Source organism: Mesoplodon densirostris, chromosome 4 (assembly GCF_025265405.1).
Source record: "Mesoplodon densirostris isolate mMesDen1 chromosome 4, mMesDen1 primary haplotype, whole genome shotgun sequence".
In the NCBI taxonomy this organism is placed as follows: domain Eukaryota; kingdom Metazoa; phylum Chordata; class Mammalia; order Artiodactyla; family Ziphiidae; genus Mesoplodon; species Mesoplodon densirostris.
The window spans coordinates 3,836,101-4,121,435 of NC_082664.1; the positions used below are offsets into that span (position 1 = coordinate 3,836,101).

General features: G+C 48.8%; 6 protein-coding genes, 4 non-coding genes and 1 pseudogene across 32 annotated transcripts; 4 read left to right on the plus strand and 7 right to left on the minus strand.

The window, feature by feature from the left end:
- The first annotated feature begins 12,704 nt into the window (after positions 1–12,704).
- ANKRD9 (ankyrin repeat domain 9) lies at positions 12,705–15,597 on the plus strand. Of its 2 annotated transcripts, none has more exons than XM_060095597.1 (3): positions 12,705–12,891; positions 13,864–13,938; positions 14,509–15,597. In XM_060095597.1, the coding sequence occupies exon 3, from the start codon at positions 14,556–14,558 to the stop codon at positions 15,498–15,500; it is 945 nt and encodes a 314-aa protein (XP_059951580.1). In that variant the 5' UTR covers positions 12,705–12,891; positions 13,864–13,938; positions 14,509–14,555; the 3' UTR covers positions 15,501–15,597. The 2 variants fall into 2 exon arrangements, with proteins under 2 accessions (XP_059951580.1, XP_059951581.1); XM_060095598.1 differs by having other exon boundaries at positions 13,864–13,916.
- Positions 15,598–19,261: 3,664 nt separating this feature from the next.
- Positions 19,262–117,552, minus strand: TECPR2 (tectonin beta-propeller repeat containing 2). Of its 6 annotated transcripts, XM_060095600.1 has the most exons (22): positions 117,370–117,552; positions 109,580–109,699; positions 103,103–103,392; positions 93,797–93,925; positions 93,284–93,415; positions 89,040–89,197; positions 80,087–80,399; positions 79,936–80,007; positions 78,246–78,378; positions 75,031–75,336; positions 73,149–74,122; positions 70,950–71,133; positions 68,685–68,858; positions 65,123–65,303; positions 63,795–63,936; positions 60,153–60,393; positions 59,392–59,481; positions 57,627–57,860; positions 47,129–47,277; positions 23,798–23,939; positions 23,287–23,436; positions 19,262–22,966 (listed from the first exon to the last, which is right to left on the minus strand). In XM_060095600.1, the coding sequence occupies exons 3-22, from the start codon at positions 103,319–103,321 to the stop codon at positions 22,815–22,817; spliced, it is 4,275 nt and encodes a 1,424-aa protein (XP_059951583.1). In that variant the 5' UTR covers positions 103,322–103,392; positions 109,580–109,699; positions 117,370–117,552; the 3' UTR covers positions 19,262–22,814. The 6 variants fall into 6 exon arrangements, with proteins under 6 accessions (XP_059951583.1, XP_059951582.1, XP_059951585.1 ...); XM_060095599.1 differs by lacking the exon at positions 109,580–109,699; XM_060095602.1 differs by lacking the exons at positions 109,580–109,699; positions 117,370–117,552 and adding an exon at positions 116,871–116,990.
- Positions 62,715–62,849, minus strand: LOC132489586 (small nucleolar RNA SNORA70). The gene has a single exon (XR_009531987.1). It is a non-coding gene; the product is annotated as a small nucleolar RNA SNORA70 (small nucleolar RNA).
- Positions 81,270–85,663, minus strand: LOC132489109 (mitochondrial import inner membrane translocase subunit TIM14-like; annotated as a pseudogene).
- CINP (cyclin dependent kinase 2 interacting protein) lies at positions 117,325–132,680 on the plus strand. Its single transcript, XM_060095605.1, has 5 exons — positions 117,325–117,630; positions 120,916–121,084; positions 124,808–124,937; positions 130,623–130,752; positions 131,677–132,680. Exons 1-5 carry the CDS (start codon positions 117,624–117,626, stop codon positions 131,877–131,879), a joined length of 639 nt encoding a protein of 212 aa, XP_059951588.1. The 5' UTR covers positions 117,325–117,623; the 3' UTR covers positions 131,880–132,680.
- On the minus strand, positions 123,712–123,827 carry LOC132489847 (U5 spliceosomal RNA). Its single transcript, XR_009532215.1, has one exon. It is a non-coding gene; the product is annotated as a U5 spliceosomal RNA (small nuclear RNA).
- Positions 132,681–137,065: 4,385 nt separating the features above from the next.
- On the minus strand, positions 137,066–153,128 carry ZNF839 (zinc finger protein 839). Of its 3 annotated transcripts, none has more exons than XM_060095608.1 (9): positions 152,827–152,863; positions 150,555–150,745; positions 147,304–148,188; positions 144,654–144,827; positions 142,432–142,524; positions 141,588–141,728; positions 139,479–139,619; positions 139,132–139,261; positions 137,066–138,096 (listed from the first exon to the last, which is right to left on the minus strand). In XM_060095608.1, the coding sequence occupies exons 2-9, from the start codon at positions 150,621–150,623 to the stop codon at positions 137,213–137,215; spliced, it is 2,517 nt and encodes an 838-aa protein (XP_059951591.1). In that variant the 5' UTR covers positions 150,624–150,745; positions 152,827–152,863; the 3' UTR covers positions 137,066–137,212. The 3 variants fall into 3 exon arrangements, with proteins under 3 accessions (XP_059951591.1, XP_059951590.1, XP_059951589.1); XM_060095607.1 differs by having other exon boundaries at positions 144,594–144,827; XM_060095606.1 differs by lacking the exon at positions 150,555–150,745 and having other exon boundaries at positions 144,594–144,827; positions 152,827–153,128.
- A 4,790-nt stretch (positions 153,129–157,918) lies between these two features.
- On the plus strand, positions 157,919–158,025 carry LOC132489600 (U6 spliceosomal RNA). The gene has a single exon (XR_009532001.1). It is a non-coding gene; the product is annotated as a U6 spliceosomal RNA (small nuclear RNA).
- A 404-nt stretch (positions 158,026–158,429) lies between these two features.
- TRNAI-AAU (transfer RNA isoleucine (anticodon AAU)) lies at positions 158,430–158,503 on the minus strand. Its single transcript has one exon. It is a non-coding gene; the product is annotated as a tRNA-Ile (tRNA).
- A 7,765-nt stretch (positions 158,504–166,268) lies between these two features.
- On the plus strand, positions 166,269–197,534 carry MOK (MOK protein kinase). Of its 3 annotated transcripts, none has more exons than XM_060097877.1 (12): positions 166,269–166,350; positions 175,372–175,486; positions 183,290–183,379; positions 184,785–184,855; positions 189,424–189,502; positions 189,632–189,680; positions 191,639–191,817; positions 193,510–193,611; positions 194,394–194,567; positions 195,142–195,265; positions 196,747–196,947; positions 197,029–197,534. In XM_060097877.1, exons 1-12 carry the CDS (start codon positions 166,344–166,346, stop codon positions 197,107–197,109), a joined length of 1,272 nt encoding a protein of 423 aa, XP_059953860.1. In that variant the 5' UTR covers positions 166,269–166,343; the 3' UTR covers positions 197,110–197,534. The 3 variants fall into 3 exon arrangements, with proteins under 3 accessions (XP_059953860.1, XP_059953861.1, XP_059953862.1); XM_060097878.1 differs by having other exon boundaries at positions 191,642–191,817; XM_060097879.1 differs by lacking the exons at positions 166,269–166,350; positions 175,372–175,486; positions 184,785–184,855 and having other exon boundaries at positions 183,299–183,379.
- Positions 197,535–209,995: 12,461 nt separating this feature from the next.
- Positions 209,996–267,604, minus strand: WDR20 (WD repeat domain 20). 13 transcript variants are annotated; one of them, XM_060095622.1, is made up of 4 exons: positions 267,335–267,604; positions 225,622–225,804; positions 222,116–222,208; positions 209,996–212,605 (listed from the first exon to the last, which is right to left on the minus strand). In XM_060095622.1, the coding sequence occupies exons 1-4, from the start codon at positions 267,581–267,583 to the stop codon at positions 211,328–211,330; spliced, it is 1,803 nt and encodes a 600-aa protein (XP_059951605.1). In that variant the 5' UTR covers positions 267,584–267,604; the 3' UTR covers positions 209,996–211,327. The 13 variants fall into 13 exon arrangements, with proteins under 13 accessions (XP_059951605.1, XP_059951597.1, XP_059951593.1 ...); XM_060095614.1 differs by lacking the exons at positions 222,116–222,208; positions 267,335–267,604 and adding an exon at positions 233,714–233,731; XM_060095609.1 differs by lacking the exon at positions 222,116–222,208 and having other exon boundaries at positions 209,997–212,605.
- Between the last annotated feature and the right edge of the window lie 17,731 nt (positions 267,605–285,335).

The window sequence follows — 285,335 nt, forward strand, 5'->3', positions numbered from 1 at the left end:
GTTTGTTTGTTTTATAGGGAAAAAAATCTAAGACCCCTTTGTCTAACCCAAGGTCATGAAGATGATCTCCCAAGCTCATTCTTAAATTTATCTTTTTATCCCTCACCCCCCCACTTCCTAGGCCTGACAGTTCCACCTCCTCCGTTTTTTCTCTTTGCACTCAGCCACCTCCTTTTGTTCCCTTTCAGCAGCGATTTTTTAAAAAATCCCCAAATCAGATCACACTCCACAAGGGTAGGGATGTTCCTCTGTTTTGTTCACCAATGAGTCCCAAGTGCGTAGAACAATGCCTGGCATACAGTAGGTGCTCAGTAGATGCACTTTGGGTTGAGTCATATTGTTCCTCGGGAGGCACTGCACTGCACTTGGAGAAAAGGCCAGCCTCACTGTCCGGGCCTACAAGATCCAACACAATCCAACTGTACCCACCCTGCCCCCTTGCCCTCTCCCCTCCTACCACCCCGATCTTCCCTCTAATCCTCAAAGGTGTCTAGCTCATTCCCATCTCAGGGCCTTTGCTTCAGCTGTTCCCTCTGCCTGCAATTCACTTCCCTCTGCGTTCCCCAGGCCTGGCTCCTTTTGTCAGTATGAACTCAGCCTAAACATCACCTCCTCTGAGAAGCCTTCCCTGACCACCTCATCTAAAACAGCTGTCCCACCTGCCCATCATGCTATCACAACCCTATTTTCATTGTCCACAGAGCACTTATCTCCAGATATTTTCCCAGTTTATATATATTTACTTAGTGGATGGTTATCCTCCATCCTCCATGGGTCCCAAGATGGGAGCAGGGAGGAGAACAGAGCTCCCAGGCCCTCTTTAGCCAAGCCCTTCCTCCTTCAGGAGGCTTCCTTGGTTGTTCCGGCCACTAAAGCTTTCCTGTCTCCTGTCTGTCTTCCTTCCTTTCCCACTGCAGTAAGCTGTAAAGTTGGTGCCCCACAATGGACCATGCTTCCTGGTATTCATGTCCTGGGGAGGTCTCATTCCACATTGTTGCTGAGCTCGGCCATGTCACTTGTTCTGGCCAATGAAATATTAGCAAATATGACAGAAGTAGAAGTTTGATGCTCTCTTGCATATTGAGGATTGTTCTCAGTGGAACGTAGTGCCATGCTGTGAAGAAGCCCAAGTTAGCCCTGTGTAGAGGCCAAGTAGAGGAGAACCAAAGTGCAGTCATCCCTTGGTATCCACGGGGGATTGGTTCCAAGACCCCCGCAAATACCAATATCCAAGGATGCTCAAATACCTTATATAAAATGGCATAGTATTTGCAGATAACCTAGGCACACCCTCCTCTGTATTTTTAATCATCTCCAGATTGCATATAATACCTAAGACAATGTAAATGCTGTGTAAATCCTTGCTGGCACCAGGCAAATTCAGGTTTTGCTTTTTGGATTATTTTTCCCAAATATTTTCGATCCTTGATTGGTTAAATCCAGGAATGTGGAATCTGTGGATATAGAGGGCCACTGTACCTGAGACGACAGCCCACGCTGGCAGCCAGCTGAGTTCCCAAGCTGACAGTTAACATCAACTGCAGCCATGTGTGTGAAGCCACCTTGGACGTTTCACCCCAGTTGAGCCCTCAGCTACTTGCAGCTGTATAAATGATCCCAGAGGACAAAATATGAAGCAGAAGAACTGTCCAGTCAATCCAGAGGATGGTGAGAAATAAAAAATCATTGTTGTTTCAAGCCACAGTTGTGGGGTTGTTTGTTACACAGCAGTAGGTAACTGATACACCTGTGGAAGTCTCCTTTGTCTCTCAGGGCTCATTGGCATAATAACTGCAGCCCACCTACCCATCCAACCCTCCTTCCCACTTTCCTGTACATTGCTCTTGGAGTTTGGCAGTTTGCCTAATCCTCCCCCTCCTTGGAGCTGGGAAGCCCCTCCCAGGCCTTACTGACCTGTCTCCTCACCTGCCCAGTTCTGTGCTCCCTCCACAGTAGTCATCAGGAAAGCTTAGGACCTTAGCGACACCTGGTAAGGCCCTCCCTGCCCCTCTAGGACCTCAGCGCCCCATTGGACAAGGGGTGGCAGAGTGAGGGGCCACACCGCGAGGATCCCTGACCCTCCCAACCAGACTGCACTGGACCCTCAGTGGGCTCCGCTAGGCATGTCCCGTCCATTGCTCCCTGGAGTGGGAGCAGAGGACAGGCTTGGGACGCAGAGACATGGGGGTGGGTGGCCCAGGAGTGGGTCACAACCAACAGCTAGGTTCCCTCTGAACCACCTCCCAGCTGGGCACCTTGTGGCCGGTTTCTCTGAACACTCTGGTCTCAGTGTCAGCCTTCTGTAAAATGGGCCAGGGTACGATGAACCCTCCCCTGGAGAGGAGCAGTTAGGCCGCTTGCAGAAGCAGCAGGCTCAGCTGGGTGGACGGCATTCCAAGCGAAGGAACAGCTAGCAGGAAGTTCTGTTCCCTGGGGGAAAGGTAGGGCTGGGCGAAGCGCTCGGGCAGAGCGGGTCACCGGGGGCCACTGTGGCCCGTAGGCCGCTGCAAGCGCTGGAGGGCAGAGGCGGGGTTGGGGGCCTTGTGGCTGTCTACCTACGGGCACCAGGGGGGCAGCGATCGTCCTCACTTCGAAGACGGGAAACAGAAGCACCCCTCGGCCTCTTCCACTCCCGGAGAGCTGCCCTCCGCACCCTGCGCCCTGCCGGGGTTCAAGAACTCCCTGGAAGGGGGCGCCCCAGGAACAGATGCGAGGGGAGGGGGAAACGCAGAGCGGGCTCCACGCCCCCCCCGGCTTTTCGCGCCCTCCCCATCGGACAACCCCGTCACGCCCCCGGACTTCGGATTGGCCTATCGGGGCAGTGATCCCGCCCACGAGGAAAGGGAGGGGCCGCTAACCCCGGGGGACCCGGCGTGGGTGAGGAAAGCGAGGCTCGAGGAGCCCGAGGGAGCGGCCGAGTGACCACAGGCGTGGCCTGGGCACGATTGTCGCTCTTTCACGGCGGAGACTGAGACCCAGTATGGAAAGGGGCCTGCGGCGGCCACGTGGCGAGTGGAGAGCGGGGTGGGCTGTTCGTGGGTGGAGACCCAAACCCGCGAATCCCGCCGCTGGGGCAAGGCACTCCGTTGTCCCCTGTCCGCTAGTGACGTGGGGCGCCCCGGCCCCGCTCCCTCGCTGAGCCCCGTGCCGGGCTGAGGGCCGCGACGACGCGCACGGCCGCCAGGGGGCGGTGTCGGCCCGCGCCGGGCGGTGGGACAGGACACCGCTTCCAGTTCTGAGCGGATGGAGAAACTGAGGCCCGGCCCACAGTGGCTCCAGCCAGGGCCTCGCCCCCTCCTCCGTGGGGCCGCACGGCGGGATCCGATAAGGGGACCTCCCTCCCCAAGCCCCGGACCCGATGAGTCCCATAAGCCTAGCTGACGTCCCCCTCCCCCCACGCCCGCTCCAACCCCTTGCTGAGGGGCTCTGCCTCCCCGGACCTCAGTTTCCCCTCGTGTCACCTGAGAGAAAGTGATAGTGAGACGCGGGGATCCAGGCCCGACTGCTCGGGGGGTCTCGGGAAGCGGGAGGTTCCTGTGCGCGGCTGGCAGGCGGGGCTGCTGTTATCCTTAGGACTCATCCGAGCTGTGTGACCAGGGCCAGGCCTTAGTTTCCCCTGCTGACTCTCCTCACTGCAAACCACAACTATTTACCGAAGGGGACAGTGGAAAAGAAAGCGGGAGGTGCAACGAACTGGGGGGCTGCCCTTGGCCCGGCCCACCTCGGCTGTGCTCCTTCAGCACCCAGGGACGGGGTGCTGCCCGCTCTCCCCAGGGCAGCCCCAGGTCTGGGCGTGGAGCCCCGAGGGGGCAGCGATGCGCTCAAGGTGACACAGCCAGGCCGGCATCCAGCCCCTGCGTGCTGGGAGGCTCAGGGAGAGGGCCAGCCGGCCTGCCCCGCCAGCGTCCTGCCCCTGCCAGAGCTAGCCTCCCCCAGGAGAAGCCAAGTCTGAGCTCTGCGGGCTCCTGCCTGGGTGTGCCGGAACCTGGGCTGGGCCACGGCCGAGTCCCCCTTGTGCTCAGGGCTCCTGGTGTCTGGGACTCTGGTGCAAAAGAGATGAATCATGTACTTCCTGCTCCCCGCCCTCCAGGGACCGGCCTGCACTCCCGAGAGAGTGACCCCCAGCCTGATCGACTCCTGCTCTTAGTCCCAGCATTTATGGGGCACCTACCACCCTCCCGCAGGGACAGGCTGGGGGCAGAGGAGAAACCCCCGGGAGTGCAGGACACTGTGGTGGAGTCCCGAGAGGCTGGACGAGCTCCTTTAGCCAGCTGGCACCTGAGGCGAGTCCGTGTGGACTTCTGGGGATGGGCAGTCCAGGCGGGGGGATGGCTTGAGCAAGGGCCCGAGGCCCTGAGGCCTGAAGGCCGAGGTTCTCGTGGAATGTGAAGGGGTCTCGTCGGGAGGCAGAACAGGCGTTTTCCACTCGGGTGGGCGGCACCTTTGAGCAGGGAGGGCTCCCAGCAGAAGCGCTGAGTGGACTTGGATTTGACGGGATCCCCTCAGGCTTCAAGAGGCTGGGGCTGAAGCTGGAGCCTGGAGAGTCCAGGGCAGCCTGGCCCTGGGAGGTGGGATGGAGTAGCGAGGGGGGCGGGGCGGGGGGTTTGGACACAGAGTCCAGGGGATGGTGGGAGGGGTGCAGGTGACTCCTCTTCATCTCAGGCAGCCTCCTCCTCCAGGAAGCCTCTCCTGCCCACTCACCTGTGGTCCTCAGGGCAGGCTGCAGGGGCTTGTTAGTTGAATTACTGAGTTAAGCTGCTCCAAAGGGCTGGCTGACCATCTGAGTCCCCTGGCGAGGGATGGAGGGGCCCCAGCCCACCATCCCAACCTGCGTCTGAGGCCCCTCCATCCTGTGAGTGGGGGACATTTCTAGCAGAACTTTCCTCAGCTTTCACAAGGGGTTGGGAACTCACGAAACCAAAACCTTCCCTTCCTAGGCCCGGACGAGGCTTATATGCTCCAGCCCTGTGGGCAAAGCCCTGTCCCTTCTCTGAGCTCGTTTCCCTACCTGTAAAGTGGGCTGACAATCCAGCCTACCTCCCCTGCGAGCCCGTGAGGTGACGGCTGAGAGAACATTTTGCCCGCGGGACCTGCCTTTTTAAAAACTTACCTTAGGGCCTCCCTGGTGGCGCAGTGGTTGAGAGTCCGCCTGCCGATGCAGGGGATATGGGTTCGTGCCCCGGTCTGGGAGGATCCCATATGCGGAGCGGCTGGGCCCGTGAGCCATGGCCGCTGGGCCTGCGCGTCCGGAGCCTGTGCTCCGCAACGGGAGAGGCCACAACAGTGAGAGGCCCGCATACCGCAAAAAGAAAAAAAAAAAAAAAAAAAAAAACTTACCTTAATTATGCAAATAATATTTGAATATGTGCCCCTTGTGAATGACTCAAACCATAAAGAAGGTACAGAGAATAAAAACTAAGAGCTCCTTCCTCCTCCTCCCCCTCCCCCTCCCCCCTTCCTGCCCTCCTCCCCGCCACCACGCTCTCCCCAGGAGGCCCTGCCATCCACAGATCAGTGTGTGGCTTCCAGTATTTTTCAAACAATGTGGGGACTTCCCTGGAGGTCCAGTGGTTAAGACACTGTGCTCCCAACACAAGGGGCACGGGTCTTTTAACATTTTTATGTTGAAATATTGAAAATTCATCCTAGGAGCTCTGTTACTGCCGTGTCCTGCAAGAACTCAGTGACCTCTCAGGAAGACTATCTTATCTCCTCTTGACAGAGGAGGAAACTCAGGCTCTTTATTGTCGCCTGTGGCTGCATGATACCTGGGCTGTGCGTTAGTTAGTCACGTGGCAGCTGTAGGTTTTACCTCCTAAACCAGGACCTGTGGAGAGTGAGGGGGACACTATTATAATTATGCTGGGATGACAAGAACTGTCCTGAGCAAATACTCTAAGGAGTCAGGAAATTTTCAAGTGATAAACCCCTGTCCCCAATTGGCGTAATCCAAAAATTGGATTATTTAAATATTAAATAAAATTATTAAAGACTAAATATACTTTAATATAAATATTAAATAAAACATTTGTTTAATTAATTAAATATTAAATTAAAAAATAAAAAACTCAACTGGCTCATTTAATGAGGAAGCCTGAGTCCTCAGGCACGGCTCTTTCCAGGGATCCTACATGGACCCAGAGACACCAGCGAGAGTCTCACATTGGGTTGGTGGTGGGGGCGGATTTGAGGGAGATGCTCCCTAGGCTCCAGGCCGACACAAGTTCCTCCCCAAGAGCCAGGAGAGGAGCAGTGCCCAGCTGGGAAGGATGCAAAAATCCTAGCTGGGACAGATGCATCATGATTATTTTTGGTGTTCCCCTTTGGATGGTCACCTAGGAGGTTTCCTTTTTTTTTTTAAAGATTTTATTATATTATTTATTTATTTATTTTATTATTTATTTTTGGCTGCATCGGGTCTTAGTTGTGGCACGCAGGATCTTTCCTTACAGCGCACGGGCTCTTCGTTGCGGTGTGTGGGCTTCTCTCTTGTTGTGGCGTGCGGGTTTTCTCTTCTCTAGTTGTGGCGCGCAGGCTCCAGAGTGCGTGGGCCCTGTAGTTTGCGGCACACAGGCTCTCTAGTTGAGGCACGCGAGCTCAGTAATTGTGGCGTACGGGCTTAGTTGCTCCGTGGCATGTGGGATCTTAGTTCCCTAACCAGGGATCGAACGCATGTCCCCTGCATTGGCAGGTGGATTCTTTACCACTGGACCACCAGGGCAGTCCCAGATTTCCAGTTTTTTATTATTGAAAACACAGCAGGGACTGTACCTCCTTAACAGTTGGTAGTTAACCTGTATTCTCTTCAAAGGTTTTACTCTGAAAGTTAGAAATAAGGTATGCAGGCAGACCTCACTTTACTGCACTTTACTGTGCTCCACAGATATTATGTTTTTCTCAAATTGAAGGTTTCTGGCAACCCTACGTCGAGCAAGTCTGTTACCGCCATATTTCCAACTGCATTTGCTCACTTCCTGTCTCTGTGTCACGTTCTGGTAATTCTTACAATATTTCGAATCTTTTCATTGTTATTATATTTGTTATGATGATGTATGATCAGTGATCTTTGATGTTACCACGACAACTCACTGAAGGCCCAGATAATACTTAGTATTTTTACCAATAAAGTTTTTTTTTTAATTAAGTTATGTGCCTTGTTTTTTAGACATAGTGCTATTGCACACTTAGTAGACTACAGTATAGAATGAATATACTTTTATATGCCCAGGGAAACCACAAAATTTGTGTGACTCGCTTTATTACAATATTTGCTTTATTGTGGTGGTCTGGAACAGAACCTGCAATACCTCTGAGGTCTGCCTGTAAAATTAAGGTTGAATTCTTTCATAAAACTGTAAAGAATTAAACAAGTGAACAAAACCATAGCCATGAGCATCGTACATGGAATTTGGCACTTGGGCCAGTATTTATCTGGGATAAGATACCTACAAAAGAAATTGGTGGACCCAAGAGCACGAGCATTTTCCCTGCTGGTGGCGCCTTCCAAGGTGCCCTCCCCTCCTCTGCATGAGAGTGAGGGCTTGATTCCTGACCTTGTCAGTACAGGCTGTTTTCAGTATCCTCAGTTTTTGCCAATAGGCAAAACAAGAGCTTGTACGTTTGCCCATTTCTTACAGAGCTGAACATCTTCTTGGGTTTATTGGCCAACCTGTGAATTGCCTATTCATACCCCTTGCCCATTTTCCTGGGTTAATCTTTCTAACAGGTTGCAGGAGCTCCTTATACATTCTGAATGCAGACCCTTGGAGGCCAGGTGGGCTTTGGCCCAGCCCAGACAGGTAGCGGTAGTGCAGGACCCAGGAGAGGTGGGGGTGGGTGAGGGATACCCCTCCCTCCTCCCCTGGTCTTGGCCACTTCCCATACTGGCCTTGGCCAATCCTGTCTCCTGGAACAACTTCCTTTTGAGATCTGAAAATCTACTTGACTCAAGTCACAGATAGAGACTGGCACTCAGACAGGTGCAGTTACGCAGCCCAAGTCCCACAGCTGGTGAGTAGCGATTAGAACCCAGCTTGTCTGGCACCAGCTTCCTCCCCCAGGAAGCTGCCCTCCCTCCTCTCTACCTGCAGCACAAACCCCAAGCTATGCTCCCAGTCCTGGGCCACCTGCCAGATCCCCCCTGCTCTGATGACAGGCTCTGCTGGGCTTGCTGGGGGCAGCTGGGGCTCAGGTCAGGGAGGATCTCCCTGTGGTCAGTGAACCCCTCTCCTCAAGCACTGCCCTCCACCCCTTGTCACTCTAAGCGAATGACCTTGAAAATAGAAGCCATCTGAGCAGACTTCTCCGACTCACCTTCACCTGTGCTCTCACTGGCATCCATGCCCAGCCCTCTGCCCCGCAGGAAGAACTGTCCATGCCCGTGGCAGGGGCCTTCCTTCCACTCGTGGCAGCCCAGTCCCTGCTGGCCTCCAGGTCATGGCTCCATAGGTCCTTCCTGCATCAGTGTTTTGGCGCATCAGTGTGCTGCACACGTGAGCACACATGCACACATGTGCAAGATGCAGCACACTGCACACGGACACGTGTACACACATGCATGCACAGCATGCCAGGCATGTGCACAGATGCACACGTGCCTGCATGCACACACACACGTGGCTCGTTTTTTAAAAAAAAAATTTATTTATTTAGGTTGCACCAGGTCTTAGTTGCAGCATGGGGGATCTTAGTTCCCTGACCAAGGATCGAACCTGTGCCCCCTGCATTGGGAGCGCAGAGTCTTAGCCACTGGACCACCAGGGGCATCTCTCTGCTCTTTTACTCTTTGACCCACTTACCTCCAGCCCCCCTTTCCTCCCTACACACCTTTCCCAGTCCCTCCCCCAACGCTCCTCTCCACGTACGCTTCTCCTGCAGTCCCATGACCTTCTGCAAAGGGCGCCATGACCTCCATGTAGCCAAATCCTCCTGACCCACTGGTGGCACTTGTCCCAGGTGGCCTCTCCCTCCTCCTCCGGACACCTGGGCCCTTCTGACTTCCAAGGGCCTCTCCCCATCCCTACATGCTGGATGTTCCAGCCTGGCCTCCAAGCCTTCACTCCATTTTTTTTCTGAATGTTTTATTTAATTAATTAATTTATTTGGCTGCGCTGGGTCTTAGTTGTGGCATGGGGGATCTTAGTTCCCTGACCAAGGATCGAACCTGAGCCCCTGCATTGGGAGCGCAGAGTCTTAGCCACCGGACCACCAGGGAAGTCCCCGAGCCTTCGCTCCGGGTGTCATGCTTTCAGTGCCTTCTCTCTCCTGTGACCCCCAGCTGTATGTCCCCAGCGGGGCTTCTCCCTCCACCTCCCATTACCATGGACACGCCAAGGTGGCTGACAGGCATCTTCAGGGACACCCGACCCCCTGCTCCTCCCCGACCCAGGCGGCATTCTAGACTGTTCTCTCCCTCTCACGCCCACCCCAGTTGGTCAGAGTCCACACCGAATTCGCTGCTTGTCCCAGCGCCCTCCATGCCGCTCGCCGTGCCACCCCTACCTTCCCAGGCCAGTCGGCTACTGGGGCTTCCACCCTCTCCTCCTGGGGTCTGCTCCCCGCGGCGAGAGGGAACCTGAGAAAACCCGAGGCAGCCCCTGCTCAGAGCCCTGGCTCCCCCGAAGTCCTCCCACTGACCTCGGGGTCTGTCTGTGTTTGCAGCCTCGCCCACTACCCCTCTGACCTGGCCGCACACAGACGCCACCAGCCTGCGGGGGGCGGGACAAGCTGTTCCAGGAGAGGGGCAGCATGACAGGGTCAAAGGTCAAAGCCACACTCAGAAGGCTGTGCTGGTGAGCCGGGCCTGAGCCGGGCAGTCCCCCCACCCCCAGGCCCCCTGAGTCTCTCTGGGAACTGAGCCCTCCGCCCCGCCTCCGCCCCCTCTCCCCCCCCAACCCCGTTCGCAGCCTCAGGGGGCACAGGACGCTGCTTCCTTAGGGGGAGCACTTCCCCCCATCGCCGCCCCAGACTCGGCCACAGCCCCATGGAGGCGCGGGCAGGGTGTTCACAGCAGCACAGCAGTGCTGGGCACAGGGGACAGCTTTCACCAGCAGAAGACTCAACAGAGATGACGTGTGACCCAGAGCGGCGCGTACCCCAGAGGGTGAGTCTAAAAGTGACCGTGGGAGAAAAAGGCAAGCTGCTGAGCGGGAGCGCTGACAGCGTGATGGAGAGGGTTACAGTGTCAGCTGCCACCGTGGGAAAGCGCCGGCGCTGGGACTGGGCGGCAGGACAGGCACGCAGGCCTTCAGATCTCCCCACGTGTTAGTTCTTAAACTGGCTCATGGGCTCCCAGGCATTTCAAAGTTATATTATCATTTTGTATGCCTGAAATAATCCACTAACTTCCAAACCTCCAGGTCCTTGGACAAACCCAAGCTCCTTGTCTAGCCATTCAAGGCGCTATGCTTCCCGGCCCCTCCCAACTGACCTCTGGAGCCTTCCTCTGCCACTTCCAGACCTTTGCCCCGTCTGTGTCCGGGCCAGGAATGCCTTTCCTCTGCCCCACTTGGTCTTTCTGGCTAAGTCCATGTCCATGGGAAGCTTTCTAAGTAGTGGAGAAATGGGGTTGAAACCGTGCAACTTAGATTGGGACTTGCACCCACAGGCTGGGACTTGAACCCATGGTCTTTTAACTGAGATCACACATCTGGTTTCAGGACTTAATGAAGCTCAGGTTCTTGATGTCTCATCACAGAAAGAATTCAGTGAGAGACAAAGTGATAGGTAAGAAGTGGATTTATTTAGAGAGAAACACACTCCACAGAGTGTGGGCCATCTCAGAAGGAGAGAGTGGCCCCAGGGTACAGGGTTGTCAGTTCTTATAGGGGTGGGTAGTTTCACAGGCTAATGAGTGGGAGGAGTATTCCAGCTATTTTAGGGAAGGGGCAAGATTTCCAGGAATTGAGCCACCACCCACTTTTAGACCTTTATGGTTGGCCTTGGAACTGTCATGTGGGTGTGCTATTTAGCATATGCTAATATATTACAAGGAGCGTATACTGAGGCTCAAGGTCTAGTGGAAGTTGACTCGTTCACCATCTCGACCTCTTTGGTCCTAATCAGTTTGTGTCGTGTCCTCGGGCTGTGCCATTCTTTTAAAGGTTGTGCCCTGCCCCCTTCCCTCCTGTTTCAGGGTCGGACTTGATTTTGAGAGAGGCCTTTGGGAAACCCAGCGAAGAGTGAGGAGGGCACGTCAAAGGGGGTGGCAAGGAGGGTTCGAGGGGTGGAGAGAGACCTGCCCCGAGGCCAGCTGCACACCAGGCACCTACACCTACACCTACACCCCGAGGCCAGCTGCACCTTGTCACCCTCATTCCACCGGTAGCCATGGAGACGGTGTGAGGTCTCACCTCCAGCCCTTGAAGAATAGAATGGGGACATGGGAGCAGGGCAGCTAGCGTCTTGAGCCACAGGTAGTTAACCTGGGACACCACCTCCCTATGTTGTCTCCCAGGGTCTGGGGGCTCCAGAAGGCCAATGTCAACCGTGCAACCCCAGGATTTCCATTCACTTTGCCCCACCCATCAGAGAGGTCTGGAACAGGACAGCTGGGAGAAATTGTAGGGAGACTGAGGACTAAAGCAGGGAGGAGAAGACAGGTGAGGTGGGGCAGAGGTAGAGCCTGGACTCCCAGCCCAGTATTCCCTGTACCCCCCACCCCTGGCCCATGATCGTTTTCTGTAAATCTGGTGGCGATCATGGACCCCCTGAGAGGTATGGTAGGGCCTGCAGGGCCATGTTGCACTGAGGTGGGTGGCATTTTGGGTGGGGGTATCGGGTGGGTCTCCGGCACGTGTGCGCTCCACACTTTGGCCCGCTTGTGGAGAGGCCGGGGTGGTCAGGGCCCCATCCGCCACAGATGTCTGAAGGAAAGAAGCGGAAGCGCCCAGCTTCCCTTTTGGCTGCTCCTCACTTGGAGGTCACCTCCCAGTGAGCCCCGATTTCCTGGCCGGTGAATTAGGGGTCATAATTCCCACGGCTACCAGTTGCGAAAATGAACTGAAATCAAGTATGTTTAGCACAGAGATTGGTACACACTAGGCCCTCATAAATGGCTGTCTCCATCCGTTCATCCATTCGTTCCCTGGGAAAGTCAGCTTGGAGCAGGGGCTCGAGACGCCCCGACCCTCCCGGGCAGAAAGCGGCCAGGGCCCTTAGGGGTCACAGTTCCTAGGCCCCGACACCTCCACGTACAGTCCCGGAAAACAGTCTCGGAGGAGGTCATCCCCAAGGTCACAGAGGGTCAGCGTAAAGGGGACGTGGAGTACGACTCGTGGGGTGCCGAAGAAAGGCACGCTCGGCGGAGCCGGAGCGCCTAAGTGCGCGCCCAGTCTCTCACTGAGCCGGGTCACAGCAGGAGGGGCCCAGGGGCCCTTCCCGGCGCGGGTCGCCCGCCGCCGGGAGCTCCAAGCCCGGAGCCTTTCCTCGCCGGCCACTCGGGTTTCCGGGAGCCCCGCCCCGCTCACTCCCCATCCCGGCCCCGCCCCCCGCGCGCCCTCAAGTTTCTCCCAACTTTTCCGCGGGTCCCCCTGGGCGCCCCGCCCGCCGACCGGTGACGTAACAATGGTGCAGCGCGGCGGCCAATGGGTGGCGGCGGGAGCCGGCAGCGCGGGCCAATGGCGGCGGCGGGCGGCCCCGCGGTACTGCCCGGCCGGGGCCGCACTGCGCCGCCCGCCGCCCGCCCGCCCGCCGCCGGCGCCGGCACCGCCGCCCAGCGATCTGGCCGCGGCGGCTCAGAGCGCGGCTGCGGCGGGCGCGGGCGGCGGCGGCAACCTCCCGTCCGTCTGTCCTGGGAGCTTCGCCTGCGCGCCGACCCGCGGGGGGACAGCAAGCTTTCCGGCCCGCAGCGGGGGCGGGGACGCCAGGCCAGCGGCCCCTCCGACCCCCAAGGTGAGTCCCCCTTCCTCGGTCGGCTCGGCGTGTAGCCGCCGCCCCCCTCATCCCCCCCAGACACACGCGCACGCAGGTGCAGCCCTCGCTGCGCCGGCCATCGGCCCGCAGACACTCTGGCCTCGACCCGCGACCCGCGGCCACCCGGGGTCCGGCCGTGCCGCCAGTAGGGGACGGGGAGGAACTGGCGGGCGGCCCTGGGCGCGCGGCCTTGCCCTCGGTGGCCCAACCCCCCATTCACTGAGCCGCGACCGTGACTCGCTGCCCGGTGACGTGGGGCGGCTCAACTTTACGTAACCTGCCCCGCTCCCAGTGTCCACACAGGGTACACCCGGGGCGCGGAGACCCAGGCGTGGGGGGTTGCTCCAGTCACGGTGTCCCCCAAAAGGGTGCTGTGGCTCCATCCCCCAACCCCTGTGCCCGTCTCTGTAACTTAGTTACCCAGTGTGTGTGGATGCAGCTTATCCGCTGACCTAGGTCCCTTGTGACCAAGGGCTTACCCTTGAGAAAACGCAGTGGGGAGCTTGGGCCAGGGCCAGGGGTTGGAGGTCAGGGCTCAGGTTGGCGCAGGGGGCTCAGAGGGCAAGGTTAGGGCTCAAGCTGGGTTCCCTGTGGGTTGGGGGTCCTCCCACTTCTGGAGTGAGCCCGAAATAGGAGTTAGGAGATCTGGGTTCCAGGCCTGTCTCTACCATGACTTGCCGACTGACCTTGGACAAGTTTGTCCCTTACTGGAAAATGGGATGACAGTACCTGCTTCTTCTAGTCGTTGGGAAGACTCAGGGCGCTAGCAGACCTGGAGGGGATTTACAGGCTGTGAAGAGTGTACACGCCAGTTTCTAGGCTGATTTCATCCTCTTGCCTCCTCCCAGGAGCTAGGGGCGGTGACATCCAGTAAACACCATGTTTGGGTGGAAGGCTAGAGGCCCCCACTTCCTGCTGTGGCTCACAGACTGCCTTCCCTCTTTCTTACAGATGAAGAAGCTGAGGCTCAGGGAACAGTAATACACCCACCTACACAGAACTAGGTAATCGCGGTGCGCTAGCCAGGTAGGTCTGAGCCTAGAGCTCTGACCCTGCCTGGCCTGGGGTAGGGACCCCGACCGCAGTCGGGGGTCAGACGACAGGGTCAAGGTTAGATGGGGTTGGGGATAGGGAGCTTGGGCTACAGAAAAGATTTGGCTCAGCTTGAGATGTGGGATGCAGCTTTCCTAGTCCCCTACCTGGCTTTTCCCTTGACTGGAGTTGGATGCAGCTGCCACAGGTGGGAGCAAGAACTCTTCCAGTGGGTCCCTGGGCTGGACGGGGTGTGGGGTTTCTGTGTGGCCTTGACGGTAGCTGGGGCTGTGAGGGCAGGGACAGGGAAGGGCATCTTTAGCAGAGGTACCGGAGAACAAGACAGTTTTGGGGAGGGCGAGCAGGCGCAGCTAGATCAAGGATGTGGGAGGTGGTTCAGGGCCTAGGAGAGAAGGGAAGCTGTGAGGAGTGACTGGGAGGGCCGGTCGGAGGCTGGGGGCAGGTACGAGAGAGGCCCGGACAAGTGGGGCTGTGTGAGGATTGGACGGGAGACCCCTCTCCGCCCGGATCCTCAACCCTCGCTGCGCTTCCCTCTGCCCGCAGGTGGTCGGCCCCAGGCCCATGCCGTGAGACCGGGAGGCGCCGCCAGCATGCCGTGGGACGCGCGGCGGCCGGGGGGCGGCGCGGACGGCGGTCCCGAGGGCGCGGGCGCAGCGCGCTCTCGGGCGCAGAAGCAGTGCCGCAAGTCGTCGTTCGCTTTCTACCAGGCCGTGCGCGACCTGCTGCCCGTGTGGCTGCTGGAGGACATGCGCGCCAGCGAGGCCTTCCACTGGGACGAGCGCGGGCGCGCCGCCGCCTACTCGCCGTCGGAGGCGCTGCTCTACGCACTCGTGCACGACCACCAGGCGTACGCGCACTACCTGCTGGCCACGTTCCCGCGGTGCGCGCTCGCGCCGCCCAGCGCCGGCTTCCGCTGCTGCGCGGCGCCCGGGCCGCACGTGGCGCTGGCCGTGCGCTACAACCGCGTGGGCATCCTGCGCCGCATCCTGCGCACTGTGCGCGACTTCCCGGCCGAGGAGCGCGCGCGCCTGCTCGACCGGCGAGGCTGTAGCCGCGTGGAGGGCGGTGGCACGTCGCTGCACGTGGCCTGCGAGCTGGCGCGCCCCGAGTGCCTCTTCCTGCTGCTCGGCCACGGCGCCTCGCCTGGCCTGCGCGATGGCGGCGGCCTCACGCCGCTCGAGCTGCTGCTACGTCAGCTGGGCCGTGACGCCGGGGCCGCCCCCGCCGTCGGGGCGCCTGCGCCCGGGGAGCCGCGCCAGCGCCGCCTGCTGCTGCTCGACTTACTGGCACTGTACACACCTGCGGACGCCACCGGCCCGGCCCGCCGTGAGCTGCTGGGCGACCGGCCGCGCTGGCAGCGGCTACTGGGCGAGGACAAGTTCCAGTGGCTGGCGGGCCTGGCGCCACCCTCGCTCTTCGCGCGCGCCATGCAGGTGCTGGTCACCGCCATCTCGCCCGGCCGCTTCCCCGAGGCCCTGGACGAGCTGCCGCTGCCGCCCTTCCTGCAGCCGTTGGACCTCACGGGCAAGGGCTAGACCGCGGGGGCACCCCGGGTGCTGGATTTTTGGAGAATACTATTTTTCAGAGCGTTGTACCCGGCACTTTACATATATTGTTCTCTGGACAGCAGAATCTCTGCTTTGTGTGTAGCGTGCTTTGGGGGCTTGGCCAGGACGGGCAGGCGGACCCGGAGCTGCAGGTCTTCTGGATCCGGCCGTGCTCAGCTCCCCACCTCCCTGCGTGGAGCGGGGCTGCAGGGTCAGGCGACGCCTGAGATCCGGGCCCTGCCCTCAGCTCTAACTACCCAGACCCTGAGGAGCGGCCTCCCATCTTGATTTAGAGCCTCTGGGAAGGTGTCCCAGAGGGAGAGACAGCTGAGCTGGGCGGGTGCAGGGGGGCGGACTGACGTGTCCAGGCAGGGGGATGGCGTGTGCAAAGGCTTGGAGGCCAAGGGAACCGCCCGTGGGTGCTGGGTGGAGGTTCTCTGCCCCGTCAGCAGGTGGGGCCTCGACCACTCCCCTGTGGGGCTGGGCCTCAGGTCCCGAGCTGTGGAGGGCAGGACCCAGGCTGTGCCTCCTGTTTGCCCCCGTCCCGTACTGGCCACCTGCCTCCTCCTTGGCTGTCACTGGGACCGCCCCCTCCCCAAGGAAGCCCAGGCCTGGACTTGTCACGGTCGCCCCTTTGGCTCTCTCCTCTGGAGACTAGCAGGTACCTAATCCTGGGGCTCCTGATGGGGGTGGCTGCGTAACCCCGTGGGCGGGCCCTCCAGCCTCAGCCAGTAGAGCTGGTTTCCGCAGGAAGGGTTTGACGATGGAGACTGGTTGACCCTTCAGGACAAAGGGACCCTGGCTGAGAAGCTGGGTCCGTGCCCCAAGGAGCCTTGGGATCAGGGATGGCCAGGCCGTCCTGCCTGGGAATTCTGCTGGGCCGTGAAATTCAACCCGCGCCGGCATGGGCTGGAGGGCCACGATGTTCTGCCAGGAGCAGAGGGCTAACGATCTGCCCGATGGACAGTGACCGCCTGGCTGGGGGCACCCACTGCCCACCCTGCCCCCAGTGTCCCCGAGCGGGGGGCATGCCTGGGCGCCGAAGGGGCTTTGGGTGGTGGTGGCAGAGTCCAGGGTGGTGGGCCGTCAGAGGGGGGCTGTGGAAGGGGCCTGGGCAGCGGGAAGCTCTGTCAGGGGGCCTGGTTCTGGTCTGCACCTGCCACCCACTCTGAGGGTGACCTTGGATAAACCCCTGCCTTGGGCTTCAGTGTCCCCAACTGTTTACAAAGGGGTTTTGGAGCATCTCCAAGCTCCCTACCTGTCCTGGAAAGGATGTGACCCCCGTTCCTGGGAAGCGAAGCGTAGGGTGGGTGGGCACACAGCCCTGGTGGGGAGGGGTGGGGGGTGGAGGGGTGTACGGCCCAGTGCTGATCCTAGATTCTGGGTGGGAGCGAGGGCTTCTCCCCTCCTGCTGTGTGTCCTGGCCCAGTTAAATAGCTTTTCTGAACCTTGACACTTGGGGGCAGTGGATACTAGCATCTCTTCTAGCTTAAACCTTGGGACATCAGGAGTCCCCTGGTTCTTACCGGGGATGCGCTGCTGGGGGAGGGTGCGTTCCTCTGGAGGAGGCGGAAAGCGCAGACCAGAGCAGCAGGTCGCCGTGGCTTCTGGGCTTTGGGAACTCTTGACGCCCTCGTGCCCAAGCAGCTTCTGCCTGGAAAGAGCCTGGGCACCTGACGGAGGACCTGGGTGTGCGGACTTCCCCTCATGTCTCCCCGGTCCCAGCTCTGTCCTCTGTGGAGTCAGCCCTCCTGGCCCAAGGCACAGGGCTAGGCCCCCATCCGCTTCCCTGCTAGACCTACAGCTGCCCCTTTGGTGACGAACTCCTTTGAGCCCCATGGGCTGGGGATGGGGTGATGCAAGGTTGGGGGCCTCCCTGCCGGGGACCCCACAGAACCCATTGTCCGGGGAGCAGGAGGCAGTCCCTGAGCTGATCCTGGCATGCAGGGCAGGATACGGGCAGGAGTTGTTCTGGGCACCACAGCAGGGGGCCCAGCCGGAGCACAGCTTCATAGCTTGGAGGGGTGCAGGGCAAGAGGGCAGAGGGGGCGTCAGCGCCGGGTGTCCTGGCCGTGGCTGGGTGGGACAGGGAGCCACAGGGAAGGCTGACGAAGCCCTGTGGCAGCAGAGCGGGGCCTGATTCCTGGCACAGCTCCCACTGAGTCCCACTGGGGACGCCTGGCTCAGGGCACCCCAGGCGTCCATGGGAGCAGAGAACCCAGAGCAACAGTGCAGGGCGGAGAAGCCTCGGGGTTATCTGGCCGCTGCTGCCGGCCGAGTGAGGGCGGGTGGGCGGGCCTCAGCACTGGCCTTATCGCTCCCCTGGGCCCTCCAGCACCCCCCGTCACCACTGTCCCCCTGGCGATGAGCAGGGAGGCCTGGGGAGGGCCAGAGTCAGCCAGGAGACTCAGCTCTTGGCTGTTGGCAGGTGGCCTTGATGGCTTCTCCAAGGCAATGGCTCCGCCTGGGACAAGGCCCACGTGTCTGGGGCAAAGCGCCTTGGTCCGTTTGTTCACTTCCTTCACTCCATGAACCTTGTCGAAGGAAAGCCCCACTCCTCCCAGTACTGCCCCCGCCACGCCCACCCAGGGGCCCAGGGAACTTCCAACTCCGGAGAGCTCAGGGGCCAGAATCTCTGCAGCCCAGACACCTGTCGGGGAGGAGGAAGGAGGATGGGCTGCTCCTCCCCAAGGCACTGTGACCCTGTGCCTGGAGCCCGAGAGGGACACACAGCCCTGTGATGGCCTGTGGCCACAAGGCCCCTGCTCTGCCCCCACTTTGGCCGTGGTGGCATGACTGTGCCTCCTTTGTGTGCTAACTTACCCCATTACTACCTCGATATTCCCACTGATTTCCTTTCCTGTCAATTTCTTCAACTTTAAAATACTGTATTGAGAGCAGTTTCCTAAGTTACCTGGACTCCTGTTCAGAACAAGGGTGCTTCCTGAAGTCGGGACGGAGGGGAAACAGGCACGGTTGGGGAAGGCTTCTGCTTCAGAAGTGAGTGGATGTGAAGCACCCCTGCTCCACGGTGACTGGTTTTGTCCTGCTACAGTTTAAAATTGAGGCATACTTGACATAATAAATGCCCAGACTTTAAGTGTGTGGTTTGAGGGGTCATGACCGATGTCAACACACGTGTAACCATCCCAACCAAGGCAGAGGTTGAAGAGAAGAGATTTCTATCCTCAGTGTGTTTTTTTTTTTTTTAGCCACACTGTGTGGCTTGCGAGATCTTAGTTCCCCGACCGGGGACGGAACCCGGGGCCCAGGCAGTGAAAGCGAGGAGTCCTAACCGCTGGACCGCCAGGGAATTCCCACATCTCCAGTGACTTTTATAAAGAATTTCTGCTGATAGAATGCATGCTCATGGTACAACACTCGGATTGTGCAGAGAAATCCAGGGCAGGATGCGGCAGGGCCCCTCCATGCAGCTCCCAGATAAAGAGGCTGCCCGCCTGCCTGGCAGCATCCCACCACCCAGACAACCACTGCTACTAGCATTTTGGTGTATTTTCTGATGTTTTTCCTCTATGCACATATATACATACGTTCAAATTTTTTTCTATGCATACTTTTTCACGTGACATGAGATCAAATCTAGTATTTAAAAACTTACTGTAGAGTAAGCATTTCCATATACTGTAAAACACTGTGTAAGTACGATTTTTGAGAAGCCTTTGGTGTTTACTTTGTGATACTTGATTCAGCTAGCGCTGATATGATAAAGAGTTGATGTTAGAACTGAGTCTTTAAAATGTGAATTTTATTTATTTTTGGAATAAATAACACATTTACATGGCTCAAATTCAAAAGATACAAAAAGGTACACACTACAGGTGACCACCGTGACCAGCTGCTTGTGTAGTGTCTTTCTGCCCCTCCTCTGCACCTTGGAATTATGAAAAAGATTTCAAACCCACCAAAAGTTAGAAGAGTGTCCATTGGCATTATCTACCTCTCCCTGTATGTATGATCTCCTGCAAACCCACATGATCATTACCACGCCCAAGAGATTTAACGCTGCTATGATAAAACTGCATGACAGACTGCTCAGAACACATATCCCCCAGGAACACACATGCTTTGTAACAGCCGCATATACCGTTTCATGAGAGGAATGCTCCCGAAAGTCAGGTGTTTTTAGTGTTTCACAATTACAAACGATGCCGCGCTGTATGTTTAACCCTGACTTCGGATTTGTTCTTGAGGACAGGTTTCCAGAAGTAGGAGTTCCGGGGCTTGAGGGTTTTGAGGCTGCTGCTGGACTGTCGGTGGCTTTCCCAGAAGGGCTGTGCCCACGGGGGGCCCCTGCTTGCTCCATGTGCACCGCCCCCCTGAGCGCTCACTAAGCAGGGCCCTTTCATCTTTGTCCACACGTGTGTCTTCGGCATTCCTCCGACTTGTTGCGATTATTTCCCCTTCTAATTTTATGCAGGGTTTTTAATTCACAGCATTATATATATTTTGAAGAGATCAAATCTATATAGTATTTTCCTCTTTCCCCACTACTTTTGAGTTTAGAAAGTGCTTGCCATCCAGAAGTCAGATACTGTTTTTTGCCCCCTAGTTTTAAGATTCTTTAATCCACGTAATGTTTATTTTGTCTGAATGGTTCAGTAGCGGGCCGCACCAGTTAACGGTGAAGTCACCGTCCCGTCCTCTCACCCGCGTGCCGCCCTCACCCCGTCAGCTCCCCGTGGGCCTCGCTGGGCTGCCCGACGTCATTGGCCCTTCCGTCCACGTCCTACTTCGTTGGCTGGCCCCCGTCATCACTCCTGGCAATCCTCATCTGTTTCTTCTCAAGACGAGGTGGCGTCACACAGCACAGGTCTGGAGTCCCAGCGCTCCTTGTGTTGACTTAAGCAAGTTACTTCGCCTCTCTGAGTCTCACTGGGGCTAATGGTAGTGACCTCTCAGGGCCCTACTGAGGACGTGAAGCTGCACGCATGAGAGCCTCGCCGCATATCTGGCACCGTCAAGGGGTGTGTCTGTGGCTATGAACATTGTTTTATGGATTCTTCTCTGCCTCCCCCAACAAAGAAAATCCCAGTGGGGATTTTGACAAATTGAGTGAAAGCCATAAATGCCTTTGGAAAGGACTGGTGTCTTTCTTTGCACGACGGCTGTGGTCTTCCATCAGGAATGCCGACTGCCATCCCAGTCCAGGCTCTCTTGAAGTCTTCAGTAAAGCTTGGCCAGCTCTCGACAGAGTCTGGCATTTCTTGTTCAGGGTGTTTCCTGGCACATGACTCATCCCGCTGCTGTCATGAACGTGACCTTTTTCCACGTGCTGGTTTCCACTAGGGCACTTCTGGTATCTGGTTTTGTGTCCTGGATGGAGACTCAGGCCCAGGGTCTTGAGCCCCCAGAGCCTGCCCACAGCGGCACTGCACTCTGCCCCTCGGTACGGTGTCCTCCCCAGGGCCACCTCTGCAGTGGCACTCCCCCAGGACAGCCCCCGGGCAAACTGGTCATGAAATGACATCTGCCCACACCCTGCTGGCCGTGGGGCTGGGCTAGCGACGCCAGCAGCAGATTCTTCACGGCACCAGTGGGAACAGCCTTCCTGAGTGCCTGCTCAGGGCACCTTCTCACCACTCAGACATCAGACTCGACTAGGCTCGGAAAAGTCTAGTTTATTGCACTGTCTCAAAGCACAACTAAAGAAAAAAAAAAAAAAGAAAACTGTACAAAGCACTGAGGCTACAAGTAGTTTAAAAGTATCAAACTAACTAGCCTGGGGTTTAATTGCACTGAAGTCCCGCGGGTTCAGGAGAGCTCTGCCATCTGAGGAGCCGGGCAAGGCACAACATACGCAGAAGAGGAGCCTCAGCCAGCCTGGGCTCCCTCTGCTGTCACCAGACTTCTGAAAAAAAAAGGGTTCTATAAAAGTGAAGTAGTAAGGTCTGGGATTTCAGCATCTTGTCCTCATTTAGACCTGGAAAACCTCCATCCTCATGGCTGGCTGCGTCCTGTCAGAGAACAAATCTTATCGCTCTTCACCTGTGGCCTGGGGGCTCCCGGACACACTTGCTTAGTAGAAAACAGGCATTGAGTAACTGGGCCCTGGGCCAAGGGCAGGCTAAAAAAAGCAGCCAGGCTGGAGTCCTTCTGTGGGGCTGCCTCCAAGAGGGAGGGGTGGCGGGCTCAGGGCGGATGCCTGGCTGGGCTGCCGAGTCCTACAGCTCCGATGCCAGCGACGAGGGTGGGCACTGCAGGCCGAGCCCATGGACTGAAGTCTGACGTGGCCACAGCAGGCCCCAGTTTCAACCTTGTTGGGCACCCACCCAGATGCCCGCTGACAGTGTCTGGTTGCCACTCGCAGCCAGCAGGCAGGTCCCGTGGCTGCCCCACACACCGAGGACGTGCGGGGCGGTGTCCATCCTCTGAAGCTGCAGCCGAGAACAGTGCGGGCTCGGGATAAACCAGGGGAAGGAATCAAAAGCCTTCCCCTGGTTTCAGAAAATACATTTCTCTTCTAAATTTGTAAGATCTGATTTCAAGTGAGGTATCTTATGTAGGTTTGTAATACAACAAACAAAAAAGGCAAGAATTAGTAGATTCATCCTCTGAAGGTGCTTCTGGTTTTCACGACGTCACCAGCAGCAGGGCTGAGTGTCACCCTAAGACATTCCTGTGTCACTAACATGGCTAAGGTTCCCACGTCCCACCACACCTGCCTCGGATACACACGCACACTTCCGTATTCCAGGTCACCCACTGGCCTTTACTGTTCTGCTGGAGGCGAGCCCAGCCTCCTGGGAGCGGGCAGGGAGGGCGTGCGTGGCGTGTGCATGTTGCTATGCGTGTGTCCCCATCCTGGCACAGCTGGCTTCCCATCTGGTGTGGCCAGCAGGAAATGGGCGCTGGGACCTGTGTCTCAGAGAGGACGTGGGGGGACCCTGTGGTGGAGACGAAGCCATCCCAGGAACACATTCGGCAGGTGGACGGCACTGACCTTGGGCTCCACGGGCCTGGGAGCGGTCAGTGACGGGAAGGTGACCGCAGCAGACAGCGGTAACCGTAGTGCATGCAACTGGAGCAGCCACCGTCCCACTTGGGGACGGCCTCAGTGGGAGTTCAGAGGCACTGCTGCTACAGCAACGGCTCCGGACCTCTCGGCCGAGGCTGTGGGTTCTGGAACGAGACGGAAACAAACACGGAGGAAAGCAAGAGCGGGGCGTCCGACCTGGCTAGACGTGTCTGACGAGAGCGGGCGAGGTGTGTCCAAGGGCGAGTGACTCTAAACCGCCCGTGTCCGCCACACGAGTCTCGGCGGCCTCCCCGCCGAGAGCTCCTTCAGATGACCTCCCACTCGTCGTCCAGGTCCTCGGGGTGGGGGGTGGTGGCCTGGCTGCTCGGGGCGCCGCGGGAGTGGCTGAAAGTCCTAGTCAGCCGCTGCAGGAGGGAGCCGGGGGGGCCCACTGCCCACAGCTCATCTGACAAGGTCACTGCGGGGACAAGAGCCAGCCGCACGCCCGTTACTCCCCAGCCTGGCTCCACAACTGCACGCGCGCTGCCTAGTGGCGGGGCCCCGGGCACCCCCCAACCGGCGCCTAGGCTTCCTCAGCCTTCAAGGGGGTGGCCCGGCGCCCCGTCCTCTTCCCGGGAGACCCTGGCAGAGTCTGGGCGCTGCGTGGCCCGCGGCAGGTGTGACCCTGGGATGGGCTCCTGTTTGGGTGAACCAGCCCCGTGGGAGCAGCACCGCCCCAGCCCCCCACCAGAGCCCCACTGACGTCATCCACGGGAGCCCCGGCGCCCTGGCACCTGCCTGTGAAACACGTCACGTGCCCGGGAATCTTCTTCCAGTAGTCTCCGGCAGGGTTTCTGTCGGTGACGCCGTACCGTCGGGCGAGATCCCCGTTGGGGCAGCGGGCCCACACGGTCCTGGCGCTCAGGGCCAGCTGGCAGGCCTGCAACCCTGCAGGCAAACGGAGCGTCTGTCTGCCCTCGGCCCCGGCCGCGGAAGGGACGGACCGACCCTCCCCGCAAGCCTGCTCTCCTCCTGGCTGGGCACTGAGCGGAAGCCCAGGGAAAGGACGCCCTGTCTGCAGGGCCGGCAAGGCCGCAAGAGCCCAAGACCCGAGGACCAGAGCCCAGGCGGTCCGGAAACGGTCATCCGACAAGGAACCCCAAGGACACGGGCTGGCACTCTGCTTGTGGGGTGCCCATGCTGGGGAACACTGAGGTAGACGCTTGCTGTCACCTGCCTCAGCAGAGCCTCGGAAACAAACCAGGACCCAGTGTGGCCGCAGTGGCCACCGCCCACCCAGCACCCCTACCTGGCACGTGCTCCCAGTCGGTCCCCACCGGCATCTCCTCGGTGATCCCAACTCGGACGTGCACGTTCCACCTGCTGTCCAGGGCCCACAGCATCTGGTCACTGGGGCTGGAGTGGACGCTGACCAGGGCGACACCGGCGGGCTGGAAGCAGGAAGGGCCTTTCCTCAGGGAAGGAGGTGGGTGCACATGATTGGGGAGGGCAGGTCCCGCACCGCCCAGGGCAGCCCAGCACGGCAGGAGCAGCGGGCAAGGGCGTGGGGGGACCAGGCCTGTCCCCAGAGCGCAGCCTCACAGGGACGGAAACGCCCCGAAGACCCAGGCCGAGGGACCTCCCACCAAGCAGGGAGCCCCAACTCTTCAGTGCTGCATGTCCTGGGGAACAAAGATGGGCCAGGTGACAGGAGAAGGAAAGGACACGGGGGGAAGACCTGCGGGACGCCGGGCCAGGAGGGCCAGGCTGCGTTAACGGGCAGCGACAGACGGCAGGTGCCGCAGGGGAAAGGGAGGAGGCCGGGGCCTGGCCTCTGAGGGTCCTCACAAGCCCCTGTTCACAGCTTCATGCTCGGAGAGAAAGCAAACGTGGCCCAGTGTTGGCAGTGGGGGACTCTGGGTGGACCTGGGGCTATGGGAGTTACTGAAATCTGCAAGTTTTCCGTTGGTCTAAAGGTTTTCAAAATGAAAAGTTAAATTTTATAAATTATAAAGGTAAAAGACACCAAAAACTGCAGTTGCCATTGACAGCGTTGGGACAGAGGGTCCGCGGTGGGGACGCGTGTGGACCAGCCCGGGGGCTCGATCAGGGGCGGCTGGGCAGCCTGCGGAGGGCCGAGGCGGGTGTCTGTGGACATGGGTCTCCCCACTCATGCCCCCGAGCCCCCCTCTTCTGCTCTGCTTGTCACACAGACAGGGCCAGGCCGGCTGTGCACAGCTGCTACAAGCTCCGCAGGAAACAGGCACCGGCAGGCGAGGAGGCCAGTGGGCCTGCTCAGCCTTGCTTTCAGGGAGGGGCGCCCTAGGCCCAGCATCCCCCCCGCTCCCCACACCGCTCCAGAGAGGACGAGGGGCTGCGGGGAGCGGATGGAGGCCCTGCGATCGATCGGCACACCATGCTGGGCACAGACGCGGCTGACAGCGCCCTGTGTGCCTGTGGGAGATGCAATCAGAGCTCATGGGCTCTCTCAGCTGAGGAGCATCCATCCTAAATGCTTTTCAGGCAAGAACATAAATACTGAAAGCGCTCTTTGCTTTCCCATGACTGGTGTGGCTGTGACTTCTTCGGCTCTACGGAGACGGGGGTCTGTGCCTCTCCCCTGGAATCCGGCCTCTCACTTCTTTGACCAAAACAACATGGCAGAAGCATCCCGCTGGCAGGGCCGAGCCTGGTCTCGAGGAGCAGGCAGCGTCAGCTTCTCCTCTCAGAGCTCAGCCGGCGTGGAGAAGTCTGCGGTGCGGAGGCCCCGCGGAGGGGAGAGAGGTGTGCGCGGCCCAGAGGCCCCGCCGCGGTGAAGCAGAGAGGAGCCGTCCATGCTGGACTCCGCCCGCATCCCAGCCCCAGTCCTGAGAGGTACAAGGAGTAAAGCGCTCCTCGAAGCCACAAACTTTCCAGGCAGTGGAGCAGTGGGAAGACAGAGAAGACGCTGTGATGTGGAGGCAGGGAAGAGCCGGCAGGTGGGGAGAAGCCCTCGGAGGAGGAGGGCCGGAGGAGAACAGCCACTGGGCGGCCAGGGCGGGCCGGCGCCCCTTCTCTCTCCTCTCCCTCCTCGGGTTCCTGTCATCTCCTGGACAGCTCTGAACCTGGACACCCTCGGCCCCCCGGCCCCACTGCCCGGTTTGGGCACGGTCCTGCCTGCCACCCGCCAGTCACCAGGCTGCCCAGACACTGTGGGACCCCTCCTGCCTGCCTGCCTGCCTCGCTGCCACGTCTCCCGACTGCCCAGAGTACAGCGGGAACTCCTCGGCGTGACGCCCCTGCCTTCTCGGGGCCGCGGCCGGCCTGCCCTTCCCCCACACGCCCTCGTGTACAGGGCAGGCTGCAACCCACCCTGCACAACCCCACACAGCTCCTGGCCGGGGGAGCTACACCTGCCCGGGCTGAGCTCCCTGGATCCCAGAAGTGCTGGGGGCATGGACGCGAGGCTCCCTGCTTCCCTCTGAGAGGGTGCCTGAGCCCAGCCCTTAACTTGTTCTCATCCAATAAAAGGATAGCTTTTTACTGAAGGGTCACATACCTTTAAAAAACAACAGAAATCCTAAGTGTACAGCTTGGTGGGCTTTCAGGGCATGAGCAGCAGCCGCTCCCCCCCACCCCCGCCCCCAAACTCGATGATGTCACGACGGGACTTGAACCTCACTCCCATGGGAGGCGGTGGGAGGGGCAAGGACGTAAGCCAGTTCTCAAAGGACAGGAGAGCAGAAGCAGCTGGAATAAAAGCAGGGACGTTGCTGACTGCACATTACGAGGATGAGCAAGGCACCCGTACGGACACATCCTACGAGGGGTGTCAACCTGCAGCATTTCCCAGGCCGGGTTCCGCGGAACACCATGCCACCCCCGCAGCTCTCAGATCGGCTGCTTCCTGTACACACACCTTCCTGTGAAGCCACGTGGTCATTTGCTCAGCAAACGCTGAGCACCTCAGATGCTGGGCGCCGGGGAAACCTCCCCTGCAGACAAACCACGCGCCTGTCCTCACAGAGCCTCCATTCCACTGGGGTGGGCCAGGCAAACACACCAGGGCTGCGTCGTGTGATGGGGAGAGAGGGGCCAGGGGAACACCAGGGCAATGGGGTGCGGGGGGTGGTCCTTGACCCTGCCGCCCCGGCGGGGGCACGCCAGCCTGGAGGCTGGTGAGGAGGGAGAGGCGAGAAGGCAGCAGATTCCGTGCTAAGGGAGGTGTGGAGAGAGGAGTGACGTGAGTGGACACCGCTGCTGCGAGGACCGCCCTCAGGGAAGCTGGAAGGAGCCGAGTCCCGTGCTGGAAGCTGGTGGAATAATCCTGGTGAGAGACAGCTCGGCTGGAGGCGCTGGGCAGGACCCCAAGAGCCGCTGTCCCCGCTCTGATTCTCAGCACGGGCTGCTCATGCCAACCACCCTGAGGTCCCAGGCCTCAGCATCTGAAATGCCCCTGGTCGCTCTGATGTCCAGTGGGGGTGGGCAGGCGGGGGCGGGGCTCTTTGAAAACACTTCAACTAACAGGATAATAAAGAAGCGGGGGGACGGGCTGGGCAGTGGTAGCAAGTGTTACTCAGAGGTCAGGAGGAACACAAAATGAGCCCATTAGCAGCCCCTGGAGGCCTGCGGAGGGGTGGTGGAGGGCACAGCCGGGGCCGTTGAGCCAGACTGCAAAGAGTTAAGAGGAGAAGAGGCCACAGGGCAGGACAAGGCTGCTGGGGCGCTACCTGGACAAGTCAGCTCACGGGGCGGGGGGGGGACGCAGGGAGGCCGGCCGTTAAGGTCCCAGGAGGGGAGGAGGGGCCGCTGGGGGGTGGGGGGCGGGGAGAGGAGAAGAGGGCTTCTTCCTCAGAGACAGGTCTTGTCCCGGGAGGGCGGGAGGTGGCACAGAAGAGCTGGCAGGCGCCCCCGCCAGCCCCACACGCTGCCACCATCCTCTGGGACACTGGGTCACGGCCCTGGCAATGTTCTGCATCTTTTCCAGGTGTCTCAGTCACCTGTGTGTCCTGAAGGACAGTCAAACAGCAGGTCCCAAGGAGTGTTTGTCTGATAAAGTGGAGAGGAAGGAGGTTCTGGAAACTCACTGACTGGTGCTTCCCCGCCCGCCAGCCAGCCAGCCAGCTAGCCACTCAGCCATCATCGACCGGTCACTGCTCACCCCGCCCACCCATCACCGCACCAGCCCACTCATGCCTCCACCGACCTCCCACCAACCCCAACCATCCAGCAGGTGTTTGGCTGACCACCTGCCCCGTGCCAGGCACTGTGCTGGGAGCTGGGGATCAATCTTCTTGACTCCTGGATCTTCAAGTCTGGTGAGAGACACGTCATTAATCAAAGTCACACGAGGACATGTAAGGCTGCCACAGGTAAGGGGAGCTACAGAGGTGAAGAACGTGGCGCTCTGAGAGCCCGTACCTGGGGTCAGACAGGCAGGCAGGCAGGGCTGCCCTGGGAGCTGCCGGCGAGGTGAGCCTGAAGGATGACCAGGAAAGAACCAGGAGAAAAGGGCAGGGAGGCGTGTGCCGGGGAGCAAGGGCGTATGCACAGGAGAGAGCGCGGCCTGAAGGGCCGGGGCTGGAGTGGGAGTGGCAGGGCCAGCCACCGCCTGCAAGGTCTGCTGGGCCCCAGGGCCCTGGGATCAGAGGTGTTCAGACAGAGAGAGGTTTGGAAATGTATCCGAGGTCTGATGGCAAGAAACAAGATGCAATGAACAAGAGGACCTCCCAGCCGAATCGAGGACTCAGTGCAGGTCAGACAGGCACACACCCTGACCTCTGGGAGAAAAGGGGTTAAGGCGGAGGCAGTATGGAAAAGACAGGGAGATTCCATAAACGTCACCCATCCTCTGCCACCCCGAGAGCTCCTGAACTCGGCCCAAGAAATGCTGCTTCACAAAAGTCACCTGGAACAAATTCCAATGACCTTACTCCCAGAGGTCAAGCAGGGCCAAAATGCCAAGAGGGGCCGAACAGGAAGTAGCTGTGAAGACCACTCCTGCCCACAAACTGGCCATTTTCAAACTAGGAAACTCGCTCCTGCTGAACCTCAGACCCCTCCCTAGGGAAGATGGGTGGGTAAGGCCAAGGGTGGTTCTCAAACCTTGGAGTCCCTGGGACTCGTGGGGGACCTTGTTAAACTGGCACATTCCTGGGCTTGGGGCCAGACCTTCCACATCAGACTTCGGGGCTGGAGCCCAGAAGTGACTAAACAAGCCCTCCTTCTGTGTGCTACCTTCTGTAAGACAGTGCTCCACACTGTGAAGTAGACAAGGCAGTACTACCCAACGTGGTCTACAGATCTCAGTGAAATCCCTACCAAAATCCCACCTGGTATTCTTACAGAAATGGAAGACCTGATCCTAAAATTCGTATGGAATTACAAGGGGCCCTGAACAGCCAAAACAATCTTGAAATAAAAAACACAGTTGGGGGCTTCCCTGGTGGCGCAGTGGTTGAGAGTCCGCCTGCCGATGCAGGGGACACGGGTTCGTGCCCCGGTCTGGGAAGATCCCACATGCCGCGGAGCAGCTGGGCCCGTGAGCCATGGCCGCTGAGCCTGCGCGTCCGGAGCCTGTGCTCCGCAACGGGAGAGGCCACAACAGTGAGAGGCCCACATACCGCAAAAAAAAAACCAAAAACAAAAAAACACCACAGTTGGAAGACTCACACTGCCTGATTTCAAAACTATTATAAAGCTACAGTAATCAAACAGTGTGATACTGACATAAGGATAGACATGTAAATCAGTGGAATAGAATTGAGAGTTCAGAAATACATCTATACAGCCAAGTAATTTTTGACAAGGTTGCCAAGATCATTCAATGAGAAAAGAGTAGTCTTCAACAAATGGTGCTAGGAAAACTGGACAGCACACACATAAGGGAATGAGGCTGGACCCTTAACTCACATGGTATATAAAATTAACTTGATATGGATCAAAAATAAACGTAAGGGCTTCCTTGATGGCACAGTGGTTAAGAATCCACCTGCCAATGCAGGGGACACGGGTTCGAGCCCTGGTCCGGGAAGATCCCACATGCCGCGGAGCAACTAAGCCTGTGCGCCACAACTACTGAGCCTGCACTCTAGAGGCCACGAGCCACAACTACTGAGCCCACGTGCCACAACTACTGAAGCCCAAGTGCCTAGAGTCCGTGCTCTGCAACAAGAGAAGCCACCACAATGAGAAGCCTGCACACCGCAACGAAGAGTAGCTCCCGCTCGCCACAACTAGAGAAAGCTCATGCGCAGCAACGAAAACCAAAATTGCAGCCAATAAATAAATTAATAAGTTAATTAATATAAGAGCTAAATCTGGCAATGGTTTCTTAGATATGGCACCAGTAACAAAAGAGATAAATTGGACCTCATCAAAATTAAAAAGTTTTGTACATCAAAGGACACCATAAAGAAAGTGAAAAAACCCATAGAATAGGAGAAAATATCTCCAAATCATACATCTGATAAAGGTCTAGTATCTAGAATTAAAAACTCTTTAGGGGCTTCCCTGATGGCGCAGTGGTTGAGAGTCTGCCTGCCGATGCAGGGGACGCGGGTTCGTGCCCCGGTCCGGGAAGATCCCACATGCCGCGGAGTGGCTGGGCCCGTGAGCCATGGCCGCTGAGCCTGCGTCCGGAGCCTGTGCTCCACAACGGGAGAGGCCACAACAGTGAGAGGCCCACGTACAGGAAAAAAAAAAAAAAAAAGGAATGAAGTACTGATACTGATACAACATGGATGAACCTCAAAAACATGATGCTCGGGGCTTTCCTGGTGGCCTAGTGATTAAGAATGTCTTGCAATACAGGGGACGCCGTTACAATCCCTGGTTGGGGAACTAAGATCCCACATGCCGTAAGGCAACTAAGTCCATGCCTCTCAACTAGAGAGCCAACGAAAGATCCCATGTGCCACAATTAAGACCCGACACAGCCAATAAATAAATAAATATTTTTTTAAAAAATGATGCTCAGTGAACGAAGCCAATCACAAGAGGCCACATATTGTGTGACTCCATTTATATGAAACATCCAGGAGAGAAAAATCCATACAGAGAGAAGGCAGATTAGTGGTTGCCAGGGGTTGGGGGGGCGGGAGGAACAGAGAGGGACTACTACCGGGTGCAGGGCTTCCTTCTGGGATGATGAAACTGCTCTGCAATCACACAGTGATAAAAGTTACACAACGTTGTGAATGCCCTGAATGCCACTGATGGTAAATTTTATGTATGTGTATTTTATCACATTTTTTTTCTTTTAAATAAATTTATTTACTTATTTATTTTTGGCTGTGTTGGGTCTTCGTTGCTGTGCTGGACTTTCTCTAATTGCTGCGAGTGGGGACTACTCTTTGTTGCGGTGCGCGGGCTTCTCACTGCGGTGGCTTCTCTTATTGCGGAGCACGGGCTCTAGGCGCGTGGGCTCAGTAGTTGTGGCGCGTGGGCTCAGTAGTTGTGGCATGCAGGCTCAGTAGTTGTGGCTCACGGGCTCTAGAGTGCAGGCTCAGTAGTTGTGGAGCACAGGCTTAGCTGCTCCACGGCATGTGGGATCTTCCCGGACCAGGGCTTGAACCCGTGTCCCCAGCATCGGCAGGTGGATTCTTAACCACTGCACCACCAGGGAAGCCCCTACCACAATTTTTTAAAAAACAAAAAGTAGACAGGCCTTGGTTGTGACAATGTACTATCGTTTTGCAAGATGTCATCACTGGGGGAGACTGGTACACAGGGTCTCTATTATTTCCTACAAATGCATGTGAATCTGCAGTTTTCACAATAAAAATCTCAATGAGAAAAAGAACCAGGCAGCCTAGAATTTTGGTTTATTCATATTCAAAACTTCATAAAAATGAAAAAAAGAAAGAAGAAGGATGCAATTTGTAAAATGGAATAAATAAGGAATTTAAGATTTAAAATCATTTGGAAATGCTAAAAAATTATGTATAATCTTGGTGTGCTTCCAAAATCTGTGAGACAGTATGTGTGTGTGTACGTGTGCAAGTGTGTGAGTGTGTGTGGGTGTGTGCCTGTTTCTGCTTATTTTTAAGTGTCCTTTAAAGATGAGCTGCAGTGCGGGTGATGGGGAGGGAGCCACACCCCCTTTCTGGAAGCACCCAGATCACAGCCACCAACCTGCTTTGATATTTACAAATCAAAGGGGCTGCTCGACTGTAAACACCCCATGTTCTCAAAAGATAAGCACTTGTTACTCATTATTATGAACAAGTAACACCAGTGTTACAGGACACACCATTACTCTCTCCCATTAACTGAGAGACTCTCCACAATTAACAAACTGAGATGTTGAAGTTAAGGGGTGAAGCTTCCACGGGATGGACTGCTCCCAAACCGGGACTCCAAAGGCTCTGCTGCTGTGCGCACCGGCCTGGGGGCCCAGAGTGACCGTTCTCAGGTTAAGGGATTCATCTTAGCTGCCAGATGCAGCGAAAATACAGCTGAGTTTAGATAACATGAACTGGAAATGTGACAGGTTCTGTGTTTCCTGGAATCAAGACAAGCTTGTTTTCGAGTTACATGCAGTACTTGTTAACTCTGACTCCAAGCTTCTCGTCTCATATATTCCCCCCAAGAATTCGGACTACAGTCACTAAGTTAGCTGTGGTAAGACCACACGCTCTGAAGACCACACATACAGATGGCCAAAAAGCACATGAAAAGATGCTAAAAATCACTAATTATTAGAGAAATGCAAATCAACACGACCATGAGGTATCACCTCACACCAGTCAGAATGGCCATCATCAAAAAGTATACAAACAATAAATGCTGGAGAGGGTGTGGAGAAAAGGGAACCCTCCTACACTGTTGGTGGGAATGTAAATTGATACAGCCACTATGGAGAACCGTATGGAGGTTCCTCAGAAAACTAAAAGCAGAACTACCATATGACCCAGCAATCCCACTCCTAGGCATATCTGGAGAAAACCATAATTTGAAAGGATGCATGCACCCCAGTGTTCACTGCAGCACTATTTATAATAGTCAGGACATGGAAGCAACCTAAATTTCTCTGTCCATTGACAGAGAAATGGATAAAGAAGATGTGGTACATATATACAATGGAATGTTACTCAGCCATAAAAAAAGAACAAAATAATGTCATTTGCAGCAACATGGATGGACCTAGAGATTGTCATACTGAGTGAAGTATGTCAGACACAGAAAGACAAATATCATATGATATCACTTATATGTGGAATCTAAAAAAAGGATGCACATGAACTTAATTACAAAATAGAAATAGAGTCACAGATGTAGAAAACAAACTTGTGGTTACCAGGGGATGGGGGGAGGGATAAATTGGGAGATTGGGATGGACACATACACACGACCATATATAACATAGGTAACTAACAAGGACCGACCGCATAGCACAGGGAGCTCTACTCAGTGCTCTGTAATGGCCTCTATGGGAAAAGAATCTAAAAAAGAGTGGACATATGTGTCTGTATAACTGATTCACTTTGCTGTACAGCAGAAACTAACACAGCATTGTAAATCAACTATACTCCAATAAAAAAAAAAAAGACCACACACTCATAGGATAAATGACTCTGGTAATCACAGACAATGGAGAGATACAGCTGATGGCTCTGGTCACCGGTCACCCGCCCCTCCATTGGTGGCAGCTGAGGCAGGCAGAAGTGTGCAACCCAGAGGTCGTCCACCCCTCCCTCAGCTATTTTCACTACCATTGGTTTTCTACCCAATTTCGTGAGACTGCAAGCTTGGCCCCTGTGGTGTGTGGCCTCAATTGCTTCAGGGGCCTCTGAACTGGTCTCCATCCTACCTGGGGCTGCAGGATAATCTGCATTGGGCATGTAACTGTCTTGCACTGTTGGCCATAGTCCCTGCTACCTGCAGGGTAACCCCCGCCCCCCATAGCCCTGCACCCTCTCCCAGCAGCACCCCCTTTCTGGCCTCACGGTTGGCCAGGCCCAACAGCGCTGGGCTTTGGTTCTAAGCAAACAGGACTTTGCACCCCACCTCTGGATTCCTCTTTGCAAGGCTGCTGCTAAAACCCTCCCTGCTCACAAACTGCCTGCTTCACTGGCCTCCTGAAGGACCCCTTGCCCCATCTCCCAGCCCGAAAGGGCCCCATCCAGGCTCATCCCACCAGGCCTTCCCCAGTGTGCCTCCCATACCCCACTCCCCCAGGGGCTGGGCAGACTCGGAATCCGTCACGCTTTTCCATTTTCACAGCCCACAAAGCTCCAAGCGTGGCTAGTCTCACAGAGCCTCTGCTCAAGAAACCCTCATGCAACTAGCATATCGGGGGGCAGCAAGGCTCAGGAACCCCACGTGAGGAGAGGGAGGGCAGCACAACCAACTCCAGCTCAAGAGAAAACACAGCCTCTTACTAAAAAGCTCTGGCTTTTCTGAATCAAGGGCTCACCAAAACCGATTTGGGGCTGGAAGGGATGCAGGAGACCGGCTAAGCCCAACCCCCTCGTATCCTGGGTGAGAAAACTGACAAAACTCAGGCTGAGAAGTGAGGGTCCTGCCCATGGCTCTGGGGCTCAGACCAGAGTTCTCCAGACTTGTAGCAGACTAAGCCTTTGTCCCAAGGAACACACACACACACACACTTACTTCCCTCAGCCAGAATGTGAATAAATCCAGGAGAAAAGAAAAAAAATTGAAAATTTTGCAGCCAAAGGTAATGTATATCTAGACAGATCCTTCTGGTATGGACTTTATGTGACCTTGGATAAAATTCAGCAGGAATGTTTCAGGAACACCAAGGTGGATGAATCGGAGAGCCTGCAGAGCAGCACAGACCCCACCGCGAAGACGCCTCCTGGAGAGAAGCCCTAACCCCGCATGGTGGCCAGCCTCGCTTTCTTGATCCCCTCCCTCCCTCTCCAGGCTGTGCCCTCCCTCTGTCCTAATGAACCCTGAATCCACCTAACACTTGTGACACGCGGTGAACTCTGCCTTTCCTTGAGGATCTGGGGTCTGGACCGAGCACCCCGAGGCTGCTGTAGGGAAGCCCTCAGGCCGTCCCTGGGCACGTGGCCCCAGAGCTGTTGCCCTTGCTGAGGTCCGTCTGGTCGTTTTAGTTCTTCCGCGCTTCCTCCTGTAGGGGGTCCTCGAGCTGCCTCTGGTCTATTCCTTCTCATTTCACATAAGCTTCAAACCTGGACACCAGTGTTAACAGCCTGTATTTAAAGTACCAGCAGGCTCTCAGACACTTTGGCCTTCAACTCAGCGTGTGACCCGGGGCAGATCCCCTCCTCCTTGGGCTCTGGAGGACGAGCAGGTGATCTGCGAGGCTCCCCTACCAGGTTTTCACGCTCTGAGTCTGGGACACGGCAGTTCTTGCTGCCCTGGGCCTGCCGTGCCGCCCAGTGGTCTCCCCTGAGGCCTGCGAGCCCCGCTCTGCGCGCTGCCTTGGAGCCCTGTGGCAGGCACCCAGGGCAGGTGCACGGGAGCAGCTCTGCTAGTACCGGTGGAACACGTTTGGCTGAAGTATAGGATTTTATCTGGAGAATGAGTTGCACTGCGAAAACTGCTGACCCAGCTGAGTGAGGCCACCAGATGCCGGGCTCTGGATGGGAGCAAAGTTCCTCTGCTGCTTTCTTCCTCTAGTTGGCCGCCTGCAAAGCCAGAGGACCTCCCCCCTGGGGATTCCTGCGCCGGCTCCTGCAATCTCCTCGGCCCCCGCATCTGGTCTGAATCCAGCAAGACACAGCATCTGCTAATTGCAGGGGGATGTGCTAAAGAAAAACACTCAGAAACAGGTTTCCTGGGCAGCTGTTCCGTTCCGTTCTTCCTGAGCAGGGGCCGGTGAGGTCAGCCGTGATCGCTCTTTCTGTTCACCACCGGGGAGTGGACCCCAGCCCGGACGACTGTGCCCGCGGTCAGCGGCAGGGCTCCAGCGTTGCTGTGATACGAGGTCTGCAGAAACTCTATCCTAGGGCGCAGGTGCCTCCAAGAGCTTCTCACATTCAGCTGCTCAACTGAATGCCTGGTGCTGAGGCCCTGCTCACCGGCTGCTGCCCAGGCAGCTTGGGGCTGGCCATCCAGAGCAGCAAAGCCCAGAAGGGAAAGGTCCCTGGAGGTGACCCTGTGGTTTGCTCCCCTGGGACCGCATGCAGACCCTTCCTGGTACTCGCACACACCTGTCAGCTGGGACAGATCCCTGGGTGTTTGTTTTAACCTCTGGGTCATCAGGTGTTAGAGACTGGTGAGAGGACTGCTGCAGGGCTGGGGAGGCCCATCCGTACCCTGGCGGCCCTGGACTGGGGGTCACAGCCTTCCGGAATGAGAAGAAAGGTTTAGGATCAAATACCCCAGGGAAGGCTAATGTTTCTTAGGAACAGGGCTTGAGGGGATGAAAGCTCAAAACAACAGGTGTTCAAATGGAGCCATGGGAAAAAAGGTGACGTGGGGAAAAAAGTAAAGAAGTGGCAGAAAACCAATTGCCCTCAAAGTGGGGCCGCTCCGTCCAACAGCGTTAGACTCCATTTTTGGAGGTCTTCTCCCTCACCTGCAGGCAGCACCACTGTGTTCGTCAACGACTCAGCGTGTAACAGAGAGCTCCACCGATACGTCGACACCACTCAGAGACGCACAGAGGATCAAAGGGAAATGGACAGGAGGGAGGGGGCATCCTCTGAGGAGCCCTACCACGAGTGTGGAGTTGGAAGGGAGGACCTGCACCATGGCTCTCAGCACTGGGTGTATGTTCGAATCACCTGCAGAGCTTTGAAAAGCCCACAGCCTCCTGGGCAATGATAACAGAAGGAACACACGCATCTATCCTTGCAGTCCCTTCTGAAAGAAACAACACTACAGCGAGAGTGGAAGAGGTTTTTTTTTGTTTGTTTAAGTTCAAATCTCACAAGACAAGAGGAGAAAACTGCCACACAACTTTGGAGGCTGGAAAGTGGAGAATGAGCAGGAAAGGACTCAGCAGCTGAGAGCAGAGACCCCCCAGCAAACCACGCAGCCCGATCACCACGCAGAGACCACAGCCAGCAAGTCTCATGCATGCTCAGGGGCCCCAGCCATGCTTGTGGGCCCCCTGCTTACACCAAGGTCACCAACGTCTATGGAAAGCCTCTGCGTGGAGAAGACAGCGGAGAGACAGAAAGCAGGCAACTCAAGGGACACGGAGACCACGCATGGGAAGAAACTTCAAAAACATCCTTGAGGGCAAGAGAAGACTCGACCACTGTGAAACAGCAAAAGGAGCGTCCAGAAATTTAAAATATAATCACAGAGGAATTCCCTGGCGGTCCAGTGATGAGGACTCCATGCTCTCACTCCCGAGGGCCTGGGTTCAACCCCTGGTCAGGGAACTAAGATCCCACAAGCCTCACAGTGTGGCCAAAAAAAAAAAAAAAAAAAAAGTGTATGTTTGTGTGTGTGTGTGTGTGTGTGTATGTATGTGTGTGTGTATATTTTTATAGAAATAACCCAATAGAGGGACTGCAGGATAAAGAAGATAAAAACATAAAGAGAAAGAAAATAGGAGAGAAAAGGTAAGAAAAGTAGAGGCCACTTTAGGAAGTCCACAGTACGAAAGCAGGACGCCCAGAAAGAGCACACAGAGATGGGAGGGGCAGGGGCCAGAAGGTGACTGCCAGCATGGGAACAGGACACATCCCAAAACAAACGCCGTGAGCTCCAGGCTGAAAGGGCTCCTGGCACGAGGATAAAACAGGCTCCCCCAGGCACACATCACTCTCTGCTCTCAGAACGCTGGGAACAAACAGATCTTAGAAACTTCCAGAGAGAAAAAGCAGGTCAAATATCAAGGATCAGGTATCAGAATGGCTTCAAACTTCTCAACAGCAATACTGGACACCAGGAGATGACAGAAGAAGACCTTAAAATTCTAAAGGAAGTCTATTTCCAACCTAGGCTGCTATACTCATACAAGGTCAAGGATGAATGTGGGCAAAGACTTTCAGACACACAATGCGTCCAAAAGTTACCTCTACAAACCCTTCTCAGGAACCGACCGGAGCATAAACTCCACCAAAAAAAGAGAAAGAGGAAGACACAGGATCCAGGAGAGAAGGGATCCAAAGCACAAGCAAGGCAAAGGGGGCCCAGGAAGACAGAGTGATCAGGCCAGAGGGCCGGCCAAAGCATCCAGGACAGATGACTCCAAGAAGAATGGGATGCAGCCCACATGTCCCAGTGTACGGAAGGGAAACGGACACAGCTGGCAGGGAGAGTCTGGGGTTGAATATGTAAAACACAGAAAACCAGATGGGAAAAAAGACAACGATCGAGCCCAGGGAAAACAGAGAGTCGTGCGGACAAGCAAACGGAGTGCAGTTTACTGCCCGGCTCAGCTCTGAAGGGCGTGCTCCCCATCACAGCACCGCAGCTCCCGAGGATGGAGGCAGGGAGACGGGTGCACGGCTGGGGGGACAGGCACCCTTCCCTTCCAGCAGGAGTCAACCGAAAACCCCTAGAGCTAGAAGGATAGAGACACAGCTCCCTAGGAAGTTACTCAGGGAGATGACGCCAAAAGAAAGGAGTTCTCTAGACGGGGGACGAGGGGCGGGGAGACGCGTTTCCTGTAGCACACCTGTAGAACCAGCTGACGTGCAAGCTGTGTAGTTACGTGTGTGACTCTGATTAAAATAAGAACCAACCAACCAAGATGCCTGAGCCCCATCCCGCTGAGCTCATCTCCAGGGGAGGGACCCAGGCCTGGACATTCTCAGCAAGTACCCCAGCCGGTCCCCAGGTGGATGTGGATTCTTCACTTAACTGGTCAGGAGATGAAGGGCCAGTGAGTTTGGACAACTTGCCCAAGGTCATTTGGTCTCATATGGAAAAAAATAACTTTTAGTTCAGGTTCTTTTGACTTCAAATAGCAGACTCTGACACTGGAGAGGACCCTGGCTGGCAGAGCCCCAGGGACCGCTGTGGCCCCGAGCACTGTCCCCTGCTGCTGAGGGGGAAATGCCGCCACACCTTCCCGCCATGTCAGCGAGACCTGACGGGTCAGCAACAGAGCTGGCAGGCACAACGGGGGCAGCCGGTCTCGTCACCGAGAGAAGGCCTGGACCCCAACACACACTGGCTTCCTGCGCCCCAAACATTTGGCGTCGGGGTCCCCACTCACCTGCCACCCCAGCCCTGCGTCTCACAGACGTGCACTCTGGATCCAGGGAGCCAGGCCGAAGAGTTTCACGGCTCACTGCAGGCCTTCCTTACCTAGAGCCTGTCGCGCCCCAGCCGTCGGGGACACCCACTGCCCCTGGAGTCAACGGCAAACTCTCCAGGCCAAGGGCCAACCCCCCCAGAACCTGAGCCCAAGGACCTCTTGAGTGTCCCCTGTCACATGATGCCCGTCCTGCATCCTACCCTCCCAGAGGGTCTTGCCGGGTTCGACTAGGATTTAGAGCCGAGAGGCACAAGAAACTGATGTCTCACCAGGCTCGGGATGGTCCCCAAGAATGGACTGTCCCCAACAACGAACTGTCCTGCCCAAAGCACCACGGAGCAGCACTTTTCCCTACTCAGAAACACTGGGCCAAATGAATTATTTGCTGGCCAGTGGAAGTGCCCACTGGGTCTGCCAGGCCCAGTTCAAGGACTACATCGTCCACAGGAGCCAGAGCTGGCAACCCTTGGTGACCTGGGTTTCCTTCCTGGCTGCTACCCTGACCTACTGACCCCTCTGCCTTTGGTCACTTAGCCTTCATCTCCCTCCAGGGACGGCCTCCCTCACCCCTGCTCCCCTGCAGCGCCCAGCACAGCCCCGTGCACTCTCGCATTCCTTTAAACTTTTTTACTGTCTGATACATTTTAAATAGCTCTACAGGGCTATGACTCACATATGATAAAACGCACACATTTAAAGCGTACGATTTGTGGGAACTCCCTGGCGGTCCAGTGGTTAGAACTCGGCATTTTCACTGCTGGGACCTGGGTTCAATCCCTGGCTGTGGAACTAAGATCCTACAAACCGTGTGGCGCAGCCAAAAAAAAAAGGGGGGGGGCTACAATTTGATCCTCGCTGCCATATGCCTGCACTGCTGACACCACCCCGCACCCTCCTTCGTGACCCCTTCCAATCCTGCTGCCCTCACAGGTCCCTGAGCAACCACTGCTCTCTGGAACTACAGATGAGTCAGCGTTCTCTAAATCTCATGTAAATTAATCATTATAATATGTATTATTTTTCCACCTGACTTCTTCACTCAACACAATTATTTCATCAAGTTCGGGATATTTTCAGCCATATTTCCTCAAGTATTTTTCCTGTCACCTCCCCCTCTCTCTCCTTTGGAACTCTGACTACATTTATATTAGGCCACGGGAAGTTGTCCTGTGCTCACTCATGCCCTGCATGTTTTTTCCAGTCTCTTTTCTCCCTGTTTCAGTTTGGAAGCTTTTTATCACTGTGTCTTCGAGCTCACCACTCTTTTCTCCTGCAATGTCTACACTGCCGCTGATCTCATCCAGGGTATTTGCATCTCAGGGATTACAACTTTTATCCCTGAAAGTTTGATTTGGGTCTTTTTTATGGCTCCCATTTTTCTACCTAACGTGTGCCATCTTGCCCCAGCTTCTAGAACATAAAGGATAAAGCCATAACAACTGTTGTAATGCCCTGCCTATGCATTTCATTTATTTATTTATTTTTTGGCCGCGCCACGTGGCTTGCAGGATCTTAGCTCCCCAACCAGGGATTGAATCCAGGCCCTCGGCAATGAAAGCACCAAGTCTTAACCCCTGGACCGCCAGGGAAGTCCCCAGCCGTGATTATTACAATAACCGTCATTGTGATAATCTGCTAAGCAGACTCTTCATAAGGGCGGGTGCCACCCCTGCTTCACTCCCCTATGCAGCCTCACTGTCTGAACTGGACACAGTCAAGCTTCCACTGTCATAAACAGCATAAAAACAAAGAGCTTTGGGAACATTTCTGATTATTTCCCAAGACTGATTCTTATTAGATCATTCAGTTATGAACTTACTCCATAAGTAATATAAGTTCACTGCAAGATATTCACAAAATAGAAGTGAATTAAAGGAAGAAAAACAATCAGCCACAACAGCACCACACAGCTATAACCACTGCTATCATTTTGCTGTATATCTTTATAGATTTTTTTCAATGTACACACAATTTTAAAAAAATATTTACTTATTTTTGGCTGTGTCGGGTCTTACTTGCGGCACATGGGATCTTCTGTTGTGGCGCGTGGGCTCTTTGTTGCGGCACCCAGGATCCAGAGCACGTGGGCTCTGTAGTTGCAGCACACAGGCTCTCTAGCTGTGGCCCGCAGGCTCCATAGTTGTGGCCCGCAGGCCCACTTGCCCCATGGCATGTGGGATCTTAGTTCCCTGACCAGGGATCAAACCCACGTCCCCTGCACTGGAAGGCGGATTCTTAACCACTGGACCACCACGGAAGTCCCGAACATAATTTTGTTTTTTTTTAAACATAAACAGAATCATCAGACATACTTGGTAACTGACATTTTTATTCTCCATGGGAAGAAAAACTCCTCTGGGAAGCATCGTGGAGGGGATGTCGCTGCCTGTGCTGCACGCATCCTGCAGAACTCAACTTGGGCCTCAGCATGAACCCCTGGCAACATCCTCAGGAGCAGGGACCTCCTAGACACTAAGCATGTAACTGGCAACGCTGTTCTCTTTCTCTTATTAAAGAACCGGGACTGTCAGACGCGACTGTGTCTCACGTGTGGCACACGGAGCTCTGAGCTCCCTGTCCCGGGTGCTGTGTCGCGTCTCCGTGTGGTCTCGCTCACCAAGACGTGGGAAGGGATGTGGTGCCCCGAATGCAGGGAGAGGAAGCTGGTTTAACTGCCCCCGAGGTCTGGTACTTTTATGTCAGGAGGGAGCACGGTCTTCAGAACACCACAAAATTCTTAGAAGCAGGCGGCTGGTTGGACCTGCGGAGCTGGGCTTTGGGGTGTGGGTGCCCCGCTCCTTCTGCCATCTCCATCCCCTGTGTCTGTGACCTATGCCAGCCGCGGAGGAAGTATGAGCAGCATCCAGGGTCACCCAGAGCCGCCCTGGACGGGAGCAGAGAGTGAGAGCAGCTCTTCCCTGCGCCCTGCGCACTGCCAGTGTCCCGAGACGAGTCAATGGAAGGCCCAGCAGGGGTGGGGGACTTCTCTAACCCTAACGCCTCTCCAGCGCAAGCCTTCCTGACGCTAGCTGTGAACTTCTCTAAAGATCTGGATGCGTAAAGCGGCATCAAGTTCTGTGCCCGCTGGCAGCATCTGCGAGCATGGCATTCTCATGGGATTACCTGTTACCATGTTTGCATATTTATTTTGGTTTTTTTTTTTTTTTTTTGCGGTACGCGGGCCTCTCACTGTTGTGGCCTCTCCCGTTGCGGAGCACAGGCTCCGGACGCACAGTCTCAGCGGCCATGGCTCATGGGCCCAGCCGCTCCGTGGCATGTGGGATCCTCCCAGACCGGGGCACGAACCCGTGTCCCCTGCATCGGCAGGCGGACTCTCAACCACTGCGCCACCAGGGAAGCCCTATTTTGTTTTTTTTCTGTTCATATAGCTAAAAATACCCAAAGCAGCTGAGTTTAAAGTAAGTTTTTAAGTGTTCGTTTGGCCATTTACCAGTCATATTAGTGTTAGTTTTCCTAGTTTCTCTCTTTTCCAGGAAAAGCTATAATCCAGGCAGAGTAAACGACCCTGGAGACCAGATGGGCCAGTCCACACAGGAAGAGGTAGCTGGAGGCTCCCCTATGGGAGGCCAGGACACTGGGCGGGCTAGGGAAGAGCAGGGGCTGCTCTGGAGGCAGAGGGGGCAAAGGGAGGGCAGAGAGGGTCCTCTGAAGGAAGAGGCGGGGCCGGGGCGGGTGGGGCTAGCTGGACGAGCCTCGTCCCCTCGGGCACAGTGCCCCCGGTGCAGCGAAATCGCAGCATCAACTGTGCTCGTTTTATACACACCTCTACCATGGACAGAAAATTCTCCCACTGAAGCAGCAAACTCCAAAGAAAAGATGCTAAACACAACTATAAATATTTTCTCCAATCCTTCCAAACGTTAGCAAGTCTGAAAACTGAGTCATTCGTTTTCAGTACTTTGTTAAAACTTCACCCCAAAACTCCTACAGGAGGGATGTTTTACCAGAGAAGAGAAAGGGACACAGAAATAGAGAAACCGCTGCTAATTTCAGAAGATCCCTGTGGCTTCACCTCTCTGTGCCCTTTAGCATCTGTTACCGCTTCCGTTTGCTTCAGCTGCACACATCCTACTTGTAGACCAGGATGTGCATGTCCAAGAAGAAATGAAACAAACTAGAAAGAGGTCGAGGACTTCCCTGGTGGTGCAGTGGTGAAGAATCCACCTGCCAATGCAGCAGACACGGGTTCGAGCCCTGGTCCGGGAAGATCTCACATGCCACGGAGAACTAAACCCATGCGCCACAACTACTGAGCCCACGCGCCACAACTACTAAAGCCTGTGCTCCGCAACAAGAGAAGCCACCGCAATGAGAAACCTGCACACCACAACGAAGAGTTACCCCCCCTCACCGCAACTAGAGAAAGCCCGTGCATAGCAACGAAGACCTGAAGCAGCCAAAAATAATTAATTAATAAATAAATGTAAAAAAAAGAGGTCGATTATGATCAAAACATGGAAACCCCATTTACATTCTGATACTTGAATTCAACCAAACTGTCCTGATTTTCTAAATCTTTTTTTAAAATAAATTTATTTACTTTTGGCTGCGTTGGGTCTTCGTTGCTGCGCGTGGGCTTTCTCTAGTTGCGGCTAGCAGGGGCTACTCTTTGTTGTGGTGCGTGGGCTTCCCATTGCGGTGGCTTCCCTTGTTGCAGAGCATGGGCTCTAGGCGCGCAGGCTTCAGTAGTTGTGGCGCACGGGCTCAGTAGTTGTGGCTCACAGGCTCTAGAGCCCAGGCTCAGTAGTTGTGGCACATGGGCTTAGCTGCTCCGTGGCATGTGGGATCTTCCCGGACCAGGGCTCGAACCCATGTCCCCTGCATTGGCAGGCGGATTCTTAATCACTGCGCCACCAGGGAAGCCCCTTTCTAAATCTTTTAACAAGGCCTCATCCCACCCCACCCCCACCCCGCCACTGGACTAGTCTTCTCAGGACCCTCTGCAACTTTAAGGTTAATTTGAAATTCAATTTAAAGGTAGGCTTTGTCCTAAAACACTGAGTGTGAGGCCCCCGAGCATGTGACACGCTGCCTGGACACAGCGTTCCATCGCAGCTCCGGCAGACAGTGGCTGGCCCAGGCCCTGGTCCTCAGCAGGTCTTGGAAAAGCACAGCAAAGGGCCTGTGCACATGTAAGGCCTGTTTTTTGTCCCCACAGGAACCAACTCTCTATCTACAAATTCCACGGCCAAGTGCATTTCTTCTACAGCACACTGAAGCTACTGAATAAGGAAATGTGGTCTCATTTGGCAGAACTACTTGAACTAGTTAATGTTTAACAGCCTATTTAGCAATCACTACTTTATTCAAAGCACAGCTTTGAGGCCCTTTCATGTGAATTTGTTCCATTTTGGCCATTTTCCTGGGCAAAGCTGTAGATCACCACAGTCAATAGAGCACTGCAAGTAAAGCTTTCTTCCCCCAGTTTTAGCTTTGCTTCCTAGAGGTTATTCTAGAATCTAAATGTTGAAAGGAAGACGAATTCGCGGTTTCATGCAGTCCTTGATGTGACACCAAAAGCACAAGCAACTAAAGGAAAACGTAGATAAACTGGACTTTGTGCATCGAAGGACACCATAAGGACAGTGAACAGACCATCCAGAGAACGGGAGAAAACGTGTGTAAATCGTCATTCTTAAAAGGGTCTAGTATCCAGAACATATAAAGAAGTCTTACAACTCAATAATACAAAGACAACCCAATTACAAAATGAGCCAAGTATCTGAATAGTTTAGTTCTCCAAATAAGACAAACAAATGACCAATAAGCACATGAAAAGATGCTCATTCGTCGTTAGGGAAATGCAAATCAAAATCACAAGGACACGGGGATGTAATGTACAGTATGGTGACTATAGTTAATACTGTATTGCATATCTGAAAGCTGCTAAGAGAGTAGATCGTCAAAGTTCTCATCACAAGAAAAAAAAATTTGTGACTACGTATCATGACAGATGTTTACTAGACTTATTGTGGTGATTATTTTGCAAGATAGACAAATACGGAATCATTATGTTGTACATGTGAAACTAACACAATGCCATACGTCAATTATATCTAAATTTTTAAAAACCCTATTGAGGGACTTCCCTGGCGGTCCAATGGTTAAGAATCCTCCTTCCAATGCAGGGGACTTGGGTTCGAGCCCTGGTCAGGGACCTAAGATCCCACATCCCTTGTGGCCAAAAAACCAAAACAAAACAGAAGCAGTATTGTAACAAATTCAATAAAGACTTCAAAAATGGTCCACATCAAAAAAATCTTAAAAAAACAAACAAACAAGAAAAACCAAATGAATTATAACAAAATGTGCCAAGTTGGATCAGATCAGCTTTCCTTTCTCTACAGGTCTGTTTTAATATAAATCAGAACATTCAGTAACCCACACAATACAAAAATTAATTTTTCCTGTTTCAATAAACTTTTTTACCCTGTTTTTTAAAAGACACCCACAATGAGATACCATTTTACAACTATTAAGTTGGCCAGAGAAATTTCGCAGTGAGGATGTACAGGAACTGGACTCCTCATACATTGCTGGTAGAGGGTAGAATGGTGCAGCCACTGTGGCAAACAGGCAGTTCCTTAAGAAGGTAAACAGACAATCACCATATGACCCCACAATTCCACTTAAAGTGGTACACCCAGAAGAACTGAAAACGCATGTCCACATAGTCTTGTACACAGCAGCATTATTCATAGTAGCCAAAAGGTAGGAACAACCCAAATGTCAATCAGCTGATGAAAGGATAAGCAAAATGTGGTCTACGCATACAATGGAGTATTATTCAGTCATAAAAAGGAATAAAGTACTGACACACGTTACAACATGGATGAACTTTGAAAACATGAAGCCAAGTGGAAGAAGGCAGATGAAAAGGCCACATATTATACGATTCCATTTATATGAAAAAGGAAAATCCAGAATAGGCAAGTGCATAGAAACCCAAAGCAGATTAGCGGCTGCCAGGGGCTGAGGAGACACGGGTTCCGGAAGAAAAGGGAGTGTCTACCAATGGGCAGGGGACTTCTTTTCGGGGTGGTGAAAAAGTTCTAGGATTGGACAGCAGTGATGGTTGCACAACTTTTCGAATACACTAAAAAACACTCAGTTGTATGCTGTAAAACTGCGAATTATAACTCTTTAAGAAATAACATAAAGCTGTCAGAGGCTGACAACGACATACCACAGGAGCAGGCAACAAGAGGGTGCCTCGTCTAAGGGGGCTCCAGATCAGCAATGAAACCAGCTAGAGGTCGGCTTGCCTTCACCCTGGCTGCGCACCAGCAGAGCCCACAGCGCCGGCGACAACACCTTCCCCTGCCGCCTGACCGTGGCTGTCAGCGCACTGCCGTGTGCAGACGAATGCGGACCGGGCGTCTGCACAGCGCTTTCTAATTCACAGACGCGATTCTACTCGCTCTTAGCAGGACCCTGTGAGGAGGAAGATCCACGCGGAGCCAGCCTCCCCGTGGCCATGAGCGCTGACCAATGGCCTGAAAGAACTCAGGACCTGACTCCTGTCCAACTATAGGGTCTCCCAGCACAGGCCCCGTGTCCCATGGGCAGGACTGGTGGTCCTCATAACCAGCCCTGCACCTTGACCTCAGCTGCCCCACCCCTGAGGGTTCACGATGCCCAAAACGTAGACAGTCATGAACACAGGCATTCACCCAAACACCTGATTTCCTTCTTGTCCCCGTTTAAGCACTTTTTGTTCAAGGACTAACCACTCCTGCCACACTGCCACCTCTGCATATGGCAACTTCATTCTTTTCCCCAACAAAGTCACGAAGTGGGGACTAGCAACAGTTAGAGTAAATAACTCTCATTAAATCACAGCCCCCCATTTATAAATTTTAGCAGAAATATATTTAACATAGCAACCAGGCCCATCAGGTATTTAAGGGTAACTAAATAGTACACTAAAATCAGACTCCCGCTTCTGATTCGAGTGGTGGAACAGTCAAAAGAAAAGGAAAAACATTTAGGATACATGGTAAACTGAAATATGGCTGGGGTCAGGGGAGGGGACGGGGCACACGAGGAGAAGAACTTCTTCAACAAACCAGGAAAAGCATTCACAAAATAATGATAATACATTATCTCCATGACAAGATTTTAAAATGACTTTTACTTTCTTCTCTATACTTTTGGATATTGTTTGATGTTTTCAAAAATAATGTTCATTCTGTAAAAAGTTAGAAGCGAAACACTTTTGAGAAAGAAAAAAAGCAGCATTGGCTCAGATAATCGTTAATCTGTTCGGCCCTAAACTTCACAAATATCAGATCCCAGGTGTGGGATGCCAGTGAATGAGCGTGCATTGACCTGGGGCACACCTTAGTCCCCAGGCTCCCTGACACGCCCCTCCTCCCCCAGTTGCTGGGAGGCCACACCAGCGGGCGTGGTCCTCTCCCCAACACCAGCACCCGAGCAGCGTACTGACGAGCAAGTCGGTATCAGTTAACTTTTGCTTACCTGGACAGGCGGTTCAATCATTATCCAGGCTGGAAGCATCAGACTGGGATTCAGAGGCTGGGTACCCACGCGGAAGTAAACTCCACCCCTGGAATCACAGGCCCAGACGTGCTGATTTCCACATGCCAGGCTCATCAGTTTTACAGCTCCTATAGACAAATAGAGAAAAAGTACACACATTAATTACTCTTGTAAGATGACTCATGTTTCATTTAATCTATGAACTTTGATTTAAACTTCAAAGAAAGAGATGATGCTGCCTTTGCAGGTGAACTCTGTTGCTTGAGAACATTACAGTGCACGGGAGTCACCAACGCCTCTGGCTGCCCCGGCACCTGCCCCGTGCCACAGAGCAGCCCTTGCACACCACGGGCAAAATAATCAAGATGCCATCCGGACAGTGCCCTGAGCCACCAAGGCTGGGAATTAATATCTCAGTGTGGGCCCCGTCATTAGCTTCATCAGATACGTGACTGTTACCAGCAAATTCTGGATTTGGGGCAAGGGAATTCATCTTTTAGGTAATCTTTTTTTTTTTTTTTGGCTGCGTAGGGTCTTAGTGGCAACACGCGGGATCTTCATTGTGGTGCGCGGGCTTCTCTCTAGTTGCAGCGTGTGGGTTTTCTCTCTTTGGCTGTGGCGTGCAGGCTCCAGGGCACGCGGGCTCTCTCGCTGAGGCGCGAGAGATCAATAGTTGTGGCGCACGGGCTTAGTTGCCCCGTGGCATGTGGGATCTTAGTTCCCCAACCAGGTATAGAACCCGTGTCCCCTGCAGTGGCAGGCGGATTCTTTACCCCTGGACCACCAGGGACGTCCCTCTTTCAGGTAATCTTGATCCTAATTAGAATTAAAATTAACTAACTAAGCCTCCCAGGATCTTCATTTTTCTTTTTACATTTCTCCTTGTTTATTAAACCAATTTTAAGAGGAAAGGAAATGGGAGGAGTCTTCAAAGAGAAATCTGATTAACAGTTTATCTGGCAGAAAGAGCAGCAGCCCAGTTACCAGCCTGGGCGACAGTGACGCACGGCTCTTGCCGCCCCAGCTCATGCGTGAGGCCGTCAGGACACAGACCCCGGAAGAGAACGTGGAGAAGCCGGGAGGCAAACGGCAGGCCGCGGCTTGAACCCAGGCCTACCTGACCCTCCCCGCCAGCCACCTCTGACCTCCGGGGCCCCACATCCCGTGAACACACAGATCTTACACGGTCAGTTCCCTCGCTTTTGACAGATGCACATGCCTGGGTAACCCACGGCTTATCGAGTTATGGAATGTTTTCACTGCCCCAGAAGGTTCCCTCAAGCCCCTTCCTCAAGGAAGTTCTGCCCCTCTGCCCCGAGGCAGCCACTCTTCTGATTTCCATCGTCGTGTATCTGTTCAGTCTGGTCTAGATGACTGTCAAAACAGAATCACAGGTATGCACTCCCTGGGCCTGGCTTTTTTCACTCAGCGTGATGTTCTGTTCATGACATTCATCCAGTCACTCCTTTTTACTGCTGAGTATGAGTCCACGGCATGTAAACGCCAGAGTTAGTGGCGTATCCTACTGATGGGCATTTGGGCCATTTCCACTTTTTGCTTTTAAGAGTAAAGCTGCTATCATCATTTCTGCAGAAGACTTTTTTTTGTGAACATGTGTTGTTTTTCTTGAATAACACCTAGGAGTGGAGCTCCGGGCTATAGGGTAGATATCTGTTTAACGTGGAAAGAGACCACCAGTCTTCCCACTTTACACGCCCACCAGCGGTGTGTGCTGGTGACCCACACCCTCACCAGCATCCACTTCTGGCACCTCTGTCAGCCATTCTAGCAGGTGTAAAGTGGCATCTTGTCATGGTTTTATTTGCATTTCCCTGGTAACTAGTGATGCTGAGAATCTTTTAATGTGCTTACGGGGGGCATCTGTATATGTTCTTTTGTGAAGCATCTGTCAAGTCTTTTGCCTGTTTTTTCAAGTTGAATGGTTTGTCTTCTGATGACTAAGTTAGAGGATGACTCATTTTGACTGTAAAGCAGGGGAAAAAGGTGGTACAGCTACATTCACTGGCAGTGCTGCTCTTGGCCACCTCACACAGTTGTCACCGGTATCAGATGACAGCCCGTGTGTCCACACCAAAACGTACAGGCACGGATCCTGCTATGGGGAAATCTCGTCACATGTGTTTAGCTTAAAAGTATCAACCCACTACTACTGAAAAAATTCTTAGTACCCCTTTGTACATTCCTGAAGATGATGATTTCTCTTATACTGAAATTAGCTGTATTTTAAAAATCTTTTATAGAATGTCTTACCGGGGAGTTAAAATAGACATCCTAGAGCTCTAACATTACCCATGAAAAGATTTGTAGCGATCCAAATAAAGTACTTTCAGCAGTAAATTCCAGAAATGGCCGAGAAACAAATTCTAATTTTAAAATGTTAATTAAAAAATAATTTTATGTTGGAGTCATCAACCTGCCCTAACAGGAATTACAGGTGGTAGCTGCTCATGCGAAGAGAGTTACATGGTTTCAAAAACACACTGGGTCAGCATCTCAGAATTAGCAGCGAATAACACCACCACCAGTGAAACACAGAGTTCATATTACAAGGCAAGCGTTCTTCTAAAACAAACATAAAAGGTTGCTAGAATATACACTTCAGTGTATAAATCAGCTTATTCTGAATTGAAGAGACAGGTCAAAGAAGAAAACGTTTAATCGAGGGCTTTTCCGTAGTCTCCTACTTCACAGAGGGTCTCCCAGGCTGCCTGGGTGCAGGTGTATGAGGTCAGGGCGGGTGGCAGAGAACACTGGCCTCCCCAGCACTCCCTGGCTCGTCAGTGTCCCTTGGAGTTAAGCGGGGCCCCATCACTGGTTCTGGACAATGGGCTGTGAGCAGAAGGGATCTGTCACTTCTGAACTGAACCATAAAAGAGCTGGCAAGAGGGCCTTGCCCTTCAGCTGTCCCCTGCCGCAGTGACCAGAGGGGCAGAGCCACAGAGCACCGCAGGGGGTCAGTAAGCCACCACCTGGGAACCACTACCACAACCATCGAAAGACGGACAGGTCGAGAGCCAACTTGGCGGGAGCAGAAAGCAACCTTCCCTGTGTTACATCGCTGGCATTTGGGACTCGTTACTGTAACAATATCGGTCCGACCAACACAGACATGCTGCGATTTTCCTGTCTTCCCCCTATTTTCTTTTTCCCTCCCATTTAAAAAAAAAAAAGTTTTAATTACTTTATTCAACAGATGAGACATTTTCCCTTTAGGATTACTTTTTAAACATATATTTTAGAAGAAAAAGTGGCATTTATTTGGTGTTTTACTATTTATAAGACACTTTTCTGCATAAATTACTATATAATATAATCCTATTTGTTCCCTAAAGGCACGAACTGACACTGAATATTTCTTCATTAAATGCTGTGACCAGATGTATTCACTTACAAATTGCATTAGTTTGCTAAACATTCCAGTGCCTGACATATGCATATTTATGTGTACTGGGAAATCAAATGTTATGAGCATCTTAAATATCTGCTAAATGACGCAAATTTTCTTCCAAAAACTAGGATTGTCATAAATCATAAAATTCCACATTCAGTCTCCATAACTGGGTTCAGTAGCTAGACATTTAATTGAAGAATTCTCTTAATCTAAGAAATGGAAATAAAAACTACAATGAGGTACCACCTCACACCAGTCAGAATGGCCATGATTTAAAAAAATCTACAAAAAAAAAATCCACAAATAACAAATGCTGGAAAGGATGTGGAGAAAAGGGAACCCTCCTACACTGCCGGTGGGAATGTAAGTTGGTGCAGCCGCTATGGAGAACAGTATGGAGGTTCCTCAGAAAACTAAAAATAGAGCTACCATATGATCCAGCAATCCCACTCCTGGGCATATATCCAGACAAAATCGTAATTCAAAAAGATACATGCAGAATAAAACAACAACAACAAAATAACAACAAAAAGATACATGCACCTCTATGTTCACAGCAGCACTATTCACAATAGCCAAGACATGGAAACAACCTAAATGTCCATCGACAGATGAATGGATAAAGAAGATGTGGTATATATATATAATGGACTACTATCCAGCCATAAAAAGACGAAATAATGCCATTTGCAGCAACACGGATGCAACTAGAGATTATCATACTAAGTGAAGTCAGAAAAAGACAAATACCATATGATATCACTTATACGTGGAATCTAAAATATGACACAAATGAACCTATCTATGAAACAAAAACAGAATCATGGACGTAGAGAACAGACGGATGGAGTGGGAGGTTGGGCTAGCAGATGTAAACTATTATATATAGACTGGATGGACAACAAGATCCTACTGTAGAGCACAGAGAACTATATTCAATATCCTGTGATAAAGTAATGGAAAAGAATATTTAAAAATGAATGTAGGGCTTCCCTGGTGGTGCAGTGCTTAAGAATCCGCGTGCCAATGCAGGGGACACGGGTTCGAGCCTTGGTCCGGGAAGATCCCACATGCCGTGGAGCAACTAGCCCGTGCGCCACAACTACTGAGCCTGTGTTCTAGAGCCCGCGAGCCACAACTACTGAGCCCATGTGCCACAGCTACTGAAGCCCACATGCCTAGAGCCTGTGCTCCGCAACAATGAGAAGCCACCGCACCGCAATGACGAGTAGCCCCCGCTCGCCGCAACTAGAGAAGCCCACGTGCGACAACAAAGACCCAACGCAGCCAAAAGTAGATAAATAAATAAAATAAATAAATTTAAAAAAATTAAAATGCTAAAAAAGAGAATGTATATATAACTGAATCACTTTGCTGTACAGCAGTAATTAACACAACACTGTAAATCAACTACACTTCAATTAAAAAAAAAAAAAGAGAGAAAAAGAATTCTCCTAATCTAATCCCAGAGTAGCAACTGACTTGGTAATTTGTATAGGAGCAGAAAAAAGAGATGCTACATCTTAAAAAAAGAAATTAAAGGCAGAAATCATGTTCATGGCTTGATACTTTGCTAAAGTCATGCTTGAAATTGCAATGTCTGCTTGCAATGTAGAGACTGGTGACATTCCAGACTTTACAATGACCTGGAGCTGCCCGAGGTCAGTGCCAGCATGAGGTAGTCTGGATCACGTTTTCGGCACTGGGAAGATGGGCTTTTGTTTCTTGTTTTCAGTGTCAGAATGCTTGCAGAGGCCAGGACTGAAAGGGAACCAGGTAAAGCACATCTCTGAACAGCTCTGACAAAGCCAGCATCTCCTACCTCATGCCCTGGGCAGGCAGATGGCAACCTGGAGCTGGACTGATGAAGTACAGGTGAAGACATCTTGTACTTGCTGTTAAGACAGTTTTATCTGTGATTATCAGTAACAAGGAATCAAAACTCGTATCCCAGAATCAGCTAGAAATGGAGTTACAAACAACGACGGATTGCCCTGACAGTCCAATTTCCTGCTGTGCGTGGATGTGGCCACGCACAAGGCCCCTGCCAGCAGAGCCCCTCCACCTCCACGTGGAAACTCCTCGCAGGTCAGACCGAAATGACCGTTGGGACAGAGCAGGAGCAGGATGCTCAGGGAAAAGCCCCAGGATGGGGATGCTGACTGAAGTAGGCCAGAGCAGGGAGGACATTCTAGGCCATGGGAAGAGAGGCGACCCCGGGGGCCTAGACGGGCCTGGCGCACAGGGAAGAGTGATGGCGGGTGGCTGGAGCCCCGCTGCATGAGGCCCTCGGAAGGCAGGCTGGGGCAGGCTGCCAGGGCGCCAGGTGCTACCCCGAAGACTGGAACTTGACTGCAGGGTGTCGAGGGCACAGCCCAGGAGCCGTGTTTTAGGAGGAGAGCTCGGGCAACCATGGCAGGAGGTGGGCACACCTGGAGCCATGAGGCGGCTACAGCAGTGCAGGTGTGGAGGGGGAGCTCTGACCCGGGCAGTGGCGGGAGGGGAGCGGAGGGTACGACAGCCCAGATCTTCTGGGGTACGTGGAAGAGACACTGCCAACCACGATGGCTGGCAGAGAAGCAAAAACAGCCAGAGAGAACTCTGCCCTTTCCAGCAGAATTTAATGGAACAGAGGAGTGAAGTCAGGAAACAGAGTACATTTTGGACCATCAACAAAATGGAGAGGCAGCTACTGGACGGGAAAAAGTGTCTGCAAATAGTATGTCTGATAAAGGGTTAACAGCCAAACTCTGTAAAGAACTCAGACAAATCAATATCAAGTAAACAAACAATCCAATTAAAAAATGGGCAAAGGGCCTGAATAGGCATTTTTCCAAAGAACACATACAGATGGTCAACAGGCACGTGGAAAGACGCTCAACATCACTACGGATCAGGGAAACGCAAATCAAAACCACCTGAGATAGCACCTCACACCTATCCGGATGGCTGTCATCAAAAGACAACAAGGGACTTGCCTGGTGGTCCAGTGGCTAAGGCTCCGAGCTCCCAGTGCTGGGGGCCCAGGTTCGATCCTGGTCAGGGAACTAGATCCCACATGCATTGCACCAACTAAAGATCCTGCATGCCACGATGAAGGTCCCGCACGTGGCAACAAAGATCCTGCGTGCTGCAGCTAAGACCTGGTGCAGCCAAAAAAAAAAAAAAAGATTTAAAAAGACAACAAGTAACAAGTGTTGACAAGAATGTGGATGAAGGGGACCCTGTTGGTGGGAATGTAAACTGGTACAGCCACTATGGAAAACACTATGGAGGCTCCTCAAAAAATCAAAAATAGGACCATCATATGATCCAGCAATTCCACTCCTGGGTATTCATCTGAAAAAAACGAAAACACTAATTTGGAAAGATATATGCACCCCAGCATGCTGTTCACTGCAGCATTATTTACAATAGGCAAGATATGCAAGCAACGTAAGTGTCCATCAACAAATGAATGAATAAAGAAGATGTGGGGTGTATGTGTGTGTGTGTCTGTGTGTGTGTACACACAGACACGCACACACAAACACACAATGGAATATTACTCAGCCTTAAAAAAGAAAGAAACCCTGCCATCTGCAACAATGTGGATTGATCTGGAGAGTGTTATACCTAGTGAAATGTCAGACAGAGAAAGACAAATACTGTATGTTTCACTTATATGTGGAATCTAAAAAAACAAAATAAATGAACAAATAAATACAACAAAACAGAAATAGACTCAGATTCAGAAAACAAACTAGTGGCTGCCAGAGGGGAGTAGGAAGGGGGGAAGGGCAAAACAGATGAAGGGGATTAAGGGATACAAACTACCATTTAAAAAGCAAATTAAGGACTTCCCCGGTGGTGCAGTGGTTAAGAATCCACCTGCCAATGCAGGGGACATGGATTCGAGTCCCAGTCCAGGAAGATCCCGCATGCTGCGGAGCAACTAAGCCCGTGTGCCACAACTACTGAGCCTGTGCTCTAGAGTCCACGAGCCACAACAACTGAGCCCACGCGCCACGACTACTGAAGCCTGTGCGCCTAGAGCCCATGCTTCGCAACAAGAGAAGCCACCGCAATGAGAAGCCCGCACACCGCAACGAAGAGTAACCCCTGCTCGCCGCAACTAGAGAGCCCGCGCACAGCAACGAAGACCCAATGCAGCCAAAAATGAAATAGATTTATAAAAAAATTTTTTTTAATTTTAATTAAAAAAAGCAAATTAATTACAAAGATGTAACATACAGCACAGGGAATATAAACAATAATAATAACTTTGTATAGTGTGTAATCTATAAAAATATCGAATCACTATATTGTACACCTGAAGCTAATATTGTATGTCAACTATACTTCCAAAAAAAAAAAAGTGCATCTGGGAAAGAGAAGTTTGCTACTGAACAGAATCCTCACAGGTAGAACCACAGTCTTGAAAAAGGCTGTGCTCCTTTCACTGCTTTGAGCACCACCATGGCCAACTTTTAAAAGAACAATGAAGCACCCCAGGTAACCGCAGGCAAGTAAGCAAGGCAGCATGAACGTTACCTGCGTTACTACACTCCGTTCACTACTCTCCAATGAGTGTTGCTGGATCTGGATGATGGCCTGCCACGGACACTGGCAGGGAGCACACACCTGAACTCAAAATCTGCATCCCCTAATATAAATAATACTTTTTTTTAGAAACCTTGATTCACCGGTTTGTCCCACAGGCTACACAGACCATCCCTGGAAAGAGCCAAACAACAGAGTAGCTGGTGGCCCTGACCTGCTTTTCACTGCCCCCCAACCCAGGCACGCGGAAGGCCAGCACCCCTCCTGCTGTTCCCTGCACGCCTCCCCTGCCTACCAACTCTGGACTTGCTTCGTTCTCCCAGGATGTTCAGAAAACGGTAAAAGAAGTCTTTATCCATCCTCTCAGCATCGGCCAGTAACCCAGATAAACAAAATCCAGAGCTCAGGGCAGGAAAAAGACTAAGCAAGGCAGAGAGCTTCCTGGACTCGGCCCCCGTCATGCACAGCGCCAGACCTGAGCGAGCACCACCCCTCCCCCAGCAGCTTGAGGAGCTGGGCGGCTTTTAGGCCGTCACACCTGCCTGAGACAGGTTGCGTTTGCACATGATGCTTACTTGCACCCTCTCTCTGGGGCGGGGATTGCCGTTACCATCAGAAAGGTGAGGACTGAGGTCTCAAGGTAACCCGGCAGCCAGCCCGGGCCCGGCTCTGCACTCGGCTAGCACCGCTCCCGCTGCCGCCCTGCCTCTGCCGGGAGCCCCGCTCCTGGGCCCAACCACCTCACCTGCGGTCTGTGTGACCCACTCCAGGCCTGGCCGGACTGCGGACGATTCTGCGGGCAAGAGGCAGGGCGGCTCTGTGAAAGCCTGACGTTCTCAGCTCCTGCACCCCTGCCCCCAGCACGCAGGGAAAGCCAAAGCACAACCTGGACTCAGGGTGGCCCTGTCTGGCCCCTCCTAGTCTGAAAGTGAGACTCAATCCCACCAAAGCTGAGTCACTCCCCTTGAAAGAACGGCCACCGACCCCAGGGAAACCCAGCCAGCCGCCTCAGAGGCCTGTAACACTCTGGCCAGCGCGCCAGCGCGGGAGGACTGGACTGAATGGGAAGGGAGGCGTGAGCTGTGGGCCGGAGCCCGGAAGCCAAGCCGCGCTCGAGGCCGTTCTCTCGGCACGTGCTGTGGCACAGCGGCCTCCTCTGAGCGGTGGTGCCGGGCAGAGCTCTGCTTCTGCCCCGGTGGGGCAAGGGCAGGGCCCCCAGTGCTCCCAGGATCCTGTAGCAAGGAGGACACCAACCTCGCTCTGGCCTTTTTACCTCCAGAAACTCCCAAACTGCTCTGCTTGGGGGCCAGAGGAGGATGGCTCAGGCCCACAGGATCTCTGAACCAAGGAAAGGCTCCCCGGGGCAGGCGGGAAGGCGGCCCTGCACTGGCAGGCAGAGCCACGGCCAGCTGCAGCCTCTCTGGTCCATCACCATTGACGATGGCGGCTGGCAGGCGCTCTCAGAAGCTGGACTGTGACCGGCCTTGGGTCTGGGATTAGGTTCAAAACACAGGGTGCGAGTGAGGCCAAAAGCATAACCAAAATGACCCTGGAAAATTCCTAGCTTTGGAACAAAGCTTACTTCTTTAGTGGAGAACCAACCTGCTTCTTTAGCTAAGCTGGGTTGTATTTGGGGGCCTCGTGGGACAAAAGAATGACGATACCTCTGCACATCATGGGACGGTGAGAGGCCCGTCAGCTGGAGACGCAGCCAGGGGCTGCCAGGGCGGGAGGTGGACAAGGCGTCCTCCCTTCCCTTCTTGGCTTCTTTGTCCTTTTTTTGTTTTTCAAACGAGTACATGTGGTTGAATTCTCAAATGTTAAATGCTTGTAAAATTCAATTCTACCACCTAACAAACAAAATACTGGTTATCAGTTCACCAAACCGGGAAGCCGCTGGGCAGGGAAGTATCCCTAAGGCTCGCATGGACTCCGGAGCTGCCGGGCGCAGCCTGCACCTTCTGACAGCCACAGCTGCCCGTCTGCCCAGAGGACAACCTAAGGGTGTGGGCTCATTCTATCATCGTATTCCTTGGAACAGGAATGAATGATTTATAAATAGCCTCACGCTGCTCGGCTGCCCTGCAGCCCTGTAGGGGAGACTCGGAGAAGGGAGGCGGCACACACCCCTCCAGCAGAGGGAGGGCTGGGCGCTCTCCTGGCTGCGGGCGGCGGACCCTGGGTCGGAAAGGGCACAAAGCAACTGCCACACCCAGGCAGACCAGCAGAGGCAGCTGCATCCACAGTATCATCGCGCGCGTCGTACGGCAGCTCCTCTGAGTTCACGCTCCTCCTGGGTGCTGAAAACCCCGCGACGTGTGAAGCGTGGCAAAGAAAAGCTCCTCACAAAATTCTTAAGAGGCCCGTTACTCTGCAAGAACGGCTAATCGACCTCCTGACCCAGCAACCGACCACGCGGCCTGCAAGGACTCACGAGAGCTGAACACAGGGCCCCGGGAAGCGGGTGGGACACCCCTCCTGAGGAGGCTGGAAGGCAGGGCCTGGCGGCGGGGGCGGGCATACCTAGCTGCGAGAGGTCCAGCCTCGTCCAGTGCATGCCCGTGGGGCAGCTCGCAGACAGCGTCCGGATGAACACCTGGCCGAGGCTGTCCAGGGCCCACAGGGCATCTTGGCAGGCGGCGTAGGCCTTCATCTCGGCGTCGGGGGGCAGCTGCACGGTGGATGGGCGTGACTGGGCGTGCTGGGCGCTGACGCGGCACAGGTCCTTGCTGCTCTGGCAGAGCCACAGGGAGCTTCCTGCGGAGAGGTCATGGCGTCACCGGCGAGCATCTCGGGGCAGCCTTTGCCTTCAGAGGCTGGCCGACCAGCTCCCACCCTCACTCCCCACCTCGGGGAAGGAGCAGCCAGGACTCAGGGGGACGCACCGGGACCAGCCAGTTCACAGGAAACAAGTCCGACACATTTAAAGAAATGAAAGGAAGCTGGGCTAACGAGACCTTAGGAGGCCCATGACGTTGCCTCAGAGACCCGGACCTTGGACGTTGTATGATGGACCGGGAAGCATTCAAGTTGGTGTGTCAACCAGCGTCCTAGAGGGAGCAAGGCCGGCAATGCCCCGGAAGGACGGCACCGAGGAACCTCCCCTGTCCTGGTGGCAGGGCGAGGGGAGGTCTGGCGGGGCGGAGGCTGCTGGAAAAGGCCCGGAAAGCTGGAAAGCCTTTTCCTCCCATCCTCACCTCAAAATTACATGCTTTCATTCTCTCCTCCCTTTTTAGAGTCCTTCAGGTTTAATTCACTTTAAAATGCAAACCACACTTGGGGAAATTAAAACCTCAGTCAGAATATATTATCTAAAGTATATCAAAAACTTGGGACCAGTTATGGTCTGGAATTCAAAATTACTTTGGACCTTGAAAACGTAAGGTAATGGGTATGCCGATGTTTACGGAACAGCCCGGGAGCCAGGCAGTCCCCCCCCCACCGCAACAAAGTGCAGCAACGTTCCTGCAACAAAATGCGTCACAGTCACAGTCAGCAGGACAGACGGACGCTGTAAGGAGCCTCCCATCAGCTCAGGTCAGGTTTTGCTGCCGAATGATTTATGCCAAGCTTGGGAGAGAACCTATGGTTTGCAGAGCTTACTTATTGCACAACTGCGGTCAGAACAATCTGGGGAGGAAGCATTTTATTGTACTGACCAAGTTCTGCACATCCTAGTGGGACTACGGGCTCGAACTCACCAACTGCAGAGACCCCCGACATCTTCTCATCTGACCCTCAGCGTGATCCTGGGCCACCTGACTGCCCCAGCTCCCAGCTCCTGGGGTAGCTGCACTGCCTCTCCTGGCTCCAAAGCCCGAGCTGTGGTCAGGGCTTTGGGAGGTCTGCCCTACCAGGGGCATGACAGTGGGACTTAGGCCAGCCAGAGGCTGTAAACCAGCCTGTGAGGAGGTGACAGAATTCACAGGGGAAATGGCCAGGCACCCAGAGAAGCCTGGTGCCTACTGGCCCTGTGCTACGGCCCTGAGACATGTCGCTGAAGTCAGCAGCTGCCGGCCTCAGCGGTCACACTGTACACTCCCCTCCTTCAGAAGGACAGCTCGCCTCCAGACCCACTCAGACCACCACACCAGATCCTTCTCTCCTGGGCAGGCCTATATCCAGCTTTGGGAGCCCTCGGCTCAGCCAACGAGGGCGGCTGGCCTGTGACACCACCGCATCCAGTCCCTGAGGGCCCCACGGCCATGCTCCCGCCCCAACTAGGCCACGTCAGACCATGGTTTTAACTGTTCAGCTGCCAACCTGTGCACTGCACTCCCCAACCAACCTTCCTTTGTGGGAGCAGTGGAAGCCAACACGAAGGCCCACTTTGTGGCCGAAGCTGTCCCCCGGGGAACGACATTGTTCCAGTAAGTGCCTAGAAATAATGGGAAGAGTACGTTAAAGAAAGAAGAAAGAAAGACCACACATACTTCAGAGCTTCAGTTCTAGACCAACTGGCCTTCAAAACCCCTTACAGCTGGTTCTAGAGTGTCCTCAAAGTAGGAGGCCCAAGCCAGCACTGCAAGAGCCGGCCCGACAAGCAGAGCACCGTCTAGCCCAGGGTCGGGGGAGGCCACGCAGGGGGAGAAGAGCTGGAGAAAATTCACAAAGCAGGGTTCACTCACAGAAATGAAGCCCCAGTGGGTAAATGTGGATTTACACCTACGTTTACGGATCTGGCCAGAGCCTTGCATTTTCAACAGTGAGATAATTTTTTCTACTAGGCTCTTTAGGAATGGGAGGATATTTCATTTAGCTGGAAACTATTAACATAAAAATGAGCTCCATGTGCTCTTCTTACAGCCTAATAGGTTCCTAATGGAAACTGATCGCACACCATGCAGACACTGGTATCCAAGTCGCAGGAATGACAGACTAAAAGGAGGGAACTGATAGAAAGCAGAGGGGAGGCCTCCCTTCCAGACACCTCATACCACTGGCACTAAATTATCTTTTCCACTTGAGATCATATAGCTTTTCCTTAAATGCTGGCTCTAAAGAGGAGCTGCCTATCAAGCCGGCGTGGCAATGAAGTGATTCACCCACCGATGAGACTTCCTCTAGAGACGTGGATTTCATTCTTGCCCGAGGAGATCCAGACGCCGCTGCTGTTGACCCCTAGAAGGCTCGGCTGGCACTGGAGCTGCTGAGACCACAACGCCATGCGCAGTTTATCCGCCACCTTCTCAACAGGCACCTGGGCCGCTGTGGCCACCGAGTGTGTGGCATGGATTATGGTCTGGAACAAGCTGCACTGGTCAAACACCACGTAGTCTGTGATGCTCGCCTGGAGGGGAGACGGGCAGACACCCTGCTCTCAGCGCAGCTACAAACGCCTTCTGCACACTCGCTGCCTGTCAAACACCCAGATACCCACGTGCACGTGCACGTTTGTGTGAGGACTGGAGAGGAGTGTGGCAGGACACCCCCCACTGCTGACTGTGATTACTTCCGAGGGGTGGATTCAGAGGGACGGAAGAAAACGTTCACCTTTTATTTTATACACTTTTCTATTACATGGACCTGTTACAAAGAGCATGTATTACTTTTAGGATTATCACCCCCTCGCACCCTATAAGTCTTTTATTCTAATCAGTGAGAAAGGATTATTTTGTTTTTAAAATTTAGGAATTTCTAATGGACAAGTGTACGATACTTAGGATCATAATACGGGTTTAAAAAGGTAGAGTAAGCAGGGTGATGAAGCAATTCATGACCCAACTGGGACTGTTAACAATCAGGCCAGAGCAGCAGCACAGACAGGGCCTGTCCTGGACGTGCAGAACGCACCCGGGCTCAGATTCGAGACACGCTTCTTTCACGTTCCTGCAAGAGACCTTTCTCCAGGGTGCTGCCCTCTAAGGAACCCTCTCCCTTGCCGGCCAGCTCTGGCTGTCAGAAAGGCCTCTGACTCTGCGAGACTTTCCACGTGCTTCTGCCCTGCCGGGTCGGGTTACAGAGAACGTCGCCGCCCTATGCCTAGGACAGCCTTGTGCAGGCCACACTCCCAGGTCACGCACGGCGAAGTGCGCAGTGAAAGTGACATCACTTAGGATAGGGAACTTAACATATAATAAAACACACAGAAAGGAAACTATCATAAAACCCAGCACTGTAGTACATGTGCGACGCGGCCCTTCTTTTCTGTGAAAGGGCTCGCACTGACTGTGAGCTCCTGCCTGCACTGAGGCTTCAGCAAACGGTGTCGGCACGTCAGCCCCAAGGCCCTGCTTCCCTTGAAGAGCAGAGCACGTGCCAGCCTGGCGAGGCGGACCCCATCAGAGCCCACAGGACGCTGGGCAGGTACCTGGGGACCAGTGCCATGCTGCCGTGTGATGGCCTGGGAGCTCTGCCCTTCCTCGGGGTGTATGACGCCAGGCCACACAGAAAGTCTGTGACAGGCTCAGTCCCAGCACCCAGGATTGGCAGATAAGCAGGATGCAAATTAACAAAAAAAAAGAGAAAGGTTTAACAGCCAAACATAATGCTGGCTCTAGCACTACAGAGAAATCAATCTTACAGTAAATAAAATAACTCTGTTTCCAAACACCTCAGAGATGATTCTGTCAAATTTCTCTGAAGACAATGGTCTGAATATTATGATAAAATGCTAACTAGTTTTCTTTAGGCTACTTAAGACAGAATTTAGTACATGTACTACACTTTGTGTGTGTGTGTGTGTGTGTGTGTATAAAACCATATAATATGGTGACAAATACAGGGAGGATAGTTTTGAATCAACTGTATAACTTTTCAAATAGTCCCTGGCATACTAAATTCGAGACTGTGTAAGAGCAAACACAACTTGCTTTTCCACATCCTCATCTGAAAGACCTGAGAGCGGCCACTGGAAGACCTGCCCTCGATGAGGCAAGTCTAAGGCGACAATAACACCTGAACCCATCAATGGAGACAGAACACTGAAGAGCTGCTGTGCACCCCACAGCCGCCGATGCCAGCACAGCCTTACCTGCTACGCTGGGGGACCACGGGCGCTGCGTTTATTTACACTGAATGGTGCCAAAAGGGCAAAAGTTAGCTTGATTATACCTTACTACTTCTTTCTTTTTTTTTTTTTTAATTTCTTTTTGTTTATTTTATTTACTTATTTTCGGCTGCGTTGGGTCTTCGTTGCTGTGCGTGGGCTTTCTCTAGTTGCGGCGAGCAGGGTTACTCTTTTTTTTCTTTTTGACAAGAAAGTAGGGTTTATGGGTGGGCGTGGATAGGGAGGGGGCCGCGCCAAGCCTCTCAGGAGTGCAGGGCCCGCCATGTGTCCAGGGGGCCACGATTAGGGATGTACTTGACCTCACAGCCATATGGGATGAGCCACTTTTCTGCCACCATGTTTTCAAATTCATCTGCATTAAACTTAGTAAATCCCCACTTCTTGGAGATGTGGATCTTCTGGCGGCCAGGGAACTTGAACTTGGCCCTGCGGAGGGCCTCAATCACATGCTCCTTGTTCTGCAGCTTGGTGTGGATGGACACTAAGAGCTGGCCAATGTGGACCCTGGCCACTGTGCCCTGGGGCTTTCCAAAGGCACCATGCATACCTGTCTGGAGCCTAGATTGGGGACAGCATGCCAGTCATTAATGTCCACTGGGAAGGGCTGTCTCCAAGGTCCCTTAGGGTAACCCATACAGGCAACAGGCTGCATACACTACCGAGGAGGCTGCTGTTTGCAGCCATTGCGCACCGGGCCCCCATGCGGAAAAGAGCACAGTCGGCTTAACTGGCTGCAAAGGGCTACTCTTGGTTGCGGTGCGTGGGCTTCTCACTGCAGTGGCTTCTCTTGTTGTGGAACATGGGCTCTAGGCGTGCGGGCTTCAGTAGTTGTGGGTCGCAGGCTCTAGAGTGCAGGCTCAGTAGTTGTGGTGCATGGGCTTAGTTGTTCCGCGGCATGTGGGATCTTCCTGGACCAGGGCTCGAACCCATGTCCCCTGCATTGGCAGGTGGATTCTTAACCACTGTGCCACCAGGGAAGCCCCTACCTTACTATTTCTCAAAGTGTTTACTTTTCTGGGGGCATGTGGGAAAATTCCCCTTTCTTCATTGAAATACCATTTACTTACGAGGCCTTTCGTACAAGCAGAGATAGTGAATTTTAATTGTGGGTTGGGTTTTTCACATCTATTGTCTAATCTCTTTTCTTCTTAGTACATTCCTCCAGAATTAATCATTATTATTATCTAGGTCTTCAAATGGCTATCACTGGATTTATTTGGCATATAATGACAAATTTCTAAATAACACCAAAATTAAAAAATAAATAAACAAAGCCTACATATTTAAGCAGAGAGAGCTTCACAAGTTACCTCCTGTGATGAAATCCCTGATAATTCTTTTTTTTTAAATTGAAGTATAGCTAATTTACAATGTTGTGTTAGTTACTGCTGTACAGCAAAGTGATTCAGGTATACATATGTATACATTCTTTTTCTTTTAATATTCTTTTCCATTACGGTTTATCATAGGATATGGAATACAGTAGAGCCTTGTTGTGCCCTGATATTTCTCGTGTGCTCAAATACAGCAAAGTCTAACTCATCCAATAGTAAAAGCGAACACTGTTTATTTACTCCAAGCCCCCGATCTCTTTAGGGAAAAGAGAGGGGCTGTAAGAGGGAGAGCAGAGCCCCCAACTCAGGGAGGCGCCCAGGCACGTGGCCCGGGAGCTCAACACCTACTTGCCACCAGTGGTCGTCATCCCCTTGGGGCTTCTTGGAAACGACGCCAGTTCTGAACCACAGGTGTCCTCGGATGTCCAGGGCCCACAGGGTCTGTTGGTCGCCGAGAGTGATACAGACAGGTTCCAAAGCCTGCCTTTCACTGGAAACGAGGAAGAGAGCGTGGAGTCAGCACCTGCATTCATGGCCCCCAGTGTGTCTAGGATGCCGGCATCAAGCATCCTGGGGGGCTCAGTGGGGGACAAGAGACAAGATCCGAGGAAGGAAGCTCGAGTTTCGAGTTAAACGACTGTGCGACACATACTGTTCCGAAGCGAGGGGGTGTCCGAAAGAGTCCCTGAAGGCCCAGGACAGTAGGGGGAGCTCTTAAGGGAAACTAACCCAGGGAAGAAGAGAGCAGGCGCGTGAGGGATTCCAGGCCCCGAGCGGCCCAACCCCTGCCTTCACCAATTAAGTGAACAGAAACTCCGCAGCGTGCCAGGCTGTGTTGGGCAGCTGCAGCCTGGCAGACGCTGCTCACTCTGCGGGCAATGCCCTCCTCCCACCCAGCCGGTGACGTCCCTGCCAGCTTCGAGGCTGAGCTAAGGGTCCACTCCGCGCGGTGCCTGCCTGACCTCTGCAGGGGGAGCCGAGGCGTCCTCGGAGCTGTGCGTCCGTCTCCGGCTCAGGACCAGCTACACTAACTGGCGTTGGTTGCCCCAGATGGGGAGCTTGTCGAGGGCAGGGCAGGGTCACATTCACTCAGCGCTCACAACCGGTGTTCCCTCAAGTTTACTGGGTTGCTCAATTCAAACCGAGAATATCCTAATCTAATTTTTCTAAAGACTACTGATAATTTCACACCAGCAAAATGATCTGACAGTAATTCTTTAATTAAAATTCTGACTGGTAGAAAGTAACCAAATAAACTGCAATTCAGATTAATTTCAACTGACTAGGAGGATAATAAAGAAAAATATTTGGCCCTAAGTCATCTGAGACTCTAAACAGAAACTGTCTGACACTGGGCAGTTCTCTAGAAAGACCATCATGAGAGACTCGTGACCGTGTGGGGCTTGAGATTACACACGAGGGCAGTAACATTTTAAAAACTGAGCTCTGACCCAACGTCCAGTCTGCCAGTCAGAAGGAGGCACAGAGTGTCTTCAAGGTCAGGCTGCTGAAATTGGCTCTGGCAATCCCAGGGAACACCACGACCTTGAAAACCTTCAGGGAACCAGTTCTGCCCAGGAGAGGCTCACATGGGTCGCTTAAGAAGAGTCAAGTTGACAAAGAACAGACAGTGGGACAAACAGGACGCTGCAAATGGGTGTGCTCCTCCCCGATACCTGACGATGTCACACTTCCAGTGCTCCCCCTCGGGACAGAAGCTGCTTACACCCTCCCGGTACAGGAGGACCCTCTGCTCCGTCAGCGCCCACACCACGCTGTTTCGGGCTGCGACCTGGGACAGTGGGTATGGACAGTCAACCTTTACGGCTCTGGCACAGGGGCGATCCACGCTGAGACCTGCCGGGGAGAAGGACAGGAAGCCCCCAAAGACACACAATCAGGACTTCACACCTCATTTTCATTCCGTTTGCTTATTTTTCTTTTTTGGTATTTTGCTATACCCTTAATATATCCATAATAAGTACTTTCTCTTTTTAAGGTCTAGTCAACATAAAATACTTAGATTGTGCTTAAATATAATATCCACCTGAACTGTTCTCAGACGCTCTTTGAAAACTGGAGGAATAACAATTTCGAATCCTCTGGTGTCCCAGAGTAGCTAAAAATGTTCCAAAAGAACGTGAAAGCCCAGTGCGGGAGAGCAGCCAGCTCCGGAGCCAGGAGGGCCCAGGCCGAGAGGAGCCAGTACCAAGGGACGTCTTCTGTGGCCACGCCCCTCAGAGCCTCAGCTGCCACTGGACCCACAGGGATCTGAGGGCTCCAGGCATCCTCTGCAGGGCACCTCCAACAGGGTGGTTCCCCTCCCCCTGCTTTGTATGTGGTACGTGGGGTTTCCACTACTAAAATGAAAACCCCGAATTTCCTAGATGGAAGGTGAGGGCCAGAGCTCAGGGTCCCCGACTCCCCATCCAGGGCTCTTCCCCCGCCTCTTTGCAACCTCTGTCTAACGAGCTTCAAGGCCACTCCCAAGGGAGCTGGCACAACAGCTGTTACCTAAAGCCCCGTATTATTCCGCAGCCTCAGCCTGCAGTCAGGTCTCGGAACTCAGCATGCTTCCTGCCTGATCACAACAGCACCCTACGGTATCACAGTCATTGGGCTGCATTTCCTCAAACTCAGCTAGGTAGGAATCACCTCCTGGACTTCTTACACTGCAAACCCTCAGGACAACCCTGGAGACTCTAACCCAGGAGCTCTGGGTGGTCTGAGCTTGTCTGCAACCACTGCCCAGGTGACTCCTAAGGCCCTCCTCACCCCCAGGCCAGAAGCACCCTGTTTCCCCAGCAGGAACGAAACTCAGATGCCACTGGAAGTTGGACATGCGTATGCTTTTCCAGCTATTTTTCACTTTCAAGGGAGACATAGGAACAAGGCTGGAGAGACCAGGGCCAGCATGTGGCCCAGAGCCGGCCAGGCTGCCCTCTGGGCTCAAGCAGGAGCTGCTAGGATGCCGGCTCTCCCACATCTGAGAGCGAGCCAGATGTTCAAGGGCTTTCAATCTCAGAGAATCGAATATTTGCAAACGAAGCAACTGACAAAGGATTAATCTCCAAAATCTACAAGCAGCCCATGCAGCTCAATACCAAAAAAACAAACAACCCAATCCAAAAATGGGCAGAAGACCTAAATAGACATTTCTCCAAAGAAGATATACAGATGGCCAACAAACACATGAAAGGATGCTCAACATCATTAATCATTAGAGAAATGCAAATCAAAACTACAATGAGGTATCACCTCACACCAGTCAGAACGGCCATCATCAAAAAATCTACAAACAGTAAATGCTGGAGAGGGTGTGGAGAAAAGGGAACACTCTTGCACTGTTGGTGGGAATGTAAATTGGTACAGCCACTATGGAGAACAGTGTGGAGGTTCCTTCAAAAACTACAAATAGAACTACCATACGACCCACCAATCCCACTACTGGGCATATACCCTGAGAAAACCATAATTGAAAAAGAGTCATGTACCAAAATGTTCACTGCAGCTCTATTTACAATAGCCAGGACATGGAAGCAACCTAAGTGTCCATCAACAGATGAATGGATAAAGAAGATGTGGCACATATATACAATGGAATATTATTCAGCCATAAACTGAAACAAAATTGAGTTATTTGTAGTGAGGTGGATGGACCTAGAGTCTGTCATACAGAGTGAAGTCAGAAGGAGAAAAACAAATACCGTATGCTAACACATATATATGGAATCTAAAAAAAAAAAAAAAGGTTCTGAAGAACCTAGGGGCAAGACAGGAATAAAGACGCAGACGTAGAGAATGGACCTGAGGACACGGGGAGGGGGAAGCATAAGCTGGGACGAAGTGAGAGAGTGGCATGGACATATATACACTACCAAATGTAAAACAGGTAGCTAGTGGGAAGCAGCCGCATAGCACAGGGAGATCAGCTCAGTGCTTGGTGACCACCTATAGGAGTGGGATAGGGAGGGTGGGAGGGAGACGCAAGAGGGAGGAGATATGGGGACGTATGTATATGTGTAGTTGATTCACTTTGTTATAAAGCAGAAATTAACACACCATTGTAAAGCAATTATACTCTAATAAAAGATGTTAAAAAAAAATCTCAGAGAATCATCCCTGGCTGACAGTTCATAACAGAGATTAAAACCTTCTCTTGGGGGGCTTCCCTGGTGGTGCAGTGGTTAAGAATCCACCTGCCAACACAGGGGACACGGGTTTGAGCCCTGGTAGGGGAAGATCCCACATGCCATGGAACTAAGCCCGTGCGCCGCAACTACTGAGCCTGCGTCCTAGAGCCCATGAGCCACAACTACTGAAGCCCATATGCCACAACTACTGAAGCCTCACGCCTAGAGCCTGTGCTCTGCAACAATGAGAAGCCCTCACATCCCAACCAAGAGTAGACCCCACTCACCACAACCAGAGAAAACCTGCGCACAGCAATGAAGACCCAATGCAGCCAATAAATAAATAAATAAATAAATAAATAAAATCTATTAAAAAAAGAAAAAACCTTTTCTTGGAATCAGCAATATTAAATGGTTAAAAGATTGATATTTACATAAATCTAATACGGCCTCTTGACATCCAAAAAAGAGCTCCTGCCCCGTAATCGTTTCCAGGTACTGGTGAATCACATTGCTTTTGGAAACCCATATCTCATTCTGCTGACAGTACGTAAACACTGACTCTCATTACAGTTTATTTTTAAAAAACAAGTCCCACTGTGTCTCTTCCAGCTGCTAAAGGTCCCCCCGCTCAGGGCAGTTTCCTAGGATGAGATAAACTGCTATTTAGAGCAAATTATTTCTCATTGTTTTTTCCTGACCCACGTGTAAATAAGCGTATAGCAGCAGGGCTTTGACCTGGCTGAAAAATCCAGCCATAAGTTAAAGGGAACAATGATTTTAAGGCCATTTCTCCGTTATCCTTTCCTCTTCAGATCTGATATTGCAGGATAAGGGATACGCAATGGCGAGCCGTAAGGAGAATAAGATTCTGTTTCTGTGCCTCGCTAAATAATTCTATTAATTCCTGCCCTAAATTTGTCCTGGGTTGAATGTGAGTCAGTAGCAGAAAACTGCTAATAGATTCCAACGGCAAATACTCTCTTTCCAGAAGTGTTTTCATTTAAATTGACTTCTAGCTTCTTGGTCACTGTCTCTAAGCACGTCGCTACCAAAGCGCAATCACACCAGATCCCACGGGTGCTGGGGCGCCGCCTGCAGCTACCTGTCTGTAGGTACAGGTCCCCATTTGTCCTGATGATCCAGGCCGTGTCATCGCTCAAGGCCACAAACACCGCCTGGGGCAGAGCTTCGTACCAGTGACGCTTCCCCTTGATGGTCACTTTTCCACAAGCAAAGGCTCGGTTAGATTTCTGTTCAATCTTCCAGAGAAGGGCTCCTGTGGAAGTAAAAATTATATTCACTGTCCAATAAATACTGAGAATGTTCACCCCCAAAAGTCCATTCTGGGTGCTGTGGGGAAGAGAAATTTCTACAACACCTCCCGCTTTTGCTTCTACCCCGAATGGGGACAGAGCCTGCGGCGCCGAGGTCTGAACCCCTGCCACCGCCCCACCCCCACCGTGTGGCTTGGGCGTCACGTCACTCAGTGTCTCCAAGCCTCATTTCCTCATCTGTGAAATGGGATCGTCTGCCCCATACAGGCTGCTAGGAAGGCAGCAGGTGAGACTGTATCCAGGACACAGCACACAGAGCTGGCGCATCAGAGGCACCCATCGCACAGAAGACAGGTGTGCCAGGTGAGGACCCAGAACGACCTTCAGGAGGCACAGGTAGTGTCCTGAGAAAGTCTGAAAGTCCTACAGGGGTTCAAAGGGAGTGCGTCAATTCTGGACCAGCCAAACGGAGAAGGTGCCGACGGAAAGGAAGCACTTGAGCTGGGCTGTCCCTGTTTTCACTCAGAAAGGGGCTGCGATACACAGAAGAAGGGGAGGGAAGGGGACGGGCAGACAGCAGGGCCGTCTATGGAGAGGCAGGTGGCGGCTAAGAAACCCCCAGTCACCAAGAGCACGGAGGGCTGGACTAGAGGCTCGGGCGCGAGGTGCCGAGGGAGGCGTGGGAAGCGAGGCGGCGGCCAAGCCCGCGGCCCCCGGGGTGCCCACGCTGGACGGGGCCCTGCAGGACCGCTCAGCCAGAGCACCAACCCTGGTGGAGACAGAGCTCCTGCTAGAGCAGCGCGAGACTGAACGGTTTGGAAACACACAGTTAATTCATATAATCAGGAAAAAAACAAAGTTGATAAATGGCTGGGGAGATGTACCCAAAGGTAAATGAGAGGAAAAGAATTAAAACCCATAATTATATAAAGCCAGCTAATGGGACAGGCTATTACCTTAGTCTCTAAGGAAAAATATTTTTCAAAGAGGTAAAGAGAACAAAACAACCCTGAACAAACTGGTATTTTACATAGTGACAAAGACCAAGAGAGTTAGAGGAAATCCATCTCAAAGCACAGAGGGCGAGGAGAGGTCACAGGCTCAGTGTTGTCTGCCTTGCATTCCAACGTCCTAACAGTAAACCAGCTACGATACACATACACACTGCTGTTCCACTCGCCATCCCCCAAATAGGTAAAGCGGCCAACATTGTGACAAACAAGCAAATTATTCTGTACAGATGAGGGGGTGGAACCTCATCCAGGAAGCGTCTGCTCCAGCTCACTGAAAATGGCCTGATCATGGCATGAAGGAAGGAAGGCATTTTCTTTTCACAGTCAGGGAGTAGATTATTCACCCAAAGCATATATATAGCTCATTACAGAATAATTTCTAAGAAAGAAACCAAACAATCCAAACTTATCCAACACAACCACGGGCCCATCTTCATTAGTTCAGTTGCTTTAAAGCAACACTAAGGGACTTCCCTGGTGGTGCAGTGGTTCAGAATCCACCTGCCAGTGCAGGGGACATGGGTTCGAGCCCTGGCCCGGGAAGATCCCACATGCCGCGGAGCAACTAAGCCTGTGCGCCACAACTACTAAGCCTGTGCTCTAGGGCGCAGGAGCCACAACTACTGAGCCCACGTGCCACAACTACTGAGGCCCGTGCACCTAGAGCCTGTGCTCCCCAACAAGAGAAGCCACCGCAAGAAGCCCACACACCACAACGAAGACCCAATGTAGCCAAAAATAAATAAACAAATAAGTTTTAAAACAACAACACTAAGAAACAGAAACAGATTTATTTTTATCAGGCATTTGTATGTTAATATTTCTAAAAAACAACCTCAAAAATGCAAGCTATTTGTATAACTTACAACACATGTTCATGCGTTACCACTGCAATTAATAAAAAACCAAAAACTGAACTGCAATTACGCTATTTTCAGTTGATGTCAAATGCAGCAATCCGCGTTCTTTGGAGAAAACCCCTCAAACCTGCAGGGAAAAGGCAAGTCCGCTGAATGGACTGGTCCCTGTGTGCTCGGGCGTCTACACCTGGGGCAAGAAGTAGGGAGCTGGGAGGCGAACCTGAGGGCGAGACTGCCACCTGCTGGACGGCATCTTCAAACTTCTGCCAGCGCAGCCCAGCGCCCGGCAACGCGCTGCAGAACAGGCCGCCTTTGTAGTCCAGGCACCAAATGTACTTCTCGGAGACCGCCAAGCTGAGAATGCCGTAGCCCGGCCCGGAGTAACCCATCCAGCTTTCTGCAAACTAACAAGGACAGAGCCTGCTGAGTTCTGCGGCAGAGGACACAGCTGCATGTGTCGTACTGTCGTCAATAAGAAAAGTGTGCAATCACTCAAGTCGGCCCTCTATCTCTGGACCAGCTCTAAGAGAAACACAGTGAAGTGGGAGCAGCTGTCCCCCACAAAGACCCCATAACGTTCCTGGATAACACCCTGTCACAGATACTACAGCCTCTTCCCTCACCTAATGCTTACATTCAAAGGATCTGGTTTTATTCTACAGGGATACCTCACTTCCCACTTGTATGCAAATTGATTTTTTGCACAGCTAATCATTACAGATGTGTTAGGAGAAATGGCATTACCACTATCTTTGTTTTTTTCACCATATTTTTTTAAGCGCTGATCCGATCATCGGACACGTGGCACATCATGTGGCTGATGGAAATCTAGCCAAGACACTGCCTGACTGAATCTTGTAGACTAAGGTTTAGATGTTAGGGTTCTTTTAAAAACCAAAGCTAAATAAAGTGTGTACTTTAACAGCTTTCCAAAACTGCAAAAGAAACCCATGTATTTGCACAATCACCCACACATGGACGTTCACTGCTTCGCAGAGTATGGCACCCAACCCCTCTCGATCTGGCCCTGGCTCACCAGGACACGCCTTACCCACCCCCAACGCAACAAAAGGTGGCTTTCCAGCTCTCTGGAGGGGGACAAGCGGGGGAGTGGTGAAGGCTGGGGGAGGTCCTCAAAGTACCAGGTGCCCTCTCACCTAGGACTTTTCTAAAGTTCTGGTCTAGAATGCCAACTGCCCACGCCCTCGGCCTCAGCTGCTTGGCCCCTGCCATGGTTTGTGGGCGCCGCGCCCCGCCTGCACTTTGCTCATCACCATTGCCCAGTTCCACTCAACTGGGAGGATCTGCACACACGTCCAGGACTCTTGAGGTCCACGACTGCCTGTCACGGGCACTGCAGTTTCCCCAGCGCCCGACACAGTCTGGCAGCCGAAGGCACTCACGCAAGGGTGAATGCGCGGAAGACTGAGTGAAAGGGCATTCTGTCTTAAAACAAATAAGCAGGACGTTTCACTTTCGAGGTAGGACAGACAGCACAGAGGTTTGGGAGAGACGGTCCTGGCCCCACCTGCCATGCGACCTGGTGAGAAGCCACTTAACTGTCTGAGTCTCCACGTCCTCCTGTGAAACGGGAGCACCTAGTTCGTGGGTTTTGTTTTTAGAGAAGTATATGAGTTAAACTTGTAAAGTGCTTAGCGTGGCACCTGGCACATGGTGAGAGCTGCCCCAATGCCACACATCATTAGGATGGAGAGAATCCAGAGGCACATCTGGGGAAAGCACACGTGGCTGTAAGTTCACAAGCATAATCCACACCTCACATCCACTTAGCAGGAAGGGTTACAATACACAGTTAGTTTTGAAACCAAATACATCTAAATAATAATTACTTGCTAAGGAAAACAAGCACTTTTTAAAAGCCACTTTTTTATATAAAATGACCAAGAATAGCTAATAATCGTCTCTTAATTGCATAGGCTAGGTAGAACCCAACCCAGGAAACTGGACACTCGAAACCTGGTTTCTGCACAGCCTGCAGGGGAGCCCTGGCGCCGCTGTCTGGAGATCAGGGAGACACGGCTCCTCGAGACGCGCGTCTGAGGGGCAGCGCCTTCCCCTCCACAAGTGGACGGGCCTCTCGCCACTGGTTTCTGGGAGCGGCCCCCAGGCCAATCCAGCCGTCCTCTGGGATGACTAGCACTAGCTGCCCGTGCTGGGCCGGCCCCGCCGGAATCAACAAGGAGAGGCTGCTTTTGTTGGTAAAGTGGGTAACTGAGCAGGGGTGACAGGTCAGCAGGAGTCCAAGCCATTCTAGGTCCCTGCGCTGGAAATCCCCCAAAGCCAGACTTGCAAACACCTCTGGCATATGGGTTTTACAGTAGGAATATAATTTCTTTGCATAAACAGAAAAATATAATCAGTTTGCCAATGATTTCCCTTAAGAAAGGAGCGCATATACCTCCTCTGACTTCAGCAGCCCAGGCTCGTCTGTGCCCGGCGGGCGCAGGTCCTGCAGGGAGCGGCTCCCTGCCAGCTCTGTCACGCTCGTCTCCGAGGACGAAGAGGGCAGCCCATGGGCATAGATGTCCTCCTCGTCACTGGACGTCAACGCCTGGTCCCGAGAGGGCTGCTCACGGGCGCTGGCCACCGAGGCAGAGACCCTGCGAGGCCGTCGTCCTCCTGCACTCCCCAAGTCACATTCGGAAGCAGCCACTGCTTTCTGGCCTGTGTCATCGTCAGCAGCAGCGTGCCGCGGACTCGAGCCGAGGTGGCCTGGGGCCCCCAGGTGCCTCCGGAAACCCTGCTCTTCACTGGGCTCCTCAGCTCTGGTCCCTGGAAGCCACTGCTCAGCACTGGGCGCCCAGTTGAGGCTGGAAGGCACCGGGGGGGAGCCCGGGAGGGGGGCTTCCGGAAAAGTGCTCTGGGGCTCAGCAGGCTCCGTGCCCCCCGCCTCCCGGACCTCCGCTGAGCTGCCCTGCTCTCGGCAGGGTGACTGTGTGCTCCCTGGCCCACCGCCCACGGGGCAGGGCTCCTCTTCGAGCTCCGTGACGTCATCACTTCCTTCCGCGTCCTCCCTTGGATGCCAGGGTGAACTCAACACCCCGCCAGGCGGCTGCGTCTCGCCTGCGCCATCACATAGCGGGATTTCGGTTCTTCTGTCACCTTCTTCATTCAGTGAGTCAGGGGCGGGGAGGGGCGCCTCCAAGACACTAAACGTTTCGGGGTCGCTATATTCTGGCAGGACACTGTTGGCCTCACCACTGAGACTGCACTCCTGGTCAGGAGACCCTGTGCTGGACTGATCCACGATGCTACCCAAACTCGAGGTCGTGGACAGCAGGTCCGTGTTCGAGGACTGGGGGCTATCACCAGGACACTCCCAGCAGGGAGTCGATTCAAGGGAACTGGGGCAAGTAGTCCCGCTTCCACCTTCTGTTTAAAAGAAGAACGTTTAAGATTAGGTACGAATCTAGTTAAGACACTAACTAAAAAACAAAATTTGGGCTTAAGATAAAAGCATTTTAAAAGAAGGATATCTAATTGGTGAAGAATAAATCTCGTAAGTACAAATTATCCCAATGCAGGGATGTTTTAAATGGATGCAAATATTGTACACACTGATGGGCTCTGAGGCCTCTTTCAAGAAATGTTAACTAAGAAAAACAAAGGAACAAATGGATCACAGACCAATTTCTTTTAATTATTAAAATGCTAAGGGATCTGGTAACATTTTCCTTCAATATCGCAGTGATCTTTAGCTAGAGAGGCTCAACAGGCACCAAGGAGTAAAAAATTTTTTAAAACTCAGTGTTAAATCCCCTATCTGGGAATTCCCTGGCAGTCCAGTGGTTAGAACTCCATGCTTCCACTGCCAAGGGCCCAGGTTCAATTCCTGGTTGGGGAACTACGATCCTGCAAGCCATGCAGTGCGGCCTAAAAAAAAAAAGAGAAAAAAAAGCCCATATCTGATGACATACCCTACACTGAACATAAATTGATCCATCTAAAGATTTCCATGACCTTCCTTCCAGGTTTATAGAATCTCTGGTCTAATAAATGATATATATGAATAAACTGAAATTTTTACTTAATTATTGAAAAGTATAACACCCAGACATGTTAAGCAGGGTGGTATGTTACATTATAGTTTAATGCTTTATGTGTGCGTATAACGTATAAATATTTCACAGTAAAACTCCTTCGAGGAGGAAAGACATTCGCTTGCTGTGCTTTCCAGATAACGGGCAGTGCTCACTCAGCAAGCAGCAGCCTTCCCAGAGTTTGGTAAAAGGCCCCACGGGCGCGAAAGGAGGTCGTGTGTGCTCTGCCGTGGATGGTACCTGTCTTCTTCTTCCTCTTCTTCTTTTTCACTTTGAGGGGCTTCACAATGAGCTCTTGGTCGAAGTCCTCTGAGCTGATCACACTGAACCTCTTCGAGGTGAGCTGGCCACTCCTGCCCAGCTCGGGAGCCGCCTGCGTCCCGGAGCCGCTGTCGGTGGAGTTGAGCGAGCTGCTCCTGCTTCTGGGCTCGCTGGCCACGGAAGAGCCTCTGAGCCTCGTCTCGGAAGGCGTGGCCCCCGGCGGCTTCTCCGCACGCTGCCCATGGACTTGCTCTGGGCATCCTGACGTTTCCAGACCGTCCCGCGCTGAGAAAGAAGAGTCAGTTTTACCATGGTTACTGGAGGGAAAGATGGAGTACTCTTATTAAGGTTTGCCAGCCCTAAATACCAGCCTGCTAAATTCAGAGAAACCAGCGAAACTAAAAGGATTGTACAACAGGTTCCAACACATGGTTTTTGTTCTCCAGGAAGTTCATGTATCAAAATCAGTAAAATAACTCACAGCAGCTGTCTTTTGTAAATAACTCAAAGTAAGGAACTATCATAAGGTAGAGCATTTCTCACTTCAACTCACAAATATATAAAGGTGAGATGCCTATTAAAAAAGGGCTTAGAAAAAAAATAATAATAAGGAAGAGAAAAGGGCTTAGAGGGAATTCCCTGGTGGTGCGGTGGTTAGGACTTGGTGCTTTCACTGCCGGGGCCCGTGGTGCAGCCAAAAAACAACTACTCCAGGGGCCTTTGAAAAACACACATGTACTTATAATAAAAATTCTCAAAGTTGAAGGAGGAAAAGGTAATTTTTCACTAGCGCAGACTCAAAACAGAGGAGTTCATTAAAGGAGTCATGTGTGAAGAGGAGAGAGCGCAGAGCAGGACTGGCCGTGGGGTGGTGGGTCCTGGCGCTCTGCCCCCACCTCCATGGACACGTCCTCCTCTCAACACGATGCCAGGAGGTTCCAGCCACAGGACCCTCAGCACAGGACTGGGGCCCATTTTGATCCATCCAGCCATCCTTTTGTTACCGAGTACCTACTGCGTGCCAGACGCGTTCTAGGCATGGAGACACGGTCCTTACCCAGACGGGCGGGCATTCCTGCCTCGACCGGGGGCCACAAGGGCAGCCTGCAGGCTCCGGAGCGCACAGTGGGGATGAGCAGGGCAGGGAAGTGACTTGCAGAAGGTCACACAAGATTACACAGGCAGATCTTGGTCTGGAGCTGCACCGTCCAGTACAGTAGCCACCAGCCATGTAGCTACTTAAATTCAGATTCATTGACATGAAACAAAACTTAAAATCCAGTTCCTCAGTTGCACTCAGCACATTTCAAGTACTCGGCAGCCACGTGTGGGCAGTGCAGTTACAGAGCATCTTCATGCCTGCAGGAAGTCTACTGGCCTCGTGGCTCCTGGTCACTTCTCCCCTGTAAGTGGCACTGCCCCTTGGTGACACTGTTAAGGCCCCCAGCTCACAGGCTCAAGAGTAGAGCTCAGTCCCTTTCTATGAAAGTTACGGCCCTGGAATGATGTTTGCCCCAACTTGCGCTCTGTGACTTAAGAGGTAATTCACTCTCTTCCTGCCATCTCTTGGCAGATTATAAATTCAGGACAGAGACAGCTAGTACTTCATTTTCGTCTTTTTGAGGCTAAATATCTGGCTAAAGTGAGGCTGTTTTTTATATTCTCCCAGCAGCCAAACCTCGTATTCTAACGTTTAAAAGACAAACGCTATAGCTGTGTCCCAGGCAGGCCGCTCCCTCCCGTGCTGGAGGGAGGGAGCCCCACTTCCTGCCCAGGATCCCCGCTGCCTCTCTTGCGGTCACTCAGACATTAGCTGACGCTGGTCAGAGGAGAAACACCGAGGATGGCCCTGTGGCCAAGAGACCCAAGGGAAGCGGTGGCGTGCCCACAGCCATGGCACAGGGCGGGCCCTCTAACCTGGCGAGGCAGGGGAGACAGCGGCTGAAGCGGAAATCTGGACGGTGACTTGGGGCTTGTCACGCACTACCCCAATCCTCAGTTTTCTAATCTGTGAAAGGAGGACACCACTGACTAACGTGCTAGGGCCTTCTTCAAACCATGTGCTGCGTTAGGGCCACAAGGTGAGTCACGAGAGCCTTGCAATCAAAAATCTATTCTTTCGTAAGGTAAGTGGTAAGTCAATGACTCTGCAGTCAAGGAGCAGCAGGAAAAGGGCCCCAGGAACACGGTGAGGAGAGACTGACTCAACTAAGGCGACTGGAAGAAGTTATCAAAAGCGCGGCGATACCGGCCGAGCCTTGAATGATGACGGGGAGGGGTGCAGAGGGCAGCACCCGAGGAGGGCAGGCCTCGTCGGACAGGGGCACAGTGAGCGAGGAAGGGCCAGGCCGCTCCAGCCCCAGGGAGGAAGGCGGCCTGGTTAGGGAAAGGCGGGGGCAGGATGCCTGTGCAACTGCCCGGTGAACTTCAGAGGCCCCACGAGGCGCTGGCATCTGTGGGCACCGCCCTCACCTCGGGCATCGGGCCCTCCCGCACGGGGCTGTTCGGAGGACTGGACGAGATCGTGAATGTTAAGTGCTGAGCAGAGTCTCTGGAAGACGGTGAGCACAACTCAGTGATGACAAGGCGGGGAGGGGCGGTGGGGCAGGGGCCACACAGCTGTTGCTGCGACCACCAGGAACAAATACGTGAAGTGCCATGGCCGTGTGCGTGCACGACAGCACAGAGCAAGGTTCTGTGCGCATTAGAATTTGGGCTTAAATATGAATTACCAAAAAAAGTCAGAAGCACAGAGAATAATCAATACTACGAGGAAGAACTATGTTAAAGGTAAAAAAACCTGTCCCAGGTGACAGACTGAAATGTTCTAAAATCTTATGCATCAATCCCACAGGCTGTCTCAGAGTGTCGGACGGAGATCAGTCAGGTGGGCGCCGAGTTCTCCTGCCTACTCACCCAACCTCCCTGACCTCCAGACCCACAGAAGCAACGCCACCAAATGTGAGACCCTGGCTGATGTAAGCCTGAAAGCAGGTAACCTTCAAGAAAAGTAATACAAACCGTCTTTTCAGAATCAAAGGAAACCCTCTGAACACCTCCTTGTTTTGAAAAAGCTACAATCATTTAACAAGCAAAAAATGGTACGTTTTATACATCACAAACTGTAATTACACACATTGTATAACAAATTTTGTAACAAATACATTTTATAACATTTTACAACACATACAAACCTATTGATGCTAGTCCTTCAGGCCTGCTTGAAATTCTTATAATGTTCCTGTCTCCCTTTAAGAAAAATATTTCATCTTCTGTGCAGGAAACAGACACGATATCACCTGATCCTTCCAAACCAGCAATTGTGGCCTGTCCAAAAAAAAAAAAAAAAAAATCACAAAACCAGGCAATAGTAACAGTTCAAATCGTACAAGCATGTGTAGGAATCCAAGTAAGTCCAACAAGTGCTCTTCGTTATCATGACTTCTGAAACTTAGGGTAATTCAATCCAAAGTTAGGTAATATCTGACGGATGTGTGACTGAGTCGTACACCCTGCCAGGAAATTTATGAGACTGAGCGAGCCGTCTCTCCCCACCTCTCAGCCACCCTCTGAACCGGTCCCTGCCTGGCTCCCCGCTCCCTAATCGCCCTCGTCTGGCTTCAGGTGCATCAACTGGCCTGTCCAAACCCCAGCCCTGTTCCTCCATAACGTCACACGCTCTGCTTGAATTCTTTTCCTGACCCTTGCTCACTGGGAGAGTTCCAACTTGATTCAGAGGCCACCTCCTTAGGAAGCGTCCCTGACAAGCTCACCCTCCTCAGCAATGCCCAGGACTCTTCAGAGCTCACAGCACTTCACACAAACCCCCACCTGGCACGTCTCTCCTGGGCTGGAATGTGTGCTCCCAGGAAGAAGAAAAAGGTCAGTTTTTCTTTCTACTAAACCAGTAGTACCAGGCATGGCTGATAACAATCATTAAGAAGTCTTGCAGGGGCCTCCCTGGTGGAGCAGTGGTTGAGAGTCCGCCTGCCGATGCAGGGGATACGGGTTCGTGCCCCGGTCTGGGAGGATCCCATATGCCGCGGGCGGCTGGGCCCGTGAGCCATGGCCGCTGAGCCTGCGCGTCCGGAGCCTGTGCTCCGCAACGGGAGAGGCCACAACAGTGAGAGGCCCACGTACCGCAGAAAAAAAAAAAAAAAAAAAAAAAAAAAAAGAAGTCTTGCAGACGAATTTCATTTTCTGTTCACACAACTAAGAAAACCCTTTGATTTCTACAGTGAAGTTCTGCTTATAAAGAAAAGGGCGTCTGTTAGAGGCCTGCTGACTTCAAGAAGGAAGAACGTGAGTAGGATGGGGGTGGGGTGTGGGGTGAGGAGGTGACGTACAGAACAGCAAAAGCTCTGCTCTTAAGAAAAAACTGAAACTACACAGTTTTTTTTTTTAATTCCTAATTCCACCTCTGTTGGCAATAACCTCTTACCATCCTGATTTAAACAGAAATTGTTTTCTACCATGATTTAATAATGCTGGGAAAAAAAATAACACTGGAAAGTTGTCCAAATACATCATTAAGTAAAGTGGGGAAAAAAATGGCAAAACAATGTGGCTCCATTTGGGTAGGAGAAATAAGGGTAAAAGAACAGGGTGGAAAGAAAGCTAGAGAAAGAGCCCCCTGCCCAACTCAGCGTTGCCCTGCGGAGGCCTTGGGGAATGAGTCCCTATCTTACTGTTTCCGTCATGTTTGAGTTTTCATTTAATACGCTCACAGTTATTTGGTAGGCAGAAAATACGTGATCCAAAGAAATTATAAAGAACAAGTTTAGTTTTGTGCTTAAATAAAAAACACACACACTTTCTTAGCAGGGGACAGGACTATGAATATTTAAACCAAATATTTTTTCAAATCTATAAAAACAACCAAACCTTCACTTGGACTCCTTGACTGGCCCAATGGAAAAAGCAAAGCATCAGAATCAACACCGCTCCTTCTATCATCTGAGAAATGAAGCAGAATAGTCCATAAACATTCTCTTGCCTCTAGACACCAAAGATGTGGTACAATCACTTTACTTACCTGGTTGATGGTGTCTAGAAGGTAAATACTATATTCATTCCAACTCAACACCCAGCCTTCTTGAAAGAAACATGAAACAAGCCCCAGGTGTTTCTCGGGTGAGCTGCAACTTCCCCTGTCAGAGGATTCCAGGCGCGGGTAAAGCTCGAAAGGCTTGACTCCTCCAGCAAAGACATCTTTTAAGATAAACGTGGCCTGAACGGTCCCATGGATGTCAGCCTTCCACAGCCGGAGCCCAGGCCGTGATGCGTACAAGGTTAGATCACTTTGCTTACAAAGTCCTGGTATAAAACAAGCACCAAATTTCCCAGTGCTGAAATTACAAGAAAAAAAAGGAGGAAAGAAAGAAAGAGAATGGACTGATTTAAAGTGCTAGCTGTCAACCCCCGATATTAACTCTAACAAGAATTTCTGGACTAAGCCAAAACAAGATCGATTCTTTTTCGAACCCTTTTCTACAGTGTATTTTTTAGTTAACTGAACTGCCTGGCCAACCCTGAGGCCACAGAGGACCTGGTCTCTGTCTTGCACTCCCTACAGCATCCTCAGAAGTGTGCACCCCGCTGAGCACACGTTCCAGTTACTGCACACAGTGCTTTTTTCTTTTTTTTAAAAAAATCCTGCTGTTATAGTTTTTAATGTATGAAATCTGAAACAATTTAGATTTATCACTGACACAGTGATAAATACATACCTAGATCAGTTTCTGAGGTTAAGTTGTGGCTAAATTCACTTTTAAGTTCAAGGTTCTAAGTGACTGGGGGAGTCCTCTGTGCCTTGAACAGCCTCCTGCCCCGATGAGATGAGCCCCTACGATAACAACCTGTGCTAATTCTATCATATTTATCACACTGTACTTTAATTATCACTTTATCAGTCTCCCATCAGATTGGGGATTCCTTCAGGGAGAGACTACCTTGTTCACTTTGTCTTGAAATAGGTACCAAATTATTTGACAAATGGGTAATGAACAACACTTCAAATGGCATGCATTTATCCATAATTGCTGAGTATTAACCTACAAATATTCTATAATCCGATTTTAAATCCTCAAATTTATACCAAGGCTTTCATTTAGCTTATGGTAATTTTTAAAATGTGTAGCTTTGAGGCGTTTTGTTATAAAAAGCTGGTACTCATATACATAAATGAGTAAGAACTTAACATTTATCACATATTTACTTCATTTTTTAGCTTGGCCTTCTAGTAAATCTTCATTGATTTTGGCTGCTATATAAGGAGATCCTCCCGTGTCTGGGTGATTTAAAAGCATAATTCGTCAATGAGCACCTCTTATGTTTCCCTTATTGGCAGTAGGGCTTACACCTAGTATTAATGATGCTTCCCGTTTTGTCATTTTGGGTTCAAACCCACCTCTGTAATAGCCACCACTGAAGGCAGATTTCGGTAAACTTTGAACAACTTGTTTTACTTGAGGTTCCATATGCTTCATGGCTTGCAAAGCGTAACCCCATGCAAAGCCTGCGGCAGCAATGGTCAGTCCAACCGCTACCACTGTACTGGCCGTGGTTCCCGCTCGGCTCCCCGGCTCCACCTGGAGCGTGGCTCATCCCAACCCACCAACTCTATGCCTCTACCCTGCACACAGTGCTTTATCTCCACTCCCCTTTAATCCTCAACACAGCCCTGTGAGGGAAGTATCACGACTCCCATTTCAGAGAAGAGGAAATGGAGGCAGAAGTGACAGACCCAGGCCTGACCATCCTCTCCCTGCTCTGAAATTCTGTTCCTTCTAACATCTGACTGCTGTGCTCATCCCAACATCCCAGTGAATGAGCTTTATGTCCAGAATTGGGGCAGCACTTTCAGAATTTCTCTTAACCCGTCAGAGGGACCAGTCTCCAGTCTGATCCAGTCTGATCCTCCGGCTTGGGTTATTTTTTTTCTTCTATTTTTAAAATCATGAAATATCTAACACAAACAAAAGAATATATGTGCTTTGAAGCCTAATAATGAAATATACACCCAGGAACCCATCCCTCAACTTTGGAAATAAATTGGTAGTCACATCGCTGATGCTCTCTGGCTCCAAGAGTCCCTGCCCACTCCGTTCCCCATGTGTGAGCCCTACATTTTTTTTTTTTTTTTTTGCAGTACGCGGGCCTCTCACTGCTGTGGCGTCTCCCGTTGCGGAGCACAGGCTCCGGACGCGCAGGCTCAGCGGCCATGGCTCACGGGCCCAGCCGCTCCGCGGCATGTGGGATCTTCCCGGATCGGGGCACGAACCCGTGTCCCCTGCCTCGGCAGGCGGACTCTCAACCACTGTGCCACCAGGGAAGCCCTGCGAGCCTGAATTTTGTGTTCATTATTCCCTCGCATTTATCCATAGTTTAACCACATACCTACGTACTCCTAAACACTACATAATTTAGTACTGTTTGCCTTCCATTTGTATAAAAATAATAGTACGATGCTATTTGCATCCTTTTGCAACTGCTTTTAACTTAACATAATATTTCTAAGATTTATCCTTGTTGATTAAAAAAAAAGCTGTAGCTTATTCATTTCCACTGCTATAAAGCGTTCCACAATTTATTCCCCCTCTTGTTGAAGGGTATTTGAATTATTTCCACTTCTTAGCTTTGAATAGTGCTCATTATGAGCATTTCTGCAAATAACCTCCGAGGACACAGGCTAAGAGTTTGTCAAGGATACTTCAGAAGTGGAACTGCTGGATTGTTGGGTAACTGCTGGGCTGTTGAGTAAAAGCAGATTCAAGTTTGGAAGACAACTTCAAACTTCTTCCAATGTGTTTACACCAGCCTGTACTCTCATCAGCAATCTATGAGTTCTCACTGCTCCACATCTTTGCCAAATCTCAGACGTCCACCAGAATTCAAATATTAAGAGTTTCAGTTTGGGGGCTTCCCTGGCGGCGCAATGGTTAAGAATCCGCCTGCCAATGCAGGGGACATGGGTTCGAGCCCTGGCCCAGGAAGATCCCACACGCGGTGGAGCAACTAAGCCCATGTGCCACAACTACTGAGCCTGCACTCTAGAGCCCATGAGACACAACTACTGAGCCCGTGTGCCACAACTACTGATCCTGTGTGCCACAACTACTGAGCCTGTGCTCTAGAGCCGGTGCTCTGCAACAAGAGAAGCCACAACAATGAGAAACCCACGCACCGCAACAAAGAGTAGCCCCCGCTCACTTCAACTAGAGAAAGCCCACACAGCAACGAAGACCCAATGCAGCCAAAAATAAATAAATAAATAAATAAACTTGATTGATTTAAAGAAGAGTTTCAGTTTAACCCTAAGTCCTGCTGATTCTCTCTCCAAAGTATTTCTCTGATTTTGAACAGTAGAAAGAGGACTGGCTTTAGGTCGACACCTGGGCTCAATTTCCAGCCCTGACATTTAATAGCTACGTGGTATGGATCTCAGTTTCCTAGTCTGTAAACCAGGGATAATAATTCCCATCTCAAAGGTTGATGTGAGGATTGAATGACAATCTATGAAGACACAAGAAAGCAATGCTTGTGACACTGTAAGTCCCCACAAACGCTCAACTGCCTCTAATTCCCCCGTTACCATTGTGTCTCCTGTGGGTGCTGAGCCCTCTCCTCACCCTCACTGCACACACAGCACGCCCGACCCCCAGGGAGGCATCCACAGGGCCCATCTCACAAAGGCACGCAGATAAAGTTATCTGGGTGTTTCCCTGCACTTCAGCGTCTCACTACACCCCTTTGGCACCTCAGTAACTAAATCCTTCCAGACAGGGTCCAAGGAGGACACTGAATATCAAATTCAGCTTTGGATTGAAAATTGTTAGACTAAACAAGAATGGAGATCGTTAGACTAACTGAACACTGTAGAGCGTTCATGGACAGCTCCGTAATCAGCATCCTGTTCTGATTCTTTTCTTTAGTGATCTGTTCTGCAAAGCTTCTCTAAATAGAGACACCCAAAGGAGCTCTGGCACAGTAGCCTATAACCTCTTCCTCCTGCCTTTCCTGTCAAATCAATTTCTATTTGGTGATCCAATTTTCAAATCTATTTTCCTTCTACTAATAAGTCCTCTTAAATATCTCTTGTCGGACTTCCCTGGTGGCGCAGTGGTAAAGAATCCACCTGCCAATGCAGGGGACACAGGTTCGAGCTCCGGTCTGGAAAGATCCCACATGCCGCGGAGCAACTAAGCCCGTGCGCCACAGCTACTGAGCCTGCGCCCTAGAGCCCGCACTCTGCAACAAGAGAAGCCACTGCAATGAGAAGCCCGTGCACCGCAACGAAGAGTAGCCCCCGCTTGCCGCAACTAGAGAATGCACGCGTGCAGAAGCCAACACAGCCATAAATAAATAAATATTTATTTATTTATTTATTAAAAAAAAAATCTCCTGTCACACTTCACCTTAGGTGACTAAAGCGTTCATTTTAACAAACATTTAGTGAGCTCCTGAACCATGCAAGAGACTATGCGCTGCAGGCAACGTGAAGGATGCAGAAAAGGAAGGTCTCAGCCCTGTCTTAGAATGCCCTGCAGCAGATGTACATCTGCGAGGTGCCATCTCTGAGGCTCAGAGGGCTGCTCGAGGACTACAGACAAAGGGGACACGTTTTGACCTGGGCATCAAAGGCTACACCTCGGTCACTGAGTGGACAATGACCAGATTGAGAAAGGGGAGCAGGCACTCCAGGGAAGGACAGGCTGAGCAGGGGCCTGGCATGGGGCTGCCTCTGAGGAGCTGCTGAAATGTGTCGGGAGCTGGTTCAGAGAAGGCAGTTAAGTTGGGGATAACTAGCTACAGTCGGGTGCAAACTGTCCTCCACCCCAGACTCGGCCACCACCTGCCTGCAGGGTGATTCTGCAGCACTTGCTGTTGTCATTCTGAATCAGACACAAAAACTCCAACTTTTTTTTTTTTTTTTTGCGGTACACGGGCCTCTCACTGCTGTGGCCTCTCCCGTTGCAGAGCACGGGCTCCGGATGCGCAGGCTCAGCGGCCATGGCTCACGGGCCCAGCCGCTCCGCAACATGTGGGATCCTCCCAGACCAGGGCACGAACCCGCGTCCCCTGCATCGGCAGGCGGACTCTCAACCACTGCGTTACCAGGGAAGCCCAAAAAACTCCAACTTTTAAGCTCTAAGCACTGCAGGATTCTAAAATCATAAATCCATTAACTTAGTTTCTTAATTTTGGTGGAGATGATTTCTAGAAAAACCACTGATGACTTTAAAAGACACCTTAATTCCCTTTATGAGCCACATTAATATGAAAGAAGTGCTGCCAGTGATCAAATTCTAACCAGCAAATGGTGTTTTCTAACTTATGTATAATAATGCTGAGCACAGACAGACAGCCTGAAATGGCAGAACGAGCCACAGGCGGGACAATCGTCTCCACAGCCAAATACCCAAAGGCCACCAGACGGGCACGATGTGGCTCTGGCGGGGGCGCAGGCTCCACACCCCACACCCGGCCCCGACTGCAACAAGCAGGCGCTGTCGACCCAGGACGGTCCTCCCGACTGGACCGCAGGACACAGCGACAGGCACGGGGAGGGCGCCAACATACACACAGAGGAGAACCGAGACGGAATACACATTGGGGGATGGCTGGGGACTTTGAGATTTTCTGGGAGAAACATACACGCTGTTCTGTCCAGCCTGAGGAGGTTCGCAGACTGGGTCAGGAGAGGACGACCTTGTCTCCCGGCACTCCCTGCGCCTGTCCCTGAGCCCGGCTTCCCCACTCGCCCACAGCAGCCACCCAACATGCCGCCACACGCTCCATCCAACCTCTCGCCAGCCCGCGCGGTCCCTTCCAGGCACCCCCTAGTTCTGCGCTCCCATCTACACAGAAAGAGTCCTGCCTACACTCACTGCCCACTCGCCCTCCCTCAGCCCCTCCAATGCCACGGCCTGTGCCCCACGAGGGCGGGCACGCGCGACCGCCACGTTGCCAGAGCCAAAGGTCCGGCTCAGTCCACCTCTCGGGGCTGATCAGCGGCTCCGACACGGCTCTCCCTGACATGTAAGCAATGGAGTGCCCCGGAATGCGAGGCCTCCCCGTTCCCTAGTGACACTCACTCCCCAGGTGAGCTCCTCCGTCCCAGAGCTTTGAACACCGTCTACCGGCTAACGGCCCCCGCCTGCAGAGCTGCGGCCCCACCTGCTTCCCGAGATCGCCGCAGCTCCTCTGCCAGCCTTCTCGACACCAGTAGCCGGCAGCCCGGCCTGGCCAAGTGCTCAGGCCACCGTCTCCGAGGGATCCTCTCTCTCACACCCCGGAGCCAACACACCTGTTGGCTCTGCCTTCAAAGTGCCCCCACCACCCCGGCCTGGTGTGAGGCCCTGCTCTCACCTGAATCGCCCGGGAGCCCCCGCCGGCCTCCCTGCGCAGCTGCCCTCGCCCCCCTCACGCAGCAGCAGGACTGACTCCCCCGGGTCACGGCCGCTCGTGACTCTTGATGGCACTGGCATAAAGCAGCCCCTGAGCAGGGCCCACAGGATGGGCCGCCCCCAGCGCCCCTGCCCCCCAGCACCTGGCCTGTGCTCCTCGACCCTTCGTACAGGCAGTGCTTCTGCCGCCCCTCCCATCCTCCCTCAGGCTCCACCCACTTACCTGCCCTAAACACACACCCGCTAAGGCAGGCATCCTCGCTAGCTCCATACCCATTTATCCCCAGACTAAGAAGGGCGCCTGGCACACAGCAGATACTAAGTAAGGATTTTCCAATGTTGAATGAATAAACACTCTCCCTGGGTGACCTCATCCAAGGCCAGAGGTCTCCATGTCACCTGCATCTGATGACCTCATTTTCATTTCTGGCCGAAACCCCTTCCCTGAGTTTCCAACCTGTATATGTTACACTGGACTGTGATTCCTGCTTAGTTACCTAACAGGCATCTCAGATGCAACAGCCCCAAGACAGAATTCCTGAAGCCTAGACCTGAACCCTGGTCTTCCCATCTCAGTTAAATGGCTTCACCATCTGTCTAGTTGCTTTAGCCAAGGGCACGGAAACCCTTTCTTATTGTTCCTTTCTCCCCGTCGGCCCCTACGTCCGATTCACCCCATTACCCTCCATCCCCCTCCCCTCTCCCCTCCAGGCCGGGTACCCAGGCGAGGCCTTCGTGCCACTCCTGGGCTCCTGCAGCAGCCTCCTCACTGTGCCCTGCCTGCCCGTCTCCAGCTAAGTCTCCAGGCAGATCCAGGGTAGCCCAGACAGTCCTTCTCCTGCCTGAAGCCCCCCCACATTGGCTTTCCGTCTCGCCTAGAATAACGCGGTTGGCAGCATCCCTCGCCCTGCGCTGGCTCAGGCCCTCCTTTCCAGCACCCGGCCCGCTGCTCCGGAGCCACCCCAGACCCCTTCTGGCTCCTCGAACGTTCCAGGCCCTGGCCCGATCCAGGGCCTTGGCATCTGCTGTCCCCTGAGACCAGAACGCTCTTCCCACGCTTTAGGCTTCAGCCCACAGACCTCTTCCCCAGAGGCCTTTCCTGACCATTCTGTCTAAGAGAGGCCCTGCCCCCAGCCGACACCTCACCCTGACGTTGCCTCTATAGCACTGACCGCAGCCTAGACCTTTATCTTACTTGAGGGCAGAGGCCCGTCCCCTGGCTCACCGCTGTCCCACCGTGTGCCACCCAGAGGGACACGGCTGCATGGAGCACCACTTCCAGGAGGCAGACACGGCCGACGTCCTTTTCTAACCACAACCTAACCCGGCACACGACAGACACAAGCCTTCAGGACACAGAAGTTAAAAACGTTTCCGTTCATTCTGTCACCCCTCACTTCTCTAATACAGCTCCCTAGGAGAAACGGGACCCATTTATCTGTTTCTGCATCCTGAAACGGTGCCTGGCCCAAGAGTAGGCTTCTAATGGAAGCTGCCGAAAGACTTGGCTACACAAACGCACCAGGAGAGGTTCACGCAAAGTTGCTCAGGTTTCACACAGGAGGTTAGAAGGCCAGGTTTGAAGAGAAAGACTGTTGGGTATACGATCTACGTGGAGGCAATTGGTTTTTAAATCTCTCTTTTTACACTCCACCTTCCTTCCAAAAAGACACAAGGCAGTAAGACACCGACAGACAAGCCAGGACGAGACGTCAAGCAGAAGAGTGGGGCCCTGGCAGAGGGAAAGTCACGACCAAGTGCTGCACAGCCACTAAGCCCAAGCTACAAATTCTGCTGGGTGTCCCAGGGGCCGATAGGGAGATTACTGTTATAAAAACAGCAAATTGTTGGTGGAATTAAGGGGGTATTCAGCCTGGAAAGTAGACACCGAAGGGGAAGCGCAAGTGTCTATTAATAGCCATGGACCGCCATGCAGAAAAAGAATAAACTTGCATTGTGCTGCTGCAAAGCCCGGGACACAGCACAACGGACACCAAGAGGACCGGAGGCTGGCACCCCCAGCACCCCCAGCCGGCCCTCACTGACGCCCGCCCGCCTCCTAGCCGCCTGTTCCCCACTCTCCACCACCACGCCACCCAGCCCCCGCGTGCCCCCGGCCCACGTGCCGTCCTGCCCCTCCGCCTCTCCCCCGGGCGGGCTGGCACTGGACTGACCCTGCTCGCCGCTGTTCGTCCAGGGAGCAGGTCAAGGGAGGGGCCCTCTCCCAGCCAGGAGCCCTGACCCCTTCCAGACCCATCCCCTCCCTCAGGACGCCTCCCGGCCCCAGGCCGGGCTACAGCCCGTGTGAACTCTTCCCGCGCCCCCCACGCGGCTCCACAGCAAGTGACACAACCAGTAGCACCTCCCCTGCCGAGGTCACTCCGTTTTCACGATGGCGCGGCGCGCGGAAGGAGTGAGGGGCAAGCTCCCACCCGACCCTGAGCCTGACCCCTGACCTCCTACCCGGGCTGCAGAGGAGGGGGCCCGCAGGGAGCGGACTGGAGCAGCCACATGTGGCGGGCAGGCTGGGGACGTGCCTGGAACCCCGTCACCACGAGCCTCGACACCAGTGATGCCCACCTTTTCCTTGGCTGTGTTCCGATTTGCTTGACAGCCTTCTCCTCAGTGTGGAAGAGCAGACTTCTCTGTGAGGTCGAGACGAGCAGCACCTTCTGGCTGTAGTCCAGCTGCGCGACGGAAGCCGGCTCCTGCAGCGCCAGGAGGGAGTGACACACGCCCTGTGGAGGGACGCTGGGTGAGGCCCACAGCGGAGGCACGCAGCACAGCAGGCTACAGCGACCCCGCGTCCCTCCTGGGCCTGCATTTTGGTCTATGTCTACCTTAAAACGAATGCTTTAATTCTCACCAGAGTCAATGTCAACCCACGGCAACGAAACTATCTGCAAAAGTCCTCGCTAATGAGAAAATAGCCAGGGTTACCATCTATGTCAGGCTACATCAAGTTGGCCAAGAAACACTTAAAAATTCTGTATAATTTTTTTAAATGTTCTCAGTACACGATTCAAAGAAGAATCCATAAAGATTAAGCAGAAATATGTTGTGCCATGTGTATTATTAATTCCAACAGAACACAATGGGACTTTCTATAATATTATTGTGACAACGGTCCAAGTCCATATCGCACTCCTCCTCCACAAAGAGTTCAAAGCAATGGTGGGGACATGATACCCTCGTCTACTGAAAGGGTCAGAGGAAACAGGTTAGAAAGAAATTAAAATGGTATTAAGTATACTGAAGAACAAAGTAAAGTTCTAGAAGGCATTTTACTGCTAACACAAACTATACTTCTTGGTGTCAGATATCTGCTCCTATAAGCCACCCTTCTCCTGAACCCGTTTCTTTAACTGTTTAGAAATACTGATGCAATGTCATAGACCTTTGCAGGGAAAGAGGGAGCAGCAATCAGATCCATTGGTAAGATTTACACACAGTAAAATTCACCCTTTTTAGATATACAATTCTATGCATTTTGACCAATGCATTCAGTTATGTAACCACCAGCACAATCAAGCCAGGGAAATCCCCACTACCCCGCAAACATCAAGGACATCAAGCCAGATTTCCCTCCCACCTTTGCAGTTATGCAGACTGTAGCTTTTCAATTTTTGACTTAGCTTGTAATGGAATTAAATTTATTGTACTGTATTGTGCAAAAACACACGTCTTTTTTGCAAATCTCATGAAATACCTGTGTCTCCAAAAAAAAAAAATGATCAGAACCTCAATAAAGCTGGGGAAAAAATGATCAGTATGCTAAGGACAGTGGTTTCTGCATGTGATTTTTCTCCCCATTTCCTGACATCACGCATGAGCAGTGTCCCCTCGGTGCAACTCAGGCTGGGGGAGTGACAGGAGGAAAGTACAAATATGGGGACCCTTAAAACCTTAACAAAATGTTTTCCTGGAGAGTAGCAGTTCCCAAAGTGTGGTCCACGGTCCCTGAGGGTCCCTAGGACCTCTCGAGGTCAAAACCATTTTCATTATAATACTAGGTTTTATCTGCCTTTTCCACCAAGCTGTGGTTTGTACTGATGGTTGGTAGAGCTACTGAAAGCTCAAATGGGCCCAAGATGAGCAGGGCACCAAAATCCGGTGGCTGCCACGGTGCCCTTAGCCACTGTGCACTTGCAGCAAAAACATGAATTTCACTTCAGAAGGTCTTTGATGCAGGAACATGATAATTCCATCTTATCTTGACCCTTGTGTACGCCTATCTCTGTATTCTGTGTGACAAAACAGGGCGTGCACGCAGCCCTCCTGCTGATGCTGAGGTACTTGATTCTCTCAAGGAGGAAGCACTTGTGCGATTGTATGAGCTGTGAGCTCAACCGGCTGCTTTTTTTCACAAAATACATTTTTACTTGAAATACTATAATTATTCAAACTTGGGTATTTGGCAGGCATTTTCTCAGAAAGAACAAAGTAAGCCTGTCAATTCAGGGAAAATAAGTGATAGTGTTTGTTGCTGATAATAAAATGCAAGTTTACAAGTGAAGATTAGAATTTGAAAACTTGTATCCACCCTTGTGAACCTGACAGATTCCCAACAGCTAAAGACTTTTCTCATCAGAATGATGGCGATAGTAACAAAGGTGTTTTCTTTGATATTATATAATTAAATGTTTCAACATCTGGAAGATGTTCATCACTCAGTAGATCAATATTTTCCAAGTGATCAATGCAAGATGTTACAAAATCACACGTGGGTCAAGGAGCCATTCTAAGTGCAAGACAGACCAATGGATTTCACTGTAACCGAGTGAGAAAAACTCATCTATGTGCTTTCAGATTCCACATTGTAACCAACCTTTAAAGAAACTACCATTAGTCAATTTGGGGGTGTGATTAAAGAATACCCACAATCCTCTGCAAGGGCTATTAACATACTCCTCCTGTTTCCCACTGCATGTCTGTGTGAGGCCAGATTTTCTTTACATACTCTAACCAAAACAGTGTATTGTGACAGACTAAATGCAGAATCCAGCTGTCTTCTATTAAGGCAGACATTAAAGAGATTTGCTAAAATGTAAACCCATGCTACTCTTGCAAACAGCAGTAGAAGTTTCGTTTTGCTTTGTTTTGTTTTTTTCAGCCGCGCTGTACGGCTTGTGGGATCTTAGTTCCCCGACCAGGGACTGAACCCAGGCCCTCAGTAGTAAGAGTGCGGAGTCCTAACCACTGGACCACCAGGGAATTCTCAGCAGTAGTTTTGAAAATAGTTATTTTCACAAAAGTATGTTATTTATGTTAACATATAATGAGTTCATCATTTCAAAATAAAATTAATGAAAATTTTTTAATTTCTCAGTTTTAATTTCTAACATAGTACACTCAGTAGATATAAAACCCATACAAACAAAACCTCTTTAGAATCCTCTTTTTAAGAGTGTAAAGTGTAAAGGGGTCTTGGGACCAAAATGTCTGAGAACTACTGCTAGAGAATATTCGTAGAAGACAGGTCAGTCTTGGATCAGAGGGACTAGAAGTCATCCAGCCAGTAATTGCTGAATTCCTAGATGCACTAGGCATGAAGGCTACAAATAAGAAAACGAAAGGACTGCGCCGCCAAGGGGTTCATTCTAACTGAGCAGAGGTACGACAGAACAAAGCACAGGCAGGCATAAAGCCACATGCGCAGTAGGAGCACACCTAGGTTTGAAGTTGAGCTCGGCCAGGCATCAGCTCACGACTGGATCCCTTGGAGCCTGGGTTTCTTATCTACCGACTGAAGATCAGCACACACAGCTTAGGGCTCTGTCGTGAGGCTTAAATAAAATGACAAATACGAGGTGGGGGCTAGGTTCCCTGCTGCCCCCAACCCTCCTCCTTTTCCACCACTCTCTCCCACACAACCAGAGCTTGGCTGGGGCGAGCTCACCACCCACGGGAAGCACTGACCTCTGTCCACAGTGTGGACAAAGAATGCTGCCCGCCATACAGATGAACAAAGGATGATGCAGCTACCAGCCACTGCAGCCTCCCCCAACAGTGCAGCTGGAGGGGTTCAAGACGGAAAAGAACAGGATACTGACTGGCCCTAGACAGTTAAGGTGTGTATCAAAGGAATGATTTCAATGAGCCCAGACTCTGGTACCTTCCCATACACAGAAAAGCGCTAAAGTCATTAACTTGAGATGTTTTTCTTTAATTAGCAGAAATCTTGATGTTCAACTACCTGGTTTGTTTTTGCAAAACTCCTATATATCCCGGCTCTTCCCTTATCTCTTTGGAGCAGTCCCTCAGAGTCATGTGAGAGACTGTCTATCGGGCTTAAGTCCTCAGTAAGTCCAAGGGATAAAAATCCTCGACTTTTAGGTTGTGCCTTCTTTTTTTTTTTTCAGTCGACAATAGTCATGACTGTGAAATGCTTCACATCCTCCTACAAACTCTCCAAGGAAACAGGTTTGATAGTGGCTACTTTTCTAATTGGTAGCAATAGAAAACAGGAGAATGAAAAAAGTTTATGTTCCAGAAGAAACAAAGGCCAATTCTTTAGATACAGAAGTAGGAGCTTATAAAGCATTAGAAAAGCCCTTGAAAGAAAATGTTACAAACAACAGTTGAGATTAGAAAGGGACAACGGGGAGTTCCTGGTGCCCTAGAGGTTAGGATTCCACACTTTCACTGCTGTGGCCTGGGTTCAATCCTTGGTTGGGGAACTGAGATCCCACAGGCCAACCGGCATGGCAGACAAAAAAAAAAAAAAAAAAAAAAAATAGGGACAATAATCAAGAATTCAAGTTGACCAACTACTATAATTTCTCCAAATATAAGACAACCAGTATTTCTGCAAATAATTTTACCTGATCTAGATCCAGAGAAGAATAGACAATTTTCCCTTTGTCATCTCCAGAGAACAATTTCATTCCATTGGGGCTCCAAGCCAGAGCTGTTATGCTATTCTTGTGAATACCAGTGACGTCAAATCTCCGAAGCTATGAATAAACGATGAAAATACACACAAGAAAAAGACAAGGATAAACGCTGTGAGATGTGAACAAGGTGGTACGCAACCCCTCCTGTTTATGGAAAAGCTGGTGTTCCCAAGTTGTTTCCATGCAAAAACCTGCACAAGGGTCCACCTGTCTATTTACCTTTAAAACTGACAGAGAAGAACCAGAGAATATTAAGCAAAATTACCCATATATGCTTTTTGCCAAGTGTCCTACCAGGAACAAAAATGTCATCTGATTATAAAGAGCACAGAGTGAGGCTTTTCTGAGCAAGTATTTTCTTGGCAGATGACGACTCCTCATTTTAAAAGACATGAGGAATTTGCCAAGAAGTTAAGAAATGCTAAAATGATTAGTACTTACCTGTCTATTTCTCCCTGGCAACGAGGATACGAGTTGAAAGACTGCAACCCTCCCAGAGGCTGTGCCTGCAGCCACCAGGTCATCGAAGCAGCTCAGCAGTTTCACCACCGTGATGGATTCCGTTTTCCCCTGAAAGAGGAAACGTTCAAAAACAAATGGGCCATAATTCAAAGAGTCATGTACCACAATGTTCATTGCAGCTCTATTTACAATAGCCAGGACATGGAAGCAACCTAAATGTCCATCAACAGATGAATGGATAAAGAAGATGTGGCACGGGCTTCCCTGGTGGCGCAGTGGTTAAGAATCCGCCTGCCAGTGCAGGGGACACGCGTTCAAGCTCTGGTCCGGGAAGATCCCACATGCCGCAGAGCAACTAAGCCCACGTGCCACAACTACTGAGCCTGTGCTCTAGAGCCTGCGAGCCACAACTACTGAGCTCATATGCCACAACTACTGAAGCCCATGTGCCTAGAGCCCGTGTTCCACAACAAGAGAAGCCACTACAATGAGAAGCCCACGCACTGCAATGAAAAGCAACCCCCGCTCGCCACAACTAGAGAAAGCCAGAGCACAGCAAAGACCCAATGCAGCCAAAAATAAATAAATAAATATTTTAGAAAAAGAAGATGTAAACAAGATGTGGCACGTATATACCATGGAATATTACTCAGCCATAAAAATAAACGAAATTGAGTTATCTGTAGTGAGGTAGGTGAACCTAGAGTCTGTCATGCAGAGTGAAGTAAGTTAGAAAGAGAAAAACATACCGTATGCTAACACATATGTATGGAATCTAAAAAAAAAAAAAGGTTCTGAAGAACCTAGGGGCAGGACAGGAATAAAGATGCAGACGTAGAGAATGGACTTGAGGACACAGGGAAGGGGAAGGGTAAGCTGGGATGAAGTGAGAGAGTGGCATGGACATATATACACTACCAAATGTAAAATAGATAGCTAGTGGGAAGCAGCCGCATAGCACAGGGAGATCAGCTCGGTGCCTTGTGCTCCCCTGGAGGGGTGGGATAGGGAGGGTGGGAGGGAGATGCAAGAGGGAGGGGATATGGGGATATATGTGTACGCATAGCTGATTCACTTTGTTATACAGCAGAAACTAACACAACATTGTAAAGCAATTCTACTCCAATAAAGATGTTAAAAAAAACAAACAAAAAAACAAAACAAATGGGCCTGTCACCAGGCCAGCTTTCAGACTATGAAACGTTACCTACCAATGGAATGGAAAACCTCACTGGACTGCAGCCTATATATATTCCTGATTGAAAATGTATACAGTTCAGAAAGATAATTAATCTCTTTTTCTTTCCAGGTTTTTTATCTTGGAAATGACAATTTTTTTTTTTTCTGGCTGTGCCACACAGCATGTGGGATCTTAGTTCCCCGACCAGGATTTGAACCTGTATCCCCTGCACTGGAAGTGCAGAGTCTTAACCACTGGGACCACCAAGGAAGTCCCTGAAATGACAAAATTTTAAAACTGCATTTCTGAGAAAGGAAATACTGATCAATCAAGTATGAATACACTGAGCTCTTATCAAGAGAGTCCTAAGGAACTTGGATAAGAGAGGTAGCTCCCCTCAAAACTGGAGTCTGCAGTCAGAAGAGCCACATCCCAGACGCAAGCTCTCCTTTCTTCTCTCTCAACCTGGACAAGTCATCCAATGACTGCAGTCCACGGTGTGTACCTGCCACACAGGCTTGCTTGAGGATCAATGAGACAATACATTTGAGAGTGCTTTATAAACTGATTCCTGGCGTGGTATGGTTCTCAGATCAATAATCACATTAAATAACACTAACTCAAGCTTAATACACTGGTTTATTACAAAGCACAAGTCAAGCACTGAATACAGATATTCGGGCTTCCAGAGCATCTGAATGATCATTTTTCATTTTGAAACCACTCATTCAGAAAAATTACACAACCATTTCGACCTCGCTAAGACACATGGCAAGATCTTCAATAAGCCATCTTGATCCCTGCTGCAGTAACTTAGATGGTAATCAATCTGTCAAATACGCAAGCATCCCCTCTTCATTCAGGATACTGAGTCAGCTGCTATGGTAATACACAGTAGGGCGCAGGCCCGCCCTCTCACAGCTGAGCTGTAGCAATGAGACGTGCACATGAAGAGCTGCCCCCCGCGAGTGGGGGTGGCAGTGACTGAGCTCACTTTCATCTGTCACTTTACAGCTTGCAGTGTATGTTCATGGGCTATAAATACACTTGGTGCCACGTCGTGATATAGGGTAAGGGACCTGGATCTTAAGCTACAGGAAGGAAAAGGGGGACCCTTGAAGATGCCTGCTTTTGCAGGTGTATCAGTCAGAGGTGTTTCTGGTAACCTCATGAGGAACAGGATTGAAGGAGGAAGGCGTGGGACCAGGCAGGAGGACCAGCTGGGAGCCTCCTGCGATAGTTCAGGTGGAGGTAGTATGCGCCCGGTCAAGGGAAGTGGCACACTGAACAGGTGCAAGGGCAGTAAACCCTGACGAGGAAAGAAGAGTATGAAGACCCGGTCAGGAGGGCAGCAGTGATGAACAGAGCACATCGACTCTCTCTGTAAGGGACGCTCTCTCAGTCGCGCGTGTCCTGTGCTGGGCACCCTGTTCAGCGCTTCACAGGCATTATCTCCTGGGGTCCTCAAACTACCAAGAGGGCAGGTGCCGGGGGTATCCTCATTTTACAAAGGTGAAGTGACTTGTCTCAGGTCACAAAGCTAGAGACAATCAATAGTCAGGACTCACGCCCATGCGTGACCCTGCAGAGGCCCTGCTCCGCCTCGCTGTCCTATGCCTTCTGAGCAGATCCACGGGTGGAGATGGAGGGTGTGGTCGGCTGTGGAAAAGAAGGAGAGTGAAAGGAGTGCGGGAATGTGAGTGATGGTTCCATCTCTGCTCTGAGGGAAGAAGTGACATAACATGCTTTAGATGTGTATCGTCTGACAGGGCAACAGAATGTTAAAGAGAGAATATTTTTCCTGGGAATTTGTAATTATAAAAACTGCTACTACATCAGGAATCAAAATCACTTATTGGAGATCTTGCCACATCATAGCACAAAATCAAAACGGTTGTGTAATTTTTCTGAATGAATGGTTTCAAAATAAAAATCATTGTTCAGCTGGGCTGGAAGCCTGAATATCTATATGCAATGCTTGTACATGTGCTTTTAATAAACCAATGTACTAAACTTGACTTAACGTTATTTAATATGATTATTAAATAGATTTGGTTCTTGACTTAAGAACCAAAACATCCGAAGAATCAGATTATCAATATCTAACTATACTTCAGACAGAAACAAAACATGAAGTTCCAACTTCTCACAGTATAACACTCTAGCTATTCTGAAAAACATTCCTCTCCAAACACCTAGAAATGTTGAATAAGATGCATAAAACATTCTTTTAAATGCATAGCTGATCTCTAGAAAGTAAAGAAAATCTACAAGAGCCAAAAAAACAAAAAGAATACTGTCAAACTAGAACAGAAGCCAGCCCTGAAGCTACAGGCGACACAGGGCAATCTGGCCAACACCTAGACCCTTGACTTTCCGAGGTGAGTGTGGTTAATGAGGACAAAGCTTCAGGCCAGGTGAGGTGGGGAGCTGGAACTGATATCCCCTGCTAAAGCCAGAATCCCTGAAGACCTAACTCTCAGTGAAAGTGTAAACTAGGGAAAAATCAATTTGCTAGGAAATGAAGCTGACAAGGATCTTTGTCTGATCTCAGGCGTTGACTGGAGTGAATAAAAAAGAATGGTTCCTAAGACTCTGTAATCACAAAGCTGCCGGATCCAGCACCAGAGTTTGAATTTATTCTCCCTTCCCACTGAAAAGAACCTTCATGGCAGGCACTTCACCTGACATGCTTCCGTGTTTGTAGCACTCCAAGGTGGCTGGCAGAGTGACCATCAACCCCATCTGTGGAACACAGTCTCAACCCAGGCCCCTCAGCACTCTCACATATTAGGATCAGCCACATACCTCACAATTAGACATGACCACAGGGAAACAGGTCCCCTCAAGAAGAATCAACTAAAGAAAGCAAAAACAGAATTGGACAACTCCTCATCCCGACTCAAGCATTTCACTTAGAGTGAGGAGACCCAGAACCTAAAAGAAATACGCTTAAGGGGAGGGAAAGATTGGGAACTGGGGATTAACAGATACACACGACTATATATAAAATAAACAACCAAGACCTACTGTATAGCACAGGGAACTCTATTCAATATTGTAATAACCCATGATGGAAAAGAATCTGAAAAAGAATATATAACTGAATCACTTTGCTATACACCTGAAACACTATAAATCAACTATGCTTCAGTAATAAAAAAGAAATATGCTTAAAAATGTTAAAGAAATGTAAAAAGAAATTGAAACATAAGACCAAACTATTATCAGAAATAATAGAAATGAAAAAGAATCAAAAGAATGTAAAATCTCAGGGGTAGACTAAATAGCAGCCTAGTCACAGATGAAAGAAAATTACTGAACTAGATGACAGATCTGTGCGGCAAAGGAAAGATAAAAAATATGACAGATAAGTTAAGAGTCATAGAGAATAGAATATGAAGGTCCAACCTACATGTAATTGGGATTCCAGAAGGAAAGAAAACAGAGGATAAGAGAAGGAAACATCTTCAGAGATAAGGGTTAAAAATTATCCAAAACTGATGAAAGACCTATATCCTCAGGAGCACAAGCCTTGATCAAGACTCATGAAAAGAAATACACACATACACATCTTGTAGTGAAACAGTAAAACCTCAAAGGCAATGAGAAGATATTAATATGTCAGAGAAAGAAGGGAAATAACTAAATATGAACAATTATTAACAAAAGACATCTCAACAATGGATGTTGAGATGTATCATCCTCAAAGTGCTAAGAGGAAAAAACTGTTAGCCTTGAATAGTATACCTCTAAACAATTCAAAGACAGAGAGACATTCAGACAAACAAAAAATCAAGAGTACTTACCACCAAAAGACTTCAACACAAGAACTACTAAAGGATGTACTCCAGGGCTTCCCTGGTGGCGCAGTGGTTAAGAATCCGCCTGCCAATGCAGGGGACACGGGTTCAAGCCCTGGTCAGGGAAGATCCCACATGCCGTGGAGCAGCTAATCCCATGCGCCACAACTACTGAGCCTGCGCTCTAGAGCCCATGAGCCACAACTACTGAAGCCCGCGGACCTAGAGCCCGCACTCCGTGACAAAAGAAGCCACCGCGATGAGAAGCCTGCACACCACAATGAAGAGTAGCCCCCGCTTGCCGCAACTAGAGAAAGCCCACGCGCAGCAACAAAGACCCAACGCAGCCAAAAATTAAAAAAAAAAAAAAGGATGTACTCCAGCAAGAAGGAAAATGGCTGCAAAGGGAAGAACTGATATGTAACAAGGGATGGTGAGTAAAGACGTTGGCAAAACTGTGAGGGAATCTAAACAGTGACCATAAAATATAATAATAATAATGTCTAACTTGAGTAAATATAGAATGAAAACACTAGATAGTTATGTGTATAATAAGAAAGGCCAGACAGAAACATCATAAGAAAGCTACAGACCAATATTCCTCCATGAATACAGACACAAAAAATGTGAACAAAATATTACTAAAAGGAATACAGCAAGATTAAAAAAAAAAAAAGGATAATATGGAATTCCCTGGTGGTCCAGTGGTTAGGACTTGGTGCTTTCACTGCCAGGGCCTGGGTTCAATCCCTGTTCAGGGAACTAAGATCCCACAAGCCGTGCCACAAGGCCAAAAAAAAAAAAAAGAATAATATATCATGACAAAATGGGGTTTAAAAGATTAATGCACGGTTGGAATAATAACCAAAACTCAATTCATGTAACATAACATATAAGTAAAGACGGAAATCATATCATCACAACAGATTCAAGTAAATATCTGACAAACTTCAAAACTCATTCATGATAAAAACTCTCAGAAAACTAGGACAGAAATAAACAGAAATAAAAAGCATCCGTGAGGAATCTATAGCTAATGTAATGGTGAAGACCAAGGCTAAGGCAAAGATATCTACTCTCACTGCAGACACCATATTGAGGTCTTGGCCAGCACAGTAAGTCAAGTAAAAAATTAAAGGCATACAGACTGGAAAAGATGAGGTAAAACTCTTTCTTCAGAGGCAAGCAGGTTCATCTACGTAGAAAACCCAGGCTTCCCTGGTGGCCCAGGGGTTAAGAATCCGCCTGCCAACACAGGGGGGCATGGGTTCATGCCCTGATCCGGGAAGATCCCACATGCCACGGAGCAACTAAGCCCGTGCGCCACAACTACTGAGTCTGCGCTCTAGAGCCCACAAGCCACAACTACTGAGCCCACGTGCCACAACTACTGAAGCCTACGCACCTAGAGCCCATGCTCCGCAACAAGAGAAGCCATGGCGATGAGAAGCCCACGCACCGCAACGAAGAGTAGCCCCCGCTCACTGCAACTAGAGAAAGCCCACGCACAGCAATGAAGACCCAACACAGCCATAAATAAATAAATAAATAAAATTATACATATTAAAAAAAAAGAATGTAGAAACCTTACTACCATATAGGTCCCCTACTCTCCCCTCTTACATTATAGTTATCTTATATATTACTGCATGTATACACACTGAAAACTCGATCAGTGTTATAATTTTTGCTGTCAAGTATATCTTAAAGAACTCAAGAGGAGAGAAACAGTCTACTGTATTTACTATTATTCTTCCTTCCTTCCTGATGTTCCAAGTTTCCTTCTGGTATCGTTTCTCATTTGCCTAAAGAACTTCCTGAAGCAATTATTTAGAGCAGGTCTGCTGGCAATGAATCCCCCTAGTTTCCCTTCATCTGAGAATACTTTTATTTCACCTTCTTTCCTAATAGATATGTTTCTTGGGTAAAAATTCTGAGCTGACCATTCTTTTCTTTCAACACTTTATAAATGCTGTACCACTGTCTTCTAGCCTCCATAGTTCCTGATGAGAAACTTGCGGTCATTCAAATTATTGTCCCTTACAGGTAACGTGTCATTCTCTGGCTACTTTTAAGATTTCTCTTTGTCTTTAGTTTTTAGAAGTCTGATTAGGATATGTCTGGGCATGGGTTTCTTTGGTCTATCCTGTTAGGGGTTCACTGCTGGATTCATAAGTCTTTTTTGTTAAGTGCTGAAGTATTTGAGAGATCTCAGATATATTAATCCATAACCATAGTTTTAAAGATTAACTATGTAATGGTTTTAAATGTGTGGGGAATTTGAGCAGTCAAATCCATGAGCTGTTAAATAAAGAAAAGAAATAGCAATAGTTTTCATTTTCATACAAAAAATACAAATGTAAACTCTAGAGCCAACCTGCCCAAGTTCAGACAATGGTGCCACCACTTCCTAACCACCTCACAAGTCACTCAACCTCTCTGTACCTCAGTTGTCTCCCTGGTAAAACGGGGATGAGAAAACATCATCTACCTCACAGAGTCTTGTGACGATGAAATGCGTTAATATATGCAAAGGTTTACAATAATGCCTGGCACACAGTAAGTGCTATATGCGTGTTAACCATTTGTGTGTGTGTGGTTTTTTTTTAAGATGTTGGGGGTAGGAGTTTATTAATCAATTTATTTATTTTTGCTGTGTTGGGTCTTCGTTTCTGTGCGAGGGCTTTCTCTAGTTGTGGCAAGCGGGGGCCACTCTTCATTGCGGTGCGCGGGCCTCTTACTATCATGGCCTCTCTTGTTGCGGAGCACAGGTTCCAGACACACAGGCTCAGTAGTTGTGGCTCACGGGCTCAGTTGCTCCGTGGCATGTGGGATCCTCCCAGACCAGGGCTCAAACCCGTGTCCCCTGCGTTAGCAGGCAGATTCTCAACCACTGCGCCACCAGGGAAGCCCCATTTGTGTTATTTTAAATTGAGTACAGAGGCTTAACAAAAACGAACTTTTTAAGTTAAACTTTAATGTAAGTTGAATATTGATTAAAATATAGATACTTGTAAATACTTCTCTTAAACACAAAAGCCTTGTCTTAGGCGGTCAAAGTCCACTAACCACAGGCGGAGTAGAACCCCATGAGGCTGTGACGCAGGAGCCACAAGTCAGTCACCCTTGAGTCTCTCACAAGACCCGAGCGCTCATAAATCACAGATATCAACTCAGCGGGTGAATTCAGTCCACCTCCCCAATAACTACGATACGCAGAGATGCCTGATTCAACCAACACAGAACAGAGGTCGGTCAGGACCCCACTGGCAGTGTTGTACAGAAGTGACCTCACTTAAGACGTACGTGTTCTGGCAGCTAGCCAACATTGATCCTGATCCTTTTTTCACAATAATTTCACTAGAATAGCTAGTGATTATTTGAGTGAGTCAGGTAAGGTATTTTGAGAAACAAAACACTTAGAAAACACTTAGAGGGACTTCCCTGGTGGTCCAGTGGCTAAGAGTCCACGCTCCCACTGCAGGGGGACCAGGTTCGATCCCTGGTCGATGAACTAAGATCCTGCATATCGCATGGTGCAGCCAACAAAAAAAAACAAAAAACAAAAAAGAAAACACTTAGAAAAACATGCCTACTTTCAAAGTTTTCTATTAAGTGTTAAACACTATAATGTTCTCTTTTAAAGTAACTCTGGATTTTTGGAGGCAGGAAAAAAAGTTAAAACATCAACATTTTGGGACTTCCCTGGTGGCGCAGTGGTTGAGAGTCCACCTGCCAATGTAGGGGACACGGGTTCGTGCCCCGGTCCGGGAAGATCCCACATGCCACGGAGCGGCTAGGCCCGTGAGCCATGGCCACTGAGCCTGCGCATCCGGAGCCTGGGCTCCGCAAGAGGAGAGGCCACAACAGTGAAAGGCCCGCGTACCGCAAAAAAAAAACAAAAAAACCCAACACTTTAGCTGTACTCCACCTCAATTAAAAATGGTCAGGGCTTCCCTGTTGGCGCAGTGGTTGAGAGTCCACCTGCCGATGCAGGGAACACGGGTTCGTGCCCCGGTCCGGGAAGATCCCACATGCCGCGGAGCGGCTAGGCCCGTGAGCCATGGCTGCTGAGCCTGCGCATCCGGAGCCTGTGCTCCGCAACGGGAGAGGCCACAACAGTGAGAGGCCCGCGTACCGCAAAAAAAAAAAAAAAAAAAAAGTCGTAAAGTATTGTTTGGGAAGGGCACTCAGGCCATATTCTAGCAAATCAGAAGTAAATTACCCCATCCTGGAACTCACAAGCATGTTAAACATTAGCCAGGGCTCACACATGCTTAGGTGAGGACAAGCAAGACTCACCTCTAAGTTGTACTTCTTCATCTGGTTCAAGTGCCGGCAGTACAGGTAGAGCATGCCAATGCTACTGCCCACGGCAATGTAGTCCCCGTTGGCGTCCAGGGCCGTGAGGTAGACCACTATGGAGCGGAAACCCTTCTGGATCTTTGTGGGAATGGCATTGAGGAGATAGTACAAAGGGCAGAACTCTCTGAATGTAATAGACTCTGATACGGATGCCATGGCCAACGTTTCCACAGATGATCTTCAAGCAGGACAAGGAATTTTAACTGGCATCTAGGGAAACCTGGGGGCTAAAGAACAAGGCATTATAATGCTTTCAACATCTAGTCATGCAAAGAGAAGTCAGGTATAATAGTGGGAACGAGGAACTTTCAGATGGGTATGGATTATAGTCAGAGCTGAATTAAACAGAGAAAGTAACCAAGTGTCATTAAGATCACTTTTGGGCATTTTAATTCAAAACTCACTTCAATACATGCTGGCCCCTGTAATTTAGATTGTGATAAATGCTATGGAGGGGAAGGGGTAGAAAGAATATTAAAAACAGTTCTTAATCTCAAGTAGCTTATGATCTAGTGAGGGAGGCAAAAGAAACTGTGAAGAGACATAAAACCAGATGCGATTAGGTGCTAATCTGTGGGTCTCAATGAGAAGAGGGAGAGAGCAGTGTGGACTAGAGAGTGGAGAAAGCTTCACCAGAAACATCCAGAATTCTGAAGCCCACCAGGAAGGACAGAATGTGGAAAAGAGGAATTCCCCGGCAGTCCGCACTTCCACTGCAGGGGGCACGGATTCGATCCCTGGTCGGGGAACTAAGATCCCGCAAGCTGCACGGCCGGAAAAAAAAAAAAAAGCGTGTGGAAAAGAAACAGTAAAGACACTGTACTAGGAGAACAGTGGACCAATCCAGACGTAGGAATAAGCTCACTGTGCCGAGGTGGTGGAGAAACATGTCCCCCGGCTGGATAGCCACAGCCTCCACAGCACTCAGAACCTCAGGCTACACAACACCTCCTATCTGTTCTGCACTGACACTCACACCTCTTGAAAATTTGGATTTAAAGCTTCCCTCAATAAAGGGAAGCGTGTTATATATCATCACACAGCGTGTTATACTTTATGAAGTGTTCATTCACCCATTTAATCCTTACCCTACAAACTTTTACATAGGTTTGGAAGTCCCAGCCACGGCAATCAGAGAAGAAAAAGAAATAAAAGGAATACAAACTGGAAAAGAAGTAAAACTGTCACCGTCTGCAGATGACATGAGACTATACATAGAAAATCCTAAAGATGACACCAGAAAACTACTAGAACTAATCAATGAATCTGGTAAGGTTGCAGGATACAAAATTAATGCTCAGAAATCTCTTTCATTCCTATGCACTAACAATGAAAGATCAGAAAGAGAAATTGAGGGAAGAATCCCATTTACCATCACAACAAAAAGAATAATATACCTGGGAATAAACCTACCTAAGGAGACAAAAGACCTGTACTCAGAAAACTATAAAACACTGATGAAAGAAATCAAAGATGATGTAAACAGATGGAGAAATACACCATGTTCTTGGATTGGAAGAATCAATATTGTGATAATGATTATACTACCCAAAGCAATCTACAGATTCAATGCAATCCCTATCAAACTACCAATGGCATTCTTCACAGAATTAGAACAAAAAATTTTACAATTTGTATGGAGACACAGAAGACCCTGAATAGCCAAAGCAATCTTGAGAAAGAAAAACGGAGCTAGAGGAATCAGGCTCCCAGACTTCAGACTATACTACAAAGCTACAGGACAGTATGGTCCTGGCACAAAAACAGAAATATAGATCAATGGTACAGGATAGAAAGCCCAGAGATAAACCCACACACATATGGTCACCTAATTTAGGACAAAGGAGGCAAGAACATACAGTGGAGAAAAGACAGCCTCTTCAATAAGTGGTGCTGGGAAAACTGCACAGCTACATGTAAAAGAATGAAATTAGAACACTACCTAACACCATACACAAAAATAAACTCCAAATGGATTAAAGACCTAAATGTAAGACCAAACAGTATAAAACTCTTAGAGGAAAACATAGGAAAAACACACTTTGACATAAACCACAGCAAGATCTTTTTTGACCCACCTCCTAAAGGAAATAAAAACAAAAATAAACAAATGGGACTTAATTAAATTTAAAAGCTTTTGCCCAGCAAAGGAAACCATAAACAAGACGAAAAGAAAACCCTCAGAATGGGAGAAAATATTTGCAAACAAAGGAACAAAGGATTAATCTCCAAAATACACAAACAGCTCATGGAGCTCAATATCAAAAAAACAAACAACCCAGTTGAAAAACGGGCAGAACTAAACAGACATCTCTCCAAGGAGGACATACAGATGGCCAAGGGGCACATGAAAGGATGCTCAACGTCACTAATTATTAGTGAAATGCAAATCAAAACTACAATGAGGATCTTCCCTGGTGGCACAGTGGCTAAGAATCTACCTGCCAATGCAGGGGACACAGGCTCGATCCCTGGTTCTGGAAGATCCCACATGCCACGGAGCAACTAAGCCCATGTGCTTAGTTGGGCACTGCACTCTAGAGCCCACGTGCCACAACTACTGAAGCCTGCACGCCCTAGAGCCCACGAACTGAACTACTGAGCCGGTGTGCCTAGAGCCCATGCTCCACAGCAAGAGAAACCACCGCAATGAGAAGCCCGCACACCACAACAAAGAGCAGTCCCCACTCGGCAACTAGAGAAAGCCCGTTAGCAGCAACAAAGACCCAACTCAGCCAACAAACAAACAAAAAACAACTACAATGAGGTATCACCTCACACCGGTCAGAATGCCCATCATCAAAAAATCTACAGGGCTTCTCTGGCGGCGCAGTGGTTAAGAGTCCGCCTGCCAATGCAGGCGACACAGGTTCGATCCTTGGTCCAGGAAGATCTCACATGCTGCAGAGCAACTAAGCTCATGCGCCACAACTACTGAGCCTGCACTCTAGAGCCTGCAAGCCACAACTACTGAAGCCCACGCACCTATAGCCCGTGCTCCACAAGAAAAGCCACCACAATGAGAAGCCCGCACACAGCAACAAAGAGCAGCCCTGCTCGCTGCAACCGGAGAAAGCCCGTGGGCAGCAGCAAAGACCCAACTCGGCCCAAAATAAATAAATAAAATAAATAAATTTATTTTTAAAAAGTCTACAAACAATAAATGCTGGAGAGGGTGTGGAGCAAAGGGAACCCTCTTGCACTGTTGGCGAGAATGTAAATTGATACAGCCACTGTGGAGAACAGTATGGAGATTCCCTATAAAACTAGAAATAGAACTACCATATGACCCAGCAATCCCATTACTGAGCATATACCCTGAGAAAACCATAACTCAAAAGGACACATGTACCCCAACCGGTTCATTGCAGCACTGTTTATAATAGCCAGGATATGGAAACAACCTAAATGTCCAAAGACAGATGAATGAATAAAGATGATGTGGTACATATATACAATGGAATGTCACTCAGCCATAAAAAGGAATGAAGTTGGGTCATTTGTAGAGATGTAGATGGACCTAGAGTCTGTTATACAGAGTGAAGTAAGCCAGAAAGAGAAAAACAAATATTGTTTATTAACGCATATATGTGGAATCTAGAAAAATGGTACAGATGAACCTATTTGCAGGGCAGGAATAGAGACGCAGACGTACAGAATGGACATGTGGACACAGGAGGGGAAGGGGTGGGTGGGATGAACTGGGAGATTAGAATTGACATAAATACACTAACATGCGTAAAACAGATAGCCTAGTGGGAACTTGCTATAAAGCACAGGAAGCTCAGCTCGGTGCTCTGTGATGACCTAGGTGGGTGGGTTGGGAGGGAGTGGGAGGGAGGTCCAAGAGGGAGGGGATATATGTATACATATAGCTGATTCACTTCATTGTACAGCAGAAACTAACACAACGTTGTAAAGCAATTATATTCTAATTAAAATAAAAAAAAACTTTTACATAAGCTACTGAGGGCCAGAGGGTCACAAGACCTGCTCAAGACCACACGGGCAAGACCTGAATCTAGACCGTTGCCCTTCAAGTCCTCAGCCCTTTCCAAAGGACTCTCTATCACATCCCCACCCCCTGCTTCTCTTTCTCCACACATCCTCTTCCTCTCCTGTTGATGGCCATCTCTGCCTGGTACCCTCCACCACTGGTCTGTAAGCCCAAGAGCAGAGGCCACATCCACCTCATTACCCCTCTAGCCCCTGGAACCTAGAAAAGGGTCAGGCACATCAGAGGCACTAAGTATTAATTAATTTTTAATAAATTTATTTATTTTAGTTATTTATGTACTTTCGGCTACATTGGGACTTCATTGCTGTGCGCGGGCTGTCTCTAACTGCGGCGAGCAGGGGCTACTCTTCGTTGCGGTGCGCGGGCTTCTCACTGCGGTGGCTTCTTTTTTTGTGGAGCACGGGCTCTAGGTGTGCGGGCTTCAGTAGTTGCAATGTGCGGGCTCAGTAGTTGTGGCTCGCGGGTTCTAGAGCACAGGCTCAGCAGTTGTGGTGCATGGGCCTAGTTGCTCCGCAGCATGTGGGATCCTCCTGGACCAGGGCTCGAACCCGTGTCCCCTACCTTGGCAGGCGGACTCTCAACCACTGTGCCACCAGGGAAGTCCCACACTAAGTATACATTGAATAAATGAATGAGTTATAAAAGAGGAAAATCTGCAAGGAAGGAGTGAGTTGAAGAATGGAAAAGAAACAAAATTTCAGCTTTTCTCCAATATGGCCCCAGTTCAATGCTGGAATAAAAATCCTCTAGATCATTTTCAGACTCCTATTTCATTTGACAGTCACAATAGACAATACAAACAGTGGAGCAGGCAGGGTAACTCACAAACAGCTTTCCTAAAGGAAGTAAACAGTAATAAGTCCCTCTGTGATGGTTAAGAACATTAATATACCCTCTTTTAGCAGAAGTTGAAGCTCTGGGAGGTTCAGAAATTTGCCCGGGGTCATATAGTTTTAAGTGAAATTTTGACGGTAAATGTTGATCCTGTCCATACAGCGGCATACTTCATAAATTTACAACTCTGTAAGGTCAAGACTGTCTTGGCTAAAAGATACCCATGCTCCCCAATCTTTGGTTTGTACAAGTACTCCAGAGAGGTGGGCAAAACCCACATGACCCCGAAATCAAATGAAAATGAAACGGCTATCAGGCAAACACAAGCGAGAACAGCCACAGTCAGACACCTTGGGAAAGCACATAGACCATTTTAAGGAGGACACTAAAGCCAAAATAACAATGAAAATAGCAACAATGGTAATAGTGAACACTATTACTTAACGGAAACTGTTCTAGCGCACGAACTCATTAAATCCTCACAAAAAACCTCAGGAGGTTGGCACCACTGTTATCTCCACTTTACAGGTGAGAAATGTTCTCACTTCAACAGTTTCTCTCCACCTTCAAGCAGAAGGGCATCACAGGAGCAGGAAACGATGTATTTCCTTGATGGGTGTGTGCACACACACACGGATGTGCCATAATTTACGTGATGTTTTTAAAATAAAATTTTATTTTTATAAATGTTCGCTAAATGTTGCACTATAGAAACGTACCAAGAATGAAATAAATGGCACTCATAATCCCATCAAAGACACATGTTACATATATATGTGTGTAAACACACAAAGGTTTTCACTTAATAAATCATGAGCATTTGCCATGTCATTAAATACTTCCCTAGAATAAGATTTTTAGTGACCATATAAAAAAACTGCCGAGAACACGTTATAGTCATAAACCAAGAGAACATGCTATATTCATAAACCAAGATTTTCTCAAAGTGTTTTAACTTCCACTTTAGCTGATGAGATCTCCTAGGAAGCAAGCAGAGGTACTAAGCACTTCACAAATGTCAGCTAATATTAATTCCCCCTTTAAAAGTCTTTTTCCTCAAAGTAGCCCTGTCAAATTATGACATTCAGATTTCAAACACTCATCCCCTTGAACTGGTACTATTCACGGAGAGTTCCATAATCTCTACACAGAAGGGGCTTTGAGTCTGCAGCCTGGTTAGAAGGGGGCAGTGGACTTGCCTCAAAACTGCACTTGTAAAGCAGGCACACTAGCCTCACTTAGAAAATATGTTTATTTGAGGTGGCTTAGGCAGTATTAGAGGATAATATGGAAGGTCAGAGTCTCTGGAACCGTCTCCTTGGCACAATCAGTGATCATACAACCAAAAGCAACTTCGAATGTGTCAGAAGGGAGTGCAGGACTCGCTGGCCAAACTCCATTAAAAACGATCACAATTCTGTAGCAGGTAACAGACAGCGTAATCAAATTTGGGATCAAAATTATTTAAGCTGAAACACTAGCATTCATCCATGATTTCTCCCTCTCCCTCACCCCCACAGTAACCCCTCAGCTTGTTCCATCAGCTCTATGTACTAACCTACCTCACAGCTGGCCCCTCCTCACCAACTCTGTGGCCATGTCTGAGATAAATCCAGTACACCTCTCACTTGGACCACTGCATTGTTCTTGTAACAACTGCTTTCCTGCTTCCACACCTGTCCCTGGAATTCAGATTCATACAGAGCAGTCAGAATAAGCTCTCTGACTTCAACAAAATTAAAAACTTTTGTGCTCCGAAGGACATCATCAAGAAAAGTAAAAAGACAACCCACAGAATGAGAGAAAATACTTGTTAATCATACATCTGACAAAGGACTTGTATCCAGAATATATGAGAAATGCTTAAAACTTAATAATTAAAAGGTAATTTTTAAGTGGGCAACAGATCTGAATAGACATTTCTCCCCAGAAGACATACAAATGGCCAATAAGCACATGAAAAGATGCTCAATATCGTTAATCATCAGGGAAAATGCAAAACAAAACCACGAGATATCACTTCACACTCACTAGGATGGCTATAACCAAAAAGAAAGATAAGTGTTAACAAGGATGTGGAGAAACTGGAACCCTCATACATTGTTGGCAGAAAATAAACTGCGGCAGTCACTGGCAGTTCCTCAAAAGGTTAAGCATACAGCTACCATATGACCCAGCAATTCTACTCCTAGTTATATACCTAAGAGAAATGAAAACATATGTCTACACAAAAACTTGTATACAGAATTTCATATTACTATTCATAAAAGCCAAAAAGTAAAACAACCCAACTGTCCATCGACTGATGAATGGATAAACAAAACATGGTATATCCATGCAACTGACGATTATTCAGCAATAAAAAGGAATGAAGTACTGATATATGCCACAATATGATGAACCTTGAAAACATTATGCTAAGTGAAAGAAGCCAGACACGAAAGATCACACATTTGCATGACTCCATTTATATGAAATAGCAAATGGCCAGAATAAGCAAATCTATAGACAGAAAGCACAGCAATGATTGCCTGAAGCCGAGAGAAGAGAGTGGGGGTGGGGATGACTGCTAAAGGGTATGGTGTTTCTTTTTAGGGTGGTATGTCCTAAAACTGATTGTTGCATAACTCTGTGAATATACTAAAAAACACTGAATTGCACACCTTGAATGGTTAATATATATGGTATGTGAAATCTCAATGAAGCTATTACCCCAAAAAAACACACCAACCCGCCCCCCCCCACAAAAGAAGAATCAGCTCTCCAACATGCATTCATGACAAAAACTTCAGTAAACCAGAAACAGGGGAACTTCCTCAACCTGATAAGGAATACCTACAAAAAAAACTTAACAACTAACATCATACTTAATGTTGAGAAACCCAGAGCTTCCCCAACTGGGCTTCCCTGGTGGTGCAGTGGTTAAGAATCCACCTGCCAATGCAGGGACACGGGTTCGAGCCCTGGTCCAGGAAGATCCCACATGCTGCGGAGCAACTAAGCCCGTGCGCCAAAACTGCTGAGCCTGCACTCTAGAGCCCATGTATCAATCACAACTACTGAAGCCCATGCGCCTAGAACCCGTGCTCCGCAACGAGAAGGCACCGCAATGAGAAGCCCACGCACCGAAATGAAGAGTAGCCCCCGCTCAACGCAACTAGAGAAAGCCCGCGCATAGCAACGAAGACCCAATGCAGCCAAAAATAAAAAATAAATAAGTAAATAAATTAAAAAAAAAAAAAGCTTCCCCAACTAAGATCAGGTACAAAGCAAGGATGTCCCCCTCTCACCACTCCTTTTCAACATTTACTGGAAGTTCCAGCTAATGCAATAAGACAAGGAAATAAAAGGTATACAGATTGGGAAGGAAGAAATAAAACTATGTTTGTGGATGACATGTTCATCTATGTAGAAAATCTGAAAGAATCAATAAAAAAAACTCCTGAAACTAATAGGCAATTATAGCAAGGTTTCAGGATACAAGATTAATATACAAAAGTCAATCACTTCCCTATATACCAGCTATGAACAAGAGGAATTTTAAATTAAAAACACAGTATCATTTACATTTGCATGCCCCCAAACAAAACACTTAGGTATAAATCTAACAAAATATGTAAAGAGCTATACAAGGAAAAGTATAAAACTCACATGAACAAAATCAAAGAGCAACTAAATAAATAGAGAGATGTTCCATGTTCACAGATAAGAAAATTCAATATTGTTAAGATGTCAATTCTTCCCAACTGAATATACAGATTCAGTGTAATCCTAAGAAGTTATTTTGTGGATACCAACAAACTAACTCTAAAGTTTGTATAGAGAGACAGAAGACCCAAAATAGCCAACACAATGTTGAAGGAGAAAAACAAAGTTAGAGGACTGATACTACCCAACTGCAAAACTTATTATAAAGCATCAGTTATCAAGACAGTGTGGTACTGGCAAAAGAACAAATGGATCAACAGAACAGAAGAGAAAGCCCAGATATAGACCCACATAAATACAGCCAGCTGATCTCTGACAATGGAGCAAAGGCAATACAATGGAGCAAAGACAGCCTTTTCAACAAATGGTGCTGGAACAACTGGACATACACATGTAAAAAAGTGAATATAGGCATAGACTTTTCCCAAAAATTAAAAATGGATCACAGGGACTTTCCTGGTGGCGCAGTGGTTAAGAATCCACCAGCCAATGCAGGGGACACGGGCTCCATCCCTGGTCTGGGAAGATCCCACATGCCACGGAGTAACTAAGCCCGTGAGCCACAACTACTGAAGCCCACGCGCCTAGAGCCCGTCCTCCACAACAAGAGAAGCCACCGCAATGAGAAGCCCAAGCACCGCAATGAAGAGTAGGCCCCGCTCGGCAACTAGAGAAAGCCCGTGCGCAGCAACGAAAACCAAACGCAGCCAAAAAAAAAGGATCACAGACCTAAATGTACAGCACAAAAGCTATAAAACTTCTAGAAGGCAATATAGGAGAAAACCTAGATGACCTTGGGTATGGTGATGACATTTTAAATAATATCACCAAAGGCATGATCCACGAAAGAAGTAACTGATAAGCTAGACTTTATTAAAATTTAAAACTGCTCTACAAAAGACAATGTCAAATGAAGGAGAAGACAAGCCACAGATTAGGAGAAAAACTGCAAAACGTACCTATCTGATAAAGGGCTGTTATCCAAAATATACAAAGAACTTTTAAAACTCAACAACCCAATTAAAATACAGGCCAGGGGGTGGTGCAGTGGTTGAGAGTCCGCCTGCCGATGCAGGGGACACGGGTTCGTGCCCCGGTCCGGGAAGATCCCACATGCCGCGGAGCGGCTGAGCCCGTGAGCCATGGCCGCTGAGCCTGCGCGTCCGGGGCCTGTGCTCCGCAACGGGAGAGGCCACAACAGTGAGAGGCCCGCGTACCGCAAAAACAAAAAACAAAAAACAAATAAACAGGCCAAAGATCTTAATAAACACCTCACCAAAGAAGACATACAGATGTCAAATAAGTCTATGAAAAGATGCTCCACATCACCTATCAGGAGAATGCAAATTAAAACGAGATACCACCACACACCTAGTAGAATGGCCAAAATCTAGAACACTGACAACACCAAATGCTGGTAAGAATGTGGAGCAACAGGAACTCTCATTCATTGCTGGTGGGGATGCAAAATGGTACAGCCGCTTAGGAAGACAATTTGAAGGTTTCTTACAAAAGTAAACATAATCTTATCATAGTATCCAGCAGTTGCAGCTCTTGGTACTTATGTAAAGGAGTTCGAAACTTATGCCCAGACAAAACCTTCACCAGAATGTTTACAACATCTTTATTCATAATTGTAAAAATCTGGAAGCAACTAGCACTTTAGTAAGTGAATGAATAAATAAACTTTGGTACATCCAGGCACTAGAATATTATTCAGCACTACAAAGAAATGGGCTATCAAACCATGAAAAGACATGGAGGAACTTGAAGTGCACATTACTAAGTGAAAGAAGGCAATCTGAAAAGGCTGCATATGCTGTATAATTCCAACTCTGTAACCTTCTGGAAAAGGCAAAGCTATGGAGACAGTAAAAAGATCAGTGGTTGCCAGGGTTTGTGTGGGGGAGGGGAAGGGATAAGTAGGCAGAGCACAGAGGATTTTTAGGGAGATAAAAATACTGACACCATAAAGATGGATACATGTCACTATACATTTGGCCAGTCCTACAGAACACACAACACCAACCCTAACGTGAACGACGGACTCTGGGTGATTATGCTGTATCAGTGCAGGTTCATCAGTTGTAACAAATGCCCCACTCTGGTGGCAGATGCTGATAAAGGGGGAGGCTATGCATGCGGGTGGGGCAGGGACTATACGGGAAATCTCTGTAGCATCCCCTCAGTTTTGCTGTGAACCTAAAACTGCTCTGAAAATAAGTGTTTAAAAAAAAAAAAGTTCTTTGAAAGAGAAGTGGGTGGATCTCATACCACTCACCCTATTCAACATTCTACAGTGGTTCCCCAGTGCTCCGAGAATAACCAAATACCTTTCTGTGGCCTACAGGCTGTGTGGTCTGACCCCTTCCTGGCTGCCCCATAACGCCTCCACCTCTCTCCACTCATCCCCCAAGCTCTAGCTCCACTGGCCCCCTCTCTCCTCCTCAGGCTTCAGAACTGACTACTCCCCCTCCGATCGTTCATCTCTCTCCACACACCAGGCTGCAGAAAGGCCTTCCCTGATCAGATCACTTACACTATCCATCAGTCCCCTCTTCCTTCTAACATATCATCTTGCTTATGTCCTTCATAATTCTCATCACAACCTTTAATTACTTTATTTGATAAACAGTTTAATGATCATCTCTCTCATGAGAATGTAAGCAACATAAACCCTCTCTTGTTTACCAATGAAAAGCCTCATAGGTAACAATATCTTTGGCACGGAGGAGATGTTCAGTAAAGATTTGTTGAATGAATAAATAAAATGTTAACTTCAGGTCTTACTGCAAAAGAATATTCTCAATCCAATCTTTAAAATCAAGAATGCTTCCCTGGTCCTGAATATTTCCATTAAAAATATAAAACATCAAAACATTCTTCTTTGAGGCAGGATAATTCTCTCCCCATTAACACCACAATCCCATACACCGGGAAGGTGGGAGCTGACCTTCACGCCGACTGATAGCACCCGAATGCCTGATGGGCAGTTTTTAAAAACTGGAGCTAGGACTAATAACACATAGTCTAAATCATCCACATCCTCTTGCGCCTTCCTCCCATACAGTCTATTTTTAAAGTCTGGCTACAACATCCACTGTTCTTTCAAATGTTAAAATCTTATGGCTGAACATAATGAGATGGAGGCAGTCATTTATCTTCCAGATGAAGTTTTGTCAACTTTTCTGATCCCAAGCCCGCTGGCTAGCCAGTGCTGAGTCTAAAGCCTGATGACAGCATGAAGTTGAGCAGTTCAGCAAACCAGTCTGCATCCAGCTTCATCCCAGGCCACTCTTCCATCCACATACTCCACACTGCAGCCACAGTGAGCTTCCCACCACAGTCCCCGAACACACCATGACCTGTGTGTCTTTGCAAAGTCCCTTTCGTTCCTTCCCCATTCCCCATACACATCTTGTAAGAACAAGTTCTCCACAGGAAGCCTTCAGCCTCCCTCTTTCACAGACCGCTATGAGGGCAGTTATCACACGGCACCATCATGATTTGTTCTCTATCTTCCTCAATGGCTTCTTTCTAGTCTTCATCTATATCCTGTTCATCCACAAATTTGCAGCGCTTCAAAAGACCAATAGGGAGTGTGGTACAATCAACGCTCAACACATATTTGTTGAATTAATCTCCCTCAAAACACTGTGCCAGAATTCCTCAAGTATGACAGAACAAAATATAAAGCCACCCTACCTCAGTTACGTCCATCATTATGCAAAAATTCACTGGTCTCTTATGTCTGGATCCAAAGAATACGTTCATTTAAAATTGACACACACTTTGAACAACAGCTCACTTCCACCTCAGCAGTTCACAGAGCCATCAACTACTCCCTCAGGATTCTACCAAGCTCCTTGAGCTGCACTATATCTAGAAATCTCTCCATGCTTGACTCTGAAGCTTGTCTTCATTATGTGTGTAGCTGTTTCCTCATCTGTTCTTCACTTATTCTAAGTTTAATGAACTGCTCTGCCTGACGCCTGTTTCCTTCCATTTTTCCTCGTTAAGTTCCAGGAGTCATTTTGTTCAAACTACATAGAAGCTAATGTGAAATGAGACCTTCCTCAAACTTGAAGTGTAATTTCTCTAAGAGAAAACTGAAAAAAAATCCAGTAGGAGCCAATCTTCTATTGAAAAAGACAATGTGACAACAAAATCACTTAAACCTAACAAAAGCTACTTACTAGTCACTCCTTCAGAAGAGGACTTTCCTTATCCCACCACCAGTCTCCAAGCCAGTCCTGAAAACTCAAATAGAGCATCCCCTGTATTTATGCCTGCCGCTTCTCAAGTTTGAAAGTTCCCCGAGGGCAGGGACTGGGTCTGTCTGGTCCACCACAGCATCCCTAGAAGCTGGTACTGTGGCTGGCATACAACAGGCCCCAAATAACTATCTGCTGAATGAACCAACAAGAGATGTTGGGGGGGAAAAAAAGCAAGGTCAGAGCTTTATCAAGGTACGTTGTAGCTGGGAGAGAGAAAGTATAACATGCCTTGCAGCTCCTTGCAGGAGTCACTGGTGACCACAAGGGCTACAGTGGCTTTATTCCCAGATTCTGCCCATGCTGGGATCTGGGTTTGGGGATTTCCAGAACTCCTTTCCTTAAAGTTCTCAAGACCTTGGCTACAAGGAGGAAGTCAACCCCAAGGGCAACTGATCACTCCAGCAGATAAGGCAAAGGTGCATCCATGCTGGTACCCCACGCTCTGCGTACAAATGTTAACAGAAGCAACAGAACAGAATAAAATTCCTGAATCTCAGCGAGAAAGTGAGGAAGAACAAAGAGCAGGGAAGAGAAAAGGAAGCAGGGTACGCGGGTAAGGAGAGCGGGGGCTAGCCTTTATTGAAACGGACCGCGTGCCAGGCACCGTGCTGAGCAATTTCATCCTTCCACCAAGCCAGAGCTAGAAACTACTACCATCCCTACTTTACTGATGATGAACCTGAAGTTTAGTGAGACATCACTTGCCCTGAGCACACAGCTAGGAAGGCGCCGCGCTGTGAGCCGGGTCTGACTCGAGGGTACCCCACTCTTCAACCTGCACTCACTACTCTGTCTCTGAGGCCTTAAGGCAGGACTGGGAGACGAGTCGTTCATTTATCCATTTAACGAACACTTACTGAGCACCTACTGGGTACATGCCAAGGCGTGGTGCCAGACGCTGGTGGGCGGATGAAGGGACGGGGACTGAGAGGGTCGGGGGATAGGACGCAGCGTCAATCGTAAGACCACGGAGCTCGGCGCCTCGGGCCGGCGGCGCAAAGGGGATGCAAGGGTGCGGCACAGGGGAGGGAAGGCGCGGAAGGGGAGGGGCGAGCGAGCCGGGTCGCGTGGGGCGGAGGGCCCGCGGGAGGCGTCGGCCGACCCGCGGCGCCCAGGCGGGGTGGGCGACGACTACTCCCTCGGTGGACTGACAGCTTCTGCCGGGCAAGCAGCCCGGCGCTTCGTGTGCCATGGCATTCGGCCTCGGCCGTCCGGCACGGGCGAGACGGAGTCCGGAAAGGGAGCGAAACGGGCAGTGAGACCCTGAGGCGAGGGAGGGTGGCCCAGGGGCTGCGTGAGCGGCGGCGGGAAGGCCGAGGGAGGGGCGCGGGGCCGGGCAGCATCGTGGGCGGCGTCGCGGGACTCACCTCCCGCTGCAGCTCCTCCGGACTCTTCGGCCCGGCCGGGCCGGAGGAGGCAGGGATGAACTCCGAGCCGCGGGGACTGCCGGGAGCCCATTCCCTGGGAAACGGGGCCGGCACCGACGAGCGGCAGCGGCTCCGCCGGCGGCTAGAGCGGCATAGCCTCAGGAGGCCGTGGGCGGGACGGAAGTGACGTAGACGGACTTCCGGTGTGCGTGGGCGGGGCTCCGGGTCTCTTTCCTGGGATCTCTGCGGCCGGCATGGAAGGTGCGTGAGAAGGGCAACTAGCCGCAGGCAGGGAGGGTACCACTGTTATAGTTTGATCTTCGGGCTGAATGGCGGTCCGTCCCTTGCCCCAGCCCAGCCCGCTGGCCCCGATCAGGCTCTGCGGTCGGCCCGGGAGTCAGTTTTGCCGAGCCTCGATTTTTTCATGTGCAGAACGAGATGATGCAAAGGAGTGTCCCCAGATCCTGACACTCAAATTGTAATTGTCGTTATAAATTAGCACCAGCGGAGCACTTTCCCTGAACTCCCCTCAGAATTCCCGGCCACAGATCTTTCTGCTTGTAATAAAAGCTATCATTCAACGAGTGCTCGCTGTGCGCCAAGTCGTGTTCTAAGTACTTTCAGTGGATCAGCTCGTTTGAGGCGCACAGCGATCCCATGAAGTAACGTCAACAGGTGGGGAGTCGAGGCTCGGAAGGGATAAGTAACGTAGCCACTATGCTACTGCCCTGCCCTGTGATTGATAGCTGATCTCTTTCTCAGCTAGACTGTGAGTTTCTTGAAGTCAGAATATTGTTTTTGGTTCCTAAATATGTGCTGGGTATGGGTCAGACACGATGAATCACATGTGGTCCTCGCCCGCAAGGAGCCCCTAGTGGGGGAGGGAAACCCTTAGACGATTATAATACAGGTGGTAAGAGCTTTTTCTCCATTTAACACATTCTAGTCAGCACCTACTACGTGCTGAGATTATGAGAGGGACCAAGACAGTCTTAGTCCCTACTCTGGTGGAACTTAAGAGTCTATCAAGGAATGTACTAGACATTAAACAAGCAAATGCACTACACTGGTGAGTGTCATGAATGAAGCTGAATGAAGTACAGGGTGTTCTAGATATACAGTGCAGTGAGTCCTTACCCAACCTGCGGATCCAGGAGGACTTCTTTGTGGAAGTGACTTTCTAAAAACCTACATCAGATCATGTCACTTCCCAGCTCAAAGCTTACTGCTTGCTTTCCATTGACTTGGAATAAACCCAAACTTATTATCTTGGCCTATAAGTTTATAGCTGTCTGACTGTCTCCTCTCTCCATTTCATTCTAGCCACACTGTTCTTGTTCTTTTTTCACACTCACCAAGCTCATTCTCACCTTAGGGCCCCTGCTGTTGACTTCTCATCATTCACGTTTCAGCCTAAATGACAACGTCTCAGGGGTTCACGCTAACACAAGACCCTGTTTTATTTTGTGGCACTTACGATCTAAACTGATGATCATCTAATTGTCTGTTATCCACCTCATCTTTGGAAAGTAAGTTCCATGAAAATGGTCCTGGTCTATCTAATTTAGTCACTTCAGCCCCCACAGCTGGCATAATGTAGGCACTTGGTGAATATTGGTTAGTTGTATAAGTAAAGAGTGAATGAAAAATCAATATGATATTTAAAAGTGGAGCTCCTAGGTAGCCTAAGGATGGGGGCTGGTTGTCAGGGGAACCAACCATGTGATTAGAGAGCTGGAACTTTCAGTCCCACCCCCCCAAACCCCCATCTCCAGCAAGGCAAGAGAGGCTGGAGGTTAAATCAGTCACCAATTGTCAACCATTTAATCAATCCTGCCCATGTAATGAAGCCTCCATAAAAAAACAAAAGCAAAGGGTTGTGAGAGCTTCCATGTTGGTGAACAGGTGGAGACGCAGGGAGAGCGGCACTTGGAGAGAGCTTGTCAGCTCTGTACCCCTGCCCACGTACGTACCCTATGCATCTCTTCCATCTGGCTCTTCCTAGTAATCTAGGAAGTAAAATGTTTTCCTGAGTTTTCTGTGAGCCACTCTAGCAAATTAATCAAACCCCAGGGAGGGGGCGGTCTTTGGAACCTCCGACCTATAGCTGGTAGGTCAGGAGCACAGGTGACAACCTGGATTTGAGACAGGTGTCTAAAGTGGAGGCGTGGGAGGAGTCTTACAGGACTGAGTCATTAACTTGTGGAATCTGATGCCGTCTCCAGATAGATAGTGTCAGAATTGAATTTATTGCTTGGTGGTAGTGGGAAAAACACGTTGGAGAGGCCCTTGTGGTGATACACCCTATGCTGGATACTTGCCATGTGCCAGGCCCTCACACCCTCACAGCTTTACATATATGTATATGTTTTATTTGGGGGTTTTTTTGGCCATGCTGCGTGGCTTGTGGGATCTTAGTTTCCCTACCAAGGATCAAACCCACGCCCCCTACAGTGGAAGCGTGTGGAGTCCTAACCACTGGACTGCCAAGGAATTCCCAGCTTCATATATATTACCTGATCTTCACATCAACTCTTCGTAGTAGATATATTTTATCGCCGTTTTACAGATAGTCACATCGAGGCTCTGAGAGGTTAACTAACTTAACCCAAGATTGTACAAATGGCAGTGACAGAGCTGGGATTCAAACCCAGTCATTCTGGTCTTCAGAGTCTAGACTCCAAACTATACCGCCATTGTGTGTCCTGGATTCCTTAAGGGGCCTCTCTCAGAATTTGGACCTTATCCTGTGGGCCATGAGAAGCCTTTGAAGGATTCTAAGTAGAGAAGAAGAGAGGGCACAGGAGGGCTGGGAGGGCCCAAACAGCCTGAGTGGTCTGGGTGTTGCTTCCCACAGGAGCTGGGATCTGGGTGAGTCCTGGGGTATGGGCAGCATTAGCCCGAGGAAGGAAAGAGCTTTCTAGCAGAGAGAACTGCACATGCAAAGGACTTTTCAAGAGCTGCCAGTAGTTGACTTTAGCTAGAGATCGAGGGGCTTCAAGTTCGGGGTTGAGGTGAGTGTTGAGGCAGAGAAGGAGCCAGGTCCTGAAGGACTTTGGACCTCCTCCTGCATTCCTAGCGTGGAGGTCATCACTGCATCTCTGGGGTTCAGCCTTGTCAGTGTGTTGGAGTGATGAGCTCTGGTGACCCACAAAGCTCTGAGCAAACGTCCGGTATCAAATTTCCAGAGAATGGAGAATGGGCACGGTAAGGCAGGGGCATCGGAGCCTCACGGGGGAAAGACAGCTCCACCTCCTTCCCAACCTTTGAAAGTGGTCAGAGTGCTCGGGGTAAAACTTTGTGGAGCCGTTAAGCTTCGAGAGGATTCGTATATCTGGTGAGACCTAAAAACGTAAAAACAATTCTGTTTTGTCTTGTTGCAGGGACTTTCACATTCATCCACACGTCTTCATTTCCACGATGTGTTTTGTCCAGTGGATGTAGTGTCGCTGATAGTTTTACTGTTGCAAATTAGAACAGTTTGGGTTTTCCCCCCAACCGTGATCATGAATTTCATAATATTATTTTTCTTTTGCTCCCTATCAGCAAAGACTCTTGGAAGTGCAACGCCCAGAAAACCTGTCTTGTCTGTCAGTGCAAGGAAAATTAAGGACAATGCAGCCGATTGGCATAATTTAATCCTGAAATGGGAAGCCCTCAATGATGGAGGTTTTGCTACTGCAAATAATATTGCCAACCTGAAAATCAGTTTATTGTAAGTACCTACAAAGTGTGCTCTGTGTGCTTCACCCTTAAGGACTGGGCAGAAATTTCATGGCAGTCTTTTAGAATGGGAAGGGTAGTCTTCCCTTCATGGAACATGGATAAATTATATAAAGCGAAAAAGCAAGGGATAAAATGATGCATGCAAGTATGAACTGTGTGTGTACATTTTAAATGCAAAATTATACTACGAATTGTTCATGGTTACATCTGTATATATAATTATTAAAATGGATTGGAAGGATACAGACTCAGTTCATGACACTGGTATCTGCTAGGAAGAAGTTATCACTTCATAATGCTGCATTTTATTTCTGTGGTATCGTGATTTACAGTAAAAAAAATATATGTTTGGTCTTTGTCCCTGTTCCTGACACACGGCTCTTAACACCCTTACAATTTCCTTAGGGATATGAGCAATGGGAGAATCTTCAGTTATGCTGAGATTCGTTCTTTTGTTCTCCAGTTCCTGGAATAGCTCCAGAGTGATAAAGGGGAAAGGGGTCTCCTGTTATCATAACAAGCCCCTTTCTACCACACCTGAGATCGTGTTGATGAGGGGGCTTCTGGAAAACCCTAAGGAGGGAGGCAGCAACCAGGGGACTGGAGTTGGCGCTATCAGCCCCCCGCTTACCTCACCTCTGGGGGGTGAGAAAGGCTGGAAGTTGAATTAATCACCGATGGCCAATCACGTAATCAATCCTGCCTTCATAATGAAGCCTCCGTAAAAACCCAAAAGGACGGGGGTTTGGAGAGCTTCTGGCTTGGGGAACCAGAACGCTTCCATGTGCCTGAAGGGAAACGTACCCCAGACTCCTCAGGGTCGGAAGCTCCTCTGCCCGACCTTCCAGACCTTGCCTTGAGTACCTTTTGTCTACAGGTATATGAATAAAGGATATGAATAAAGGGTATTGGTATCCTTTAATATTCTTTGTAATAAACCAGTAGTCTAGAAAGTAAACTGTTTTCCTGAGTCCTGTGAGCTGGTCTAGCGAATTAATTGAATCCAAGGAGGGGGTCATGGGAACTTCCAATTGACAGCTGGCCCATCCTAAGCACAGGTAACAACCTGAGCGTGTGACTGGTGTCTGAAGTGGAGACGGGGACAGTCTTGCGGGACAGAGCCCCTAACCTGTGGCATCTGATACTGTCTCTGGTAGATAGTATCAGGATCGAGTTACATTGTAAGACACCCAGCTGGTGTCCGGAGAACCTGAGAATTGCTTGGTGTGGAGAACCTCCCCCCTCCCTTTGATGACCAGCTGTCAGAAGTAGAGAGGGGTACTCAGAGCAGAGGAGACACACAGGAGCATGTTTTCCCTTAGCAAGTTCTTCTAAAAAGACAAAGGAGTACAGACTGCCAACAAACACATGAAAGAATGCTCAACATCACTAATCATTAGAGAAATGCAAATCAAAACTACAATGAGGTATCATCTCACACCAGTCAGAATGGCCATCATCAAAAAATCTAGAAACAATAAATGCTGGAGAGGGTGTGGAGAAAAGGGAACACTCTTGCACTGTTGGTGGAAATGTGAATTGGTACAGCCACTATGGAGAACAGTATGGAGGTTCCTTAAAAAACTACAAATAGAACTACCATACAACCCAGCAATCCCACTACTGGGCATACACCCTGAGAAAACCATAATTCAAAAAGAGTCATGTACCACAATGTTCACTGCAGCTCTATTTACAATAGCCAGGACATGGAAGCAACCTAGGTGTCCATCATCAGATGAATGGATAAAGAAGATGTGACACATATGTACAATGGAATATTACTCAGCCATAAAAAGAAACGAAATTGAGTTATTTGTAGTGAGGTGGATGGACCTGGAGTCTGTTATACAGAGTGAAGTAAGTCAGAAAGAGAAAGACAAATACCGTATGCTAACACATATATATGGAATCTAAGAAAAAAAAATGTCATGAAGAACCTAGGGGTAGGACAGGAATAAAGACACAGACCTACTAGAGAATGGACTTGAGGATATGGGGAAGGGGAAGGGTAAGCTGTGACAAAGTGAGAGTGGCATGGACATATGTACACTACCAAATGTAAAATAGATAGCTAGTGGGAAGCAGCCACATGGCACAGGGAGATCAGCTCGGTGGTAGTTTGTGACCACCTACAGGGGTGGGATAGGGACGGTGGGAGGGAGGGAGACGCAAGAGGGAAGAGAGGGCTTCCATGGTGGCACAGTGGTTGAGAGTCCGCCTGCCGATGCAGGGAACACGGGTTCGTGCCCTGGTCCGGGAAGATCCCACATGCCGCTGAGCGGCTAGGCCCATGAGCCATGGCCGCTGAGCCTGCGTGTCCGGAGCCTGTGCTCTGCAACGGGAGAGGCCACAACAGTGAGAGGCCCGCGTACCACAAAAAAAAAAAAAAAAAAAGAGGGAAGAGAGATGGGAACATATGTATATGTATAACTGATTCACTGTTGTAAAGCAAAAACTAACACACCATTGTAAAGCAATTATACTCCAATAAAGATGTTTAAAAAAAAAGACAAAAGTTATAAAAAAAAACTGTTGGCAGTTGCCAATTCCAATTGGAAGATTTGCTTTACTGTTCTTGCACTTTCCTATATATATGTTTTTGTTTTTTTAATCAGCTTTGTTTATGCAAGGCCTCAAAAAATTTAAGCAAGACTCAAGCTTGTTCCTACTCACGAGAATCTTTAGTAAAATGTGAAAGATTTATATGATCTGAAGAGAAACGTAAGTATGGATCTATATATGTGTAGTTCTTTTTGTATTTTTGTTTTTTTCTTTTGCAGTACGTGGGCCTCTCACTGTTGTGGCCTCTCACGCTGCGGAGCACAGGCTCCGGACGCGCAGGCCCAGCGGCCACGGCTCACGGGCCCAGCCACTCCGTGGCATGTGGGATCTTCCCAGACCGGGGCACGAACCCGTGTCCCCTGCATCAGCAGGCGGACTCTCAACCACTGTGCCACCAGAGAAGCCCCTATATATGTGTAGTTTTAATTTCTCAAAGTTGTAATTATATATTTGTTTATCTTTGTCTACTGGCCAGAGTCTGGAGTCTTAACTTTCTGGGCCCCTGGCTCTTTCCAGTTCTTTCAAACACATCACACACGTCGGCCCTCTGCCGCCTTTTCCTGCTCAGCAAGTTCCATGAAACAGTTCTTACCTTACTGCATAAGATGCTCTCTGATATTTTCTATCCTAATGTTTAATTTTTTTCCTTAAATTTCTTTTTTTTTTTTTTTGGCCGTGCCGCACATCATGTGGGATCTTAGTTCCCCGACCAGGGATCCAACCCATGTCCCCTGCAGTGGAAGCACAGAGTTTCAACCACTGAACCACCAGGGAAGTCCCTAATTTTGTTCCTTAATTGTTGATTGTGGCCCCACTAGATTAATTTCAGGCGCTGTGGGTCACAGCCTTCCGTTTACAAAACGCATTCCTAGCTGGTGGATTCTGAGGAAATGATCTGTGTCTTACCCGCTGAGGATGCCACAGGGCTGGATTGAATTGACTTGTTCTAGGGCAGAACTGAGTAGCGGATGGACATATTTGTTGTATATATAAATAACATGTAAACGTGATGACGTGAAACGACGCCAATGAAAAAAGTCGATGATGACATAAGTACATGGATATTGAGTTCTCAAGCGTTCATCACAAGGAAATGCGGCGAGCCTGTGGAGTGTATTTTGTTTCCACTCTTTTCCATCTTGTCCAGGAGCAAAGACACGGTAGGATTAGAGAGCAGCAGCCTGGCTTCTGATGAAAATGCAGAAAAGGAGCACCCAGAGTACAGCAGGGAGCTCGAGATGCTGTGCGAGGGGCTGCAGACCACCCTGGATGCTTTGGTAAGGTGCAGGGATCCTCGGGTGTCGCGGTTGCACAAGCGCCTTGCAGCGTTCCACGTGGTTGGTCGTGCCTTCCTTCACGAAGCTTTCGTTTTTCCTTCCTCAACCTCCTCCATTGGTCTCTCTCGCTCTACGTGTCCCATAAATCTTGTTTCCCAAGAAGCTGTCCTAGACCTTGGTTCTTTTGGTCCTGCGTGTTGCCAGGGCAATTTCACGCACCCCCAGGCTCCACAGGATGTGTGTCAGGCTTTGGGGACCCTGCAGGCACTCTCACCTCTACTCAGCAATGGTACGGAGGCTAGTGGGTGCGGCTGTGTCCCCATAAAACTCTATTTATGGATGCTGAACTTTGCATTTCAGATAATTTTCACGTGTCACAAAATATTCTGCTTTTGATTTTTTTTTTCAACCACTTAAAAATGTAAAACCCATTCTTAGCTCAAGGGACACACAGAAATAGGCTTTGAGCTGGATTGGGCCTGTGAGCCTTGATCTCGCACATAAGAGATGCTCTTATATGTTTGTTTAACTAAAGTCTGGGTGTCAGTACCCACCATGCTGGCCACCACATGTGCACAAAACACCTCATCTCAACCAGACACAGGAATAAGGTTTTGCACATCTTTGAACTAACTAACTAAAGCTTCCCACAAACATAGAAACTCTGTATCGTTTAACCTTTCTTTTTTTGGGGGGAGTACGCGGGCCTCTCACTGTTGTGGCCTCTCCCGTTGCGGAGCACAGGCTCCGGACGCACAGGCTCAGCGGCCATGGCTCAGGGCCCCAGGCGCTCCGCAGCATGTGGGATCTTCCCGGACCGGTGCATGAACCCGTGTCCCCTGCATCGGCAGGCGGACTCTCAACCACTGAGCCACCAGGGAAGCCCCCGTTTAACCTTTCTTGATGGAAATGTTTCACATGTTTTACATGCTTCCTTGCCTTTTTAAACAGAATATGTCAAATATAATTGTATTTCTTCAAGGTACCACTTATTCAAAGTTAGGGTTCCACATATTATGAGACAGACTATAGGTTTAAGAATTTTTCAGGAAGAAGCTCTGCCCTTTTAAACCTCACATCCATTGTAAGATGTAATGGTTTCTGAAACATTAAAATGAGAAAAATAAATAGTGCATTGAGAACATTTTGGTGATTTAGCCTTTTCTTTGATTGAGATGCAATACTGTCTTCAGGATATTTTGCTGTGTATGGGGCTATTTGTCTCCTCTAAATAAATGATTAGGTTTTTGTAGTTGTCCCGTCTGTTTTGTGATGCTGCCTTCGGGTTGTACTGTGATAAGAAACACTTGCCCCCCTGCCCAGGCTCTCCACCTGGTGCTCAAGCAGGAACAAGACAGGCCTGGGTCATCAGTCACTTTGTTTTAAGCCCCACTCACAGGAAGGCTGGAGGATAAGGTGTGTGGCTTGGTGTTCTCTTTGTTTTATCTCCAGGTTCACAGCTGTGTCTCCAGTAGTTGAGTTCTAGACCTAGACTTCTGGACCAGTAGAGAATTAACACAGGCAGAGTAATCAATCGAAATTTCCAGAACGACCCAATTGAAAACTGACCACATGTATGTTTTTTCCCCAAATTAACCCATTTGATTATGGCAAGTGGTTTTGTTTGGACCAAGCATGGGCACACATATTGCTTGAAAGAAAAGAAACTGAATGGCTAAGTTCCTATATTGAAATATTTTATTTATTTACTTCCTGGCCACACTTAGCTTTTTTTTAATTAATTAATTAATCTATTTATTTATTTATTTATTTTTGGCTGCTTTGGGTCTTCGTTGCTGCGCATGGGCTCTCTCTAGTTGCGACGAGTGGGGGCTACTCTTCCTTGTGGTGCGTGGGCCTCTCATTGCGGTCGCTTCTCTTGCTGCAGAGCACGGGCTCTAGGTGCGTGGGCTTCAGTAGTTGTAGTACGTGGGCTCAGTAGTTGTGGCTCGCGGGCTCTAGAGTGCAGGCTCAGTAGTTGTGGCACACGGGCTTAGTTGCTCCGTGGCATGTGGGATCTTTCTAGACCAGGGCTCAAACCCGTGTCCCCTGCATTGGCAGGTGGATTCTTAACAACTGCACCACCAGGGAAGTCCCACACTTAGCTTTTAATTGTCAATTTTTGTTGTTGTTGTTTTACTGAAGTATAGTTGATTTCCAGTGTTGTGTTAGTTTCTGGTGTACAGCAAAGTGATTCAGTTAGACATATAAATACATATTCTTTCTCATATCCTTTTCCATTATGGTTTATTACGGGATATTGAATATAGTTCCCTGTGTGTACTGGAATACTTTAAACAGCCAACAGAGTTAAGCACACGATGCTGGGCTCGGTCGTTTGTCGTTAGATGTGGCAACACTCCCACCAGAACCTCTTCATCCGTCACCTTCCGTCTTCCTTTCTGGCATAAAACATTTCACAGAATCCCCAAACTGGGTTAAAATGAGAAACACTTTTGCCATATACTAATGTGACTTTTATAAAATGTGAAAACCCTGGGAAGGGTTTTGTTTCTAAATGCCATTTGGCTTTCTTTAGCTCACAAGTCCTCATTTATAACTCTATACATATGCACACCTCATTAGGGAAGAGCGTCTGCGCGGGACGAGGAGGAAGACGCATTTTGCCTTCCGTTTCAGGCATGTCAGGAAGGACTGGCTGGTTTTACTTGTCCATCCTTGGTTCTCCCCATTCTTAAGTGGCTTGTCGGGTACCACGGGACCCCTTCCTCCGTCCCACTGACCCGCACGGAGGAGGGACGGCCTGGGAGGGTGTTAGGAGGTAGAGTCAAGGTCCAGAACATCCAGCCAGCGGCTTGATGGACTGAACAGTAACAGGTGACACGTCCTGTCCCTGGTCCCTCTACCCACAGCACGGGTCCAGGGTTAGGGGGCGTGGCCTGGCAGGGCAGCTGAAAGTGGCTGCAAGGTTTTAGGTGACCGCGTGCCCATAGTGACCTGAGTTCCCGAGGTCTTCAGACAAAGCCTGAGCTGACCACGGGTGCTAGTTGTCAGGCCCCAAAGTTCTGCTCCAGTGAATTTATTCTATTTTAAAGTGGTTTCAGGGACTTCCCTGGCAGTCCAGTGGTTAAGACTCTGCACTTTCACTGCCAGGGGTCTGGGTTCGATCTCTGGTCGGGGAACTAAGATCCCGCAAGCCATACAGCGTGGCCAAAATATAAAGTAAAATAAAGTGATTTGAGACTTACGTCTCATTCTTAGGTTCAAAACCAATGTTGATGTTATAAGGATATTGATATTATTTTTCCTATTTTCCTCCATCCTTTAGAGAGAATGTTTTCCCAGACTTGACTTTGTCTTGAATCTGACATTGGTAGAGGGTGGAGGCACCCTTGTCCCTAAGCTGGACGAACATCTCGAGGTGTGGGCTGTTGGCTTTGGGAGGGGACGTGGAGCTGAGAGCGTGTCCAGCTGCTGTCACTTTAGGGCTGCACGTGCGTGAGACTTTGGTACCGTCATTGATGGATGAGCCCCAGCATGGGGCTGGCACCTCTCGCCCGGCGGTGTCAAGCCTCCAGGATTTTCTTGCCTCTCCTGACCTTCATCAGCTTTTCTTAGCATTAGGTAGAGCTGCTGCAGGACACAGAGGAGAGAGCTTAGGATTGGGTGTCAAGAGACTTGGGCTCGGAAAGCATGATATCAAGTCCTGGCCTTGTCCTTCCCTAGCTCAGCAACCTTGAGAGTTTTCCCACCTGTGGTACGGAAATGAGGAGTCCTGCCTCTCGGGGTTGGGTCAAGTGAAATATCGAACCTGGAAAGATTTGGGAAAGGAGTCTAGTCCTTTAAAAATGAATGTTTGCTAAATTTAGTGCATGCCTCTTCAGATGTAATTGGAGGGTGGTTAAAGGACTAAGTGCAAGGAATTAAGATTTTGGCGATTTATTTATCTTTGCTTATACCCCCTGTGTACATAAAGCTAACTCCATACTTAGGACCTAGACTTGTGGTCTTAGTAAACCCATGCTACTGATATCTGGAACCTCTGTTACGTCACCCATTTGTTTTACTTAACAAACCCTTACGTAGCTCTGACCAGGTGCTCCACAAGTACTAACTTAGTCTCCCGACCCCCTGTGGAAGCAGGCACTTTGTGCCGCAGCACGGAGCCTGGCGTACACTGAGGCACCGACCATGTCACGTCCTCACCATCTCCTTCCTGTGTGAAGTGTGTAGGGCTGCCTTTCGTTATTACCATTTATAAACAAGGAAACAAGCCTCAAAGAGGTTTCAGTAAACTGGAAAAAGAGCAGGACCCTGTGGGGCTCCTGGGCACGGAAGCCTTTCCATCCCCCGTTTCTTGTTTGTAGACAGGACTCCAGCCTCCATGACCTTTCCTGAGTTCCAAAGGGCAGGTTCAAACAGTTGCTGAGCAAAAGAAGAGCAGCCAAGAAACCACCTGAGGCAAGATTAAAGGGACCAGAGAAGCTCATTAAGATTAGAAGAGGGGAGCTTCCCTGGTGGCGCAGTGGTTGGGAGTCTGCCTGCCGATGCAGGGGACGCGGGTTCGTGCCCCGGTCCGGGAAGATCCCACATGCCGCGGAGCGGCTGGGCCCGTGAGCCATGGCCGCTGAGCCTGTGCATCCGGAGCCTGTGCTCCGCGACGGGAGAGGCCACAACAGTGAGAGGCCCGCATACCGCAAAAAAAAAAAAAAAAAAAAAAAAGATTAGGAGAGGACCACCTGAGACCAGATTAAAGGAGTGCAGGCCCCACACACACTCTAGTTTTATCAGCACCTCCACCCTTGAACTGTTGCTATAAAACCCCTCATCCAATCCTCCTGGGTTGGGGACACATAGGTTTTCAGGGCAGGAGCCTGCTGTGTCCCCCTTTGCCTGGCAAAGCAATAAAGCTATTCTTTCCTACTTCACCCAAAACTCTGTCTCCGAGGTTTGACTCGACACTGGTGCACAGAGGCCAAGCTTTTGGCATTAAACTCAAAGGCAGTTCATAAGAGTCAGAAATGAGGGACTTCCCTGGTTGGTACCAGTGGTTAAGAATCCGCCTGCCAAGGCAGGGGACGCGGGTTTGATCCCTGGTGTCCAGGAAGATCCCACATGCCGCGGAGCAACTAAGCCCGTGTGCCACAACTACTGAGCCTGCGCTCTAGAGCCCATGAGCCACAACTACAGAGCCGGTGCGCCTAGATCCTGTGCTCCACAATGAGAGAAGCCACTGCAATGAGAAGTCCGCGCACGGCAATGAAGAGTAGCCCCCGCACGCAGCAACGAAGACCCAACACAGCCAAAGATTAATTAATTAATTAATTAATTAGAGAAAAAAGAGTCAGAAATGAGCTCATTTAATGCCTCTTCTCCTCTCATTCCATAAAAGCGAGAGCCTGCCTTGCCACCCCTCCAGGTCTTTGGTGCTAAAAAATTAGTGATGTTCGGAAATCTTAATGAAGCAGGACCCAGCATGCTTCCTCTTCTCCAGCACTGGAGATGTGGGCTTATATTACTGAAGTAATCCAAATTAGTGAACTCGTAGCAAGTGTCAGTCTCCTTCTCCCTGGAAATTTGATGCACATGGAGTTAACGGTGTTGGATCATTGGACTTACGATCTCAACAGACTTACATTTCTTAGCTTTGAAATCTTAAGAGTTATTGAATCTAAGACAGGATTTCAAATAATAATCTCATATTCTAAATTAATATCTTTTCAGACCAAAATACAGTTGAAAATGGAAAAGCTGTCTTCCACTACCAAGGGGATTTGTGAACTAGAAGATTTCCATTACAGGGAGGAGAGAAGACGCCCCCCCCTGTTCCACACGTGGCCCACAGCCTATTTTTGTAAGTATTTCTTTCTGCATTGATTTTCAAGGGTAGGTTACGAGAGCATTTGGTGTCATTTAGATCTGGCCCTCTAAGAAGTCGACAGGCTTTGAAATTCAACTGAAGAGGATCCATTGGGAAGGAAGGAGATGAGGACGTCTTAGAGGAGTGTTTCTTCTTGCCTTTAATTACCTACTAATCAGCAAAGAATATTAAATGTAATTAGAGACCCATGAAGCAAGTTGCCATTATTAGCCCTTTAAGGCCAACGGGGAGAATGCACTTTGCCTCCTCTGTAGAGGCAGAAATCTCGTTTTTGTTTTTCAAGAAGGATGGGTTTTTGCTTTTTGTTTTGTTTTATTTAAAAAGTACATGGGGGGGGGTCCCTTCAGCCCGCCCCATGGAAGAAGACTGCTGGGAAAACAAGCTCCATTACTGAAATAAGCTGTGAGGTAAGGGCCGTTTTTTTGCTTTATTAGTTTAAAAGAAGGACTAAGCTATTTGATGTTGCTCTGAGACTTAAATAAGGGGGAAAATCACCTAATGTAACGTGTTTATGGAACACCGTCAGTTTGAGGTCAGTCTGCTATGTATAATGATTGCCAGTTCCTAAGAGTCGAGTGGAAAGGTAACAGGTACTTTTTAATTTCATGACACTTATTTACCATGTTATGTGATTCTAATCTGCACTGGCTGGAGCCCTTCTTCCTCTTGTGTTGTCGCTGACTCTAGCTTTTAAGGAGGAGCTTTGCAAAGTCCCTGGCTGTCCAGTGGTTAAGACTCAGTGCTTTCACTTCGGAGGGTGCGGGTTCCACCCCTGGTCTGGGAATTAAGGTCCCGCAAGCTGCGCAGCATGGCCCCCCCAAAAAAGTGGCGGGTCTTCCCTAGTCAGGGGTACCCCCTTGAATGCCACTGTTCAAGGATGGCTCGCGTTCCTTTCAGACGAGGTCTCCCGCAAGCTCTCCGACATGTACGGCCGGGAGCTCCGCCTGAAGCGCACCGTCGTGGAGCAGCTGGCGCACACGGCCGACCGTGACCTGGCCCTGAGCTACCTGTCCATGTGGCTGCACCAGCCGTACCTGGAGGGCGACAGCAGGCTGCTTCTGGAAAGCCTGCTGCTTGAAACCGGGCACCGAGCGCTGTGACCTCCCAACGCGGCTCCTCCAGGCTGCTCCCACGGCGGACGGTCTTTCGGGTGGGCCCTGTGTCGCACCCCGGGGTCACACCCTGTGCTCTGGCACAGCCACCCACTGACCTTAGGATCTTCCAGACCTGATCATTTCACCAGCTCTGCGGTTATCACTGCTGCCTGCCATCCACCACTCAGCGTCATCGGCACCTATTGTGAATGTGTCACTATGAAGACTTCTGCCCGAAATAAATGAGTTCCTCAACGGAATGACTAAGTGATCTTGTTCTTGTAAATTAGGTGTATTTTACATAGATGACATTTATTTAGAAAATCCCTGGTTTAATATGTGTGCGTACTGTTTAAACTGTGGGACCGTATTAGTTTTATAATCACAACTAATCTTTCAAGTACCGTAGAGTCACTGAGCAAAGACCAGCGTCATGGAAATGAAAGCTGCCTACCAAACAAGGACCCCTGTTTTTGTACGGAGGCTGTGACAGGCCAAGTGAAGTGTCTTCCCTGTCATTCTCTGGGCATAAGTCCTGTAGTTTGGCAATATTTGCAACCAGATATCCGGAGTCAGTCCTGCCCTTGCTCCCCAGAAACAGAAATCTAAGAAACTTCATGCTGTGTGATACAGGATGTAGCCTCATGACAATGAGCTTCTAGCGTCCTAGGCAAAGAAAGAAAATATTCCCAAAAGAAAAGACTTTATATATCATGGGAATGTATTTTGAGCGAAAGGATATCTCACTGTGTAAGTTGGCATAGCCAAAGCATTTAAAGGCAACGTGTCTTAGAATTTCTCTTTCCTTTGCAGTATTTATTAAAATCTAACCATCAGAAAAGCAGCCTGTCAGATGTCCTGCAGTCTGGAAACCGCCTGGTCAGCATTCGGCAAGACTGGCACCCTGCCCCCTGCTTCCTGCAGCTTAGACAGCAGGCTGCAGTCCTGAGCCAGACAGGCGGGACAGGGCCCTCCGAGGCACGAGGTCAGTTTTATGTTTGGGGTGGGGGGTGGTACTTAAAGAAGAAATGCTCTTCAGAGGAGACCCTGAAGAATTTCTAGCCCTTTCTAGGACATTTCCTGTGTTCGTGATGCCTCGTCCTCAGACACCCAGGTTGCCCAGAAGAACTAATGGAAACGATCAATGCTGCTGATGCCAAAACCCCACCTCTGTGCACTAGCGCTGAATTGAATCTCGGAGACAGAGTTTAGGGTGAAGTAGAAAAGAATAGCTTTATTGCTTTGCCAGGCAAAGGGGGCCACAGCGGGCTAATGCCCTCAAAACTGTGTGTCCCAACCTGGGGTGGGGTTGCTGATAAGGATGAGAGTGTGTGCAGGGCTCTCGTTCCTTCAGTCCAAATATCATCTGGCATCAGGTGGTATCATCAAACTGTGGCCTCTCTGGAATAAAGAGTGCTTCATCAAGTAGTTAAAGTCTTCTATTTGTTGGGGGTTTTAGATCTGCAGAAGAGCTCGAAGGTATTGTTATCTGTATCCCTTGAGGAGGAACCAGGACCCTGCCCTAAGGCTGCACTATTGTTTCTTTTTCTTTCTTTTTTTTAGATGTTGGGGGTAGGAGGGTTTTTTAAAATTAATTAGTTTATTTATTTTGCTGCGTTGGGTCTTCGTTTCTGCACGAGGGCTTTCTCTAGTTGCAGCGAGCGGGGGCTACTCTTTGTTGCAGCGCGCGGGCTTCTCATTGAGGTGGCTTCTCTTGTTGCAGAGCATGGGCTCTAGAGTGCAGGCTCAGTAGTTGTGGTGCACGGGCTTAGTTGCTCCGCGGCATGTGGAATCTTCCTGGACCAGGGCTCGAACCCATGTCCCCTGCATTGGCAGCCAGATTCTTAACCACTGAGCCACCAGGACCACTGAGCCACCAGGGAAGTCCCTAATGCCACTTTTTTTTAAAGCAGATATTCATTTTTAATTAATTAATTAATTAATTAATTAATTGTTTGTTTTTGGCTGTGTTGGGTCTTCGTTTCTGTGCAAGGGCTTTCTCCAGTTACCACAAGCGAGGGCCACTCTTCATCGCAGTGCGCGGGCCTCTCACTATCGCGGCCTCTCTTGTTGCGGAGCACAGGCTCCAGACGTGCAGGCTGAGTAGTTGTGCTCATGGTCCTAGTTGCTCCATGGCATGTGGGATCTTCCCAGATCAGGGCTCGAACCCGTGTCCCCTGCATTAGCAGGCAGACTCTCAACCACTGCGCCACCAGGGAAGCCCAGCACTGTTGTTTCCTGACTGCTCCTCCCTTGTCTCTGCATCCCCTCCGTTCCCTGATTAGCGACTGTTTGAACCTGCCCTTTGGAACTCGGGGAAGGCCATGGAGGCTGAACGAAACCAATTTCCTACAAACAAGAAATGGGTGACATGGAAGGACTTGTGCCCAGGAGTCCCACAGGGTCCTGCTCCGTTTCACTGAAAAGGACAAGTGAATGAGCCAAGTGTCCAGTGGCATTAGCCCAGGGGTCCCTCACACAACGGAAGAGGCATCAGATTGATGGAAGAGCTCTCGGCTGTTGAGTTTGCTGAGTTCCAAAGTCATTACACAACCAAAGGACAATTTCTATCTGAAAGGAGCAATGAAGCCATTGGAGAACCCATATTGGACTTCTAAGCATAGTGGATTGATCACCAAATATCTCCTCTGCCTCTGGAAATCTTGTGAAATAGACAGTAAAGAAATACTAACAGGTAGAATCCACAAAACAGAACTGGGTTGGGGAAGCGGTTCAAGATGAATTCACGACAAGTACATTTAATGAAAACTAAAAAAAAAATTCCCTCTCTCCCTCTTTCCAGGAAACACAAAAGCTTACACAAACCATGAAAGTAATCACAAGGTACCGAATACAGGGCTTCCCTCGTGGCACAGCGGTTGAGAGTCCGCCTGCCGATGCAGGGGACACGGGTTCGTGCCCCGGTCCGGGAAGATCCCACATGCCGCGGAACGGCTGGGCCCGTGAGCCACGGCCGCTGAGCCTGCGCGTCCGGAGCCTGTGCTCCGCAACGGGAAAGGCCACAACAGTGAGAGGCTCGCGTACTGCAAAAACAACAACAACAACAACAAAAAAGGTACCGAACACAGCACAGCTGTGAACAACAGTGCATGTCATCAGTGATAACGTGACCTCTGTTGACCAACCACTCATGCTATTCACCAAATATTCCCAGACTCCTGCCTTCCCGGCCTGTGGACAGCCTGCACTTCAGTGCCCTCGGGGTTGGGTGGGACCGTGTGGCCACTGAGGTGCCTCTCGTGGTGGGTCTAACCTCTCCTGGAGCTCCCTCCCTCTGGTGGCGCCACCAGCAGTGCCTGAGATGTGGCTGCCCCTGCCGCGTCCCCCACGACCTCCGAGTGACATGACTTGTGAGCAGGAGACACACCCCTTCGTTGTTTCAAGCTGCTGAGGCTTTCCAGAGCCGTCACTACCGCCTCTCCAGACTGACCCGAAGCAATTTTGACCACTCTAGGGGGAGGCGTTTGGCTGGTCCTCCTTTAGTATTGATTCTCCGCTTCATTTAAGGGTTACCTGGCTATGGCTACCAGTTGAGGAGGAGGTTTCAGAGCCTTTTTTGGCAGCAAGGTGTGGCCAAGGACCAGTGAGATGTGAGCAGAGGCCTTGTGTGCATCTCCCAGGTCACAGCCCTCACAGGCTGAGCGCGCTCCTTGGCTCCTTCTCTCTGCAGGGGATGGAGCAGACATACAGGGCAGTGAACCTTGAGACCTCTGGGAAGAGGGCCACCCTTGGTGCGTTAGTGACCTGGGTCTGGACCACCTCTGGAGCACAGCCACTCAACTCCCTGAATGCCCACCGGCTCACGTTTTTACTTGAGAGGTGCCATGCTCTGGATATGTCCCCCCAAGTGCGTGTGTTGAAGTCCTAACCCCCACGCTCCAGGCCCCCAGGACTGGACCCCCAGTGGTTTCGCACGGCCCTGGGTTCCCCAGAAGTGCCCCTGAGTCCACAGGATGTGCTGAAACCGAGCGGGGCCCTGTGGGGCTCCCGGGCATGGAGGCTTCTTGTCCCCTGTTTCTTGTAGGCAAGACTCCAGCCTCCATGACTGCCCCCGAGTTCCAAAGGGCAGGTTCAAACAGCTGCTAATCAAGGGAGGAGTGGCCAAGAAACCACCGGAGGCGAGATCACAGGGACCCGGGAAGCTCATCAAGGCTAGGAGGCCCTGCGCCTGAGACCCAGCACCCCCTCATCTTGTCAGCAACCGCGCCCTTGGGAGGCATTGTTATAAAACTCCTTATCAAATCCTCCCGGGCTGGACACATAGTTTTCCAAGGCAGGAGCCCACTGTGTCCCCCTTTGTCTGGCAGAGCAATAAAGCTGTCCTTTTCTACTCCACCCAAAACTCCGTCTCTGAGGTTCGATTGGGCACCAGTGTACAGAGGAGCTGAGCTCCCGGCATCAGTACCACGGCCCGGCTCTCCCGAGCAGCTGTGGTTTGCTCGTTCCGTCCTGCAGGGACGCCCGCCCTTCTGTTCCTGTTGGAGCCGCTTTGATATCAAGTTAGAGGACAGGAAGACACCCCCAGTCGCTTGAGAGGGCTGTAGGCAATGTGGCCCCCCAAGAATAAAGCCCTCCCCTCCACAGCGGGCCTGGCGGGAGCACAGCACCAGGGGGTGCAGCCCACGACCCGCAGCTCCGCCTGCCCGGGGTCTCTGCTGACAGTCTCTGCCAGCGGGGGCAGAGGACAGCTGTGCCCTCTTGATGCTCTCGTCTGAGTGCGGTCAAATGGCCCTCCCTTTCTCTCCCTGTAATAGAGCCAAGGAAAACATTCCAAAAACAGAGAGATCTTGATAAGTGGCTTTACACGTGGGACATCCAAGGACTGGGGGTCCCATCCCGGTGCCTCACTTTCCTCATCCATAAAGTGTCAGTAGAAACAACTTTCTTTCCTATTTCCCAATACAATGCTGCCCAGATGGTAAGCTTACATATTTATTTTTTTATTGAGCCCAAAAGAAGCTTCTAGTATGGACCAAGTCTGGTGAAAGAGCAGCATATCACCGAAGAGAAAGGGGGCATAGTTTTTTGGAACTGGGGAGCAGGGGAGATTCAAGAAATAGTGTAGTGGTATTAACTGCAATAGTGGTCAAAAGCTCCTAGGAGTTAGATGTATCGGGAATTTGTTATCAGGTAACGTATCTGCCGTTATTACAATGAGCAAGATGTAGAAAAAGGTAGACAGTGGGGTAGAAAGACATTATTCTTTATAAATAAAATGTTCACTTGTGTCAGTATTCACATTAGAAAAATAAACATTCCTTGACGTAGACCTCCAGGTAAAATACATACAAATCTAGGACTGCGGTTCTGGCTCCATTTCACTGAGAGGGCTCCATCTCCACGGTTTCCAGAGGAACCCCTTCCGGGGGGCCCGTCTGCAGGGCAGGCCCCACTGTGTCGGTCACTATGACAATGTCCCCCTCCCCAGACACTACAGAGCCTGGATGGGACAAGATACGCCCATCAGTAGTCTGGATAAATATCTGCTCCTGTCGCTGGGACGGCAACGTGGTGCCCCCACTGGCATTTTCGAAAGCCATGGCTTCCCTGACGGCAGTGATGCCCTCCAGCTCCCTCCGGTCAGTGTGTGTCTCGGTCCCGCAGGGCGACTGGTCCAAGTCCCCCGCGTGGCCTGTGAGGCCCCCTTCAGGACCCAGCAATCCGCCCCGGCTGGGTTGAGGCCCCGGCTCGGACGTGGTGCCGTAGGCATAGCCGGCTGGCATGACGTCCACGGACCATGCTTTCTCCTGCGGCGGGGCCAAGGCCTCTGGAAGCAGGACCTCGCCGGGGCCGGACTGCGGGCTGCTCAGGTGGGAGCCGCGCACCTCGTGGAGGCTTCCCGCCTCTGCATTTCCAGGCCGGCCAGGCGGCAGGGCCATCGAGGTGCCGCAGAGAGCCCGGCTTCTCAGGCCGTCCCCAGCATCCTGTTCTGACGAGTGTTCCTGGGCCTTCTCCCCAGAGGACGCTGCCACCTGGTCCTGGGCCAGAGGCCCTGGTTCTCCTAACTGAGTATAAACCCCCAGCCCACAGGCTTCTCGAAACAAGAGAGCAGGGTCTGCAGACCCACTCCTGGCAGCTGAGTCAGCAAACGCTTTCAGCTGCTGGCCCCCCTGTGCTGTGCTGCTGTCGAGCTCAGAAACCGGCATCGTGGGACTTTCTTCAGGTGGGTGAGACGTGCCCCCATTTACTCCAGGGGCAAAACCTAAACAGTTGGGAAAAACAGACAATCATTTGTGTACTGCTATGGCCAGTCACTGTACTCACTATCCAAAACAAGCTAGTCCCAAGTAATTTTCTTGCCCCCAAAATGAAAACATAAACCCTCCTTGTTACTTGGTAGCTTCCAAGAATGGATGAAATTAAAAGAGGAAACTCAGACTAGTTAGGGGAGAGGGGCTGTGTTCCAAGCAGGTGCCAGAGGGCTTTCATTGTTCTCAATGAATAAATCTGCCCTCCCCTCCGGAAGAATTAAGTAATAAGTTCTAGAATGGAGAATGCCTCTTTAAGTTAGAGACTTGAGGATCAGGCAAGGTATCAGGCAGCCCTGATAAGATTTTAGAAAGTTACATAATCATTCTCAGTATGCCTGCCATACATTTGAACTGTCTCATTGATCAGTTCTGGCTAGGCGAAATAAAAGCTAGAACATGTCTCATTTTCTTTTTTCTTTTTTTTTTTTTTGCGGTACGCGGGCCTCTCACTGCTGTGGCCTCTCCCGTTGCGGAGCACAGGCTCCGGACGTGCAGGCTCAGCGGCCATGGCTCACGGGCCCAGCCGCTCCACGGCATGTGGGATCTTCCCGGACCGGGGCACGAACCCGTGTCCCCTGCATTGGCAGGCGGACCCTCAACCACTGCGCCACCAGGGAAGCCCCATGTCTCATTTTTGAACTTTAACTCTCAGCTGGCACTTAGAGCCAAGTCTCACGAAAGCCAAGCCATGGACTTGGTGTGTCCTTGGGACCTGTCCCTGGTCTCAGGTCTGCCTAACTTCTTGGGACCCCCGCCAGGTACAACCGACTCAGTACCACGAGGCAGCTCTTCGTTGCAAGAAAGGACCCAAGAAAACCCCAAAGACCCCAAGACTCATGGGGAATAAACATGGAACCACAGAACACTGAGAGGTTGGGGTAAAACTCTTGAGAAACCAGAGGGTTCTCTGAGATGTGGCCACAGGGGCACCCACCCGAGCAGCAGGCCTCTGAGCCCCAGGGTGCACCCCGCAAAGAGTGTTTTACCTGCACTGGCAGCTGGAGCACACGAGGCCAGGCTCTGCAGGCCTCCACCGTCGGCAGAATACTCTGTGGTGTCCTGGGGCACAGTTTCTCTTCTGGTCCTTTTCACTGAGGCCAGCCTGTCCTCTGCGGTCTAGGAAGAAAAGAGGCAACCAGCTAAGACTCAGGCATCCTGAGAATGATTATATAACTTTCTAAGAGAAGAGAAGGTGCAACCAGCTAAGACTAGGGAGAAACAGGCCACCTTGCACCTTTTCTTCCTGGAAAACAGTGTGTGAGTTGAAGAGATCCAACCCCAATAGTGCCATGTTGAGCAGCCAGTAGCCGGGGCCCCTCACGGCCACGCCCACCTCATTCTCCCTCTTCGGCGGGCCGGCACTCTCCAGGTCCTCCCGGTCGTCCTCTCGGCTGCTGCGCTTGGGGGGAGTGCAGTCCGTGCGTATTTCTTTTTTCCTCAGGAATTCTTCCGTGATTCCTAAGGACTCAGCAACCTGAGCAGAAAGGGGCCCATAGAGATGCTCCACTCAAAACACAAGATTCGGAATCATGTCAGCACTTACGAACAAAGGGCTGAGTTTAAATCTATGAAGTCCCTTGGTACAGCAAGGTGCCACCTAAACAGTGGGAAAAATGAAGATAAATTGTCGTCACAAGCTTCATAATGTTAGTCTGACACCATGGTACCTTTCTTGCCCATTATTCCTCCTTTTCTGAATTCTCACTGGTATCTTCAGAAAGACAATCCTGCCTATTCTGGGACCAGATCTCCTTTCCCAGTTGGTGGAAAGGATGTGGGTTTGAGAGCCACAGCTGAACCCCAGCACCTCTGCTCAGAACCTGGGTGACCTTGGCAGCCACCTACCTGCTAAGTCTCCTTATGAGGAAGACCACAGTTGCCCTGCAGGGACTTTGTAAAGATTAGATTAGACTCCCTATGCAAAACCTATGTAAAGCACTGGATGTTAAGGTAATAACCAACAGCCACCATCACTGATACCTGGACAGCACAGAGACCACCACGGAGCAGGCGAGGGGTGGGGAAGGAAGGGCGGGCAGCAGGTCAAGGTCAAGCTGGAGAACAGGGGTCGGCAAGCTTAGTGCCCAACAACCTGACGGTGTCCCCTGCCAACAGAGCCACCGTCTTCGCTCCAAAGAGGCTGCGTCACATCCCCAACTGCCCACAAAGGGTCCCAGTGAGCATGCACAGCATTCGTGCACGTCCTGTCTGCTCCGTAACAGGATGGTACCCACACCGGCTTAACCGACAGTTTATAAACAGGTAGGTGACCACTGCCAACCGGGGCATCTATGGGAGGCCTAGCAAATAATCCATTGCATTTTAAAAATATATGATTTAAGAAAATAAAACACAAGAGTTTATTAGGTTATATTAAATATTGAATTTGTATAAAACTAATGATCATGACCAAAAAAAACCCCAAAAAACAAAACCCAAAAAACCCATGTGTTATATTACAGTGTAGATAAGACTTCTTGCTACAGAGTAATTGCTCTGTACTGAGAAAACACTCACCTTTTCAATCACAGACAGGCAGCTCCATCGTCAGTGCAATCACATGTTAGGGGCAGTCAGAGTCGACGTGGCCTAAGCAGTCTTCATTGTTGTGTGGGTCATTTTTTAGTAAAGCCGACACCACTGATTACCTTCTGACCTACCTACTTACGTACCTGTATTCACTAGCTGGTCGTATCGCTTAGATCCCGCGTGTAACTGATGTTCTACCGCATTTGGCTTCCTCTGACTTACCTCCCTCAGCATAATGCCCTCCAAGCCCATCCGTGTTGTTCAATAGTCTGGCGAAACCAGAGTATCACAGCCCCGGCACGTGAGAGCCGGAAAAGCCCGTGAACTCAGCGCTGCCCTTTGGCAGAGGGGTGGAGGGTGCAGGGACTTGCCGGGTGTCAGTGAGCTGCTCGGTGGAGGCGCAGACCTGAGTCTCCGTGCAGGACACAGTGAGAGGCCCCTGGGTGACCTGACCACGGGCCACACTCTGCCCAGCAAAAGGTTTGATCCGAGACAAGTAAATCCTCATCAGTTCATGACATATTTTTGTCAAGGACCCAATATAGCTAAAGGCAATGACACTGAAATGAGAATTCTGTCGACACAACCGCAAAAAATAACTACTGGTCCCTGTGTAACTCAGCCCTTTGCAAACACCTACACACTGAAGAAAGACACAGTCTATTAACTGTGACCATCGGTGAGTGGGAGGATTACGGGTGTTTGCAATTTTCTTTTAGCTTATCTGCATTTCCGAGTTTTCTGAAAAAAGCATGTATCGCTTTTATATTAAGAAAAAAACCCTGCACTTGACGGTAGAAAAAGCTAGAAGAAGTTGACTGGGAAGATGTCACTACTAAAATAAACATCCTCCTTTTTTAATGGACAGCCTTCTTTTGGCTATAAGAGCGAGTCTCTCTTGTGAGCTTGTTACCTTACTGTTGTTTATTTCCAGAGAACAGGGACCAGAGCTATGGAGGTAATCTTGACACATTTTCTTAACCATTTTATGCAACTCTTCAAATTCCTTGTACACAGCTGGGAAGAAAGGTTTTGCTAGATGACATTTTTCAACCTTAGTGAAGATAAAGATGACAAAAAAAAAAAAATGTTTAAACCCAAGGCAATGAAATGGAAAATACAGAGAGAAATCTGAAAGAGGGAAGGACTCAAGTTCCTCAGCCCTCAGCAGCCATGAACACAGGCACTGCCTTCGCTCCCCAGCGAGAGCCTATGTGTGCCCAGCATTGTGCTCGGCGGGGCACCAGAATGGGCCTGGGAGAAGCAGCCCAGGAAACAAACCAGCCCAGATGAGGGCCACCAGAGGATGGTGGCCAGGGGAGCGGTACGGGAAGGCAGAAAGGCCCTGAGGACGAAAACGGGCACATTCCAGGGCCTGCAGGCCAGGGAGGGCCAGGCCTCCGCTCCTCGGGGCGCCTCCAGGGAGCGTGGGTGCCGGCGGTGAGGCCGCATCTCAGAGCGGGCTCATCGCGGGCAGAGCTGCAGTGGAGGAGGCTGGCAGGGTGGGTGGGTGCCAGGAGAAAGGTGACTGTCACTCCTCCCACACAAAGTGAAAACAGTCACGGAGTCCACGAGCGGCCTGCCTGAGAGCCGTGTGCTGGGCATCCGGGCAGGACCGGCAGGCTCACTTTAGCTCTGTCCTGGGGGAGGGAGAGGATTCCCACGGGCCTGGCTCCTTCTAAGTAAATATGAAGGACGCCTTTCTAAATAACTTCAAATCATCCCCTCAATCACTTAGAAACACTAAGGAGACTCACCTTCATCAGAAGAAATTCAGACACGGTCACGACCTGAGCCAGCAGAGGCAGAGCCCACTCCACTAGATCCTCCCGGTCACACTGGTGGAGAAACTACCAGAAGAAAGCGTTTGACATCTTTGAAAGCACGGAAAGAATTTCCCAGCAGCCAACGAGTTGTTGTAGCAAAGAACACAGAAGGCAGAAAGTTCCCTAACTTCTCAGTGATGACGGGCCTCTCGACTGTAAACGTCCTGCCTTGTTAAGTATCACAGTTGCTCACCCACTGACAAAGCCCCGCGGTCAACGCTGGGTTCAGAGTCTGGCTCCCGCGCGACAGCACTGAGTGCGTGGTGGGCGCTAGGCCCTGGAGGAGGACACAGCGGTGGGGAAAACGTGCTTCCTGCTCTCCAGGGCTCACCAACTAGTGCCCGAGACGAAAATGCAAGCAAATCCCGGCCAGGGGACCACCACCAAAGCACACGTACAGGCAGGACAGACAGGGAGACTAGGACCCAAGGTGGGGGGGGAGGGGGGGAAAAGAGGAGTCATGGGTGCCTCTGGGCGCCCAGCTGAGCACCCGGGCAGCTCCCTGATAATAGGGGGTGGGGCAGGAAGCCAGCCTGTGGGCTCTGGCAGGATGTGGAGGGCTCTACAGGACAGCAGGTGGGGATGCCTGAAATCAGCTCTGAAGCTCGGGAGCAGTCGGGACAGGAGTACAGGCGTGAGAGTCAGCAGACGGAAGGTGGTTTGAGAAACCAGGAGGATGGGTAAGATCCCCCAGGGAGGCACGAACGTCGGGGCGGAACCGACAAGTCCTAGAAACAGTCCTACAAGGCTCAGGGAGGTCCCGGGCTCAGGGCTTAGGAAGGGCCATCAACTGGGGGCTGCAAACCGGCAGAGGTTCCGAGGAAGCCACAGATGGTCATAAAACAGTCAAAAAGCAAAAGGAAAACCTTTTCGTTTGCAAGATAAAAATGTCTAGTTGTGCCTTTCAAGAGCCCTTAGAGCAAAACGACCAGCTGGTTTCCAGCACTCAGGAGGCGTGAGAAGGTGGGCGTGTGGGGCATGGCCCCTCTGCAGCCTGGCCCACATCCGGACGTTCAGGACGCGCATCACAGCAGCAGAGAGGGCACCTCCTCCGTTCCCCGCTTCCAGCCCCGCTTCGCTGACCGCGCTGCCGCTGCCTGCTCTGGCCGCCCCCTCTCCCCTCGCACAGCGTCCCTGCTCAGCCAGGACAGGGCCCGATACTGGATGGACCCCCAGTTCCTGTGTAAATGAATGCCCGTTTCTGGGGAGACTCCCATTTGTAAGGTCAAGAGTGGTGCCGTTCGGAGCAGTCCTCGACTCTCCGTATGACAGGTGCGGCGCGGTGAGTCAGGGGGGCGTGTTAGGGTCGCCTCACTGGTCTCAGATCCAAATTCTGGATCCGCCACCGACCTGCAGGGTGACCTGGGACAAGTTCACAGCCCCTGTGAGGTTCAGATTTCCCACCTAAGTGGAGCTACCACGGTCAGGGACTCAGTGAAACGAGGCACAGCAGCCACGCCGCTGCGGTGCCATCGGGAAGCCCGTGTGTCGGAGCCGGGAGGCGGGGCTGCTGACAGGAAGCCACTCTCTCTGGGGCCAGTTGTCTCACTAACTCATCTCGTGCTCTCTCTCTTGCTGTTTTTCACTTCTGTTCTTTAAGATACTCATCCAGCCATTAGCAGGCAAATAAATACAGCCTAGCCAAAGACAATTTGGGTAAATTTGGGTCTCCGCTTTTCTAAGCCAATCCAACTAAATTCGATAATCTTACTTTCAAGAGGGTGGAATGGAGATTCTAGAGTTCAAAACCTGAAATATGCTTTTATACCTTGAAACTTTTTACAAAAAAATAGAAAACCATTTCTGTTGTTTTCTAAACTGCTTCCACGAAAACACAGCTTATAATTATTCTAAAGCTGAAAAAGGCAAGCAGCTCTATATTTAAGGTCATTTCAAACAGGTACACCTAGGAGTTATTTCAGATAATGCTGTCTTTGAATTGATTACACACTGCATCTAATTACACATCAGGTGAACTGCCTCGTTGACCTAAACTGGGTATTTTACTTCTAAATTCAGAAACCTAATGGTGAACTGCCACGTACCATGCCAGAGACACAGGTTGCAAGAACAGGGTTCTAAGAGCGACGCACCTCCAGGAGCCTGGCCCTGCTCCTTGCCGGGCCCCGTGCACACGCTGCCCCAATGCCCACCTGCGGGCCAACCGCTCCACTGTGCTCCAGGACGGCCGCGCTTGGCTCTGGGAGGGCCACGGAGTAGCCGCTTCTTCTAGGTCCAGGGTGTCTCTCTGATCCCAAAAGGGCTGAAAAACTTCCATTTTTTGGTTCAGACACCAGCGCCTCTTCAACGTCTACAGACTGACCATTCTAGAGAGGGTTGCACACCCAAACAAAAATAAAATAATCATGCTTTATACACCATGATGAAAACCTTAAAGCAGAAAAACGTCAAGTCAAAAGCAAGGAACTTGCTAAATTCTTCTTCTTTGCATAATTAAGACACATTAACTATAATCAATGCATCTTACACGTAAACCAAGTATCCCTTTAAGACACCAGAGGAATACTACCCTGCAGGTCAGGGCTGACAAACCCTAACCCTGGGGTGTTGCCCAAAATGAAACAAAAGACTTTTCTGATGTCATTACCATCTTAAAAATTGACCTGAATTTTGTTAATTCATAATTTACCCATGACTTTTAGATTTTTAAAATTATTTTTTATTGGATATATTTCAAATACCATAAAATTCATCCTTTGGAAATATACAATTAGGTGGATTTTAGGATATTCACAAGGTTGTGTAACCATCACCACTATCTAATCCCAGAACAGCTGCATCATCCCCCAAAGAAACCCTACACATTATCACACATTCCTCCCTCCCCCAGACCCAGCAGCCACTCATGTACTTTGTCTCCATGGATTTGCACAGCTTTGTGAAGAGAATGGGGATCGAACACTATCTAGCTATTTCCTCATTCTGTGCCAATTCCCTCCTCCTCTGAAAATAGGCATAATACACCTATATCTCCCAGGACTGGTGGAAGGTTAAATACAAGGAAAGCTAGCACAAAGTGTGTCCTCTTAAAGAATTTTCCCTCCAAATCTTCATTGAAATGGAGCCTCAGGAGGAACGCCAGGTCTGCCTGTGGCTTTAAGCACCACGTGGCCATCCACGGCCGACTCAGGAGAGGAGACAAAGTTCTGGTTGGAGGGAGCCGCTCTGGGACCCCACGGCCTCAAAGCCGTCTGGAGCAAGGCTAGGTGCCTAAATTCCAGAAGTCAGATAACCAGAAGCTGCTTTTGCTGTGGTGTAAGATTTCATTATTGCAGGAAATGGAAGGTGCCAGCCGGCCTGGTCATCCAGTTTGTCTGAAGCAGTCCTGGCTGTGCCTGCTGTCCCTTGGAATGATTAACAGTGCCCCTTTCATTCTCAGAATGTCCGGGTTTGGGTGACAGACTACATGGTCGTCCTGGTCCTACTACAACTTAAGAAAAGTCAGAGGTCTCTCGAAAGTCGGGCCCTTGCCAGCTGTGAAAGGCACAGAACCTCCTAGCAGAGGCAGCCGCGCCTAGAGTGCAGGCTTTGAGGTCAAAAGACCTGGGTCTAACCCCAGCCTGGGCAGAGTCCTAGGCGTGCCTCGACGGGGAGCCCGTCATCCCCTCTGAGCCCCATGCGCCTCGTCTCCTGTAGGGACTCCTGCACCTGCCTTTAGGGCTCCCGCAGGATTGAGAAAATGTATGTGATGCTCCTGCCCAAAGCAGGTGCGCAATAAATGTATTACTGTTATTACTATTCTTACTGAAGCTGCAAGGCGAGACAATACTTTTGATCCTAACACAGGGCTGTCCCACGGTTCTACGACTAGGTCTCACTCAGTACAGATCTCCTGGGCCCAGGAGGTGTCTGTTCAGGTCCCAAGGAGCGGATGTGAAAGCGCAAGCAGCCGCCGGCCTCGGCCCTCCTGCAGGAACCCCGTCCGCTGCTGGGAATGAGGTCGCCACGAGCAGGCAAACATGCATTTTCAACAGCTTCCAGGTCCCTAAAGTCACAGACTCCCATCAAGTGGTCACATCAATTCCAACGCCGATTTCTCTACTTACCTCTGAAAACTACGAATAACGAACAACAGCTGACACAAGTCAAAGGAGAAGGAAGGAAGCTTAAGACAACGTGGGATGAGGGCAGCCACAGAGGCTGCCGTTTGTTAAAGTGATCCAGCTGCTGTCTTTTAAATAACTGACCTACTGTACATGGCACACAAATGCTCACCACACATGCTGGGTAAGTTAACATTTCAGTAAATAAACGTTGACGTGGTGAGGCAAACTCACAGTGACTCGCATCTGCTTTGTCTGCTTGAGTTTCTGAAGGGGCAAAGCAAGGAGACAACACGGCAAGCAGACGTCTTACTGCGGACGCCCCAGGAAGCAGCCCTGTGGACTGGCGCCCCCCACTCGGACCTTCCCCAGGACCACAGTCATGTCAGCATCAGCCAAGAGTGCTTGCGATTAGTTTTACTGACCGAATCTACAGGACTGGTGCCTGCGTTCCCATCAGTAAACCGTCTGCACTGGACGGAAGACACACTTCTCCTCGATTATCTGGCAGCAGTGCAGACAACATAAAGTTAATTTAAGGATGATGGGCAGGGGACTTCCCTGGCGGTCCAGTGGTTAAGGCTCCATGCTGCCAATGCAGGGGTGCGTGGGTTCGATCCCTGGTCGGGGAACTAAGATCCCACATGCCGCGCGACGTGGCCAAAAAAAGATTAAAAAAAAAAAAAAAAAAAAAAGGATGGGCAGGAATCAGGACGCTATCACCAGACAGAAACGTTACCTGCAGGCCACCCCGTGCTGAGCGGGCCCCTTCCTCACTTAGAAGAGCTGGCATGGACAGCTCCTGGGATGCCAGGCTGGTGGCCCTGCCCTCCATAGGGCCCAGGATCATGCTCCCATTGGCTTTCTTAGACAGCAGCGTCTCAGGCTCCAGGTGGCCATGGCCTGGATTCAGTTTAAAGTGCCGGGCGAGCCCCCCCTTTCCTATATATGACTTTTCACAGGTCTGACACTTAAAAGTTTTGGGCCTCAGAGAACAGCTCGATAAATCAAAGAGCGCCTGCCTTCCCTTGTGCTCTTCATCTTCCTCCACGCTCAGTTCTGAATAGTCGTCAGAGTCTGAGGGGTGACCATCGGCCAAATCCTCTGTTTTTATGAACTTATAATCTTTAGCTTTATACTTGGGAGGTCGAGATATCCGTCCAGAACGTGTTTTCACTTTTAAAGATTTTTTTAGTTTCTTGGTGCATTTTGTTTGCGAGTTGGAAATAAATAAATTTGCTGGACTGGATGAAACAGATGTTTCTGCTGGCGGGTCAGAGGCTGACAGAGGGGACAACGTGATGCCTTGTCCACTCAGGGCCTCAGAGGCCAAGACTCTCTTCGCAGGGACTGGTCGGAGGGCGAGCAGTGGCCTCTGGATGAACACCTGAATGGGAGGCTGAGGTGAGTGACTCAGGACACGTGGCTGCGGCCCGGTGCTCAGGAGGGGCTGCGCCCCGAGCAACTGAGAGCTGGCGACGCTGAGCCCCAGCGCGCTGCAGTGTCTCCCGAGCGGCTGGCTCGGCCTGGCTGTCTTGGGCTGGATGGTGGCCAGTGCAGGCATCGGCTTTTCCTGACCTTTTGTCTCTCCAGATGTAACCTTGACACAAATGGCTTCCAATTGCTTAAACACAGAAAGAGAAAAGAAGCACTATGCTTATCAACATTTCTACAATTCTACTCTCATCTTAAATCTACTGTTGAGATTTTTTTCTAACTTATACATCTTACTTAGAAAAAAGTCTATATAATGTATCTGTACTGTTTACAGTGGTGTTTCTCAACCTCTCTGCCCAGTCCACAGTAATCTATTTTACATCACACCCCTCGTGCTTACAGAAACATTTGCATATATAAACAAAATAAAAAGTTCATGCACTTACCATTCCTACATAAATGCCTTCTGATAGTATCTACTCTACATCACTTAAAAAAAAAAAGTCATGATCCACTAATGAGCTCATAAATATCCTTCTTTATAGTTTTACTATATGTGTATTAACTTGGAGTTCTTAGTACTCTAAATTGGACTCAATTCAATATGTGGCCTCTTTTTTAAAAGTTTTCAGTGAAATTCTGGAAACCAGAAAAGCCATAAAGAACTATGTAATTCAGGTCGCTACCACCTACCTTACAACATGCAACATTACTACCCAGGGAAAGCTCTCTGCTATGCCCCCAACCCGCATGCCTTTTTCTGCGCCCTATTCTGAATCTGCTCTTTACCATTCTCATGCATTCCTTATATTACACTTGTAGATATCCCTAAAAATATGCAGTTCCGTTTTGATGTGTTTTTAAGCTTTAGATAAGTGAGTATCATCTCCGGTATCTTGTTGGGGCTTTTCCCTCCCTATCTTGCTTGTGAAATTCATCCATATTGAGGTGTGCAGCTCTCAGGCATTCATTTGCTCTGCAGCATGAGAACAACGTTCTCCTGTCAGAGGACAGGTGGTCACCAACCCTGCGCTCTGGTCTGCTCTGTGCTGTGACGTATGTGTGTGTATACACGTGTGAGTTTCTCCAGGGCACACACCTAGGAGTGGGGCTGCATTTCTTCACCAGCTTTTTTTTTTTTGACATCTAACGAAGTTTTAAATGCACGTGCTTTTTGATCCCCAGCAATCCTGCTTCTTGGATCCCAGAAGAAACACCGGCACAGGCACAAAGATGTATGTCTGGGAGGTTCAAGGCAGCACTGTCTGTAACAGCAAAACACCCACCAAAGGGAAGGGCTGCTGCCAACAAGGTTCCACAAATAATGAGCAGTGACCGGGTGCCTGACACTGCGCTGCAGATGTTACAGAGACAGCTGTCATGGGCTTGGGGGAGGGGCAGCAAAACAAGTCTCCTGCCCTCACCAAGCAGAAACAATGAGCATCTTTCTCCAGGGAGAAAAGACAGACAAACCTCATCACCCAGAGCCGGCTTTCTCAACCGCAGCACAACTGACATTTCGGACCAGTAAGTGTGTTGTGGCAGGTGTGCTGTGCACTGTTGAGCGCCATCCCAGCCTCTACCCACCGGATGCCGGGAGCACTCCCCAAGCTGTGCCAATCAAAAATGTCTCCAGGGCTTCCCTGGTGGCGCAGTGGTTGAGAGTCCGCCTGCCGATGCAGGGGACACGGGTTCGTGCCCCGGTCCGGGAAGATCCCACGTGCCCCAGAGTGGCTGGGCCCGTGAGCCATGGCCACTGAGCCTGTGCGTCCGGAGCCTGTGCTCTGCAACGGGAGAGGCCACAACAGTGAGAGGCCTGTGTAACGCAAAAAAAAAAAAAAAAAAAAAAAAGTCTCCAGTGCCAAACGCCCCCCGTGGGGCAAAACCGCCCCCAGTTGAGAACCACCAATTTGGGGTCACCAACAGGCCCTCTTTGGACTCAACCCTCTACCAAGTAGAGGGTCAACAAAAATATTACACAGGACAGAATGGAAACCCTCACTGAAATCGAGCTGGAGTGTATCTGTCTGAGTGCATGTTATACACTTACTACAAACAGCAGAGACAAGTCAACATTTTGGTTTTTGAGGAAGGGTACAGAGCTGGTCCTGGGCTACTGTGAATCCAATGACAACTAGATTTACTTGCACATCTTTTAAGAACCACATTTGTTTCACTTTACTACCAATCACTTCGAATGTGTCTCTAAGCTCTTGGGGTATTACCAGATAATGCCATTAAAGACAGACAGATAGAACCCCCCCCCACCTCCCCAGGCCAGATCCTATTGTTTTAGAATTACCACAAGTGGCCAAGCTGCTCCAATTCTTTCATCTGCTTCCCAGACCAGTTTACCAAGTGGGTACTATACCTGATACTTTGTTATATGTCTATTTCATTCAACAAAGTTTTACTAAGTATCTCTGGGTGCCAATTCACAAACAGAAGTTAAGTCCCAGCCTCACCCTTGGGGAGCGGGTGTTTCCCCTGCCCCACCTTAGTCACCTACAGACCTGCTGACTCAGGATATCCTGCCTCAAAATCTGTACTTACAAAGCTCCACTGATGATTCTGAAGGCAGACTAGGTTTCCTAAGGAACACCGATAGGAAAACAACACCATGGTGCAACGGGTGCAGTAAGAGGGGCAGGAACAGTTCAGGCCTGGTAGGCTTCCCAGAAGCAGTGACCTCCGCGGGGGGCCTTGAAGGCTGAGTAGAATTTTTGCCAGATGAAACACATATTCTAGGTGTAAGGAAAAACATGTGAACGCAGGGACGCATGAGAAAGGGCACGTTGTGTGGTAGGAAACTGGAAATGTTTCTGTGGGGCAGGAACGGGAAGGATGGGGGGGATAGGGGCTGACCTGTGGGAGTGGGTCCACTTGGTCTGTGCCTTCTAATCCACACCACGCCCTACAGAGAACCACAGGGCCTGGAATCTCCAAAGGCACACCCTGCCCCACCTATAGCACTGCCTCTCCTCTCCTGTATTTTCAACTTGGACCCACCCTGCAGATCTAGGTCAGATGCCACCTCTTCTGATCCCCTCAGCCAGAAATAACCTCTCCCTTTCTCTCAATGCACTTAGTTCTTTATCGTACCTCTAGCTTTCTGACCTTGATCAGAAGTTATCCTGAGTCATGTTTTACCTGCCTGGTAACATCATAACCTCCCTAGAGGAAAGGTACACGTCTGATTTGTCTTTGTGGCCTCCATGGCACAGCTGGGGGCGGTGCGGGCAAAGAATATTAGCTGAACAGACTGCAAAATTACATCGTCGTGAATGCAGGTAGAATTTACAGCATTCCAACTAGATCAGCTTTTCATTTTCTGGAATACGTCATTTTTGGACTCTTTCCTAAGCTACCAAACCCAAACAGCTGTAGCCACATTCAACAGGCCCTGGAGAGTAGCCACACCTGGGGGACCCTGGGCAAAAATCACTCAGCCCCTCTGAGCTAGTTCCTCATCTGTAAAACGCTGATAAAAGCACTTTTGTGTGGCTGCTGAGAACCAAGCGGCTCAGCACAGTGCCGGGCACGGAGCAGAGGCTGGCAAACGAACCACTGGCACCCTTCTGACTCCACAGACCTGCTGTGCAGGGCTTATGAGAGGCGTCTGTTCCAACAGCAGAGTACGAGCTGGCAAGCTCACCCAAGGAGCCAAACCTCCTACAAATAAGGAAACTAAAGCCCAAAGAGGTCGCGTTACCCAAGGTCACACCTCTAAGAAGTATGGCATTTGGGCAGAATCATACTTGTTTGTCTTCCCAAACTTTAGTGAGACAACCTTTCCAGTCTTGATGACCAACTGGGTTTGACCCTAAACTGTCAGAATCACTCAGTCAAAAACAAAACCGTAAGTGAAACCCCGTGAAGATTGCTGATTCTATTCTCTACCTATTTATTCTAGTGGAAGAAGAATCTATGGCAGTTTTGGAGTGAGAAGCATTGTCCTTTACAAGCCCAGTGCTGAAAGGGGATGTGACTTTACACGTGATGGGAAGGACCTCAGGCTTCAGGTGCTACACCGGACCCTCTGGGCTCGGAAGACCATGCTCTAGATCCAGCTTCCCTCGCAGCCAAGAGCTGTGTGACGGGAAAACAGCGCCGCTGAGAAAGGATGTTGGCTAGTATACAGAGTGCTTTCACGTGTCTCATTCATTAAGCGAACGTCGGGCACGTGCTGGGCCATTTGTAACTGGGGTTACAAACACAGGCACTGCCACAAGCCCTGCACCAAGTTACTGTACTGTACGTAATTCTGTCCCGAGTCTCGGCCGTGCCACTTGCAGCAGCTTCCACCTGGAAAATTCTCCTCTTAATGTCCTTCTAACCCTTTCAGGTCTCCACTCCGGTGTCAGGCCTAAGGGCTGCTCACTCTACAGCAGCCCCCGTGTCAGACCCACAACGTGCCTCACGTTCTTCAGGGCTGTGGTCGACGCTGCGCCTCGGGCAGGGCCCGGAGCACCGTGAGTGCTCAAGGCGGAATGAACGGACGAAGGCCTGCGAGAGGAGCCAGGCGGCACGGAGGAGCCCTGAGCGGGGCTGGGTCCCAGGCAGGGGCCGCCATGGGCACAGGCTCCGAGAGCCCGGAGCTGGGGAGGCGCTGAAAACGCTGGGGCGGTGACAGGTGCGGGTGGCCCGCGGTCCCCATGGAGCTGAGTGTGGGGACGCCCTGACTTGTAACGCGGGCGGACACCGGTCTCTCGGGCTCGGCAGCTCTAAGGCCTAAGAGGGGAAGCGCGGGCTCCGGCCTGCCCGCCGCGAGGCCTCGTCCCCCTCCGGGCCTCAGTTTCCCGGGAAGTCCCTCCCGGCGCCTCACCTGCGGCGGTAGCAGGCGCGGCGGGCGCGGGGGCTCGGCCCCGGGGCCCCGCTGCAGGGCGGCCTGCTGGGCCGCGTCCCGCAGCCGCCGCGCCGCGTCCTGCAGCACGAAGGGCGGCGGCGGCGGCTTCGCGGGTGGCTGCGCCTTCGTCACCTGCTCCAGGACCCGCCGCAGCTGCTCGGGGCCCAGCGGGGCCACGCGCGCGGCGCCGCCTCTCTGGCCTGCGGGAGCCCCGCCGCCGCTGCCGCCGCCGCCATCCTCACTGCCGTCCTCAGCCTCTGGCTCCGCGTCCGCCATGACGGCCGACGCGGGGACTCGAACCCCGGTCACCTCAAATGTGCGTCACCTGGGAAAGGGGGGCAACTACGAGTGCCCCGCAGGCCAAGACACCTCGGAAGGCGAGCGCACCTGACCGAGCAGATCGGTAGGCGGGGCCTGAGCTGGCCCGGCTCTGCCACCGCTTCGCCAACAGCAGGACCCAGCCGTATTTTCTTATGGCTTGTCGTGGACGTATTTATCGTTCACATATCGCCTCCTCCAGGAGCTGTCCGGGAACTCTCAGGCAAAGGTCCTCGAGGTTCCGGAGCCCCGGCCCTAACATCACCTTGGCCAAATGTTCTCAATGTCACGTGAAGACCCTGCCTGGACGTAGACTCCTAGGCCCCACCTCCAGACCTTCCGATTTAATATACCCCAGAGGTGGTTCAAAGTGTGAATTTTTTAAAATAAATTTATTTTATTTTATTTATTTATTTTTGACTGCTTTGGGTCTTCTTTGCTGCACGCAGGCTTTCTCTAGTTGCGGTGGGGGGGGGCTACTCTTCGTTGCGGTGCGCGGGCTTCTCATTGCAGTGAATTCTCTTGTTGTGGAGCACGGGCTCTAGGCGCGTGGGCTTCAGTAGTTGTGGCTCGCGGGCTTAGTTGCTCCGCGGCATGTGGGATCTTCCCGGACCAGAACTGGAACCCGTGTCCCTTGCCTTGGCAGGAGGATTCTTAACCACTGCGCCACCAGGGAAGTCCCTCAAAGTGTGCATTTTTATTTTATTTTATTTTATTTTTTATTTTTTTTATTTTTTTGCGGTACGCGGGCCTCTCACTGTTGTGGCCTCTCCTGTTGCGGAGCACAGGCTCCGGACGCGCAGGCTCAGCGGCCATGGCTCACGGGCCCAGCCGCTCCACGGCATGTGGGATCTTCCCGGACCAGGGCACGAACCCATGTCCCCTGCATCTGCAGGCGGACTCTCAACCACTGCGCCACCAGGGAAGCCCAAAGTGTGCATTTTTAACAAGTGTGCTCCCCAACCCGGAAATTGTTTCCATGCCGGCCCCCTCCTCCCTACCCACTCACCCAGACGGGGCGCACCTCGAGGGTGTAGTTTTACTCATTCAATGTCCAGCGGTGCACGCTCAGGGAATGAATGATGGACGAATATGAATGAATGAACAAACGAGCGAATGAACCGCCCCACCCCTCTTCACAGCTCAGTCCGCAGCTCTACCGCCCCCACTCCTTCGGCCCATCCTTTCCCAATCTCCCCTCCTTTTACTCTCCTGATTCCGCGTGTCTTGTAGCCGCTAGTGCGTGCACCTGTCTCAAGGGGGCAGTAGAGCCATCGGTCAACAAGCCCTAAGCACTTGTTGGGTGAGTCATCATCGCTGCCCTCTGTATAGAGTCTAGGCTGGAAGAAGGAAGACAAAACCAGCATTTGCAGTATAATAGGGTGAATGCCATGATGCTCATGGTGGGGGCAGCTGGGGGCCAGGCTGGTGTCTGAGAAGTTTCCGGTGAACTGATCATTTTTCTCTCCACAGGACCACCATCGCCATCGTCATCATAGTCAATACTCGTGCGTTCGCTATGCTCCGTCTATCATTAGTAGCCTCACTAAGGATTGGCCAGAGGGGAGATTAGATTTGTGGAATTTGTTTCAATTTCTTTATTTCTTTTTTTTCCCCTCAATATTTATGTATTTGGCTGTGCCAGGTCTTAGTTGCGGCACTCAGGATCTGGGATCTTTGTTGCAGCATGCAGGATATTCCTTGAGGCATGCGGGATCTTTAAGTTGCCGCAAGTGGGATCTATTTCCCTGACCAGGGATCGAACTGGGGGCCCCTGCATTGGGAGCGCAGAGTCTTAGCCCCTGGACCACCAGGGAAGTCCTTGTTTCAATTTCTTAATCCTTTTGTTTTCTTTCTTTCTGTTTTCTTTTCTTTTCTTCCTTCCTTCCTTTCTTTCTTTCTTTTTTTTTTTAAACTTGTGAGAGAAAGACCTTCTCATCCTTCCATCCTTAGATGTCAGAAGGATCCTCTCTGATCCCTAAGCCAAGAACTGCCCCTCATCTAGAACACAGTATGCCATTTATCTTTTTGAGCCTGGCAGGGAGGAAAAACTTTTCCTCTATCCTGTCAGGTTCAGTCTCTGAGGGAGTGTGAATTAAACTGACAAAAGACCGATTAACAAGAAAAAAAGACCATTTTTAATAATGTATTTTTATTCATGTACCTAAAGGAATTCACAGAAAAATGTGACTCAAAGAGGCAGTTAGAATGTGGGGCTTATATAGTATTATCTTAACAGGGGAGGGGATGGGTGGAGAGGGCACTTACCGGAAAACAAACAACTTAGGAAAGATAAATAGGCTCTTACCTAGAGTAGATGGGAGATAAGATAGTTTTATGACAATGCCTGTTTAGGTGTGATGCCAGCTTCTCCTCTCCAGTGAAAAAAGTCAGTCTTGCCTGATTGTTCCCTGGGGATTTATGACAATTGAATTCTTTTGAGTTCTTTTGGAAGGCTCTACTTTAGGCAGATGAGGCTTTTCAGGAACTCAAATGGCTTCTGCTCAAAATAATTTTTATGCCACAGAGGTGTATTCTGGACCCCTTCAAGCCCTTGTTTAGGAAAGTATGGGCTCTGAGGGCAGCAACCTCAGCTGGCTTCTCCTTTGCAAGGTCCCCGCATCTAACAAGGTGCCTGTAACACACATCCAAGGTGTGAAATGCAACCAGTATTCAAGTGTCTGTTCTAGAGGTCAGCAGCCCTAGGTTCTCCTTCTAACCGTTCATAATAACAGCGGTCCCATCGCTGGCATTTAGTGGGCACTTTTAGTACACACTGAGCACTTGCCAATGGCTTTAAGCCTGTGGCCTGTGGCTTTAAGCCTTGAGCCGTTACAGATTTAAGTCAGAGCTTAAGACCTATTTGAGAAAAGAATGAATGATTGCCCCCATGGCCCCGTGACAAGCTGAGAACAGCACCCTCAGGGTCCAGTGGTTAGGACTCGTTGCTCTTACTGCCAGGCGGGGTTCAATCCCTGGTCTGAGAACTAAGATCGAGCAAGCTGCAGGGCTTGGGGCAAAAAAAAAAAAAAGAATGAATGATCTAGTAGATGTTCTCACTGGAGATTTTTCAAGCATGGTTGTGAAATGGAGCAGGACTGTATGGTCTTTCCCCGCCTTGTCCTCCGCCTGCCTGTAGAAAAACTTTAGCCAAAGAATAAGTGTAACCAGAGAAGTGAGAAAATACAGAAGCAAAGGAAAACAGTCAAACAGGAAAAAACAATAATAGTTTAGTCAGAAAGCAAAGTCAAGGAGCTTTAGTTCCTCCTCAAGGGCTATACATAATATTCTGAGCCGTATCCTGGGAGCTGTCTTGTAGGTACTGAAATCCAGGTGGAAGAAAGTAACTACATCATGACCAGACCATAGCCATGACATAAGCTGCCACAGCTCCGAGAACTGGCCTCAAAGAAATGGGAAAAAACCGACCCTAGAACTGAAAATTAACTGTACTGAAAACAATCAAGATGACGCTGATCAGAGCACCGCACGACAAATTTCAAGATGACTGTCAGAGCTGACTGTGCTGTTTCTGCATGTAGCCCCCTCCGTCTGTCTATAAAAGCTCTTGCCCACTGGTTGTCAGTGGTGGGGATTTGGCCTTTGGACAGGAGTCCGGCCTCACTCCCTGCCACCCCCCTCCCCTCACTGGTGGCATCTGAAATAAAGCAAACTTTCCTTTCCACCAACCTTGCCTCTTTATTGGCTTTTGAGCAGCGAGCACCCAGACCCCACTTTCGGTTTCAGTTGGACCCTGATATAATATGGCATCCACCCTAAAAAGCTAGACTTTGTTAAACTAAAAGTGCCTGACTTGGACTGTGAGTGAGAAATTCATCCAGCTGCCCCTCTGGCTACACACTGCAGAACGAGGAGGAAGAAACATGAAGTCTAAGAGCTCCCTGAAAAACAAAAAAGTAGCAAGAGGTTTGCAGATGCTTCTGTTACCCAAAAACTGGGTTCGCCTCTTGGTGGGTGTGGAGCCAAAAGACAACCAAGCCAAAAATTGAGAGAAGGAAGGATGTATTACTTGCAGAGAGTAAGGAGAACACCAGGGAGCTCTCCCAAAGCGCTGTCAATCCAAACAGCAAAATTGCAGAAGGGGCTTGGGTGGTATATGTATATTCATGAAGAGTTTTGGGTGGTATATGCATATTCATGGTGGTATATGAATATTCATATTCACGAAGGGGCTTGAGCAGAGGAGAATTCAGCCTAGAACTGGGGCAGAGTTGTTGATTGAAATCACGAGGGTCAGAAAAGGTCAACATCATGAATCTTTAGGTTCCAGTAGATCTGGTGAAGAAAGTTTAAATTCTGCAAAACAGCTCAAGAAAGTGCTTCCGGCTCATCTTTACCACTGAAACAGAACTGGGAGTCTTTACAACTGATTTATTATCTTTGGTATTGTTACTTCCCTAGCCCAACAACAGTTTGCTCTTTTGTTCCCTTAAGATCATTGTTACTGAGACCTGTTCAAGGGCAAGCACTGTGGCCAGGCTTAGATCACAAAATGACTTAGGCCTGAAAGGGCTTCTCTCATGTCAAGAAAGCCACGCCTGGTTCTCTTTCTCCCGCCTGCTGCCCAATCTGCTTACACTTCCACAACCAGAAGGGCCTCACTAAAAACATGGCAGTCATTGGCTGGTCACTGTCTCCATGTGGGTTGGAATTTGTGTCTCTCATTTACAGCTTCCTGCCTAGACTAGGATGCCGGGCATGCAGTAGGCTCTCCATTACCATGTGTGGAATGGTGCTCCCTTTGGCAGCACATATACTAAAATAGGAAGGATACAGAGAAGATTAGCATGGCCCTCCCGCAAGGATGACACTCAAATTCTTGAAGCGTTCCATATTCAAAAAACAAAACAACAGCAGAAAAAAAAAAAAAAGATGTGTGGAATGAATGAATTCCAACCCTGGATTTTCAATTCTAAGAACTCCAGAAAACTGAGGTCTCCCCCCGAGGGCCCTTAGAAGCCCTGCATTAGGTAGCAACCGGCGGTGGCAACTGAGAGCATTCTAAAAAAATGACCCAAAGTGGACTGCAGGCTTGCAACGCGCGGGGACTTGGGGTAGCCAGTCACAGCCCGAGCCCGCGCGGGATCCTGCCAGCCTGCCCCAACTTCCGGGCCGAGTCCAGAATGATTCCGCGACTCTCTCCTGTTTGCACGCGGCTCACAGCACTCAAAACGCATATTTCTCAAAGACAGTTACAGTTGTAAAACAATAACGGGGGGGAGGGAAAAAAACACTTACAGCCGTGGCCCGTACGGGGATCGAACCCGCGACCTTGGCGTTATTAGCACCACGCTCTAACCAACTGAGCTAACCGGCCACCTGGCGCGCTAGTGCCGCCGGCATACCTATGAGATTTCTCCGCCTGCTCTGGGCCGTGAGCCGGCTAAGCGCCTCTAGGCGGAGTCAGCCGCACTAACTTCCAGCCGGCTCCCGCGGAGGGCTGTTGTCATCCCCATTGTCCAGATGAAACAACTGAGACCCTGGGGCCTTTAAGGAGAAGGGAGGTGACTTCTTACAGCGGATCGGAGGCTTTCGCAGGGGAAATGCAAGCTGCTCTTAAAACTTAACTCGGGAGCAGGATTTTCCAATATTGCAACTCAGTGCAATTTTTATTCATCTCTGAGAATCCTTGCAGCATGGAAACTTCGTGTATCAAGAGCATTTGGCGAGGCTAAATACAGCTTGGAAAATGCAGAAAACGAGATAAAGGACAAAAGAACCACCCCGAAACAACGGCTACTGGAGACTTGGCATCCTTCTGGCGAATCTTTTTTCACTGTACGGTGTATTTTTTAAAAAATTATATATATATATATATGATTCAATTCAAACTTGTTAAAAAGAATATAATTTTTTTTTTTTTTTTTGCGGTACGCGGGCCTCTCCCTGTTGTGGCCTCTCCCGTTGCGGAGCACAGGCTCTGGACGTGCAGGCTCAGCGGCCATGACTCATGGGCCCAGCCGCTCTGCAGCATGTGGGATCTTCCCGGATCAAGGCACGAACCCGTGTCCCCTGCATCGGCAGGGGGACTCTCAACCACTGCGCCACCAGGGAAGCCCCAGCAAAGCATTTTTAAAGGCCCAGTGAGAGAGAGGTGTCCCAGGGTATGTGATCAGCTCGTGCACAATTCTCTGATTGGTTGATGGTGGTAACAGGATGGTGTCACAGGGCTTAACATTATCAGTCCTTAGGCACCAGTAGGTCTGGGGGCTTCATGCTCATGGTCATCAAGTAGTTAATTTATTCCATTTGGTGGTGGTTTTTAGCATCTGTAAAACAACTCAGGAAATGTGCATCAGATACTATTATCTAGATACTTCCTAGAGCAGAAGATAAGGGGGAGGGGTCTGTCCCGGGAAGGCCCCATAGGGCTGTGCTCAGTTACAAGACGGATGAAACAGCTAATTCCAAAATTATCTTACACTTTAAAGCAAGGTCAGAGAGGGACTTCCCCTGGCGGTCCAGTGGTTAAGACTTCACCTTCCAGTGCAGTGGGTGCAGGTTCAGGGAGCTATGATCCCACATGCCTTGGGGCCAAAAAGCAAAACATAAAACAGAAGCAATATTGTAACAAATTCAATAAAGACTTTTAAAATGGTCCACATCAAAAACAACAACAAAAAAAGCAGGTCAGATAAAGTTATTTTTTTCTGTTCACACTGTCCCCTTCTGGCCCAGCCCGATAGGGTTGCCAGATTTAGCAACTAATTTAGCATAGTAAGTATGTCCCATGCAATATTTGGGACATTCTTGTTAGTTGTTGATCTGGAATTCAGCTTCAGCTGGGCATCCTGTACCGTATCTGGCCATCCCGCAGCCACAGTAACAGCCGTTTGAAAGTCCCCACCTAACCAGCTCCTTTCCCCCACTCCCTCTGCCATCATCACCCTCCTTCCTGGTGTTCCAGCCGCGTGTCCTGAGTAGGCGGGGCGCTCCTGGCCAAGTCTATTCCCAGGCCAAGACCCGAGGTTGGGGAGGCGCAGTGACTGAATATAGACGGCAGGGGCACCCTAGATCTACGTAGTCAGCTCCGCACCCAGGTGCCTGGGCTCCTCGGAGCCCGGTGCTGACGGAGGGCTGGGCCTTTACCCACCGCTATTCTCCAAAAGTCTCTGAACTTGTCCGGCTATTCTCACTCCATCTTACAGGACTTCCAAGACAAACAAGCCCGAATTTTCATTCTCTGAGTTAGGAAAACGCAAACATACATGATCAGAATTAAACGGTATCGAGTATTATTACTCGGATTTTTAAATGTCGGAGGGGGGGACTTCGGCTCATGCCGCTACCTTGGATTTTAAATAGTCATTTGCTTTAAATTCAACTTATAAAACTTGTCATTCTGCTTATAAGTTGGATCCTTTGGTATGAAAATAAAGGCACACTGTAGTCGTTTCCTAGAGCTACCATAGTAAAATACCACGAACTGAGTGACTTAAACAACAGAATTATTCTCTCACAGTTTTGGAGGCCAGAAGTCCAAGATCAAGGTGTCCTTGGGGTTAGTTCCTTCTGAAGGTTCTGAGAAAGAATCTGGTCCGTGCCCCTTCCCCAGCTTCTGGTTGTTTGCTGGCAATCTTTGATGTCCCTCGGCTTGTAGAAACATCACTCTGATCTCTGCCTCCATTCATGGATCCCAACTTCCCAGAACAGTGCCAGGCACGTAGGACGTGTTCAATAAGTATTTGCTGAATGAATGTTAAATTCATTGTGCTGACCATCCACGGGACTTTTCACGTTGGAAACATGTCCTTTCATCCTGGCAACATTTCTGATGAAGAATGTTCCTGAAGGAGATTTGACCATCTCCTTCACTTCATATGCTCTCTTTTCTTTTTCTGGAACACCATTCTTCAGAGGTCAGACCTTCTGGGTTGATTCTCTAATTTTCTTCTCTCTTTTGTCCGTCTCCTGGACAATTTCCTTGAATTTTTTTCCAACCTTCTTTTTACATTTTTATTTTGACTCGGGGCCCTGGTACACACAGACAAGGAGAGAGCAAAACAATTTCAGTGTTGAAGCTGACTTCTTGCAAGTTGATTCTGGAAAAAAAGGAAAGAAAGGGGGTGAAAAGAAATGAAATGCTTCATTGTACAATATGTACTATGTCAAAGACAATACAAAAGAAAAATAGACAAAAAAATAGAAGAGTTTTTCAGATGTTGCTTCTAATTTGCTACAACAAATCAGTTGGTTCCAGAGACTTTAAAAAATGCACTTCTGGGACTTCCCTGGTGGCACAGTGGTTAGGAACCCACCTGCCAATGCAGGGGACACCAGTTCAATCCCTGGTTTGGGAAGATCCCACACCCTGTGGAGCAACTAAGCCCGTGCGCCACAACTACTGAACCAGCATGGTGCAACTACTGAAGCCCACATGCCTAGAGCCCATGCCCCTCAATAAGAGAAGCCACTGCAATGAGAAGCCTGTGCACCACAACGAAGAGTAGCCCCTGCTCACCTCAACTAGAGAAAGCCTGCGTGCAGCAATGGCCAACGCAGCCAAAAAAAAAAAAGGATAAATAAAATAAATTAATTTTAAAAAATGTACTTCCTTAGAGTATTACAGTCATTGCAAAGCTTTTACAAAGGTCTCTTTTAGACACAAAAGACAGCTATAGAGGCACAGGGAGCTGGAAGCCACAGACTCGGGTCAGAGCCCTGGGTGGCGACCAGCAAGTGGTGATCTTGGCAAAGCCCTTCCCCTCTCTGGGTCCCCAACAACAGGCTACATGGCTTCTACACCCTGTCAGTCTGCCTGTTTCATTCTTCCCTATCAATGATTAAAGTTTGTCTTAGATGCTCAATAATCAGTGAAAATCGCCTTGCCCCTGTCATAGAGGAATGACAGAGCAGGTGACAGCTGATGATGTTTCTTGATTAGTCAACAACATCTATTGAACATTTGCTCTGTGCCAGGCCTGTGTTAGACTTGCTGTCGAATCTGGCCTCTGTACACCGATACCAAATTAAGTCTCGTAGACCGAGTTTTGGGTGAAGTAGAAAAGAATAGCTTTATTGCTTTGCCAGGCAAAGGGAACCACAGCAGGCTAATGCCCTCAAAACTGTATGTCCCAACCCGGAGAGGGTAGTTTTCTAGTAATGGTTCACAGAGGGCGTGATCAGCTAGTGGACAATCTTCTGATTGGTTGGTGGTGAGGTAAGTGGGAGTCGGCATCATCAACCTTCTGGTTCCAACTGGTCTGGGGTCTCCGTGCTTGTGGGCAGCAGACAGTTAACTTCTCCTGCCTGGTGGGGGCTTCAGTATCTGCAAAATGGCTCAAGATATTGTTATGTGTGTCCCTTGAGGGGGAACCAGGACTCCGCCCCAAGGCTGCACTATTGTTTCTTTTTTTAAATTTATTTTTTATTGACGTATAGTTGAATTACAATGTTGTATTAATTACTGCTGTACAGCAAAGTGACTCAGTTATACACATATACACATTATTTTTCATATTATTTTCCATTATGGCTTATCACAGGATATTTAATATAGTACCTGTGCTGTACAGTAGGACCTTGTTTATCCATCCTATATGTACCGGTTTGCATCTGGTAGTCCCAAACTCCCAGACCACCCCGCACCATCTGCCCCTTGGCTTGACTGCTCCTCCCTTGTCTCGAGTCCCCTCCCTTCCCGATTAGCAACTGTTTGAACCTCCCCTTTGTAATTCAGGGAAGGTCGTGGAGGCTGAATGAAACGTATTTCCTGCAGACAAGAAATGGGGTACACAGAAAGACTTTTGTGCCCTGGAGCCCCACAGGGTCCTAGTCAGTTTCAGACTCTGGGCAAATATCAAATAGTATTGTATAGTGCACCACAGACATGGTATTTAATCTTCACCACCACTGTTTGGAGACTGTATTTTTATCCTCATTGTCCATGAAATGAGGAAACAGTGGTCTTGTAACTTGGCTGGGGTCACCCAGTGTGATCCTCACTCCCCTAGCACTTTAAGAACTTTTTTTTTCTTTGGCTCCACCCCGCAGCATGCAGAACTTCCCTGCCCAGGGATAGAACCTGCGCCCCAGCAGTGGAAAGGCGGAGCCTTAACCACTGTACCACCAGGGAAGTCCGCATTTTAAGAACTTTTCTATTCTCCTTCTAGGAAATCTTCTCTTGCATTAAAAAAAAAAAATCTATTGTTCCATGTGCCTTTTTGTAAGAAAAGTGCATAGACGTCTCTCTAGCCTGACATTGGGCCTCTTTTGCATCCACACTAGACCACAGTCTCACTCGTAGTGTTTGGTTAACCACCATTCTTCGTGTTAATTTGAATGTCTAATGTTCTTCTTGCTCTTCTTTCATATTCCTGCTCATGCTTAGTTTCCTCTGAGATACATTTATTATGATTATTACTATTATTTTGGCTGTGTGGCGTGGCTTGGGGATCTCAGTTCCCTGACCAGGGATTGAACCCAGGCCTCATCAGTGAAAGCCCAGAATCCTAACCAGTAGGCCACCAGGGAACCCCCTATTATTTTCTAAAATGAATCGAATTTCTAATATCTGTAGGTAGATTTGCATTTTACCCACCTTACCAAGGTTAACATGTTTGAAATTTCTGTCCTTCCTAATTTTTCTTTCTAACTTCTGCCCATTTCCTGGTTTGAACGTAGTTAAGATGCTCAGCAGAAACAGATTGTCTGCTAAACATAGCCTGTTGGCTGAATCTCTCGACATTGGAAATTAGGGAAAAGCTAATGCTAGGATACAGGATGAACTGTCTGAGGAACAGTTTTAGAATGAGTCAAAAGTGCAAGTGGCTATAATTAGGTAGTGTTCAGGCAGAGTTTTAAAAGCAGAGCTCCTAGGATGCAGGCTAGCTCCATTTCACAAACATCTTTTGAGCACGTAATATATGCCTGGCTGCTGGCACTGTGTGCGCTGGGCGGGCAAGGGGCTCAGGGCAGGGCCCTCCCTGGAGCTCACAGCCTGTTATTTCTCATCTGTCACTTCTTCTTCTGTCATTTAGGGCATGAGTGGTCTAAGGAAGCAGGTTAACCAGGCCACACAGCTGAAACCCGAGAAGGCCGACCCCTCCGTCTATAAACTATAGGGAGAGACCTTCCTCAGCAATTGCTTTTCGAAGTAGCATTTCCTAGTCTATTTAGAATTAAAGCAAGAATAAGGCTGGGAATTCCTTGGTGGTCCAGGGATTAGGACTCAGCGCTTTCACTGCCGTGGCCCAGGTCCAATCCCTGGTCGAGGAACTAAGATACCGCAAGCCACTCAGTGCGGCAAAAAAAAAAAAAAAAAAATGCAGCAGCAGCATCACCTGGAATTCTGTTGGAGATGGGAAATTTCAAACCCCACCCCAGAATGACAGACTCAGAAACTTTGGGTGTGGGGCCCTGCAGAATCCAGAGTCACCTGAAGGCAGGTGATTTCGGTGCCGGCTAAAGATTGAAAACCACTGCTCTGGGCAAAATCTCGCACCAATTCCCTTTTTGTCTTCCTGCTAAGGTCCCTGTTTGTATGCTTTGATCTTCCATTCCAGAGGCCCTTCCACGCTCCCTCTCCCAGGGCCTCCAGGTACGAAGTGCAGGTTGCGGACCAGGGTGCAGGCTGCGTGGCACTTGAGGGCTGAAGTCCACTAGACCCTGCTTACCTGGGGAGGCACACCAATGCTTCGTCTACTTACAGGGGGCGCCTTGCTCTAATGCCTCCTCAGGATCAGGACCCACCTGGTCTCCTTTAGGATTTCACTACTACTTGTCCACAGTGAAGGTGAACAGAAAATGCACATCGGAATCGATGAGGCAGGGGCTCACCTGCTAACTGCATTCGCCTGTTTAACAGGTATTCAATGAATATCCGGAAACTGGCTCTGCCTCCAGAAGAGATGAAAGACAGGTGGGTGGGCTGCCCAAGGAGCTTAGAACCTACCTGGGTGGCAGAAAGGAACATGAAAGAGACAGTGAGAGGGCTTCCCTGGTGGCGCAGTGGTTGAGAGTCTGCCTGCCAATGCAGGGGATACCGGTTCGAGCCCTGGTCAGGGAGGATCCCACATGCCACGGAGCAGCTAAGCCAGAGAGCCACAACTACTGAGCCTGGATGCCACATCCACTGAAGCCCGCGCGCCTAGAGCCCATGCTCCGCAATCAGAGAAGCCACTGCAATGAGAAGCCCGTGCACCACAAGGAAGAGTAGCCCCCATTCTCCGCAACTAGAGAAGGCCCGCGCACAGCAGCAAAGACCCAACACAGCCAAAGATAAATAAAATTTAAATTAATAAATTAAAAAAAAGAAGCAATCTAATCTAGATGCCCATCAGCAGGGGACAAGTTAAATAAGGGATGGTAAAACCATGAACTAGTATAGCCATTAAATAAAATAATAAAGCTCTCTGGGTACTGGTAGGGGAAAATCTCCAAGTTAGAGGGTCAAGTAAAAAATACAAAACAGAGCAGAGTCTATACTATGCTACCGTTGGTATAAGAAAAATGGAATAAAAGAATAAAAGATCTCATATAACATGAGATCTTTGGGGAGATCTACCCTATGGGGAGAGGAACTTGGGACAGAGTGGTGGGAGGGAGGATTTCCACATTGTTGGCTCTGTTTTTGTTATTTTTGAATTTTGAATCATGTGAATGTATTATCTATTTTATATTAATATATTAAAGTTAGTGGATGTTCAATAGTAAGATGAGAACAATACGGGCGAAGAAAAGGTATCTACTGACAATTATTTAGTGTGTCCCAGCCCAGTTAAAGCTCAAGGCTGTTGTCCAGGCATTAGGTCCCAAATCGCTAAATTCTCAGGACCGCTGAGGTGAGCGATGCCGGGGAAGGCTGTCTACACAATCATTTAGGCAGGGAACTGCCTGAAGCTGCCGGGGATTGCTTAGCAACTAGAGTGAGGAGACGGGCCGCAGTGCGCACGCGTACACGTAGGGCCGGTAGGCGCGGACAGGGCGTTTTGCGCACGCGCGGGCTACGGCCTCGAGGAGTTCTGGGCCAGACGGTTGCTAGGGTGACAGGAGTACAACATGGCGGCCGGATCCTAACGCTCTCCATCGAGGGACCGCCGCGGAGGTCCTAGTTCGGGACCCTGCCTCAAAGGAGTGGAAGCCAGGGGCCACCCTTTCTGTCCCTTTCTTCTCCTTCCACTGTCGGCAAGGGGTTGTCGCCGGCTTCCGCATCCACGATGAAGAGTTGAGTGGGGCTGGGGAGGGGCGGGACGAGAGGGTGAGTAGCGGCGGGACGGGGACCGTCTTCCGCAGCCGCTCAGAGGCCGGTGGGAGGCACCAAGGGTGGGGACCCCAAACCTCCCTGGGCTTTTCGAAACCCCAGCCTGCTGGGGTAGCCCGAGGGGTTCGGGGCTGCTCTGGGGGCCGTGAGGGGTCCCACAGCGCCGACCCGAGTCCAGACGAGACTTATTTTGATGCGAAGTTATGTTAGAGTTTGGGGAGCTGACTGAAAAAAATATATTTTTTTAAATTTTTTAAAAGGCTGGATTGAACCTGAGATTCTTTTCGTGAACATTCGTCAGTAATGTAGTGAGCGGTTACTGTGTGGCTTCCTGCCTTTTATTGACATTGGTTTAGTGGACAATTGAGAGGAAAGCTGGACTGTGTATTTTCTTTTATTATTATTTTTGGGTCAAGCAGTAGTGTTTTTATCGGAACTTCCTTATAGAAATTTTGAAACAACTCGTTAGTGAAAGAGTGTACTGGGAAGTTGTGAAATTAGGTAGGGGTAAGACATTTACCTGTGCTTCGATTTGTGGATTATGGACAATCCAAGTGTAACAAATAGAATGGTCTTCTTCTTCTATTTTTTTACATTACTTTACAGATATAATTGTCATTTACGCTTGTGAGCCAGAGGTGCAGAAAAATTCCGACCTCTCTTGCTGTGAAAAGATTAAATAATGTTAGGTGTAGTTATAATGTTTAATTTGCATTGTATTCTAATTGTCAGTTGGTAGTTGGTATATGGCATATACCAACATAAAGTGTGGACTTATATACACATATTTTACGTATAGTGTGGACTTATATACACATATTTTTTACAGTATTCCTTTTTTCCTTCCCAACTATTTATTTTGAAAAATTTCGAATCTACAGAAAAGTTGCAAGAAGAGTACACTGCATATTCATACACCCTTCACCTAGGTGCACCATTTTGCCTTATGTTTGTGTGCCATCTCACTTGTGCTCTGGCATTTTCTTTCTCTCTCTCTCTCTCAATTATGTATTTATTTATTTTCGCTGAACCTTTTGAGAGTAGTTGTAGACATCATTACATTTCACCACTAATAATTCAGCAAGTATCCCCTAAGAAGAAGAACATTCTCCTACATAATCACAGTACAAATAACATGTTGATACAATGCTGTTATGTAATATGCAGTCTATATCTCACATTTTCCCAGTTATCCCAATAATATCCATTACAGGTGTTTTTATTTTTTCCAGGATCCCAGTCAAAAATCACAAATTGCATTTTGTTGCCATATCTTTTTGGTGTCCTTTAGCTGGCACAGTGTCTTGCCTTTTGTGTCTTTGATGACAACATTTTTCCAGAATCCAGGCCATGTGTTTTGCAGAATGTCCCACAATTTGTATTTATCTGATAGTTTCCTCATGATTAACTTTATTTTTTTTTCTTTTTTCCTTTAACATCTTTATTGGAGTATAATTGCTTTACAATGTTGTGTTAGTTTCTGCTGTATAACAAAGTGAATCAGCTATACGTATACATATATCCCCATATCCCCTCACTCTTGCGTCTCCCTCCCACCCTCCTTATCCCACTCCTCTAGGTGGTCTCAAAGCACTGAGCTGATCACCCTGTGCTATGCAGCTGCTTCCGGCTAGCTATCTATTTTACATTTGGTAGTGTATATATGTCAGTGTTACTCTCTCACTTCGTCCCAGCTACCCTTCCCCTCCCCGTGTCCTCTAGTCCATTCTCTACATCTGCGTCTTTATTCCTGTCCTGCACCTAGGTTTTTTTTTTTTTTTTCAGATTCCATATGTATGTGTTAGCATACAGTATTTGTTTTTCTCTTTCTGACTTACTTCACTCTGTATAACAGACTCTAGGTCCATCCACCTCACTACAAATAAATCAATTTCATTTCCTTTTATGGCTGAGTAATATTCCATTGTGTATATGTGCCACATCTTCTTTATCCATTCATCTGTTGATGGACACTTAGGTTGCTTCCATGTCCTGGCTATTGTAAATAGAGCTGCAATGAACATTGTGGAATGTGACTCTTTTTCAATTATGGTTTTCTCAGGGTATACGCCCAGTAGTGGGATTGCTGGGTCATATGGTAGTTCTATTTTTAGTTTTTTAAGGAACCTCCAGACTGTTCTCCATAGTGGCTGTATCAATTTACATTCCCACCGACAGTGCAAGAGTGTTCCCTTTTCTCCACACCCTCTCCAGCATTTATTGTTTGTAGATTTTTTGATGATGGCCATTCTGACTGGTGTGAGGTGATACCTCACTATAGTTTTGATTTGCATTTCTCTAATGATTAGTGATGTTGAGCATCTTTTCATGTGTTTGTTGGCAGTCTGTATATCTTCTTTGGAGAAATGTCTATTTAGATCTTCTGCCCATTTTTGGATTGGGTTGTTTGTTTGTTGTTTGTTTTTTGATATTGACCTGCATGAGCTGCTTGTATATTTTGGAGATTAATCCTTTGTCAGTTGCTTCATTTGCAAATATTTTCTCCCATTCTGAGGTTGTCTTTTTGTCTTGTTTATGGTTTCCTTTGCTGTGCAAAAGCTTTTAAGTTTCATTAGGTCCCATTTTTTTGTTTTTATTTCCATTTCTCTAGGAGGTGGATCAAAAAGGATCTTGCTGTGATTTATGTCATAGAGTGTTCTGCCTACGTTTTCCTCTAAGAGTTTTGTAGTGTCTGGCCCTACATTTAGGTCTTTAATCCATTTTGAGTTTATTTTTGTGTTGGTGTTAGGAAGTGTTCTAATTTCATTCTTCTACATGTAGCTGTCCAGTTTTCCCAGCACCACTTATTGAAGAGGCAGTCTTTTCTCCACTGTATACTCTTGCATCCTTTATCAAAGATAAGGTGACCGGGGCTTCCCTGGTGGCGCAGTGGTTGAGAGTCTGCCTGCCGATGCAGGGGACACGGGTTCGTGCCCCGGTCCGGGAGGATCCCACATGCCGCGGAGCGGCTGGGCCCGTGGGCCATGGCCGCTGAGCCTGTGCGTCCGGAGCCTGTGCTCCGCAACAGGAGAGGCCACAACTGTGAGAGGCCCGCGTATCGCAAAAAAAAAAAAAAAAAAAAAAAAAGAAAGAAAAGATAAGGTGACCATCTGTGTGTGGGTTTATCTCTGGGCTTTCTATCCTGTTCCACTGATCTATATTTCTGTTTTTGTGCCAATACCATACTGTCTTGATTACTGTAGCTTTGTAGTGTAGTCTGAAGTCCAGGAGCCTGATTCCTCCAGCTCCGCCTTTCTTTCTCAAGACTGCTTTGGCTATTCGGGGTCTTTTGTGTTTCCATACAAATTGTGAAACTTATTGTTCTACTTCTGTGAAAAATGCCATTGGTAGTTTGATAGGGATTGTGTAGATTGCTTTGGGTAGTATAGTCATTTTCACAATGTTGATTCTTCCAATCCAAGAACATGGTATATCTCTCCATCTGTTTGTATCATCTTTAATTTCTTTCATCAGTGTCTTATAGTTTTCTGCATACAGGTCATTTATCTCCTTAGGTAGGTTTATTCCTAGGTATTTTATTCTTTTTGTTGCAAAGGTAAATGGGAGTGTTTCCTTAACTTCTCTTTCAGATTTTTCATCATTAATGTGTAGGAATGCAAGAGATTTCTGTGCATTAATTTTGTATCCTGCCACTCTACCAGATTCATTGATTAACTCTAGTAGTTTTCTGGTAGCATCTTTAGCATTCTCTATGTATAGTATCATACCATCTGCAAACAGTGACAGCTTTACTTCTTCTTTTCCGATTTGGATTCCTTTTATTTCTTTTTCTTCTCTGATTGCTGTGGCTAAAACTTCCAAAACTATGTTGAGTAATAGTGGTGAGAGTGGGCAACCTTGTCTTGCTCCTAATCTTAGAGGAAATGGCTTCAGTTTTTCACCATTGAGGACGATGTTGATTATGGGTTTGTCATATATGGCCTCCATTATGTTGAAGTAGATTCGCTCTATGCCTACTTTCTGGAGAGTTTTTTTTTTAATACATTTATTTATTTATTTATTTATGGCTGTGTTGGGTCTTCGTTGCTGTGCATGGGCTTTCTCTAGTTGTGGCAGGTGGGGGTGACTCTTCATTACACTGCACGGGCTTCTCACTGCAGTGGCTTCTCATTGCAGAGCATGGGATCTAGGTGCACAGGCTTCAGTAGCTGTGGCACACAGGCTCAGTAGTTTGGCTCATGGGCTCTAGAGTGCATGCTCAATAGTTGTGGCACACGGGCTTAGTTGCTCCGCGGCACGTGGGATCTTCCTGGACCAGGGCTCGAACCACTGTCCCGTGTGTTGGCAGGCGGATTCTTAACCACTGTGCCACCAGGGAAGTCTCTGGAGAGTTTTTATCATAAATGGGTGTTGAATTTTGTCAGAAGCTTTTTCTGCATCTATTGAGATGATGATATGGTTTTTATCCTTTGTTTTGTTAATATGGTGTATCACATTGATTGATTTGCGTATATTGAAGAATCCTTGCATTCCTGGGATAAACCCCACTTAATCATGGTGTATGATCCTTTTAATGTGCTGTTGGATTCTGTTTGCTAGTATTTTGTTGAGGATTTTTGCATCTATGTTCATCAGTGATATTGGCCTGTAGTTTTCTTTCTTTGTGACATCCTTGTCTGGTTTTTGTATCAGGGTGATGGTGGCCTCGTAGAATGAGTTTGGGAGTGTTCCTCCCTCTGCTATATTTTGGAAGAGTTTCAGAAGGATTGGTGTTAGCTCTTCTCTAAATGTTGGATAGAATTCGCCTGTGAAGCCATCTGGTCCTGGACTTTTGTTTGTTGGAAGATTTTTAATCACAGTCTCAATTTCAGTGCTTGTGATTGGTCTGTTTATATTTTCTATTTCCTCCTGGTTCAGTCTCGGAAGGTTGTGCTTTTCTAAGAATTTGTCCATTTTTTCCAGGTTGTCCATTTTATTGACATACAGTTGCTTGTAGTAATCTCTCATGACCCTTCGTATTTCTTCAGTGTCAGTTGTTATTTCTCCTTTTTCATTTCTAATTCTGTTGACTTGAGTCTTCTCCCTTTTTTTCTTGATGAGTCTGGCTAGTGGTTTATCAATTTTGTTTATCTTCTCAAAGAACCAGCTTTTAGTTTATTGATCTTTGCTGTTTTCCTTCATTTCTTTTTCATTTATTTCTGATCTGATCTTTATGATTTCTTTTCTTCTGCTAACCTTGGGTATTTTGGGTCTGCTTTCTCTAATTGCTTTAGGTGCTTTAGGTGTTGTTTATTTGAGATTTTTCTTGTTTCTTGAGGTAGGATTGTATTGCTATAAACTTCCCTCTTAGAACTGCTTTTACTGCATCCCATAGGTTTTGGGTCGTTGTAGTTTCATTGTCATTTGTTTCTAGGTATTTTTTGATTTCCTCAGTGATCTCTTGATTATTTAGTACCATATTGTTTAGCCTCCATGTGTTTGTATTTTTTACAGTTTTTTTGTCTGTAAGTGATATCTAGTCTCATAGCGTTGTGGTCAGAAAAGATACTTGATACGATTTCAGTTTTCTTAAAGGATAAGAAGGGAAGCCCTGTGTAAAGCTTTCAGAATTATTTTCTTCAACCCTTCTCTTCAGGAGTTGTTGGGCATCTACCATATGCACAGCAGTTTCAGGTTCTTCTTTCTTCCTGTGACAGTTACTACACACTGGTAGTGGTATACGGTATTTTGAATGGTAATAACATGGTTAGATGCTTTTTTGGGGGGAAAAGTAGTTTTTCCAATTTCTACAAATATGTGATTACAAATAGGATTTTCTTATTTTGCACAGCCTGAAGCTAGTATATATGAAAATGTACACTGAAATTGTTATTTTTTAGTAAGATTAAAAAGCGGCATTAGGGGACTTCCCTGGTGGCGCAGTGGTTGAGAGTCTGCCTGCTGATGCAGGGGACATGGGTTCGAGCCCTAGTCTGGGAAGATCCCACATGCCGTGGAGCGACTGGGCCCGTGGGCCACAACTACTGAGCCTGTGCATCTGGAGCCTGTGCTCTGCAACAAGAGAGGCCACGATAGTGAGAGGCCTGTGCACCGCGATGAAGAGTGGCCCCTGCTCGCCGCAACTAGAGAAAGCCCTTGCACAGAAATGAAGACCCAACACAGCCATAAATAAATAAATAATAATTAAAAATGAATATCTGCTAAAAAAAAAAAGGCGGCATTAGGGACTTCCCTGGTGGCTCAGTGGTTAAGTATCTGCCTGCCAATTCAGGGGACACGGGTTCGAGCCCTGGTCCGGGAAGATCCCACATGCCGCAGAGCAACTAAGCCCGTGCGCCACAACTACTGAGCCTGCACTCTAGAGCCCATGCTCTGCAACGAGAGAAGCCACTGCAATGAGAAGCACGCGCGCTGCAACAAAGAGTAGCCCCCACTCGCCGCATCTAGAGAAAGCCTGCACGGAGCAACGAAGACCCAACACAGCCAAAAAAAGAAGAAAAAAAAAAGCAGCATTAAAATCAATATTACCTATATATGAATTTTTATAAGAGTAATCCCATACCAAGTACCCTGTATCAGCAAAACTGGTTAATGTAGGTATTAAACTGTCATGAACCATTGGGAAGACAATTTGCCTCAGGCCCTGAGCTTCCCTGCAAGTTCTTGCTGAGTGTGCCAGATGGCAAGGGTTATTCATCTTGTTTACTGCTTGTTGGAAAAGTGCTGGGCCATTGGCCCTAGATTCCTCTCCTGTAAAGCAATCCACTCCATGTGCAGGTGTCACCTGGGCCCATCCTGTCACCCCTGTGGGACTTCGGGGCAAGGGAGACCAATGTTAATATGCTGATGCTCATATGCCTTGCTGTACCATGAGAAATGAAGTCCTTTGTCTCTGACCCAAGAGGCTGTGTCTTCTGCCAGCATCCATGAAACAGTGGCAGGCTAAGATAGTAACTTACAAGTGGGATAAAATCTCAGACAAATATAAACGTGTGAAATCTTGCAAATACAAATTCTGAGAAGTCTATTGTTCTATTTGTTTTATAAATTATGATATTTATTTATATATTAGTATGTTAGGGTAATGCTTACTAGGTGCTGTAATGGTTAAAGCCCCAGTTCTCATGGCCTTTGTACTAGAACGGCATTTCTCTTGTTCGTATGAATGTCCTACGTGGGTATTCCCGGTTGAGAGTCTCTCCTGGTGGCTTTTCCACCATCTTTATGTCATGGCTCCTAGGGTCTCCTGGAGGTCATTTCTATTCTGGCTAGTCATGACGGGGCATGGACAGGGAGGATCCTGGAGGAGGTTTTGCCCTTTCATTTTAACTTTTCATCATGGAACTTTTAAGCATGCCAGAAGTAGAGAAATTAGTAGAGTGAATGCTCTTGTGTATCTGTTACCTAGTTTCAACAGTGATCAACATTTTGTCATTTTTACCCCCATCACTTTTTTTTCCTGGAGTCTTTATTTTTTATTGTTGTTTTTTAAATAAAATAGTACTTTCATTATGGAATATACCTGACTTAGATAGTGAAATACCTGCAACCTTATCCCTCAGAGCAGCCACAAACTGTGGTGCGTGTGTGTGTGTATGTGTATTGCCTTTAAGGACATTAGTTTTAAGGATCTGTGTATCTGTGTCATTCTTTCAAATATATTCAATACATCCCATTATATAGAGAAACTGTATTTAATTTATACAGTTTTCTGTTTGGGGGCATTAGTTTTTCCCTATTAAGTAATGTTACGCTAACGTTCTCATCTCACATATACTTGAGCAAGTATGTTTTGCGGAATAAGTTGTAGAATTGGAATTGCTGGGTCAAAGGATATACACATCTAAAATATTTAATAGATATTGTCAAATTGCCCTCCAAAATGACTATACCAGTTTATACTTCCGGCAGAAGTGAATGGGAATGTATAGGCTTTTAAAGCAAATCTAAACATAGTATCATTTCATCCCCAAACAGTTTAGTACTTCTTGCTAACAGATAAGGACTTTTAAAATCTTTAAACATATCATTTCTAAAAAACATTATTCTAAAAAAAGTTGTGCCTTTTTTCTGTTGGTTTGTTCAAATCAGAATTCACACAAGGTGTTAAAAATGTGCTCTGTCTAAAAGAGGTGTTGTCTAAAAGAGGTGTTGAAGCGGAGGCCCTCCTTTGGAGCGGGGACAGTTTTAAAAGCCTGCTCTGTGTTGACGTCGGTTTGGGACCCAAAGGTGATGGGCTCCTTTTGGTCCAAGTTTGTTTAATAGATTTCTGATCTGTTTGCTTCTGGTCAGTTCCACACTCAAGGTTCTTTTCTAAACATTCTTCTCAAGCCTGTCTTATTTCTTTGGGGCCTTGCTGCTTTGCTTCTCTGTCTCAATATGCAGGAGCCTCCTTCCTCTCTGAGGCAAGCGCCTGGGTTGGGTGGGGAGTGGCTGCCTTCCCGTGACGTTGGTGCAACCTTGGCTGACTAGGTTGTTTGTCTGTCAAGTCTCACAGCTGCTTTCTGTCAAGATTTTTTTGGTTTTATCCTCCTATTATTTGGGCTGCGGAAGCTCTTCCAACCCAAAGAGACTTTTGCTTTCTGGGCTTCTCTCATTGCTTCCATTTCTGCTTGGAAAGTAGCTGTTCTCTCCTGAGCTCCCTTTTGTCCTTTGATCTCTTGCCCAGGCGGTCAGTAGTGTTCAACGCACTGTCATTCTGACTCCTCCCGCCACTTTCCCTGGGCTCAGTGGATGCTTGGTCTGTGAGCGTCTCGTAGGGGAGCTGAGCCTTTCCTCACTGCTCAGGATTCAGGTCATGTGGTTCCCCGCTGCACGAGGGGGAGCAGAGACTGCGTGTTGCCAACATACAACCCAGTTTCTCTTGAAATGAGGGGAACACTGAACCTTAGAAAACATAGGCGAAGTATCCTCAATACATTGCCATTGGATTATTTTACAGATAAAGATGTCTGCTATCTGGAAGTGAGTACAAAACAGATGCATAAGTAAACTTTTATTTTTATAATTGTTTTCATTTATAGACTATAAAGCAATTGGCAAAATAGGAGAGGGAACGTTTTCTGAAGTTGTGAAGATGCAGAACCTGAGAGATGGAAACTATTATGCATGTAAACAAATGAAACAGCACTTTGAAAGGTAGGCAACGTGAGACCTATTTGAGACTAAATACAGACACAGGTTTTGGTTTTCGTTTTTTTTGAATTTTAGAATTTTATTTTATTTATTTTTTTATACAGCGTGTTCTTATTAGTTATCCATTTTATACATAATAGTGTATACGTGTCAATCCCAATCTCCCAGTTCATACCCCCCCCCACCACCACCCCTGCCACTTTCTCCCCTTGGTGTCCATACGTTTGTTCTCTACATCTGCAGACACAGGTTTAAATCGATGAGAGCAACTTAATGGGAAAATTGTATTCATGTGATAACATGTCATATCAGAGTTCTTTGGGCAGTGAGGATTATAGGCTAATTTTATATTATCGTACTGGAGTTTGTTCATGTCCAAGTTTACTACAATATCAGTGATTGATGGTCACAAAGAATTTAAGTGGTAGAAGTATGCCGCCCTTTAAGCAGTCTATATGTTCCTAAGAGTTGTGTGTATGTTGGGTTTTTATAATTGAAACCTTAGATTTAAGATATTGGAGGTCCGGGGACTTCCCTGGTAGCCCAGTGGTTAGGACTCTGTGCTTCCAGTGCAGGGGGTGCGGGTTCGATCCCTGATCGGGGAAGTAGGATCCCACATGCCATGCGGTCAAACAAAAAAAAAAGTTAAAAAAAAAAGATATTAGAGGTCCTTGTGATTTAATTAGTTGTAAATCAGTTACTCTTGAATATATTGAAAAATAAGTTTCAGATAGGATTAGAGAAATGTATTCCCTGGGAGTGGCCAGTCGCAGTTTGTGGAGAGGGCAACTCTCCAGTTCTAGATCAGCCCCTTTGAGACTGCTGTGGACTCTCCCACAGAGCAGCCTCCTAAGGTGCTTGAGCATGCAGCTTCTTAACCTGTGTCACACTAAGGAGTCAAAGACCAGATGTGTTTAGGAAACTGTCAGAATAATGAAGTAAATGATGACTTTACTGCAACTGTTAAACTTTTCAATAAAAGGGTTTGAAACTCTGGTTTCAATTTTTTTTTTTTTAAATCTCAAAGGAATTGAAGCCTCTAAATATCTAAAGCAAAGTTTTAAAAAACCACAGTAATTGCCCTACATTGATGTAGAGCCTTCTGAAGTGTTTGGGGGTATAGACCTTGATTTCAGACTCTTAGTATGAAAGGTAGTTTTTCAGATCAGGAAGGAGTACAGGCCAGTTAACCGTGTCAGGGAGTACGGAGAACAGTAATGTCGTCCTCGTGACATCCCCAGAGGGTAGGCATAATCACGTGAGGAAAGGTGGTTAGTGATGGGAAGTTACTAGAGAGTTGTCACTCTAGGTCACTAGGTGGGCAGAGCCAGGCCAAAGCATATGGTGTTTACCTACCACTGCCAAGACTCTGAAGTCACTGGGGCTTCTGCTTTTCCTCTCTTCTATCAGGACTTCCTCTGTGTATTCTGAATTCTTTGCATTTCTTTATCCTCCCCTGCCCCCCACATTCCATCTTTACCTTTTTCAAAAGAAAAAGGTTCTTTTTTTTGTGGTACCTGGGCCTCTCCCTGTTGTGGCCTCTCCCGTTGCAGAGCACAGGCTCCGGATGCGTATGCCCAGCGGCCATGGCTCATGGGCCCAGCCGCTCCGCGGCATGTGGGATCTTCCCAGACCAGGGCTCAAACCCGTGTCCCCTGCATCGGCAGGCGGACTCTCAACCAGTGCGCTACCAGGGAAGCCCCATCTTTACCTTTAAACTACTCGTGGTAAAGAATTTGATGCACCGCGTTCTGATGATCCCGTATGCAAAGAGCAGACTCTGCCTGAATCAGCCGCCTTGGAGAAAGGCGCCACAAACCCAGCAGAGGCGAGACGGGGCTTTGAGCGGCAGGTGTGACGCATCTGTGCCGTCGGAGAGGCCCGGATCCCTGTCCCTCCTGCTGTCGGGCTCAGGGGTAGATGTACTTGCAGACAGCAGGACTTGCCAGGTGCTATTTTAGTGAAGAGATAAATACAAAAGTGGACCGGACAAACAACCTGCAGACTTTAGGTGCTCCCGGGATTGTTGCTGTGTCAGAACGATGCACAGTCGAATTTGCTCTGTTGAGCCAGCCCTCAAGGAGAGGTCACACTGGGTCACCGATGTGCCTTCGGGAAGGTAGAGAGATCTGTAACATTTTAGAAATGTTCCCATGGAAGAAAATTAGAATGCTTTGAGGGCAATCCCCTGGGGAGGCGGAAACACTCCGTTTATCTGGAAAAGTACCTTCAGGTAACCTCAGTCCCTGGGGGGAATGTGGAGTTCCCTGAGGGACGTGGTTTCCTAGCAGTGAAGCATGTCCGGGATCCATCAGGTCCCCGATGGCGGAAGTGCCTCGTCCTCCCGAGCCTTGGCTTCCTGTCGTGAGGCACTGGAGGACTGACCAAGGCAGTGAGGAGACAGGAGCTGGCGACGCGGGGCGCGTGATAGACACTCAGTAGATGGTGGCCTGCATTGCAGGACGTGTGATTGTTTGTCATATTTCAGAAACAGTTCATTGTCTTAACTTTAAAAGTGGTTGATTAGAACACATTTTTCTTTTAAAATCCCATAATAAGTAAAGATATTTTAAAATAAAATACCACTGAATCGTGATACTTTACTTTTTTTTCCAAAGTTTGTGTGTGTGTGTGGGGGGGAGTTATTGTCAGCCATTGTCACATATTTCCTTTACTTAAAAGGAAATGCACTTTGAGTTGGTGGTGGTCTGTGGCCCTTTGATGTCCAGAATCAGTGACAGAGTCTCCAGCTTAGTTCTGATAGGTGTCTGCTAGCCTGCGTAATCTAAACCCACGGGGAATTGGATTTTGGGTTTTCTCTTGTGAGTTCTCATTTGCTCTTGATGCATATGTCCAAAACTATAGGCGATTATAATCCAGTGCTATCATTATTTGATAATTGTTCCAGCTAAAATTGAGCCCGCTGTGGCCGTGGGGAGCACTTTCAAGTTGGCTCCTATGTTCCTTTGATATCACCCATCATTTTCTTTTTTTTTTTTTTAACACTTCTTTACTTTTTGGTACTACCAGATTCTCTAAGCTCATCTTGTATTTTCCCTGCCCCTAGAATCTTCCATTTCTCAAAGGAGTTTTGGTCCCTTTTATCGGAGAAAGGTATTTAGAAAATCAGACCTTGGCACCAGGTATGCTCATTGCTCCTGGAATGTCAGCATGTCTGGGTCCTCTGAGCAGACAGAGCTAGTGTGTATGTATACCAACCCATGTGTGCACCTCTCTCTCTCCCTCTTCATTCAAATAACCATGAGTGCATACTGATGTAAATAAATGGCCGAATGAATAAACAAATTGGGATGAGGGGAAAATTCTTCCTTATAGAAGAATTCTAATTCATAAATACAGAGGAATGAGGGAAATGGAAAATCATCATTAGAATACATAGTAATAATTTCCGCAGGCAAGATAAACTGATGAATGCTAAAATTAGTAAGGTGAAACTTTAAAGAGAACAGAATTTCTGGGACTTCCCTGCTGGTCCGGTGGTTAAGACTCCGAGCTTCCACTGTAGGGGCCACGGGTTAGATCCCTGGTCAGGGAGCTGAGACCCTGCATGCCCTGTGGTGTGGTCAAAAAAAGTTTAAATAAATAAATAGAAAAGAATTTCTGCACAGCCTCGAGTGATCTCCTCCCAAATATTTATTAATTACTGTGGTGGTTTTAACTTATATCCACAAATTGTTTGATACTCCTTCCTCCAGGAGGTGGGGCTTAATTTCCTTCCGTTTGACTGTGGGCTGGACTTGCTGACTTGCTGATAAAGAATAGAAAATAGAAAGGGAAAGATAGTAACTTTACAGTGAGAGACTGGTAGATACCAGCTTAACTAAATGATTAAGATTAACATCATCAGTAATAAGACATATTGATATCATGTACCTTCTGATAAAGTGGCATTAGAAGAGCATGTCACCTCCATGGTGTTCTTTCCCAAGATCCATAATCTCGGTTGAATTATGAGTATACATCAGAAGAGACCAAATTGAGGGACATTCTACAAAATACCTGCCCAGTACTCCTCAAAACTGTGAAGATAACAAAAAACAAAGACAGACTGTGGAGCTGTCACAGAGTGGAGGTGACTGAGGGGACATGACATCTTAATTGCAGTGTGGTCTCCTGGATCCTGAAAGAGAAAAAGACATTAGTGGAAGAACCGGGGAAATCCAAATAAAGTGTCTAGTGTAGTTAATAGATTTGTACCAATGTTAATTTTTAGTTTTGATAAATGTTATGTAAGATGTTAACATTAGGGGAAGCCAGGTGAAGGGGACTTCCTTTACTACGTTGCAACTCTTCTGTTAGTCTAAAATAATTTCAAAATTAAAGGAAAAAACAAATCAAAACAGGACTTCCCTGGTGGCACAGTGGTTAAGAATCTGCCTGCTAATTCAGGGGACACAGGCTCGAGTCCTGGTCTGGGAAGATCCCACATGCCGCGGAGCAACTAAGCCCGTGCGCCACAACTACTGAGCCCGCACGCCACAACTGCTGAGCCTGCACTCTTGAGCCCGTGAACCACAACTACTGAGCCTGCGCACCTAGAGCCCGTGCTCCGCAACAAGAGAAGCCACCACAATGACAAGCCCGCGCACCGCAACAAAGAGTAGCCCCACTCGCCGCAACTAGAGAAAGCCCGCACGCAGCAATGAAGACCCAACACAGCCATAAATAAATAAATAAATAAATAAATAAATAAATAAATAAACTTATATTAAAAAAATGAAAACAAACAGAAAATGACCATAGAGGATCTGGAATAAGTCATATTGCACATAGCTTCTAACGTTGAAAAGGGTATTGCTATTATTTCTGATTTACAGGAAGAAATGACTTTATAGTTTCTAGAAGAAAGACAACTGCTTTTGGTGTCATTTCTAGGAATATTATTGCTAATAATTTATTGGATGGTCCAGTGTCACTGATCCTTGATCCGCAAGTTTTATGCTGTTCTTTGGTTTTATTTTTCAACTGTGAAAATAATATCTCTAGCTTTTAGAGTTCCGGAGTATCTATCATCATTATAAAACAGTTTAATCGTATTCACTTGAAGAATAATTTTAGGTTCCTTTAAAAATCCATTTCTGCTCTGCTTATCGTTGCCTAACTGAACCCTCACAGTCACCTCGTGCCGCTGTGTGGGTGATGTGAGAAACGAGAGTCAGTAACGGGAAAAGCACGCTGAGTCACACAGGCCGGCGGAGCTTGGTTTTGGAGCCTCCGACCCCACCTCCTCCCAGAAATTGATGGCTTTTGCAGTAATCTTTGCTCGTATGAAGTCCAGGTAAGGTATAATAAACCAGTTCATTAGTACTGTCAGGAGGCGTGCTTTCAGCTCCTGAGGACCATTTTCCTCAGTGGCTCAAAGTCTTAGTTTGGAGATAATGAAGTTAGTTACTTGTGTAAGGTCCGCAACATGACCAAGTTGTTTTTCTTGTTTGTTTTTTTTAAAATAAATTTCTTTTTTTTTCTTTCTTTATTTTTTGGCTGCGTTGGGTCATCATTGCTATGTGCAGGCTTTCTCTAGTTGTGGCGAGCGGGGGCTACTCATCGTTGCGGTGGGCGGGCTTCTCATTGCCGTGGCTTCTCTTGTTGTGCAGCACGGGCTCTAGGCGCATGGGCTTCGGTAGTTGTGGCATGTGGGCTCCAGTAGCTGTGGCTTGCGGGCTCTAGAGCGCAGACTCAGTAGTTGTGGTGCACAGGTTGCTCCGCGGCACGTGGGATCTTCCTGGACCAGGGCTCCAACCCGTGTCCCCTGCGTTGGCAGGCAGATTCCCAACCACTGCGCTGCCAGGGAAGCCCTATTACTGCTTTTCTTCAACCTACTTTGGATTTAATTTGCTCTTCTTATTCTACCTTCTTTTTTTTTTTTTTTTTCGGTACGCGGGCCTCTCACTGCTGTGGCCTCTCCTGTTGCAGATCACAGGCTCCGGACGCGCAGGCTCAGTGGCCATGGCTCACGGGCCCAGCCGCTCCGCGGCATGTGGGATCTTCTCGGACCGGGGCACGAACCCGTGTCCCCTGCATCGGCAGGCAGACTCCCAACCACTGTGCCACCAGAGAAGCCCCCTTATTCTACCTTCTTAAGGCAAAAGCTTAGACCATTGATTTTAACCATTTCTTCCTTTCTAACATAAGCATTTAAAGCCATAAGTATTCTCCTAAGCGTTGTTTTACCTGCCTCCTATACATTTTGAAAAGTGCTTTCTTTATTCCTTGCTTGGAAATGTTTTCTAATTTCCCTTGTGATTTCTTCTTTACCCATGGGTTATTTACAAGTGTGTTATGTAATTTGCAAATATTTAGGAATTTTCTAGATTGCTTACTGTTAGATTTCTAATTTAATTCCATTGTGGTCAGAGAACATGTTCCATAAGTCTTCAGCATTTTGAAATTTATTGAGATTTATCTTTTGGTCCAGCATCTTGTTCCTCTGAGTGAGTGTTCCATATATACTTGAAAAACATATTTTATCTGTAGGTGTTGAATATACTGTTATATAAATGTCAGTTAGGTCAAGGTGGTTAATAATGCTGTTAGGATCTTCTGTATCTTTACTGAGGTTTTGAATGATTACTCTACCAGTTATGGGAGAGGGGGGCGTTGAAATCTCCAACTGTCTTATTTTAGTTCTGTCAGTTTTTACATCATGTACATTGAACCTCTGTTATTTAGAAATACACATTGATAATTGTCATGTCTTCCTGATGTACTGACCTTTTATATCATCATGAAATCATACCTGGTAACAATCCTTATTGTGAAATCTATTTTATCTAATAGGAATAAAACCACTTCTTTTCCCCCTTTACCTTGAGGACTTTCTTCCTACAGATTCGATTGGTTAGAAAAACTTACTTTCTAAGAATTCCCCAGAGGTCCAGTGGTTAGGACTCGGCGCTTTCATTGCTGTGGGCCCGGGTTCGATCCCTGGTCAGGGAACTAAGTCTCTGGTGGATGGAGTCATTCGACTGGGTGTGACCCCATGGGCCCAGCTGTGGGGAAGGGGGTCTCTTGTAAGAGTCAGTCTGGAGGGTGGTGACAGCCAGCCTTAGGCCATCAGCCTCTATTACTTGTATTGTAATTTGGGATGTGAACGTGGTGGCAGGCAGAGCAGTCTTCATAAAGAAAAGCCCGCAGTAAGGCACACCTGCCAAGAGAACACCTCTCCCCAGGTGAATGACATTGACAAAAAATGTACAGCCTTCATTAAAGATAAGAAAGAAGACTGGGTCTGCCACCTCCTAGAGAAATGGAAATAAAAACAAAAATAAACAAATGGGACCTAATGAAACTTAAAAGCTTTTGCACAGCAAAGGAAACCGTAAACAAGACGAAAAGACAACCCTCAGAATGGGAGAAAATATTTGCAAACAAAGCAACTGACAAATGCTTGCTTTGTCAGTTGCTGGGAGGGAGAGGCAAGAGGGAGGAGATATGGGGATATATGTGTATGTATAGCTGATTCACTTTGTTATACAGCAGAAACTAACACAACATTGTAAAGCAATTATACTCCAATAAAGATGTTAAAAAAATAATTTAAAAAATATTGAATTAAAATATTTATCTCAAAAAAAAAAGACTGGGTCTGAATGTGAAATGTTTATTTCATAAACAAGATATACTTAAGATCAGCTGCTAATGGGAGAAATAAAATCTGATTAACTTGCTTGAAATATTTGTGAGTTTTTCCGTTGTGATTGTAGATAATAAATAATGATTTGATAACCCTGATTTTAAAGTTGACCTGAATTATAAATTAGTTATTTATTTTTACCTACACCATAGTATTGAGCAAGTGAACAATCTACGAGAGATACAAGCACTGAGGCACCTGAATCCACACCCAAACATTCTTACGCTGCACGAAGTGGTTTTGTAAGTATATTTGGGGCTTTAAACATTATCTAAATTTGATGATAATTATTAAATCTCTTTTTAAGAAAGAAAACCATGGTAACCATTTTAAATATTTGCTTTGTAGCTCAGAGAATAATAATTTTTGTTTTATCTTAAGTCACTTACTTATTTGGACCAGTGTCTTTATCTGAGTCCTAACGTAGAAAGGCCCTCATTTCAGTGACTCCACCTCATAAAAGCAAACAACATTCAAACAGTTCCTCTCCTGTGGCAGTTGGGCTTCTGTGTAGACGGTGGTGGCCCTGGGCATCCGAGTGTGAGTTGTGACCTACTGGGAAAGCCCCTGTTGTCCTCTTTCAGGAGTTGCTGCCACTTGCCATCTCTGTGTGGTCTCATGCAGCCTTTCTTACTACAATTGACATAAATTCAGGGGATTTTTAATTTCTCTTCTAATTATAGAGTAGCTTCCGTAAGGTTTACCTGTCGATCAAGAAGGCAGAGCACAGCTTGTCTGGAGGGGCTTGTCTGCCAGGGGCTGGGGCTGGGGTCCTGGCCTGGAGCTCTGAGAAGGCGCCCCTCAGCAGGAAGCCTGGCCCATACAACCAGCCGAGAAACCGCAGCCTCTGACCATTAAAGTGCAGGAGATTTTAATCAGGAGGCCGAACAGTTCTAAACTCAAAATGCAACTCTTGTCATGGCTGTGTGGCGTCCTGGCCTGCGTGCTCTGAGCCATTAGCTGGGGCCATGTCCAGAGACCGCAGTCTGCGTGTGATGGTCACAGCACTGCCTGTGCTGAGGGTGCTTTGTGTGCACTTTGCAAAGCACTTCTGTGCACGGTTGCACGTGGCCCTCTTGGCAGTCCTGAGTGACAGCGGGGACCCCTTCCAGCCCCACCAGAGGCGCCTGGATCAGGGTCCGGGGGTGACACTCCAGGGGTGTGGTGTGACTCATCTTCCTCCTTTTTGCCTCGGCTGGATTTTTGGTTTTGCTCCCTGCACTGTGGTGTATCCCAATCGCATGGAAGTAATTTAGGTAAATTAAAACTAAATTTGCAGCCACAGAGCATGAATCAAATCCTACTTTCTTTGTTTTGCTTCTGCAGCTCCTCAAACCTCATTTCTTCTTTCTGCTGATAGTTAACTTTTCTATTTTCAAGACACTTCTCTTTAAAAATTGTGGGGAGGGGGGCTTTTAGAATTTTTGCCTGATGTAGAGTTTTACTAGTATTTAAAATTATTTTTGCCTGAAACGTTGATTAAAAATCAAAACTTCTGCTGTTTCAATCATTACACTTTGGTCTTTGTCTGATGTAGGAGTGCTTTGTGTTTATCAGAAGTGTTTACAAATGAATTAAATATTTGATTATTTTTTCTGAAGAAGACAAGAAAGAAAAAACATTTTAAAAACCTGCTTTCTTCTTCAGTGACAGAAAATCTGGTTCTCTTGCACTAATATGTGAACTTATGGACATGAATGTTTATGAACTAATACGAGGTACGTAGAATAATTTCAAAGCTAATCTAAGATCTTTTGGAGCTTGTAGTTCCCATATATTTGTTTTAGTTCTCAAAATCATTTGTGCAGTAGTTTCATCTAAATATACGGTACTTCGGGCTTCCCCAGTGGCTCAGTGGTTGAGAGTCCGCCTGCTGATGCAGGGGACGTGGGTTCGTGCCCCGGTCCGGGAAGATCCCACATGCCGCGGAGCGGCTGGGCCCGTGAGCCATGGCCGCTGAGCCTGCGTGTCCGGAGCCTGTGCTCCGCAATGGGAGAGGCCACAACAGTGAGAGGCCCGTGTACCACACACACAAAAAAATAAATAAAATAAATAAATAAATATACGGTACTGGGCTGTAAACGCACAGTACTCATGGAAGGTGTTTTTCTGGCAGTCTTGTCTGCTCAGAACTCAGCTGCACACGAGCAAAGCCACGAGGCGTTCAGGCCGGCTGGGCGACGTGAGGAGGGCGCAGCGGGCGACGGCGGCTCGGCCCTCCCTCAAGCCTGTCCCCTTCTCGCATCTTTCCCGGCTCTGCTGCTGCTTGACATTCTACTCTAGGCTTCAGGATGAGGCAGGACTCCCTGCTCAGGTGACCCCCTGAGAGGGAGCCTCCTTCTGTTTGCAGTCTTATGAAGTCCCCTGTGTTGCAGAGTGCTCATCCATTTCCTTTCTCTTTTTTAAAAAAATAAATTTATTTTATTTATTTATTTTTGGCTGCATTGGGTCTTCATTGCTGCACGCGGGCTTTCTCTAGTCGCGGTGAGTGGGACTACTTTTCGTTGCGGTGCAAGGGCTTCTCATTGCGGTGGCTTCTTTTGTTGCGGAGCACGGGCTCTAGGCGTGCAGGCTTCAGTAGTTGCAACGCGCAGGCTCAGTAGTTGTGGCTCACGGGCTTAGTTGCTCCACGGCATGTGGGATCTTCCTGGACCAGGGCTCAAACCCGTGTCCCCTGCCTTGGCAGGCAGATTCTTAACCGCTGCACCACCAGGGAAGCCCATCCTGTTACTTTTAATGCTGGTGCTTCTGGGAAGGGCTGTTCCAGTTTGGCTGTGTTGACGCAGCTTGGATGTCCCACGTCAACACACTGGGTAGAGCATGCCCAGTGCCATGTGCATTTCATGATGGTCGGTCCTGGTTAGGCTCTTTGAGCCTTAGTCCTTGTCTATAAAATGGGGATAATCCTAGTGTCTGACTCTTAGGGTTGTTGTGAGGAGTAATAATACGTGTGAGGTGTGTGGAGCAGTGCTGGCTTGTGTAGCCTTCAGGCAAGGTCAGCTGCTGGCATTACTACCATCATCATTATGACTCTACAGTTTATGGTGTGCTTGCTCTGTGTTCCTGCATTTGCTCTTCCCATTTCTGTGAGCTCAACTCCGTTACAGAGGTGAGGCAATTGAACTTCCAAGAACTTAGAGCACTTGCCTGAGATGAGCCAGCTTCCAAGAGCAGAACTGGGAGGACCCCTCGTGGAATTTTGTCTTGTTGAGAGAGGGGTGCGGATGATGGCTCCAGCTCCGTGCTGAGTCTGACACCCCGCCTGCTACCCTGTAACTTCTCTCGGAACAGTGTGCCATCAGGCAAGGCTCTCCTTTGGAAAACACCGATGGCAAACATGTGCTCACACGGTGCCGCAGGGCATAGCCTCTGGGCCCAAGTGTAGACTGTGGGCATTTGGCTGTGCCATGGTGGACCCAGAATGCACCCCCAAGCCTGACCAGGAAAGCCAGGTGCAGGCCTGGGTACAGGGTCTCTTGTGAGAAGGCAGTGTGCTGGATATTCTATTACAGTGCTGGCTACACTGGAGACCCTTTTCCTTCTGTTAGGGCGGACAGCCAATGCCATAGTTAATCACTGTGTTCACTTCAGATTTTTTACATTGCTGGTATTGTATATGACAATTTTTAGTACCTTCTTAATGAGAATATTGGGTAAAAATTAACTTGGGAAAATTCATTTGGTCGGGAGAGCCAAAAGAGAGAAACAACTGTTTGCAGTCTGCTGGCATTCAGTAAAGGGCCATACAAGGAACTTCAGAGTGATTTATTTATTTATTTATTTTTTTATTTTTTTGTGGTATGCGGGCCTCTCACTGTTGTGGCCTCCCCCGTTGCAGAGCACAGGCTCTGGATGCGCAGGCTCCGGATGCGCAGGCCCAGCGGCCATGGCTCACGGGCCCAGCCGCTCCGCGGCATATGGGATTCTCCCAGACCGGGGCACGAACCTGTATCCCCTGCATCGGCAGGCGGACTCTCAACCACTGTGCCACCAGGGAGGCCCCAGAGTGATTTATTAACTGTACTGTTTGTATTTGTTTCAAGATGTTTGTGAGCAAGAATCTGGTGGGAACCACATGCAGTCCTGGGCCTGGCGAGTTAGGGTCCTGTTTTGGGAAAATAGTGCGAAAGTCAGCGGTCAGTCCCCTCCTTGTCAAGGGTGTGGACTCCAATGGTTCAGACCAGCGGCCCACATGGCTCATGAGGGCACCTCTGTGCACCTGGAGCCCCCGTGTGCAGGCAGGCACTCACGGAGGCCAGGGGAGGGAGTCGTGGCCTTGCCCCACGGCTGTGAATGGGTGGAGCAGCGGAGGCCCAGGAGGAAAGGAAGGGCAGGCGTCCAAAGAGTCCTCCACCCCTGGGCACTGAAGGCAGCCGAAAATGCAGATTCCTGGCCCACCTGCCTGGATTTGTGATTCACTGGGTCTAGGTTGGGCCTTGGAATCTACTTTTTAAAAGCTCCCTAGGTGCTTATGAAGATTAGTTGGATTAGACTTTTCCTAAATGAGTCCACCTTTTCTGAGTTCAAGTTCAGATGACTAATGGCAGTTTTATGCTATAAGATGTGGACGTGTGGACGTGGCTGGGAAGGGTGCTTCTAGGAACAGAGCAGCAAGAGTACAACATGCAGCAGGAGAGCTTGGGGGGCGCGTGCAAAAACGTCCCCAAGTGAATGTGGCTGGAGCCTTCAATAAACAAGCAGGATATGATGGGGTGCAGTTCCCAAGGTGAGGGACCAGGCCTGGCGGCCCATTCTGAGAACTTGCTGGAAAGGCAGCTTCTGGGGCCCCGCCGCAGACCTACAGAACCAGGAATGCCGGGGGTGAGGATGGGGAGCATTCTGTATCTTCACAAGCCCCCAGGGGACTCAGGTGCTCCTGGGTCCTGAGAGCCCTGTGCTGGGAGGGAGTCTGCCGAGGGGGGTTTGGAGAGCTGGGCTAGTCAGTGGGCAGCGAAACCCCCTGCCCGATGAGGGCCGAACCTCACGAAGGTTCGTCCAGCCTCGCGTGTGACAGAGAATAGAAATTTTACTTTCTTTTCACCTTTATATAGATAATAGGTTGATAAAATTCCTCAAGTGGGGGGAAGCTGACAAAGTCTTAGTTTTAATTCTTTCAATTTAAATTCTGGAAAACTGATGATAAATTATGTGAACAGAATAAAAAGATTATAGTATGCCATGGAAAAAAATTCATTGCACTTAGACACTTTGTAATTTAAATTACTTTCTATTATTAACATAAACAGTCTTGTTATGTGAGGAAAAGAATACATTAATTTTTCGACAGAAGTTGCAAACTTAGGATGAAAAATGTCTAGTGGGATATGTGCTCACGGAGGGGAAAGTGGTTTTCTGAGTTGTTAGGTGAGAGTGGATATTTTGCAGATTTAAAACCTAATGACTGGGCTTCCCTGGTGGCGCAGTGGTTGAGAGTCCGCCTGCCGATGTAGGGGACACTGGTTCGTGCCCCGGTCCGGGAAGATCCCACATGCCGCGGAGCGGCTGGGCCCGTGAGCCATGGCCACTGAGCCTGCGCGTCCGGAGCCTGTGCTCTGCAATGGGAGAGGTCACAACAGTGAGAGGCCCGCATACCGCAAAAAAAAAAAAAAAAAAAAAAAAAACCTAATGACTTAAAAAAACATACCTCTGTATTAAAATCAAGTAAAATGTGACACCTTCAAGAGCAAGGGCAACTCTGACGCTGGAGCGTAGTATTAAGAGTCTTGGAGCGTCCTGAGAGCTGCAGGAGGGGAGAAGGTGTCGACTGCAGGCTGCCGCAGGGCGCTGTCAGCCGGCGCCCGGTGACTGCTTCCTTCTGTGAGAGAGGAACGTGTGGCTGTGCAAGTGAGAGCAGCCGTTGGTCTTCCTGGGTTAAGAAAACGTGATCCGTCCCCTTAAAGACGGAGATCTCCACGTAGCCAGGAAGCCGAGGAAAACCCTGGAGCTCATGATCAGCGTGAAGGCGGATGCCCTGGAGGCCCACCCGAGGCTGTGTTAGGACCACCATACTGAGCTGCCCTTGCGGTGATCCGCTCAGCACTGTTCTGACTGCAGTCAGAAGGCCTGGCGCTCTGTGATTTTAAATGAAATCATGCCAGTATGTAGAATTTTAAATGGCATATTTTGTAGATAGACTCCATATTTCCTAGAACTCCTCCAGGTTATTTTTCACTGAGGAAGTCAGATTTTCACACATTGCTAAATAAAAATGGATTCCATCGTTTGTTTCGAAAAAGGGGATATGGATCGTTGGTAACCATATTTGGCTATTTCCTCGATTGCACAGGGAGAAGACACCCATTACCAGAAAAAAAAATTCTGCACTATATGTACCAGTTGTGTAAATCCCTTGATCACATGCACAGGTAGGCACTTGGAGACTTGGCAGCTTTCAAATTAATAAAACGTATTACCGTTCATTAAGAATATAGTATAAAAGAATTTGAATGAATGAGGTACAATTAATTCTGTCCTTCCTTTTATATTGAATGCAGAAATGGAATATTTCACAGAGATGTAAAACCAGAAAATATATTAATAAAGGTAAGAACTTTTATATGAAAAATTGATATCAGAAGAAAGTAGAATATAAAAACTGTTCACTGGATATGTGTTCAATCCCAGTGGATACCATGTTTGTTGTAACATGTTTGTTTTTTTCCTTCCAGTTTGGAAAAAAATGGTTACTTTAATAAATGCCGTCAACATAACTGTACATCTGGAAAAAGGCACCCTTCTTATACTATATACAAAAATAAATTCCATTTAAATTATCATTCTAAACACTCTAAATATAAAAGTGTAAGAGGCAGGATTTGAGCTCTGATATGTCTCACTCGAAAGCCCTTAAACTATGCCTGTGTAAAGTGTACAATTTGCTCAGTTTGGACATATGTGTACACCCATGAATCCATCATCCCAATCAACTTCACAAACAAATCCAAAGCCCCCAAAAGCCTCCTCTTGCCCTTTGGTAATCCTTGCCCCCTGTCCCTTGTCCCCAGGCAAAGACAAGCTAGAACGTGCTATAAATGGAATTACATAGCATATACTCTTTTTTGGTCTGGCTTTCATTCAGCATCGTTATTTTGAGGTTCATCCACATTGTAGTGTGTGTGCCACGCCTTCTGAAATTGTCCCACAGTTCTTGGATGTTCCGTTTTGTTTTTGACGTTCCTCTATTGCTTTGCATTTCAGTTTGGGAAGTTTCTATTGGCATATCTTCAAGCTCACTGATTCTTTCCTTGGCTGTGTTAAGTCTATCAAAGTCTTTTAAAATTTTTGTTACAGTGTTTTTTGTTTGTTTTTAATTTTTTAAATTTTTGGCTGCGTTGAGTCTTTGTTGCTGCATGCCGGCTTTTTCCAGTTGTGGCGAGTGGGGGCTGCTCTCCGTTGTGGTGCGTGGGCTTCTCATTGCGGTGGCTTCTCTTGTTGCAGAGGCCGGGCTCTAGGCGCACGTGGGCTCAGTAGTTGTGGCTCGCGGGCTCAGTAGTTGTGGTGCACGGGCTTAGTTGCTCCACAGCATGTGGGATTTTCCTGGACCAGGGCTTGAACCCGTGTCCCCTGCATTGGCAGGTGGATTCTTAACCGCTGTGCCAGCGGGCAAGTCCCTGTTACAGTGTTTTTTATTTCTAGTGTTTCCTTTTGATGTTTTCTTAGGGTTTCCATTTCTCTGCTTACGTTTCCCATCTGAACTTGCATGTTGTCTTCTTTTTCCATTAGAGCCCTTAACAAATTAATCATAGTTATTTTAAATTTCCTGTCTGGGAATTCTAAAACTCTAAAACCTGCGCCGTATCTGAGTCTGCTTTGATGCGTCACTTTGTCTCTTCAGACTTTTTTCTTGCCTTTTTATATGCCTTGTCATTTTTGTTGAACGTACTGGGGAATGGGAACAGAGGTAAAAGGCTGTCAGGGCAGGTTTCTTGATAATCTGGCCGAGAGCACTGCTGTTTAATGTTTGCTCTAGCTGTAGGTGCCAGAGGCTTCAAATGTATTGACAGCATGAATTTTATTACTTGAATGTGAGAGGTAGAGAAGATGGAAGAAACGCCTTGAAACCTGTTTCCCTGGGCTGTCTGACTTCCTTCAAGGATCCCATGTGGTGTAGGCCAGGCCCCCAGCCTCCCCCGAATGGGAACCAAGCTGCCAGAAGCACTGGACGCGGTGGGGAGTTTGAGGCATAACAGGGCATGTGACCAGGGTGTATAGTTCATTTGTAGACTTACTCTGCGACTTAAAAATTTCCAAAACCTGTAGACATTTTGAAATGTCTGTTAAACATAGCCAGGATATTTGTAATGTGTTCCACTGAAGAGAAATACTGCTTCCTCACCTGCTAGAGGCAATTTCAGGGGCTTATAAAGCCAGTACTTTATGTTCTACAAGCTAGTTTAGGTGCTAGGAATTTTCCCGTTGGTGCATAAATATTTGAAATGGTTTGTATTACAACCGCTGCTTGATGAGATGTTATTTGTCCCTGCTTCTCTACCCCCTTGCAGCAGGATGTCCTGAAATTAGGGGACTTTGGTTCCTGCCGGAGTATCCATTCTAAGCAGCCGTACACGGAATACATCTCCACCCGCTGGTACCGGGCCCCAGAGTGTCTCCTCACTGATGGCTTCTACACCTACAAGATGGACCTGTGGAGCGCGGGCTGCGTGCTCTACGAGATGGCCAGGTGGCTCCAGAGTCGCAGCTGCTGCTGGGCTAGGGGGGCTGTGTCAGGGTCCTGGGGCCGGTTTACGTGGGGCTCGGCCGTCCGGTGGCTTCGTGCCAGTCCCTCCCTCTACGGTGCAGAGTTTACAGTCCTTCTGGTATGGTGGTGGTTTTTGAACTCGACAGGAAATGTGTCACACGCTTTTCCTTGCTTTCTGGGTATGGCGGAAAGAACACGATCAGCTACTTGTTTCCCGCTGGCCCGCCCCGGCCCTGGGTCGGTGGGCCTCTCCATCTGGCCTCATCAGCGATAGGACTGATGAAGCCAAATGAAAGAAGAGAGTCGAGGCGTGCTTACCGCCACCTCGCGGGGCCTGCCATGGGGGCGGGGTGCGAGCGGTGCCCCCCGGTCTACCCTCAGAGTGCTCGGGTGGGGTGCTCTGGCCCCGGGCGTGAGGGTGAGCTGCATGGAGTCCAGGAAGCCCCAGCCCTAACCGTCCTCCCCTCCCCCAGCCTTTGGGCTTTACCGCTGGGCGCAGCAGGGCCAGGGCAGAGGCCCGGGGAGGGAGAAGGGCCTGTCCTGTCCACCGGCGGCGGGGGCACCGGGTGGAAGAAGCCCCGGGAGGAGGAGGGGCGGCACCTGCTCGTAGTGGGTCACGCAGGACGGGTGGGTGGATTTAACCTCGGGGTGACGCACGTCAGGATGGTACAGCCCAGCGCAGGCAGGACCCGGGTCGTCCAGTCCCGCCTGCTCAACTGACCCCTTGATAAAAACAGACATTCGGGCCCTTCGGGACACGCCTTCTGATTCTAGATCATTCGTACTGATAAGTGACTGTTATTTTTGGAAAGGAGAGTGGTGATTTCACTGATACTAAAGCACCAACGAATGACCTTTTCTCCGGTGCTGAAATCCCTGAGTCAGTTTGGAGGGATGTCAGAGGCGCTGGTGCCGGCAGCATCTGCCCAGGGCGCTGGGCAGCCCACGCTGAGCCTCGCTGACTGCACTCTGTGCCCGGCCTGCCCCACCTCGGAGCCGTCCAGCTCCCCTGCGGCCTGAGCTCCTGCCGTTTTCCCTGAATAGAAGTCATCTTACCGTCAGAGCTACGTTGTTTTTTTTGTTGTTTTTTTTGTTTTTTTGTTTTTGTGGTACGCGGGCCTCTCACTGTTGTGGCCTCTCCCGTTGCGCAGCACAGGCTCCGGACGCGCAGGCTCAGCGGCCACGGCTCACGGGCCCAGCCGCTCCGCGGCATGTGGGATCTTCCCGGACTGGGGCACAAACCCGTGTCCCCTGCATCGGCAGGCGGACTCTCAACCACTGTGCCACCAGGGAAGCCCAGAGCTATGTTTTTAAGCTCTTCTCTGTGGCCTGTAATGTGTATGGGTCTAACATCTTTTACCCACAATTCCCAAATCCGTGATGCTCCAAAACCAAAACCCTCCTTGAACCTCATTTGTCTACACAGCCCGACCTGACCCAGCCTGAATTTTTGTCAACAAAACTCCCCGGGCCGTAAGGAGGCTCTGGGGGCTTTCACCTCTCAGCCGGCAGAGGCACCTGCTGTACAGATACGGGAGTGTGGCCCTGTCCCTTAGAAAGACACCAACCCGTAGGGACAGTAGGAGGAGGAAGGCCCAAGCATGGGCGGGGGGGGCTGGAGGTCCCTCTGCTGGGAGGCCGCCGCCCTGACCACAGCCCTGGCCGCCCGCCCAGCCTGCAGCCCCTCTTCCCCGGAGCCAACGAGCTGGACCAGATCTCGAGGATCCACGACGTCATTGGCACGCCTGCTGGGAAGACCCTCACCAAGTTCAAAGGGTAAGTGCAGCCCCCAGGCCGCCCCACCACCGCAGACCGCCCTGCCTCTGTGGCCCCCAGGGGCCTCTTCACACTCCCACGAGCCCGGCACTCGGGTTTTGTCCCGGGAATGTTCACTCAGGCCACAGAGGTCTTTGGGTGGGAAAGGCTCCCCAGCACAGGCTGCACGCACAGACCCTGCGGAGCCGCCACCCGGCAGCTTGGCCACGCTGACCCCTCGGGGGGGACTCGGGGGCGTGGGCAGCACCCAGCAGCTCCCAGAACCCGAGGGGGGTAAGGAGATGACGGCCATGCTGGATTCTTTTTCTTTTCTAAGACTTTATTTCATTCTTTTCTGGTGGGAATGTGGTATTAGTCTTCTCAAGAAAAAGTTTTCTTACACTTACAGCGTAACAGATTTCACGACCTCCCACCCTTTTTAAAAAAACAGACTTAATTTTTTTAGAGCGGTTTTAGGTTCACAGAAGAGCTGAGCGGAAGGTACAAAGGTTCCCATCTACCGCCTGGCCCCCCGCAGTGCACAGCCTCCCGGCCACCAGCACCCGCCCCGCGGTGGCACGTCTGCTGTCATCAAACCTGTGCTGACATGTCATTCTCACCCAAAGTCCACAGTTTCCACGAGGATCTTGTATTCTATGGGCTTTATGCCCCCCTGCCCCCTGCCCTTTTTAGATTGTAAGCCATTACCCTTCAGTGCAGGTCCCTGTAGGGTCGTGATGCTGGACTGGCCACGGCTCTAAATGATGGCATGATCGTTTACTATCATTGGGCTTTTAATACAGGTCGAGAGCTATGAGTTTTGATTTTACTTTTAAAAAGGGATCAGGAATACCTTTACTGACAGCCAGTTTGTCCCCGCAATGCCTCTCCCTCCTGCACGCAATGGTGGCCTATGATCCCGATGAGAGAATCACTGCCCACCAGGCCCTGCGGCACCCCTACTTCCGAGAACAGAGGTAGGCGCCCTGCCGGGTTCCCGTGGGGCACGCGGATGGGTGGCTGGTTCCCGGGAACAGTGCCGGTCCCTCTGGGAACCCGCACCTCGCTCCTTTCTGCTATCTTCCCCCAAAAGGAGGCCATTAGTGGCGTCACGGCAGGGTGGACGGAGGGTCTGGGGCTGCTTTGCGGTTGATGCCAAGGCTGTGGTGTTAAGCCCTGGAGGGTCACGTGGCACACGGCAGGGGGAGCGGGCTGAGCTCGCTCGCCGTGAGGTTCCAGGGCGCGTGCGTTGGGCGACACCTGCTATTGGAAGTACCTGCCCTGAGGGCTTCGGACTCCACCCCTCTGTCCCCTTGTGCATGTGTGACGTGGGGGTGACGTCTGACCCGAACCTCGAGTCACTGGGCAGGGGTGGGCCCACGGCTCTGGAGCCCAGAGGCTGTCAGGCTGAGACAGGAAAGGAAAAGAAAAGCTCCTTGGATGAGAGGAGGGGCGACAGGCACGAGCCCACACTGGGGACAGAGGAGGCCGACAAGCCCTGTGGCGGCCGGGTTCTCAGCAGAGGCACCCCTTGCCCCTTCCGTCCTGTAGGGCAGCTGAGAAGCAGGCTCTGGCCAGGCCCAGGAGGAAGGCCTCCGCTCTCTGCCCCGAGCGTCTGGTGGCACGGGAACTACTCAGTAACAACCGGCAGCCGGCTCAGGAGGGCAGCAAGCAGGTACTGAGCGATCAGGCCGTCCGAGCTGGGACCGGACGCCCTCAGGGGCCCATGTCTCTCTGACGCAGATGCCACCTGGGGAGGTGCCACACCTGCCTGGAAAGGGTGCCTGTGAGCAACCTGCTGCCGCGCCAGGTGGCACCTCTGTGCCCCCGGCCTTTCTGCGCCACCAGCTAAGGTCCACAGCGTGGCGGGCTGGGATCCTCCCAGCCGCAGGGCCAGGCCGGTGCCCAAGCACGTTGTGCCTGCAGAGGACCCTAGCTGGGGCACTGGGAAGCCAACACTGGCCCAGGTGACCGCCCCCGCTCGGCCGCTGAGCCCCTGCAAGAGCAGCAGGCCCCAGAGGAGCACTGCGCCTGGCACAGGGGTGGCCTTGCACGCTTCCTGGTGTAGAAAGCACAGCTGCATCCCGCGATAGCTTCCCCTTTCTCGCGCGTGCTGCGGGGCCCCCCTTTACTCGGCTCCCCCAGTTTTACAGCTGTGGGCTGGCACCGAGCTTCGTGGTAGCCGTGGCCTTCCATCGTTTCTCACTCAGCCCAGCATCTGTTGAGTGTCACTCTGTGCTGGAAGCTGAGGATGCAGGTATACCTGCAGCCAGGCTGCTTTCCAGAAATCCCGACCCCCGTGTCCAGACACCTGCTTGACGGCTCCAGCTGAATGTCCAAAGGCAGACTTGATCAAACCCGGTCTCCTGTCTCTCCCCCAGACCTGGCTCTCTCCCCGTGCCTTCCCTCCAAGGGTGGATGACGGCAGCTCCCCTTCAGCTGCGCAGGCCGCCAACCGGGGACGAAGCCCACCCCCGCCCCCCGGCTGAGCCTCCCTCACTTTGCCCCTAACTGCTCTCCCTGCCGGGCCTCCTCTCCCTCTTGGTCAGCTGTTAGTGTTTCTCCTTCTGGCACCCGCCGTGGGCGCCCCCGCGCCAGAGCCGAGGCGCATGCTGTCTGCCAGGGCCCCAGAGTGAGGGTTCAGGCTGTGCCGGCCTTAACGTCTGGCGCGACTGCCCACTCTTCTGGCTGGTGGCGCCGCGGACCATACGTAAACGAATGGTGGGGCTGGGTTTCAGTAAAACTGTGGACCCTGAAACTGGAGTCTCATAATCACATGCCATGAAATTGTCTCCAACTATGAGAAGATGTGAAATCCACTCTTAGCGCACTGGCCACACAGAAGCAGGCTGCAGGCCGCTTTGGCCGACCTCAGGGAATCTGAGCGGGAAGCGTCACGTGGCCTCGGCCCTTGGAGCTGCACGTGCGTCAGCGTGGCCTCCCCCGCTGTCCGCCCTGGCCCTGGCCCAGGGAGCGGCCACTGCACTTCTGGGGGGGCTGGGACGCGGTGCGTGTTGTCCAGTCACCATACTGTCACACCTCACGGTCAAGAAATTGTATGAGGCCAAAGTAGTACAAAAGAGCCCCTTCTGCTTTTCCTAATTCCCACAAAGGGGAGAGCGTCGTGTGTTCATCTGACCTTTGCTTTGGTTCTAGAAACAGCCCCCAAAGCAAGAGGAGGACCATCCCAGGAGACACGGACCAGCCTACGTGATGGCACTGCCCAAACTCAAGCTGTCAGGAGTGACCAAGCAGCCCTCGTACTCCAGCCCAGCGCTGCAGTCAGTGTTTGCCCCCGGAGCGACCCAGAAGTTGCCGGTGCTGAGACCCCTGAAGTGTGTTGGCCCAAACCAGAAGGTGGGCGTCCCACTGGTTCCCCTGGCGCCGCGCTCACGCCCATCCCGGCCTCTGCTGAGTGTCTGTCACTTTCTTTAACAGACAGACACACAGAAGGACATCCAGCCTAACCTGAAGCAGTACCGCCTGCCCCCGGTAGAGCGGAGAGGTGGAGGCTACTGAGCGGCGCTGCGGCTCCCCTGCTCAGGGCGGCTCCCACCCGGCCGGGCCCCAGCGAGCGTCCCGGGAGAGCTGCCCCCAGACCAGCACCAGCTCCTGGGCCTGGAGCCCGCCGTCCCGAGGCTGCTTGCATCCTACAGGCAGCCGTACTGTATGTTCCAGTCTCATACCTTTGTGAAATCACCTCATTCTAGGGTTTCGGTTCATTTCCGTAACAACATAAGAATTTGGGGCAGGGAATATTTTGTAATTTTTTATATGAATCAAAACAAATTATACTTTGTTATGGGTGATTCAGGCCTGGTTTCACCGAGGGCTCTGCACAGGGTGCCTCCCTTAGCCCGTCCACCACCAGGAGTGTCCCAGCACGTTTGGCTTCCAGGTTACACCACTGGAGACCCTTGATTTTTATTAAATAAGCTATCATTACAGTGTTGCATCTTAATATATTTTGAGTTAAACATGGGTCCTGATTATCCATTCCTTTATTTTGACTTTTGTGAGTGTATCAGGGGCATTGATTTTGTTGGGGAGACTTCGGTGCAGCTTCACTGTTTCACTTGACCGTCCACTGAGGAATGACACAGGCTGGCGCTCAGCCCTCGGAGCCCCCGGGTGCGGGCCGCGGGTCCAGCTCCCAAGGCCCAGCTTCCTCCGTGAGTAGAGGCCGCTGCTGCCCGATGGCCTGCGGGCGTTTCCAGCTTCGTTTCTGGGGTGCCAGCAGTAAGCGGGCACAAAAAGAAACCTGTTTCCCGTGGGGGAGGGAGGGGAGGGGGCAGGGCGCTGGAAGGGGCAGGGCAAGGGGCCGGGAGGGACAGGACGAGGGGCTGGGGGAGGTGGACGTGGCCGGGGTGGGGGGTGGGCGGGCAGGCCGTGGCCAGCATTTCCCGGTGCCCGGGGGAGGGGGAGCCATGGGTGCAGGCACGTGCGGGCCCAGGGCGGGCAGAGCTGGTGCACGTGGGGAGACCTGGGGGGCTTCGGGGACGCCCCGGGGTGGAAGTGGCGTCGGGGCGGGGCGGGCAGAGGGCTGGGGGCGCCGCGTCCCGGGGGCGCTGCGGGCTCGGCGGACTCGGGAGAGGCCAGGGACGGGCCCGCGCTCTGAGCTCGGCTCCGAGTGAGGGCAGGTGCAAGGACAATTCAGGGAAATCGTCACCCCCTTTAAGTATATAAACGCGAAGGGCCTCTCTAAAGTTCTTCGGCGCTGTACCTTTTTACGAAGGAACCCTCCTCCCTGTGGGCGCGGTGCCCTGGGCCCCGTGGGGCTCCACCTCGGCTTCAGGGGCGGGTCCGCTTTCCCGGGGGCCCCTGCGTCCACCAGGTCTCTGTGGCCCGTGGGCCTGGCGACGGGCAGGCGCTGGCCAGGCTCTGGGGACACAGGAGGCCGCCGGGCCCTGCTGCCGGAGCGCTGGTCGGTCGCCGTGCACCCCAAACCTGACCAGTTGCGAGGCCGGGCGGCTGGGCCATCTCAGCCTCCCCGGGGCCACTGCAGGGCCCGTCTCCACGGACCCGAGCAAGGGAGCTCCCTCATCACCGCCCCAACCGACGCCCTCGTCCACGTTTGAGACGCGGCTGGGGCCGAGGTTGGGGGCAGAGGCCGCGGGCGGACACCCCAGTCCAAGGAGCCCGGCCCTGCCGGCTGTCGATGTAAACCTGCTCCCGAGAAGACAGAGCAGGGGCGACGCTGCCGAGGGATGAGGGCGCTCCAGGCGAGCAGTAAGAGCCGACGCAGCGTACGGGGTGCGCCGAGCCGACCCTCCGTGGCTCCCGAGAGGAGGGGTGGGGGCCGGCCAGGGGACCCTCGGCCCTGGGCCTGCGTCCGCGGGGCGGGCGGGGGCGGGTAGGAGGCCGCGATTTTGGAAGCCATCTGGGACCACTTGGCCAGGGACCAGCCGAAAAAAGAGAGATGCGTTCCCAGCACGGATGCATCTCGCAAACTGCACCGCAGAGTCGGCTGGAGGGCGGTGGGCGGAGCTAGCAGGGCTGACCTGACCGCCCTGAGCGACGTCAGCCTCGGGGCGCTGAGAGCTGGGCGGCACCCTGGGTCCTTGGACTTTTCACACTGCTGTTGTCCGGGGGCCACCAGGTACCCACCCGTCACTTCCTACAAACATGCAGGAAATTCACAGGAAAAGGAGTCGACCCAGGAGGACCGCAAGGCTCGGGATTCTGGACGCGAGTTCCAAGGCGGCCTTTTCTGATCTCCAGAAATACGCGTGGCTTCCTCGTAGGTCTTCAGTGTGACGGACGGTACTTAGAGACCAGTGCTTTGGCTAAGATGACAAATACCAAACTATCTAAAATGTGCTGATGTTTTCATAGGAAGCGCATTCTGAATGTGTCCAACATATAAATCACTTACAGCGAGAGGGTGTCCTGGGATGCGGTGGTTTCCACCTTTCGCGAAGGCTCCCCTGCCCTGTGACGGCGGCTCCCCGTGGTGCAGCCCTTCCGGCCAGGCGCCGGTGAAGAACTGGCTCCCTGACCCTCCTCCTCTCCTCTGAGAAGGAAGCCAAGACCCAGGCTGATGAGAATTTTTCTGCAACAGTAACATTATCCTGTTGCTACGTTCACAGAAATGATGGAAATGGAGCATGGACACATCTTTTCTAGCCTAAAATCACTTAGACGCGCCCCCAGTTTAATGGGATCACTTAGAGAAATGTGTTTTAGGCACTTCGTGGTTTAGAGTCTGACCACATAAAAAGGCCTTCAAAGGGTTCAACTGTGTATGATTTTTTTTCAATTGAGAAAAGTTCCTGTACTTGGCAGCTACACTGTAATGATTCTGGTCCCCTGTAGCATCTACAAGTAGGCGTGGGCATGACCAAGCTGCTCACCAGCTGGCTTCAGCCAAATAAAAATCCCATGTAATTGTCATCAGCCTTTTTTTCTCTGCATCCTTAACAAAGCACTTTCACACTCACCGTACAGAGTCGTGTGTGATCTTCCAACAACAGAAAGGGGACTCGTGGACTTGAAGCCGTAAGGAGAAAACTGTTCCCTGAGACCGCAGTCCGCACGCATGGGCAGCTGCCCACAAAGGCCGAAGATGGGGAGACAGCACGAAGGGGCCAGAGGACCGCCGGGCTCTCCGGACGAGCCCCGGCCTTGAAGAGCCTGCCTCACGTCAGGGCTGCAAGGGACACGGTGTACACGTTTAAGTCAACAAAAACAATACAGTGAAAGTGGAGCCAATTTAACAGAAGATAAACAAATGGTACATTCAAGAAAGTTTTAATAATTTTTTTGTGAATTAGAAATATCACTCTTAGGGCTTCCCTGGTGGCACAGTGGTTGAGAGTCCGCCTGCCGATGCAGGGGACACGGGTTCGTGCCCCGGTCTGGGAGGATCCCACATGCCACGGAGCGGCTGGGCCCATGAGCCATGGCCACTGAGCCTGCGCGTCCGGAGCCTGTGCTCCGCAACGGGAGAGGCCATAGCAGTGAGAGGCCTGCGTACCGCAAAAAAAAAAAAAAAGAAAGAAATATCACTTAGAAGATGAAAAGTACTACTGAAGCGACCATTTCCCCAATTGCAGAATGACATTATTTATACATACAATACAGAGCCGATTGCATTGGAACAAGAGTGTTAAATGTTAACAGATTAAAAAGGGCATCTTCACGCCACACCTTGGAGGCCCATTACACCTATACTCAAAGTTATTTTTTAACAGCATTAAACTGTTTCAAGTGCAAACAATTTTTAAAAACCTGTGCACGCAGCATCCGTCTTCCTGAATTACATATTTAAGCCAGAAAGTAACAACTTTCTTGATGAGTGCCTTCCAGGTTGTCTTCTGACACCTAAGGTGTTAAAAAGAAAATCAGCAAAAGCAGAGTGAAGTACTCTTTTTAACAGTTGGATTTAAGGGGATTTCTTGTCCGAGACACATTCCACACCATGTATATATGTATATATTACATAACTATATATAACGTTTTTATTACATTGAGTTTTAGAGTAAAACAAAAGCAAGAAAACCTCATGGCTTATTGTTTACTGCAGCCGCAAGAGAACGATTTAAAAATGGAAACAGCTGCTTTGGGTATATTCGCCGAGCGGCGCCGAGCCCCGCGCTCCTCTTCCGCGCTGCCCTCCACGCGGCTCACGTGTGGCCCTGGGCTCCATCGTTGCTGCCTCAAGACCCAGTTCCGGGGTGAGAACCTCCGAGCAGGAGCGGGCTCGCTACCCCACAGTCCCACCTGGAGAACTGGCCTGGCTTGGGGCTGACATTAAACCCTGCAAACAAAGCCGTTTACATTAATCCAGCAAAGCACGGGGCCGCGAAGGAAGTCACGGTCACTCATCCTTTCCAGCAGTTTCACAGGAGCACAGTTAGCTTTCTGTTGCTTTGGAAGCCAGGGTTTTAACAGCCCCTCCGTGTCCATCTACTTAATTCCTAACTCATCAGAATCCTGAGCCTGCCCTCCCCCCGCCCTCGGGTGTCACACTTTGGGCAGGGCTGGCCTGGAGGAGAGAGTGGTCTCTCAGGGCCAGGGTTCTTTGGAGCATCACTACCCAAAGGCCAGGGGCACCTCCCAGGGGGGCTGTTCACTGGCCTCCCCAAGGGCTGCAGCTCCGGGCCACAGAGGGGTCCCCTCGGCTCTGAGGCCAGCTCGCCCAGTGAGGCCAGAGAGCTGCACGCCCAGTCCCCCAACGGCCGGGGTGGCTGCCAAGGACAGAGTCTAGTGGCATTTTTGAAGAGGCGTTTTCTTTGCTCTCTCTGATGGGTGGTGTGATGGTGGTGCCCCTCTGGCGTCAGCGCCAGCCCACAGGGCCCAGCAGGTAGAGAAAGCAGGATCCAGTCATGTGGGTGGGGAGGCTGAGGACAAAGGCTGCCACTTGGCTGCGGTGGACCTGGGGACTCGCTGCACCAGTAAGGGGTGGTGCCTGTCCCTTCGGGCTGGCTCCTACGGAGAGGCAGGAGGCTGTCACGGGTTTCTTGCAATACAGGCGTGACCTTAGGTAACCCTGAAAGGGTTTTACCTCTTGTACAGCAAAGAGCACTTACATCTCCCTGCATTTGCTGGGATGCACGTAGTTCCAGCACAGTTTGGCATTCATTTATTATGAATAATTTTAAGGTTACAATATTGCAACACTGCAGCTACAAATTTTCAGTTCTGTGAACACAAACATCCTTAAGCTGTCCCCCAAAATGCTGCACACAGGACACGCCTTTAAGCAAACATGGCTGCGTTTTCACACCTGGCCTTGGGCTGACACAGATGAAGGGTGACGATCTCAGCTTCGCCCATGCCTTGCTGGAGGGAAGCCGGGAAGCACGCGGTCCCGCTCCAAGTCACTTTATCTCCAGTTTGTCACCTTAAACCCGAAATCCGTTCATCTAGGCAAGATCAGGAAGCAGGGGCGAAAGGAACTTAGCAACTCGCCCCTGCTCAGAATCTACAGGAGCGCTTTTCCTTGACCTCGGAGTTACTGCTGGAAAGGCACACAGCCCTGTCTGATCTCCACGGCGATGGGCAGCTTCTCACTCAAACCCCTCAAGACGGTGTGGATGGAGCCTGACAGAGGAGGTAAAGCTCTGGCCGGCCTGCCGGGAGAGAGGAGCTCTTTTGGACACTGTGCCCATCCCGGCCCAGTCCACAGAGGGGAGGACGGCTGGTTTACCGCCTCGGTGATGAAGGGAACCTTTGTCCAGGTGAGGAGAAACGCTCCCCCCTGTGTCTGAACTGAGCTGCAGCGAGGCCGCCAGGTCCGGATCCCTGTCCATCGCGGACAGTCTGGAGGGAAGAAGCCTGGCACACCACAGGTGACCTCATCCGGTCTAAGGTGTCTGAAGCAAGGGGACTCTGACCTTCGCGGGTCAGCCACCGGCAAGGAGAGGGCGGCCCGGGACTGAGCAGAGCAAGGCCTCAGGATCTGCTCGGTGCCCGGCACGCAGGCCAGGAGCCTGTCACGGGGGGAGGCCTGACCCCTGTCCTCTTCCCAGAGATGGAATCGTTCTGCGGGACAGACACACCGTGGAGGCATCAGGGGAGACACCACTATTCAAAAGAAAATGTGAAAAGTAACCTTATTTCTGTAAGCCTGTGCTTTAGAAGTTGCTGGGTGATGATGAGAAAGATGGAAGACACACTTGCAGGCCTCCATCGAAGGCTCCAGAACACTCTTAGGGGGAAGCCTGGCTGGACGTGTTAACCTAAGGGCACAGTTCGGGGCAGGTTTTTCAGCGAGGAGGGCCCGCCGCCCTCTGCCCCGTTGTGGCTGCTCGTGAGGGCGGCCTGCCCTCTGACTGCATCCTTCCTGATGGCTTTCTCGGGGAGGATCAAGCGCCTGGCCTCAGAGACCCTGCTGGCTTCCAGCTGTCCGGGCAGCATGGTAGCTGCTGGTCTCTCCACCTGACGCCAGACAGCTGGCAAACGAGGGCTTTACATTTATCACTCAAGCAAAAGATTTCTCCAGCCAATAACCTGCTTAATGTCCTATTACCCCGCCCCCAGGAAGGAAGCCTATTACAGAAATAGTGGCAGCTCTTGAATCTAATATTTAATAGGTTGTTCTGTTCTCACCAGAGTTGCCATTATATTCCTGCTAGAGATTTCATGTGAAAACTGATAAAATACCCCAGCTCTTAGTTTGGGTTTGACTATAATTTATAATACTAAGCTAACAGAATTAAACCTTGTTTCATAAGAACGTATATATAGAAAAAGTAATCTTTTGGCTAAAAACAATTTACAACAAAGGAACATGTCTTTGTTCGTGGGTGCTGCCGAGATCAGAGACCCTGACAGCAAGAAAAGACCGTGAGGGTCTCAGAGGCCCTCGTCAGAGAACGGCCTCATCCTGAAGTCCCGCTGGGCCCACGGCAGGCCTCCCCATCCGACCCCGGCTACCATGGACTCGTCTGTAAATGTGTGAGACCGCAGACCCTCGAGGGAGTGGTCATGGGCTGGGCATCCGGTGCTGTTCAAAGCCTGGTCAGTCGACCCTCAGAATCACCCTCCTCACCCGAGACAAAAGTGACGTGCACACGGGCCCCGGGACAGGTCTTGCTGCAGACTAGCAGCCTCTTGAGATGGCAGAGAAGTGCTACGGGGGGAGCTCAGGGCCGAGGGCCAGACAGGTCACCGGGTCAGCCTCACCTGGAGGGGTGGCCCTGCACCTGCCACAGAGCACTTAACCCTTGAGGCTCCGGTTCCAGGCAACCTTCCAGGAGCTCCCCCGAATTCTCTCACTTCACTCGGAGACTAAGAGGTAAGTATTTGTGAAGTGAGGCCCTTTTAGAGATGGTGCACAAACCATGAGAACCGTCACCAGGCTAACCTCCTCAGGGCCGCTGCTAGCCATGGATACATTCTCCTCATTTCATCCACAAGACTCCCGCCACTCACACTGCCCAGGCCGCTGCATAAAAGAACCACAGAAAAGCTGGGCAGAGGAGCTCCCATTTCATTCCAAGGCACGTGAGGCCCGGACTCAGTGAGCCAAGTTTAGGAAGTGGGTGCGGGCTGGGAGGGGCCCACTCCACCGGCACGTCCGCTGAGCCATTCTCGGAGCACCTGGACCCCTCCCTGCCCCAGACCCACTGTTCACCGTGGCCTGGGACCTTGGCTCCACTGGACAGCTGCCCCTTTGCCAGCCCTGACCTGCCCGGTGACTGGCCACACTGGCGGTGACACATTTCCCCAAAGAGGCCACTCAACCTGGGAAAAGTCACCTAGGGAAAACGATCATGGTGTTTTCAGACATCTGCGAAAAGGCACAACCAGTCAAGGGCACAACCCGTCAAGGGCTCCTGCGAGAACCGTGCTGGGGAAGAGAGCCTCGCCCACGGCCTGCAGGCCCTCCTGCCCGGGTGACCCGCTGTGGCTCTGACATCCTCTCTGCAGGCCGGGACCTCGAGTGTCTTCTAGCTGGAGTCCTGTCATGGGGCATCCATGTGAAGGCTGGTTTAGAGGCTACCGATGCTAGAGGGGGCGGAGCTGGGCACCCCTAGATGTCCTGTCCCTTTCAAGAGATCTGCTGGTCCAGAATCGACTGTTTCAAAAGGCAGCCACACGTGGGAGAATGGACTTATGTTTTCAAGGTGTACAAACTAGTTATCTTTAAAAGATCAAAATGCTGTGCACGTGTGCGTCTTTTTAGACCTCCTGTCAACCCACTAGCATTCAGGGCTTAAAATCCCCTCGAGCGCTAAGGAGAAAACATGCAGCTTCTGTGGTAGTAAAGTCCAAGTAGGTCCCTCTGAGGGCGGAGTATCGGACCGTCTCTTCTGCTCTGGCAGCTTCGAGTCAAAGGCAAGAGCCCACACACCCTGCAGCACGGGCGGCTCAGGAGGACGGCGCGGCCAGGAAGATTCTGGAGTCCACCGAGAAGGACAGGTGGCCAGGAGGCGCTTCCAGAGGCTTTGCCAGCCCCAAGCTCCAGGCCCAGGCGTCTCACGAAACAGGAGGGACGCGGCGGCCGAGTGGGAGCCCCGGGGCCTGACGAGGCCTCTGTCCCGGGCAGCTCGCCGCTGCCCCCACGAGCCCCGGGCGGAGCGTGCGGGCCCAGGCCTGGAACTCTTGCCGGGAAGGTTCTTTCGGGGCCAGAGGCGCCTGCGCTGCCGAGAGCGAGGGGCGGTCCAGAGCAGGACAGTGCTCATCGCTCCTGCTTCCCACCCCGGGAGGACCGGCTCCCACTGCCCCGCTCACGGGGCTCGTTCTGCACCGGAGCCTCGGGGCCCGGGCGCGAGACAGGACCACCTCCACGGCGATGACAATGCCTCCGGCAAACGGAAAATGACAAACCCTCCCCAGGAGAAAAGCTGCTACAGCGTCGCCTGCCCGCCACCTGGGAACTCAGCGCGCGCTCCGCACAGAACGAGCACCAGCTCGGCCGCAAAGCCAACCCACGGTCCTTCCCCACATGGGACTTGGCTCAGAGGAAGGTCACAGAAAACAGTGAACACCTCCTGTGCTCAGAACAAACATCTCACTTAGAAAGCTTCTAATTCGGAAAAACTCAGAATCAGTAACAAGAGGTAGCAATTCCTGGGGCTCTTTGTTCTATAAACATTAACAAGGCCCTTGATTTTACAGCATTTAGAAGCTTTTCTTTTTTGGTTCACTGAGATTTTTTTAAAGCTCAGATGTGAAAGTGACTACTGAAAATTTATCTACATTTACAATTCATTCACACGTTTATTTAATGTCATTATACAGAGGACAACCCCAAAGTTCTTGAGAATATCAAGTATGTAGTAAGTCTCTAGCTGTGACAGTGACAAGGGAACAGCTAAAAACCAAGGCAGTGAAACAGAAACACGATTTTCTTAAAATTATAAAGTAACAATACTGATATTAAAGCTTCATTAATTATTGCAACAGTTAAGAATTTAATTTACCAACATTTCATGTTAGGAAGGCTCTTTATGAAATTTATTCAAGTTTTCAAGAAATTAGGGGAGAATATAAAAAAGGAAATACATAAGAGTTTTGATTTTCACTAAGGGTAAATATTCATACAATTTTATACAGTGTCACCTAACACAGTAACCTTTAATAAACTTAGGTATACAGAAATCAAAAATGCAGAAAAGTTTTCTTTTACATATTTAACTCGAGCGACAGCGATGCGACCATGACACAAAGTCCACGTAACAGACGCAGCAATGAATACGAAGTCAGTACCAGTGGGACAGCTTCCCTCTCCTGGAGGGGCTTTTACATACAGGTTTGAACGTGGCGCTGAGTTTCAAAGGGAACAGCTGGATACAAGTGCCTTGCAAGGGGAGCCCTGGACTCCACCCTCCCAGACCGCCCCTCTCACTGGCCAGCACTGGGGTGGTGGGGCTGAGCCCCCTGACTACCTGAACAGGTGACAGTCCCAAGCAGCCCAGCGCGACAGGTGTGCTCTGGACAAGGAGGGAGCCTTTGCCAATTGTTCCCTGCCGTGGTGCCCGAGGCGGACATCTCCTCCGGGTCACTTATCAGGCCTACACGCGAATGCGGAGGAAGGAAGCCTCAGGAGTGGACACGCCCGGCACAGCGGACGACCCGCACAGGAGGCCAACCGCGGCCCCTCGTTCCCCTGCGCGTGGGGGCCGCGGCCGGTCACCCTGGGCCAAGCCCTCCCGCAGAGAATGGGACGCGGCGCACCGTGTGTTTTTCCTGGGAAACCCACGGTCGACCTCTGCTTCTAGTTCCTTCTCGGACAGACAGGTCCACAAACGTGGCCTGTGGGTTTTCAAAGGATTCCTTCCACGGTGCTCCCCGGCCCTTTGGCTCCCCCCTCACACTCTGAGCTTCCTCAACCAGGAAATCAGAGCTCTCCCTCCCAAGCAGGAGGTAACGAGAACCTTGTACACTGCTGCGGACATCGATAAAGCTGCTTCACCAACTTCAGCGCAAGTTCAGTACTTGACAATTTCTTAAAAATTCAGGATGTACCACAGGAAGGGGAGGAATCGGGGAGAAAGGGCTGCCGGGCCACCTGCCAGCCTGCACTTGGCTGTGGAGCCCAGCGGTGGAACAGAATACTGGGGGCACGCGTGTTACACGCCCGTAAAAAGTGAAAAAGCTTCAGGGCCTTTTGTCCCTCATCGTTTCTGGATGTCTGAGACAATAATCGCTGTCATAGCTTATCCCTGTCTTTCCACTCCTCTCTTTTTCTTTCCTTAAGGCATTTATCCTTAGTCCCAAGTCAACGGCTCACAGGAGAACCCTTCAAAAATGTCAGAAGGTCCAGTCAGCACAAAAACCAAAATTAAGATTCTTTACCACTATTTAAATCAATTGAGAACCCAAAGCTACTGGTTATTTTTAAAGAGCCTGCCTACTCCCTCTTCCACATTTGCCTTTAAAAGAAGGCCAAAAAAAAACCAATAAAAATAAAAAATAAAATAAAATAAAATAAAATAAAAGGAGGCCAGGTTTTCCAAAGGCTTCCCACCCCAGCTCTCCCAGCGGAGGAGAAACAGAGAAGGGCTGGGGCTGGGGCGGCCGGTGGGTTCAGAAGCCTCTGCATCGCCCAGGTCACAACACAAACCCAGCTCTGGAATTCCCAGAAGCTTTAAGGGGCGAGCCAGGGCAGGGCAGGCAGAGAAGACCCCACAGCCTGGCTAGGGCCCTCCGAGGGGTCCTGTCACCGCAGGCGGGCAGGCGGGCAGAGCCACCTCTTGCTGCGGGGGAGCAGCTCGGCTCACGTGCTGCCCTGAGCATTTATTTCTCTGCTTTTCATCGATGCGTCTCAGTGCATGGTGGAAAAATAGTGCTGAGCGAATAGGAATAACCTCTTCTGGCCAAAAGCTGTTTTATTCCAGAGGTTAGGTTAGAAAAGATATTCTTGCTCAGGATAATGTTTAAGCTGAACAACTGAAAAGTTTCAATGAGGAAGCTCAAAATTTGGGGAGAAAACTACAAAAAAACACGCCCCCGATTTCCCTTAGTGGCCACGGTGCCTTATATACCTGGTGCCTTATATACCTGCGACTGGAACCCCTCGAAGCAACCCCCACCCGACCCGGGTCTGCAGGAGCCCTGGCAGCCCCGAAACAAACGCGAGGGAGGAGGGGAGGAGCCCGCCCGCCCCCTCCCTCCCCTGTGCCCCCGTCTCCTCAAGCTGCCGGCAACTTTAGTCCTGGTCTTGGAGAGCACCTGGCGCTCTGCCCTCCTGACTGCAGGAGAAGGGCGCTGCTGGCTGTCACAGAAAGGCGGAGGCATCAGAGGGGCACAGTGGGTGGAAGCAGCGTCGCCGCCGTGTCCAGAACCAGCCCGGGCCGAGCCGGGCCGGGCCAAGCAGCCCCTCCCCGGCACCTGACACCCAGCCAGGGGGCCCCAGCCAGACATCAAGGATACACTCACACACTCACCAGCAGCAGCTGGAAGACCGAGACTGTGACCAAGCCCCAAACCCCAAACTGCAGGGACCACAGTGGTTTAACCTGGGGGCGGGGTGGAGGAGATGGAGCCCGGCTGCTATGAGCGCGTTGTGGCGCTTGTTTTTTAAGGAACCAGTAACACCCTCCTCTTGCCTCTCCCACCCCCGCCCCCATCCACAGACGGCCCCCTGCGTAAGCTGCCCCAGCGGACGCTGAAGGACAGAAGGAACCAGAAAGAGCCCCCGTCGCACAAGCATCAGCTACACGGGCCCCACCCGTGGCTTTCCTGGCCGCGCGGAAGGAGCACAGCGCTCAGAACTGGAAGGTCGTGCGCGACACGCTCCCCTGCCCGCCACCCCCCCGCAAAGGCTACTTACCTGGGATTCAGCCACTTGGGCCAAATACAAAGTCCTGAATTTTGAAACTGCATACTCAATGCCTCAGAAGCATTTGAAGCTGAATTTCTAAAGCTATGCAGGTACATAAAATTGCACATGGAGTGCTGGTTCCTGCTCTCCACCTGACAGCCCGATTTCCCAGCGTCCAGAGCTGAAACAGTCCACAAGCATGGCTGTCCCTGGTACCCCAGGTCAGTTAACATTTAGGAACAAAGGACCGTATGTTAAAGGCAGACAGGACATTAACATCCCCATGGACCGTGATGCATGACGGGGAAGGCCACCGAGGCTCTCACGTGGAAGAACGCTGCCCCACCACCACCGCCGTCAAGGTCGCAGAAACCACCACCCTAGGGAGCGCGGGGGACACAGAGTGAACGGCTCGGCCCTGACGCGCGCGGAGTGGGGGGCCGGCCTGGCCTTCCCGGGGGCCAGCTTTAAGAGCACGGAGCTGCTCCATCAACCAGAGTCCCGCACCGCCGAGAAACTGAAGCCTCCAGGTCGGCACTTCGCTGAATCGCGTTCGCTACTCAAACCAGTATAAATGATCAGTATCTCTACATTTAATTACAAAGGCGTGCACAACAGAAAAACAAACCTAAGTGACCAAAGCAAGCTGACAAATGAGCTCATTATCATCTTGACACGAAACATATGGGTCAAAGAGCCCTGTCATCCACTGTGAAAACTAGAATTTGAAAAGCAACTCCCCCGACAGCTGATAAGGCTCTGGAGGAATTAAGAGTCGAGCACAGCAGCCTCCCCTGGACGTGGAAGCAGCCCAGCCGCCTGGGCAGAGGGAGAGCCAGCCCTGCCCCCAGCAGCCACAGGCCCCCGGGGCAGGCGCTGGGGCAGGGGGTGGGGTCCCTGAGACAGAGGCCGAGGGCATCCCGAGAATGATCCGGAAGATCCGGGACCACGACTGCCCTCCAAGGAGAGAGGAGCAACCTGCCCCTGCCCCTCCCCTCTGGTGGGAACACAAAACCCAAACGGGGGAAAAATTTCAAGTGCTCTGAACCTTGGGGGCCTATCAGTCTTCACAAACAAAGCGGAGGAGTCTGCCTAGGGCCTACGGTCATGCACCTTTTTGACCAAAAAACAAAACCCACCAAAAAATAAATAAATAAAATAAATAAAAAGGAAAAGAAAAGAAAAGCTCCTTCCCCTTGTTGGAAACAACATAAGCGAATCACACCCACCATAAAAGATCTGGGCTTGTGTGGCCAGAGGTACTTCTGACAGCGGTGCTGGCGCCCTCAGCCCGCGTCCGCGGTAACTGCCCAGAGGCTCTGAGAGACAGGGGTTGTTGGTTCAGTGCACAGAGTCTCAATCAAAGTGCTACAAACTGCTTCTTTGAAAAAAGATGTTTATTAAACAATTTTAATTGTCATAAAATGACTAAAATGGGTTTTAAAAATTAAGGCTCTTCTCTTTCTGTGGATTGCCAGAACCATGTAAAAATAATATCAATCAACCCTGCTGAACGCTTTGTTCCTAAAGTTAAATTTCATAGATTCCTAAACATTTTATGATTAAGATAAAAAGTTGGACTATAAATGACAATGAATGGCCGTTCGTATTGAACACACACTCTGATCAGGTGTACAATATTCTAATTGAGTAGTTAAGCAAAAATATTCCAGTTAAAGCAGACATTTTAATTTTAGCATTTTAAACTCATTGTTGCCCCACACTGTCATGATTTTCCTAAAATCGAAATAGTCTAATAGAGGAATGCTAACCTTGGGACTCTATATACTCCCAGGAGGGTGACTGACTTGGCTGGCAATTAGTTTGATTATATTTTTTAAACGTTCTAAGGTGAATTATCAAATGATTCAGAATTACATGGCATGCAGTATCCAAAATTATGGCTCTGATGCATTTAGATTTACATTAAGAATAAGAAGTGTCATTCACATTCATTGTACACCCCGCCCCTCCCGCAAGAAAAAAATCACTACCTATTCAAGTTCTGGATCCGGTGCAGCATTAAGGGTTAAAACTGACCACTTTACCAGGCCTTCCCCACGTGCAAATAAATCCCTCCTGACAAGCAGTGACTATACAGTCTTCAAGAAAAATTAATACAGTCAGCCTCTCATGTGCTATCTTTTTACAGATGAGCGGCTCTAACAAGGGGACGTCTTCCATCCGAGGACACAGGGGCGTGCCCAAGGTTTTAGCTGGGTCCGTTTTGGTTTTAGTAACGAGGTTCAGTTTGTCGCTGCTCTTGCTAGAGATGTGTCCCATGCTGTGGTTTCGTTTGTGATCTTTCTCATGGTGCCTGTCCTTCCGGTCGTGTAGCGAGAGCGTCGCGAACTTGCTGACCCCGGAAGCGATGGCGCCGTCCGCGACGCTGCCCTTGCTGCCGGTGCCGGAGACGGCGGAATGCGGGAGGCTGTTGGACCGCGGCAGGGGAGGGGGCGCCGGGTTGCCGGGGGTCGTGATGCTGTTGCCAGTGCTTCCGGCAGGAGGACTCGTGGCGTTCATGACGTTCGTGTGCGTCCTTGCTCTGGAGAGGGGCTGGTGGGGGAAAAGGATGTCTTCCGTGAGGTCCCATAAGCAGAGCTGCGTGTCCTGGCCCACGGAGCCAAACCGGTACGTGACACTGACGGGGCGGCTCTCGGTCGAGTTCCGCTTGGACAGCCGGGACTGGGTGCTGTTTGCTCGGTCTCGCCCGAAGTGCAGAAGGTCCTGGAAGTCCTCGTCACTGCCACTGAGCTCCATAGGGTCGCTCTCTTCCACACTGGTGGTGTAGGGGTCAAACGCCACCACGCTGACCCAGGACTTGTGCCCGTGGCCCCGCGCGATCACGCGGCCGTCTCCGAAGGACCAGACGGTCACGAGGTCGTCCTCCCCGCCCGTCACGACGTACTTGCCGTCCGGGCTCCAGCACACGCACAGCAAGCCTCCAAAGTAGCTTTTCATGGTGCCGTGCAGCTCCACCGAGTCAAAGTTGAACACCCGCAGGAAGCCGTCCTGGCTCACGCACGCCAAGAACTTGCCATCTGGGGAGAAAGCAAACTCGTTGAGGGCCCCCTCGCCCACCGTCCACTTGAGGAGAGGGTTCCTCGTGGATTTGCTCTTGCAAGTGTGCACGGCAAAGCTCTCTCCCTGCTTCAGAAGCTGGTAGTGGGGGGCTGTGGTGCCACAAGCGTGCTCCACATTATACAAGTACATGTTCCCACTTGAATGGGCTACTAGGAAAAGGCTTTCCGAACCAGGAACCCATTTGACACAGGTTACTCGTGACTTGTCTATTAGTCTCTGTGAAGACAAAGGAGAACAAGTTATCACAATGGAGAACTTTTAAAGGTCTACTTTTCCAGCAAGAAAGCTTGTCTGCTTCTCGGCGAGAAGGGATGCGTCCATCCGGGCACTCCACGTCCTATCCCGCGGTCAGGCCAGCGAAGGCATTCTGGCCCCTTGTGGAATTACCTTCTAGAACTGCACCTGGGTGTCAGGCCACTGGGTTTCACCAAGTCAGTCATTCAGCACACACTGTTGCGAGCCTAGTATGTGCCCGACAGATACTATACCAGGCGCCGGGACACACTGGGGAGAGGGACAGCCCCGGGCACTCCGCACGTCTTACGCCAGGAGCGGCTGGGCCTGGGCCTCCTGCACCTGTGCAGGGTCCTCACCACGAGGCCCCCGGGAAAGGCTCGCAGTCCCCGCGGCCGGGAGCCCTGGGCCCCCAGCGGCTCTCTGCACTGCCTCGGCCCCGCGTGCCCCGTGCTGACTACCCCCGCCTCTTCCGGCTGCTGCGGGGGTGGGTAGTCCACGTGCAGCCAGCAGCACCCAGGACAGCAACGCAGCCCGCCCTGGGCTCTGCCTCGGCCCTGACTCGCTGCAACTTCCTCCCTCACAGTCGCTGTCACGTGTGTATCTTCAGAAGCCATTCCTCCATCTTCTTTGGAACAAGGTGGTGTTTAAAAAAAATAAACAGATGACTAACACTCAGGAGTATGTGCCTAGTCACTGCCACTCTACCCCACGTTTATCTGTGATCCACTGACCAACTGTTTCTTTAACAGGCACAGGTCGGGAGTCTTGCCTTTAAAACCAAAAGAACAAAAGGCCCAAGTAGAACCCCCACAAAGGGATGACCACCCCCTGAGTACGCTTCCCTGCTTGCAGACCTTTTGTGGGCCTCACTGGCACAGTGGCTTCCACGAGGCTGCCTGGTCCCCAAATCACAGCACCAGAAACCAGCTGGGAGTTCCCACGACCCCCGAGTTCTCAGCCGGTCCTGCTGCCAGACGCTTCCCACTGCCAGCCCGGTAACCGGGTGCCTCGGGAGCCCGGCGGGCTTCGGGTGCTCCCACTTCTCTCACGTGCTTGGGGTTCCCCGACTCGAGCCTCAGAGGGCCACGGGCCACAGGGACGGGAAGCCCACCAGGACACAGGGCCTCCTGCCTAGTCGGCCTTGCGCTGTGTGTCTGCTGTGTGTGATGCATCTTTACGGAAAGTCACAGAAAATGAAAACACTTGGTTTCTTCAAAGAGACTAATGAACCATGCAAACTGCTGCAGAAAATTAGGCCCTGGAAGGGAGGTGGCCAACAATGGTCCCAGCCAGGGAGGAGCGGAGAGGCCTGACCCTGCCCGGCACGAGGGCCCGGGGCTAGCGGGCCGGGCGAGGGTTACTGAGCAGCAGGGGTCACTGCTGTCGCTCTGCAGCGTCACAGCCACACTGTCACCCCCTGCCTCTTTCCTCTCCTGCCCGGTGACCTTCCTGTATAAGGCAGCTGACCTATGCTAACGCCAACAACCTGGAAGCCCAGCGCTGCTCTGTCAGGGTTTCCACGAGACCTTCACCATTTCTTCCACAGAGGTCAGAGGCACCTAACGAGGCCAGGTCAGGGCTTTGGTCCTGGGGGAGCCCACCCCCACCCAGCAGACCTTGCTGTGCCCACCGGGCTCAGGCTGCCCCAGCACTCCTGATCCCTTAACCGGGACTGGTCTGCTGGCCTAGTGTCCAAGGGTGGTGCCGGTTCACCCCCATCGGTGGCCTCTTGGGCGGCTACAGAAGCGACCTCAGGCTGAGGAGCCAGGCTGCTGGCCATGCCCTGGCACTGTGTGTGGCTTTCAACTCCTGCACCTCACATTTCACCATAACCAAATCTAATTTCAATTTTCCCAACAGCTCTCCACCGTTACTCTATCATGTGTGGAAAATTTTAAGGATGGACATAAAAACTTCTAGCACTATGGTTAGGAGAAAAAAATTATTTTTGGCTTAAAAAGGCACAACAAAAATAATTCCATTAGAACTCAAAACTGGAATACTGTCAAGTAAAAACAGTATTTCCCTGCAACTGTGAGGAATGGAGATAAATAATCATAGCACCATTATTAAAATACATGTTACTGGGGTGACGAGACACATTTAAAGACTTTACTCCACGATAAAAAGGTGCATTGAGACTGCTGTAAGTAGACACGTGGATGTCACTTACGGACAAAAACCTGAGCCCACCTTCTGTGCCCCTGCTGGGGCACCCACTTCGTCTTGGGGTACGTGGCAGGCATATCAGGACAGCCGTGCTCACTTCCAACCTGAGAATCTACTCTGCGGCCAGGCACTGAGCAGTGGCTCTGCACACACGCTGTTTCATCCTCAAAATAACCCCGCAACGTAAGCTTTTATTTTTTCAATAGGTCATACAGTCATAATTCATATATATTAATAAAAGTATCCAGTAGAAAGCCTCACTCACACCCCTTTCCTCCATCCCAGACCCCTTGCCCCCAGAATTACTGTCATCAGCTTCTTGTTTATCTCTGCGCGTGTGCTCCTGTGTGGACAAGGCAAACATAGATACAAGTTTATCCACACTCCTTTTTTTCACTGTCTGCGCCTCTGCTTTCTCATGCAGTCACACATGTGCGTCTCTCTGTACTGGTATGAAGACAGCTTCCTCATTCTTTTCTACAGCTGCAGCGTACTCAATGATATGGATATACTGTGGTTTATTTGAAAAGTCCCCCACTGAAGGACATTTGTAGAGCAAGGAATAACCTGCACATATGGCAATTTTCACAGGTATAAATATACTTGCAGGATAAATTCCCACTGGAATAGCCGGGTCAGGAGGTACATACGTTTATAATTTTTTAGAGATATCGCCAAATTACCTGCCATACAGGATGCAACAATTTATATTCCCACCAGCAGTGTACGTATGAGCGCTCATTCCCCCACAGGAAGGCAGGTGTTATTGCCGTGTTACCCGCCAAGAAGCAGGGTCAGAGAGGTCCGCACGCTCGCCTGTGTCCCTCCCGGTCACCACTCACTCGTTTCATTCATTCCTCTTCCATCCTCTACTGAATGTACACTGTGTGCCAGGCACTGACAGCACCGACGGACAGACGGCCCTTCCTGAGTGGAACTGATGCTCAGGTGGGATGAAACCATAGTGAAACGGACAGGGTCTCACGGTAAGGAGCGTTGCACTGTGAGCAGGAGCCAAGCAGGGGGAGAAGACAACGGGCAGGAGCGTCAGAGTGACTGCAGTCTCACGTAGGAAGGCCTGGAAGGGCCTCTATCTCTGGGGTGAGGGCGCGCTGAGCCAAGAGGTAAAGGGGCAGCACAAGAAGCGGCCTGGGAGGATGCAGGGCAGAGCGTCCTCACAGAGGGGACAAGGGCGGGGGCGCTGATGGGGGAGCAAACCCAGCGCTCTTCGTCCGAGAGACACGCAAGGCGCTGGGGCACGGGGGACGGACCGGGCAAGATGACACCCGGCACAGGCCCGTCAGCCCCAAAGTGGGGCTGGCGCCTTCTGTGCCACCGACAAACGTCAATAAACCAGGGCGCCCCTCCCGCAGACCCCGGGCAGTGGGAGGCACAACTTCAGGCCTAGCTCAGAGTCGCTGAAGTAAACTGCCCTGGGCTATCACTTGGTTTGGGTTTAGCAAAAAAGTGAGAGAACAGAAATTAAAAAACAAATACCTAGAACATCTTATTCAATAAATATAAAGAATGCAGCCCACTTTCTGCACCATAAGGGTATATTTTTGTTCCAGAAAATGTCTAATAAAAAAAGTAAGTAGGGCTTCCCTGGTGGCGCGGTGGTTGAGAGTCCGCCTGCCGATGCAGGGGACACGGGATCGTGCCCCGGTCCGGGAGGATCCCTCCCACATGCCGCGGAGCGGCTGGGCCCGTGAGCCATGGCCGCTGAGCCTGCGCGTCCAGAGCCTGTGCTCCGCAACGGGAGAGGCCACAACAGTGAGAGGCCCGCGTACTGCAAAAAAAAAAAAAGTAAGGAATCTTCGTCAGTTCTCAGAGCTAACTAACAGGATTTCCCTGCCAGGCTTGAATTCTCCAGTGTCAGTGGGGCCTTGATCTGGATGAGCATGCGTTTGAGTATGTTGAAAAAACACCCTTGGCAGAACCCCAGGTCCCCTGAGGAGCTCCTGAGTACAGGTGGGGCCGGGACTGGGAGAGAGACAGGGGCCTGTGCTGGGGGGCGGGCAGCCGAGTCACGGCTCAGCACAGCGCAGGTGGGTCTGCGGATGTGCATGGTAACCGTTTTGGCTGGAGCACCTGAGCAGGGGCAGGAAATTAGGTCTGGAATCGTGAGCTGGGACTCAAGGACAGGCTAAGGGGTCTGGGCTGTGACCTTGAATCCCTGTGCTGACCAATCCCACAGCCCCGAGCACCTGAAAGTGACTGGTCCAAAGTGAGACATGCTGTGAGTGTAAATTACACACTAGATCCTGAAGACTTGAGAAATTATGGAAAGTATCTCATTCACAATTGTATATTGATTATACGTTGAAATAATGTTTGGATGTATTAGATAAAGTAATACATTTTTGTTTTTGGCTGCGTTGGGTCCTCGTTACTGTGCGCGGGCTTTCTCTAGTTGCGGTGAGCGGGGGCTACTCTTTGTTGCGGTGCGCGGGCTTCTCATTGTGGTGGCTTCTCTTGCTGCGGAGCATCGGCTCTAGGCACGCGGGCTTCAGAAGTTACAGAACGTGGGCTCAGTAGTTGCGGCACATGGGCTTCAGGAGTTGTGGCATGAGGGCTCAGTAGTTGTGGCGCACGGGCTTAGTTACTCCGCGGCATGTGGGATCTTCCTGGACCAGGGATTGAACCCGTGTCCCCTGCACTGGCAGGCGGATTCTTAACCACTGCGCCACCAGGGAAGTCCCAAGATAAAGTATCTTAACATCACCTATTTTTAAATTGATGTAATGTGGCTATTAGACATTTTAAACTGAATTTGTGGCTCACACTATATTTCTACTGGCTGTACTGCTGCAGACAGTAGGGGCACGGAAGATTTCTGAAAAGGGAAGTGACAGAATGAAGTGAAGTCTCCCGTCAGTAGGTACAGAATGGTGGAGGTGAAGAGAGACCGGTTAGGAAGCTATGACAATTGTCCGTGGACAAAAAGGTCTTAAACTTGACCAGCAGTGGTGTGGCAGGATGGACTGTTTAACAGTGGGCTAGGCTGGATGGAGTAGGAGGTGGGGTTGGGGTGAAGGAGGCGTGTGAACAGACTCCTAGGTTTTGAGCTTGAGTGACTGGGAAGGGGGGTGACAGGTGAGAGAGGAGGGGTGACTGTGCTGGGGAGAAGTTCAAGTGTCCTCATCGAGTCGGCAGCTGATGGAAATGACTGTGGAAGACGAGGAAATGGGCTGTGAACAGTAAGAGCCGGATCTGCGACATCCTGAGCTCTCCAAGGCAGAAGGTGTACAGGGAAGAGGAGGAGAGTGTGCAGCTTTGGAAAGAGACTACTTAGAGCGAGCAGGACAGAAGTCAGGAAAGCAGAAGGAGAGTCGAGAAAACCAGCCCGAAGTCCCACGAGGAGAGGAAGGAACGGACGCCGAGTGACTGTCCCACAGGCCGGGGGCGCTGCTCCCTGCATCACGCTTCCCTCCGTCCCGTCACAGGGTCTCCGGGGGCAGCTCTGTGCGACAGGCCAGGAGGGGAGGCGGAGAGGCAGCTGGGCGGGGGTCCGGGAGAAGAAGGCCCCCTGCTCCGAGGCTGAGGTGAGGCCGCCCCGGCAGGAAGGGCAAGGAGAGGAGAGCGGGGCAGGTCTCAGGGAAGGACAGGCGCTCAGGTCCTCGGGCATGACCACTGAGCTTTCCATTAAAGAGGGAAATGCCACAACGCTCAAAGGCCTACTTTTTTTTTTTTTTTTTTTTTTTTTTTTTGCGGTATGCGGGCCTCTCACTGTTGTGGCCTCCCCCGTTGCGGAGCACAGGCTCCGGACGCGCAGGCTCCGGACGCGCAGGCTCAGCGGCCATGGCTCACGGGCCCAGCCGCTCCGTGGCATATGGGATCCTCCCAGACCGGGGCACGAACCCGTATCCCCTGCATCGGCAGGCGGACTCTCAACCACTTGCGCCACCAGGGAGGCCCAAAGGCCTACTTTTAAAATCACTTCCATAAAAACCAAAACCAAAATCTGGGCATTACTATGCCAGGTCTGTACGTCAAGCCACCTACCCAGGAAGCGGGCTCCCACACCCACTTCTCTCCCTGGTGATCACCCACGGCTCCCACATTCCCCATATTCTGAACGCAGAAGACACTGCCTCATTTCTAATATCAATCCAAAGTCCAACAAACACCAAAACTACCGTCCTTAATGGCGTTCACAGACAAGATTTTCTAACGATACTAAACTAGTTTAGAGGAAGCAAGAATCAAAATCAATCTGTAACCACACTAAAGCACCACTGCTGAAATGAAGCTTTCCAAAGCACATACTTTTTAATTTTCTTTTTTTCACTGCTATCAACATGATAAGCAGGAAAAAATTCTTGGGGGGTTGCTGGGTATGCATTTTACAATGCAGATATTAATTGATAACAGAAGTACTAAAAACAAACAATTCCAAAACCACAGCAGCTGCTGGAAAAGCCATAATGTAGCCACAAGCAAAAACGGTGACTAAGGGCTTTGGTTCTGTAAAGGCATTTAAAGACAGCTGCTTCTTCCCTCAGGAAGTATTAGGAAAGGGTATTTCAAAGCCCTGTGAAAGAGGACCAGATGTCATTTTTATCAATCTCAAAACTTTAAGGAGGAGATCATTAAGTGCTCATTTCCTTCCTTTGATTAAAAAAAGCAACAACAAAAACAAAACTAACAGAATGCCTAGAACCACTCTCTCGTTAGAGGACTGGACAGAATATTGCAAAGCTGGGCCTCCTCTCCTCCCCACCCCTGGGGGCGCTGGGTGCAGAGGGAGCCTGCAGCCTGGGACGGAAGAGCAGACACAGCCGCAGGGAGCAGCAGGGCCGGGCGTCCAGGAGGAGCCTACAGCCTACCCAGCGGGCTGCCCCGGCCTCGCAACCTGCGAGCGAGGAGAAAGTCAAGAACAGGAGGGCTCATTACATGCCGGGGATGAAGAAGCCGAAATGACAAGTTCTTCTTGGATTTTACATCCACCCAATAACCAAACATACTTAAAAATCCTTTGAAGTTACTGTTCTATGGATACAACCCAGATATAATCCGAATTTTTACAAAGGCAAACAAGGCTGAGTTCATTACCACACAGAAACTGCCCCTTCATGACTTTCTCCCCAGTACATCGTAACCGTTAGTGAGGACAAGGGGACTCCGCACCCCTTCCGGGCGCTGCCCAGGGCACCTCCCCTTCCCTGGTGACCCTTACCGTGAAGGTCGGCTCCACGGTCTGGGAGCTCGTCGGATGTGCCGTTAGATACCGTCAAGGGCATAAAACACATAGAACACTACACACAGAAACCTAAAGTCTACTCTAAGGCTTGAGAGAAAGCAGTGTGTCGGGGGATCTAGGCTATCATTCCCCAAGGGAGGCTAGAAAGGACCAGCCTTCCTCGGGGGCTGAACTGGTGCAGCGGCCAGGGTCTCGGTATGACTGGGACGGCCCGGGGAGCAGGGCTCGCCTCTGCTATCTGACATGAACTGGATGGACTGAGGGCCAGACAGGGAGGTGAAGGTTGCCAGCAGCTCTAATGGAAGGTGTGAATCTGACAGTTCTGCCTCATTAAAAACATAAAAAATTGCAAAGACAGTAAAGCTAACAGTGAGCAATGGGATTTCTAGGTGATGTTTTCCCATCTTCTTTGTACTTCTCTACGTCCCAGTTTTTTCTATAAACAAGTATTTTAAGTTTTTTAATCAATGGGGGGAAAATCACCTTTTAAGATACACTCTATTCCCCGATAGAAATTTTCACCTATCTTTGGTCTAGTGTGGATTTCTAGAACTTATAATTTCTTTTCCATTCACCTACCCACCTATCCTATCCATCCAAACATTTACTATACTTTCATGCACCAGACACCTCCAGAAAGGAGCAAAGGTCAGAGTAATCAATACTGGAGTGTGCACATGCACACGTGCATGTGTGTGATGGGAGGCTGAGGAGCTCTCTGGTGAGTAAGACAGACAGACACCCAACAGTCATGATAAACGGTCCCCATCATCTGCCTTACTCGTGTTGCTTCTCTGTCTGGGTTGCCCTGCTCTTACCTTCTTGTCCTGGAAAATCGTTTGTGCTTCTCCTTCAAAACTGCCGGTACCTCACCTCCCAAGAAGCCTCTCCTCCAACCTCTAGTGAAAGAAACCCTCGGAGTCTCCCCTCCACCTGGAACTTCCTCCCCAGGGCTTGCTCTCCAGGCCCTCTGCTCACATCTCATCCTCACCACACCTCCAGGTGGGGACCGCTCTTATCCACTTTCCGGCTGAGGAGAAGAGATGAAGTGAAGACCCACATCCTGCAGGCAGTAAGTGGCAGAAGAAGGGTGTCTGAGCTCCAGGCATCCGGGTTCAAGGGTCCACGTTCTTAGCCACTGGGCTGCGAGTCTGTAAATTTCATGGTAATACACTGACTGCTGTAAGTGCTCCTTTGCAGGCCATGAGCAGATGACCAGAATCTTGGAGTATAAACAGGGCTCAGCCCCAGACGCGTCTTTGCTCTACTGTGCCTTCTCCACAGACCTGCCATCTAATCTCAGGGACACGATTACTATTTATATGCTGACAGCTCCCAGAATTCACCTCTAGTTTTGTGCTCCATATCCATGTATCCAACCACCTACTGGCCTCTCAAGCGTCACAAGTACAGAACGGAGCTCTGATCTTTACCTCTGCTCCCAGCACCTGCTCCTTCCCCACCTTACCCAGTGCAGTAAGTGAGCCAGACTCTCAAGATTTGTTCCCTCGTCTCTCCAACTGCGTCTCCAAGAAGCAGCCAGGCTTATTTTCAAAAACATCAATCTGACCACCTCCTGCTCCCTTCTGTGAGATCCCACAGCTCGAAGAAGCAAACCCGGGTCAGGCCCTGAGTGGCAGGGCCTCCAAACTCATGACCTCTCACTTCACAACGCCCTCCCAGGTCCACCATCCTCTCTCAGGTCTCTTGGCCCCCAGCTCGTGCCTCCAGGGGCCTTCACCGGCTCTCCCTCTGCAGGGGCGCTCTATCTCTAGCTCCTTACCTGGGGGCCTCCTCAGGTGAGGCGAGGCTCAAAGCACTTCACTTCCTCCGAGAGACCGACGCTCCCCACGTCCCCGTAAAGCAGGCCTCCATGTCTGTCTCTCCTTCAGGCCCTCTATCTCCTCTGACATCACAAGTCACCACCATTTGCTGTAATTGTGTGTATGTGTGTGTGTGGTGCTGTTCACACTTCTCTCCCCTCTCTCTGGAGGGGGAACACAGGGCGGCTGTTATCTGCCGCTGCAGACCCGGTGCCGGGCACATGGTAGGCTATCAAGGTCTGTCGAATGGATGAGAAAATGGCCACAACTCTAGTTCAAGTCCTCAGCTCTCACCTGGACAGTTACTAGAGCCTCCTCACTGGTCTTGCTACCTTCATTCTCTCTTTCTTCATTCCAATCCACCTTCCACAAGTGCTGACAAGAGTTCTAAAAAAACACATTTGATCCTGTCACTCCCTTGATTAAATAAAAGCCCAAAGGTCCCCCACAGCCTCCAGCGTCAGATCCGAATTTCCCAGCATGGTATCAAAGGGCTTTTACAGTCTGGTTCCAGCTCATCTGTCCGGCTTTAACTTCTGCCACTCCAAGGCCCACATGCTGTGGTTTGGCCACCCTTGGCCTCCACATGCTAAGCTGTTTTCTCCAGCTTTGAAGGCCTTTCTCATCCTCCTCCAACTCCTATGCATCTTTGAAACCCAGGTCAAATGTCACCTTCTGGAAGTTTTCTCTAACTGTCCCCACTGAACTTAACTTTTGTTTTTATTTTATGATATTTGATACATACTGAGGAATGCAATTAATACATTATCCCTTGGTACTTTGTTCATAACACTGGGATAACACACGTTCCAATGCCCTTTCAGTCCATCTCACTGAACTGTGAGCTCCTGGGGAGACAAGAGCCCATCTAGCAACCACACATGGTGGGGCTTACAATCTATGACCAATAAGAGCTCGTGGAATTAATTTCCGGATCCAGCACTATCATCAAATTGCTACCTGATGTGGACAATTCACTTACCTTCTCTTTGACTATTTCCTCATCTGTGCACAATGGAGATAGCAACCCACCCTCCCAAGCCGAGGAAACAGACAAAACACTTTGAAACCTCCATGTCCCAAACCAATGCTAAGCACAGCCTGACGACAGCTTCGACCACCATCCCTGGCACTCTCTGAGAAACAAACCCCTGATGACCCTTTCTCTTAGACATCCTGACCAAAATCTGATGAGACTGTTACCCATACAAGCCAAAGAATGTCCTTACTGTGAAGGGCAATCCATTTCTGCCTCAAGCTGTAAATGCCAAGTTGGCATTAAACCACACACAATCCTAGCACTTTGAACAGCCATTTTTCAAATAAAATGTAAAAAGAGTAGGAGGTAACTCATGCTTCACTCATTAAAAGTGAGGAGCGGCTTTCCAGCCTGTGACTCGGCTGCGTCCTGAGTAAGGGACCGGGTCCAGCTGATGCGTCCGAGTCTAGCTGTGTCCTGAGTAAGGGACGGGGTCCAGCTGATGCGTCCGAGTCTAGCTGTGTCCTGAGTAAGGGACGGGTCCAGCTGATGCGTCCGAGTCTAGCTGTGTCCTGAGTAAGGGACGGTTCCAGCTGATGCGTCCGAGTCTAGCTGTGTCCTGAGTAAGGGACGGGTCCAGCTGATGCGTCCGAGTCTAACTGTGTCCTGAGTAAGGGTCGGGTCCAGTGGATGCGTCCGAGTCTAGCTGTGTCCTGAGTAAGGGACGGGTCGAGCGGATGCGTCCGAGTCTAGCTGTGTCCTGAGTACGGGACGGGTCGAGCGGATGCGTCCGAGTCCAGCCATCCTGAGTAAGGGACGGGTCTAGCGGATGCGTCAGAGTCCAGCCGTCCTGAGTTAAGGGACGGGTCTAGCGGATGCGTCCGAGTCCAGACGTCCTGAGTACGGGACGGGTCTAGCGGATGCGTCCGAGTCCAGCCGTCCTGAGTACGGGACGGGTCTAGCGGATGCGTCCGAGTCCAGCCGTCCTGAGTACGGGACGGGTCGAGCGGATGCGTCCGAGTCCAGCCGTCCTGAGTACGGGACGGGTCGAGCGGATGCGTCCGAGTCCAGCCGTCCTGAGTACGGGACGGGTCGAGCGGATGCGTCCGAGTCCAGCCGTCCTGAGTACGGGACGGGTCTAGCTGATGAGTCCGAGTCCAGCCGTCCTGAGTACGGGACGGGTCTAGCTGATGCGTCCGAGTCTAGCTGTCCTGAGTAAGGAATGGGTCTAGCTGATGCGTCCGAGTGCTCTCAGGGCCCTGTGGTCTCTGCTCCACCCTCCCCCAGTGATGACACACAAACCCTTCTTGTTCTCTAAGTGGCATTCTGTGCCATCCTCAGCCGAGCAGGCTCCCGACCTTGTTTACCAACAGCCCTTTACATGGCTCCAATCCCTTCCCCCTCAAAAACACGTCCCCTACCTAAACACAAATAAAACCCCACAATGACGCCAAATTCACAGTTTCTATTAAGAATGCAGAGAAGTCTAGTTTTGTGCCCTCACTCTCCCACCACCACCCCCCACAAAGATCATCCAGCTACTTAGAAGTCACTCCGTCAAATGATGTTAATAAAATGTTTAGGTAAGTAGAATAATTTTCTGCTTAAGATTTTTTTTTTTAACAGAAAATGGGTTTAAATACTTTTGTCAATCCAGACGGCAAGTTTTGTTTGTCCAGTCAACCCAGATGAAACTAGAAGAAGAGATGGCATGGTTCAAAAGATTGCACCAAATCCACTGGCAATGCCAACCAGGAGCACCGTGGCTGGATGCTGGCTATGCGTGGACGGCATGTACCACGGGGACTGCAGAAGAGCCCGAACTTTAACTGCAAGTTGTGGAGTGTTCTTCCCCAAACAAAATTATTTCTTAAAAATCAGAATTTATAATGCACTTCTGTTCCAAGTTAATGACTTTAAAACCATGCAACAATCAAAACCACTTGCCCTTCCTGAGAGGAATCCGTGTGACCTGGCCCTTGTCACACCAGGGTTGAGGTCACAAGTAGACTGCAACCCAGGGCTTCTAACTCAGCAAGACTGCTTCATCTTTTCCATTTACTAGGAAAGTCATACCGACCCAGAGGAGGAAGTACGTCAGATATGTAATGGCAATACTTGGGGCTGAAAAGCCACTCCAATCGCTTATAAAAATATAATCTATTTGGCAACTTACATCTACTATGTTTAATGGCTGACATGTTCCTGAATGGACAGCTCAGATATCTCAGGCTCCTGCCAGAATGAAACTGAAGACACTAGAAACCCCAGCACATGCTACAACACTGGCAAAAGCTATGTCATAGGATCCAATTGTAAGTGCCAGGATTTCTAACCATGTCAAGGTGATTTAATAGCAAACATTTACAAGAGCAAGAGAACAAATTCTAAGTCAAACGCCTGTCAAACATACACACCAAATTTTAGCTACAATTTAAGCAACCTAAGGAAATATTATCAAGTTCTTTGACCTGCATGAAATTTTTTGGTGATGTGAATAAATTCTTTATTTTCTTTTTTAAATTATAAATATCAAGCTACAAGTCTCATCTCTATCTCCATTATAAAAACATGTTTAAAGCACCTGCTATAGACACCTGAGCATCTCCATAAAAAATGCACAGAACAGTCAGCCCAAGGAAGAACAGGTAAAAGTCAACAAGTTAACGCACCACATTTAAACTTGGGTAATATACTAGGTAGGACATCTGAGAATGGAAAATGGGCTTCACTCACAGTGTAAAGTAAGGCCCACTACCCTCGGTAAGAACGTATACATTCTTAAAGGGATTCTTAACAGCTAAGACAGGGTGCTACTTACTTCCTCATTAAATAGTTTGCTAGTTTCTTTTTTGATTGGGTCTATAAGCTGGACTTGGCCTGCGGAAAAGCCCACTAGGAGAGAGACACTTTCTGCTGTGGCTGTTAGGTGGTTGAAGTCATGACAAGTAGGCTGTGTTCCTTTGTATATCCTTTTATCTATTGGTTTACTCAAGTCAGCAGCCTGGAGGAGAAAGAGAAAAATACACACGGTAAACAGCACATTGAGATGAGAAATCTAAGTTACACTATTTTATACTCCATTATGATGTTCAATCTTAAAAAGTATTAAATATTTTTGCGGTTTTTAGCATTTTATAAAAGCACTTTCACATACCTCAGCCAATCTGATATTGTTTGACTATCCATAATATGTTTATAACTTGTCAACTTATTCTTCTTCAAGTATATTTAACAAAGACTCCTGGATTTCAGGAGGAAAAATCCTTGAGATACCAAATTCAGTATTTGCGAAATGCATTCCAAGCACTTTCTAACAAAGTTAACTTTAACAACATAAAAAGCTCGGCTTTCAAATACAGCTACAGCACCTAAATGCTCATCGGTGAGTTCACCTGCAGCCCAGTCATTCTCAAAGCGTGGTCCCCAGACCACCGGTAGCAGCAGCAGCATCACCTGGAAACTCAAGAGATGCAAATTCTCAAGGCCCACACCACACCAAATGAATCAAACTACAGGGGGCAGGCAGGGTGGACCCAGCAAGCTGTAGTTAAAACAGTCTTCCAGGTGATTCTGACAGCTACTCAGGCTGAGAACCACTACTATGGCCAGTTATACACGGGCAGCGACTCCTGTACTGGGTCACACTCTTCTGCATCAGCTTCCAAGTAACTTTCACTCGTCGAGCCCACACTCCAAGTCTGGTACATGCATCATCCTTAATCCTTACAATGATCCTTCAAAATAGATAGTATTTTCCCCATTTTACAGATGAGAAAACAAGTTTAGGGAAGTTAAATAACTCAGCCAAGGTCACCATACCTACCTAGTAAGTGGAAGGGCTGGATTTGGAACCCAGGTCGGTTTTATCATAAAGGGGATGGGGAGGAAACACACCGCACACACTCCAAATTCTGACTCCTGACTTGGGCTAAATGTGACTTTTCAAAGTGCCTCACCCCTTTTAAAGCAGGATCTTCTCTTCATGAGAAACCTTCTGTGCAATCCAAAATGCTGGGCTGTTATTGTTGAAATAAAGGAAACCCAACCCCTCCCACTGCCATTTGAAAATCACAGGTGGAGACAACTGAACACATCCTTTAAAACACCCACTTTGGCCCTGTGTGCAGTTCCGGGGTTCACAGCTCTGGTTCTCTATGGACCATCCCCAGGGTTAGGTTCTGAAGATTTTTTTCTTCCAAAGAGGCCTGTGACACTGCACTGAGAATTCTAGATTTTTCAGATAACAAATACAGTGTAAAAAAAGAGGACCTCAAAATGACAGGCTCAAAACCTGAGCATTTGGCAGTCTGGACCTGAGTGGCACAAGTGACCCTGGGAGCCCGGCAAAGGAATGAAGATTCATGCCATGTGGACACTCTCCCTGCCTCACCTCAGTTAAAATGGGGAAGAGAATCCGTTCTACCAACCTCATGGTACTGTCTGGAGGATGAAATAAGAGAACATATACACGAAAGAGCCTTGAAAAGTGTAATATATAGTATGATGCAAAACAAAAGGAAGTCCTGACTTTGGAGCAAGGAGAAAAGGGACAGTGGGCAAGGAAGCGGGTGCTCAGCAGAAGTCGGATGCCAGAGACAGGGGCCCCTTCACTGCTGACAGTTTGCCTGGAGGGAAGCAGCTCCTGGGCTGGGCCCTAAGGGCAGGGAAAGAGAAGTCTAGGCTAAGGGAACAACACAGCAAATGATCTCAGTGCAAGGAAACAGCACTGAAAGTAAAAATGCTCAAAATATAAGATAGAGTCAAAAATCAAATTTGAAATATGAACAACTAAATTATTATATGATCTCTATATCGGCATATGTTAACTCGAGAATTTTTTTTTTTTTTAGTTTGCTTAAGCAACTACCCCGTGGACTTCCTTGGTGGTGCAGTGGTTAAGAATCCACCTGCCAATGCAGGGGACATGGGTTCGAACCCTGGTCCAGGAAGATCCCACATGCGGCGGAGCCACTAAGCCCGTGCGCCACAACTACTGAGCCTGCACTCTAGAGCCCGTGCTCCACAACAAGAGAAGCCACCACTATGAGAAGCCCGCGCACTGCAACCAAGAGCAGCCCCCGCTCGCCGCAACTAGAGAAAGACCGCGCGCAGCAACGAAGACCCAACGCAGCCAAAAAATAAATAAATAAATTTATACTAAAAAATGAAACTACCCCATGAAGCAATATACATAAAATTATGCACCAAAATATAAAAATCAATTCAAAGGCAAGCCAAACATTAACAGAGAGAACAAATATAACTTAAATGAGCAAAAGAAATGCAATGATTCTCAGAACCACAGAGAAAGTTTAAAGCACCAGTTTTTCCAAGTATTTGCTACTAGTTTTAAACGTATGGATCCCTTACAATAACAATGTTAGCCTCAGTTCTTGGTATATTTCTTTCACATTCCTGCCCCCTAATATGGAACGTTACTGAAAAGACGTCATTTGTCACAGATGTCACTGGATCACACAGGAACACACGTCTAAAGTATTTTAAATGCCAACTGAAAGACAATTTTTACTCTCGAATCATGTATCTATTCCAAAAACGTCCCGTTACTAATTTTGCTTAACAAAGTTTCTCTCTAGATCATTGCTCTCACGGTGTACCAGACCATGAACAGTCTGCTAGCCTGCAGTCAAAATTAAGTACACACACACACACACACACACACACAAATTAAGAATAAGCATTTAGAAACTTTTACGGCAATGTGACAGAGTGATTTTATACCTGTTGAATCCAATAATAAAAAATTCAAGTTTGCATTCTGCATGTCTTTTTCAGGTTTTCTAGTAATCCTTCTTTTATTTTACAAAAGTATCAGCCCAGATGGACTGGAAATTTTAAGAATTGGTCTTTCAGTACTGGTGGGAGAAGCACTGTCCTAGAAGGCATAAAAGTAGACCGAGGCCCAAGGAACACAAAAATATCTCTTACCTAAGGTCACTCCTTCCCCCGCAAACCTCCAATGACCCCGATGGCACTAGAAGAGCAGAACGTTAGCCAAGCAACATGCCACTTACACCCAGCAAGACCTACTGTGAGCCCTGTAGTGACTACGAGGGGTGTACCCACAGGAAGTTATTCTTCCGAGAAGCCTGGGGACTCCCCCAGCGGTGCCTGGGCTTTTTGGAGCCCGACCCCAGGTGCAGGGAGAGGTGGGTCCACCAGTGCCTGCCTTCGTTTCCAACAGCACCGTCACCTCCAGCTCCTCTCGTCCTCTTCCCTCTTACGGCCAATCACCGAGTTCTGTCTCTTTTTCCGTTGCTGTGCCGCTGTCTTCTTTCTTCCTCCTCCTCCTATTTTCCTAGGAGGTGGGGTGGGGGTGTGCCACTGGGAATCCTGAACCCACCCCCCTTTCAGTAGCAGTAACAACGACCTGAGCCAGCCACTCCTTTCCCGTGGGGTCGTCAGCCCCTGACAGATGGCTTCCCAGGTCAAGGCAGTCTGGTAGAAGGAGAAAGAGCCCAGACTTTGGAACCAGCCAGGCCTGGGTTCAAACCTCGCCTTCCCTCTTGGTAGCTAGGTGGCCTTGGGCAAGGTGCTTGTCACCTCTCCCAGATCCACAGAGAACAAGGTCCACTAGCTCCACTGCAGGGTCGTGGAAATGCCCGCAGGTAATGGATATAAAGCACAGAGCACACATCAGCACTCAAACGGTAGCTACCATTATTAATTTATCCCTGTCACATCCTACCTGGGGGCAAATGTCTCAGTGGCTTCCTAATTTCCATCACATCAGAATACGACAACTCCCAAGCAGTCCTGCGCTTCGTGGTTGGGCCCCATCCATCTCCCCTAACAGCAACAGCAACTTCTGTCCGTTGAACACTTTCTATGCACCAGGATGTTCACACTTATCATCTCGTTTAACCTCACAGTCCGCCCCTCAGAGTCAGCACTAATACCACCCATGTTTTACGGCTGAGGAACCGGGGAAGGAATTAAGGGGTCGAGGGCCATGTCCCACCCGTCCCCGCCCCCCACCAGGTGTGCTGAGTCTGGTGCAGGCAGACTTCCCCTCTTCCTGGCTTCATTAAGTCGCCCCCTTGGTTGGGATAGTCTCCTCTGCCCCTGTTCCCAGGAGTATTACCCATCAGTTCAAGTCCCGTCACCTCCAGCAAGCATTTTCCCAACTACCGTTTCCTGAGCTGGCTCCTTGATCACAGTTCTCAAGTACTTAGTTCGTTCCACAAAATTTAGTATTTAATCACTTACGTGATCACAGTATTGTTTTATGTCTGTTATCATCAATTAGAATTACAACTAAAATTACAAAAAAACTTCCTTAAAAAGCAGAACTTCTTTATTAAACAGTTACTATTGTATTATTTCACAAAATTACTTCTGTTTTTCAGCTTTCTGGTAAATCCTGCATAGACAGGCTACAGATATTTCGGTGTTTTTTTAGTGCTTTGCATCCTAATTATTGCCAATTATCTAAATTCTTAAATGTGAATTTATAGCAGAACCAATTTATTTAAAAGTCTTACCAATTTTAAGAATTGACAAGAATTTTAAGAACTGGTGAGAACATCTGGTTATTCAGCCCCAGCAGAGTATCCAGTTTGTCGTAAATGCTCAGTATCTGTTTCACAAATGAAACTGCGATTGTTCCAAATTTTTCAATTAAATTTCATCATTATGCTCATTAGTTTCTGCATCAGGAGTTACGATTACAGTTAATTCGTCAGTGTCTCATTCTCAACAGAAAAAATTTAAATGATGGTTTAAAAATTCCTACTGCAGAAACAGAGCTGGTTAAACCCAAATCCTCAGTCAATAAGTACAAGCTTTAAAATGTCATGTTTCTTTTTTCCTTGAACTTTTGATCCTTAAAATCCCTGGAATTCTCTTCATGACGAATACCGTCAAGACATGAAGTCAGCTGGGTGGGTTTAGCATGGAACTAACGAACATTTATCACAAAGGTCTGCAAAAGAAACCAAGCTGTTGCAGCTCCCACCTCCACCCCAGGTCCCTGGCCGGTCCCAGGGAATGCTGGGGAGCCGACAGGAACATGGAGGAGGGACTGAACCAGTAGGGAATGGGCTCCCACGGGCGCCCTTTCACAGCCATTCCAGGAGCTCAGAGAAGGCACAGGGTAGGCCCGGGCCGAGCCCTTGTCATGGGAAGCTGCTACTTGATACTCTTGAGTGCCCAGAAGCATTTGATGTGATATGGAAAATAGTCTCAGAAAGACCTCTACTGAAAAATGTATGCCACATGATGGTATGTGGGAGGCATGCAGGTACTGCAGGTGGGCTTTATTTTCCCTAAATGTCACATTCTCTCTCCCCTTCAGAGAATCACCTCAGAGAGAACCCGTCTCACAGAACTTGCCAGAAGAGACTCCTTTTACTGGCCTATCTAAAAGCTGCCAAATGCCCACCCAGACAAGAAGCTCACCCTGTCTACACCAGAAATCACTCTCTTCCCTCCTAAGCCCCTCTCCCGAGCTTTAAGCCTGTCGCCTCGGTTGGGTCCCCCGCCTGGCACCCCCCATGCCAGCTCAGAGCCCTTCTAGCAGCCTGTCCTCCTCCGGGCCCCCTGCTAGCCTAGGGGCAGCTTACGGGTTTAGCACCAGGCTCCTTCCACCCTTGTCTACCCACCTCCCATTCTTCCCCCACACCTGCCAGATTAATCCTCATGAAGACTCAGGTCACTCTCCCACTCCGAACCTCCTCGGCTAAACTGCTTGGCTGGCATCCACAGGCCTTCCTCCTGCAGGCCTCGCCATCCCCTGCCCCTTCACACACACCACCGGCAAGGGCAGCACGCGGGCACAGCTGCCTGCGCTCTTTGCACCTTCCTGCCTTTCTTTTCGTTTCTCCGTTCACTTACAGCACCCCCTTCCCCTCCCCCCTCCATCACACAAATGCTGCTCACCGCAGCGCCAGTGTCATTTCCTCCTGATGTCACCTCGGGAGGCAGGCTTTCACTGGGCCTCCACGGAGTGCCTATCCCCATGTGCCACATCTACTAGCGGTAATATGGGAACTGTACTCCATATATCGTGAAAGTCCTTTCAAAAGCAACAAAAAAGTCAGGAGGCTGCTCAGTCACTGACTGCCTGAATGGATTAACCCAAAATCGCAGGGGCAGCTCCAGCGGCATCAGAGGTCTCCATTATGCCGTTTGAAAATCAAAGGAGAACTGCTGTAGTGCTTTCTACTACCGTTCCTTTTGACCACATCTCAGACAACCAAAATAGGAGCCAAAAGTGGACAGGGGATTACTTCCCAGTGCCCCAGGAGATCACCGAGTCGGAAAGACGAGGAACAATTGGAGTCCTATCTCAGGACCTGGGATCCAAAATAAACCACATTATAAAGACTGTTCCACAGTTTTTCCTGGGGGAGACTTTTAACCTAGTCAGGCTTGGGGTTTCTAAAGCCTGCGAGGGATCTGTCTACAGTCTGGGGCTGGACCACACCTAGCTGGTCATCCTGGGGAAACGCCTCCCGGTCACAGGAGTGAATGAAATGAGACTCAGACCACTCCGAGCTGTTATATTTGCTTTGTGAACAAAGATCAATGTACTATTTATTACTATTTATTAAACCTTCTTCAGCACAGTGGAAAATAACCTGGGGCTCTAATGACAAAAATACCAAACAGTGATTTTCAAACATCTTCACTGCCCAGGTGAGCAGTTTAACACTCAGGTAACAGTCAGTTGTAAGGCACTGCACAGAAGCTGATTCCACAGTCCAAGCCACCTGCCCTTGAAGTAGACACAAAACCAGGCTAATCTTGTGAAATAGCCCCACAACCCATCTTTCTCATAGTTTCTTCAGTTCAATAGTTACATTCAAAATATCTGCATAATTGGCATTAATGGTATTTAGGGTCTAACACATTAAAAAAAGAGATATCAGGGGTATTAGGAAGTCAGGTTTGGGATAACTCATCCCAGTAGGAAAAAAAGAGGTCACTCAACTGTACCGTTCCAGCGTTTCAGAAAGGCCAGAAGCATGTCTGTCTTACTCGCCACTCTACCTCCAATGCCTAAGAAAGCGCCTGACACACAGAAGACGTTGTTAAGTATCTGCCGCAGAAATGAAACAATGCCGAAAACGGGAAAGAAAAGTAAAGTGACGGGAACCAGAAGAAACTCAGAGCCAGACATATATATAAAAGCAAATATATAATCCTTCTGCTGACCAAAAGCCTAACTGACAACTAATGCCTTCTCGGGCGCCCATCTATGAAAGAAAACCACCTCCCTAAGCAAATCCCGGAAAGTCACTGGACGGTTTACAGAGCAGCCTCAAGAGGGCGCACCCTCAAGCCTCAAGTCTTCTGACCATCATGACGAACCTGTGCATACAAGAACTATGGCCCCTCCCATTGTATACACAGAGAAACAGAGTCAGCTGTCAAGCAGCAGCCAGTGGTGGAGGTTAGGCCTTCTATGCTCCTTCTCCTGCACCGCGGTGCTATGACAGGAAGTTGACAAGGTAACATCAGAGGTAGCACGTAGTCTAAAATTCTATGACTGTGTGACTCCATGCTCCTATGCTTGCTGAAGAGGCAATCAAATATTCCAGCCTTGCTCAGTTTGGCCCAGATTCCAGACCCACCTTCTCAACGCATTTGCCTTGCAGGGCTGTTTTCTTAAAATGGAGATAATCCCAAGCAGAATACCTGACACTTAAAAGGCACTTTAGAAAAGTTAGTGAAAACTCATATTTCTCCTTTTGAATACATAAGGACTTGCTGCTTATCAGAGAGGCTTTGAAAATTCTCATCATTCGTTAATACTTTCAAAGAAATCTAAATTAAGGAAAAACATGGATATTTCTTTCTGCCCTAAATTTCCTGGAGAAAAACAGCAGAAGCCAAGTTGAGAGCATGTTTTCCTTCCAATATAATTTTCCAAAACAAGACAGTACCTTCCCTTCCTTGGTCTCTGTTCCTCCTTCATTGTCAGACACGCCCACACTTGCACTGGCACACCAGCCCCACTCCCTTTACTGAAAACAACTGTCAGGTCGTCTGCCAGCAGTCTTCTGCCAGTCCTGACCCCGGAATGAGCACCCAGCGCTCACATTCCAGGGCTCCTCTCCTCTGCACGACAGCAGCAGCGAGGCCATGAGAAGTGGGGCAGGGAACTCCATGGAAGGAGAGAGAAGGGACGAACAATGCCATCCACCATCAGAATACAGGCAAATAACAAGACGTAAAATGCGAGGGGCGCCACCTTTAGGTCATTCCAAAATGGGAAGAGATGCATAGTCACAAAATGCATAAAATGTGTTCAGTGAAATCTTCACAGCAATGATCTGTGGAATTGCATACTGTTCACCAAAGAAATACTTCTCACAGGAGCCAGAGAAGGCTCCTTCGTTGGAACTCTGCTTTGGGCGGGGTCGGAGCCGCCACCCAGAGGAAGCAGGGCTGAGATTATGTGTCTTCTTCTCCCGTGGCCCAGCACTGTCAGTCAAGTGTCTGCTGAACCAATAAACTTCTGTTGTTCTCACCTGCCGTTTTTCCCCAAGGCAGTCTGTCACGTAAACACTGTTAGCTATGCAAACCCTGCTCTTCTTCCCCCGGAGTGAGTTTTCAAAAATGAACTTGATGAGCTACTAAACTGCAACATCTTCGCCGTCTCTTCGTTGTCTTATGTTGCACTCCACATTCAGGCTAAGGCTCTTATCACAATGCGAAACGCTACAGATGGTTGTCCTGGTGCTTCATTTAGGCTACTGAAATACTGATTTCTTCATTAAAGAAAAACTATGAATAAACATTAGATAAAGTCAATTTGCACACATTCTAACACCAGATCTCACCCCATTAAAATGCTGACATATTCAAATGAGCTATTTTTATTAAACCCTTCTGTTAAATATGCAGACATAGGCATGCCTATTCCCAAGGGAATACCAACATCTCCAGTGGAAGCAAAGGTAAGAGACTTTCATTTCTGCAAAAGATACTCATTTCAAATTCTTAGAAAATAGGTATTTTTAAAGTTTCCCCCAAAAAGGGGTGGGGGTGGGGGTGGGGAGAAATGCTGTGACCTTCTGAAAGTGCTGTGACCTGGTAAAGTAAAGACCCCTCCAAGGCAGTGAGCAGTTCCTGTATGCTGCTTAGCTGCTATCCCACTGCCTTCCTGGCATTTATATGCCCATGAGCTTATTATGTTTGGCACGGCACACAGATGATTTTTCAATTTTCTCAATCAAGGTGTTGAGCAACACAAGCAGCGGTCTGCAGAGGAGATCCCATTCGAAGCGAGAAATGCCCTATATCTCCAATTGTGTAGAGGCCCTGCAATCTTCTGACACTCATTTCCTTATCCTACATTGAACCTGAGGCCCAGGGAGGGGTGGTGATCTGCCCAAGGTTGCACAGACCTTAGAACTGTGCTTTCAATCACATCAAGTTGCTACCTTTTCAGTCACCCAACTTCAGGTGGAACAATGAACTACTGAATCTGTACCATATGAAATTTCAAAAAATGGCACTGATGTGTCCCAGTAATTTTACACCAAATGACAGTACTTTGGAGCCAGTACATTGCTGGGTTTTCAAATAGGAAGCAAGAGAGCCAGAGAGCACATTAAACCTATCTTACAATGAAAGGATATCAGCCACTAAAATCAACGGCCAAAACACTGGATTTGGCCTCTGTAATTCAAATAGTTATTCTCTGATCCAGCCAGGCCTCAGGTGAAGAAAGCAGACTCAATTCAATGACAGTTACAGAGAGTTGCCCGATTTCTAAATATACTGTGGAGAAAAGCTTTGCTCTTCCCTTCATCTAAAGTTTTATAGTATCACTGGAACTACCGTTCACTTGGCACTTCTGCTGTTTGTCATTCTGTCATGTCTTATCTCCCCAACTAAGTCAAATTTTGGGGGGACATAACTGTCTTATAGGCTACCTCAATGACAGCCACTCGGACGTTTCTGATGCTCTTTCCCCTACCAGATTAAAAACGCCTTTTTGGGTACCTGAAGTGTACCATGCACTGGTACAGTACTAGTAATGCAATAGCAGCCAGTTTCAAAACGTGGACCAGTAAGATCAGCACATACACGAATGTGGAGGGGCAGGCCTCACCTAACTGTGACGGGAGTGTAAACTGGCCAGCCTTCATGCAGAGCAATTTGGCAGCACGGAGGAAAAGCCTCCTTTCCTTTAAACACAAATTCAACTGCTAGGAATCTGTCCTTAGAAAACATTTTCCAAGTGTGTAATCTATCTGTAATAGCCCAGAGCTGGCCCAACACAAATGCCCATCCACAGAAGGCTAGGTGAATAGCAGGCTATACATGGAATACTACCCATGGAAGACATGCACTGAGAAAAAACATGGACAAACCTCAAAAAATAATCTTGAGTGAAAGAAGCCAGCTATAAAAGAAGCATAGCATATACTAAATAATTCTATTTATATAAAGTTCAAAAATAAGGAAAACTCATGTGATGCTGAAGTGAGGGCAGTGGCCACCCCTTCAGGAGTGTGGGAAGGGGCCACAGGGAGGCTCCAGGTGGCTAGGAATGCTGTTTCTTAATCTGGGGTTGGTTCTGCTTTGCGAAAAACTAATAGAACTTTACATTTATACACATTTGTTTGGATGCTATCCTTAAATTAAAAATTAATTTTGGGCTTCCCTGGTGGCACACTGGTTGAGTCTGCCTGCTGATGCAGGGGACGCGGGTTCGTGCCCCAGTCCGGGAGGATCCCACATGCCATGGAGCGGCTGGGCCCGTGAGCCATGGCCGCTGAGCCTGCACGTCTGGAGCCTGTGCTCCGCAACGGGAGAGGCCACAGCAGTGAGAGGCCCGTGTACCACAAAATAAATAAATAAATAAATAAATACTTTTAATGATCAAACACACATACAAAGACAGTCAACTCAGGTTTGTTTCTAACAAAGCATTATTAACATCTTATGTGTTTGAAAAATGAAATGGGTAAATATATCATGCAGCCATTTAAAATGAAGACATTTACTTACCAGCAAAGAAGGATGTTATATGGTATATTAAGTGAAAAATGCAACAATAAAAAAATAGGATTCAAAAAATTAAAAGAATTATAAAGAAATCTTAAAATTGTATTCATACTGTAGTCATATTGTTAGCAATAACAGTACATTGTTACTCTTTTTTTTTGGCTGTGCCATGCGGCATGCAGGATCTCAGCCCAGGGATCGAACCCGTGCCCGCTGCACTGGGAGCACAGTCTTAACCACTGCACCATCAGGGAAGTCCCAGTATATTGTCATTCTCAATGTCTTGTAGAATAAAACAAAAAATTAATTATGTGAATGTCATTAGGAATTCAGATTTTCCACATAAGATGTATTAAATGTATAGAAGCAATGACCAAATGGCAACAGGAAATCCTAGTGCCCAGACTGTCACGAATGCTATTTGTCAAAGTCACCAAGGCTCCTATACACTTGATACCAGGTATGGGGCAGGAAGTGCACAAGATGAATCTGGAACATCTTTCTGTACCGCTGAGCAAGAAAACTATCAAAGACTACTGAAGTTGTGTCCAAAAGATTCAGGGGCTGGACTTCCCTGGTGGTGCAGTGGTTAAGACTCTGCGCTTCTACTGCAGGGGGCGCGAGTTTGATCCCTGGTTGGGGAAGATCCCACATGCCGCACAGTGTGGCCAAAAAAAAAGACTCAGGGGGCAAATCAGAGGAACTATCATTGGTCAATGATGGGACAATTTACACATAAAAACAATACTACAGAACTTTCATGGAATAAAATAAGAATCTGAGTTCACACTAATATCAATAAATGGGGAGAAGGGGCTTCCCTGGTGGCACAGTGGTTGAGAGTCCGCCTGCCAATGCAGGGGACACGGGTTCGTGCCCCGGTCTAGGAAGATCCCACATGCTAAGGAGCGGCTAGGCCTGTGAGCCATGGCTGCTGAGCCTGCACGTCCGGAGCCTGTGCTCCGCAACGGGAGAGGCCACAACAGTGAGAGGCCCGCGTACCTCAATCAATCAATCAATCAATCAATCAATCAATAAGGAGGAAAAAAAGCTTTCCCTACAGTAGACTAACACCTAATAAATGTAGAAGGAAAAAATAATGGCGTTTGAAAAATCACCATTTTATAACCATCACAGTAATACAGTAATAAACCAATTCAGCCAAAAATCATCAATGGATGCTAAAACTAGTGGATAAGGGTCTGAGGAGAAAAAGGGTATTTATGTAGTCCCAAAGTATCCCTTCACAAATTACATATCAATTACAAAGAGAAAAGTGGAACTTGACCATGGATTAATTTAGCAAACACAACCTTAGTCAATGTTCACATCACCACTGTGACCAGAACAAAGCAGCATCCTGTGTCTCCTGACCTGCTGCTTCAAGAAAGACACAACAGTGGTTCTGTGGTGCCCCCCCCAACTGTAGATTATGAATTTAATCACAAGAATATCAGACAAATCTAAACTGAGAGATTCTACAAAATAACTGGTCTGAACTCTTCAAGACGTCAAGGTCGTGAAAACAAAGAATAAACTACCGAGCACTGAATGAGACTAAAGAGCCTGCAACTACCTGTAGTCTGTGAACCTGGACTGGCTCCCAAACCAGGGGAAAATGGCTCTTAAAGGACAGCATGGGGGTAACTAGTGAAATTTTAATGTGAACTGCAGATTAGATCAGTTATATTTAGATTCTGATAAATGTACAGTACTGGGGTTATGTAAGAGAAAATCTTGTTCTTGGGAAATAGAAACTGAGGTTTGACAGATTTATGAATCTGTCAAAGAACAGACTTTGATCACGTGTAAATTTTTTACACGTGAAAATATGGTTTTATTTCTCCAGTCTATGTACTGTAGAAAAAGTACAGAAGAAAACAGATGATGTTTGGGGTTTGCTTTAAAATAATGCAGTAAGGGTGAGATAATAGATGAAATGAGACTAGCCTTGTGTAGACAACTGGCGAAGCTGGGAGACATTCTCTCTACTTCTGTGTAAGTTGTAAATTTTCCGTAATTAAAAAAGTATCATTCAGTTTGAGATGTATATGTTTGCAAAGAGAACAATCTGAAAAGATGTTCAGTAAAGTATTAAAAGTGGTTATTAAAGGGGGGGTAGTACTTAGATGACAATTTTTTGCCTATCTTAATTTCTAACTTTTCCTCAATAATTATATATTACTTGTGTAATTTTTTAAATAGAAAAAGAAGAAAACACAAGCCAAAAAACCAACTGAAACTATTTGAAAATTATTTTGGTAGTTTAAAAGCATGTCATGGCCTAGCAGAGAGTCACAGGAAAATACATGCCTTGTGAACAAACAGTAAAATTCACCATAAAAGGAAGGCTACGGTTACACGAAGTAAATGTATGAGCAGGGATGATATATCACCAAGAGGTGATGATATATTTTGAACTGACCAAATCATAAGTTTCACACCAATTACGGCTGTTGGTGTCTGTTATTAATGTTTCTGTGGCACCAGTGATGTCACTCAATGAGAGGAGACAGGACAGGAAAATTCTTTAAAGAAGCCAACCATTCAGGGGACAGATAAGGAGGCCGTGGCTGGTTCTATTGTGTCACTCTTCAAATAGTACTACAGTGTGAGAAGCATTCACTGTGTGCTCCTAATTTGCTACAGTGGCGAACACAGATAACTTTTCCCAGAGTCCTCTTTGGGAAATTCAATCTGTTCCAAGTTTACTTCCCAATTTTGCCTCTAATGTAGGTCTAAAATTGAAACCCCATCTTTCTCACAAGAATTGAACTGTGAATTTATCATCAATCCCATGTTTTTCTAGAGATTCTAGGCCCTAAATTATCCTCAATCCAGAAGAAATAGATAAAAGGGTTACACAGTAGAATTTCTCCCTTGGTATTTGGCAATATTTTAACATTTAAAATCTGGAGGCTTGAAATAAAAGTATTAGGCTCAAGAGGGACAGTATTGTATTTGTAGTCTCCATGGGGACAGTACTGCATTTTAAATGTAGGTTAGCAGGGCAACCAGCTGAATAAGCAGTTTCAAACTGAAGCCTGAAATCAACCATAATCCAAAAGGTAGCACTTGGCGACAACCGCACACCTGCTTCACTCTAATCACTTATCATTCATCAACTCACATAATAAAACATATACATAATTTAAAAATTGCAACTACTAGCTTAAAAAGTTAAATATGAAGCTATTCACAAAGAAGTGGACTGAAGAAGCAACTCATTTCCCAGCATGAATAATTCTGTAACATATCTCTATAGACAGTGGTCTTATGTGAGCATAGGTAACCTAAGTCTCACATTCACGGAATCAGAAGACAGACAAACAGAGCTGGAGAGGAGCTTTAAAAAAGTCACATTTGCTCTCAAGATGTTACAACTTAAGACCTAGGAAGTAGATTGTCTAAAATCACAAAATCAATTCATACCACAGCTGAACATGGAGCTCTATACCCAGTAAACTCAGGAAAAGCACTAGAGTAGCCTAACCCAAAGCTCTCATTTCCGTCTCCTTTCCTTTCACCTGTGGTCTTCTTGCTTCTACATCAGACCTAACAACTAGCTGTCAGAACCTGAAATTATATTATTTATAACATAGAGTGAAGAAATACACAAGACTTCGCAAAACTCATTAAGCTTAGCATAAACCAAACGATGCTCATTTAGTTGGCACCAAGTTCCAACTGCTGCGAGCCTTCTCCAGGCTGAGAAGGGAGGAGGGAGAAAGGGAGCTGCTCGCCTCTTGATAAGTCAAAGCTCTGGAGCTGCTGTCCTGAGCAACTAAGGCCAATACCCACTCCCACAGCTCTTTCCAAAGCCCCTGACTGTCTTCCAGAAAATCTTCCCTCTGCAGCCAAGCCAAATGCCCACTAATAAAATTCTGGCCGGCAGGGATGTACCCAAATTTTGTATGCAAATACAAGAAGGATGGCAGAAATAGGCAGCAACTTTAAGCTAGGCTGCACAGACACTGAAAGCTAAAAAATGCAGGCCAGGAGCTCAGCTTGGTGGTACCCATGGTTATGACAAAGGCTGAGGCTCCAAATACCAGCCAGTCCCATAAGCAGCATTTATAAGTTTATAAGTGGCCATAAACTAAAAGGCAGTCTTCAGGGTGGTATGGAAAGATCTCATCTCTCCTCCATGGAGAGTACTGTCGCTAGATTTGTCTTTAAATTAGAAGAGACACACAGTAACACGACATCCCCAAATTTTCTTGTTGTCCACAGCAAGTCTGAGTACTTGTGCCGTTCTCACAAAATTCTCAGACCTCAAGCACATACATGCTCGTTGGGCGGCGAAAAACCACGGCACACTCAAGACCTCAAAGGAGGGAGAGCATGGCAAAGCACAGAGAGCCAGCCAGGGCCCGTCCTGGTGCAGGACGAGGCTGAGAAAGGCACTGTGGGACTGTTCTCAAGCCTGGTGTGTCCCATTCCAGAAGGCGACCTGCTTTCATCACAGGTCTTCTGCCTGTGTCCCTAGCAAACACCTCAATTATTTGACTTTTTTTTTTTTTTTTTTGCAGTACGCGGGCCTCTCACTGTCGTGGCCTCTCCCGTTGCGGAGCACAGGCTCCGGACACGCAGGCTCAGCGGCCATGGCTCACGGGCCCAGCTGCTCCGCGGCACGTGGGATCCTCCCGGACCGGGGCACGAACCCGTGTCCCCTGCATCGGCAGGCGGACTCCCAACCACTGCGCCACCAGGGAAGCCCTATTTGACATTTCTGAAGGGCCTAAATTATTTCTCTATGGAAGCTCACACATCAATCCCATCCTCCACACAGGCCCTAACGCAGGAAAACAAAAACACTGAATAGGGTACCATTTCAAAAATGTAAAGTGACATGTTACAGAGAAAGCTCTGGCTGAAAACCTACATTACACTTTGAGGAGCGATTAGGAGGACAGACTGTGGAGCTAGGACGCCTGGGTTTGATTTGGGTTCGGCCATTCCTAGCGCTGTGAGCTTGGACAAGTTATTTAGCTTTCCACACTACTGTTTCCACAAAATGGGGAAATGGGGATAATACAATAGTTCCTACTATATACAATGTTTGAGGATTAGGGAGTTAAAATATGTAAAGCGACTGGAATAGTGCTCACTCAAAAAGCTACCTAAGTATTAGCTATTATCATTATTAAGTAAATAATATCAATTCACATTTGATAAATGCATTCAAACCAAGAAGTACAGTGAGTAAGCTTGGAAATAAGCACTTAATTCCTTGTAGGAATTTTTAAAATAAATGTACTTTTCTACTTAATTGCCTGTCCAAAAATGTGTTTGGAGGGGTGGGGGTTTGGAAGTGAGGGAGCGAAGGTCCAAGAGCTGAGAGGAGCAAACAGAGCCTAAATAACAAGGCCTCTCCCCTCACCAGAGACGGCAGCTGTCCCCTGGGTCAAAGCGGTGCTCAATCTGCTAACACGTGTTCACTTCACTTTCGTAACACAGCTGGACTAAAGCAAAGCCAGCAAAATTACTTTTCCCAACCAATTAAAATTTTTCTAAACTCAATGTAACATATTTTTTTAAGTTGCAAAAATAATACAAGTGCACAGGCCAGAGTTGTGTTGTATACCAATTTATACCTCAATGAAAATACAAGTTGATTTCTGAGACAAAAATACTGAGTAGCACATATAATGTAATGACTAGATGTGTGAAAATACAGAGGCTGGACTATGATCTCAAAGTCTCTTTTACCTCCCAATTCTCTAATATACTGTTAAGTAAATGAATATTAAGAAAAGGAAATATAACAGTCTGTGTTTCTATTAAAGATAAAAAAAGCTAGAAGGTTGTTGCTTAGTAGATCGGGTTAAGAATGTGAGGGGAGGGCTTCCCTGGTGGCGCAGTGGTTGGGAGTCCGCCTGCCAATGCAGGGGACACGGGTTCGGGCCCCGGTCCGGGAGGATCCCACATGCTGCGGAGCAACTAAGCCCACGCGCCGCAACTATTGAGCCTGCGATCTAGAACCTGTGTCACAACTACTGAAGCCTGCGCACCTAGAGCCCGTGCTCCGCGACAAGAGAAGCCACTGCAATGAGGAGCCTGCGCACCGCAACGAAGAGTAGCCCCTGCTCACCACAACTAGAGAGAGCCCACATAGCAACGAAGACCCAATGCAGCCAAAAATAAATAAATAAAATAAATAAATTTATATATATAAAAAAAAGAATGTGAGGGGAGAAGTCCAGAATCATGTGCATTACAACCATTTGTTATATGACCACATGACAGCCACAAACTCACATGTACTCTCTAGGAACATGAAAGGCAGTGTGATGTGCCAGAAAGGGCACAGGCTTAGGAGTCTGACAGACCCACTGAAATCTCACGCTGCCACTTACCAGCTGTGTAGCCAGCCGCCTTGGCAAGTTACTTCATTCCTCAGAGCCTCCCCTTTCTCATCTATATATAAAGTGGGAAACGCCACTCCCTATTTTGCAAAGTGTTTGTGAGGATGAGACAATGTATATGAAAGCACCTAGTTTAGTGCCCAGCACCGAGTAGGTGTTCAATAAATGATAACCGGAGTGATAAACAAATTAATCAATGGCTATTAATATAATCCACAAATTAAATGGCCAATAATCTTTAACTGAGTGTTAAAGCTATGAGGAGAGCCCTGAATTAGATCCCATAAGGCAGTGGTTCTCAAACTTTAGTGCATCAGGGACTTCCCTGGTGGTCCAGTGGTTAAGAATCTACCTTCCAATGCAGGGGACGCAGGTTCAATCCCAGGTCGGGGAACTAAGATCCCACATGCCCTGGGGCAACTAAGCCCACACACCACAACTACTGAGCCTGCGCACCTCAACTAGAGAGAAGCCGCGCGCCACAACAAAGTTTCCGCATGCTGCAACTAAGACTCAACGCAGCCAAATTAATTAATTATTATTATTATTATTTTTTAAAAATTTATTTTTCTTTTCTTTATTTTTGGCTACATTGGGTCTTCGTTGCTAAACATGAGCTTTCTCTAGTTGCAGCGAGCGGGGGCCACTCTTCGTTGCGGTCCGCGGGCTTCTCATTGCGGTGGCTTCTCTTGTTGTGGCACACAGGCTCTAGAGCACAGGCTCAGTAGTTGTGGCACACAGGCTTAGTTGCTCCGCGGCATGTGGGATCCTCCTGGACCGGGGCTCGAACCCATGTCCCCTGCATCGGCAGGCAGATTCTTAACCACTGCGCCACCAGGGAAGCCCAATTAATTATTTTTTAAAAAAACAAAACTAGCACATCAGAATCACCTGCTAGTTAAACAGAGTGCTGGGCCCCACCCCTAGAGTTTCTGATTCAGTTGGTCAAGGGGGAGGGCAGAGATCTGCATTTCCACAAGTTCTGAGGAGATGATGATGCTGCTAGTTGAGGACCACCTCTAAGAGAACCTCTGCTTTAAGGGAACAGAGAAGAGGAACCCTTCTGTTTTTGAAAATGTGACAAGTCAAATATTTAGGCAATGGTATAGTTGAGCAAAAAGGTGTGGGAGCAAAAAGGTGTGGGATGGCACTTGAGAAAAGACCAAGACAGAAAGACAACACAAGTGTACAGGGGCAACAAGGTGTCAGCTTGGCCTGTTAAGTACCTCATTACGAGAACTGTCAGAAAGATTTTGAAGAGGCCATTGGTAGGCTAAATTTCTTACTAGGCTCAGCTTGGATTTTTGATAGTTTAGTAAAGTGAGCCATTACAAACCTTGAAAAAGTTAACCACATGGTGAAAATGGCAACTTCAAGCAGAGATGCAACAATAGGTAAGGCCAGGCAAGGTGGCATAGAAATAGGTAGTGAAGGACCACCATTGAGTCTATGCAGGTGATCCCAAAGCATCCTCCATCACTTACAGCCAGGACCTTCAGAGCCTTCAGTCTGCGAGATGATCGATCGCCCATAAAGGGAGCCTACTAGACATGAGAATCAAGCCCCAGTAAACCCTATTTATTAACGTGGCACAGCCATGCATTAATCAAGGAAGCTAAGAGACCTCAAACACAATTCACTCAAATGAGAGGGTAAAATCTCTTATTTCTTTAGTTTTATATCATTTACTAAACATGTTCCTTTAGTGTAGTACATAATATTAATTAGCTATCATTATACCTATTATTACTAATCTTTTTTTTAACATCTTTATTGGAGTATAATTGCTTTACAATCGTGTGTTAGTTTCTGCTGCATAACAAAGTGAATCAGCTATACATATACATATATTCCCATATCTCCTCCCTCTTGCATCTCCATCCCACCCTCTAGGTGGACACAAAGCACCGAGCTGATCTCCCTGTGCTATGCGGCTGCTTCCCACTAGCTAGCTATTTTACATTTGGTAGTGTATGTATGTCCAACTAATCTTAATTTACCAATTGAAAATCCTACAAAATTTATCTCAAAACAATGCTCACCAACAGACTATACTTCAATCATTATTTTTAAGTCAACATTGGTAAGATAAAGATAACTACAACTTGGGAATTCCCTGGTGGTCCACTGCTTAGGACTTGGTGCTTTCACTGCCGTGGCCCAGGTTCAATCCCTGGTTGGGGAACTAAGATCCTGCAAGCCACGCAGTGCCACAAAAAAAAAAAAAAAAAGATAACTACAACTTATAATGACAAAATACATAGGACATCATGATCTACTCAAGAGTTCAGCAGAAAACTGCTGACAGATTATTTTCCACATAAGACATAAGAAATAAAAAAAATGCTAAGATTGTTGTAAAAAATAATAATAAGGGGGGGGTTGAAACTCCATCTCACATCTTATTCCAGAATAAATCTCAGCGGTATCAAAGAGATGTCAAATGTAACTAATGAAACTTCAGAAGTACAAGAAGAAACCATGAGGATTTAAAAAAATAAAATTAGAAGGGCTAACAAGTATGACCCCAAACCCATAGCCAAAAGGGAAAAGACTAATACATTTTCCTCTAAAAAATAAAATTTCTACGTAGGAAAAACCACCATGAGCAAAATCAGAAAACAAATGACAAATGGAACCAAATGTCTGCAACTCAGATCACAAATTAAGGGCTAATTTACATAAAGGAGAGCTCCTACAAGTAAAAAAAAAAAAAGAAAAAAAAGAAAGAAAGAAAGACCAAAATCCTAGTAGAAAAATGTGCACGGGATATTGACAATTCACAGAAAATACAAATGGCTCTTAAATATATGAAATGATGCTTATATCACTTTTCATTTATCAAACTGGCAAAGATCAAATAATAGCACACTGTGCCAGAAGTATAAATTGGTACAACCTGTGTAAGATAATCTGTGTCTATCAAAAGTACAAATGCACATTCCTTTGACGCAGCAATTCCACTCGCAGGAATTTATTCCTCAGATATACTAGCAACAGGGCAAAGTGATGATATGTACAAGGTTATTGACTGCAGCATAGTCCGTAACAGCTAAAGACTGGAAACAACTTCAATGTTCATCAAAGAAGGAACTATCGTACAGTCATACAATGGGATATTGTGCAGCTATTCACAACATAAAGAGCTCTTTACACACTGACAAAGAATAATCTCCAAAATATATTTTCTAAAACAAAACAGAAATAAGGTATAAAACAGTACAGATGCTAAAACTTACATTTTTTTTTAAAGGAGGGAGGAAGATATCTGTGATTTTATGTGTAGAAGCATAGCTGTCTCTGGAAATATACACATGAACATAACCCTGGTTACAGGGTGGCTAGGGGACAGGGTACGAGAGATGTTTCACTGCATGCCATTTGAACTTTGAACCACATGCATGTATTACTTATTTAAAAAATACAATATGCCTATGAGAAGTAAGAATACCTATGTTCTTTTTTAAATTTTTACTTTATAGTGGAGTATAGTTGATTTCCAATGTTGTGTTAGTTTCAGGTGTACAGCAAAGAGACTCCGTTTATAGGTATATACATATATCTACTCTTTTTCAGATTCTTTGTCCATTTAGGTTATTACAGAATACTGAATAGAGTTCCCTGTGCTATACAGTAGGTCCTTGTTGATTACCTATTTTATATATAGTAGTGTGTATATGTTAACCCCAACTCCTAATTTATCCACCCCCCACCCCCAGTAAGCATAACTTTGTTTTCTAAGTCTGTGAGTCTGTTTCTGGTTTGTATATAAGTTCATTTGTATCATTTTTTAGATTCCACATATAAGTGATATCATAATATGATACTTGTCTTTCTCTTTCTGACTTACTTCACTTAGTATGATAATCTCTAGGTCCATCCATGTTGCTGTAAATGGCATTATTTCATTCTTTTTTATGGCTGAGTACTATTCCATTGTATATATGTACCACATCTTCTTTACCCATTCATCTGTCAACGGACATTTAGGTTGCTTCCAGGTCTGGGTTATTGTGAATAGTGCTGCTATGAACTTTGGGGTGATAATACTTATGTTCTAAATGAAGATTTTCTCACTATGTTACCTGAGATAATAAGTTCCTTTCACTACCCACTCAATACTTATTGAGTTCTATGTGTGCCAAGCACTGTTGTAGGCACTGCATCCCAGCAGGGAAGACAGATAAACCCTCCTCTCGTGGACTTAGGAGGGATGCAGCCAGTAAACAAATAATCAAATGAGCATCAGAGGGGAAAGGGCTATGAAGAAAATTCAGTCAGGTAAAGGGAGTTGTGGGACTGAGGTGGAAGGGTGATTATAGAGCCTTTCTGGGTAGAGGTATCGGAATGCTTCTTTGACAGGGACACACTTCAGCAGAAATATGAAGCAGCAAGGGAGCCAGTCCTGTTGGCTACCCAGGGAAAGGATTCTTGTCAGAAGGAATGCATAATGCATGCGACAGCACGCATAATGGCTCTGAGGGTGGGACGTACTCCCCTTCAAGGAGGAGAACGGAGGGAGTGAGAAAGAGTGTGGCAGAAAATCTCACTGCGGGGGGTGGGGGGGGAAGGTACCAGATTATAATACGGAATTTAGGTCTTATTCTAAGTGATATGGAAAAACATTAGAAATTTTTTAAAATATTTATTTATTTATTTATTTGGTTGCACCGGGTCTTAGTTGCAGCAGACAGACTCCTTTAGTTGCGGCACGTGGGCTCCTTAGTTGTGGCATGCAAACTCTTAGTTGTGGTATGCATGTGGGATCTAGTTCCCTGGCCAGGGATTGAACCCGTGTCCCCTGAATTGGGAATGTGGAGTCTTAACCACTGCGCCACCAGGGAAGTCCCTAGAAATTTTTAAACAGTGGAGAAACGTGTTGTGACCTATACTGTTTAAAAGATCCCTCTGGGGCTTCCCTGGTGGCGCAGTGGTTGAGGGTCCGCATGCCGATGCATGGGACGCGGGTTTGTGCCCTGGTCCGGGAAGATCCCACATGCCGCGGAGCAGCTGGGCCCGTGAGCCATGGCTGCTGAGCCTGCACATCCAGAGCCTGTGCTCCGCAACGGGAGAGGCCACAACAGTGAGAGGCCCACATACTGCAAAAAAATAAAAAATAAAATAAAAGATCCCTCTGGCTGCCATCAGGAGAAGAGACCGTAAGAGGCAAGGGTAGACGCAGGGAGCCCATGGAGCTCACTGTAACAATCCAAGTGAGAGACGGTGCTTCCTCAAACTAGCAAGGTAGTGGGTGGAGGTGGGAAGTGATCAGGTTCTGGATATAATTTAAGGCAGAGCCAACAAGCTTTACTGAACGGTTGCAAGTAGACTAAGAAAAAGAAAGAAGTCAAAGGTGACTCCAAAGTATTTAGCCCAAGCAACTTTTTACAATGATCTAACAGGTCCATTAAAAAAAAAAAAAGTCACACCTTCATACAAAGCTCAGCGACTCTAAAACGGGTTATAAATACCATCAACGAAAAGCAATGCTTATCCACATACCAAATAGAACATACACCTGGCTCCATTCTCTAAATACTTAATGAGCATTTACACTGTGCCAGGCACAGTATTAGGTAGTAGAGACCTGAATTATATAACTGAGCACCAAAAAAGGATTGGGAGGAAAAACACCAAGATATTAATAGCTGTGGCATACAGGGTTTTTTTCTTCCTTGAATTTTCCAAATCCATAAACATACCTTACTTTTAACTTTAAGGAGGAAAAAAATCTCTCCTTTTTACTGCTGCCAATGAAGAAAAAATTCCTACAGGGCAAGCTTATTAGTAATCTGAATGATCAGCAGACTCTCCTTCTAAGAAAACCTTTTAAACTGAGCAGAATTCTCAGTATTCTTTCATGCCTCTACCCATTGCCAGTGCTAAGGTAAGATGCACGCATGCACCAAATGGGGAAGACAGGAATAAGTTAAAGAGAAATGCGGTACAGTTTGCTATTCTTTAAATATATCTCACAAAACATGATGAGAAAGGTCAGAGTATTTAACCAAATGCCAACTATATACAAGATACTATACTTACCATAATCTACCCACTGTCAATAAACAAACGACAGTCACTTATACGTTTATCCATTCAAATATTTATATAGTGCCTATTATGCATCGAAGGCACTGAGCTAGACACAGGGGTTTCAGGAATGAATCAGTAAAATCAGCCCTCCTGAGTTCGCAACCTAGTTTATGTGGTGGGGAGAAGAGGGACATTAAATTTCACGTTCAATTTTTTAAAAAATTATTGTGCCATGTGCTAGAAAGACCACCTGGTAGAGGATAACAGAAGACCTGGCCTAGTCAGGGGTCAGGGTAAGAGGCTTGGAAGAAAACGACATACGAGTTAAGATTTGAAGGAACAGAAATTAAACAGGTGAAGAGGCAGGGAGTGGAAGTACTTTCCATGCAAAGGAAACGGTATATAAGAAGAATCTGTGGCAAGAAGGGTAAGGCTTGTCAGAAGAATTAAAAGGAAGCCAGTGAGTCAGAAAGATATAGTAGAGGGAAAAAAGGGTGATACGGTAAGCAAGAGCCAGCTCCCGCAGGGCCTAGGAGGCCATGTTAATAATTTTGTTCTTCATGCTAAAGCAACATGAACCACTGAACAGATTTTAACACTGGAAGATTTTAAGCCTGGGAGCTACAATCAGATTCACATTTTTAAAGATCACTCGGGCTACTGTATAGAGAATAAATGAGAGGGGAGCAAGAGCAAAAAGACCAGCCAGAAGGCTGCATGGTGCCCAGGTGAGATGAGTGAAGGCAGCAGATGTATTCAAGATCTACTCTAGAGATAAAATCCACAGCAATTCCTGACAGAGTGAAAGTAGGTGGGGGAGGAAGAGAGGTAGAGAAGAAGAAAGTGTCACGGAAATAGGAAACATTCAAAAGGACCAAAACAGCAAAAACAAATCTACATAAAAAAGATGAAATAAGGGACAGGAAGACACTCCATGCAAATACTAACAAAAAATAAACTGATTTTCCAATCCTCAACACAGAATTTTGGAAACAGAATTTCTAATCCTGAAAACAGAGTATCACAGTGAGATATTTAACACACCTATCAGAAATTGATAAATAAGGCAGTCATAAAAATTGTAAAGATATGGACAGTGTGAACAGCATTAAAAACTTTATCAAACACACATACAGAGATATGTCACCCTGAGGCAAACAAACAGGGGATATATATTCTTTTAAAAATACAAGGAGAGGGCTTCCCTAGTGGCGCAGTGGTTGAGAGTCCGCCTGCCGATGCAGGGAACACGGGTTCGTGCCCCAGTCTGGGAAGATCCCACATGCCGCGGAGCGGCTGGGCCCGTGAGCCATGGCTGCTGAGCCTGCGCGTCCGGAGCCTGTGCTTCGCAACGGGAGAGGCCACAACAATGAGAGGCCCACATACCGCAAAAAAAAAAAAAAAAACACAAACACACATACAGAGATATGTCACCCTGAGGCAAACAAACAGGGGATATATATTCTTTTAAAAATACAAGGAGAGGGCTTCCCTAGTGGCGCAGTGGTTGAGAGTCCGCCTGCCGATGCAGGGGACACAGGTTCGTGCCCCGGTCCGGGAAGATCCCACATGCCACGGAACGGCTGGGCCCGTGAGCCATGGCCGCTGAGCCTGCGTGTCCAGAGCCTGTGCTCTGCAACGGGAGAGGCCACAGCAGTGAGAGGCCCGCGTACTGCAAAAAAAAAAAAAAAAAAAAAAAAAAAAAAAAACATGGAGGGACTCCCCTGGTGGTCTAGCGGTTAAGACTCAGCGCTCCCAATGCGGGGGGCCCAGGTTCAATCTCTGGTCGGGGAACTAGATCCCGCATGCCGCAACTAAGAGCCTGCATGCTGCATATAAAGATACCACAAGGGCTTCCCTGGTGATGCAGTGGTTAAGAACCCACCTGCCAATGCAGCGGACATGGGTTCGAGCCCTGGTCCGGGAAGATCCCACATGCCATGGACCAACTAAGCCCGTGTGCCACAACTACTGAGCCTGCGCTCTGGAGCCCAAGAGCCACAACTACTGAGCCCATGCGCCACAACTACTGAAGCCCGTGTGCCCAGAGCCTGTGCTCCTCAACAAGAGAAGCCACTGCGATGAGAACCCTGCGCACCACAACAAACGGCAGCCCCCGCTCAACGCAGGTAGAGAAAGTCCACGCGCAGCAGTGAAGACCCAATGCAACTAAAAATAAAAATAATAAATAAATAAATTAATTTAAAACAAAATTTTTTTAAAAAGATCCCACGAGCCACAATGAAGATCTCCCGTGCCGCAACTAAAGACCTGGCGCAGCCAAATAAATAAATAAATATTTTTAAAAATAATAACATGGAACAGGGACTTCCCTGGCTCTCCAGTGGTTAAGATTGTGCTCTTCCAATGCAGGGAGCACAGATTTGATTCCTGGCCGGGGAACTAAGATCCCACATGCCACGTGGCCAAAAAATAAATAAACAGGACTTCCCTGGTGGCGCACTGGATAAGAATCCACCTGCCAATGCAGGGAACACCGGTTCAAGCCCTGGCCCAGGAAGATCCCACATGCCACGGAGCAACTAAGCCCATGCACCACAACTACTAAGCCTGCGTGCCACAACTACTGAGCCTGCGTGCCACAACTACTGAAGCCCTCACGCCTAGAGCCCATGCTCCACAACAAGAGAAGCCACCTCAATGAGAAGCCCACGCACTCAGTGAAGAGTAGCCCCTGCTTGCAACACCTAGAGAGAGCCCGCACTCAGCAACAAAGACCCAATGTGGCCAAAAATTAATTAATTAATTAAAATAAATAAATGAATGAAAGTGCGGCTCAAAAAATAAATAAATAAATAATTTAAAAAAAATTTAAAAACACATGGAACATTTTATTTTTTTATTTTTTTAATTTTTTTTGAATTTTGCCTTACCACAAGTAAAATATTCTTTTTTTTGTTTGTTTGTTTGTTTTTTAATTTTTATTTATTTATTTATGGCTGTGTTGGGTCTTCGTTTCTGTGCGAGGGCTTTCTCTAGTTGCGGCAAGTGGGGGCCACTCTTCATCGCGGTGCGCGGGCCTCTCACTATTGTGGCCTCTCTTGTTGCGGAGCACGGGCTCCAGATGCACAGGCTCAGTAATTGTGGCTCACGGGCCTGGTTGCTCCGCGGCATGTGGGATCTTCCCAGACCAGGGCTCGAACCTGTGTCCCTTGCATTGGCAGGCAGATTCTCAACCACTGCGCCACCAGGGAAGCCCCCACATGGAACATTTTAATTAGCTTACAAGGAAAAAGATCATTACGTTTCAAGCAACTGGTATCAAAAAAACATATTCTATGACCACACCATGTGAATAAGTTAATAACAAAACTAAACACCATGAATAGAAACCAAAAAAAAATGCTTGTTTAGAAACTCAGGGTTAAAGAGGAAAAAAAAATGGAAATTACAAAATATTTAGACCTTAATGACAATGATATTACCGCATATGTAAACATATGGGTGACTGTTAAGGCAATACGTAAGAGGGATTTCTACAGCCTTGAGCACATCATTAAAAAGCAAGAAAGTCGGGCTTCCCTGGTGGCGCAGTGGTTGAGAGTCCGCCTGCCGATGCAGGGGACACGGGTTCGTGTCCTGGTCTGGGAAGATCCCACATGCCGCGGAGCGGCTGGGCCCGTGAGCCATGGCCGCTGAGCCTGCGCATCCGGAGCCTGTGCTCCGCAACGGGAGAGGCCACAACAGTGAGAGGCCGGCATACCGCAAAAAAAAAAAAAAAAAAAAAAAAGTAAGAAAGCCTAATAACCTCTGTTTTCAATTCAGAATGCTAGAAAGAGAATAGAGTACATCTAAAGAAAACAAAGGAAGTAAAGGTAACATATATTACAAAACAGAAAACAAACAGCTGATTCTGTGAAACAAAATTTTAATTCACAAACGCTTACAAGTCTGTTCAAGAAAAAATTAAAATATGAATGAGGGGTGAAGCTCAAGCTGGTGAGTGAGGCCAGTAGCTGCCTAAGAATGTCAGAAACATGAGTGTCCCAGTGACTCCACAGCACGTCCCTCTGCAGAGGGGGCCACAGTTCCAACCCAGAGATGGCCACATACATGATGGCTGACAGATGGTCCAGAAAGCAAAAGACAACAGGAGCAGAAGGAACTGGCAAAAGTCACTATCAAGAAGGAAGCTCTAGAGCTGACAGTGACAGAGACGGAGCTTTGCTGCAGCACATGTAGTGTGAGTTTTAATTGCCCTAACAAACGGATGCGTGCTTTCAGGGGAATACCCACTGGATTAATTTGTTGCAATAAATACTTTTTCCTTTGGGTCAGTGAGAAAAGGCACAAGCAAACAATTTTATGTACAAAAGATACAGATACAGAGGAGTATCTGTACTCCATATAATGGGAGTAAGAAAAGGGAATAGGACTGAGCCACAGGGAAATCCAGTTACAGACTAGGTAGGGCAGAAGGAACGGACAGAGGTGAAGTAGACAGTGGCCAGAGGCATGTGGACCAGAGAGGGAGAAAGGAAGTCAAGGCTAAAGTGTCACGACAAGGAGGGTTTCAATAAAGAGAAGATGATCAGCTGTGTCAAATGCTGCTGAGAGGTCGAGGAAGTTGTGGGCTGCATGGCGTCCAATGGATCTGGCAGCCTGACGTTGAGTGACCTGTATCCTGAAGAAATTAGAGCAGTGGGAGCCAAGGACGCACTGGAGCGGGGGGACAACTGTTTCTATCTGAATTAGTAATTGTGGAGCTGAAGCCATCTCAGCTGATGACAAGACCCAGAGTGTCACTAGAGAAGACAGCGCCAGAGGTGGACTACAGGAGGTCACTGGGGGTGGACATGGAAGACGAGACATCGAGGTGCCAAGGTGTTTGATGGGTTATGCAGTGGACGGGAAACCACCCAGGATGGTGGCAGGGACTGGAGTGGAAAGGAAGGCTGTGAGGCAGGTACCAAGGTGCTCAATGAGCAGAGGCGGCTAGGAAGTCGGCTCACGGCCATGAGGAAGAGAGAGAGAGGTGGCATGAGTCTAAGGGCAGAGGCTCCAGAGGGACGCCAGGAGCAAATGGACCTACACCTAGTCTAGTGCTGCTCCCTGTGCAGCGTCGTGGTCAGGACTTGGCGGAGCCCAGCCCGCACCCCCGGCCCCCGAGCTCTCTGGGACTGCAAACTGCGGCCACACCAAGGAAAGTCCTGAGCATAACACCCACCAATTTTTAGTTAGCTGAGCTAATATCGCCCTCAGTCTTGCTAGCTACATGCACACCTATTCCAAAATCCAGAGGGGGAAAAAATGTAAGGAGTTGTACAATTCCTAGAATTAAGTGGGAAGGAAGAAGGGACTGGAAGGGAGAGTTTGAGCACTTTTTTCCAGGACACCAGGATAAGGAAGATGTCGCTTCTGAACAAAGCTAGCACCAGGCAATCAAGACACCAGACGAAGCTGCCTCCTGGGTTAGCCCAGAAGGACTCTAACAGCACAAGATTCAAGGCTGTGACTAATTTCTAAGAGCCTCTCAACCAATGAAAAGGGGCTGGCAAGCCTAGCTCTGTGAGCTTTAGTAACAAACACTAACCACGTTTGTCTTGTGACAGGGATCTTGAGAGATTACTGAATTTACTCCAGTAAGTCCTTAGGGGACTCTAAGTTCAACCAACTCATTCATTTAAAATCAAACACAATATGCCTACTATGTACAGGCACTGCAATGGATATAAGATGAATAAGATGATTTCTGCCCTCAAGATTCACCGTTTTGTGGAGGAGACAAAGATTCGAACAAAAAATTCCAACACTGTGAAAAGGTGGGAGGACATTCATAATAGTCCAACAGCAAGAGCAAGGGAAAGAGAGGTTTCTAAACCACGCAGAAGCACCACACAGCCCAAGCTGTGCTCAGTGTGCAACTGCAGTGTGTTGTATTCCTTGCTTTACTGATTCATCTCACCATGAGCTCTTCTCTTGAGGAAAGAGCTATGTCTACTATGTCTGGGTCCCCAATACCTAACGCAGTGTAAGACCTTCAGTGTAGTTTGCATCTCTTGGTTGCCCACCCAGTAATGATCTACAGATCTATTCTCCTGGCTGGTAGCTACCCATACTGCAGCTCCAGCATGAGCTCCAGAGCAATCAGGATATCAGATAATCCAACCCCCATGCTAAAGGTGTGGGTTAGTCAAGACTCCTGGTCAAATACCGCAAATTTCCTTGGCCACAGAATGGGCTGGTAATCCAGTTTGGGGCAATGAGTCAAAGGAGGTTTGCTGGGGGCTTCTATGAAACAATCTTCTTTATTCTTCTGAGAAAGTGATTAAAAGAACTGTTCATTCTCATCCTGGGTACTGGCTCTCAATGTGGTCCATGTGGCACAGAAACGTGAAGCCTAGCACCCCACCACTATTCTGCCACCGAAGGCCGGTTGATACACAGTAGAAAGCAAAACCCGGAGACTCTCAGCAAAACAGAGCTGGTGTCACAATCAATCCACATCTGAAGCCCACCTTACCTCCGGAATTTTCAATATCATAAGTCAACGCATCCCCTATAAAGTTTAAACTTGTTTGAGTTGGGTTTCCTGTTACTTGCAAACCAAAACACACCTAACATTATAATATAGTCAAGGTATGCTAAATCCCCAAACCACTAGTGAATCACTGTCCACCAGCTGCTGTATAGCACATTCTAAGGTTCATCTCTTGCTTCCAGAAAAGTCTTTGTTAAGCCTAAATTTTTAAATGTAAATCTTTTCCCTCTTATTTAAACCTTGGAGAAGGGCAACTGGTTAACACCTAAATAATAAAACTGTGGCTCAAAATTATAAAAAAATTATAAAAGGAAATTTACAAATTTACAAACTTAACTGTAAAAATATGAAACTTCTTCATAGCAAAAACAAGCAAGCACAAACACACTTACACATTCACTCCCCTAAGCAAAGTTACAAGACAGGGGACAAACTGAGAAGAAAAAAAATCTGTTAATTCATTATCACAAAGGACTCATCTCCCTAATGTATAAAGAGCTCCTTAAAAACAAAAAAAACCACCCAAGATGTCCAAAAACCCAACAGAAAAATGGGTAAGGGATACGAACCAGTTCATAGAAAAAGAAACACATTTCACTTAATATATAGAAAGATGCGCAACCTCACTTGGTACAAGGAAAAACCAAACTTACACTAATTTCTCACCTATCAGATCAAATGCAAAAGTCTGGTGACACACTGTTGGTAAGGCTGTGGCTGTGATGCAACACAAATTAGTACAACCCCTCCCTGTGGAGGGCAGTTTGACGATATCTACTGAAAACATATACACATTTACCCTTTGACTCAGCAGTATCTCCTCTGGAAATACGTACTACAGATACACCTGCCGCTGTGCAAAATAATATACACGCAAAGTTATTTACTGCAGCATTATTTGTAATTTAAAAAATATTAAGTCGAGTCATCTGGTTAAATAAATTATGGTACATCCACAGCATGGAATGTAAAGCAATTATAAGAAAGAGTGAAGAAGCTCTCTATTTACTAATATGGAAAGATCTTCAGTATATACCATGAAGCAGAAGAAAACAAGATGCAAAATACCATACACAGTATGCTCCTTCAATTCCTTCAAATCTCTGCTCAAATATCATCTTATTCTTATAATAAGAGAAGGATGAGTCAGAAACAAATAAAATGACTCTACAGGGAGAGGAAGGGAACTGAGTGAGGGGTCGGACAGAAATGGAAACCAGAGGTCTCTGAATATCACCTTGTTTTATAGTTCCGATGTTAGAGCCACATAAATGTTTTACATAATTAAAACACACAAAAAATGTATTTTTGACAGCTTTATAAAGGTATAATGATATACAAAGAACTGCACATGTTAAATGTGTACGATGTGATGAGCCTGGACATATGTGAGCACCCATGACACCATAACCACGATCGAGGTAACAGACATACCTAACACCTCTCTCCAAGTTCCCTTGTGTCCCTTCATTTTTTTTTTTTTTTTTTTTCCGGTACGCGGGCCTCTCACTGCTGTGGCCTCTCCCGTTGCGGAGCACAGGCTCTGGACGCGCAGGCTCAGTGGCCATGGCTCACGGGCCCAGCCGCTCCGCGGCATGTGGGATCCTCCCGGACCGGGGCACGAACCCGCGTCCCCTGCATCGGCAGGCAGACTCCCAACCACTGCGCCACCAGGGAAGCCCCAAGGAAGATAATCTTATCCTCCCAAGACTTGCACAAGCTTCAACCATCCCAGAGCGGCCCCCGACTTTCAGGAGGAGCCATCCAATGCCACATCCTTAGGCCTTGGGCGTCTAGTGCCCTGGTTCAGAATCCTCTCCCCCTGCAGTGCACCCACCCATAAGAATTGAGTTCAAAGGTCACCTTGTTAAAACCTAAGTTCCCACTGCGTTTGCGACAAACAAACATTACAATGTCATTGATCATCTGAACCAAAAGGAACACAGAGTCAATCTGGTAGAGCAGTTCTTGTATTTCCCCCTCTATTTTGTACAGCAAGGGCAAAGAATGATGAGGAGGAAAACGAAAGGAAGCACATGGCACAACCAACTCAGAATTCTACGTATTCAACTGCTTTGTAAAACATTACACCACCACAAGCACCACAAAGACCTCTCCACGGAGCTAAAAGTTTCACCTGACAGAAGAAACCAGTTACCCTCCTCGCATTCAATCACACACGACACTAAAGAAGGTAAGCCAAGACATCTAATCAGGGTGCTGAAACTTTCTGTGCATGGACTCCTTCTCAAAATAATGTTTTTAAATACAAAAGATTACAAAGGAGATCAATTATATTAAAATACAGTTGTAGTACATTAAACAAATTTAGGATTTTTTAAAGTTTATTTCACATTGAGTAACAGGATCTAGCAGCAGATCCACTAACTACAGTAATTTCAGAGCAGTGATGAGTACAAATGATATTTGCTATGTCTGCAACAACCATAATGTGACAGGCAAACATCTGTGACTTTCACTGGTGATAAAGTCACAGGTCTGTTACTGCTGTGATTTGTTGCCTATATTCATAATTGAAGAACATGTTAAAATTCAGTTAGAAGTTCAGTTAAAAATAAGGATGTAAAATATTTCTTACCATCTAGGTTGACATACCTACTAAATTCTAATCAGATTAAGAAGTCCTAGGGAACTCCCAGCGTTCCAGTGGTTAGGACTCGGTGCTCTCACTGTGGAGGGCCCGGGTTCAATCCCTTGTCAGGGAACTAAGATCCAACAAGCTGCATGGTGTGGCAAAAAAAAAAAAAAAAAAAAGCCCTAAGAAGTGAATACCATCTAAAATAGCAGACACCGTACATCTCACCACTATTTACTCATCCATCTTACCACTAGATTGTAGTCACCTTAAGCCAGGGACTGTCTTATTTGTCTTTGGGCCTATAGGTCCAATAAATGTTAGGTGGATGGACAAGCCATTTATTATTCTACTGGACTGTGAACTCCTTGATGGCAGAGATTCTGTCTCAACAACAATATAGAGCAGACACTCGAATCTTGATGGAATAAATGAGTGTGTGGATATCTTGTCTCCTTGGTTAGAAGATGATCCTCTTAAGGTCAGGGATAATGTCTTATACTACTTTGATTTCCCATAGTCTAGTATACTGCTTTCCACATAAAACCACTCAAATATCTATTAAACGAAACATTAAGACATGACAGAGCCTCTGAAACGAAGATCCAAGTAAGTAGAGAATGAGCACCTGTACCAGTTTTGCTGTAGCAGAAAAACAAAAAACACACACAGCCCAACAGTGAGCTGGCTGTGAACCAACCAAAAGAAAAACAGCTTAAGGTCACAGTGATAACCTACAATTTGGTTACTTGAAAATACATTAAAATATTCCTATTCTTACTTTAAAATACAAAAACCTTAAAAATTCCTTCCTCGTGAATGGTTCTTGCTTCTTTCTCATAAATTCTATAGTTTCAAGTACATTTTCCTACTGCTACAAAACAAGATAAAATGTAGCACAGACTGATTTGGCCTGTTTTTACTACAATATACCCTACTTTTAAAAATTCCATATTACAAAATAGAATTGACAATGCAAAACATTATTCAGTTTACAAATTACCAATTGGAAGAGAAGCTGTGAAGTTGAGAAAAATGCTATAAGAGTGGGGGGAAGGGATAAATTGGAAGATTGGGACTGACATACACACACTACTATACATAAAATAGGACTTCCCTGGTGGCGCAGTGGTTAAGAATCTGCCTGCCAATGCAGGGAACATGGGTTCGAGCCCTGGTCCGGGAAGATCCCACATGCCACGGAGCAACTAAGCCCATGTACCACAACTACTTAGCTTGCGCTCTAGAGCCCACGAGCCACAACTACTGAGCCCATGCACTGCAACTATTGAAGCCTGTGTGCCTAGAGCCCCATGCTCTGCAACAAGAGAGGCCAGCGCAATGAGAAGCCCGCACACCGCAACAAAGAGCAGCCCCCGCTCGCTGCAACTAGAGAAAGCCCACGGGCAGCAATGAAGACCCAACGCAGCCAAAACTAACTAACTAACTGAATAAATAAATAAATCTATTTAAAAAAAAGAAAAGAAATACAAGATTACACATTTTGAAATTTACAAAAATGTGATCTGTACACAACATTTTGGGACAAATCATCTAGTTGAAATCCAACCCAAAATTCTTCCACTAGGCAGAGAAATACCTCTTCATTTCACCTTTACTCCTTAATTCCACCTGATGCCTATACTGCTTATGCCATGTGCTGAGCACACACCGACTTTACAATTATCAAGACAAAAATACAAGCTCCTTACAGACAGGGAGTGTCTTAATTTACCGTCACATCACCCAAAGCAGACAGTAGTAACTTGTATATAACAATTCAGCAATAAACACTTGATGAATGAGGATTACTTTTTTCAAAGCAAGAGGCATCTTGCACTCTATTATGAAAAATAGATGCCAAATGTTCAGAGGATAACTTGTCACTGATATTCTGAATTTTAAATGTCCTGAAAATTAAAACTGAGAATGTCTGCCAATTTATTTCTATTTTTGATATCTATTCCTAAATAAACAAATAGGACATTTCTATTTCTGCACAAACTAACCTAGCTGAAACACAAATAAAACTGTTCTCTAAGACATCAAATATCAGACTACAAAAATCTTTACATTTATTTTTATTAAAAAAATTTTTTTTAAATTTATATATTTTATTTATATATTTTTGGCCATACTGGGTCTTCGTTGCTGTGCACGGGCTTTCTCTAGTTGCAGCGAGTGGGGGCTACTCTTCATTGCAGTGCACAGGCTTCTCTCGTTGCGGAGCACGGGCTCTAGGCACGCGGGCTTCAGTAGTTGTGGCACGCAGGCTCAGTAGTTGTGGCTCGCGGACTCTAGAGTGCAGGCTCAGTAGCTGTGGTGCAAGGGCTTAGTTGCTCCGCAGGATGTGGGATCTTCCCGGACCAGGGCTTGAACCCGTGTCCCCTGCATTGGGAGGCGGATCCTTAACCACTGCACCACCAGGGAAGCCCTACATTTATTTTTAAAATAAGGTTCTTTAGGCATATAGCCAAACTAGTCAGTGACAAAATCCACTAACTATGTTTTGATTCTTGCTCAAGTTTTCTACCAGAGCACAATAAATAAATAAAGGCACGAGATGATTAACTCAATGTTAATAAATATAGGTGACAAGTCTCTTCATGGCAAGACTTTGTCTATACCCAGCGTCTAAAACATATCTAGTACCTCGTATCTGGTAGGTGTGCCCCACAAGTATTTACTGAAAAAATGACAATTCATGACTAGCTCATGGATCTCAATGACACACTCTGGGAGCTTACCATTGCTTACATCCACCCATGGAGTCTCTCAAAATCTCATCACCATCCTCCTCTTCAAGGTCAAGAGAACCAAGGTATCATATGAAAGTTTCTCAAGCCTGCTTTAAGGGATAAATTAACATGCTTTTCCCTCAGTATAGAAGATGCTATAGTCAAATAACTAAATCTTTATATCAATACTTCAGAAGTCATTAAGTGGCCCTTAATGGGGAAAAACAAAAACAAAACAAAACAGATTCCCATCCAATTCCACATATGCCCTACTAAATTAAGTACAAAATTTCTTAAAGTAAATTTGATATAAAAAATTCTAGGGCTTCCCTGGTGGCGCGGTGGTTGGGAGTCCGCCTGACAATGCAGGGGACATGGGTTCGTGCCCCAGTCCGGGAGGATCCCACATGCCGCGGAGCGGCTGGGACCATGAGCCATGGCCGCTGAGCCTGCGCGTCCGGAGCCTATGCTCCGCAACGGAAGAGGCCACAGCTGTGAGAGGCCCGCGTACCACAAAAAAAAAAAAAAAAAAAAAAAAAAACTAGACTTCTAAGCCTTTTTCTAAATAATAAATGGAGAGCAGAGAGATGTGAAAATAACAAATGGGGAAAAGGGTGCTAACATGATCCTCTCTGGAGCAATCCAGTATCTAAAACTAGTCTGTGGGTAAAAACCTTTAAAAGGCATCTAGTTCACCCTCCCACACAAAGCATGAATCCCTCAGTCACCAACAGGTAGTCCTGCAGTCTTTGATAAAGAGACAGAATATTTCCTATACGGAATGCTCATTCTCTCTCAAGCCAACCCATTACCCTCCTGGATAACTCCAGCTCTAAAAATATTCTAGCTGCTATTTTTTTTTAATTTTTTATTTATTTACTTCTTGGCCGCATCTTGTGGCATGTGGGATCTTAGTTTCTGGACCTGGGATTGAACCTGCACCCCCTACAGTGGAAGCGCGGAGTCTGCTTCCACTGGACCACCAGGGAAGGCCCTTTAGCTGTTATTCTTAACTGAACTTCTGGCCCCAGCTTCATCTCAGCCTGGTGAGTACCCAAGCTTTTTCTAGCATAAAGACCTAGAGTCACTATGTGTTCAACTTGCTTTCACAACACACCTCACTCTTCCCAATTCCCATTCAGAGAAGTAGGCAAAGAATCCAAGACATGAAGACATCTCCCAGTACAAAGATGCATTTTCATTTAAAAATCACTGAGCACAGAATTATACAACCTTAAGAGTTGAAAAGGCCTTGGACACCATCCAATTCTACCTTTCATCTATTGTAGGAATTGCTTCAATCTCTGGACAGTACATTTGTGGCCTAGAATGTTAAGATGGGGGGAAAAAAGTAAACGCTCTTTGATTTGAATGTTAAGTAATTCTGAGTATAGCTTTAAAAAGTTGCTTGATTCAATTAAAAAAAGGCGGGGTGGGCTTCCCTGGTGGCGCAATGGTTGAGAGTCCGCCTGCCGATGCGGCGGACACGGGTTCATGCCCTGGTCCGGGAGGATCCCACATGCCGTGGAGCGGCTGGGCCCGTGAGCCATGGCCGCTGAGCCTGCGCGTCCGGAGCCTGTGCTGCGCAACGGGAGAGGCCACAACAGTGAGAGGCCCGCGTACCGCAAAAAAAAAAAGGTGGGGTCATGGAGGGTTAAATTAGGAGTTTGGGATTAGCAGATACAAACTACTATATATACAACAGATAAACAACAAGGTCCTGTATAGCACAAGGAACTGTATTCAGTATCCTGTAATAAACTACAATGGGAAAGAATATGAAAAGGATATGTGTATATATATGTATAACTGAATTACTTTGCTGTACACCAGAAACTAATGCATTATAAATCAACTATACTTCAATAAAACAATTTTTTCTAATTTGAAAAGTTGTTTGACAGTACATGGATCTGGTGGGTAACATGGTTTGATATAAATAGATCAAAAGTAATCCACACCATTTGTCTACCTTCCACTACTTCATTGTCTCTTGCTACATAATTTCCCAGTTATAAGAAGCTAAATTTGTTACCAATAATTTTAAATGTCTTTGGGGAATTCCCTGGCAGTCTAGTGGTTAGGACTTGGTGCTTTCACTGCCAGGGGCCTGGGTTCAACCCCTGGTTGTGGAACTAAGATCCCACAAGCCATGCAGCGTAGCCAAAAAAAAAATTTTTTTTTTAAGTTAAATAAAAATGTCTTTTAAAAGATGTGAGCTACTAGGGCTTCCCTGGTGGCGCAGTGGTTGAGAGTCCGCCTGCCGATGCAGGGGACGCGGGTTCGTGCCCCGGTCCGGGAAGATCCCACATGCCGTGAAGCGGCTGAGCCCGTGAGCCATGGCCGCTGAGCCTGCGCGTCCGGAGCCTGTGCTCCGCAATGGGAGAGGCCACAGCAGTGAGAGGCCCGCGTACCGCAAAAAAAAAAAAAAAAAAAAAAAGGATGTGAGCTACTAAAAATACCTGTTACTTTTGGGCCCAAAATAGAACAGATTTTTAGCTCCTAAAGATCTTTTTAAAGTAAAACATAGATGGACAGAGATGCTTTATCCAGTCATTCACTCAACAAATTAACAGTAGGGGTCTACTCTATGCTGGATGCTGTGCTGGGCACTAGGAAGACAGAGAAAGCAGAAAAGACATCCTGTTCTAAGGGAGCTTTGTTTACAGAAGAGACAGAGAATTACAAATTGAGAAAAGTGCTAGAAAGGCAAAGTACAGGATGCTATAAAAACGTGTAACAGGGAAAACTGATCTAGCCTGCAAATTCAAAGAAGGACATGCTGAGGAAGTGATGTTTAAGCTTAGATCTGAATAGTGGCCATTTGCATTTATGTAAAAACAGATCTCTATAAGATGAAAGGGTTGGTACAATAAGCCCAGTACCGTTGGCATCTTTATCCTAAAACCACCTCTTTTTTAAAAAGAGGAAAGCAAAGTATGCTATAAAGAGATCTGAAAGCTAGTAGCTGAAAGTTCTTTGGGAGGAGGGGCAGTGTCTCACTCATCTTTGGTTACCCCACATCCCCTTGGTAGTCACTCAAATCTTTGCTGAAATGCTGAGTTCACCCTCCGTACTAAATCAATGTTCATATTATTTTTAGCTCAGCAAAACAAATTCACAAAACTAGATGTCCTCACACAAGAAACCCTACTCCGAACTTCAGTTTTGAAAAGAAGATGCGTGATGAATTGGGAGATTGGGATTGACATATATACACTAATATGTATAAAATGGATAACTAATAAGAACCTGCTGTATAAAAAAATAAGTAAAATTCAAAAATTCAAAAAAAAAGAAAAAGAAAAAGAAAAGAAGATGCTTTCATCCACCTCACAGGATTGCAAGATTCAATGAAATAACATAGGGTAAAACGCTGGGGTAAATTCTGAAGTGCTTGGAGTATACGGTTATCTGTGTAACCAAAAAGCTAGATCAGTCTCTTCTCACTAAGACAGTTCTTTAGATTCAGTTGTGCTGCTTTACCATGAATTCTTTACCATGAGAAAGAAACTGCATCACAGGTTTGCACACGCTCTCTAGCCTTGGCTTTCTCTGAAGGGTGAGACTCCATAAAGTGAAGGTGCCTTCTAGCTCTAGAAACTGACCTGTGTTTTAAAGGGACGAAGATTACACTCCTTAGCTTAGATTTTAGACTACCTCCTAAATCTGGGATTAAGAGATACAAACTATTATGTATAAGATAGATAAGCAACAAGGATATATTGCATAAAATGGGGAATTATAGCCATTATCTTATACATTTAATGGAGTATAATCTGTAAAAATATTGAATCATCATGCTGTACACCTGAAACTAATATCATATTGTAAATCAACTCTACTTTAATAAAATAATAAAAAGACCTAGTTTCCACTCATTTCACGTGCAGATTTAAGTTGAATGTATTCATCCAATTTAAACCTTCTGAATGTTCTAAATAATCTGATTAATTGTTGTAAAGCTTTATATGCCCTAAAGAAAAAATTTTTTAAAGAGTCAAAACGACTAAATGTCAAAAATGGATTTATAACTCATAACCCCAAAAAGTAAAATTTGGTTTTTTGATTAAGGAAAAGTATCTGCTCTGTTTTAAAATCAGAAAAAAAGTCACAGAAACAATCACTTGTATTCAGAAATAACAAAAAGTAAATGCAAACTCATTCATGGAAAATGAATTTTTTTAAAAATTACAGTGGCTAGGAGACAGTTGAAATGTCCACCATATAATGCAAATATATCTACAAGATACTACCACATGAAAATGAAACTTTACAAAAAAGTTAATGTGCTCAAGTAAATTATGCAGCTGAAGGCAAATCTACATGTTTAAGATTTGTCTTGTTTAAAATAATTTTTTGCTGTAGCTTTGAAAAGCTCTAGTTTATCCTTCATTCAACAGTATCCCACTAAAAGAGGACACTATTATGATACTTCCAGGCAAGAGATGTTTTTATGATGCAAACCAGAGCTACCAGATCCAGATAAGCTTTGCCACTAGAATGCTTCAGAAATAATATACTTTAAAAGAAAACTTGCTTAAAAAGGTAACATCTACACTAGTAATCGTTAATATATTTAGTTTTTATGCACTTTAAAATTTTTATGTAAATCCATTTAATAACTTAAAATTCTAAACTTGTTACCAGAGAAAAAGCTGATCCTTTCAGTCCTTGTATCAATGTCAAGATAGCAGCTCCTGTTTGACAGATGCTCTTAATGACTATTTTAACTATATTTTACATCTACTGAGTGTTTCGGGTCTTTAAAGTTCATTACAGTCATTATGCTATGAATCACAACGGGTGCACTGCAATATTCTCTTTCTAAAGAGCTGCAGATAGAAGTTAAGCAACTCTTCCAAGGTCACGGAACACGTCAGTGACAAAGTTGGGGACAGGACTAAAACTTCAGCTTCTAGACTACTAATTACTTCACACTTTTCCAATTCCGAAAAAGTAAAGTCAAGCGATTTACTTTCAGTAATTTATAACAAGATACCTCAATCACAGTAGTACACTTATCATAAACACTAACAAAAAGACTCACCTCGAACAAATGAGACAACTTGTTACATTTGTAACACGTTTCTATCTACATTTAGATACCACTGTCACATCCCTAGTTCGTGTAACCAAGCAAGAACCTACTGCTTCTGGATACAGTAAATCCTGGAAAATGTCCACCCTTCAATATACACAATTTATTTTCACACTAACTGACTATTTATAAATTAATCTGTTATCACCTTCTCCCACGCCCAGGTACTGTGGAGGGCATTAATTTCCTCACTCTTCCAAGAGTCAACTCAAAGACCACATATCTCAGAAGTAAGCAGTTCTCAATAAGAACAAAGTTACGTAGCCAATGAAAGAACAGCTCTAATAAGTTGCTTCTTTTAAAGAGATATTTTTAAAGGATGATTACATGCTTGACAGCATTCCTGTTAAATCGCCCGCCAAGAATAATGGTTCTTGTGAAGTAGCTTTGAAGGCATATCCCTCCCTGTTTGGGACACAGTCTGACTTGTTGGACAAGACTGATCTGGGCACGCTCACACACAACCCCTATGAACCAGCCCAGTCCACTGGAAACATCTTTTGGACCTCTTAACTGTAGTAGTACTCAGCCCTTCCCATACCTATAAGGGACAGGAGGACCCTCTTTAACATTCTCTCAGGAGAAGGTTCCCTTCGAGGAGGCAGTGACAGCCGTCCTCCCTCGGATGTTTTTGGAAACAAAGTGTTAACACCAGAAGGAGAGGCTCCTAAGAAGTGTCAGTGTGGCAGCAGGTGGAGTAGCCCTTCGTGCCGAGCAGGTCCTTTCTGACCTAGTCTCAAGTCCTCCGCTTCCCAGCCCCGGTTCCGCCTTACAGATCTTCCCAAGCCGCCCCGCGCCCCTGGTCTCTAACCCAGAGCGAGACTCTCCACCCTACTGGGAGGCGAGGCGGTCTCAGCAGACCAGACGGCCACCCCACCTCTTCCGGGGACTCGCAGGCCCGCTCCCGGGCCGTGTCAGAGCCTGACGGACCCGCAGGGGCGGCAGCCGGCCCTTTCTGGGGCCTCCCAGCCGGAGCCCCGCACCCCGCGGTCCCGTTCCATCGCACCCCCCGCCCCGAAACACCACCTCCACCACCCTCCTCACTCCCGAATCCCCCTTCCTCAGGAGCACTCCAGTGGAGTTACCGGCCCACTCAAAAGTAAGAGCGACGGCCAGCCCATCGGTCACCCTGGCCCCCGCTGTCACCGCCCTGCTCCTGGCCTCTGCCCACGCCGCTGGCGAGCCCCGGTGACGCCCGAGTCGGTACCTTGCGGACCCCCTTGTAGATATAGAAGTAGAGCTCCCGGCCCACATTGAAGCAGAGGCGGTCGCCGTTGCCAGACTGGTCGTTGAGGTTTACGAAGGAGACGCGGACAGGGTTGGATCCTTGCGAGTTGAAGGGCACCCGGTTGGGCCGGCTGTACTCCGAGTGCGGCAGCAGCTTGTACAGACCTTCCCGGGTGGTAAATTGGGTCTTAATCTCGTTCATCTCCTTCCCTCCTCCCTCCGTCGCCATCTTGGAAAGCAGCGTTCATCCTGCCCTAAGTGCCCGGATCACGCCCACCGCGCAGGCGCCGTCCCGGGCTCTCGCCCTCCCCCGCCCCTTCCTCCTGGCCCCTCCCACCCGCGAGCCGGCCCCGCGGAGGCCGGCGAGGAGAAGGGGCGGGCTTGTTTACGGCCCGACTGCGCAGGCGTGCTCACCTGGCGCGCTCCACGCGCAGGGCGTCCGCAGGCTCCTCCCGCGGGCGGGGCCGCCGGGCCACCCCGCTGCGGCGCAGGTGTTGCTGTCTGGGGTCCGAGGGCGGCCTAATGGTGCCGCCTACTCCGCCGCCCCGGCCGGGCTGAGCCGGCAAGGGGAAGCCGCAGCGGGGCTGCGGTCGGCGCCGCTGAAGGGAGCTCGCGGCGGCCTCCTCGACTGCCTCGGGCCCTGTCCTGAGAGGTCCCGGGACCCCGAGGAGCGGAGGAGAGAGCCGCCTCTGCCGCCGCAGATTCGGGGTCAGCACGTGGGGTGCCGTGAACCGAGCGCTCAAGCCCCAGTGTTCCACCCGCAGGAGGGTGCGGGGGAGCCCCGAGTCCGGGAGAGGGCCGGTCCCCCTGTTCTGGGGTCTCCCCTCGGCCACCACGCGCAGTCGTCTGGATGCCCGGGTCAGGAAACCCCTGTGCACCTCCCCGAGTCAGTTTCCGAGAAGGTACTGAAGGACCTCAGTTTTCCTCTTCACCATGTTCTGTTTTGGTTTTTTTTTTAAGGTGGGGTGGAGGGGAGAGGAGCGTATAGATGCACAGCATCTGTGTTTGCAAGTCAAATAGCTGAATACCTATCTGTAGTGAGCATTGGCTAATTTTAAGGAAAGCAGGTTGTGTTGGCGCTTCTATTTAAGTTTGTCTCCACCAGGTGTTTAGAGAAGGGAGGGTCGGGTCAGGTCGGGAAATGGCTTTGGGAACCAGAGGCTGAATCTAAGCATGATTCACTTCTCTTGCTCAACAGTTTATGAAGAGTTCTTAGTAAAGTTTGAGGCTGTTGATTTTTTTTTTTTAAGGCTCAAGTGGAATCTGCAGAATTGTTCACTAGGCATAGTTGTGTGAATATACTGTACTAGGTCTAGAATGTAAGGCAGAAAAACAAATTGTAAGGCCGGCACACATGTTGCAGATTAAACAATCACCGTTTTGTAGCTGGGTTTTTTGGCATGTTGCAGTAGAATACGAAAGTTTCTAAAGTGACAGAAACATCCTGATAGAATTTCAGGTGGGGGTGGTGGGGAGCCAACATCTGTTACACCAAGAATGATTTATCCCTCTAAGTACAAATCATAGCTGGAGGGCCACAAAAGAGGTAGAGGGCAGTAGGTTCTAAAGAGGAGTCTGAATCCTAAACATCTTACATACATAAGCAGGTAATGACAATGGAAACTGTGCCAATGATGTAATAATGCATTTGACAGTAACATCCTGTATCCTTTGTACATGCTGGCAAAAAAGCACTGGAGTAAATCCTACTTAAAGAATAGATACCTATGGACTTCCCTGGTGGCGCAGTTGTTAAGAATCTGCCTGCCAATGCAGGGGATACGGGTTCGAGCCCTGGTCTGTGGAAGATCCCACATGCAGTTAAGCCCTGGTCTGTGGAAGAGCCCTGGTCTGTGGAAGTTCCCACATGCAGTTAAGCCCTGGTCTGTGGAAGAGCCCTGGTCTGTGGAAGATCCCACAGAGCAGTTAAGCCCGTGCACCACAACTATTGAGCCCGCGCGCCTAGAGCCTGTGCTCCGCAACAAGGAAACCACCGCAATAACCAGACCGCGCACCGCAACGAAGAGGAGTCCTGCCCGCAACTAGAGAAAGCCTGCGTGCACCAACGAAGACCCAATGCAGCCAAAATTAATACATAAGTAAGTTTTTTAAAAAGAATAGATACCTAAAACACCTAAAATTTTGTGTTACAGTTGTTTTGATGTTATCTGTCTTCTGCTAAAGGTCAAAAAGATATCAGTAGCCTTTTAAAATGGCTAGGATTGGGCTTCCCTGGTGGCACAGTGGTTGAGAGTCCGCCTGCCGAGGCAGGGGACGCTGGTTCGTGCCCCGGTCCGGGAATATCCCACATGCCGCAGAGTGGCTGGGCCCGTGAACCATGGCCACTGAGCCTGCGCGTCCGGAGCCTGTGCTGCGCAACGGGAGAGGTCACAACAGTGAGAGGCCCGCGTACCGCAAAAAAAAAACCAACAAAAAAACCAAAAACAAATAAAATGGCCAGGATGTGTTCTGCGGTCCCATGGATTTATTCCAATTTCCTATAACCATGTTATTTTACATTGGAAATGTGTATACTCTCCTTGAGGGGTAGTGACCTCCTGAATCATCTAAAAATAAGTCAGCTGTGTTCCCTAGTTACCAAGGAGAAAAAAGCGTAATAATACATTTTGGAGGGAAAAAAAAAACCTCAGCAAGAAAAATTAAAACATAAAAATTATATTAGCAGCCCTCAAATTAACTACCAACTTTCAATTACCCATAATACCTGTATACCTTAGTCTTCTCTTAAGGTTTTCTTCTACATAAATTTAACATTTTATTGAGATCACAGTAATAATAGGCTGTTCACTTTGTCCCATCCAAAGCCTCTGAATAATCTCTAAATACTTTTTCTCTTGTCATTTTTCCCCCCACACTCATAGATTCAATAAATAACACCAAATTTATGTAACTGGGCCTGACCTAAAGTTTATTTCTGATTTTCAGTTTCAGACCAGGCATTTCTACATGGATTCGTGCCTCAAATTCATCCTCCTCTAAACTTTATCAGTTCCCTTTCCACATCTTCAAAGTTGAATCATTATAGCTTCATGAGTATTTCCTTAATTTCACTTTTTTCTCTCAACTTTCGTCCTATAAACAACTACCAAATTAATTTTCTTAAAACAATGCTTTAGACATTACATTCTTTTGCCCAAACACTCTCAAAGACTTTGAATATCCATGTTATTTAAGTCATACACCAAGCAGTTCTCAGCCTGTCCTTACGTTTTGCATGAATCCTCCATTCCAGTCAGACTGTTCTGCCGTCACGCTTAGCCCGTTCTCTTGCTTGAAAAGACCTTCCTCTTGTTTCCTCTTCATGGCCTATTCTTTTTTTTTTTTTTTTTTTTGCTGTACGCGGGCCTCTCACTGCTGTGGCCTCTCCCGTTGCGGAGCACAGGCTCCGGACACACAGGCTCCGCGGCCATGGCTCGCGGGCCCAGCCGCTCCGCGGCATGTGGGATCTTCCGGGATCGGGGCACGAACCCGTGTCCCCTGCATCGGTAGGCGGACTCTCAACCACTGCGCCACCAGGGAAGCCCCATGGCCTATTCTTTAAGAGCTAGTTTGAGTCCCATCTTCACCAAGCCTTTCCCAAGCCCTGGGTGATAAAACAATCCTTGAAACCAAGGATTCTCCATTCAGCATAGCTGGCATCAGGGAGTGTTTGAACCTCTTGTAATAGCATTCAAAATTTTGTGTACAAGTTCATTATATCATCGGAGTCTATAGCTTTCATCAGATTTTCAAAGAGGTGTGACCACCTTCCTCCCAAATTTAAAAATTACCACTCTAAACTTCTTTGGCACTTCTCTGAGCTTTCATTTGTCCTGTGTACTATACTAAAATGGTATCTTCTTTTGGTATTTATCAGCATATGCTAATAGTCTTGTATTGATGTTTATCTTTTAGGATGCACTGCTGCCTTTCAGCAAGATTGTTATGCACATTCCAACCTATGAGGGACCTTGTTAAAATTCTTTGTCTCTTCGAATATGTATTTGAGCGCCTACATATGCCACTCTGTTGTAGCCTTTGGGATACATCAGAAAACATAAATCCCTCACTCATGGAGTTTATATTCTTGTAAGGAGAAGACAGAAGATAAACAATCAACATGAATAAATAAATCATGTCGTGATTGTGCTAGCAAAAAGAAGTAGAACGAGATAAGGGGGGTTGGGAGTGTACTGACTAGCTCGCAGTTTAAAATGTGGTGGCCAAGATAAGTCTCCTTGAGAGGTGACGTTTCAGCAAAGACTTGAAAGAGGTGACGGAGTGGGCCATGGGAAGATCTGGGGAAAGAGCTGACCAAGCAGAGGAAAAAGCCCCCCAGGGCCTCCAAGGCAGGAGTGTGCATAGCATGTTAAAGAATCGCGAGACAGCCAGTGTGGCTGGAGCAGAGTGAGCGGGGAAGCCATTGCAGGGTTTAAGAATCCATTTGTGGACTTTCCTGGTGGCGCAGTGGTTAAGAATCCGCCTGCCAATCCAGGGAATACGGGTTCGAGCCCTGGTCTGGGAAGATCCCACATGCCGCAGAGCAACTAAGCCTGTGCACCACAACTACTGAGCCCGTGTGCCACAACTACTGAGGCCCGTGCACCTAGAGCCCATGCTCCACAAGAGAAGCCCCAGCAATGAGAAGCCCGTGCACCGCAATGAAGAGTAGCCCCCACTCGCCGCAACTAGAGAAGGCCCACGTGCAGCAACGAAGACCCAACGAAGCCAAAAAAAAAAAAAGAATCCATTTGTTTGCTGGCTTGAGTGTAGACTAAAGGAGGCAAGAGTGGACAGGGAGTCCACTTCAGAGGTTAGCGGTGTTCATCCAGACCAAGGGCGATGGAGGCTTGCTCAGGGAGTGGTAGCAGTTGAGGTTAAGAAAGTCTAAAGAAGGAATTCCCTGGCCGTCCAGTGGTTAGGACTCTGAGCTTCACTGCCGGGTTCGATCCGTGGTTGGGGAACTAAAATCCCACAAGCCACGCAGTGCAGCCCCCCCCACCGCCCCCAGAAAAAGGGCTAGAGAATCATAGTTGTTTTCTGAAGGTAAAGCCAAAGTCAATGGAATTTCTCAGCAGACCTCGTGGGAGAAATGGAGTCAAGAATGACTCCACAATATGCATAAGCAGCTGGAGGATGGAAGTGCCATGAACTGAGATGAAAAGGCTGGAGAAGAGTAGGTCTTGAAAGGAGGACCAGGAGTTCAGTTTTGAGCATGTTGGATGTGGAGTGTCTATTAGGCATTTACAGGAAATGTCCGGGAGGCAGTTGAATAATCAGGTCTGGAGAGAAGTCTGGCCCGCCGGCATGTATTTGGCAGTCCTTTGCTGATGGTATCTAAAGCCTGGATCTGGTCACCAGGGGAGCGAGTGGGAACAGTGGGACAATCCAGGAGGTGGAGGAGAAGAGGAGGAATATTTGTTGATGAAAAAATACCTTTTTTTTGCAGCTTAGTACATATGGAGTATTCACTTTAGACCAAACTTACTGTTTTTCTGATTCAGAGATTAACTCAGTAAGATGCTGAAAAGCTTTTTATTTTTTTTTAACCTTGAAGAGAAATGGTGTTTGCCACAGTGACCTTATAAAGAGAAACGGGCATAGACGGGTGTCTTTAGGAACCACATTCGTCTTCCTTACTGACTCACTATGTACAGTAACCAATCTCCCAGACTTATCTTGTTGGATGAGTTTATTCTACTAGTACATCATGACTTGGTACTTCCTTATAACACCGTTGTGAGGCTTGAAAACAAATTTGGAAAACATCGCATAACATAGTGTCCTTAATAGAGTGCTCCAGCTTTCTGCTTCAGATTTGCAGAATGGTTAAACTGACACACCACTGGGATTGTTCAGTTATGATATGTACAAATTGGTCTTGTATAAAGCATCTTATTCTTTCTTAAATAATCATTATTAAGTGGATGCAATACTTATTATTTCACACGTCTTGCAATAAAAGTGCTTTTTTTTTTTTTTTTTTTTTGCAGTACGCAGGCCTCTCACTGTTGTGGCCTCTCCCGTTGTGGAGCACAGGCTCTGGACGTGCAGGCTCAGCAGCCATGGCTCACGGGTCCAGCCGCTCCACGGCATGTGGGATCTTCCCGGACCGGGGCACGAACCCGTGTCCCCTGCACCGGCAGGCGGACTCTCAACCACTGTGCCACCAGGGAAGCCCAAAAGTGCTTTTTAAAGAGCTCTTTTAGGGTTTTCCAATACAGCTCCTTTGGGAAGCGCCTATTATATGGGCATTATGCCGAGAGCTCACACAGCCTCTGGTCTTCATGCACAAGCTGGTGAAAGAGGTACCCTTATCTCCTGTCCACACGTGAGAAAAGAGAGTGATGAAGTGACTTGTCCAAGTTACTACCCTAGAGTTAGCTATTAGCAGAAACAAAATTCGAATTCAGGTCTCAAAAGAGAAACTTCTTGGAGTAAAGTAACAAAAATATACTCTGTTTTTAAAAATTAATTAATTAATTAATTAATTTGGCTGCGTTGGGTCTTCGTTGCTGTGCCTGGGCATCCTCTAGTTGCGGCGGGCAGGGGCTACTCTTTGTTGCGGTGCACGGGCTTCTCATTGCGGTGGCTTCTCTTGTTGCAGAACACGGGCTGTAGGTGCGAGGGCTTCAGTAGTTGTGGCATGAGGTCTCAGTAGTTGTGGCTCGTGGGCTCTGGAGCACAGGCTCACTAGTTGTGGCTTGAGGGCTCTAGAGCGCAGGCTCAGTAGTTGTGGCACATAGGCTTAGTTGCTCCGCGGCATGTGGGATCTTCCCAGATCAGGGCTCAAACCCATGTCCCCTGCATTGGCAGGCGGATTCTTAACCACTGTGCCACCAGGGAAGTCCCAATATGCTCATTTTTAAACTATACATTACTAAAAGGGGAAGAATAGCAATTCAGATGAAGCAAACATGTATTTTTAAATTTAAAAAAATTTTTTGAAGTATAGTTGATTTACAGTGTGTTAATTTCTGCTGTACAGCAAAGTGATTCAGTTATACATCTGTGCATTCTTTTTCATATTCTTTTCCATTATGGTTTATCACAGGATACTGAATACAGTTCCCTGTGCTATACAATAGGACATTGTTGTTTATCCATTCTATATGTAGTATCTTACGTCTGCTAACCCTAACCTCCCACTCCATCTCTCCCCCACCCCCCTCCCCCTTGGCAACCACAAGTCTGTTCTCTAGCAAACATTTTTTTTAATTCAAAGTTTTTTTAAAAAAATTCAAAACTAGAAAACACAAACCAGAAAATGGGAGAAAATGTTTGCAAATCATATATCTGATAAGATACTTGTATGTAGAATGTATAGACAACTCCTACAACTCGAAAAACAACCTAGCTTTTAAACGGGCAAGGCACTTGAATAGACATTTCTCCAAGAAGACATACAAATGGCCAGTAAGCACATGAAAAGATGCTCAGCATCATTGTCATCAGAGAAATACAAATCAAAACCACAATAAGATCCCACTTTACACCCACTAGGATGGCTGTAATCAAAAAGACAGTAATACCAAGTGATGAATATGTGGAGAAATTCAAACCCTCATATCCTGCTGGTAGGAATGTAAAACAGTGCAGCCACTTTGGAAAATAGTCTGGTATTCCTCAAAAGTTTAAACAGTTACCAATGACCTAGCAGTTACACTCTTAGGTATATTATACCCAAGAGAAGTAAAAATATGTCCACACAAAAACTTGTACACGAATGTTCATAGCAGCATTAGTCATAATAGCCAAAAAGTAGAAACAATCCAGATTTCCATTGACTGATAAATGAATAAACAAAACGTGGTCTAGCCACACAGTCGAATATTATTCAGCCATAAAAAGGAATGAAGTACCAGTGCAGGCTACGACATGGATAAATCTTGAAAACATGCCGAGTGAAAGAAGGCTGACACGAAAGGCCGCATATCATGTGATTCCATTTATATGAAATGTCAGGAACAGGCAAATCTATAGAGACAGAAAATAGGTTAGTCGTTGCCTAGAGCTGGAAGGGTGAGGGGGAAGGAGAACTGACTGTTAATGGGTACAGGCTTTCTTTTTAAAGTGACAGAAATGTCCTAACATTGATTGCAATCGTTGCACGATTCTTTTTTTTTTTAAATTATTTATTTGGCTGCATCGGGTCTTTGTTGCTGCACGTGGGATCTTCGTTGCAGCGCGTGGGCTCTCTAGTTGTGGCACACGGGCTCATTAGTTATGGTGCATGGGCTTAGTTGCCCCAGGGCATGTGGGATCTTAGTTCCCCGACCAGAGATCGAACCTGTGTCCCCTGCATCGGAAGGTGGATTCTTAACCACTGCACCACCAGGGAAGTCCCATACAATTCTGAATATACTAAAAAACACTGAATTTTTTTTTTTTTTTTTTTTTTTTGCGGTACGCAGGCCTCTCACTGTTGTGGCCTATCCCGTCGCGGAGCACAGGCTCCGGACGCGCAGGCTCAGCAGCCATGGCTCATGGGCCCAGCCGCTCCGCGTCATGTGGGATCTTCCTGGACCAGGGCACAAACCTGTGTCCCCTGTATCGGCAGGCGGACTCTCAACCACTGTGCCACCAGGGAAGCCCAAAACCACTGAATTTTATACACTTTATTTATTTTATTTTTGGCTGTGTTGGATCTTCATTGCTGTGCGTGGGCTTTCTCTAGTTGCAGCGAGCAGGGGCTACTCTTTGCTGTGGCGTGTAGTCTTCTCATTGCAGTGGCTTCTCATTGCGGAGCACAGGCTCTAGGCACGCGGGCTTCAGTAGTTGTGGCACAGGGGCTCAGTAGTTGTGGCTCGCGGGCTCTAGAGCGCAGGCTCAGTAGTTGTGGTGCACAGGCTTAGTTGCTCCACGACATGTGGGATCTGCCTGGACCAGGGCTCGAACCTGTGTCCCCTGCATTGGCAGGTGGATTCTTAACCACTGCACCACCAGGGAAGTCCCTATACACTTTAAATGAGTGAGTTGTATGTGCTATTAAATCAAAACTAGAGCAAACTACACAGGGCCCAGTTTATTTTTCGAACAGCCACTAAATTATTAGGAATAAATACTTACGTATTGGGTTGTTTGGACTCACCTAATAAACAGTAAACAGAACTGTTAGGTGTTCTTTTGGTCTAGGGGTGACGTGAAGAAATTACTGAGACGCTAAGGGCTCTGAGAAACAAGAAAGTTTGGGAATCTGCCATGAGGCATGAACCTCCCTCAATTTCCAAGTTGTACCTGCATTTTTATCTCTCTCTGAACCCATTCTTACTCTTTTCTTCCAGAATCAAAGGAAGAGGCATCTCTTCTTTTCAAAACAAATTTCTCCCCCATGCTCTGGTAGCGAGTCCCTCTTGTGCGCTCCAGGACAGCATGCTTCAGCAGTGATGTTCCCTGTCTCCTAGGCAAGTTCCCACACTGCTGCTCCACTGCTTCCTTCCATGCAGTGCAAATGTGCTGAGCAAGGAATACTACTAGGCAACAGAAGTGCTCTTTTTCTCCACTTAAAAATGAAACACCTCTATCTATTACCCAGTCTCTCTACTCCCAGCCTTAAAAGACTCACAGCTGTCTCCCCCACCTCACATAAATACAATTCCATGTGTGCTGTTTTAATTGTCTTAGACTCTAGAGATAAGACAGAAATGTGGGCTCCAAACCACAGTAATGAAGGAAAAAATATAGGAAGAGAATGAGAGAATCAGTCATCACAAGGCTGTGACATTCTGTCTGTCACTCACAGACACAGAACCAGTTGAATTATTTCTTAGAGTATTCTTAGAACTGCACCCAAATTAGGACATCGCTTTTCGTGGCTAGAACTTGTGCCAACTTTGTTTTTCATTGTGAACCTCCTCCAGTTACAGATTCAATGACAGCCTGTCCAAGCAGCCCAATGAACTTTTTTATCTCTTTAGAGATTAGAGCAAGGACCTTCAAGCTTAATAGCCTCAGTAACAATTTCTAACTTTCTATCTCAGAACCTTAAACAGGAAAGAGAGAGAAGGGAATTGAAAACAAAAGAGTTGGTATGCTGTATGTAAAGAAAAAATTAACATGCTGCTTATACGTGATTAGAAGAACTTCTCAGCTACTCTCTGGAGTCACATTACTGGGCTGTTGAGAAGCAGCCAGTAAAGTTGAGTGATTTCTAGCCATAGGCTTCTGTAGAGTAGTGGTTGGGGGCCTGTGATAGGAAGTAAGATGCATTTGTTAAGTTAAAAATCTGTTTCGGGGCTTACCCTGGTGGCGCGGTGGTTAAGAATCCGCCTGCCAATGCAGGGAACACTGGTTCGAGCCCTGGTCCAGGAAGATCCCACATGCTGCGGAGCAACTAAGCCCGTGCGCCACAAATACTGAGCCTGTGCTCTAGAGCCCACAAGCCACAGCTACTGAGCCTGCGTGCTACAACTACTGAGCCCATGTGCCACATCTCCTGAAGCCCACATGCCTAGAGCCTGTGCTCTGCAACAAGAGAAGCCACTGCAATGAGAAGCCCGCGCACCACAATGAAGAGTGGCCCCCACTCCTGCAACTAGAGCCCGCATGAAGCAACACAGACCCAACACAGACCCAACGCAACAACAACAACAAAGAAGAGATATAATAGAGTTGGCAGGGTTAGTTTAATAAAAGGTACTGGAACAACCAACTAGCCATTTATAATGAAATAAATATGGATTCCTAATTCCTTCCTCAATCCAAAATAAGCTCCAGATGGATCAAAGATTTAAATATAAAAATTAACCATGAGTCCGAAAAGAAACTACTTCAATAAATATATTGGTAATCTTGAAATAGGGAAGTCTTGTCTAAAGATAACCCAAAACTCACAAGTCTTAGTCTATTTTTATTCTATATTTTGCATGACGCAAAACACCACTTAAAAAGATAACAAACTTGGGAAAAATATTTGTAACATATGGCAAGGGGATAATATCCCTAAAAATAAAAATGCTTCTTTAAGTCAATGAGAAAGGAAAAATAACACAGTTTAAAAAATAGGCAAAGGACGTAAGTAGGAAATTCACAAAAGTTGCATTTATCAGACTTTTTGTTTACGACTTCTGAGTTTCCTGTCATGCCTAGAAAGAACTTCCCTGCTCCAAGATGCTCAACTTTTCTAATAATGAAAGAAATGCAAATTAAAACCAAAAATTTTTTTACTGTCACATTGGAAAATATAAATTATCAATAAAAACTTGATAATAGTGTTGCCACAGATTTTTGTGCTGGCAAAAGTATTAAGAGGAAGGCACTTATAGTCCCCGTTGGTAGGAATGTAGATTGCTATTATCTGGAGGACAGTTTGTTAATCACTATCAAAATATCTGTTGTAGTTATGTGATTTGACTCAACAACTCCAATTTTAGGAATTTACCTGCACAAATGTGCAAAGTTTATATTAGGATTTTCACTGAAGCATTGTTCTTAATAGTGAAAAATTGGAAATTCCCTAAATAGCCATCAGTAAGGAATTAGATAAATAAAATATGTAAATGCCATACATTGCAGCTGTTAAAAAACAAATACGTAGGACTTCCCTGGTGGCGCAGTGGTTAAGAATCCGCCTGCCGATTCAGGGGACACGGGTTCGAGCCCTGGTCCGGGAAGATCCCACGTGCTGCAGAGTAACTAAGCCCTTGCATCACAATTACTGAGCCCGCGTGCCACCATTACTGAAGCCCACATGCCTAGAGCCCGTGCTCCGCAACAAGAGAAACCACCACAATGAGAAGCCGGCGCACTGCAACAAAGAGTAGCCCCCACTCACCTCAACTAGAAGAAGCCCCGCTCGCCGCAACTAGAGGAAACCCAACGCAGCCAAAAATAAATAAGATAAATACGTTTATTTTTTAAAAAAAAGAGGAAAACATTTCGATGCTGTTATGGGTTGACTCGTGTCCTCCCTAAAGAGAGGTTAAAGTTCTAGCCCTCGGTGCTTGTGGATATGATCTTTCTTGGAAATACAGCCTTTGCAAATGTACTTAAATTAAGGTGACACTGTTAGGGTGGGCCCAGATCCAAAATGACTGCTGTCCTCATGAGAAGAAGAGACAGACTGACGGAGGGGAGAACACCGCGTGAGACAGGCAGTGAGCAAAGTGCTGCAGCTGCAATTCAAGGAACCCCAGGATTGCCAGCAAACCCCAGAAGGTTGGAAGAGGCAGGAAGGATTCTCCCCTGCAAGTTTCAGAGAGAGCATGACCCTGCCTGTACCTTGATTTGAAACTTCTAGCTTCCACAACTGTGAGACAATAAATGGTTTAAGTCACCCAGTTTGTCGTACTTTGTTGCAGCAGCCCTAAGAGACGAATACAGATGCTAGAGGTAATCAGGATATCTAAAAACAAGTGAATTTCAGATATGAAAAACTCACAAATTAGGGAAAAAGGTAAAGTTATCATTATTTACAAATGATATTTGTTTGGAAAATGCGAGAAAATGAATGGAGAAACCATTACAAACAGTAAGCGATTTCAGTAAGGTAGCTAGGTACAAAATTGCTGTACAGAAGTCATTATGTACACAAGCCACACCAGTTAGCAGAGATATAAATGGCTTTATTTACAATAGTTATGAATAAGATAAAACACCTAGAAATATACTTAATAAGAACTGCAAGATCTTTATGGTAGAAACTTTAAAACACTACAGGACTCCAAAGAACAACTGAACAAGTGGAAAGGCACACAATGTTCTTGAACAGAAAGACTCGACATGATAAAGGTATTCGTTCTTCCTAAATTAATCTATAAATTTAATGTGATTCCAAAATTCCAAACTATATTTGGAAACTAGACAAGATGATTTCACCGTTCAAGTGGAAAAAGTAAAAAACCAAACAAGGAGACCCATGAAAGTTCTAAAAGGAAGAATAAATGGGGAATCAGCCTTATCAAATATTAAAAGTTTGATAAAACTATAATAAAATAATGTAGCAAGGCACATGATCAACAGAGCAGAACAAGAATTCCAGAAATAAACACAAATACACATAAAAATTTTGTATGTTTTTAAAAAAAATATTGAAAATCTGTCAGTAAAAGACGAATGTTTGATAAAGAGAATTAGGACAACTGGGTAGCCATCTGGGAGAAAAAAGTCCAAATGGATGAAAAATTAAAATATAAAAAAGAAAAACTAGGGACTTCCCTGGAGGACCAGGGATTAAGACTCTGTGCTTCCAATGCAGGGGGCGCAGGGTCAATCCCTTGTTGGGTGACTAAGATCCCACATGCCTTGGGGTGTGGCCAAAAGATAGAAAAAATAATAGAAGCAATGAGGGAAGGCTTTTTTTTTTTTTTTTGCGGTATGCGGGCCTCTCACTGTTGTGGCCTCTCCCGCTGCGGAGCACAGGCTCCGGACGCGCAGGCCCAGCAGCCATGGCTCACGGGCCCAGTCGCTCCACGGCATGTGGGATCCTCCCGGACCGGGGCACGAACCTGTGTCCCTTGCATCGGCAGGTGGACTCTCAACCACTGCGCCACCAGGGAAACCCAAGGGGAGGCATTTTTAATCTCAGAAGTAGAAGATCTTTCTCAATATGACACAAGACTTGGAAGCCATAGAAGAAATTCGACCACATTAAAAAATGCTTTTCCCCCTCAATACAGTTGACCCTTAAACAACTCAGGGGTTTGCTGACCCTCTGCACAGTCAAAACTTCAGGATAACTTTACAGTCGTCCCTCTGTATTGCCAGATCTGCATCCTTGGATTCAACCAACCACGGATTGTGTAGTACTGTAGTACGTATTCATTGAAAAAAAATCTCATAAGTGGACCGGCCCAATTCAGACCTCTGTTCTTTAAAGGTCATCTGTGGTGGACGCTGTCATCCCTACTGCTATTATGGCATTTTGGTCTCTTCCCAGCCCAGGAAGGGGACTTGCAGGGACCTTTCCCGCCAAAACAAAATAAACGAAAAAAACAAAACAAGGAAAGACATGATTCAGCACGGGCAGTTTTCTTCTGCTCCCCCTGTATCTAACACCCCCAAACTCAGATGTGATAGATAGAGCTCAGGCTAGGCCCAAAGCCCTGCTAACTGGGCACCTAGGGAAGGGCAGGCACGGTGGAGGCTGAGGTTGCCCATCCAGTCAGCCACTCCCATCAGGGAAAGCAGAAGGCCCAGCAGGCGTGCCTGATCCCATGGCTGTGTCACGCAAGCTGCACTGGAAACTTCCTGGTCAGCGGCCCCTCTCCTGCCTTTATATGAATTCTCTGAATCACCTTTGCAGAGAAAAGAAAAGTGTTTGCTTTATTAAAAAAAAAAAAGTTTTCCTTTTGATAAACCACTGTAAGCAAAATCAACAAACAAGAAACTGGAAAAAGTAAAGAGCTCCTAGAAATCAAAGAAAGGCTAACAATCCAGTGGGCAAAAGGATATGATCAAACATTTAAGAGGAAACAAAATGGAAGTATGTCTCAAGCATGAAAAGATACTCAATCTCAGACTTAAGAAAAAGGTAAATTAAAATAGCATAGATAGGGCTTCCCTGGTGCCGCAGTGGTTGAGAGTCCACCTGCCGATGCAGGGGACACAGGTTCATGCGCCATTCCAGGAAGATCCCACATGCCGCGGAGTGGCTGGACCCATGAGCCATGGCCACTGAGCCTGCGCGTCCGGAGCCTGTGCTCCACAACAGGAGAGGCCACAACAGTGAGAGGCCCGCATACCGCAAAATAAAATAAAATAAAATAAAATATTTTCCATCTGTTTTCAAAGTGAAAAAGTTCACTGTTTACAAGGTCTGAAGAAACAGATACTCTCATATCTTGCTGGTCGTGGTATAAATTGGTACAAGCTCAATAGAGAATAATTTGGCAATGACTAATACTAAAACTTATGTACTCTTCAATCCAGCAATCCCACTTCTTGGAGTTTATCCAACATGTACCCTTGTAAATCTAGATTCCCCATCCTAGCAGAAATCTGAAAGTTTATTCTCTGGAAAAGGCAAAACAAAGAGTTTCTGTACAGGGGATTCTAAGCCAAATTAAGGTCACAAGTAGTGTTTTGAATATGAGGATTAAGTGAGCATGTGACTACTGAATATGCCCACTAGGCTCCCAGGATATTGACAACCAAGCCTTTACTCTCAATACAGAAATTTTAGATTCTTTTCTGGAGAATCTGGCAATTCCCGAGATACAGGCATAAAAGCTTCCCCCAAGAAATGGCCCATGCCGATTATCCTGCAGTGAACCCCAAACTCTGAAAGTCCTAAAGACCATGTGCTCAGATCTACCAGCTTTTTTTTTTATTTTATTTTATTTTTTATTTATTTATTATTTTTTTTTTTGTGGTACGCGGGCCTCTCACTGTTGTGGCCTCTCCCCGTTGCGGAGCACAGGCTCCAGACGCGCAGGCCCAGCGGCCATGGCTCACGGGCCCAGCCGCTCCGCGGCATGTGGGATCTTCCCGGACCGGGGCACGAACCCGTGTCCCCTGCATCGGCAGGCGGACTCTCAACCACTGCGCCACCAGGGAAGCCCTCTACCAGCTTTTTAATCTCCGTCTCTTAATCATAAGCAGACCACCAAGGATTATCCGAACATCCGAGAAAAGCCTCTAAACGTGAGTTTTAGAGATCAAAACAAATGAACAAAAAGAAGCATTGTTGGAGAAAACAGGTCATGCAAAGAGATGAAATTTGAAAACAAATGCTCATATTCTCAGGTAAATAGGCACTGTATCCATGAATCAAGACCTGGATGACCTTTTTTGTAAGAAACTTCAGAAAATAAGGGACTTCCCTGGCGGTCCAGTGGTAAAGAATCTGCATTGCAATGCAGGGCATGAGGGTTAGATGCTTGGTCAGGGAACTAAGATCTCATATGTCTCGGGGCAACTAAGCCCTTGCGCCACAACGACTGAGCCTGCGCTCTAGAGCCCGCGAGCCACAACTACTGAATCCTCGTGCCACAACTACTGAAGCCCACGCGCCTAGAGCCCATGCTCCGCAACAAGAGAAGCCACCGTGATGAGAAGCCCACGTACCACAATGAAGAGTAGCCCCTGCTCACTGCAACTAGAGAAAGCCTGCAGTGAAGCCTGAAATGAAGACCCAACGCAGCCAAAAATAAAAGAAATAAATTTTAAAAAAAAAAATGTTTTGGGACTTCCGTGGTGGTCCAGTGCTTAAGACTCTACGCTCCGAGGCAGGGGGCCTGGGTTCATCCCTGGTCGTGGAACTAGATTGCGCATGCATGCCACAACTAAGAGTCCGCATGCCACAACTAAAAGATCCTGCATGCCTCAACTAAGACCCAGTGCAGCCTAGATAAATAAATAAATATTTGGGAAAATAAATGTGTTGAATGAAGGAGAACAGTGGAGAAATACTTTCAAAATTCTGAGGAAATACTTCTTCCAGCCTGTAACTAAACCCATGTCAAACATCAATCAGGTATGAGAGCAGAATAAAGACATGTTTGGACACGGGATTTACCCTCCCTGTGCCCTCTCTCAGGAAGCAATGAGAGGATGTGTCCACCAAAAGAAGAGAGTAACTATAGAAAGGCAAACAGTACAGGAAATAGGAGACCTAACTCTGGGGGAGAGACATGGGAAGCCCCCAGGAAGACGAGAAAAGAGATCCCAGGATGAATAGTTCTGCATCAGATGTGAAGGACAACCAGTTCAGATGGGAGCAGCCTCCGAGATGCCCACCGCCATTGTAGTCCCACTTTGCCTGAGAACAAAGTGCTCTGGTTATCTTGACCGAGATTCTTATCTGTACTTAGCTGCCTGGACCATGCACTGATGAAATTCCTGCCCTCCCTCCCATCCCCTGCCACCTGAATGAACTGAGAGCATTCATTTCACTCCGTAGAAATACTCTTCTCTGAACTACTCCTGAGAGTTGGAGGTTGGCCAAGACAAACTAAGAAGCAGAAAAATACAGCAAATCCCATTCATCTTGACATCAGTCCCGAGAGACATCCTGAACCTGACCCACCCTACAGTCTAGTCAAATGCTCCAACCTCGGTGACACTTGGGTTTCCCAGCACACTTTCATAACCCTGCTGCGTCAGGTTCCCCAAGACCCACCCCCATGTTTGGGGATTCACTAGGAGGACTCACAGGGCTCAGCACAGTGTCGTACTCAAGGCTGTGATTTTTTACAGCAAAAGGATACAAAGCAGAATCAGCAAAAGAAAAAAGGAACGGGCATAGTCTAGAGGAAACCAGGCATGAGCCGAGAGTCCTCTCCAAGTGGAGTCACACAGGCTACCTTACTTCCTCCAGCATCAAATTGTGACAGTGCACGTGAAGCATGTCAACCATGGCAGCTCATCAGAGACTTAGTACCCAGACTTTTTTTTTTTTTTTTTTCTTTTTTTTTTTGCGGTACGCAGGCCTCTCACTGTTGTGGCTTCTCCTGTTGCGGTGCACAGGCTCTGGACGCGCGGGCCCAGCGGCCATGGCTCATGGGCCCAGCCGCTCCGCGGCATGTGGGATCTTCCCAAACCGGGGCACGAACCCACGTCCCCTGCATCGGCAGGCGGACTCTCAACCACTGCGCCACCAGGGAAGCCCTACCCAGACTTTTGATTGGAGTCACCCTCCACCTAGCACACACCAGACTTCCAGAGTCCCAGAAGGAAAGCTAGTGTTCAACACAAGCCATATTGTTTGCATAAATAGTTTACACACAAGGAACCACACTTATCACTTAGGGACTGGTGGAAACCCTCCTGAAATCCAAGTTGCCAGATGCCAGCCAAGGGTCAACGTTGCAAGGGCCAACCTTTCTAAGGAAAGCAGTCTCAGGCCTGCTCTGTGAACTCTTTTCTGCATAATTGCCCCCAAAAGGGGCTCCTGTAAACAATTCCAGAAGCTGAAGCCGGCTATGACCTAGAACCTCTCTTTAGTTTATATTTCCCTGGAAACCTTCCATCGGATCATGGTAACACTGTCCTTTCTTTACACAGCTAGGTATCTTCTTGTCATTTAGTTTTCTCTTTGTTTT

What these genes read in the sequence shown, in the direction of transcription:
- ANKRD9 (XM_060095597.1), top strand. Translation starts at nt 14,556, where the DNA reads ATGCCGTGGGACGCGCGGCGGCCGGGGGGCGGCGCGGACGGCGGTCCC.
- TECPR2 (XM_060095599.1), bottom strand. Translation starts at nt 103,321, where the DNA reads ATGGCATCCGTATCAGAGTCTATTACATTCAGAGAGTTCTGCCCTTTG. An exon ending in GGCTGCTGAAGTCAGAGGAG is followed by an intron (nt 71,134 to 73,148) that starts GTATATGCGCTC and finishes TGTCCTTGTTAG; the next exon opens with TTTGCAGAAAGCTGGATGGG. An exon ending in ATGACGACCACTGGTGGCAA is followed by an intron (nt 60,394 to 63,794) that starts GTAGGTGTTGAG and finishes TCTCCCCTCCAG; the next exon opens with GCGAGCATCACAGACTACGT.
- CINP (XM_060095605.1), top strand. An exon ending in AGACCACCCTGGATGCTTTG is followed by an intron (nt 124,938 to 130,622) that starts GTAAGGTGCAGG and finishes ATATCTTTTCAG; the next exon opens with ACCAAAATACAGTTGAAAAT. An exon ending in GTGGCCCACAGCCTATTTTT is followed by an intron (nt 130,753 to 131,676) that starts GTAAGTATTTCT and finishes CGTTCCTTTCAG; the next exon opens with ACGAGGTCTCCCGCAAGCTC.
- ZNF839 (XM_060095606.1), bottom strand. Translation starts at nt 153,123, where the DNA reads ATGGCGGACGCGGAGCCAGAGGCTGAGGACGGCAGTGAGGATGGCGGC. An exon ending in CGCGCCTGCTACCGCCGCAG is followed by an intron (nt 148,189 to 152,826) that starts GTGAGGCGCCGG and finishes TCTGTGTTTAAG; the next exon opens with CAATTGGAAGCCATTTGTGT. An exon ending in CTGAATTTCTTCTGATGAAG is followed by an intron (nt 141,729 to 142,431) that starts GTGAGTCTCCTT and finishes ATCTTCACTAAG; the next exon opens with GTTGAAAAATGTCATCTAGC.
- MOK (XM_060097877.1), top strand. An exon ending in ACCCTCACCAAGTTCAAAGG is followed by an intron (nt 193,612 to 194,393) that starts GTAAGTGCAGCC and finishes CTTTTAATACAG; the next exon opens with GTCGAGAGCTATGAGTTTTG. An exon ending in CTCAGGAGGGCAGCAAGCAG is followed by an intron (nt 195,266 to 196,746) that starts GTACTGAGCGAT and finishes CTTTGGTTCTAG; the next exon opens with AAACAGCCCCCAAAGCAAGA.
- WDR20 (XM_060095622.1), bottom strand. Translation starts at nt 267,583, where the DNA reads ATGGCGACGGAGGGAGGAGGGAAGGAGATGAACGAGATTAAGACCCAA. An exon ending in GCAAACTATTTAATGAGGAA is followed by an intron (nt 222,209 to 225,621) that starts GTAAGTAGCACC and finishes GTGTTTTTTTAG; the next exon opens with AACTCTTGTCAGCACTTGTG. An exon ending in AGGCTCTAGTAACTGTCCAG is followed by an intron (nt 212,606 to 222,115) that starts GTGAGAGCTGAG and finishes TTGTCTTCACAG; the next exon opens with AGACTAATAGACAAGTCACG.